This window comes from Telopea speciosissima, chromosome 8, assembly GCF_018873765.1.
Source record: "Telopea speciosissima isolate NSW1024214 ecotype Mountain lineage chromosome 8, Tspe_v1, whole genome shotgun sequence".
In the NCBI taxonomy this organism is placed as follows: domain Eukaryota; kingdom Viridiplantae; phylum Streptophyta; class Magnoliopsida; order Proteales; family Proteaceae; genus Telopea; species Telopea speciosissima.
In genome coordinates this window covers 31,786,989-32,075,346 of record NC_057923.1, presented here as the reverse complement: position 1 = coordinate 32,075,346, position 288,358 = coordinate 31,786,989, and the positions used below count along the sequence as shown (strand labels likewise).

The 288,358-nt window shown below is 41.4% G+C and overlaps 3 protein-coding genes and 1 non-coding gene across 6 annotated transcripts; 2 read left to right on the top strand and 2 right to left on the bottom strand.

The window, feature by feature from the left end:
* Nucleotides 1–53,224: 53,224 nt before the first annotated feature.
* LOC122638453 lies at nucleotides 53,225–53,331 on the bottom strand. The gene has a single exon (XR_006329448.1). It is a non-coding gene; the product is annotated as a small nucleolar RNA R71 (small nucleolar RNA).
* Nucleotides 53,332–102,209: 48,878 nt separating this feature from the next.
* LOC122672606 (chaperone protein dnaJ 49-like) lies at nucleotides 102,210–105,461 on the top strand. 2 transcript variants are annotated; one of them, XM_043870067.1, is made up of 3 exons: nucleotides 102,210–102,260; nucleotides 102,299–103,446; nucleotides 105,330–105,461. In XM_043870067.1, exon 2 carries the CDS (start codon nucleotides 102,340–102,342, stop codon nucleotides 103,432–103,434), a length of 1,095 nt encoding a protein of 364 aa, XP_043726002.1. In that variant the 5' UTR covers nucleotides 102,210–102,260; nucleotides 102,299–102,339; the 3' UTR covers nucleotides 103,435–103,446; nucleotides 105,330–105,461. The 2 variants fall into 2 exon arrangements, with proteins under 2 accessions (XP_043726002.1, XP_043726003.1); XM_043870068.1 differs by lacking the exon at nucleotides 105,330–105,461 and having other exon boundaries at nucleotides 102,299–103,611.
* Nucleotides 105,462–109,563: 4,102 nt separating this feature from the next.
* On the top strand, nucleotides 109,564–110,448 carry LOC122672236. Its single transcript, XM_043869732.1, has 2 exons — nucleotides 109,564–109,835; nucleotides 110,004–110,448. The coding sequence occupies exons 1-2, from the start codon at nucleotides 109,564–109,566 to the stop codon at nucleotides 110,446–110,448; spliced, it is 717 nt and encodes a 238-aa protein (XP_043725667.1).
* Nucleotides 110,449–124,117: 13,669 nt separating this feature from the next.
* Nucleotides 124,118–262,024, bottom strand: LOC122638261 (putative ATPase N2B). Of its 2 annotated transcripts, XM_043831136.1 has the most exons (14): nucleotides 261,813–262,023; nucleotides 257,309–257,445; nucleotides 257,055–257,197; nucleotides 245,776–245,921; nucleotides 245,506–245,585; nucleotides 214,598–214,855; nucleotides 213,148–213,258; nucleotides 192,556–192,678; nucleotides 192,339–192,460; nucleotides 192,191–192,260; nucleotides 174,054–174,146; nucleotides 173,550–173,677; nucleotides 125,321–125,462; nucleotides 124,118–124,276 (listed from the first exon to the last, which is right to left on the bottom strand). In XM_043831136.1, exons 1-14 carry the CDS (start codon nucleotides 261,952–261,954, stop codon nucleotides 124,172–124,174), a joined length of 1,800 nt encoding a protein of 599 aa, XP_043687071.1. In that variant the 5' UTR covers nucleotides 261,955–262,023; the 3' UTR covers nucleotides 124,118–124,171. The 2 variants fall into 2 exon arrangements, with proteins under 2 accessions (XP_043687071.1, XP_043687072.1); XM_043831137.1 differs by lacking the exon at nucleotides 125,321–125,462 and having other exon boundaries at nucleotides 124,167–124,276; nucleotides 261,813–262,024.
* Nucleotides 262,025–288,358: the final 26,334 nt, after the last annotated feature.

The window sequence follows — 288,358 nt, the reverse complement described above, 5'->3', positions numbered from 1 at the left end:
GTGACCCTGTAAGGAAAGAGAATTGTGGAACCTTACCTATTGTGCTGTGTAAGCACTGCCTCATCTGGATCCGACCTTTGACTTAGTCTAAGTTGTGGGTAATTAGAGGTGTTGTTATTTAATAGTCTTCACCCTTGAGACCCTGATTGCCTTAAATTTCAAGGATGAAATTTTTAATAAGGTCGGGGGGATGTTACTCCCACACCCGAAATATACCCTTACGCCCCGTGGTAATTTGGACCTTGCCTATAGGGTAATGCCTAGGTGGCAATGGTCAACATTAATGATCTTGAACTTAAAATATTATTATAACTATCCCCTCGAAGTCCTGAAAGTCTGGGTTAAACCCCCGTAACTTTTCTTGAAGTTTGGGCCCTGACAGCAGCACCAAAGTCACGAACGGACTCACTCGAACTGAATCCGCTCGAGGATCCGCCGGTGCTATTACCTGCCCTTTTGGTAATTTTTCCTATGGGACCCACACCCCCGTGTCTCAGACACCATAATTGGACTTTTGGACCATATGGACCCCTACCCTTACCATTGATTGGTTAAGTGGGCCCAACAGACTTAATTTAAAGTAAATAATGAGTTTTACTATTTTAACCTAAACCAAACAAGCCTTAGAGGACAATTAAGTCCTACGGACTTAGGGTACAATCCAAACAAACCCTAATTAACTAAATGGATCTAATGGTCTATGACTTGGACCAAACTAGACCTAAGGCCCAAACTAAAATCCATTTAAAGCCTAAGGGTTAACTACATTCTAAGGACCCCTAACCAAACACTACCTAAGGCCCATTTAACCCTTAAAAGGATAAGAAAACCCCTCATTCCCTTATCTCTCCCCCCTCCCAAGCAAATCGTAGAAGAGAAGAGACAAGAGGAGGAGAAGGAGAACAGAAAAAGAAGAAGTAAAAGTAGGAGAGGAATGAGAGGGGAAGGGAAGAAGGTGGAAGCCATGCCAAGATGATTGGCTGCCCCACATCTCCTCCTCTTGCTATCCGGATGAAGGGAGAAGAAGAAGGTGAAGGAGAAAAGATGGAGGGGATGGTTGAAGGAAGGAGAGCAAGGGGGCTCACCTAGCCTTGGGTTTTGCTTTTCCATTGGAGGTGAGTGAATCTTCCATTTCTACCTCTCCATTTCTTTATTTACTAGCTTAAGGTTTTGAATCTTGAGGTTGGGATTAGCTTGGGTTCCACTTGGGACCTAATGCCCTTGTTGGAGAGATGATTGTAGCCCTTTAGGATGCCTTTGCATACCCTTGCACCTCTCTTTGAAGTGTCATTCAACCTAAGCCATGAAACCTCACCCTTGGACCAATTTGAGATTAAACCCTTGTAGGATCTTGGTTCCATGAGGTGAACCTAGGTTCTAGTGACCCTAGGGAGGCTTAGACACCCCCTCCATGACCCTGAGGTGCTAAGGTGCTCCAAGCTTCAAGCTAGAGAAGAAGCCCTTTAAAATCTCGAAAGAGACTGTCGGCGGACGTACGACCGAATCCACAAATCGGGATACCGCCCGTCAGTCCGCGAAGTGTAATCCCTGTGAATTGGCCTGGAAGGATGAAGGAATGGACTCAAGTCTGTTGCATCATCCCGGGGGCAGTTCACTCTTGGGTATGTCTCAGGGATCGACCGGATGCAGGGGCGGACTAAGGAAACACATCCGCCCGTGGGTTCGCTCACTCTCGGGAGTGTCTCAGAATTCGAACGGATGCACGACCAGATCCAAGTAAGAAGTTCCGTCTGTGGATCTGCTCCCTCTATTTCTACCTTTTGGCCTGAACAGAGTCAAGGACAGACTCACCTCTGCTGCAACCATCTGTGAGTCCGCTCGTGTGTCTTGGTTGAAACTTGATTTTAACCTTGGGGGCCTAGCATGGGACCCTTCATACATGCTTTAATGATTGCTTTTGTATGTTTAGACTACCCAACTCGGTGGATAGCTGGTGCACCTGTGAGATTCATGTCAACTATGCCGAGTGACACCCGAGTTCGATGAGTGGGTTCTGGGTGACTTTGTTGGGTTTGAATATATATAATACGTAAATCTTAAGCATGCTATTATATAAATATAAGCATTGTGTGAATTGCATTACTTATCTTAATGTGAACTATTATGAATGTGATAATTATTCCCACCATTGTATCGGGCTACGGTGACGGGTATGCCGGTACCAGAACCCTAATTTATTTAATTATGAAAACTGTTATATGCCATCCTGATCTGTATGTGTCGTGCCATGCTGGTACCCGGGTACTAGATGGAATGGGACATTGATGCACCCGGAATACCTCTCGGGATGATAGGACTTGCATATAGTATATCTGTGGCTAGGATGCTTGTTCCCTTATGCTATGACCCTTGCCAACAAGGATTTATATATTGGATAGTCTAAGCACCTGTAGTCTGTAGAGGTGGGAGAGGCCAAGACAGGGGTAGTGATGACTATCAGAGTCTGCCACTGGGTGACCGGATGGTTTCTATCAGCATAGGTTCCTATGTGATAATTGAGGTTTCATTGGGGCGATAAGTCAAGTGACCCTCAGTGTCTCCCGAGTTATCACAGTAGCATATACTTGACCGATAGAATTTGTGTGCTAGGTGGGAAATGAATCTAACATTAGCATGCATCATTCTGATATTGAAACTATTGTGTGTATGTGTGTGCATTTCCCTTTGCTCCCTCACTAGCTGGTGTAGCTAACCCCATTGCGCAATCCCTTTTTCTTAGTTAATATGCAGGAGGTACTACTCTTGATAAGCACCATTGGATGCGAATCAAGTGGAGCCAGTCACTGTGACTTGGATGTAGATGTACACCCAAGAATGGTGCCCTTGGGGCAATTACTTACTATTTAATTTCTGTATTCATTCCACAACCATGTATAAACTGTATATTTAATTATAAGGAAAGAATGGTTACATTTATCAAGATTGTACTATGTGTTATCATTAGAGAACCGATGCTCTATAATTTCACATGATTTAATTTAATTTCGCTTCCGCTAACTCTATGATTGGAACGATTTATTTCATTTGGGTGCGTTCCTTTCTATTATCAATATGTGATGACAAGGTGGACTGTGGCTCAGGACACTGTATCTGTGATCCTAGTAGGTGTTGGAATGACACGTGTTGTCCCAGTCATCCCCCTATGTGGCAAATTATCTTACATCGGGATGGCGGTATGACACGAGCCCCAAAACAAAGCTATACAAAAGAGGGATCCCTAGTATAACCCAAAAAGAATCCCACAGTCAGAAATAGAGTTAGCTGCACACCCATCACGGGTCCTCCTCAAGTATCACCGAAAAGACTCGCACCAGTGGTATGACCTCCATCGGGTTCACACTAATATTGTCATAGTAACCAAAGCCTATCTCCGGAAGATGAGCCTCCCTGCCACAGAGACATCCACCTGCAGGATCATCTAACAAAAGCATATACAAAAGAGTGTGAGCTCCACCGAGCCCGTGAATGAACTATAACCATGCATGCACATGCAATCACAACCATATGAGTCCTACATGAAATACAGTTCATTTTATTTATTAGCCACCTAACATCACAACTAAGGTGGGTAAGTGCTGCTACAATCCCTAATACATGTATCCCTGGTGCGGGCTTTTAACCCCTTCCCGCGATACACCCATTGAGTTGTCGGAGAGGACCGATCACCTCTAGCATCAGTCACCAAGGTCAGCCCGACTAGCCTTCTAGGATTAACCTATGAGGCATCCATCCTCATTTTAACATAACATATTTCTTTTGCTAGCAAATAGCTTCATAACCACCCTTTCGGTGCATAACATTTCCATCTCTTTTTTTTTCTTTCTTTTCTTTTCTTTTCTTTTTCATATGGTTACTCTCACAGGCATCCAACACCTTAACCCTTGTTGGCAAGGGTACGTAGCACAGGTGATGATACTCTAGCCCAATGCATTCTATATGGCATAGTATGAGTTGGATGATGTCAACCGCATCCCATTCTATAGGCTACCACAAGCCTCATTTCCAAGCTGACTATGGCATCTAGTCTAGCAGTTCACATACAAACATTCATTGTTCATTCTCAATATTCACAAGACAAGCATTTCGTACTTAGTAATTGAAATAAGAGAATAGAATAGATAGCATCATTGTAATTGTCATGATTCGTTAGCCATGTTACATTTACACACACGGTGTAATTTCACTCACCTTGCCCTAGTCCTACTGGCTCAGCTGTTGGCTCGATCCCAGTTGGTAACTGGCATTGCACCTCGAGCTCGAGATCGAAACCTAATCTATCGGCTAATAAAAGTGCGTCAAACAAAGTTTAAGGTTTTCTCAGTGTCCTAGAGTTGGTCTAGGCTTAATTAGACTATCTCTATATTTATACAGGTATTACTAGATTTCACTGGCTCTTGCACTGGGCTTTCGGGTCTATCTCCCGGTGCATCATCCAAAGATGAAGGATTCACTTGTCTTGGTATTTCCACAACATAACCTGCCTATACATGGCCCTATCAACCTCACAAACCAATGCAAAGGCTCATAGCCCAGCTGAAACCAGCTCTGGGCATAGTTACCTGGCCCTGTAGGGCTCACTTGAGCATCCGAGGTATCGATGACAGCAAGGACTCATAGGGAAGGGTATTTTGGTCATTTACATCCTCCCCATGCTGTCCTAGGTCCATTGGTGGAGGTCCAAAGAAAAGATTCTGCATCTGAGCCCAAATACCATCTCTGGGCGTTTCACTAGGCGTTGGGGCCAATCGCCCAATGCATCGCCCAGAGCCTATTTAACACAAGTTTCAGCTCCAATTCTTGGATTCTACAGTAGGGCCAACCATGGTTTCAATCAAGGATTCAAATGGGATGATCATGGACCAAAAATAAGGCAAAATGCATTGGTCCAAATGGATTCAAGCTTGGTTCTCCCATTTGAAAGCTGGGGTGAGCTCTGACAGCACATGGAATGGCTGTCCAGACTGAGCTCAGGCTTTGGATCCAGCTTTGGCTGCATACAAGGCTTGATTTACATGTATTTACATGAAGCTAGACTAGTCTTATGCTAAGGAGTGGAAGAATCTCATTGCATGCAGAGATCAATGCCCAAACAGCATGATCTGGGTGCAAGTTTGCAGTACAGTAACACAGAGACTGACTTCAGTCTCAGCTGCAGAAACAACAGCTTATCATTCCATCTAATGATTAGATCTTGGATGCAATGCTCATGCATGCAACATCCCAAGCTTCCCTAGGCATTCATGTGGTGCTCTGAGCTCTATTGGTTAGAGACACACCAACCTGGCCATAGAACTATGGTCTATCATAGTGTACAGGGATAGAGATCTTACCTTTGATCTTGTAAGTAGGTTGAGATCGGTGTCAGAGGCAGCTCTAGTCTCTCCTTCCTCCCCTTCCCTTCTCTTTCCTTCTCTTCTTCTTCCTTCTACTTCTCTTTCTCTCTTTCTATTTCAATAGCTGCAGTAGGAAATGAATGGGAGCTGGTCCCTTCCTATTTATAGTTTTAGGACAATTAAGGCCTGTTTGGCCATAGGTCCCATTTCCTAAGAATGCATTTTTTTAGTGCATTTTGGGCCATTATGGCTGCACTGGTGGGGTCCACATGATTCTAGAGGTGGGTAATGGTTTCTAAAATTCCCATCTATCCCTAGAGGGTGTTCATAGGCTGTATGCATGGTCCCCTGGTGTCTGGAGTCCAATAAGTCAATTTTAGGCACTCTGGGCGTTTCACAGGGCCTTTAGGCCAATCGCCCAATGCATCGCCCAGAGAATGTAACCTTGCTATTTTGGCCTTAGGCTTGCACAGGTGTTAAGCCTATCACTTGGGCATTGCACCAGCACCCTTCCAAGGTCCAACATACATCTAAATAGGTGTGGGCCCCACATATTTGGGTAGGAGAGAGAGTACCTAGAGCTAGAGCTGTAACATCAGGTTGTGAGCAGTGCACCTGCATGGGTCTGCAACCCATCTTCTAACAGGTATATAGGATGACATCCTCGGAGCTTCCCCACTAAATTCAACCACTGGGGTGATGCTACGTAGTGTGTTTGGGTGGCTGGTCACAGGTTCCTGTCCTTCATTCAAAATCCGAGTCAGTCTGGGGCATGATTGACATTCCTCCCCACCTTATAAAAATTTCATCCTCAAAATTGGCTTACCTAGTAGTTCGAAGAGTTGAGGATACTTTTCTCGCATTTCCTCTTCGCGTTTCCATGACGCTTCCTCCATGGGACAGTTTCCCCACCAAACCTTAACGAATGCGAGAGTACGGTTATAGAGATTATGCTCGTTTCTGTCTAATATCTCCATTGGTTGCTTCCCATAGGTCATATCCACATTCAGTTGTTCGGGTTCAGCTGAGAGCACATGTGTCAGGTTGTTGATGTACTTCCTTAGCATTGACACATGGAAAACATTATGGATGCCTTACAAGGACAGCGGTAGTGCCAGTCAATATGCTATGGGTCCCACTCTGTTCAGGACTTCATATGGACCGATAAACTTTGGGCTCAGTTTACCCTTCTTTGTTGAAGCGTAGTAACTCCTTCATTGGAGAAACTCGGAGGAATACCTTCTCTCCGACTCCAAATTCAATGTCCTTCCTTCAATTTTTGGCGTAACTTTTCTATCTGGATTGGGCCGCTTTAATCTTTTCTCTGATCACATCCACTTTCTCACAAGTTGTCTGTATCATTTCAGGCCCAAGATACTTCCGTTCTTCGACTTCGTCCCAATACAATGGTGTGCGGCACTTTCGACCATATAAAGCTTCATATGGGGCCATGCCAATGGTGGAGTGGTAGTTGTTATTGTAAGCAAATTCCACCAAGGGTATCTGGGCATCCCAGCTGTCTTTCATTTCTAATATACAGGCTCTGAGCATGTCCTCTAGAGTTTGAATGGTTCTTTCTAACTGTCCATCCATCTGGGGATGGAAAGCCATGCTGAGATTTAGTTGGGATCCCAGTGCCTGTTGCAGACTCTTTCAGAATCTTGAAGTGAATTGGGGGTCCCTGTCAGATACGATGCTGATGGGCATGCCATGTAGGCGGATTACATTTTCAATGTATAGTTGGGCGAGCTTTTCCATCGAGTAGTTTGTCTTGATGGGGATAAAGTGAGCCACTTTTTTTAGTTCGTGGACAATCACCCAGATTGCATTCATCCCTTTCCTAGTGTTGGGTAGATTAGTTATGAAGTCCATGGTAGTTCTTTCCCATTTCCACTCAAGAATTGGAAGTGGTTGCAATAACCCATACAGCCTATGTCTTTCCGCCTTTATTTGCTGATAGGGGAGGCATTCGGACACGTATAGTGCTACAGTCTTCTTCATTCCAATCCACCAATAGTACTTCTTCAAATCCTTATACATTTTTGTGCTCCCAGGGTGGATTGAGTAAGGTGAATTATGTGCTTCTCTAAGGATTCGGTCCTGCACATTATAGTCACCAAGCATGCACAATCTGTCTCTGAATTTCAATGCCCCATCATGGCCCAATGAGAAGTCTGGGTCTCGGTGGACATCTTGCTTTATTTCCCAGATTATCTTGGCTAGATCGGGGTCTCTGGGCTGCTTCTCAATTATCTCTTCTCGGATTGACGGTTGTATGTCCATAGCTGCTAGTTGTATAGCCATCCCCTCGATCATGAGTTCTAGATCGAACTTCCAAGCTTCTTCTATTAGTTATTTGCTAACAACCAAGGAAGCTAGGGATGAGGTTTGGGATTTCCTACTTAATGCATCCACCACTACACCCAGGACTTTGTCTATATAGGTAGCCTGTGACAAGCCTAGCATTCTTTTCTGGCGATCTCTTACGAGTTTGATCCCAAGGATATAGCTAGCTTCACCAAGGTCTTTCATTAAAAACGTTGTGGACAACCGCTGTTTTACTGACGAAAGAAAACCTACATCGTTACCAATCAGCAATATGTCATCTACGTATAAAACAAGAAAACATATTGCCCTCCCACTAATCTTCTTGTAAACGCATAGTTCATCCATGTTTTGATCAAAACCAAATGATTTGATTGATTAATCAAACCTGATGTTCCAGCTCCTAGAAGCCTGCTTCAGCTCATAAATGGACCTCTGCAATTTGCACACCTTTCTTTCTTCCCCCAAGGAAGAGAACCCCTCTGGCTGTTCCGTGTGGATTTCCTCTTGAAGGAACCCATTTAGAAATGCAGTCTGCACATCCATCTGCCAGATCTCATAATCAAAGTGTGCGGCAATAGTCAATAAAATCCTGATGGATTTCATCATCGCTACTGGTGAAAAGGTTTCCTCATAGTCTATACCTTCTTTCTGGGAATAGGCCTTTGCCACCAGTCTCGCTTTGAATCTTTCGACCTTTCCATCTGCGCCCTTCTTCCTCTTGAAGATCCATTTACATCCAATCGGCTTAACGCCAAGTGGTGGATCGACTAGAGTCCAGACCTTGTTGGAATACATCGAATCGATTTCAAAGCGCATTGCCTCCAGCCACCTAGTGGCATCAACATCCTTTAGAGCCTCAGAGTATGTCATCGGATCATCATTCGATTCAACCGATACCATGTGGAACTCTTCCACTATTTCCTCTTCGGTTAGAAGAGTAAGTCTGGTGGGTGGTCTAATAGTCCTCCCACTGCGTCGAGGTTCTTCAGGTGTTGGTATTTCAGCGGGTATGTTAATTGGTCTCACTTCAGGCAATGACGTTTCTAAGGTATCTGATAGCTCTCTAATGACTACTGGTTCGGACCTCTGGGTCATCATTTCTTTCTCTAGAAATGTGACATGTTTACTTACAATGACCTTTTGGTCAACCGGGTCATAGAAATAATAGCCTATCGTGCCTTTTAGGGTAGCCTAAGAAATAGCATCTCGAAGTCCTGGATTCCAACTTGTCTGTCTGTTGCTTTCGCACATGTGCTATGCAACCCCATACCCTAAGGTGTTGAATACTAGGCTTTTGCCCTTTCCACAACTCAAAGGGTGTCTTGGCTACAGACTTAGATGGAACCCTATTCAAGATATATATCGCCATCTCTAAAGCATACCCCCAAAAAGAAAGAGGCAGCTCACTATAAGTAAGCATAGTCCGGGCCATATCCAATAGGGTTCGATTACGTTGTTCGGATACACCATTTTGTTTTGGTGTACCTAGATTAGTTAGTTGATTAACTATCCCTTGTGATATGAGATGATCTTTAAATTCATCCGATAGATACTCCCCTCCACGATCTGATCGTAAGGACTTGACGCATTTGTCGAGCTGTCTATCGACTTTGGCTTGGAATTCTTTGAATTTATCAAAGGCTTCTGATTTCCTACGCATCAAGTATATGTAACCATATCTAGAGTAATCATCGGTGAATGTGATAAAGTACTCATACCCATATCTTTCTTGTATGTTCATGGGTCCACACATGTCAGTATGTATCAACTCCAATAGATCTGTGGCTTTAGCACCTTTATTGCTAAAGAGTTTCTTGGTCATTTTGCCCTGAAGGCATGACTCACAGGTGGGGAATGGTTCCACCCTCAGACTCTCTAAGGGTCCATCCCTCACCAATCTATTGATTCAGTCCAAATTAATGTGACCTAATCTTAGATGCCACAGGTATGTTGAGTTCACTAGAGCTGCTTTTCGTTTCAAATCAACATTTGAAACTACATTCATTCTAACAGGGCAATCTAGGAAATACAAACAACTTTATATATATCCGGATGCCACAAAAGAATTATTAAAATGAATAATTAACTTAGAATTAAAGGAAAAACTATATTCGTCCAAAACAAGTTTTGAAACTGAAATTATCTTCCTCTTGAAAGAGGGTACATAAGAGCAATCCTTTAAAACTAAACTAGCAGAACTAAATTTTAAAATAAAAGTTCCCATAGCCATCACCATGGTCTCAGCTCCAGTGTCCATCCGAAGATGCACCTCATTTCTTTTCAGGTTCCTTGTCTCCTTGAACCCCTGCAAATCATTGCAAATGTGAACTGTGGGAACACTATCCACCAACCAACAATTGGTTGGTTCAAAAGACAAATTGGACTCATAAAGAACGTGAACATCACATGTACCTTCTTTAGCAGCCTCTATTTCATCTGTCTTCTTATCTTTCAAAGTTGCCAGGTAAGCACGACAGTTTCTTTTTCAGTGACCCTCCTTCTTGCAATAGAAGCACTTGCCCTTGCTTTTATTGCCAGACTTCCCACCCTTGGCTTTCAGGGTCTTACCCTTACTTCCCTTTTTCTTCTTCTTCCCGTTTGAAGAAGGCTTTGCCTCAATTGCATTGACCTCAGCCTTATCCTTTTTTAAGGACGCTTCAGCCTCTACTAGTGCATTAGCAAGCTCGGTGAGCTCCATCTCCTTCTCGGACATCTTGTAGGACATCCTAAAAGGTGCGTAGGTAGAAGTGAGTGATGCTAAGATCACATCAGTCTTGTATCGGAGGCTGAAATCAATCCCCATGGATTCCAATTTTTCAAATAGATTGATCATTTTTATTACATGATCCATCATTGGAGTCCCCTGGGACATCTTGGAGTTATGGATTTGACTCACCGCATCAGAATATGCGTGTGTCAACTGCCTATTGAACAATTCAGCAAGCTTATCCATTTTACCCCCAGCAGTGCGTATATCTTTGATTGAGTCTACAACTGACTTTTCCAAAGATCCTAGGATATAGAGTGATGCCTTGGAATCCCTCATGAGGAACTCCTGCATCTCTTCATTTGCCTCAAAATCATTCAGGTCGGGTTGAGGAGGAACTTGTTCATCTAGAACTGTGTACAGTCCTTCAGCAGTCAGGAGCAACTTAATGCTCCAGTACCAATCGACATAGTTTGTACCATTAAGTTTGTATTCGCTAATGAGTGTTAACAGGTTGGAATTAACGGTAGCCATCGTATATTAATCTATACATGCACAAGTAAATAACCACATGCTAATTAATGACCATTGAAAATAATAAATTGAGCATACACATCAATGGTCTTTCATGATTTGGGTTTCCCTCATAACCCAAAAGATGAATTGGATACCTACAACCCTTGCCTGCATAACTTACCCTGTCGGGAGTCACTACACACACCGTGGTAGTGTGGACTAAGCTGTCCGCCTCATGGGCTTCCAATGTTTTCGACCACCTGGGTGCCATGTCCAGATCCTGTCGGCTGACACACACCCAAGTCATGTACTTACCTATTGCATTAGTTAGAATCATGGAATCATGAAAGATGGCCCACTGTCGCAGTGCCCTCTCACTATCCATACCCTAACGTATCCTGATAGAGGTAAATATAGATAAATGTGACAGTGATCCTAGCAATGTTTTATCAGCGTATGCGGGGCATATCACACAATCTCTATATTTATCTTCAATAGGAGGCCATGGACATGTCTACCGATTAAGACTAGTCCATATCATACATGTATTATGATTAAAGAGGGATTAAGCAACTCTCACATACATATCATGGATGGAATAAAATAACATAATTAATCAACATTAATTAAAAGTGATTATGGGATGGCGGCATTTTTATCAGAAGCAATTAAAAAACCCTCCCAATAAAAATAAAACTAATAACTTTGGGTGCATTTATCATGCCATGGATGCCACGCCTCGATCATCTCCTCCGCCCGATCACATCTTCGAAGTAGGTGACTTGCATCTCTATAAGCTTTGAGCGCCACATGTGGATCACCATCTACATGCCCTGGGAGTCCTAACTTTTCTAAAATTACAATGGAAACCTAGGAAAAATTCTATACACTTTCCTTTCCATAATAATAAAAAAACCCCGCATGGAGAAACCAACCCACCATTTAGGCTGCCCATGGGGTGGAGTACATTTGTTTATAAAAAAGATAGGGGGCGAGAGAGAAAGAGAGAGAAACATCACATCCACCCACAACCCCATGTATCACATATATAAACAATCCATCCATTTATTAGAATGCCATTCCCATAATCACAACATACTATAATTTCATGCATAGGCATTGAAGCAAGTAAACCAAAAAATGAAACATGGATTCCTTCAATTATTGAACCACCACATCACATGTGATAACATGTATCCAAGCCCATACAATTAAAATCACAATTTTAATTACTAGTGGGTGGAGGGAAGAATCCCTTCACCCATCTTCTTCCTCTAAAAAAAAACAAAACAAGTGAATTAAAAATTCTGTTTTGAAAAATCCCTTTTTTTTTTTTTATTATTAAACTTGGAGGCTAAACAAGGCAGGGTGCATGCGGCCTGCTTGGGCAGACCGTGTGCACCCATATGCGTAGCCTACGGCCATAAACACTCACGGGCAGCAGCCATAGGCCACCACCCGTAAGCTTGCAGCCCGCAGGTAGCAGCCAACACACAGGCTGCGCGGGCGCAGCCCATGCGCTGGCTGCTGCCAGGGCTGCACATGGGCAGCGCACATATGGGCATTTAAAAAAAAATAACATATGAGGGGAGGAGCGTACGCAGAGGCTTGGCAGCATGCGCTCCCCCCCCCCCCCCCCACCATAAAATTATGATAAAAAATATTTAAATAAAAATTAATGATCATGACACACATGGATACATGTTTCAATAATTGAAAATAACAAATTGCAACCAAATCCATCATCACATGGGTAGGTTGTTACACTGACAAACTTGTAACTGCCCATGTGCACATGGGAAGGTTGTCACAACAACTATATTATAACCTCCCATGTGCAACTTGCATCCCACTCATGAAATCATATTAAAGCATTAATTATCTAATATTCATGGGTGGGAAAGGTGGCTCTGATACCACACTATTCGTCAAACAACGGTCCAGGGATCAAGCCATGGTTCCCTAGGGAAACCAATATACTACAAAAATAGGATTTTGCATGCCCTGGGTTATCCCATGGTGTCCTATGGGTGCCCCATTAAATTTTAGGGTTTCCCATGGTCATCCATGGGAACCCTGGTGCATCCCTGTTAGGGTTTCTCCTTCCCTATTGCGTCCCATAAAATTAATTATCACAATAGGGATGGAGAAACTCATCTCTAGTCCATCACATGGCAAGAGGGATCCATCCCATACTCGAATACGCAGCGGAATTAAATCGATTCGAGTTTCTTTCGCATCCCATAAATATTAATAATCAATAAACTGAAGGAATTAATAGAGAACTGCTAACCTGGTGAGCCTCAAGTGTTGCTCCTCCAATAGACAGTGGTTCTTCCTCCAGTGAGCGCTCCATGCAAACAGATCTGAACCTCCAATGGTGCTACCAAGGTTCTACACGCCAACCCCAGATGCCCTCAAACTCCTCAGCACAGATCTAGGGTTTCACAAACCCTAACTCTCAAACACAAGTGAGAGAAGCAAGAAGAAGAAGAGAGATCACAAGAGGGAGAGAGAGACACCAAAAACCCAGAAGAGGGGGCCAGGAAAAAACATGGAGCACTCCCCCCTCCGCATTTTTGGTCCCCTTTATATAATGCCAGGGTATAATTAAAAACCCTGAATAGATAAGATTCAATCCCTTTGAGAGTCTGACTCTCTCTCTCTTTATTTGGCAATTCTGTTTAAACTCAAAGTGCTACACAGGTGAAGAAGCAGAATCTAATAGGAAAAGTATTAATTAGATTCTTTATTTAATTATTAATGAATAATTACAATTAGCACCAAATTCATTAATTAAATAAAGAGCCAATTAAATTAGTAAATTCTAAATAACTCCCTATATGATAACTATTTATCATATACGACCCCCCACTAATCAACACCATCATTATGGAATCTAGGGCATGTACACATGTACTGCCAAACCCCAATCCATAGTACATGTCCATATAAGAGCGTCTGTGCATCTGATCGGGTCCCGTAAAACTCGATAAAACACTTTGTTCAAATAATTATAAATAACGTATTATTTTATGTAAAATAGATTTTTACAAAACCATTTCCAAAATGGCACTGGATCCAGATTCTGATCCGACCATGCACAGACAGTCTCTATCTTGGTGTTCCCTAATCGGGCAGTCGTGACCATGTTGGATAACTCCTTCACTCACAAAGTGTTCACGTATTCCCAGAACACCGGCTTTGACTCGCTTGAGTCTTAGTCATTGATGAACCAAAGAATGCGATCACACTTTGCAGTGACAGGGTTCCCCCAGGTACAGGGTGTCGGTGACACATGTCTATGCCTTCCTACATCTGGCAGTAATACATGAGGGAATCAACAAAATAGATTCTTCGCCAATGCACACATCAAACATGTGAGCACTCGCATTCGTACCCTGACATCACATGTCTAGGCATACCCAATGCGACGACCATATGATAAGGGTGCCCAACCCAAACCCCAGTCGCGACTACCATTTTAAGTATAACTTACGGACACATAATGCTCAAAATGTTAATATCGCATGTGACAATATCAAACTAAAATGTATAAATGTCCAATACAAAGGTGAACCAGATTGAACCGGACCGAACCAGGTTTGATGGACACACACTTATCCAAGAGGGCTGTCCTAGGTCTCCCTAGGGTCACTAGAACCTAGGCCTACCTCATGGATCCAAGTTCACATAAGGTTCTAATCTCATTTTGGTCCAATATAGGGTTTGGGGTTTGAAAACCAGGGAATCAGCAACAATGGCTGCAAAGTAACTAATAGAAGCCTTCAATAGAGCTTGGTCTTCACTATTAAAGCTCCATTAAAGGGCTAAGCCTCACCTTGAGTCTCAAATGGAACCCTAGATTAGCTCAAACTCAAAAAAACTTTTCAAATCAAGAGTGTAAATGGTGAAGAGGGAGGTACCAAGAGATAGGATATACCTTGGTGAGTGGAGCTCCAATCCTAGCCCTAGCTAGCCTTGAAGATCCACCATCTTCTTCCTCCTTCTTCCCTTTTTCTTCTTTTCTTCAATCCTTGCCCGGACAACAAGAGGAGGGAAGGTAAGGTAGCCAAACCCCTTTGGCATGCCTTCCATCTTCTTCCTTTTCCCTCCCATTCCTCTTCCTACTTCTTCTTCTTCTTCTTCCTTGCCTCTTCTCCTCCACGGTTTGGCTTGGAGGGGGAGAGATGGGAGAATATGGGGCTAAGACCTATCTTTTAAGGACCAAAAGAGAACATAGGGCTTGTTTGCCTAAGTGTCTCTAAGACATAATGATGGTCTTTTGGGTTTAAATGAACCTTAGGGCCTGTTTGGCCAAGGTCTCCACCTGGTAAACCAAACCCAAAACTGATTAGACCAATGGATTCCACCCTAAATATGGTCTATGATCATTCCCCATGCATCCCAGCTCGTGATCATGGCAGCCCCTGCTACAGAATCCAAGAAAATGTGCCTAATCTCGTGTCAAACAGGCTCAGGGCGATGCACTAGGCGATTGCCCAATCGCTCAGTGCAATGCCCAGAGATATAAACTAGGCTCAGACTATGTTATGCCTTTTTGGACCTTTACCAGTGGCCTATGGGCAGTGTGATGGTGTGGTAAATAACCAAAATACCCCTCTCCACTTATCCTTGCTGTCACCCATACCCTGGGTACTCTAGTGGGCCCCACAGGGCCAGGTAACCATGCCAAGGATTGGTTTCAGTTGGACTGCTAACCCTGGTATTGGTTTGAGTGGTTGTTTAGACCATGCATTGGCAGATTATGCTATTTATATACCAAGTCAGGTAAATCCCACATCTCTGGATGATGCACAGGGAGATAGACCCGAAAGCCTAGTGCAAGACCCAGAGAAATCCCAAGTAACACCAGTGAAAATACAGAGTCAGTCCAGTAAGCCTAGACCAACCCTAGGACATTAATGTGACTATAAATATTAATTGACATACTTTTATAATCCGATAAATTAGGTTTTGATCCCATGCTCGAGGTGCACAGTCAAACACCAATCGAAACCAAACCGATAGTTGAACCAGTAGGACCAGAACAAGGTGAGTGGAGTTACACCGTGTGTGTAAATGCAATACGGCTAATAAGTCAACACAAGTTATAATGATACTATTACACTGTTTACTTAATTCAACTACTGTGAATTCTGTTAAGTAAGGAATGCTTGTCTGGTGAATAATATGTAAGGATAATCAATACTGTATGTGAATTTCTAGACTAGATGTCGTATCCAGCTTGGAAATGAGGCCTGTGGTAGCCCGTAGAATGGGATACAGTTGACACCACCTGACTCATACTATGCCATATAGATGCATTGGGCTAGAGTATCATCACCTGTGCTATGCACCCTTGCCAACAAGGGTTAAGGTGTTGGATGCCTGTGAGAGTGACCATATGAATGAGAAAAAGAAAAGGAAAAAGAAAAGAAATGGAATTGTGATGCACCGCAAAGGTGGTTACGGGGCTATAAGCCAGAAAAAGAAATAGGATATATGAATAGAGGATGGATGCCTCACAGGTTAATCTCAGAGGGCCGATCGGGCTAACCTTGGGAAGGGATGCTGGAGCCGACTAGTTTTCTCCGACAACTCAATGGGTGTATCGCGGGAAGGGATTAAAATCCCACAGCAGGGATACATGTATTGGGGATTGTAGTAGCACTAACCCGCCTTAGTTGTGATGTTAGGTGGCTAATAAATAAAATGAATTGCACCTCATGTAGGACTCATATGTTTGTGCTTGCATGTGCATGCATGGTGACATTTCATTCACAGGCTCGGTGGAGCTCACATTCTGTTATATATGTTTCTGTTAGATGATCCTACAGGTGGATGTTACTGTAGTAGGGAGGCTTATCTCTCGGAGGTGAGCTATGGTTGTTATGACAATATTGATATGGACCCGGATGGAGGTCATACCGCTGGTATGAGTATTTTTTGTGGTAGCTGAGGAAGACCCGTGAGGGGAGCAGGTGACTCTGTTTGACTGTGGAACTCCTTTTTGTTTTTGTTGGAGATTCCATCTTTTGTACAACTTTATTTTTGGGGCTCGGGTTGCCTTGCCCTATTTATATTCTTTTGTATAAAGCTGTGTCAGATAGAGTTAGGAGCTGTAGATGTTCTAAGAATGAGAGAGAGTGAACTAAAACAATACTTTTGTATATATTTGTTTTTTTTACTTCCTTTCAAGTTTAATGTAAATATAGCTTTCCGTAACACTCTGTTTTACATTTGTATTAATGTGGATGTGTGTGTCTATGAATGGATCAACAGCTTCTAGATCCTTGGGGTTTGGCGGATTGTTGCAGTGCAATTCGGGTCACCTACCTAATCCTCCCAGGGGTGGTTTAGGGTGTGACAGAGGTTGGTATTAGAGCGAGAAGCTCTTTTTACATTCACAGACAGTGGAATAGGATTAATAACTTGTAAGAAAGTAAACATGTAATAAATAAATTAATAGGGGGACAAATGTAAATAATAAACAATAAAGAAAGATAGAACACTACTAATAAGCTTTAATAAAAATTTTAAAACCATGGCGGAAGCCATTACATAGATGTTCAATTGGAAGTACTACTTCCAGATACAGCCAGCAGGGAAATAAACAAAAGATAAAAACTGAAAATAAAGAAGTACATAAACCATGATAAAAAAAAAAAAAAACTACGTAGAAGTAAAGTTGCAAATGAGAGACCAAATCCTAGGTGTGATACTGAAGCTGGAGGACTACTCCTGTGGAGGATCACCGCTCTGTGGAGGCTGAGCCTGTCGAGAGTCAACCAATTAGTAGGAATCCTAGAAATCAAGGTGCTGCTCAACGGAATCTACTCTCCCCTCCAGGGAAGTGAAACCCTGATCCATCCGTGTCGACATCTGGGCAAGCTGAGTGTGGAGACCTTGGAACTGTTCCATCATGTCTGACCAACCATAGGACTCAGGCATCTGAGGTGGTACCTGAGAACTAGAAGCTCCTGTCGGCTCATAGGAAGGCAGATCTCAAAACTGTGCACCAGGATCCACTGGGTCACCCTCCTGCTCGCCTAACCCAGCTCCCTCTGTTGCCTCGTGTCCCTCCTCCATCTCCTCCTCCTGAAACCCTAAGTTTCTCTCTGGCTCCCCCTGTGTCTTCATCTTCTGGATGGAGGTTTTGTTGATAGGCTTTAACTTATCACCTCCCTCGTACTCACCAGCAAGAGGAACCCCAAAATATAGGAACACCTGGGTCAGGAATCTCCCATAGGGCAGGTTCCCATCTAATGGGTTTTGGGCATGATAGAGCATGACCTGCATCAGTAAGTAAGGGAGGTTATTCACTGGACCCCCCTTGCCGGCCCTCAGCAAGCAATAGGTAATGTATGCCCGAAGCATAGAAATGCTACCTCGGTTCCCACCTTGGGATAGATGTTATAGGATATGCACCTGTTAATGATCCTGGCAGTGGGCTTGTAATCCCCTCAGACTTTGAAATTCCTTCAGTCCCAATCAAAGCCTTGAAGACCATCCTCCTAGTCTCCAAAGAAAACATGTTAGAGATATCCACCCTAGGCTTATAATAGCCCCTGTCGCCTATATCTAGCAATCCCAAAATCTCTGCCAATGTGGCTGTAGTGAACTTTATGTCTACCCCTTTCACCCTGCTCTCTAATCCAAACCCTTGCACCTCAGAGGCCAGTACAAGGTTATAGTAGAAATATCAAACCAGGTTCGGATAGCATGGATGTGTAGGAGATAGCATCGGTGCCCAGCCTAGGGTATTAAACTTAGCATAGAGCCCGTACTAGTGGATGTCATCTACTTGCACTACCCTATCATTCACAATGTTCTTGGAAGAGAACTTCACCCAATCTTGTGTGTGCTTGTACCGAGAGAACCAAAATATGTCAAACTCCGGTTCCTCGGATGAGGAATTCTCTTCGGTTGATGGAGAAGGTACTACCGATGGTGAGGATGGCTGTGTGGGTCTGACTGCAGGCACTTGCGGGTCACTACCTTCCTTGTCATGCTGTGTCTACTACTTGTAGACATGGCTGCATGGCTGCAGCAAGGCAATAAGAAGTAGAAGAGAAATTAGGGCATAAAATAGAAAAATCAAACAAAAAGAAGAAAATGGGAATAGTAGTACTAATAACAGTAAAAGTGTGAAGAAATTTACCTAGGGCTCGTGTAGATGCGCGGGAGACTTGATTGAATGCTTGGAATTGGTGGAAAAATAGCCTAGGAACCCTTTGGAGCATAGCCCTTGTAGTTTGGAGCTCTCAAAATGAAGTTTGGAGTGAAATAGATAGCTCTCGGACTGTTTATACCTGAGACCTGATTCTCTGGGCGATGCACTGGGGAATTGAGACAAACGCCTAGTGAAATGTCCAGAGAAAGGAATTTCAACAGAAATGCAATTTTTAACACATGGGCTTATGCTTCCTATATTGTAATGGTATAAATAAGACCATTAAAGCCCTTTGTTTGATAATGTGAATAAACTCAAAAAATATATATATAATAAAAATAAATATAAATAATGTAAATAACAATAATGAATAATGTACACAAATATAATGTACACAAATATATATACAAAGTAGGATAAACAAATAAGCAAATGCGAGAAGATGGAATTTTTTTTTATATAGCCTATTTCGGGCATTAATATTATGCATAAAGTAATATATATATAACCTTGGATGTATGAATCTTGTGTGGATGATATGTGTGAAAATCCAAACATAGATACATAGGGGGTATAGCAGTATGTAGATTGCAGTATTTCAAAATTTAAACATTTCCTATGATTTTACTATGCCTACATATAGGTCATACCTTATCCATAGCTTAATCAAACCAAGGTTAAACACAATAGGTTATAGGGCAAAATCAGAAATTTATTCATTGAATATGTCCCTACCTGAGTGGTGTGTTAGACCCAATAGGACACTGTGACATTGTGTGCAACCTCGAGCTGATCCATTTAACTTTCTGACTATGCTGTTTTAATTACCTATAGTGTTAAGCATGATTATGAGATAAGTGGCCATAGAAACCTAATACCTAGAACTTCTCCCTGGCAGGATTGACTGTGTTGTTCAGGCTTGGAGACCCCAACAACATGCTCTACATTAGGCGACTAAGGAAGAAATTAGCTTGGATTCGAGAGATACAATCCCAAGCAGAGAAGCAACTAATGGTATACCTAGCACTTGCAGACACTAGTGGAGCAGTGGATCATGCCGTGTACCTTGCCCTAGCAGAGGACGTTAGGAGTGATATAGGATACCTATACATACAGGCTTTTATGACTGGACAGAAGTTGGAGAGATTCGCATGCTAGGTACAGGTATAAGACTAAATAGCCACTGATTAATATAAATCTTTAACTTGTGATCCTACATAACATATCATGGCATAAAAACACCTCATAGACATAAAACTCTTAGCAATGGTAATGTAGCCAGAAATATCTTTGGTAAATATCACATCTTACTGGAATGCTAACATTATTACACTGGAACTGTGGAAATGGCAACGTACGTGTGATAGTTAGAAATTGCAAATTGTTCCCATTAAGGGTGTGGGAATATTGAACATAAAGCTTCTTTCAGAGAATCAATCATGGTCAATACTAGATCCAACTGAGGTGGTCGTCGTGGAAGACGTCCTCAATTTGTCCAAGAAATCGAGCTACCGGACAGAGCCGAAGCTCAGAATTTTAAAGTATCAGTTACTTCGCCAGGGATACCAATGGCTGCCCAAACTACTGCTGCTGCACCTCAGCCAGGTATGGCTGCTGGAGAGGTGAACACTATCGTGACCACCATGATGCGAACCATGCAGCAACAACAGGAGTTGCTAGGCCAAATGTCTACACAGTTCGCAACTATGATGCAACAGCGAGTAGTGCCACCACCACCACCCAACCGATCGATACAATTTCCACCACCTATGTCCCAACATGCAGCGGAAGGCTCTACAACTAAGGTAATGGAGAGATTCAAGAAGCTCCAGCCACTCGCATTTTCCAAACTAAATTTTGAGGCAATGCAGCCGGAGCGGTGGATTAGCACCTTGGAAAAGGGATTCGACCTACTTGAATGTACGGATGCATAGAAACTGATATGTGCTGGATATCAGCTGCAAAACAAGGTGGAAGCATGGTGGAAGGCAACCAAGCCTAATTTAGAAGCAGCTCATCCTAATCCCACCTGGGAGCAATTCAAAGAAGTCTTCTTTAAGAATTATTTCCCTAAGAGCTTTAGAGACAAGAAGGAAGCTGAGTTCTCTGCTCTCATGCAAGGATCCAAGACTGTGCTGGACTACTAGCAGCAGTTCAAAGATTTGTTCCATTTTACCCCAGAGCACATGAAGGGGGAAGCCAGTAAAACAAAGAAGTTTGAAAAAGGACTCAAACCAGAGATCAGGTCTATTCTGTCGGTCCTAAATATTCAGGACTATACTCAAATGGTCGACAAGGCAAAGACTGTGGAAGATCGATTGAAGGAGAAAGAGAAAGCTACAACGTTGCCCGACTTGGGCAAGAGGCCAAGCAACTATCAGAATTTTGGATGGCCGAACAAGATTTTCCGAGGAACTAGTTCAAGGCCTAGCTCGACTCAGTATCGTCGACTAGATGCGGGCCAAACCCCTTTTAATCCCACTTACAGCCGGCCTGCCCAACCAACTGCAAGCCAAGCGACAACTGCAGCTCCGCCAGTCCGACCTGCAATGAGCCAAGCAAGCTAGGCCTCTTCACTGGCCGTGTTGCCCAATAGATACTACGTATGCCACAAAGCAGGACATATGGCCAAGGAATGCCTGCACCATGGATACAACACGTACCGCCAATCCAGTCCCACACTTGACCCTTTCAGCCATGGGACAATAGGATTCGAGGAAAAGTGTTCCCGTTGACTAATAAAGAAGCGGAGGCGAATCCCGAGGTGATAACAGGTAAGTTCACCTAATACTACTAAATTGTAGGAAATAACCTGTGGATGCAAAAAGACATAATTGCATCCTTATTTTATATAAACCCTAGGTACCCTGATTATCTCGTCCACCCCCACGCGAATGTTGTTCGACTCGGGTGCATCCCACTCTTTTGATTCCAACACTTTTGCGAGTAGGATGACCATTCAACCAAGAGACATTGGGCACGATTTAGTAGTTAGTACACCGACTGGTAGTGTCGTGAGCCTGAAGAAAGTTTACAACCCCTGTCTAGTGGAAATTTACGGGAAGAACTTAACCGCCCGTCTGATTAAGTTCGATATGAAGGACTTTGACATGATACTAGGCATGGATGGGCTATCTGCCTATGGAGCGAACGTCATGTGTGCAAAGAAGAAGATCTCATTCAAGTTGGATGATGGCTCAATTTTCACTTACCAAAGTGAACCAATGGAAAAGTCCAAAAGAATAACTTTATTCACCCTCCAGGCGCGAAAGTTGTTGAATGAAGGATGTCAGGGCTATTTGACCACGGTAATGGATACCGAGGCAAGGATAAAGCCTTTGGAGGAACTTGACGTCGTTAGAGAATTTTTTGACGTCTTCCCGAAAGATCTGACCCAGCTACCGCCAAATCGTGAAACAGAATTCGCAATCAATTTAACTCTTGGTGTGGTACCAGTATCCAAGGCACCATACCGAATGACACCCATAGAATTAAAATAATTGTAGGTCTAATTACAAGATTTGCTGAAGAAAGGACTCATTCGACCTAGCGTGTCTCCCTGGGGAGCACCTGTGCTGTTCATAAAGAAGAAGGACGGTAGTATGCGAATGTGCATCGACTATCGAGAGTTGAATAAACTTATGATCAAGAATCGATACCAGTTGCCACACATCGATGACCTATTTGATCAACTGCAGGGAGCAAGATTCTTCTCTAAGATTGATCTTAGGTCCGGATACCACCAATTGAAGATCAAGAGCGGCGACATTCACAAAACGACGTTTAGAACTCGATACGGATACTATGAATTTTTTAGTACTGTCGTTCAGGTTAACCAACGCCTCGGCAGCATTCATGGACATGATGAATAGGGTGTTCCACGATGTGTCGGACAAGTTTGTCATTGTATTCATCGATGACATTCTGGTATATTTTAAAAGTGAAGAGGAGCATGCTCACTCAACACCTTACGTTAGTGTTATAGCGATTACGGGAGCACCATCTGTTCGCCAAATTCAGCAAGTGCAAATTTTGGCTCCACCAGATTGGATTCTTGGGATATGTCGTCACCAAAGATGGCATCAAGGTAGACCCAGACAAGGTGAATGCGGCTCTTGAGTGGGAGACTCTAAAGGATGCCAATGAGATCCGTAGCTTCTTGGGTTTAGTTAGTATTACTGCCAATTTATTGAGAATTTATCGTGCATCTCGGCACCCATGACAAAGCTAACAAAGAAGGGTGCAAAGATTGAATGGACCAAGGCTTGTGAGAAAAGCTTCTAGGAGTTAAGGAATTGATTGGTGACGGTGCCAGTGTTGACTATTCCAGATGGCACCGAAGGTATGGTGGTATACACCAATGCATCCCAAATAGGATTGGGCAATGTGTTAATGCAAAAAGGTAAGGTGGTCGCCTATGCCTCAAGGCAGTTGAAGGAACACGAAAAGAACTACCCCACCCATGACCTAAAATTGGCTGCGGTGGTTTTTACGTTGAAGATTTGGTGACATTATCTCTATGGTGGAAAGAGCGAGATCTTTAGCGACCATAAAAGTCTGAAGTATTTCTTCACCCAAAAGGAGTTAAATATGAGACAGAGACAGTGGTTAGAATTGGTGAGGGATTATGACTGTGAGATTCAATACCACCCTGGCAAGGCCAATGTAGTGGCGAATGCATTAAGCAGGAAATCCCAAACCGCATCCCTTGCTTCCTTGGTTGTTAGCGAACAACTAATAGAAGAAGCTCAGAAGTTTGATCTGGAACTCATGATCGAAGGAACTACTATGCAACTAGTAGCTATGGACATACAACCATCAATCCAGGAAGAAATAATTGAGAAGCAGCCCAAAGACCTCGATCTAGCCAAGATAATCTGGGAAGTGAAGCACGGAGTCCACAGGGACCCAGACTTCTCGTTGGCCCACGATGGGGCATTGAAATTCAAAAATAGATTGTGCGTGCCTGACGACTATAATGTGCAAGACCAAATTCTTAGAGAGGCACATAGTTCACCCTACTCAATCCACCCTGGGAGCACAAAAATGTATAAGGATTTGAAGAAGTACTATTGATGGATTGGAATGAAGTAGACCGTAGCTCTATACGTGTCTGAATGCCTCACCTGTCAGCAAATAAAGGCGGAAAGACACATACTGTATGAGTTACTGTAGCCACTCCCTATTCCCGAGTGGAAATGGGAAAGAATTACCATGGATTTCATAACCAATCTACCCAACACCAGGAAAGGGATGAATGTAATTTGGGTGATTGTCGACGGACTGACGAAAGCGGCTCACTTTATCCCCATCAAGATAAACTACTTGATGGAAAAGCTCACCCAACTATACATCGAAAATGGAGTCCACCTGTATGGCGTGGCCATCAGCATCGTATCCAACTTGGACCCCCGATTCACTTCAAGATTCTGGAAGAGTTTGCAACAGGCACTTGGATCCCAACTAAATCTCATCTGAACCCAAACAACTAGATGCGGATATGACCTACGAGGAGCAACCAATGGAGATATTAGACAGAAAGGAGCATAATCTCTGTAACCACGCGGTCACATTCGTCAAGGTTTGGTGGGGAGACTGTCCCATAGAGGAAGCATCATGGGAAAGTGAAGAGGAAATGCGAGAGAAATATCCCCAACTCTTTGAACTAAAAGGTAAGCCAATTTCGAGGATGAGATTTTTGTAAGGTGGGGCAAAATGTCAAACTTGCCCTTGATTGATTGGGATTTTGGATGAAGGATAGGGATCTCTGACCAGACACCTAAACACATTGTGGAGCATCACTCCAGTGGTTGAATTCAATGGAGAATCCCCGAGGATGTCCTCCTACATACCTATTAGAAGATGGGTTGCAGACCTACGCAACTGCACTGCTCACAGCATGATGTACTGCATCAACCCCAGGTACTCTCTCTCCTATCCATATATGTGGGGCCTACACCTGTTCAAATGTGTGACAGACCCTAGATGTGGTATTGGTGAAATGTCCAAGCCATAGGCCAAGCACCTGTGCAAGCCTAAGGCCAAAACAACAATGTTGTATTCTCTGGGCGATGCATTGGGCGATTGGCCCAAAGGCCCAGAGAATCGCCCAGAGTAGATGAAATGGGTTTATTGGACTCCAAACATGTAGGGACCACCCATAAGACCATGAACACCCTCTAGGGGTAGATGGGAATTTTAGGAACCATTACCCACCCTTGGAACCCTGTGGACCCCACCAGTGCAGCCAGAATGGCCCTGAATGCACTTAAAAATGCATTCTTGGGAAATGGACCCTATGGCCAAACAAAGCTTAGTCAACCCAGCACTATAAATAAAGGGGATAAGCCTATATTTTGTCCTTGCTACTGTAGCTGAAATAGAAAGAGAGAAAGAGAAGGAGAAGGAAGAAGAAGAAGGAGAGACCTTTGCTGCATACTGAGCATTGATCCAGCTGCATTCAACCTTCGGGTAATAATCAAAATCTCTGTATGCTGCTGTTCCATATGATTGTTCTTTGATCTCAGCTCTGATGGTAGTAACTTTGACCAGTAATGCCCAAAACATCATTGGGATGTCTTGGGAAGCATCAGATCTAACATACAAAGCCATTGCAAGTAAGATCTGATCATTAAATATCAGGTTATGTTGTTGTTTCTGTAGCTGAGACTGAAGACAGTCTCTGTGCTTGACTGCACTGCACAGTTGCACCTAGAACTGGTAGTTTGGGTATGGATCCTTGCATGCAAGGTGATCCTTGCATATCTTAGCATAGGATCAGGGCCCTACCATGTAAATATACATAAAATAAGCCCTGCATGCAGCCCAAACTGAATCCATGAGCCTGAGTTCATCCTGGACAGCTGTTCTCTGTGCTGTCAGAGCACCTCCTGGATTCCAAATGGGTAAACCAAACCTAAAACTGATTAGACCAATAGATTCCACCCTAAATATAGTCTATGATCATCCCCCATGCATCCTAGCTCGTGATCATGGCAACCCCACTCATGATCATGGCAGCCCCTGCTATAGAATCCAAGAAAATAAGCCTAATCTCGTGTTAAACAGGCTCTGGGCGATGAACTGGGCGATTGCCCAATCGCCCAGTGAAATGCCCAGAGATATAAACTAGGCTCAGACTGTGTTCTACCTTTTTGGACCTTCACCAGTGGCCTATGGGCAGTGTGATGGGGTGGTAAATGATCAAAATACCCCTCTCCACTTATCCTTGCTGTCACCCATACCCTGGATACTCTAGTGGGCCCCACAGGGCCAGTTAACCATGCCCAGGATTTTTCAGCTAGACTACTGACCCTGGTATTGGTTTGAGTGGTTGTTTGGACCATGTATTGGTAGATTATGCTGTTTATGTACCAAGTCAGGTAAATCCCACATCTCTGGATGATGCACCGGGAGAAAGACCCGAAAGCCCAATGCAAGACCCAGAGAAATCCCAAGTAATACTAGTGAAAATACAATCAGTCCAGTAAGCCTAGACTAAACCTAGGACATTAATGTGACTTTAAACATTAATTGACATACTTTTATGATCCGATAAATTAGATTTTGATCCAGTGCTCGAGGTGCACAGTCAAACAACAACCCGACCCGAACCGACAGCTGAACCAGTAGGACCAGAACAAGGTAAGTGGAATTACACCGTGTGTGTAAATGCAACATGGCTAATAAGTCAACACAAGTTATAATGATACTATTACACTGTTTACTTAATTCAATTACTGTGAATTCTGTTAAGTATGGAATGCTTGTTTGGTGAATTATGTGTATGGATAATCAATGTTGTACTTGAATTGCTAGACTAGATGCTGTAGCTGGCTTGGAAATGTGCCCTATGGTAATCCGTAGAATGGGATACGGTTAACACCACCCGAATCATATTATTCCATATAGATGCATCAGGCTAGAGTATCATCACCTGTGATACGCACCCTTGCCAACAGGGGTTAAGGTGTTGGATGCGTGTGAGAATGAACATATGAATGAGAAAATAAAAAAGAAAAAGAAAAGAAATGAAAAGAGAAAAGAAATAGAATTGTGATGCATAGCAACGGTGGTTATGGGGCTATAAGCTAGAAAAAGAAATATGATATCTGAAAAGAGGATGGATGCCTCACAGGTTAATCCCAGAGGGCCGGTCAGGCTGACCTTGGGAAGGGATGCTGGAGCCGACTGGTTTTCTCCGACAACTCAATGGGTGTATCGCGGGAAGGGGTTAAAATCCCACACCAGGGATACATGTATTGGGCATTATAGTAGCACTAACCCACCTTAGCTGTGATGTTAGGTGGCTAATAAATAAAATGAACTGCATCTCATGTAGGACTCATATGCTTGTGCTTGCATGTGCATGCATGGTGACATTTCATTCATGGGCTCGGTGGAGCTCACACTCTGTTATATATGTCACACCCCAAACCACCCCTTGGGAGGATTAGGTAGGTGACCTGAATTGCGTAACGGCAATCCGCCAAATCCCATGGATCTAGAAGCAATGCTCCACATTCATCACATTACTACAGGTAAGATTAGAGTGCTACAGAGTAAACTACAATTATAATAAAAGAGATAGTGTAGCAATATGGGAATGAGAGTGATATATACATATATATGTATTGTGTTCTGAAACATTCCCCAACTACCCACAAACTGGAAAGTAAAACTAACAAGAACAAAAGCCAAAGGAAATACATACATATATATATATATATATACAGGGTGAGATAACTCAACCCCAAAAAGAAAGTAAGAAAACTACAGTAGAACCACAAATAGAACGGGGATAAACTCCTATCAAAGATAAAAAGGAGTCCCAAAGACAAAAAGCATCAGGTGCACTCTTCAACAGTCTTCATCAATGACCATCGAGAATGCACGCATCATCGGCACGACCTTCGTCGGGGTCCACACCAATATCATCATAACAACCAAGGCTCTCCTCCTCGTAATGAGCCTCCATGCTACAGCGGCATCGATCTGCAAAATCATCTAAAGAAAACAATGTATAACAGAGTGTGAGCCCCACTGAGCTCGTGAGCAAAATATATCATCATGCATGCACATGCAACCACATTTCACATGATCCTACATGATATGCAAGTCCAGATTAATTATTAGCCACCTAACAATACAACTAAGTCAGGTCTGTGGTACTACAATCCCCAATACATGTATCCTTGGTGGGGGCTTGGTTACCCCTTCCCGCGATACACCCATTGAGTTGTCGGAGAGGACCAGTCAGCTCCCGCATTCGTTCACCAAGGTTAGCCAGACCAGCCCTCTGTGATTAACTTATAGGGTAATCCATCACAATTCTCATTTCCTTTCTTTTCTGGCTTATAGCCTGGCATATAGCTCATATTCACCATTCTGGTGAAATCACATTTCTTTTCTTTTCTCATTTACACATATGGTCACCCTCATAGGCATCCAACACCTTAACCCCTGTTGGCAAGGGTGCATAGCACGGGTGATGAAACTCTAACCCCATGTCTATATGGCATCGTATGAGTCAGGTGGTGTCAACTGCATCCCATTCTACGGGCTACCATAGGCCTCATTTCCAAGCCGACTACGACATCTAAGCTAACATTCACAATCATTAGATAATATTCATAGTGTTGATCAACAGACAATCATTGTACAGTAACTTGAATATTTGAACATAAATGAATAACACAGCATTTAAGATTTAAGAATTTATTTGCAGGCATACAGTTACACATGCATATAGGATGTTCACTCACCTAGGTTCGATTCTAGAAACTCGGTCACAAATTCAGTTCCAACAACAGTCTGGTTGTAGACCTTGAGCGCGGGATCAAATCCTAGATGTAAATCAAAAATTGTCATATTAGGTTTCCAATCTATCTCTAGTAGTCCTAGGGTTAACCTAAGCTCACTGGGTTGACCCGGTGTTCAGTTGGTTCTTACTTGGAATTCTCTAGGCCTTGCACTGGGCCTTAGGTCTATGTCCCGGTGCATCATCCAGAGATGGTGGTCTAGGGGTAAAATGGTCATTCTCAATGATTGTACCTGACCCTAGGTCATAACATGCTTACTGTGCTACCCTCAGCCTGACAGTGCTGCAGAACTAAGCACAGGCAGGGTTTTCATCACCTGTGGGCCCACTTGGGTTCCCAAGCCATACTTTCATAAGGACAGATGTGGGGAGGGGCATTTAGGTCATTTCCCACCTTCCCACACTGCACCATGGCTAATGGATGAGGTTCCCAAGGCCAGATCAGCAATTCTGCCAACTTCCATTCACTAGGCGATGTCTCTGGGCGTTGGGTGCATCGCCCAGAGTCTTCAAATCGACAATGGGCTGAGATCCCAAGGTTGGTTCTTATGGGCAGTGCTCAAATCATCACCCCATGCATGTTAGGGTGCTAGGTACCCCTAGGGGTGATCTACATCATGGTCCATGTGGATTTTTCACTAGGTTCACCATTTGGCTGCCAGAGGCTGCCCAGACAGCCCAGTGAATAGTATCACAAGGTTTTCTTCAGGTGTGAATCTCAGTTTAAGCCACATGCAAGGCTGGAAACAGATGCAACATGGTGATTCAAGACTGCAATTACCTAGGGCTAGGTCTATGTAGCCATGGCTTGCATCCAGGGTTCCAAACAGCCAGCCAACAGTGAATCTGGGCAGTACAGCTATGCACAGCCAGATTCGGCTCTCAAAAATAGCATACCAGACTTATAAAATTTACTAAAAATCATAGATCTTCCATGCTCCAAACTTACATGGCAGATCTGAGGCTGTTCAGGGTAGTCCTTAGCTGTTCTAGGCTACCAGAGAGTAAAAACCAAGCAAAAAAAACTCAGAGATTCAAGAGGCAGCAGGTATGTACATATGTATTTATACCTGAGCAGGGCTTGGATGCCACGAAAATCAGGCCCAGATGTGAGAGCAGCTCTCCCCCTTCCTTCCTTCCTTTCTTCCTTCCTCTTCCTCTCTTCTTTCTCTTTTTTCTCCCCTCATGGTTCCAATAGTGCTAAGGGCTCTAAATGAGCCCAAGGCATCCCTATTTATAGGCCAGCCCATGACTAGGGCCTGTTTGGCTATTAAGGCCTATTTCCAAAATGCATTCACAGCCATTCTGGGCACTCTGGTGAACCAAGGGTATGAGGTGGTCCCTCAAACTCCCCTTTATCTTTGGAGGGTGCCCATGTCCAAGATGAGTGGTCCCCATAATTTAAATCCATTAAAATATGCTGTTTTACTGACTGGGCAATGTCTCTGGGCCCTGTCTGCATCGCCCAGTGCCATCGCCCAGAGATTACGGCAAGGCTGAATCTCAGTGGGGCTTGCACAGGGGTTTAACCCTTGGTCAGGGCATTGTCCCCACATGCCATTTGGAGGTTTTTACACACTTTTCCAGAGGTGGGTCCCACAGTTATGGGGAGGAGAGAGATTACCTGGAGTCCAGGTCGTACATCATGCTATGAGCTGTACAACCGTAAGGGTCAGTGATCCACCTACTGACAGGCATGTAGGATGATCTACACAGGGTTTCTTCATCAATCCAAATCACTAGAGTGATACTCCACAGTGTTCTTGGTTGCCTGGTCAGGGGTTCCTGTCCTTTAATCAAAATTCCAGCCAGTCAGGAGCAGAGTTTGACAATATATGTTTCTGTTAGATGATCCTGCAGGTGGATGTTACTGTGGTGGGGAGGCTTATCTCCTGGAGGTGAGCTATGGTTGTTATGATGATATTAGTATGGATCCAGACGGAGGTCATACCCCTGGTACGAGTATTTTTTGTGGTAGCTGAGGAAGACCCGTGAGGGGTGCAATTGACTCTATTTGACTGTGGGACTCCTTTTTGTTTTTGTTGGAGATTCCATCTTTTGTACAGCTTTATTTTTGGGGCTCGGGTTGCCTTGCCCTATTTATATTCTTTTGTATAAATTTGTGTCAGATAGAGTTAGGAGCTGCAGATGTTCTGAGAATGAGAGAGAGTGAACTAAAACAATACTTTTGTATATATTTGTTTTCTTTACTTCCTTTCAAGTTTAATGTAAATATAGCTTTCTGTAGCACTCTGTGTTTTACATTTGTATTACTGTGGATGTGTGTGTCTGTGCATGGATCAATAGCTTCTAGATCCTTGGGGTTTGGCAGATTGCTGCAGTGCAATTCAGGTCACCTACCTAATCCTCCCAGGTGGTGGTTTGGGGTGTGACACATCAAGTATTGGGTGAATCCCTCATTAGTTTCTTACTTAGTTGTTTCCAAATCTCGACGGATTAATTCCATCTCAGTATTGTAAGAGTATTTGTTCTTGAAAGCCTTCACTATGTCAACTCAAGTACGGGTTTGGGAGGAGTCTAGGGACATGAGCCATCTCAAAATGGGCCCAATCAAAGACATCTGGAATGCTTGGCCCATTTGATGTTCAAATAAGTATTGGATTCTCATCTGGCTGACGTATACCCTGAGGTGGGCTCGTGGATTTTCAGTTCCATCAAATTTCTCAGATTTCCACTTACAACCCTCGGGTAAAAGTGCTTCAAGGAAGAAACAAAGTCCCTCAGAATCAATCATTTGATCCTCAACCCCTCTCACGTTCTTCATGGCATGCTCTAACTTCTCAACCTTTTGTCTCAAGAGTCAGATCTCGATTGTCTCAACGGATGGTTGTGGTCTAGAAGTAATGACCTCGTCCTCCCGAGCTAAATTAGGGTTCATAGAGGATCCTCTAAAAAGTCATGGTCAATTCTATTCAGTACTGTCTTGTGGAACCAGCGTAGCTAGATTTAGTGTAAGCTTGGTCATTGCAGCTATCAGTTTTTGCATTTGGGCCTTTAGTTCATCTAGGTTAGTGCAAAGAGCCTTCATGTCAGCCATTGGTGATTCAGGGGAACTTGAGGTATGAACTAATCTCCCTCTGATCCTAATCCAACTAGTAGTAGAACAAGTATCCTACCATCCTGAAGTAATGGTTCCTAGTAAAAGTAGGGTCACGATTAGATCAGCAATTAGGTGAGGAAAGGACTAGTCCTATGGTAAACCTCGTGCTCCTAGTATGTCACCCTAGGGAGGATATGATATGCAACATGATGCGCAAACAGCATAACAAGCACGCCAATCCCAAACAAGGGTTTGTAAGTGTAGGCGCTAAGTTGATCAAGTTCTAAGTTGGCCCAAATGTTCAAGGGTCACCATATGGCGAAGTAAGCCCAAGATAAGATCATGATTGATCAGGCCAGTTAAGAATAAGGTCAACAATGTGCTGATTCGGTTCTCAAACAATATTACAGTTAGCGTGTCTTGACCTAAACATTGGGCTCTAAATCCCTACATGATGCATGCTGGTTAAAGGATAATAGGACCGAAAAAGGGTTTCCTTAGCAAGGTGCTCCTATATACCTCTCACCACACATGCGAGTAAGATGATCAAATGGTACGGCGGTGCAAGCCTCTTTGATATACCAAACGGTATGGTGCTAAGAGTTGTAGTTTCACCAAGGGTAAGCCGCGTGTCTACAGATCGGGCCCAGGGTTATACTACGAGGTGTAAATAGTGGGATTGAACTTTGCAGTAGTTGGATGACCAACAGTGTGTGATAGTGTATGTAAATATGATGTAAAGTTAGTGCATAGAAGTTAGCATCTAAAAGCACACAGTAAAAGAAAAGCATATTATGACAGTACAACATATATGCCAAGCACATCAAAAGTTTGACCTATTATACAAGTAAAAGAAACCTGTCCCTAGTAGAGTCGCCACAGTGAGGACAAATGACATGGTAGGGGGATTGCCATGTGTCCTCCACCTCACCCCTCTTTGGGGAGAGAAGAGAAAGAGGTGAAAAATGTGATGTATTGGAGTCTCCACCTAGAGGAGGGTCTAGGACCCATAATGTAATGTAATGACTCTCATATAACGCCCTTCTAGGGACAAATGGTCCATTGGCCTGGGTACGGGTCAAGTTACAGTCCAGGGAAGGTATTAGGCACCCTAGTCCGCTCGGGCTTGCCCATCTCTCTATTGCTAGGCATAATGGAATGATAACATGCTTTTGACAAAGTGTAAAATGTAAGTAAAATTATAAGAAAGTGAATTAAAAGAGGAATGACAGAAACACATACCCGAAGGTTTGGTTGTAAAGCGGGGGTTAGTATACTGGAATATAAAATTGAAAGCTTGTAAACCTAAATAACTTAAACATGATTAACTCTAGTCTAAGCATGATGATGTGATAAATGCATGTAACCAAATATGGTAATTTAATATATATACATGATAGAGCATGGGAATGAAATAGGTGAATATGCCAATGGCCAGTGTGTATGAAAGAATCTTAAATAGTGGGGGATTAGGATCATGAAGATGTATGCATGGGGGATATATAATACATATAAATGAAGAGAAAGAAAAATATAGGGTGTGATCACTGTCTAGGATGACGGGATCACACTCCCCTTGGAGATGCAAAATGTGATGAGATAAGAAAATAATGAAAATTAAATAAGATAAAAAATCGAAGGCCTACCTAGTAAAAGAAGGTCAAAATATGAGTGTGGAGGTTTCCCTTGTGTAACTCAGGAGATTCATGCATTGAGCAAGTATCGCCGCTTGTTGTGGCTTCTCTTATCTCTTGTACTTGAATACTTTGTTGGCAAGCTGGGATTTCCAATTGGTGTCTTCAAGTCTTGATGTTGTAAGTAGGATTATAGTTCTCAAGAGATGAATGGAATGATACACTGAGGCCAAGGGTTCAAAACTCTTGAATGGAGGCTAAGTATGGATTGAGGGGTGTCTCACTGCAATGTGGGCAAGGAACCATCAAGGGAAAGTTGTGCCAATTTCAAGCAATGGCTAAGTAGGGCTCATGTCAAATGTATATAACTCTCCTCAACATGAGAGGGGGTATATTTATAGATGTAGAGGGGTGTGTACACTTCTAAATTTGTGTAGGGTTGGTTGGGTTAATCCAGATTGTCTAACCGAGGTGTCTTTGCATTGACAGTGGGTGTAAAGTCAAGGTAAGGGCGAATGAGGGAGAGGCATGTGTTTAGTTACCTTTGGGGATGTTTCTTGGGGCATAAGGGAGCCAAAAGATTGAGATCCAAAATGCCAAAAATAGGTTGGGATGCGAAAGGAATCGCAATTGGAGCAAAGTATGGAAGGTTTGGGCTTCTCAGATCTACTGTTATTCGATATTGAAAGTGCCCGATTCGACATCGAAGTGGGGTACACTTGACATCGAGTGGGTATCAATGAATACGACTCGACATCGAGGGAAATGGATCTACTGTCGAATGCCTTTAACTGAATGTCGAAGTGGGTTAGACAGTAGAAATGCACTGTTTGACAGTGACGGGGTATGGCTCAATGTCGATGGCAGGTGGGTTTGGTGTCGACTCGGGGCCTTTGAGTGTCGAACCACGTTCCATTGTTGATGAGGAAGAAATGGGCTATTTGGGCCAGGTTTTGGGCTGGGCCAGGCTGGTTCCAAGGAGTCTGGGTCAGGACTAGCCTTTTTAGGGGTTCTTGAAGGTTTGGAGGTTCTAGTTGGGCTCTGCCAAAGGAATAGATGATCAATAAATGGATTCGAGCAGTACACACTGACGCTACATCCATAGATACATCGGCTCTAGGCCTTGGAGGGTGCTCATCATTGTTACGGGAAACCTCTGGGGGGAAAGACAAAATGAGGTACCTACACCAAGGACTTCCCCAGTGTCTAATAGGCCACCTGTACCTGATGAGTCTGGGAAAGACAGGAATGAAGATGAATGTGTAACACAGCCAAGGTCCCAAAAGAGACCTACAAGTCCACAGGAACCCATGGGACCCACCAAGAATTATAAAGGGGCCTATCCTGATTCCTTTTCGGTGCAGTCAAGGAGACGGAATACAACTCCACATAACCGGCCATCATGATCCTTAGATACCCCTCAAACTTGTGATCAAAAAATTATTTACTTCGGCTGCAGCGAATGGGGGTACATGATTAGTACTTGCCCCTATCATAAGGCCCAATATGTGTCGTATCTGAATGTCTTGCTTCTCGAGAAGCCACAGCAGGATAGTGGGCCCTAAGGTAACGTCTCACCATGATTCTAGGGTGGACTATGTCACCATCGGCACAATGATAGGTACCTTTTATAACTCTTTAATGCTTGACATGTACTATTTATTTACGTTGCTATTGTGGTATTAGTGTAAAATCTTACTATGTTAGGTATCTTAAGCACCAACCTTTGACCTACGTTTATATCGATAACTCTTGGGGTTTAGTACCTAATCTAGTGTTCAATATCGTTGGTAGTAATCTCCTTGATTCTTAGTCTAGCTATCGGTGAGGGACACACCAAAGGGTTTCCTTATAGTCCGGCATGAAAGGGGTTACATCTTTCCCTTTTCTTTTGGTCTTTGTGTGTGTGATCCCAAGATTCTTCGAGAAGCACCTAGAGATCTTGCATTTTGGTCCCGAGTACTTTTAGGTAGGTCTATGGTCCCACACATCTTTAGGAAGTAATTGTTGTTTTTGGGAGGTCTAGTGGTTGAGAAGTGTTGTGTCGAATGTTAATGTAACTTGGTGTAGCCAATAAAATGTGAGACTTAAACTAAAGGATTTGAAAAAACTTTACTCAATAATAGGAATGAGTGGAGTAATGGGTCACTGAATGTCCCCTCCGTTATTGGGAGCGAATAACAGAGATTCCATCAATATTCCAATTCATTCTAAAGTTGAGTTAGGTATTGGAGAACCAGAAGTGAAAGTCTCCAGAACAAAAGCCTTGTAAGAAAGTATTACAAACCTAACCTTGCAACCCAAATAATGGAAGTATAACATTGGGCGTGGTCTAGATGGTTAGTTGGACCTTTTGTTTCCTTGAGGTTTTGTGCGAAGATCGAACCTTCCTGGACTCTTATACATATTAACCTTTAATCCAATTGAGCCTAAGATTATCCTAAACCACATCCTAAGAGGTGAATTTTGTTAGAAGACCGAGTTATGACAACCCAACAAAAACAAATCTAACTATGTTGTTATAAGACGGAGGAACCTGGTGTCTGTTGTAGGCGATAGTGTAATACTTCGGATATCACCAACCAAGGGGTGATGCGGTTCTATAAGAAAGAGAGTTTGAGTCCGAGAATCACTTACCATTGGTGTACATAGTTGGCACTGCCCCACCTCTTAGCAGGAGTCCCTGATATAGTCCAGGAGTGATGTGGAGGAGAACATCCCAGACTCAACTCACGTCTCGACTCAGAGACCACCTTAGCTTGCTGCCGTCACGGCCTATGAAAAGGGACCTGAATAGGTTTAGGGTGCAATAAGCATAATTTCCATAACCATACTATCTCTGATCAAGGAGCATTTGGGTGACGAGAAGATGATAAGCGGTCGAAGTATCTTCACCTATTCGGATCCCTAGACACGTCTAATTTCGAGGATAAAATTTCTTATAAGGTTGGGGGAATGTTATACCCGCACCCAAAATATAACCTAATTTCTCGAGCCAAATTGAATTTTCATTGGTTGGTGTTGCGATGCTGCCAACTGTCAACATCTGTGTCCTTGGGTCGTGACAGTTAAGGGGAAAGTTTAAACTAAAGAATGGGAACCCCATTTTGGTAAGCAATAAGACCACTCAAAGGTAAGCTTTTAACCTTAAAAGTTATGTATACATACCCTCTTCAAAGTCCTTGAAGTGCGGGTCAAGGTCTAGAGACTTTACTATTTTTGTTTAGCACTTTCAGCAGGAATGGATGTACGACTGCTGATGAGTCCATTCGTGTTGTTTTGTCCTTTTGTGAAGGAACCTTGTGGGACCCACTTGTCCCGCACCCCGGATATTGTGTGGGTGTTCCCGGGCATCGTGGACCCCACCCCATCTTTCCCATGTCTTGTTGGATCATATAAGTGGGACCATAAGGCCCATAACTAGGAATAAATAGGTTTTAGTTTAAAGATCTAAGCCAAACAATTCCTAGTGGGCTGTTCACTATAAAAGATATTTTTGGCCAGTTATTGGCTCATTCTTTTCCTAGCAACCAAAATTGTGGAAGTTAGAGCAAGAAGAAAAGAAAGGAGAGAAAGGAGGGAAAGAAGGAGAAGAAGGTGGAGGTGGAGGCTTGCCATTGAAGGCTACCACTTGGACTTCCACTTGCCCTAGGTAAGGATAATCTCCCTCTCTCTCTCTCTCTCTCTCTCTCTCTCTCCCTTCCTCATCTTTATCTATTGAGAACTTAAAGCCGTCTTGGACCAAACTTGACCTAGGGTTCCTTTTGGAACCCAAGTTGGATCATGGACTGTTAATGGCTAGTAATCATTAATTTGAAAACCCATTGACCCTCCCTCATCTTGGGTTTAAGGTTAATCCTTTGAACACTAGGACCGAACCCTTGGGATCCAAAACCTTGAGTCTCTTGTGACTCTAGCCTAGCAAACGTTAATTGGGTTTTATTGTATCTTTGGCACTTGTGTGCACAACCCCAAGAACCCCCTTAATAATGAAAACCTAAACCTAGAATTGTAAAATGAATCCTTTATTTTCCAAGACAAGGTTTTGGATATGGTGCTAAGGCCCTAAAGGACCTTAGGACAACATCCCCCTAGCCATTAAGGCTTTAGAACCAAAGAATGAGTTGAGATGGTTAACACCTTCGGAATCCAAGTTTTGCCTGGAACGGATTCACGAATGGACCCAAGTATCGGGCCTCCATTAAAAAATCCATTCTAATTGCTGAAGCTTCTGCTTCTCTTAATTGAGAACGAACCATAAACGGATTCACAAAAGTCCCTTCGTTTGTAAATCCGTCTGTTAATGACTACTTGACCTCTGCTCACTATTTTGATCATAACTTAGTCTATACACATTGTATTGATGGGATTTAAGTTGTGTAGTAAACTAGACTTCTAGGGATACATTTCATATGAAGAAACCCCTGACCAAATTGGAGTGGAAGATCCCCCAAGGTGGGCCCAAACCTGATTGATGTGTTTTGACAGCAAGGGTTAGAATTGAATCAGTTTACCTAGGTGACCTCAAACCTAGGGTTCTACTTGGTGTTGGACAAGTGTGTGTCCATCAAACCCAATTCGGTCCGGTTCAACCCGCTTCACCTTTGTATTGAACATTTATACATTTTAGTTTGATATTGTCACATGCGATATAAACTTTTTGAGCATTATGTGTCCCTAAGTTTTACTTAAAATGGTAGTCACAACCAGGGTTTGGGTTAGGCACCCTTATCACATGGTCGTCGCATTGGGTATACCTAGACATGCGATGTCAGGGTACGAATGCGAGTGCTCACATGTTTGATGTATGTATTGGCGAAGAATCTACTGTGTCGATTCCCTCATGTATTATTGCCAGATGTAGGAAGGGATAGACATGTGTCGCCGACGCCCTATGCCTGAGGGAACCCTGTCACTGCAAAGTGTGACCGCATTCTTTGGTTCATCAATGACTGAGACTCAAGCAAGTCAAAGTAGGTGTTTTGGGAATGCGTGAACACTTTGTGAGTAAAGGAGTTATCCAACATGGTCACCACTGCCCGATTGGGGAACACCAAGATTGAGACTGTCTGTGTATGGTAGGATAGGAATCTGGATCCAGTGCCGTTTTGGAAATGGTTTTGCAAAAATCTATTTTACATAAAATGATACATTATTTATAATTATTTGAACAAAGTGTTTTATCGAGTTTTGCGGGACCCGATCAGATGCACAGACGCTCTTATATGGACATGTACTATGGATTGGGGTTTGGCAGTACATGTGTACATGCCCTAGATTCCATAATGATGGTGTTGATTAGTGGGGGGGTTGTATATGATAAATAGTTATCATATAGGGAGTTATTTGGAATTTGTTATTTTAATTAGTACTTTATTTAATTAATGGATATGGTGCTAATTATAATTATCCATTAAATATTAAATAAAGTAATTAATTAATACTTTCCCTAGTAGATTCTGCTTCTTCACCAAGCAAAGGACTCTGAGATAAACAGATAAAGCCTATCTGAGATAAACAAATAAAGCCTATCTGAGATAATCAGATAAAGCTAATCAAGAGATAAATAGATAGATCAAATTAGGAGAGAGAGTGTCAGACTCTCACAGGGATTTTTCCCATCTGGGTTTTGGAAACCCATCTATAAATTGGACCCAAAACGCAAGAGGGAGGAAGGCTTCCACATTTTTCACAGCCACCCCCTCCCACGTTTTGGCTCTCCTTCTCTCTCTCTTGTGATTTCTTCTTCTTGTTCTCTAGTTTGGAGAGCTAGGGTTTTAGAAACCCAAATCTGGTTGGAGATATATTCGGATTGGCTTGGAGAAACATTGGAGGTTCAGATCTGTCTGCTTGGAGTGCTTCTTGGAGGAAGAACCACTGTCTATTGGAGGAGCAACACTTGAGGCTCACCAGGTTAGCAATTCTTGATTAATTCCTTCTATTTTAATTGTTTAATATTTATGGGATGCGAAAGAAACTCGAATCGATTTATTTCCGCTGCGCATTCGAGTATGGGATGGATCCCTCTTGCCATGTGATGATTAGAGATGTTGTTTCTCTGTCCCTAATGTGTTCTATAATTGCGTGGGACACATGAGGGAAGGAGAAACCCTAACAAGGATGCACCAGGGTTCCCATGGGCAACCATGGGAAACCCTAAAATTTAAATGGGGCACCCATGGGACACCATGGGTTAAACCAGGGCATGCAATACCCTAATTTAGTGGTATATTGGTTTCCCTAGGGAGCCATGATTTGATCCCTGGACCATTGTTTGGCCAATACTTGGAACCCAAGGTAGGACCTTGGTAGGGTGTTTGAGCTCATGCGTAAGACTATGCCTTCCAATTACAATGTTAAAAACCCCATTTGCCACCATTATTGCTGACTTGGGATTCATTCATCCAAAGACCTAGAACTTGATCGTTGGGGATTCAACCTCTTGAGACCCTTAGAGCCCATGAATGGGTTATGACATTGTAATCTTAGAAGACCTTAAGGTACCCTCCCCTAAGCCCTAAAACTATAAAACCTATAAAAATAGTTTAGGGAGGTAAAGACTTGAAAAACCTCTATTTTGCCTCGAACGGATTTACGAACGGACCCATAGGACTGGGTTACATTCGAAAATCCATTCATACCCTTTTTGCTATTTTATGCAGTTAAACCTTGGGAACCCTTCATAGACCCTTCCTAAACTTCCAAACATCTATGTTCTTGCACTTTTAGGCTGCCAACCTACTATGGGGAAATGTGTATCATGTTGATCGATAACAAATACTACAAGCGATATGCACACTATTGTGAGTGGGTTTGGGTGACTTTCTTCGGTTTGCTTATATTAAACATATATCTATCATATTACTTGCATCATTATTGAGCATATTGCATAATTGCATTATTTATCTTAATTGTGAATTGATATGAATGTGGTTATGTGATTTACTTCATCTTGTATCGGGTTACGGTGCCGGGTGTACCGGTACCAAAACCCCAGAAATATTTAGGAACTTCTATTACTTATCATATTGGCATGTATGTGCCGTGTCTTACTGGTACCCGGGTGCTAGATGGATGGGACGTTGATGCACCCGGAATACCTCTCGAGATGATAGGATTTATATGTAGTATATCTGTGGCTAGGTTTCATTTCCCCTATGCTACGACCCTTACCAACAGGGGTTTAGGTGTTGGGTGATCAGGGCTCCTGTCTATGGAAGAGAGAGGTTAGGTTAGGGACGATCACTGGTCATTGGGGTCTGCCTCTGGGTGGTTTTGGTGGCTTTGATCGGCGCGGGCTCCCTAGTAACAAACTGTGGTTTCCTGTGACGATAATATAAGTGACCCATGGTGTCTCCCAAGTTGTTATAGTAGCATATACCATTGACTTAGACTATTTGTTAGGTGAAAAATCTACTAACATTTACATGCATCATGGACTATGTGTGAATTGTATGTTTGTGCATTCCCCATCCCCTCGTTGGGCTTAGTGGAGCTTATCCCTATTGTGCAACCCTTTTTAGTTGTATGTAGGTGGTGTTTGATGGTGCTTCCCTCCTTTTGATGTGAACCGATCGGAGCCAGTAATATAGGACTTTGATTGTTGGCGTACACTCGGGGACGGTGCCGTTGAAGCACAACTTTATCTTTTCCTATTTCGTTTAACATTTGCATTGTGTAAACTTGACAACACTACTATTGTTTGAGTTTCAGTTAATTTTTTAGGTTAACAATGTAATATATTTAATCATCTGACACTTAGGCCTTGAATCCTTATGTTGTTATAAACGCTTCCACTATACTTGATCTTTTTGTGAAATTTAATATTTCTTTTTCCCGTAGTATGATATTACTATGTTTAATAATAGTTTCAGACTGTGAGTTGGCCACTGCATTGAGATCCTAGCGGTGATGTGGGATGACATGTGTCATCCCAGTCATACCCTTTTGTTGTACTTTATCCCTTGTCGGGATGGGGGTGTGATAGTCGTAGTACTGGGTAAGCTATATCCTAGCCAGTAAACAACTATTGAAATGCAAAGGTACGTGTGTGTGTAGCCTAGAGGTCGAGTCCATAGTACCAAATATGGTGGCCCGACTACCCTCTCGCCCCCTCTAGCTTACACACACATGCAATAATATACTAGTATGGTGGGTGTGATACCGAAATACCGGTCAGCCCATCACAACCCTAACCCAATCAATCATAAATATATCACAATCATTCTTTATTCACAACACTCTCCTCACAACACTCACATGGTAATCATAAGTACGGTGCCCACTCACGGTACTTGGATTCCATCACTCATTCTTAACACACATCCATATTCCATTCATATCATCATTCACATAATTTCCAAAATAGAGTTTCAGCCTAAAATTATCTAGCATAATTGTATCTCATCATGTTCACATAATTCCATAAGGCACAACAATCATACCACATCATCATGCATATCCTAGACACATGCCTAATGAGAACCATTCCATAAAATAGTTCAAACGTTCAATCCACTCACAATCATCGAAGTGTAAGCAATCATTTTCGTGTAGTGTATGCCCTCCACTGTAGGTGTATGTTACCCTAACATATCAATACACAAGCATACAACAGGTGAGCGAGGGTTTAGTTACCAAGTCCGAAGTCAAAACTCTAAGTCAGCACCAAAATAGCCTGAGTGAACGATAGATAGTTCGGATCATGTGCATCATCCGTAGGCTAGTAGATTGTACAGTCAGTGGATCCATTGGATAACAGTGGACGATGTTCTATTTTCTGAGCGGACGATGCATCATCCGCTTGTTATATCGTCCCCTCAGGCCAAATTTGCAGCAATTTGGCTTGAGCTCGATCCATATCTTAGGTAATGGCCATGGGGCCTATAGGGGTCTATGGGGAGGTGTTCTTAGCCTCCAAGGAAGCTACTAAACATGGGGATTCAATCCAATTAGTGTTCCCAGTGAGTGATTTGGTGCCTAACACCAAGAATTACACAATTGGGCTCCAAAATGCGGTTTTGTACCTTCTAAGCCTTAAGGCTAGGAGATAGGTCATTCCTAAGGTATCAATTGATGCCTCTAGCATTCAATTAGAAGGTTAGACCATAAAGAATGGAGACCCTTTGGTTTGAACATGGATTAGACAACTATTGCATGAAACCTATAATGATTTGCATAGAAATCAAGTAGAAATGATAGATTACAATGGGATTCATCCTAGGGCACCAAGAGAGTGAGTTCTTAAGCTGGGTTTGGGCTCCAAATCACCTCTACCATGAGCTCCTAGTCCAATGGTGAGTGTATGGCTGGCTGGTGGAGTGATGTGAGCTCAAGGGTAGGTCAAATGGAGGATGGAATCCTCCCTTTCTTCTCCTCCTTCTCTTCTCCTCCTTCGTCCTTCTCTTCCTTTCTTCCTTAGCTCTCCACATTCTCTCTCTTCTCTAGGGTTGGGAAATGAGAGAAATGAGGAGAGGGATAGGGTTTTGACTGGGTTTGGCTAAGTGACTTAGGGTGTGTTTGGTTTGGGGTGTTTTAAGGTCCAAAATGTGTTTTAAACACTTGGGGTCCCAAAGGGGGTGTAAGTTGTCCATCTTAGTGTTTAGATGAGTGTGTTAGATCATAAGTGAGCTAAGTCAACTCAAGGTGGAGCCCTAGGCTCGAGCCCAAGCAATCCAAAGCCAAGCCACTCGATTCAGAGCAAATTTACTCCCAACGGATCATGCACATCGTTTGTTGGATTCTCAAGCATGATCCGCTAAGAGCAATTTTGGGAAAGTTTGACTCCAATTGGAGAGGGGTCTTCTCAAGGGGGTTCATACACACATGGGGGATATAAAATGGGTATCAAACATCACATGTGTAACTCATCAAGGTGTTGTTAGATTAGTATGGGTTGGGTTATGGGTGTAACATGACAAAACTCCAATTATCCTTGGTAGGGGAGTGCATGGCTTGACAAGCACGATTAATAGAGAATGCCACAACAGGCCGAGTTAATGTTATATATTGTAAATCCCCGACGATAGAGCACTAGTGACTTGCATCAGAAAATTGTGCCCCCCTGCGGCGGTGGCTTTAATGGTGTTAGCTATGGAGGTTAAGATAGGTTTGCAGTCAGACATCCCTACACGTTGTAACAGATCGGTGATGTAGCGTGTCTAGGTGAGAAGAAGACCATTGCGATGAGGTATAGCCTCAAAATCCAAAAAGAAATGTAAGGGCCCAAGGTCTTTAATAGAAAACTTAGTAGCCAGTCCAATGAGGAGCCGTTCAATCTGTGAAGGATTATTTCCAGTGACAAGAATATTGTCAACATAAATAAGTACATACAAGATGGTGTTGCCCTGCCAAAACATAAATAGAGAGGTGTCAGTCCTTGAGGTAGTAAATCGAAAAGCAAGAAGAAACTATGTCAACTAATGAAACCAAGCACGAGGTGCTTATTTGAGGCCATATAGTGAATGGTACAGTTGACAGACATGATTGGGCTTGGATGGGTCTTCAAAGCCAAGCGGTTGCACCATATACACTTCCTCAAATAACTGCCCATGGAGGAAAGCATTTGGACATCAAGCTAACAAATAGACCAACCGTTGGAAATGAAAAGAGATAACAATGCGAATAGTTGACTATTTTACCATTGGATTAAAAGTCTCACTATAATCAACACCTTCTTGTTGGTGAAATCCCTTAGCAACCAAATGCGCTTTGTAGCGCTCAAGACAACCATCGGCCTTCCTCTTGATCCTGTACACCCACTTGCAACCAACCAGATTCATAGAGGGAGACTTGGGAACCAGAGTCCAAGTATTGTTCTGAAGTAGGGCGTTAAACTCGTCAGCCATGGTAGTGCGCCACCTAGGAAATTTCTTTGCCTGTGAAAAACAAGTGGGTTCGGTTAGTAAGGAGATAGAGGCGGTGAGGGCATTGGGTGCAGGGCAATGGTTATGGATCCTCATAGGATGAGTAGAGGCGGGTGGGTTAGGTTGGGGTGGTTGGGGAGGGGGAGGGGGAGCGTTTACTCCCAAGGGGATTGGGCCAGTGTGGTACAACTCTTGAAGAGAGTGGGTGTGAGCTGGTGGGGAGGTCGAAGGGAACCCGAGTGGTGTTGGTGGGGAGGGCAGTGTCACCTGTGGTGGTGGGGAGGATGGTGGTGGAGATACTTGAAGGGTTGGGGCCTATGGTGGTGGAGGCAAGGGTACCGCGAGGGTTGGCAATGGTAGAATTCTATTGGGAGCGACACCCACGGAGTTGAAGGAGTGAGGCGTGGAGTGGAAGGAATAGGAGCGGTGTGTGCAAAAGGAAAAACAGCCTCAGAGAAGTGGACAAGGCGTGCCAGCCATATATGACCTATAGTATAGTCAAGACAATGATAGGCTACATGGTTGGGGCTGTATCCTAAGAACACATAGGGAGATGAGTGGTAGTTAATTTTGTATGAGTTGTAAGGACGTAGGTATGGAAAACTTAAGCATCCAAAAACATGAAGAAATTAGTAATCAGGTACACGATGAAAGAGGAGTTGAAAGAGGGAAATACAAGTAGTAACCCGGGAAGGTAAGCGATTAATAAAAAAACAGCAGTGTCAAAAGCAAAAGTCCAGTATAAACGAGGAACCAAACTATGTGCCAGAAGGGAGAGACCGGTTTCCAAATGTGATGATGGCGGCACTCTACAGCCCCTGCTGTTCATGAGTATGGGGAGCGGAGATACGATGAGAAATACCAAGTTGTAAAAAGAAGGGGGAAAGAGAGCAAAACTCTCCACCCCAATTAGTTTGTATAGACTTAATTTTGCGTGAAAATTGGCGCGCTACCATCTTTTGAAAATTGATAAATAAGTTAAAAACTTCAAACTTTCTAACCATAGTGAAAAACCAAATATACTTGGAATAATCATCCACAAAAAATACAAAATAACGGTGATTGGCAGGGGAAGGGATAAGGGAAGGTCCCCAAACATCACTGTGAATCAAATCTAAGAGAAATAAACTACGAGAGAGAGTCTCTCCTAAAGACTGACGATAAGATTATCAAGTTGACATGCAAAACATAAGGGGCTAAGCCGTGAAGAATGACACGGTAAATTATTATCACAAACAATGCTACGAATTGGTTGAGCATGGGGATGACCGAGACAATCGTGCCATCCATCAAGGGAAGTGTGAGAAGTTAGGAAAGCAACAAGGGAAGAGTGTGGTGAAGGGGAAACCATGTAGAATCTACCATCACTCGGTCCGGACAAAATTTTGGTTTTGGTTCTCTGATCCTTCACAAAAAAACAAGATGGGTGAAACTCAAAGAAGACATCATTGTCCTTAGCAAATGATGAACATAAGGTAGTGGTTTAGAAATACTAGGAACATGTAGGACATCAGATAAAAGAAAATGACGATTAGTGTTGGAGTTTAAATAATTTCGAAAGCGTACGGGTTGAACACAAGGAGATGTATGCCACTCTATTTTACTCACTTAAAAGCAACGCAAAGTGAACCAAATTAATTAAAGCGTTGGATTAAGCTAACGATAATTAAACTAATGAATTGTAACTCACAAGCATCTATGTCCTAACACACATCCATCTAACCTACTATGCATCTAACACGGATTGACGAAATTGGAGAAATTAAAATTACCATAACCACACAATCAAAAGCTAGAAATCAAAGAAATAAAACTAACGAATTGTAGCTTGAACCGGACTGAAGTTGAGTGGTTTTCTCTATCACACTTGAATGCTCCTCCCAAATCTGAAAAATAAAGCAAAAATAATTAAATTAAGAGCTTAACATAATGCATGATAATGATAGTAAATAAAAAATAAAATTCCAAAAGTATGGAAGAATTAGAGAGGTGGAGACTGAGAATAAAATAAAAAGAATGGAAAATTAAAATCCTAATAGAATTGAGGGAATAGAGGGGATGAGAGTAAGAATAAAATAAAAATAATGGAAGAAATAAGTGACTAAGGATAAGAGAAAGAAAAAAAATAAGAACTTTGAACCAATACTCCCTTCTACCAAACTTGTAATTGCATGAATTGATTAGGCATTGGATGGATGTAGTTGATGAAGCTTGAAAAACTTGAATGAACTTTGCATGTCTTCCTCTTCCAAATCTCTAAGTCTTCTCACAAGAATTAGAAACCTAGACTAGAAAGCTTAAACTAGAACTAGAGATTAAGAGATTACAATCATATTAAAGACAATAATTGAATTAAAACTTGCATAAAATTATTACAATCATATAAATCAAACTCATAAAATCAAACTAGAAACTAAAATCTAAAAATTAGAAGAAGAAGAAGAAACTTCATTAAGAATTGAACTAGAGCTTGAACACTTTACAACCCCAAACCCTTGGGTATCTATAGGGGATGGAGAGAAGAAGAGAGAAGAGAAGAGAAGCCTCCACGGTTTTGGGAGGTTCTCTCCTTCTAAAAAACATGGAGGGTGGAGAGAATAATCCCAAAATCTAATTTTCCCATCTCTCCTTCCTTTACAATTTGCTTGAATCCCAAGGAAAAGACAAAAAATAGAAAGTAAGAGATATACAAGCTTAGCTCCATAGACCTGCTATTTTCTAAAAAGTAGACTTTCCAATTTAATTCTTGTGCTTCCTTTTCTTTGCAGGATTCTTCTCCAAGTAATGTGATAAAGGCATCTCCAATCTTTGACTTTTCAACCTTTCAAGGATGAGAGAATATTCTCCACAAGATATCTATCCATAGTCATATTCTTATAATACTCTTGGAAATTTGGAAGAGAGAGACAGAGATGGGAGAGGGATTTTAAGGAGAGACGTGAGAGCTGTGGAGAGATGGGAGATGGATGTGGGCAGCATGTGTGAGAGGAGAGATTTTAGGAGAGAGAGGAGGGGTTTTAAGAAATATGGGAGAGAGAAAATATGGTGGGGAGTTAGAGGAGAGATGGGAACCGTGGAATGAGATGGGATAAGTAAAAATAAAATAATAAAATATAAAAAAAAGGAAAAGTGAAAATGGAAAGTGGATGGAAGAGAGCGTGGAGAGGGAATTGTGAGAGAGAGAGAGAGAGAGAATCCGTGAGAGATGGAATGGTGAGAGAGAGAGAGAGAGAGAGAGAGAGAGAGAGAGAGAGAGAGTCCGTGATTTTTTTCCTTCTTCTATTTCTTCTTTTTCCATTCACGCACGAGGGGGTGGGGCTGCTGTCCACGTTTTGGTGAGTCCTCCTTAGTCCCAACTTGGCTACTCCATCCTTGATAGTTGAATCACTTATGAGAATCAAATCTTGGTTTGGTTCACTTGAACCCATTGAATAAATTGAACCAATTCAATAATTTAACCATTAATTGAGCCATTGCACTAGTTAATTGAACTGGAGGAGAGAGAAAGTATAGGAGCAAAATTCATGTATCACATGTCGTCACTAGGTCCATAGCATGTCAAACACTGGGCTGGAATGGGCTAGATATGGCATGGAGAAATCTCAACCCTTGATCATAATTGTCTTCCTTGATGCCAAATATAACTCTCCAAAAATTCAGACTGGCCCGGGTGCTTGCATTTCAGCTCATTTATGGCCCAATATTCTTTTACGGCCCAAAAATGATAATTGCCTGCATGATGGCCTAAACGAATGTGTACTTGAATTCCGTCACGTCCATCTAGTTCAAAACTCAGTCCTCTTTATAGCCATGGAAAGAAATATGGTGACTTTACATGTAGATTAGGAGATGCAGTTCCTGATAGCCCAGAATAGCATAGAATGACCAAAAACCTAAAAAGTACAGGAAAACACCTGAGTACCTCTATTCAATGTGGTAAAATGCATGCTTTATACCCTAAGATTTCACATATAAATGTGCTCATCAATTAGAAAATGGAGAAGAAAGAGAAGTGTTGAGGAAAGGACCTGACATACTCCTTCATATCATGGTTTTGATGATAACAAATAAACCTTTGTGTACTAACTCTTGTTCTAGATACATAAGAAGTCTAGATGCATAAGAAGCCCTCTACAAGAGCATGACAACAAGTGAGGGGGAGCACCTAAGTTCAAAAGTACATATACACAAGCAACACAAGCACTTCAAATTATTCTTGGAAGAAATTCAAACTAAGCTATGACATACTCAAGACATGAAGCACCCAAGACTTGAAGTACTTTTGAGATTGTAATAAATTTGTAAAAAATATATTAAGGTCTAAATTAGTGTATCGCACACACACATGCATGCATACATGAAGAAAGATCTTTAGAGGTGAAAAATAGCCCAATTCCATGTGACCACGCCAAGTGAATATCATCCCATGTTAGTCCTTTATAGGACTTGCAGTATTCTTACAAAACTGTTGATTCGATATACCAAATCTGAAAATGGCATACCGGATCATATTGTCCCACAGATATAAAGTCACAGAGAGCAAACGGAATGCTCCGGATTTGAATCCGGCATACCGGATCAAAATTATCACTACAGACATAGATCCGGCATCCGAATCCAATTATAACCGTTGGGATTTGACCGTTGTGTCAAATGCTTTAATTTAAGTAATTTGGTGATCCGACATATAGGATTGGTATTCGCCAAACCGGATTAGCTCTGTCTTTTGAATCCGATCTTAAGATAGATTCCTAATTAATTTGAGCTACCTAGCCTATAAATAGACACTTGTTTAAACTCTAATTAATACTAGTCATCATCATTAAGAGACTTCAATACAAGCTCTAAATGCCATAGCCTCAAGTGAGCATTCATTGATCATACATCAATGCATCTCAAAGCTCACACACTCAAGCCCCTCTACCTCATCTAGCTTCAAGCTCCAAGGGTGGAAGGTAGCTTATACACTTACTAAGGTTGAGGTAACCCTTTTCCTAGTAATTTTTTATTATATATGTTAATTGAGTCCTCTTGCTCGGAATCAAGATTGGTTGAGTTATGACTTGGCATATTTTTTCTTTTTTTTTTTTTACCCGAACCCTAACCCAAATTCGATTATAGATCCAGAACCCGAAGTCGTGGCATCGAGTACATTATGGAACTTTGGTTGGGTGTTCGAGTGGGTAGATGATGAAGAAAGAACCTTTTTGGTAATGCGTCATATACCAGTAAAATGACGGATACCTCCCCTGTGTAGTTGCAAGACCCATCGATAGATGTAAGGATCGTGGTAAGTTCCACTAACTGACAAGCATAAGCCGTGTTTGATATTTTAAACTTAAATATTTTTAGCGAGAATGTGTTAGAGTAAGTGGGGAAGATCCCCAGAGAAGAGCCCTAGGATTTCATGACCGAAAGCCATAAATAAGCATCGGAGGCAAGAAAGGATGCAAGCAGAGTCTTGGGTCCGGCCTTGAGTCCGATGTGAGCTGAACAACAGGATACATCAGATCCACACACGGATTCACATCCAGGTTTGGATCCGGCCTTGTATCTGATGCGGGTCGGATACAAAATTTTAAGAATTTTGTGTAATACATTATTATATGTTATTTAAATGGATTATATTATAATAATATTACTATAATTTAAGATGTATTATAATACTATTTTAATATAAGTTACATACAATATAATAATATGGTGTTTATGTTTATATCTATACATACGTATATATGATTTATTTATTTATGTAGCACATGGGATTATATTATAATATTTAAATAAATAGTGAAGTAGGAAGTGGCTAGGGAAGAATAGGTGGCTTGGTGTATAGTGAAGTAGGAGGTGGTTAAGGAAGCATGTGGTGGCTTGTTGGACAAATAGTGAAGTAGGAGGTGGCTAAGAATGGAAGTAGTGGTTGGTGGACAAGCCACCTAACCCCCATGCAAGGTGGAGGTGTCATTTAATGAGATTTAGCATTAGTTTCCTATCTAATCTAGAGACTCAACAATTGAATTAGTTCTGCAATATTGGAAGGAAAAAAGAGAAGAAGGAAAAGAAGAAGAAAAAGAAGAAGAAGAAGAAGAAGAAGAAGAAGAAGTGGAAGAAGAACTTGAGATCCCATCTTTGATTTTGAAGGTAGGAACTCCACTCTCTCTTTCATTTTTCTATTAAGACTATGGCTGATTGATGAGCACATTTATGTGTGACATTATTCCATTTAATTATGCAGTTTATCTGCTTAGAATGGAGCTACCTTGGGTATTTTCTTTCTTTTTCAGGGTACAGGGGTATTTTATGCAATTCTGGACTATCAGGTATCATATCTTCTAATTTACACGTAAAGTGGACCGATTTCTTTTCATGGTTATGAAGAAGGCTGAATTCTGAACAAGATGGACGTGTTGCATTAAAAGTACGCATTGGTTTTGGAGTCCATTCATGCGATAAAGTTTCATTGAAGATCCAAGGGCATAATCATAATTTCATAAAATTGGGAAATTTTCAGAAGATATCCGATATTGGGCTTATACCATCCAGAGTATTAATTGGAGCAACTTTAATTCTCGGGTTGGGGCCACCCGGGGACAGGAATGAGAGATATTCTCAAAAAGAGAATTTTGATCAAAATTGATAATTTAGATTAGACTCTCTCTCTCCTCCCTAATATCTCTCTCTCATCTACTTACGGTTGTATCTCTCTCCAACTTCAATTCTCTCTCTCCCTCTCGCTCTCCCTCTCAAATCCCTCACGGGTCCCACCTTTTCTAGTGTTATTCCACTTCTCTGTTCTCTTATATCTCTTCTATTCAAAATCACCCACGGACTCTCTAATCCTAGCTCTTTCCTATCTTTACCTCTTTTTTTATTATTGAATTCTTTTTTTTTAAAGCTAACAATAAAAAAAACCCACGGATAGATTCTAAATCGATCCGATTCTCATAGCTGTAGCCGTGCCTGCTTCTCTTCTTCTTCTCTCTAGTTTTCCACTTTCTTCATTTGTTATTTTTTTGTTTTGGATTTTGGTTCGGCAAGGGGAGGAGGATCACCGTTCCAGCAACTTCATCATGGATCGCCGTTCCAATAGCTTCATCACCATGGATCATTGTCACCATTTCTGCCCTTTGTCTCTTAGCACAATGATTGGCTAAGTTCCCTCTATTTTTAGGTGTAGATGAACTAATGGTGTTTGCTATTTAAAATTCTGGTTTGTATGTTTGATTGCTTGATGTTGAGATCTCATCCCTATTTGGATGATTTTAATTGATGTATTTAGTTGAAAATTTCTATTTCTGTGATTCATTATTTTTCATTCAAGCAATGGTATTTTGTTCTTATGTGGTTGTACTGATGATGGATTATAGCTGAACAAACTAAGCGTGCCAAACCCTATAAGCGAAGGATGATAGTACTCGTCAAGATAGTCCATACCTAGGAGGAACCCTACATTCTATGGTATTATTAGGCCTGTGGTTATAATAAACCGAAGCATGCAACTGAATTGAATAGCAACCCATTGGGGATTCGACCCCTAAAGATAGCCTTCTCCTGTATTTGCATATCATTGTTAGCTTAGATTTGTTTCTTTCGTTCGTAGTTTAAAAATCTGGTTTATTACATTTTAATTTTCATCACTTTCATCTCATAATTTTAGTAAGTTAGCCTTCTAGTTCCCCGTAGATCGACCCCTTACTTGCTACTTGCTAGATTAGTTTAGGGTTTTATTTTTGACCGGTTAACGACACGATCAAATTTTGGCGCCGTTGCAGGGGAACCGAAGCACGGTTGCTAAGATTGATTGAGTTGTTTTGTGTTACTTTGTTTTAGTTTTAATTTCATAATTATAGAATTTTTATTATTATTTTTTAAGTACTTTATTAGGTTAATTTGAGTATACCTAACGTTCTCTTTGTTTGTGTAGGAAGCCGAGTAGATCGAGTCGGAAAAGCTGTCCATTTGGTTTTTTCTATTTCCTAGACTTTATGTAATTAGGGTTATTTTATGTAATTTTTTTTTTTAATTCCAGCATTAGATTGGGTGTTTAGGTTTAATTTTAATTCCCCCAGCTCCTTAAGCTCATATGTGTAACCGTTCATCGGGGGCAGCACGTGGAATTGCGCAACCGCCAACACCACGTAAGTATTTTTGTTAGTTTTAAATTAGTTACTTTTTTTTACTTTTTAGTTCTGATTTTTATTTTTATTAATTATTTTTATTAGTTATCACGTTTTAAATTACTAGTTTTAATTTTTGCTTAATTAGCAAGTTCAACCTGTGTTGTGCTTTATACACGATCAACGTTCTTTGCACCCCAACCTGACTGCCCTTGACTTAGAAATAGAGCAATCTATGGTTAGACTTAAGGATAATAGTAATAAAATGGGTGACAAAAACCAGCCAGGAAGGCCGCTGAGTGATCACTTCACTCCAACTGCCTATACCCCTGCATCTTGTATTCAGTTGCCTGCCATTGAGGCCGCTCAATATGAGATCAAGTCCAGCATCATACAGATGTTACCATCCTATTATGGACTTGCTAATGAGGAGCCTTACAAGCATCTTGATGAGTTCTTAGAGGTATGCTCTACAGTGAAAATCTAAAACCTCTCTCCAGATGCCTTAAAATTGCTTCTGTTCCCATTTTCCTTAAAGGACAAAGCCAAACACTGGCTTCATTCCCTAGATTCGGTTAGGATTTCTACATGGGCGGGAATGCAGCAAGAATTTTTGAAAAAATTCTTCCCCATTGGCTGGACTAATAGCCTTAGAAGAGCCATTACTAGTTTCTCCCAATTAGAGGGCGAACAATTTCATGAAGCATGGGAGAGACTCAAGGAATTACTTAGGAAGTGCCCCCACCATGCTCTCCCGAAATGGCAGTTAGTCCAGTGCTTTTATGATGGCCTCCGTGACTGATATAGGCAGATGGTGCACTCCTCTTGTGGTGGAACATTTATGCACAAGAATGAGACAGAAGCATGGGATCTTTTTGAAACCCTTAGTGAGAATTCCCAACATCATGCTTCGGCCTCTCGGACTGAGATTCCACACATAGGGCAACCAAAGAAGGGTGGTCTCTATGAGATCAATCCAACTATAGAGATGACTACTAAGGTTGATATGTTATCCAAGAAATTGGACTATTTGATGTCTATAGGGCAGCATCTGATGTCCCCTTTCCCAATGAGTTTCTCTCCACCCAATCAGACTGAATCTTGTGCCCTATGTGCTAGCCCTAGTTACTATGTGACAAACTGCCCTTCAGCTACACAATACCCTAAGTTTGTTCAGGAATAGGTGCAAACGGCTCAAAGTTTTCCTACACTGAGTAATGATCCCTTTTCCAATACTTATAAACCGGGATGGCGAAACCACCCAAACTTTTCATGGAGAAACTCAGTACCTAATAATCCTCCAAACCCACCATATAGGCCACCATTTAATGTTCAAAGCAATGCCTATATGGGTGGACAGCCACCATATCCTCAACCCCAACCGAATGAATCCATTGAGGAAAATGTGCTAAAAACATTAAGTGGACTAGAGCAGAACACACAGCTGCTTCACTCACATACTCAGTCCATTAATAAGCTAGAGAACCAACTGGGTCAGCTAGCCAACGCTATAAGTAGGAGGGAGGCTGGCCAATTGCCAAGTCAGCCAATAGGTAACCCAAATAGTCAAACAGGTCGAGGGAAAGAGCAAGTCCAATCGGTCACAATCCTAAGGAGCGGCACAAGGGTGGAAAAACCTGATGCACCCTTAGCCACTAATGGGACGCTGCCCACTAGTTCTCAAGGTCGGGGAGAGGTTGAGTCAACCCAAGAGAAATCTGGTGGTGATGAAGACACACATGATTCCATTACTGAAACACCACCTGTGCAACCCATTCATCAGTTCCCAAGGAAGGGGCTGCAGATTCCTATTGTGGAGGGACCATCACCTGATTCTTACATTCCAAAGGTCCCTTTTCCCCAAGCACTTCAGACACCATCTTACCTCCTTCAGGTAAATAGGGTGAAAAGATGCAAGAGATGATCGACTTGTTCCAACAAGTTCGCATCAATCTCCCCCTCTTGGATGCTATCAAGCAAGTTCCTGCTTACGCTAAGTTTTTGAAAGATCTCTGCCCCCAAAAGCATAAGTTGAGAACTCAAATCCCTAAGACCGTCCATTTGACTGAACAGGTTAGTTTGGTAATTTTCAGCCACCTACCCCCTAAGCTTAAGGACATAGGTGTGCCTCTTATTTCTTGCATCATTGGAGATCTCTCCATAAGTAGGGCACCACTTGTTTAGGGACTAGTTTGAATATTTTGCCTAGTTCAGTCTATAACAGATTTGGTTTAGGAGATTTGAAATCCACTGAGGTCATCCTTCAGTTGGCTGATCGTTTAATCAAAACACCTCGTGGGTTGTTAGAGGATGTTTTAATGAAGGTGGAAGAATTGTACTTTCCTGTGGACTTCCTTGTCCTGGATATGGATACAGCCATCACAGCCAAGCTTTCCCCTATCATTTTAGGGCGCCCCTTCTTAGCTACTGCAAATGCTTGCATAAATTGTAGATCGGGTGCCATGGACATCTCTTTTGGGAATAAGAAGCTTAGGCTCAACATCTTCAATGCATCCTTAGGTTCCATTCGAGAGGAAGAGTGTTTTGCATTGGATTTATTAGATGAAGTTGTGGCTGATCACACTTCACACATGCTTATTGATGATCCTTTGTAGCATTATGGAGAGGAGTCTGAGGCATACACTAAAGAGGTGCATACTTTTCTAGATTCCTCACCCTCTTTAGAACAGCCACCTTGGACAGTTAGGTTTGAGCCGCTCCCCCCTTTGGCTTCATCTCCCCAACCTTCTTCTAAATTGGCTCCTTGGTATGAATTGATCCTTGACCCTCCATGAGTCAGTCAGAGTCTAGCTGAAGACTCTAAACTTAGCACTCTGTGGGAGGCAACCCATTATTTTTTCTTTAGTACTTTTGTTTTGTGTTTATTTGTTTTTGTTTTTTTTTAGGTAGCTGCTACTGATTGCTGGATGCACTGTTCTGCCATGTATTGCTACTTTCTGGTATACTTCTTCCCTTATCCCTGTTTTTATTCTTCTGCATGCATTGAGGACACTGCATACTTTAAGTGTGGGGGGGTGTGAGACCGATTGGCAGATTTTTATTTTTTGGCTTTTGGTAAGTTTTACATGTCTCTGTGTTACTTTGATGCGAAACGCGGGAGAAAGAGACTTAGGAATCCTAATCTGAAGTAATGAAAACCCTGTTGAGAGGATAGTAGCTAGTATGTATCCTAAGGTGGGTTTTGACTCAAACAATAAGAGCCCCATCTTGTCGAAGGGACAGACCACTTGGCTGTCTTGTGTTTCTTTGAGCTTTTGGTTAGGAGCTGAGACCAAGTTTAGTTTTGGCGTGACATATAAAAATAAAAAATAAAAAAATCATGAGAATTTAGTTCTATCTCTTCAACTTAGTAACCGGGGCATCAAGGCCACAAGCCCGGAGTCTTGCGTAAAACGGTTGGAGTGACTAGTTAAGTTATTAGTACTAGTATTCTTGAATCCAGTTTGGGCTTGTAGCCTTTTTGGTTCTAGTGAGTAAGCCCGAGGAGTGTTTCACACTCAATCCCCTAAAGCCATCTGGCTTGGGAGTGGTTGGCCTAAAGCTCGTTACATGAGCCTTCTAGAAAGCTTAAAAATCAGAACAGTGCACGGATCTGAGAATCACGTATTAAAAAAAAAAATTTAACAAAAAAAAAGAAAAGAAAAGAAGAGAAATAAGTAAAAGTAAAGGTTGAATTCCTTGGAGCTAGACAAGGCACACTGCCTCAAGAAGCGAGGTGACTTGATCGACACTCCTTGGGGTGAAACCTCTGAAAAAGAAATCTAGCATCACTATCCTTGTGGATATATGTAAGAAACAAAGCTACCAAGTAGCTCGAGTATCTTGTGTAGTGACCCTGCATGGCATTTGAGGAACAGTAGTGGAGTAACAAATGGAGTTCATTGTTAAAAAAGAGAAGAAAAAAAAAATGTCATTGCCTTGGTACAATTGTATGGTCAAAAATGCTCTGAAGCCTAAAGTCCTTAGTGCCCTCGATGTCATGAGTGGTCTTACCTTAAGTAAGGTGGTGTTTAGAAGATATGGAGAGATTCCCTAATTAGGATGTGTATCTGCTGCTAGAATCAATACTGGGTAATAAGAGCTCAAGTGTGGGGGTACCTTTGTCTTCTTGATCTTAAGTAGGGCATCTTTTTTTCGGGTTTGGTGTCTGCTTCTTACCCATAGTCAAAATTTAAACTTGCATCATGAATTTTGTGTGTATATTCCCTGCAAACACTCACGAGACAAAACTCGTCCACTAGGGATAACCTAGGGGTTTAAAGGCTTGTTGCACATCCTAAGTGCAACCGTGATTCCTACGAAAGTGAGTTAGGTTTTTTATTTCTTTATTTTCTTTTTGCTCGAGGACTAGTAAAATCTAAGTGTGGGGGTATTTGATGAGCACATTTATGTGTGACATTATTCCATTTAATTATGCATTTTATCTGCTTAGAATGGAGCTACCATGGGTATTTTCTGTCTTTTTCAGGGTACAGGGGTATTTTATGCGATTTTGGACTATCAGGCATCATATCTTCTAATTTACACGTAAAGAGGACCGGTTTCTTTTCATGGTTGCGAAGAAGGCTGAATTCTGAACAAGATGGACGTGTTGCATTAAAAGTACGCATTGGTTTTGGAGCCCATTCATGCGATGAAGTTTCATTGAAGATCCAAAGGCAGAATCGTAATTTCATAAAATTGGGAAATTTTCAGAAGATATCCGATATTGGGCTCATACCGTCCGAAATATTAATTGGAGCAACTTTAATTCTCGGGTTGGGGCCACCCGGGAATAGGAATGAGAGATATTCTCAAAAAGAGAATTTTGATCAAAATTGATAATTTAGATTAAACTCTCTCTCTCCTCCCTAATATCTCTCTCTCATCTACTACGATTGTATCTCTCTCCCTCTCCCTCTCCCTCTCAAAACCCTCACGGGTCCCACCTTTTCTAGTTTTATTCCACTTCTCTCTCTCTCTCTCTCTCTCATATCTTTTCTACTCAAAATCACCCACGGACTCTCTAATCCTACCTCTTTCCTATCTTTATCTTTCTTTTATTATTAAATTCTTTTTTTTTAAAGCTAACAATATAAACAACCGACGAACAGATTCTAAATCGATCCGATTCTCATAGCAGTAGCCGTGCCCGCTTCTCTTCTTCTTCTCTCTAGTTTTCCACTTTCTTCTTTTGTTGTTTTTTTGTTTTGGATTTTAGTTCGGCAAGGGGAGGAGGATCACCGTTCCAGCAACTTCATCATGGATCACCGTTCCAACAGCTTCATCGCCATCAATCAATGTCACCATTGCTGCCCTTTGTCTCTTAGCACCATGATTGGCTAAGTTCCCTCTATCTTTAGGTGTAGATGAACCAATGGTGTTTGCTATTTAAAATTCTGGTTTGTATGCTTGATTGCTTGATGCTGAGACCCCATCCATATTTGGATGATTTTAATTGATGTATTTAGTTGGAAAATTCTATTTCGGTGATTCATTATTTTTCATTCAAGCAATGGTATTTTGTTCTTATGTGGTTGTACCGATGATGGATTATAGCTGAACAAACTAAGCGTGCCAAGCCCTATAAGCGAAGGACGATAGTACTCGTCAAGATAGTCCATACCTAGGAGGAACCCTACATTCAGTGATATTATTAGGCCTATGGTTATAATAAACCAAAGCATGCAACTGAATTGAATAGCAACCCATTGGGGATTCGAACCCTAAAGATAGTCTTCTCCTGTATTTGCATATCGTTGTTAGCTTAGATTTGTTTCTTTCGTTCGTAGTTTAAAAATCAGGTTTATTGCATTTTAATTTTCATCACTTTCATCTCATAATTTTAGTAATTTAGTCTTCTAGTTCCCCGTAGATCGACCCCTTACTTGCTACTTGCTAGATTAGTTTAGGATTTTATTTTTTACCGGTTAACGACATGATCACTGATTTGTCAACCCTATTCTCTTACCCAATTGCCTTAGGATCAAGCTTGAAATCAGTCCTCCCTATTCTTGAGTTCCTTAATGAAATCTAACTAAGCAAAGTCTCACTAAAAACTTGAATTTTAACTATTTTTCAAATTCAGAATTTATAGTAACTATTACCCAATATTAATCCTTGATAGTTCCTTTAGGAATCTATGAAAATGGAGCTAAATCACCTCTATGAGGAGCTTAATTCTCATCTCTAAGACCACTATTGACTTTCTATTTAACCCCTCACTTGAATCTAGGAATTTTAATAGCAAACCCTAGATTTAGATCTTTTTGATGATTTGTTTATTGAACCCAACAAATCCATTAATAAGAGTATGCTATTATGACCCTAGGTGACTTAGTGACCTTTTCCCCAAGTCCTTATGGCTTAAAGCCCAAGTGAAATCGAGTTGGAAAGCTCAAACCTTCAGAAATTCAGATTTAGCAGTGGTGGACCCAGAGGTGGACTCAGAAGTGGACTCAGGCCAGAACCCATAATAAGAGCCCGCATCAATTCTGTTTTCAAGTAGACTTAGGCCAGAATCCATAATAAGAGCCCGCATTAATTCTGTTTTCAGGTGGACTCGGAAGTGGACTCAGGCCATAATCCATAATAAGAGCCCGCACCTATTCTATTTTCAGGTGGACTCAGAAGTGGACTCAGCTAGAATCCATAATAAGAGTCTACACCTATTCCGTTTTTAGGTGGACCCAGAGGTGGACTCAGACCAGAATCCAACCAAGAGTCCAGTTCAGGTTTTTAGGACATTTTACCCTGGTTGGACCCAAGCAGTATGCCTCCACATAAATGGGCTAAAATACCACTTCAAGTTAGGTAGCATGTTCTGGGAGATTGATCCCCATTTAGTAAAATGGTATAGCTCCACCATCCAAACTTCATTTACTCTGATTCTAATTTTGTTAGAAATTAGATTCATAGGGCTTCTTTTGTTAGAATAAACCATTGTCCAATTTTACCCCTATGTGATCCGAAATTCCCATACAAAATTTCCCATTTTTTCCTTTAAATTCTTATAACTACCATTAAGCCTAAATCTGATTTTATACCCAATCTAAACTAATCCTCAGGCTACCCTAGGATCCCACCAACACTAAAACATATCCTAATACTTGTGTATGACTTAATAATTATAGAAAATAATCATTTGGTCATCAAAACCTATCGACAACCGTCTCGGGGACTATTTCAATCTCGCAAACGTAAGCATAACAAGGTAAGTGGGGGTAGGCTTTGATTTTTTTTAATAGTGTTTAATTCATTCTTAATACTATTTGTTAATCATATGCATATTTAATTTTCTGTTTTGCTTATGATACGTATTGATTTCATTATTTATGACTCATGGACATGAACGATGTAATGTGGAATGATATGCAACATGAATCTTTGTGTTAGAATAGATGCCGTAGTCGACTTGAAAATAAGTGGTATGGTGTGCCGTAGTATGGAATGTGGGAGCACTATACACCTTGTACTATGCCATTTAGACTGTATATGGCTAAGAATGTCATTCCTTGATGCTACAACCCTTACCAGTAGGGGTTCAGGTGTTGGGTGATCATAGCTCCCTGTCACTAAGGAGTGTGAAGTACGCCGGGATGGGGTCCTGGCTATGAATATCGGGGTCTATCCATGGGAAGGTATAAAATACCAACGACTACTGTGGGCTCCATACAACAGTTGAGGTTACGTCTTGGGGCGGTTAAGAAGGAACCGAGAACGTTTCCCGAGTTGTTTTCGTAGCACCGACCCAACTTAGGCATTTGTTTGTTAGGTGGAATTAATTTTAAAATTGAATCCATGCATTTAGGATGCATGCTTGTGTGTGTGTGGTCTATCCTTTACTTGCTGGGCTCAGTGGAGCTCACCCCTGTGGAATATTTTTTTTCAGATTGTCTAGCAGATGCATGTAAAAGTAGTAGGAAGAATTACTTTGAGGCGGAGGCTGATGACCACTGTGAACGTGCTGGTGCAGACCCAGAGGGTTGTGACCCCAATCATGAAGACGATTAAGGTGTCCTTGGAGAACAAAGACGGATGATGTGGTGCTATCTTTACGTTCTATTTTGCTAAATACCATCCTTTTTGGTGGATCAGGTTCCATTGTTTATATTTTAGAATAGTTGTGTGTTGGCTCGATGGTCGTGATCTTGGGAATATCGAGCCGTTGAAACTTTAATGTAAATAATATATATATATAGAGGACTTGTAAATATTTACTTTCCTTGCACTCTGATCAATGTAACACTTGTTATCTCGATATTGTGTAGTGCTTGTGATGTGTATTTACTGCAACTGGATCCTGGAGGTGTCTGAATACTTTGGGTATTCGGGTCAGCCATCGGAATCCTCCCAGGGGTGGTTCCGGGGTGTGACAAATGGTCGTATCAGAGCGAGATGCTCTATTTACCCTCACAAGTGGGAAGTGAAAGTAATATGGTCTAGAGCTAAAGAAAAAAAATAATTTTAAATAACATAAATGTAAATGGGGGTAGAAGAACACTATAGGAGACTATCTAGGTTCAAAAGCCGACAATATATAATAATCCAAGATCATAAACTTTTACATTTAGATTTTCTTGCATATAATAATAGAAAAAGAAAATACAATAAAAGGCAAAAGAGAATAAAACACAAACCTAAACTGAAAAAATCCTAGAGATCCTATAGTCTAGGTCTACTCCTTTGACGGATCCTAAAAGGGGAATAGAATACCTCTAGACTCAAAACAACCCGTATCGAAATCTTACTCCATCCATGGTTAGACCAAATCTAGTGGTTAAGTTAAGACACACGAGTACACATTTCTACTTAATCCTGCCTCATCATCCTTCTATCCAAACGTTTTGACTATAAATTCCACATCTTACATTATACTTTTGTAAAACATATAGTGATTGATTCCATTCTAATATTTAGAGAGTACAAATGTTGTCCCAACATATGAGATATGTCGAATCTTCCTATTGCATCCAAGTAAATATATATATTCCCAAATTTCTTTTCAGAAAACAATCATAGTTCGAGCTCAACCCAACGAAAAAGTTTCTCGTGGAGCATGTCCGCTGATTATTCCTTCAAACCATCCTCTCAATGAACCCCTTACTCAGAACAATGAAATTTTTGTCTCCTTTACAAGTGTACCTGAGGTTCCTCCTACACCAGAACCTGAGGCACCTCTAACTGCTGCACCTGCACCTCCCCTTGTTATGACAGCTAGCGAGGTAGCTGCCATCATGGCCAATATGATGCAGTCCATGCAATTGGAACAACTGGCATTGATGCAAACCATGGGTGCCCAATTTTAAGAAGTAATGTGAGATAAGGAAATAATCGGGACACCTAATCCTACAAAACTTACAACCCCCACAGCTCCATCAGTGTGTACTGCTCAAGATGCTATTGCGATCATAGGAGATATGATGAAGAATGTCCAACAACAACAGGGATTGTTCATGAGTAATACAATTGTTGCAATGCGGCGACTAAATCTGCAGTTCATGATTTGCATGAATGCACAAATTCAAGCTGTGCAACAAGCACAGGCCGTACTAGGAAATTCTCTTGTATATGACACATCGCCTGTGCCCGACCAATCTATGGGAGAAGAAAAAGTAGTTGAGGGCGTAACACGACAAGGGTCTAAGAAGAGACGTATGACTTTACGAGAGTTTGGAACACCTAGTAAGGCTCCCAAAGGACCCTATCCTGATTCGACTCTAGCATGCCCTGACGAAAAGGATGAAAATCAACTCAGTCAATTGGCAAGGTTCACAGCTACATCACAACCATCTAGTGCGAACATTTATTATTTTGACTGCAACCAGTTGGGGCATATATCCAGGGATTGCCCGTATCGTAAAGCCAAGCATGGGTCACAAGTATATGTCCCCCATCTCGAGCAGCCACAACGGGACACTAGGCCAGAAATAGGTCAAACTTTTCAGCCACTTCGACTAACTACAATTCAAGAAAGTTCTCAGCCGATTAGGTCTACATATAATCCATGACCCTTTGGTTCGATCTGATGTTATAAATGCAATCAAACTTGACATGTATCCAGAAACTGCCCTGCCTCAAGCCAAGCTACAATAGCAACCCCACCTCCTTGACCAATTACAAGTCAAACAAGCCAAATCCCTTCCCAGCCAATTAATTCTACTCCTCCTCGTCAACCCAATAGTCCGGTCTAGTGTTTGATATGCAGTATACCTAGACACATAGTCAGGAACTGTACTCGATGTGGATATGGAGTGCCTTCCCAATCTCAATCTATTACCCGGCACCACCAACCCCAAGGCAATAGAACTCAAGGGAGGGTGTATGCCTTGACCAATGAAGAAGCTGAGGAAAACCCTGATGTGAAGGTACTTTATCCATATCATTCTCACCTGATCGAGTATTAATTAATTCCGGTACATCACACTTTTCATTTTCACTGTTTTGCGATAAGATGAATGTGCCCTAGAAGAACTTGGAACACAAATTAGTGATTAGCACTCCTGCTGGATATGTTGTGAATCTAAACGAAGTGTATAAACCTTATCCATTAAGAAATATTAGATTCGTATTAAGATTCTGGAAGGTCGGTGAGAAACCAAGACACGTAATTAAGTCTTGGTAAGGATATATAATCATGAACTAAACGAATAGAACATTTCAGGCTGGATTCAAGTAAGTTTAGGGTGTACCAAGTAGCTGACGGTAAATAACAAAATCTAGAAATTAAGTGATGGGTGTTAAGTATAGACAAGAGCAGTGAGAACGAAAAGAAACCAAAACCAAAGGACTTTTGACGAGACCTTGCTCAACAATAGGTATGAGTGGAGTAATGGGTCACCGAACGTCCCCTCCGTTATTGGGAGTGAACAGTAGAGATTCCATCAATATTCTAATTCATTCTAAAGTTGCGTTAGGTATTGAAGAACCTGAAGTGAAAGTCTTCATTAGGAAAGAGACACATAAGCAAGATAGTATAAGCTAATACTATATAACCCAAAGCTATAAGAAACTTATATTAGCGGGTGAAATACTTGGGAGTAGTTTGATTAGCTGACTTCTTGAAATATATGTTTGAGTTCGCTTTCCCTTAGACCCTAGACATGTCAAATTTTGAGGATGAAATTTTTGTAAGGTGGGGAGAAAGTTAAGGCTTGGCCTTTTTTTTTTTTTTACCCGAACCTTAACCCAAATTCGATTATAGATCCAGAACCCGAAGTCGTGGCATCGAGTATATTATGGAACTTTGGTTGGGTGTTTGAGTGGGTAGATGATGAAGAAAGAACCTTTTTGGCAATGCGTCATATACCAGTAAAATGATAGATACCTCCCCTATGTAGTTGCAAGACCCATCAATAAATGTAAGGATCATGGTAAGTTCCACTAACTGACAAGCATAAGCCATGTTTGATATTTTAAACTTAAATATTTTTAGCGAGAGTGTGTTAGGGTAAGTGGGGAAGATCTCCAAAGAAGAGCCCTAGGATTTCATGAGCGAAAACCATAAATAAGCATCGAAGGCAAGAAAGGATGTAAGCAGAGTCTTGGGTTCGGCCTTGAGTCCGGTGTGGGTTGAACAATAGGGTACATCATATCCACACATGGATTCACATCTAGGTTTGGATCCAGCCTTGTATCTGATGCGGGTCGGATACAAAATTTTAAGAATTTTGTGTAATACATTATTATATGTTATTTAAATGGATTATATTATAATAATGTTATAATAATTTAAGATGTATTCTAAAATTATTTTAATATAAGTTACATACAATATAATAATATGGTGTTTATGTTTATATCTATATATATATATATATATATATATATATATTTGATTTATTTATTTATGTAGCACATGGGATTATAATGTAATACTCAAACAAATAGTGAAGTAGGAGGTGGCTTGGTATATAGTGAAGTAGGAGATGGTTAAGGAAGCATGTGGTGGCTTGTTGGACAAATAGTGAAGTAGGAGGTGGCTAAGAATGGAAGTAGTGGTTGGTGGACAAGCCACCTAGTCCCATGCAAGGTGGAGGTGTCATTTAATGAGATTTAGCATTAGTTTTTTATCTAATCTAGAGACTCAACGATTGAATTAGTTTTGCAATATTGGAAGGAAAAAGAGAAGAAGGAAGAAAAGAAGAAAAGGAAGAGGGAGAAGAAGAAGAAGAAGAAGAAGTGGAGGAAGAACTTGATATCCCATCTTTGATTTTGAAGGTAGGAACTCCACTCTCTCTTCCATTTTTCTATTAAGACTATGGCTAATTTGTCAATTCTATTCTCTTACCCAATTACCTTAGGATCAAGCTTGAAATCAGTCCTCCCTATTCTTAAGTTCCTTAATGAAATCTAACTAAGCAAAGTCTTACTAAAAACTTAGGATTTAACTGTTTTTCAAATTCAAAATTTATAGTAACTATTACCCAATATTAATCCTTGATAGTTCCTTTAGGAATCTTTAGAAATGGTGCAAAACAACCTCTATGGGGAGCTTGATGTTCATCTCTAAGACCACTATTGACTTTCTATTTAACCCCTCACTTGAATCTAGGAATTTTAATGGCAAACCCTAGATTTGGGTCTTTTGGATGATTTGTTTATTGAACCCAACAAATCCCTTAATAAGAGTATGATATTATGACCCTAGGTGATTTAGTGACCTTTTCCCAAAGCCCTTATGGCTTAAAGCCCAAGTGAAATCGAGTTGGAAAGCTTAAACCTTCAGAAATTCAGATTCGGCATTGGTGGACCCAGAGGTAGACTCAAGAGTGGACTCTGGCTAGAATCCATAATAAGAGCCCGCATCTATTCTGTTTTCAGGTGGACTCAGACCAGAATCCACCCAAGAGTCCAGTTCAGATTTTTGGGGCATTTTATCCCGGTTGGACCCAAGCACTATGCCTCCATATAAATGGGCTAAAATACCACTTCAAGTTAGGTAGTATGTTCTGGGAGATTGATCCCCGTTTAGTAAAATGGTATAACTCCACCATCCAAACTTCATTTACTCTGATTCTAATTTTGTTAGAAACTAGATTCATATGGCTTCTTTTATTAGAATAAACCATTGCCCAATTTTGCCCCTATGTAATCCAAAATTCCCATACAAAATTCTCCATTTTTTTCTTTAAATTCTTGTAACTACCGTTAAGCCTAAATCTGATTCTAAACCCAATCTAAACTAATCCTAAGGCTACCCTAGGATCCCACCAACACTCAAACATATCGTAATACTTGTGTATGACTTAATAATTATAGAGAATAATCATTTGGTCATCAAAATCTATCGGCAACCGTCTCGGGGACTATTTCAATCTCATAAACGCAAGCATAACAAGGTAAGTGGGGGTAGGCTTTGATTTTTTTTGGGAGTGTTTAATTCATTCTTAGCACTATTAGTTAATGAATCATATGCATATTTAAATTCCTGTTTTGCTTATGATACATATTGATTTCATTATTTATGACTCATGGACGTGAACGATGTAATGTGGAATGATATGCAACATAAATCTTTGTGTTAAAATAGATGCCGTAGTCGGCTTGGAACCAAGTGGTATGGTGTGCCGTAGTATGGGATGCGGGAGCACTGTACTCCTTATACTATGTCATTTAGACTGCATATGCTAGGAATGTCATTCCTTGATGCTACAACCCTTACCAGCAGGGGTTCAGGTGTTGAGTGATCATAGCTCCCCGTCACTGAGGAGTGTGAAGTACGCTAAGATGGGGTCCTAGTTATGATTATAGGGGTTTACCCATGGGAAGGTATAAAATACCAACAACCACTGTGGGCTCCCTACAACAGTTGAGGTTACGTTTCGGGGCAGTTAAGAAGGAACTGAGAACGTTTCCCGAGTTATTTTCGTAGCACCGACCCGACTTAGGTATTTGTTTGTTAGGTGGAATTATTATTAAAATTGAACCCATGCATTTAGGATGCATGCTTGTGTGTGTGTGGTCTATCTTTTATTTGCTGGGCTCAGTGTAGCTCACCCCTATGGAATATTTTCTTTTAGATTGTCTTACAGATGAATGTGAAAGTAGTAGGAAGAATTACTTCAAGGCGGAGGCTGACGACCACTGTGAACGTGCTGGTGCAGACCCAGAGGGTTGTGACCCCAATTATGCAGACGATTGGGTGTCCTTGGAGAACAAGGATAGATGAAGTGGTGCTATCTTTATGTTCTATTTTTTTAAATACCATCCTTTTTTGTGGATGAGTTTCCACTGTTTATATTTTAGAATAGTTATGTGTTGGCTCAATGGTCGTGATCTTGGGAATATCGAGCCGTTGAAACTTTAATGTAAATAATATATATATATAGGACTTGTTAATATTTACTTTCCCTGCACTCTGATCAATGTAACACTTGTTATCTCGATATTATGTGGTGCTTGTGATGTGTATTTATTGCATCTAGATCCTGGAGGTGTCTGAATACTTTGGGTATTTAGGTCAGCCATCGAAATCCTCCAAGGGGTGGTTTCGGGGTGTGATAAAAGGTGGTATCAGAGCGAGATGCTCTATTTACACTCACAAGTGGGAAGTGAAAGTAATATGGTCTAGAGCTAAAGAAAAAAAAAAATTTTTAATCACATAAATGTAAATGAGGGTAGAAAAACACTATAGGAGACTAGCTAGGTTCAAAAGCCGACAATATATAATAATCCAAGATCATAAACTTTTAGATTTAGATTTTCCTGCATATAATAATAGAAAAAGAAAATACAATAAAAGACAAAAGAGAATAAAATATAAACCTAAACTAGAAAAATCCTAGAGATCCTATAGTCTAGGTCTACTCCTTTGATAGATCCTGAAAGGGGAATAGAATACCTCTAGACTCAAGACAACCCGTATCGAAATCTTACTCCATCCATAGTTAGACGAACTCTAGTGGTTAAGTTAAGACACGAATACACATTTTTGCTTAATTCTGCCTCATCATCCTGCTATCTAAACGATTCAACTATAAATTCCACAACTTAAATCATACTTTTGTGAAACATATAGTGATTGATTCCATTCTAATATTTAGAGAGGACAAATGTTGTCCCAACATATGAGATATGTTGAATCTTCCTATTGCATCCAAGTAAATATATATGTTCCTAAATTTCTTTTTAGAAAACAATCATGGTTCGAGCTCAACCCAACGAAAAAGTTTCTCGTGGAGCATATCCGCTGATTATTCCTCCAAACCATCCTCTAAATGAATCCCTTGCTCAAAACAATGAAATTTTTGTCTCCTCTACAAGTGTACCTGAGGTTCCTCCTACACCAGTACCTGAGGCCCCTCTAATTGATGCACCTGCACCTCCCCCTGTTATGATCACTAGCGAGGTAGCTACCATCGTGGCCAGTATGATGCAGTCCATGCAACATGAACAACTGGCCTTCATGCAAACCATGGGTGCCCAATTTCAAGAAGTAATGCGAGATAAGAAAATAATCGAGACACCTTATCCTACCAAACTTACAACCCCCATAGCTCCATCAGCGTATACAGCTCAAGATGCTATTGTGATCATAGGAGATATGATGAAGGATTCCCAACAACAACAGGGATTGTTCATGAGTAATACAATTGCTGCAATGCGGCGACTATAGCAGTAGTTCATGATTTACATGAATGCACAAATTCAAGCTATGCAACAAGCGCAGGCTACACTGGGAAATTCTCTTGTATATGACACATCGCATGTGCCCAACCAATATATGGGAGAAGAACAAGTAGTTGAGGGCGTAACACGACTAGGGTCTAAGAAGAGACATATGACTTTACGAGAGTTTGGAACACCAAGTAAGGCTCCTGAAGGACCCTATCTTGATTCGACTCCAGCATGCCCTGACGAAAAGGATGAAAATCGACTAAGTCAATTGGCAAGGTTCGTAGCTACATCACAACCGTCTAGTGTGAACATTTGTTGTTTCAACTACAACCAGTTGGGGCATATGCCTAGGGATTGCCCGTATCGTAAAGCCAAGCATGGGTCACAAGTATACATCCCCCATCTTGAGCAGCCACAACAGAACACTAGGCCAGAAATAGGTCAAACTTTTCAGCCCCTTCGACCAACAATAATTCAAGAAAGTTCTCAACCCATTAAGTCTGCATATAATCCACGACCCTTTGGTCAGATTTGATGTTATAAATGCAATCAAATTGGACACGTATCCAGAAACTGCCCTACCTCAAGCCAAGCTACAATAGCAGCCCAACCTCCTAGACCAATTGCAAGTCAGACAAGCCAAATCCCTTCCTAGCCAGTTAATTCTACTCCTCATCAACCCAACAGTCCGGTCCAGTGTTTTATATGCAATCTACCTAGACACATAGCCAAGAACTGTACTCGACGTGGATATGGAGCGCCTACCCAATCTCAATCTATTACCCGGCACCACCAGCCCCAAGGCAATAGAACTCAAAGGAGGGTGTACGCCTTGACCAACGAAGAAGCCGAGGAAAACCCCGATGTGATGATAGGTACTTTATCCATATCATTCTCACCTGATCGAGTATTAATTAATTCTGGTACATCACACTTTTCGTTTCCACTGTTTTGCGATAAGATGAATGTGCCTTAAAAGAACTTGGAACACAAATTAGTGGTTAGCACTCCTGCTGGATATGTTGTGAATCTAAATGAAGTGTGTAAACCTTATCCATTAAGAAATATTTCATTCGTATTGAGATTCTAGAAGGTCGGTGAGAAACCTAGACGCATAATTAAGTCTCGGTAAGGATATATAATCACGAACTAAACGACTAGAACATTTCAAGCTGGATTTAAGTAAGTTTACGGTGTACCAAGTAATTGGCGATAAATAACAAAATCTAGAAATTAAGTGATGGGTGTTAAGTATAGACAAGAACAGCGAGAATGGAAAGAAACCAAAACCAAAGGACTTTTGACAAGACCTTGCTCAACAATAGGTATGAGTGGAGTAATGGGTCACCGAACGTCCCCTCCGTTATTGGGAGTGAATAGTAGGGATTCCATCAATATTTCAATTCATTCTAAAGTTGAGTTAGGTATTAAAGAACCTAAAGTGAAAGTCTTCATTAAGAAAGAGTCATGTAAGCAAGATAGTATAAGCTAATACTATATAACCCAAAGCTATAAGAAACTTAGAATAGCGGGTGAAATAGTTGGGAGTAGTTTGATTAGTTGACCTCTTGAAATATATGTTCGAGTTCATTTTCCCTTAGACCCTAGACATGTCAAATTTTGAGGATGAAATTTTTGTAAGGTGGGGAGAAAGTTACGGCTTGGCATATTTTTATTTTTTTTTTATCCGAACCCTAACCCAAATTCGATTATAGATCCAGAACCTGAAATCGTGACATCGAGTACATTATGGAACTTTGGTTGGGTGTTTGAGTGGGTAGATGATGAAGAAAGAACCTTTTTGGCAATGCATCATATACCAATAAAATGATGGATACCCCCCTATGTAGTTGCAAGACCCATCAACAGATGTAAGGATCGTGGTAAGTTCCACTAACTGACAAGCATAAGCCGTGTTTGATATTTTAAACTTAAATATTTTTAGCCAGAGTGTGTTAGAGTAAGTGGGGAAGATCCCCAGAGAAGAGCCCTAGGATTTCATGAGCGAAAGCTATAAATAAGCATCGGAGGCAAGAAATGATGCAAGCAGAGTCTTGGGTCCGGCCTTGAGTCCAGTATGGGCTGAACAACAGGGTACATCAGATCCACAAACGGATTCACATCCAGGTTTGGATCTGGCCTTGTATCTGATGTGGGTCAGATACGAAATTTTAAGAATTTTGTGTAATACATTATTATATGTTGTTTAAGTGGATTATATTATAATAATATTACTATAATTTAAGATGTATTATAATATTATTTTAATAAAAGTTACATACAATATAATAATATGGTGTTTATGTTTATATCTATACATATGTATATATGATTTATTTATTTATTTAGCACATGGGATTATAATGTAATACTTAAACAAATAGTGAAGTAGGAGGTGGCTTGGTGTATAGTGAAGCAGGAGGTGGTTAAGGAAGCGTGTGGTGGCTTGTTGGACAAATAGTGAAGTAGGAGGAGGCTAAGAATGGAAGTAGTGGTTGGTGGACAAGCCACCTAGCCCCCATGCAAGGTGGAGGTGTCATTTAATGAGATTTAGCATTAGTTTCCTATCTAATCTAGAGACTCAACGATTGAATTAGTTCTACAATATTGGAAGGAAAAAGAGAAGAAGAAAAAGAAGAAGAAGAAGTGGGGGAAGAACTTGAGATCCCATCTTTGATTTTGAAGGTAGGAACTCCACTCTCTCTTCCATTTTTCTATTAAGACTATGGCTGATTTGTCAACCCTATTCTCTTACCCAATTGCCTTAGTATTAAGCTTGAAATCAGTCCTCCCTATTCTTGACTTCCTTAATGAAATCTAACTAAGCAAAGTCTCACTAAAAGCTTAAGATTTAACTATTTTTCAAATTCAAAATTTATAGTAACTATTACCCAATATTAATCCTTCATAGTTCCTTTAGGAATCTATGGAAATGGTGCTAAATCACCTCTATGGGGAGCTTGATGCTCATCTCTAAGACCACTATTGACTTTCTATTTAACCCCTCACTTGAATTTAGGAATTTTAATGGCAAACCCTAGATTTGGGTCTTTTGGATGATTTGTTTATTGAACCCAACAAAGCCCTTGATTAGAGTATGATATTATGACCCTAGGTGACTTAGTGACCTTTTCCCCAAGTCCTTATGGCTTAAAGCCCAAGTGAAATCGAGTTGGAAAGCTCAAACCTTCAGAAATTCAGATTCAGCAGTGGTGGACCCAGAGGTGGACTCAGAAGTGGACTCAGGCCAGAATCCATAATAAGAGCCCGCATCTATTCTGTTTTTAGGTGGACTCAGAAGTGGACTCAGGCCAGAATCCATAATAAGAGCCCGCACCTATTCTATTTTCAGGTGGACTCAGAAGTGGACTTAGGCAAGAATCTATAATAAGAGTCTACACCTATTCTATTTTCAGGTGGACTCAGACCAGAATCCACCCAAGAGTCCAGTTCATGTTTTTGGGGCATTTTACCCCGGTTGGGCCCAAGCACTATGCCTCCACATAAATGGGCTAAAATATCACTTCAAGTTAGGTAGCATGTTCTGGGAGATTGATCCCCGTTTAGTACAATGGTATAACTCCACCATCCAAACTTCATTTACTCTGATTCTAATTTTGTTAGAAACTAGATTCATAGAGCTTCTTTTGTTAGAATAAACCATTGCCCAATTTTGCCCCTATGTGATCTGAAATTCCCATACAAAATTCCTCATTTTTTCTTTTAAATTCTTGTAACTACCGTTAAGCCTAGATCTGATTCTAAACCCAATCTAAATTAATCCTAAGACTACCCTAGGATCCCACCAACACTCAAACATATCCTAATACTTGTGTATGACTTAATAATTATGGGGAATAGTCATTTGGTCTTCAAAACCTATCGGCAACCGTCTCAGGGACTATTTCAATCTCACAAACGCAAGCATAACAAGGTAAGTGGGGGTAGGCTTTGATTTCTTTTGGGAATGTTTAATTCATTCTTAGTACTATTTGTTAATGAATCATATGCATATTTAAATTCCTATTTTGCTTATGATACATATTGATTTCATTATTTATGACTCATGGACGTGATTGATGTAATGTGGAATGATATGCAACATAAATCTTTGTGTTAGAATAGATGCCGTAGTCGGCTTGGAAACGAGTGATATGGTGTGCCATAGTATGGGATGCGGGAGCACTTTACACCTTGTACTATGCCATTTAGAATGCATATGGCTAGGAATGTCATTCCTTGATGCTACAACCCTTACCAGCAGGGGTTCAGGTGTTGGGTGATCATAGCTCCCCTTCACTGAGGAGTGTGAAGTACGCCGGGATGGGGTCCTAGCTATGATTATCGGGGTCTACCCATGGGAAGGTATAAAATACCAACGACCACTGTGGGCTCCATACAACAGTTGAGGTTACGTCTCGGGGCAGTTAAGAAGGAATCGAGAACGTTTTCTGAGTTGTTGTCATAGCACCGACCCTACTTAGGCATTTGTTTGTTAGGTGGAATTAATATTAAAATTGAACCCATGCATTTAGGATGCATGCTTGTGTGTGTGTGGTCTATCCTTTACTTGCTGGGTTCAGTGGAGCTCACCCCTATGGAATATTTTCTTTTAGATTGTCGTACAGATGAATGTGTAAGTAGTAGGAAGAATTACTTCGAGGCGGAGGCTGATGACTACAGTGAACGTGCTGGTGCAGACCCAAAGGGTTGTGATCCTAATCATGCAGACGATTAGGGTGTCCTTGAAGAACAAGGATGGATGATGTGGTGCTATCTTTATGTTCTATTTTGCTAAATACCATACTTTTTTATGGATGAGTTTTCACTATTTATATTTTCGAATAGTTGTGTGTTGGCTCGATGGTCGTGATCTTGGGAATATCGAGTCGTTGAAACTTTAATGTAAATAATATATATATATAGGACTTATAAATATTTACTTTTTCTGCACTCTGATCAATGTAACACTTGTTATCTCGATATTGTGTGGTGCTTATGACGTATATTTACTGCATCTGGATCCTGGAGATGTCTGAATACTTTGGGTATTCGGGTCAGCCATCGAAATTCTCCTAGGGGGTGGTTCTGAGGTGTGATAAGTTGAGTCATCGTGCTCGAAATCAAAAGTAGTGTTGAGTCCTCTTGCTCTTGAATCAAGATTTATTCGAGTTCTCTTGCTCATTCTCAAGATTGTTTTGAGTGGAATTCTCTCTAAGGTGAGAAGAGTGGATGCAGGCAAGTTTTGGCCGAACCACCATAAATCTTGGTATTATCTTTGTAATTTAATTACCTTTTATTAATAATATTTTTATTTTCCACTACGATCACCTCTTCACCCCCCTCTAGGTGAATTCACATTTGGTATCAAAGCGGGAGCTCAAGACCTTGACTATTTTTAATTTTATTAAGAAAAGACCATGGAATCCTCTACATATCGAAAAATTGAAGGATACAACATTACTAGACCACCTTTCTTTGAAGAAGAAGGATTTTTTTATTGGAAAAATTGCTTCAAAAATTTTGTTTGTGCTAATAATATTGATGTTTGGGAGGTGATTGAAAATGGATCAAATACCATAGACAAACCCAAAGAAGAATAGACTATAACTGAAAAAGCAAAAGTCCAACTTAACTGTATAGCAATAAGCTATATTCAATGTACTTTGGGAGAGAAAGAATACAATAGAACTTGTATGTGTAGCACAGCTGAGGAGATGTTTGACAAACTTGTTGTAACCTATAAAGGTACCTAGGAGGTCAAACTATCCAAAATAGATATGTTTGTAAATGAATATGAACTATTCAAAATAAAAACTAATGAGGATATCTATGCTATGTTTACTCATTTTACTAACATTATGAACAAGTTGAAAGGTTTAGGTAAGATCTATATAAACGGAGAAAATGTAAGAAAGATCTTGAGATCTCTTTCCAAGGAATGGAGACCCAAAACAACGGCTATCAAAGAATCAAAAGATATCGACAAGTTATGCCTAGATGAGCTATTGGGATCATTCCAAACTCACAAAATGAAATCAAACTAGATACCAAGGAAGAAGAACCAAAAGAATCTAAGAAGAAGGTCGTGGCTTTCAAATCATGCTACGAAATTAGTGATAATGAAGAAGAACTATCTGATGACCAGATTGCATATCTCTCCAAGAAGTTTTCAAGGTTCCTGAATAACAGAAGATTTTTTAAGGACCAAAAAGGTAAGAGTGTTTCCAAAGATAATACTGATTCCTCTTCAAAAGATATTGTTTGCTTTGAGTGTAGGAAACCAGGACATTACAAGGGAGACTGTCTGAAAATAAAGAAATATAAAAAGACATACAAAGCCGAACATTTATTTGACTCAAGCGATGAAGAAGAGAAAAATGAAGAATCTCAAGAAGAAGAGCAAACCAACTTTGCACTCATGACCCTTGAAGATGAAGAAAACCAAAATGAGGTAACCCCCACATCTCCATCTCATAAGGATAAAGAGTTCTTAGAATTAGAAGAAGCATTTGAGGATCTTTATCAAAGTAGCATGGAATTGGCAACCACCAAAAAGAATCTCTTAGAAGAGATCAATTCTCTAAAAGACCAAAATATGACTTTAACTTCTTAAGTTAACGACTTGGAAGAAGAAAAAGAAAAATTGTGTAAAGCCTTAGAATCTTTTACCAATGGTAAAAAGAACATTGACATTTTACTTAGATGTACATCCAAAGTACCTTTCAACATGGAAGGGCTATGCTATGATGTGAACATGAGTTCAAATCAAACCAAAGAGCCAAGTTCAAATAAAATAGCAAGTAAGAAAGTAAAGAAGCACAAATACTATAATTATTGCAGAAAGAAGGGACATTCTTTTGAGGAATGTTATTCTAAGAAGAAAAGCCCTCAGGCTAAGAAACCCAATCCCAAAAGGAAGACTCTAAGTCCAAAAATCTCTCAAATTGTTGTATGCAATAACTGCAATAAAAAAGAACATATAATTTGGGAATGCTATCATATGAACCAAGCATTTTACTATCCTTGAAGACCTTACAATGGTCAAAATAAGAAAAGTTGTCCAAAGATGCAAAGAGCATCTAGAACTCCACCAAAAGTGTAAAAATCATCTAAAAATCAAAGGTCATATCGAGTACCTCAAAATTAAAGACCTTGGAACCCTCAATCATACAAAAATTGGTATGGCAACCAAAAGATAAATGAAAACTAAATGGCTTGGAGACCAAGAGGAATGTATGATACTAAATGACGGACCCAACAAACAATGGGGACCAAAATTTTATTAAGTGTTAGTGTTTTATAGGTACACAAGAGCAACATGGAATGGTACATCGATAGTGGCTGCTCAAAGCACATGACATCCAATCCAAAGCTTTTCTCCGAGCTCAAAAAGTAAAAAGGAAGATGGGTATGGAGACAACAGCAAAGGACGAATCATTGGAAATGGTTCAATCAAATTTGGAGGTACCGTAATCTCTAATGTTAGCTTAGTTGATAATCTAAAGTATAATCTACTTAGTGTAAGTCAATTATGCAATAATGGATATTATGTGAATTTCAATGCCTCTAAATGTGTAATTAAAGATTTTGATGATAATGTGATTCTTGAAGGATGTAGAAGAAATAATGTTTATACTTGCATATTTAGTGTAAACTCACATGATGCTTGCCTTATCTCAAAATTTAATGATGCTATCTTATGGTATAGGAAATTGGGACATATAAATGTTAAAATAATTAGATCCCTGTCTTCAAAGAATTTGGTGAGAAATCTACCAAAGTTGAACTTTGATAAGCAACACACTTATGGAGCATGTCAAAAAAATAAACTAACAAAGCTTTCTCACAAGACCATAAATTCTATTGCTACTTCTAGACCTTTAGAACTACTCCACCTTGACTTATTTGGACCTATCCAAACTACAAGTTTAGGAGATAAGAAATATACTTTTGTTATAGTAGATAATTACTCTAGATTCATTTGGACCCCCTTCCTCAAGCATAAAAATGATGCATTTGAGGAATTTATATCTCTTTGTAAGATAATACAAAATCAGAAGGGTTATTTGATCACCTTTATCAAAAGTGACCATGGTGGTAAATTTGACAATATAGATGAATTTGGAGACTTTTGTAGAAAACAAGGTATAACTCATAACTTTTTGGCTCCTAGAACACCATCAAATGGTGTGGTTGAAAGGAAAATCAGAATAATCCAAGAAACTATAAGGACAATGCTCAATGAGTACTCTTTGCCAAAGTATGTTTGGGCCGAAGTTATTCCTACGACATGCTATGTGTTGAACCGAGTTTTAGTAAGACCTATACTTTTGAAAACTCCTTATGAACTTTTTCATAATAAATTTTCTAAAGTTGATTACTTTAAAGCTTTTGATTGTGCATGTTTCATTTTAAACACAAATGACAACTTAGGAAGGTTTAAAGAAAAGGTCGATGATGGCATATTCCTAGGCTACTCCACAAATAGTAGAACTTATAGAGTATTCAGTAAAAGAACTCTAGTTGTGAAAGAGTCTATGAATGTCAAATTTGATGAATCTATGGCCAAGGATAAATATAAAGACTTAGAAGAAGAAGATGAAGATGAAGTACTTGAAATTAGGAAAAGAGTTGAAAAATGTCTCTTTAGAAGAACCTAATGATCATGTACATCAACTTTCAAAGGAAATAAGGACTGTCAAAGATCACCCTCTTGACCTTGATATTGGAAACCTAGAGAAAGGCATACAAACTTGAAGTAAAATTCAAAATGTTTGTTCAAATGTAGCTTTTATCTTTACCATTGAACCTAAGAATATAAAAGAAGCCTTATTGGATAGTAATTGGATAATTGCTATGCAAGAAGAGCGTAATCAGTTTGAAAGGAATCAAGTTTGGGACTTAGTGCCAAAACCCATGAACTCCAAAATTATTGGAATTAGATGAATGTTTAAAAACAAACTTGATAAAGATGAAAACATAATTAGAAACAAGGCTATATTGGTTGCTCAAGGCTATAACCAACAAGAAGGCATTAACTTTGATGAAACATATGCACTTGTAGCTAGACTTGAATCCGTTAGAATGTTACTTCCATTTGCATGTCATAAGAATTTTAAATTACATCAAATGGATGTGAAAAGTGCATTTTTGAATGATTTTATTAATAAAGAAGTACATGTCATCCAACCCCCTGGATTTGAAGACTCCAAGTACCCAAACCATGTCTATAAACTCAAGAAGGCTTTGTATGGCTTGAAACAAGCCCCAAGAGCTTGATATGACAGGTTGAATAAGTTTCTTATTGATAATGGTTTCTCAATATGTAAGATTGTTATTACTTTATTTGTTAAGCATAAGAAAAATAATTTGATTATTGTTCAAATTTATGTTGATGACATTGTTTTTTGTTTTACTAATGATGCACTCTGTCATGACTTTAGTAAATCAATGAGTAGAGAGTTTGAAATGAGTCTGATGGGAGAATTAAACTTCTTTCTAGGACATTAAATAAAACAAACTCCTAATAGGATTTTCATTAGTCAAACTAAATATCTTAAGGAACTCTTGAAGAAATTTGACATCAATGGACAAAAATCCTCTAGCACTCCAATGAGTACATCTGTAACTTTGTCCAAAGATGAAGATGGAACTCCTGTTGACCCTACAAAATATAGAGGTATGATAGGTAGTTTACTTTATTTAATAGCTAGTAGACCTGACATAATGTTCAGTGTCTGTGCTTGTGCTAGGTTTCAAGTCCAACCTATGCAATCTCATTTGAGTACTGTAAAGAGAATCTTTAAGTACTTAAAAGGAACTCCAAGCATTGGCCTTTGGTATCCTATGGACAATAACTTTGACCTAATTAGCTTCTCCGATGCCGACTTTGCCGAGTGTCATGTTGATCGGAAGAGCACAAGTGGGACTTGTCACTTCCTAAGATCTTGTTTAGTCTCGTGGTTTAGCAAAAAACAAAATTTTGTTGCTTTATCAACCACCGAGGCCGAATACATTATAGCCGGACAATGTTGTGCACAGGTGTTATGGATGAGGCAAACTCTCCAAGATTATAGAATTACATTTGACACTTCCTCAATCTAATGTGATAACACCAGTGCCATTAACTTTAGTAATAACCCAATTTTACACTCAAGAGCAAAACATATTGATATCCGCCATCACTTCTTGCGTGATACAGCTCAAAGAGGTGAAATCAGACTTGACTTTATAGAGACCGAGAAGCAACTCGCAGATATTTTTACTAAACCCCTGAGTGAGGAGAGATTTTGTAATTTAAGAAGAGAACTAGAAATATGTAACCCCTTTGAATAATTATTTGCATTTTTGTTATTTTAAAACTATGAAAATTGCTGAAAAACTCGATTCGACATACCGAATCTGGAAACGGTATGTTTTTCCAACAGATGTGAATTTCCCAAGAGGAAACGACGTACGCCGAATCTGATTTGGTATACCGAATCGCTTTTTTCTGACAGATTTTTGGCCATTTTCTAGCCGTTGGAGACTAAGCTAGGCCTATATAAAGGTCACTATTTTCTCATGTTTTTCACATTTTTTTCACTCACACATCTCACCCCTTATGCTAAACACTTCTAATCACTCACTTTCACTCATCTCTCTCAAATCTCTCACTCTTTCCATCAAGTATGAGTCAAAAAGGAAAGCAACCAATGTCTCAAGATGCCCCTGCCCCACCTTCAAAAAGAGGTCGACATGGAGGTCAATTTGCACCAATTCATGGAGCCTCTTCAGCAGCGGGAACTAGTGCAAGTAAACTCTTTTCTAACGATAAATGCCGTGAAACTTGGCCTCCCTTCCATGATAGAAAAATTGAAGAAGGAAGAGATGTGGATGTTCCCTCTTTCCAAAGTATGCACCTTGAAGAAAAATTCAAGGATATTGGCTGGAATTCCTTCCTTCACCTTTTAGAACCTTGCTAACCAAATCTTGTGAAATACTTCTATAATAATCTCCGATTTAGCGGGATGAAAAGGGATTTGAAGATTAGTACCTTTGTGAAGGGAAACCAAATAGATATTTCTATCAATGATCTTACTAGTTTCTTCTTAATCTCTAGTGAAGGTCCTTGTCTCTTTTGGAATCCCAAGAGTACTTCCTTTTGAGACCTCATCGATCATCAAGAAGTGTACTCCAACATCCTTGAAGAATATTTTGGAGATGAGGGATCGATTCCTATTTCTCGCCTCAAGCTCATCCCTCACGTCATTTCATACATCATCCAACATAACTTCATCCCAAGAGGAGGAGATCGGAGTAAATGCTTGACTCTTTAAGCTTATCTTACCTATTGTGTCAACACCAGTACTCCATTGTGCCTTCCCTACTTCATCATGCAGTACGTGGAGACCATTGCACATCCAAGGAGGTCCACAAACCTTCCTTATGGTCGCCATCTCACATGCATCTTCAAGGCCTTTGACATTGACCTTGATCGTGAGCTTCATTCCTCCCAATCACTCGGAATTCTTTCCACACCATTAACATTTCGGACTTTGATGAAGAATATGAGAGGGTGACTCGGGTAATGAAGGAGAACGACAACCAAGGAGATAACCCTGTCAATAACCTTGGGCACCCGAAGTTTTTCAAACTTGGGTTTCCAACTTGGAGGACTACATGGAGGAGACCAGCACGAGAGTAATTGACCTCGAAATGGGACAACAACAACTCCAACAAGATGTGGTTTCTTTGTGTTAAGAAGTCAAAACAAGCTTTGAATTGATGAACTCTAGACAAGATCGGATCCTCACAGCAGTCCAAAATGTGACTTTCAACCTTGGCTTTCTATCTCTTGACACTCTGGGAGCAACTCCCCAAGCCGCTCCACCTCAAGGCTTCACACCTCAAGGCTTTTGACCATCCTTTAGGGCACCCTATCCTGGAGAATCTAGCTCTATTCCCTCCATTCCACCATCTCCCGGGATGTCTTCTCAAGATCCCCCTAATCCCGAAGCCTCGTAACTTTGTTCATTTTTTTTTATAATGTCAAAAGGGGGAGAAAAAGTGGAAAATGGTTGTAGTAATCTAGAAAGTTTTTTTGTATTCCTTATTTGCAATCTATATATGCAATTTCAATTATGAATTTTAATTATGATATGCATCACATTCTTACTTTTGTGCAAGACTACATTATTTTCCTTACTTTGTTCAATTAGTTATCATCATCAAAAAGGGGGAGATTGTTGAGGAAAGGACCTCACACACTCCTTCATATCATGGTTTTGATGATAACAAATAAACCTTTGTATACTAACTCTTGTTCTAGATACATAAGAAGTCTAGATGCATAAGAAGCCCTCTACAAGAGCATGGCAACAAGTGAGGGGGAGCACCTAAGTTCAAAAGTACATATACACAAGCAATACAAGCACTTCAAATTATTCTTGGAAGAAATTCAAGCTAAGCTATGATGTACTCAAGACATGAAGCACCCAAGACTTGAAGTACTTTGAAGTTGTAATAAAGTTGTAAAAAATGTATTAAGGTCTAAATCAATATATCGCACACACACACGCATGCATACATGAAGAAAGACCTTAGGAGGTGAAAACTAACCCAATTTCATGTGACCATGCCAAGTAGATATCACCTCATATTAGTCTTTTATAGGACTTGCAGTATTCTTGCAAAACTGCTGATTCGGTATACCAAATCTGAAAACGGCATAACGGATCACAGTGTCCCACAAATATAAAGTCACAGAGAGCAAACGGAATGCTCCGGATTTGAATCTGGCATACCGGATCAAAATTATCATTACAGACATGGATCCGGCATATCGAATCCAATTATAATCGTTGGGATTTGACCATTGTGTTAGAGGCTTTAATTTAAGTAATTTGGTGATCTGACATACCGGATTGGGATCTAGCATACCGGATTAGCTCTGTCTTTTGAATCCGATCTTAAAACAGATTCCTAATTAATTTGAGCTATCTAGCCTATAAATAGGCATTTTTTTAAGCTCTAATTAATACTAATCACCATCATTAAAAGACTTCAATACAAGCTCTAAGTGCCATAGCCTCAAGTGAGTATTAATTGATTTCAAGCATCAATTCATCACAATGCTCACACACTCAAGCTCCTCCATCTCATCTAGCTTCAAGCTCCAAGGGTGGAAGGTAGCTTACACACTTACTAAGGTTGAGGTAACCCTTTTTCTAGTAATTTTTTATTATATGTGTTAATTGAGTCCTCTTGCTCGGAATCAAGAGTAGTGTTAAGTCCTCTTGCTCTTCAATTAAGATTTGTACGAGTTCTCTTGCTCATTCTTAAGATTGTTTTTAGTAAAATTCTCTCTAAGGTGAGAGGAGTGGATGTAGGCAAGTTTTGGCTAAACCACTATAAATCTCAGTGTTATCTTTGCAATTTAATTGTCTTTATTGATAACATTTTTATTTCCGCATAAGTTTTTAATTTCCACTACGATCACCTATTCACCCCCCTCTAGGTGAATTCACAAGAAGTAAAGCCAACATTAGAGATGGGGATGCCCTTACCATTACCAACCTGTAGTGTATCAGTACCTATATACGGATCATATAAGGAAAGCGAATGAATGTCTGGCATCACATGATGGGTAGCGCCTATGTCTGGGTACCAAGAAAGGGTGATTAGGTGGGTAGGGTGGAGTTGGGAGAAGTGGCGGGTTAAAGGATGAGGGGTATTAGGTGTAGTGATGGCATGGAGTAGGGTTGATATTGGAAGGGAGATGGATGGCGATAGGAGGGTTGGCCAGGGGGTTTGAGTTTTGAATAATGGTGTCATAGGGTGTCATGATTACACCAATGACACCATAGGTGATTTCCTTAAGAGCGACCACCACGGCTGAAGCATATGGGGCAGCCCCTCCACGGCCAGAAGAAGAGGACCGTGAATCGGGTGCTATAGAGGTATGTTGGACAATATTTACTGATGGAGATCCGGTAGTGGTGCTTGTATCAGTGAGAGAAAGCTTGGAGAACTTGGCACCATGAAGGAATTCATGGCTAAGGAGCATTGAGAGAAGATCATCATAAGCCAATGGGGTTTAATGGGTGAGGAGAGAATAGACTATATCACTGAAATCACTCTTCAAACCTCGATAAATATGCATGTTGAATGTACTAGGACGAAGAGGATGACCGACGGCACTAAGTTCTTCAAAGATAGTTTTTGCCTGTTGAAGAAATTAAGAAATGGACTGATCAGATTTTTGTTGTAGATCTTACATGGCCATCGTTAGAGACATGGGATGGCTTTCAGACGGTGAAGAATAAGCAGTGTGGAGAGAATCCTAGATCTCCCAGCTTATCTTCTTGCCAAGGACCAAGGGGAATACTTCCTCGGAAAGAGAGGAAAGGAGAAGATTATGAATGAGATCATCTTGACAGCGCTAGGTTTGAGAAGCAGCAGGGTCGGTGGGACACGGCGTGGTGTTGTCAAGGTGGCCAAACAAGCCCGGGCCATCGAGAAAAGGTTCAAGTTGAGTACACAAGAACAATTAATTCTTCAATGTTAGTTTTGACTGAAATATAGTGATGGGTATGATGAAAAGATGGAGCATCAAGTAGGTCAGAGGCGGGCAGAGTAGCAGTGGCAAAACCGATGGTGAGTTTGTCATCCAACATTGTAATAGAGAAGAAAAAGAAGCATGGTAGGGCAGAAAAAAAAAGGAGTGCTCGTTGGAGCTTATTTGGCTCCGTATACCATAATGATAATGGAGATTAAAATTGTATTTCATTGCTTATGAAGTGCATTGGTTACATTGAATTTCTAAGTTATAACAGAAACCCTTTTGGGATAGAATCCCACATGTGATAATATATTAAGTTTCCTTATCGCACACGTGGGTTACATTTAGAAAGAAATTTGTACATCATAGGAAAGCTAATAGAAGAGTTTATACAAACTAGGAAAGCCAATATAGTGTTCCAAGAAGAGGGAATGCTATATTGGTCAATAAGGAGGAGGACCTTATTTGGCTATCAGTTAAGATAAGGTCGTCATAATGAATGTTTAGATATATGTTTTGATCAATGGTTAAGAATGTTATATGGATGATTGTAAATATTTCAAGTTAGATGCCAACGGTGGATGGGTATATGAGGTTGTGAATGTTTAAATGGTTTAACGGTTTTGAGTTTTAATACCCCTAACCCATGAATGTTTCTGCGGAACTTTGATGGATATTATGTTCTATGGATCTTTTGAATGATTACCTATGATGGTAGAGGAGCTTTAGACTCCATTAATGTTATATGATCTATGCATAGTATATGTTTTATGTGAATGTTAAGTTAAACTTGCATGGACCCCAATAAGATCCAATGTCAAGGGCCCCACTATGTCTAGGCATTTTGAGGGCGTGACAATTACACTTTTGGTTAAAGTATATAATATGTTATGTTGGATGATGTACGAGATTAACCATGTTTATATATAAAGTATCACTAGGCTTCCGCTCCTCTGATTTTATTATGGATTGATTGTGGAGTGTATAGTTAAGGTACTACGTCTGAGGTCTTGGCAAGCTAAGTAGGATGATGGTAAGCATCCTAGTCACATCTTTGGTGTTTTAAGTAGCGGGGTGTGACAACGTGGTATAAGAGTGAGATGCTCTATCTTAACTGACAACCAACGAACCCCTAGGGTTAAACTAAAAACCTTATCAACGAATGAAAGCAATAGAGAACACAAGTAGGGAACTACTTTAGATAGTTGCATAAACTGATTTCTTTGATAATCTAATTGTCATTACAAGCCTTGCAAGGACAGAAAAATGAAAGAAAACAAAACAAACTACAAATGGAAATTCCTTACATAAGCTGGAAAAAAAATAAAATAAACTTATGACACTACTCTACTGGTGGTGGTGGTGGTAGAGGAAAGTGTGGAGCCCATTGATCCATACGCCTCTCTATGATAGTTACCCACCTGCTGAATCAAACCTATGATGAATAATTTGGGATAAGGTGTCCAAATGGATCATCACATCAGTCAAGGTACAACCCTTCTGAGGCATCGAGAACGATGAAGCTCCAGTGTATGCAGGTGGTGAAGAGAGGTCCTCTACTTTAATCTCCTCCTCAAGCAAGTTCTCATCCACATGCATGGTCCTCATACTGATCCCCAAACCCACCATGTTGAGCATCATCTTTTGATACGTCCTCATCCGCGTCCCTAATGTAATCCTCACTGACCCCTTCCTCGGTCATCCCCATACTCTTTAATGAGACGTAGTTGAAAGCCCAGTCTCTTTGTATTTCTGTCTCTTCATCAGTGATATCCACCCCAAAGTACATGAAGATTTGGGTGAGTAACTTCCCATAGGGTAGGTTATCGTCTGTGGGGAATCCGTTCTAGTCACCATAGTCTTTATCAGAATGTAGGACAGATTGATTTAATGCCCTACATATACATAGTAGGTGACGAAGGCATGTAGGATAGCAACCTCATTCCTATAACCTCCTTTGGATGTAACATTGTGTTGTAAAATCTGACTAATCACCCGAGTCGAAGGCTTGAAGTTAGTCTCCAAAATGTTGTTGGCCTTCTTCTTGTTGATGAGGGTAGTGAAGACTTCCAAATAGGTCCTTGGGTTGATGAAGTCATACGGGTCCATCTTGGATAGGTAGTAGCACTTGTCCCCTTCATTTGAGACCCCTAGAATTTCCACCAATATCTCCCCGGTGAAGACAATGTCAACACCCTTCACCCTACTTGTGATGCGTAACTCATCATCTTCACCCAAACCTTCCACCCTAAGGTTGCAATAGTACATCCTTACAAGCTTGGGGTAACACGATTGATATGGCCTTAGGATGGGTACAAACCAAGTGCCTCGAACCATTCACGGACTTTATATGTACGGAGGTTGTTGGTAGCAACGGAACGCCCAACCTCTATTTTCTTGTGGGAAAATAAGGGCCAATCTTGCTCCTCTAGAGCGAAGCGAAATCACAAGGCATTGTAGTGCTCAGCTCGATGATGCCCTCTTGCACGACGAGGAGGCATTGTGTCTTTCCTACATTTATAATCGAATAAACAAAAGAAATTGCAAAAAACAAACCTAAGGATTGTGGAGACAAGAAAACCTACAAACTAGGTTTTGAGAAATTAAAAAAGATCAGCAAAAATTAGGTTGGAGATATGAAAACCAACCTAGCGAATTGTCTCTTTAGAAGCCCCAGATAGCAAGAAGAGTGCATGGGGAAAGTTCTTTGGTTGTCCAGGACCTTCTCCAAAGCAAATAGATTGAGTTTAAAAATGAAAAGAATGACTTACGTACGTTCATTTAAAGGTGAATTTTGCCTCACTGGATGTCCGGTTCGACAAAGGTGATCATCCGATGGAAAATTTTTGCAAAAATTCTCTTTGTCGATAGGACTAGATGATCAGGTCCAGATGATCATGGTCATCTGGTATTCATCATCCAATGGTCTAGAAATTATGTTGTTTCAAGTTATTTTTCTTTGATTTGATTTGTACCTCCAACACATAGCTTGGACACTTATTCTATGTTATATGCGTTTGACACCTGTTAAAAACATGTTGCATAGTTCCTTGTGTTTAATAATTCAATTCCTTCTTAGGAATTTGTTTAATGGTGCGAAGAGGAACCTGTTCTAATGAGAATCCACCTCCCCCACATCCAGGGGCGGCAGGTCCATCGGAATCTACCATTCCTACGACACCATCTGTTTTTACAACATAGGACATTGCCACTGTCAAACCTGCCCTTGACTGGCTAGGAATTTGAATGAAGAACAGGAAACCCTGGCCAATCATCCAAGCACTCTATGGAGCATCACACCAATAGCTGATCCAATAGGAATGACCTCCTACATATGTCACACCCCCATCCTGGCAAGGATAAAATACTATAAAAGGGGTATGACTAGGATGCTTACCAACATCCTAACCACTACCAGGATCTCGATGCAGTGGCCAACTCACAGTCTTAAACTAATATTAAATTACAGTAATATCAGAATGCAAAAAGTAAAGGAATATTCCATTCCAAAAGATCCGAAATAAGCGGAAGCGTTATAAATACAAAGGATTCAAAGTCTACGTGATAGATAGTTTAATGTTTTACATTTCGACCCAAAAGATATACTAGAAACTGAAACAGTAGAAATACTACCAAATATATACAATACACATGATGAACAAAATAAAAAAATATATAATTGTGCCCCAATGGCACAGACCATGAGTGCACGCTATCAAGGTCCAAAATCACGGGCGTCGATCAATCCACACCAAAAGAGGATCACCATCATACATCACCTATATACATCTAAAAAGGGTTGTGCAACGGGGGTAAGCTCCACTGAGACCAGTGAGGGGATGGGGAATGCACAAACATAAAATTCACACATACTCCATGATGCATGTAAATGTTAATAGATTTTCCACCTAACAAACAATTCTAAGTTAAGTGTATGCTACTGTGATAACTCGGAAGACACTGAGGGTCACTTAACCTATCGCCCCAAGGAAACCTCAATTATCACGAAAGAGCCTATGCCGGTAGAAGTCATCAGACCACTCAGTGGCAGACCCCGATGGCCATCACTACACCTAACTTGGCCTCTCCCACCTCCACAAGCAATAGGTGCTTAGACTATCCAACACATAAACCCATGTTGGCAAGGGTCGCAGCATAAGGGAATAATAATCCTAGTCACAGATATACTACATGCAAATCCTATCATCCCGAGAGGTATTCCGGGTACATCAACGTCTCATTCCATCTAGTACCCGGGTACCAGCACGGTACGGCGCATACAGATCAGGATGGCAATCAATAATTCTCATAAGCATTTATGGGGTTCCAGCACCGATATACCCGGCACCGTAACCCGATACAATAATGTAAAATAAGCATATCCACATTGCATCAATTTGTATCCAACATAGTTTATATGCAAAAATGCAACATGTTAAGAATGGATGCAAGCATAAGAGTAGTCATATTATATATATATATATATATATATATATATATATATATATATATATAACAAGCCCAAACATCACCCAAAACCCACTCACAATAATTTGGATATCGTTCGATGTGTTTGGTATGGATTGCCTTGATATATGCTCTCCCGTACTGGTTAGGTAGTCTAGGGATACGTGCAATATAAAGTTAAAAAGTGTGGACGGGTCCCAAGAGGAGCCCCAAGTATTATAGACAAGTAATTCTAAACATGAAATCCTTAAGTCAGTCTGATTCCCAACCTTCTTCTTTGAGATCCAATAGCCTCATGAGCTAGGGGAGGGTGTCCTAAACCTTCCTAAGGGCATAATGTCTCATATCATTCATTGGTCTCAGGAGATCCCATGGATTGGTCTCACCTTAGGATTTTTCATTTCTAGGTTGAGGTCACAAGTCCCTTAGGACAACAAGGGGCTTTTTGAGGGCATCAAGGGTAGACCTTGATACCTCGATAGATCAATTAATTAATATATTTAGGGGGCACTTTAGGTGTTAATTAACCCCCAATAAGATTTATAAAGTCTTACACAAGCAGCCACGACGTGGGCGAGGTCATCGAATTAAAGTCCTATTCTAAAGTTGCTGTCAAAACACATCAGTTAAGTTTGGGCCCACTTTTGAGGTTCTATAATTTGGATTGGGTCCATGGTTCCTTCATAGAAAATGTAGCCGTTGAGTCTATTTTACAATGCAATTTGAATCCCGTCGATACGATATGTATAGACAAAGTTATGGCCAAAATACTAAGCAGCAGTCAAGTTGTCAACTGCGGACGCATTCACGAACGGATGCACTTGTGTGAAACCGCCTGTGCATCCGAGAGGGGCAAATCCACGAACAGATGCACGATGGTGAGTCTGCCGCTAAACCCGTTCATATTAGAAATGAGTTTTTCAACTCCGAACTTCATCCAAATTGGTTCCCAAGGCCATCAATGGCCTCAAGGGTTTGTAGGGATGACTTCTAAGGTTCATTAGGGTCCTAATAACCCTATAGGCACAATGAATCAAGGCACCTATGATCCATACCCAATTCTTCAACCCAAACATGGGTTTTTGGGTGAAATCCCTAGGTTTTCATGGCTTGGGTTGTATAGTACACCATTGGGAGGATTAAGGGTGTGCAATGGCACCCAAAGGGACTAAGAACAAGCCCCAACACAAGAGCATTGAGTCCCAAGTGAAACCCAAGCTACTCCCAACCTCAAGATCCAAAGCCCTAAGCTAATAAATAGAGAAATAGAGAGGGAGAGTTGGGAATATCACTTACCACCATTCGGGAAACAAGATCCAAGGCTAGGTGAGGCCCCTTGACCTCATTCCTTCACCTCTCCCTTTCTTTCCTTTTCTTCTTCTCCTTCTCCCTTCTTTTCCTTCCTTTTCTTCTTTCTTTATCCGGACAGCAAGAGGGGAGGGAGGAGATGAGGTATAGGAGGGGAGGATAGCAGCTTCCTCTCTTCTCCCTTCCCTTTTCTTCTTCTTCTTCCTCTACTTCTTCTTTTCCACTTTCGTTTTTAGTAAGAAAGAGAATGGGAAGCTCTACGAATGAGCTCCCCCCTCTATTTACCCTCTTAAGGCTAAAATAAACAACAAAATGTAAACTCCCTAAACTACCCTTACCTTTATTCCCTTTCCCCTACAACAAGCCATGGTCCAACTATTAGGCCAAGATTAAACCCATGGTCCTTGAACCAACCCAACTTCTCAAACCTAAAAAGAACCTATTGTCTATAAAACGAAATGGGCCTTAGGGCCAGTTTGGTTGGCAGCCCAAATCTCCAAAACCCGTTAAAGCTCTAATTGGCAACATGGGCCCACCTATATAACCCAATTAGGTAAGATAAAGATGGGGGTGGGGTCTACCATGCCTGGGGAAGTAACCACAGTGTTCGGGACACGAGCACGTGGGTCCACATAAGAAAAATAGCAAAACAAGCATGACAGCACGGACGGATTATCAGACGGATTCACCAGCAGTGGTTCTGTTCCTACTGTCAAGGCCGAAATCAATAGTAGGGGATGTGGGGCTTTGACCCACACTTCAAGGACTTCAAGGGGAGTATGTATACCAAAAATTTAGGGTTCAAAGCTTACCCATTGTGTGGTGCACTCGCCCATCAAGGTGTGAACACAATCCTTGTGTTTGAGCTTTCTCTTTGATTGTTACGATTCAAGGTCACAGGAGTTGACTGTTGGCATCGTAGCGACACCTATCAGCAAAAATTCAATTTGGCCCAGGATATTAGGGTGTTTTTTCGCGTGGGCGTAACATTCCCCCAACCTTATTAAAAATTTCATCCTCAAAATTTGACATGTCTAGGGATCCGAATAGATGAGGATACTCCGACCGCCTTTCGTCTTCTCATCACCCAGACGCTCCTTAATCAAAATGCTTACTCCACGATACCTTCACAATGAGATAGTATGGTTATGGAGATTGAGCTTGTTGCACCCCAGGTTTTCTTCAGGTCCTCACCATAGGTCAAGACGGCAACAAGTTCAAGTTGTTCCCAAATCGAAACATTAGCTGAGTCTGAGATGTACCTCTTCAGTATCAATGTATGGAATACATCATGGACTCCTGTCAATTAAAAGTAGTGCCAACCTTTACGCCTTTGGTTAGTGATCTTCTCAACTCTCATTCATACTAAACCTCATCACCCATTTGCTTGGCGATACCTGAAGTAACACGTCATCTCCTACGGCAACTCCAGGTCCTCCCTTCCCATAGGGATATAACTCTTCATTGTCAAGTCCACAATAAGCTAATGCAGCTCGCGAATCAAGACAAGCATCGGGCTGGGAGTGTACTTTCTCGACAGCGATATATGGAACACATCATAATTACCTGTCAAGGATGGTGGCAATACCAACCCGTACACTTTGGCTTCACTCCTACTATTTATCTTCTTGAATTCATCTATCAACTTTAGTAACGCCGCATCAGTAGGTCAGGCTCCTTTGATCTTCTCCATCAATGACAATTGTACCACTAAAGTTGTAAATGACCTAGCGGTACCTTCTATCAACAGTCCAAAATCCTCTCTTTAATAATATCCATCCTTACACCCTTACACCGGTGGTTTGAAATTCTTCGAGTTCGATTGATCTATGTTCGACATATCCAAGGCTCCAGGAAGATCGATTCTGAATAATCCTCGAGAATCAACAGATCTAACTATCTCTATGTAACATGCCCAATGTCTATATTCCTGAGGTTTTAGGTTGTAAGGTATAAGTCTGTACTACCCTTTTTCTTACAAGGCTTTTGCTCTAAAGACTCTCACTTCTGATTCTCTAATACTTAACTCAACTTTAGAATGAATTGGAATATTGATGGGATCTCCTATTTGTTCACTCCCAATACGGAGGGAACGCATTGGTGACCCAGTACTCCACTCATACCTATTGTTGAGTATAGTTCTGTCAAATCCTTCAGTTCCAGTTTTCAAAGCCATTCAACCACGCAAGACTACAAAACCAACTCCCAATAGAATATTCTACACCAACTTCCATCCCAAAGCTGTTACCGACTTCTTTACTTCTGGTCTAGACTACCTCTTCTAACCATCCTTCGGTTGTGGGTGAACAGCCATATTAACTCTCCACTACCCTCCTTATAGTCTTTCACCGCCCCCTCCGGAATTTAGACACACATCTGGGATCCTACAAGACAAGGTCCATGGACTAGGTCCATATACCAAGTCATTCCCAGCATTTCCGATAGGGTTACCGATAAGTCCTAGGAATGGCACTCCCAAGTGACACAGGTGTCATAGGCTCACCCAAGAGCACTCAGGACCACTCTCAGTACTGCCAGTACGGTTACTAATGAGTTCTAAGAATAGCATTCCCAAAGGGACGCATGGGGCCGATGCTCAAACTCGATTGACTCACCTAAGTGATGCTCAAGGTTAGCCAAGATTTAAGAATCAGCTCTCCTGGGGTACACTCAGGGCCAATACCGAAATCTCCATCTAACAATCATAAGCAGTACTCGGGGTCAGGCAAGATTTAAGAATCAGCTCTCATGAGGTCGCTCAGGGCCGACACCGAGATCTCCATCTGATACTCCTAAGTGGTACTCAGGCTCAAGAAAGATCTAAGCCACTCTCCCAAGGATTGCACTAAGTTGATACCGAAATCTCCATCTAACACTCTCGAGTGGGACTCAGGCTCAGGCAAGATCTAAGAATCAGCTCTCATGAGGTCGCTTAGGGCCGACACCGAGATCTCCATCTTATACTCCCGAGTGATACTCAGGCTCAGGCAAGATCCAAGCCACTCTCCCAAGGATCGCTCAGGGATGATACCGAAATCTCCATTTGATACTCCTAAGTGGTACTCAGGGTCAAACAAGGCCAAGGATAAGCACGCCCAAGAGTATTCGAGGCCAATCTCAGCACTATAGATATCTCCCAAAGAAGCTCGGGCCAATCACTGAGGCCACGAGAAAACAAACGAAAAGAAAGAACAACCCCTTTCTAATCGTTAGACTATGTAATGAGTCCTTTGGTGAGTCTCTCACCGATAATAGGCTACGCACTATGGGATTCCTATAGCAATGATCGGCAACTAAAAAATTGTGTTCAAAGTTCTAAACAAAAATAAAGCATATGTATGTAATAGGTATGAACATATGGTACCTAACATAATGAACTTCATCTTAAAGTCATGTTAGCAATGTGAAGAAAACAATGCATGCTAGGCATTAGGAATAAGATACTTGTCACTATGCTCGATGGTGACTCTGTCTACTCTAGAGTCATGGTGAGACGTTGCCTTGGGATCCACTATCCCGCTGTGACTTGTTGGGATACAGGACATTCAGATACGGCACGTACTCGGCCTTACGGTACGGATAATTCCTAACCATATGCCCCCGCTCGCTGCATCTATAGCAAGTAATATTCGGATCACAAGCCTGAGGGGTATTGATGGATCGTGACGATCGGTCATGTGGAGTTGCATTTCGTCTACCGGGATGCACCGGAGTAAAACCAGGGTAGGCCCCTTTAAAATTCTTATTGGGTCCCACAAGTTCCTATGGACTTGTAGGTCTCTTTCTTGATCTTGGTTGAGTTACGTATTCCTCCTCTTATCCGTCCTTCCCAAACTTATCAGGTACAGGATGTGTTTCGGGCACTAGAGGAGTCCCTAGTACAGCCTATGCCCTCTATGCAGTGTGAAATTATGCATTCAGACTAGCTATGAACTGTTACTGCTGATGTTGCACTGCAGTAGTTACCTTATTCATGAGTAGTTCTTGACGTTGCTGAAGGTCTTTTAGCATATCCAAGAATGTGTCCTTCAAAAATTCATCTTGGCGTCGAAAGAAACTTCTCATCATATCATTCACTATAGTGGGGACATCATGAGTAGTGAGGGAGGGTTGTGTAGCAGGTACAGGGGGTGGGTTGCCCTGCGCACCAGTGGTAGCAGGTTCTGGGGGAGGTACAGGAGGTGGCAACTGCGATGGTAACACGGGCTGCCTTTCCCTTGCTATTGTTTGAAGCTGGGCATTCAGGGTTTGCATGAATAAGTGTTGTTCTTGTTGCCTAGCCCGCTGATCCTGTAGCATAGTTTGCAACATGGTTCCCAGCATTGCGGTAACCTCCGCATCATTTTGAACTGGAGGCGTCTCTAACAGAACCGCACCTGAGGAGTCTGTGGCCTCATCATGTGGAGGGGAATGATTCCGACTAGAACGGGTACAAACCATTTCGAGTACCTACTCATTTGTCACCCTCAACATAAATATGCCAAAACATCAAAGTACAAAAGAGGAGTTTAACTCATTGAGTTCCCACACACATATGCATGCATGACAAGTCGTAAGTGATGGAAAAAACATAATATGAGTTAGTATTGGATTGGCCAAAGAAAGCTAGTCTAAAATCTCACAGTTGGCTTGGAAGGTTAAAGTGCAAGTTGCAAATAGATCATACAATCATCTAATCAACCACCCAGAAAATCTACATTCAAACACAGAGATTGACAGTGACATGGAATCCTAAACTTAGGGTCTATAGTTCTTTTATGTTTTCTTATGTTTTATGCTCTTTACTTTATTTTAGTTCAAGTAGTAGTAGTTTATTTCTTTTCCCATTTATGTAAGAGCTCAAGAAATTAAGATGAAATTATGACTGAATAGTTGTTTTTTCATTACTGTGCCTTGTTACTTTGTTTATTATCAATGTTATCGGCTTTCACTCCTAACTAGTCTTCTACCTAAGTTGTGTACTCATTAACTTATTGTCTTGCAAGCTTTTAAGTTTTGAACCTAATTGTATAGAGTAAATCAAGGGTCTCTGCTAGACTATGATTGGTGCAGAGCATCACGGCTCTGATACCATGCTGTCACACCCCCATCCCGGCAAGGATAAAATACTATAAAAGGGGTATGACTAGGATGCTTACCAACATCCAAACCACTATCAGAATCTCGATGCAGTGGCCAACTCACACTCTTAAACTAATATTAAATTACAGTAATATCAGAATAAGAAAAGTAAAGGAATATTCCATTCCAAAAGATAAAAAATAAGCGGAAGCATTACAAATACAAAGGATTCAAAGTCTACGTGATAGATATTTTAATGTTTTACATTTTGACCCAGAAGATTTACTAGAAACTGAAACAGTAGAAATACTACCAAATATATACAATACTCATGATGAACAAAATAAAAAAAGATATAATTATGCCCCAGTGGCACAGACTATGAGTGTATGCTATCATCAAGGTCCAAAATCACAGGCTCCGATCAGTCCACACCAAAAGAGGATCATCATCATACATCACCTGCATACATCTAAAAAGGGTTGCGCAACGAGGTAAGCTCTACTGAGGCCAGTAAGGGGATGGAGAATGCACAAACATACAATTCACACATAGTCCATGATGCATGTAAATGCTAATAGATTTTTCACCTAACAAACAATTCTAAGTCAAGTGTACTATGATAACTCAGGAGACACTGAGGGTCACTTAACCTATTGTCCCAAGAAAACCTCAATTATCACGAAGGAGTCTACGCCGGTAGAAGTCATCAGACCACCTAGTGGCAGACTCGGATAGCCATCACTACCCCTGACCTAGCCTCTCCCACCTCCACAGGCAACACGTGCTCAAACTATCCAACACATAAACCTCCGTTGACAAGGGTTGTAGCATAAGGGAAGAAGAATCCAAGTCACAGATATACTACATACAAATCCTATCATCCCGAGAGGTATTCCGGGTCCATCAACGTCCCATTCCATCTAGTACCCGGGTACCAGCACGGCACAGTGCATACAAATCAGAATGGCAATCAATAATTCTCATAAGCATTTCTGGGGTTCTGGCACCAGCATACCCGACACCGTAACCCAATACAATAATGTAAAATAAACATATCCACATTGCATCAATTCGTATCCAACATAGTTTATATGCAAGAATGCAATATGTTAAGAATGGATGCAAGCATATATTCTTGCAATAGTTTATATACAAGAATGCAATATATAACAAGCCCAAACATCACCCAAAGCCCACTCACAATAATTCGGATATCATTCGATGTGTTTGGTATGGATTGCCTTTATATATGCTCTCCCATACTAGTTAGGTAGCCTAGGGATACGTGAAACATAAAGTTAGAACGTGTGGACAGGTCTCAAGAGGGGCCCCAAGTGTTGATAAGTAATTCTAAACATGAAATCCTTAAGTTAGTCTGATTCCTAGCCTTCTTCTTTGAGATCCAACAGCCTCATGAGCTAGGGGAGGGTGTCCTAAACCTTCCTAAGGGCATAATGTCTCATATCATTCATTGGTCTTGAGAGATCCCTTGGATTGGTCTCACCTTAGGATTTTTCATTTCTAGGTTGAGGTCACAAGTCCCTTAGAATAGCAAGGGGGTTTTTGAGGGCATCAAGGGTAGACCTTGCCACCTCAATAGGTCAATTAATTAATATGTTTAGGGGGACACTTTAGGTGTTAATTAACCCCCAATAAGATTTATGAAGTCTTACACAAGCAGCCACGACTTGGGCAAGGTCACCGAATTAAAGTCATGTTCTAAAGTTGTTGTCAAAACACATCAGCTAGGTTTAGGCCCACTTTTGAGGGTCTTTTATTTGGATTGGGTCCACAGTTCCTTCATAGAAAATGTATTCTATTTTACAATGCAATTTGAATTGCATCCATATGATATGTATAGACAAAGTTATGGCCAAAATACTGAGCAACAGTCAAGCTGTCAACTGCAGACGGATTCACGAACGGATGCACTTGTGTGAATCCGCCTGTGCATCCGTTCGAACCCTGAGACACACCTGAGAGGGGCTGATCCACTGATGGATGCACGATGGTGAGTCCACCGCTAAGTCCGTTCGCAGCAGAAATGAGTTTTTCAACTCCGAACTTCATCCAAATTGGTTCCCAAGGCCATCAATGGCCTCAAGGGTTTGTAGGGATGAGTTCTCAGGTTCATTAGGGTCCTAATAACCCAAATGGCACAATGAATCAAGGCATCTATGATCCATACCCAATTCCTCAACCCAAACTTGGGTTTTTGGGTGAAATCCCTAGGTTTTCATGGCTTGGGTTGTATAGTACACCATTGGGAGGATTAAGGGTGTGCAATGGCACCCAAAAGAACTAAGAACAAGCCCCAACACAAGAGCACTGAGTCCCAAGTGGAACCCAAGCTACTCCCAACCTCAAGATCTAAAACCCTAAGCTAATAAATAGAGAAATAGAGAGGGAGAGTTGGGAATATCACTTATCACCAATAGGGAAACAAGATCCAGGGCTTGGTGAGCCCCCTTGATCTCATTCCTTCACTTTCTTCTTATCCTCTCCCTGTCTGTCCTTTTCTTCTTCTCCTTCTCCCTTCTTTTCCTTCCTTTTCTTCTTTCTTTATCCGGACAGCAAGAGGGGAGGGAGGAGATGAGGTATAGGGTGGGAGGACATCAGCTTCCTCTCTTCTCCCTTCCCTTTTCTTCATCTTCTTCCTCTCCTTCTTCTCCACTTTCGTTTTTAGCAAGAAAGATAATGGGAAGCTCTACGAATGAGCTCCCCCCCCCCTATTTACCCTCTTAAGGCTAAAATAAACAACAAAATATAAACTCCCTAAACTACCCTTACCTTTATTCCCTTTCCCCTACAACAAGCCATGGTCCAACTATTGGGCCAAGATTAAACCCATGGTCCTTGAACCACATGCTTCCCTTGAACCAACCCAACTTCTCAAACCTAAAAAGAACCTATTGGCTATAAAATGAAATAGGCCTTAGGGCCAGTTTTGTTTGCAGCCCAAATCTCTAAAACCCATTAAAGCTCTAATTGGCAATATGGGTCCACCTATATAACCCAATTAGGTAAGGTAAGGATGGGGGTGGGGTCTACCATGCCCGAGGAAGTAACCAGGGTGTTGGGACACGGGCACGTGGGTCCCACATAAGAAAAATAGCAAAACAAGCATGATAACACAGACAGATTATTGGACGGATTCACCAACAGTGGATCCGTTCCTACTGTCAAGGCCAAAATCAAGAGTAGGGGATGTGGGGCTTTGACCTGCACTTCAAGGTGTGAAAGGGGGGTATGTATACCAAAAATTTAGGGTTCAAAGCTTACCCATTGTGTGGTCCACTCGCCCATCAAGGTGTGAACCTTGTGTTTGAGCTTTCCCTTTGACTGTTACGGTCCAAGGTCACAGGAGTTGACCGTTGACATTGTGGCGACAACCGTCAGCAAAAATTTAATTTGGCGAAGGATATTAGGGTGTATTTTGGGCGTGGGTGTAACAACATACCTGCTAGAAGGTGGATTGCAGCTCCATGCCACTGTACTACACATTGCATGATGTTCAACTTGGACTCTAGGTAATCTCTCTCCTCCTCATAAATATGGGGCCCACACCTAAAAAGATGTGTATTGGACCCTGGGTGAGGTGTAGGTCAGGCCTAAGCCCTGGGCCAAGCCCCTGTGTAAGCTTAATTAGTTTACAGCTTTGCTGTATTCTCTGGGTGATGCACTGGGCGATGCACACATCACCCAGTGAATCCCCCAGAGAAGTTAAATTGAATATTTTAAACAGTAGAGATGTGGGGACCACTCATACTAGCCATGGACACCCTCCAGAGGTAGGTGGGAGTCTTGGGCACCATAAATTACCCCTAAACCCATGTAGACCCCACCAAAGTGGCCAAAATGGCCCAGAATCAGTTCTAAAAATGCATTCTTGGAGTGGGACCAGGCTGCCAAACAGGCCCTAGTTATGAATGGTCTATAAATAGAGACACCTTAGCCTAAAATTAGAACTTTACACTGTTCAAATCGTGGGGAGGGAGAGAAGAGAGAAAAGAGAGAAAAGGAGAAGGAAAGGAAGAAGAAAGGAAGGAGAAGAAGGAGGAAAGAAGGAGGAACTGCTGTGCAACCCTGATTCCAACAACCTTAGCTCAGTTTCAGGTATAAACCATGCCCATATGTGCTGCCTCTGCTGGTTCTCTGTACTCTCCTATAGATCTCTGTGTTTTGGATGTGTTTCTGGTCAAGGACAGCCCAGAACACCTGGGGGCTGCTTTGTACTGCTCCAGATCTGACATGCAAGCCAATTACATGAAAGATCTGAGCTTTTTCATATGAATTCACTGCTGTTTCTTACCTGAGACTGAAATCAGTCTTTGTGCCAGACTGCACTGCCCTGTTGCACCTAGAACAGGCAGTCTGAGCTTGGATCTATACATGCAAGCTAGTTCTTGCCTGGATCTTGGTAGGGACAGCCTACTGCTATGATTTTGCACGTAAATCTGTCCTTGCATGCAGCCCAAACCGTGGCTTTAAGTTGGACAACTATTCTCTGTGATGACTGGACAGCTCCTGGCTGCCAATTGGTGGGCCTAGGTCATGGTCCATGTGGACCACTGAAAACCACTCCTCATGGGGTCCACAACAACCCTAGATGCAAGATGGGTCGACCTAGGCACTGTCCATAGTGAAAATTTCAAGATTTGGAGCCTGTTCACATTTCAAACATGCTCTGGGTGATGCATTGGGCGATGCACACATCACCCAGTGAATCGCCTAGAGAATAGAAAAGGGCTGATTTGCTGACCAGACCTTGGGGGCCTCCACCAGTGGGCTATGAATAGTGTAAGGAGGTGGTAAATGACCAAAATACCCCTCCTCACATCTGTCCACATTTATTTACACCTTAGGTACCCAAGTGGGCCCCACAGGGCCTGGCAACCCTGCCAGAGATGGTCCAGCAACACTGCTGACCTAAGGATTGAATTGTGAGACTGTCGGGACCATGTACTACGTATTACACTGGTAAAATACCATACTTGACCCTAAACCACATTCTTCGGATGATGCACAGGGACATGGACGTAAAGCCTAGTGCAAGACCAAGAGAATTCCAAGTGATACTATACTGAGCACTGAGTCAGACCAGTGAGCCTAGACCAATACTAGGACATCCAAAAATAGTTTTGAATAATAAATAACACCTTTCTGATTTAATACTTTAGGATTTGATCCCGCGCTCGAGAAGCACTGCCAGACACCGGCCAAAACTGAAACAACAACTGAACCTGTAGAACCAGACCAAGGTGAGTGGAATGTCATCGTGTATGTAGATGTAACATAAATGATATGCTGAATTAAATTTTATAATGATACTGTGATAAATATTTAACTCATGAATCTTTAAAATTCAATACAACACCGTGTTGACTGCTGGAAATTCTAGTTGAATATTCTATGCTGATTGTGAATGCTAGATTAGATGCCGTAGCCGACTTGGAAATGAGGCTTGTGGTAGCCCGTAGAATGGGATACGGTTGACACTGCCCGACTCTTACGATGCCATATAGACATGGGGTTAGAGTTTCATCACCCATGCTACGCACCCTTACCAATAGGGGTTAAGGTGTTGGATGCCTGTGGGAGTGACCATATATATGAGAAAAGAAAAGAAAAGAAATGAAAAGAAAGGAAATATAGAGGCACCGGAATGGTGAATATGGGCTATGTGCCGGGCTATAAGCCAAAAAAGAAAAGAAAGGAGAAAAAGGGATGGATGCCTCAGAGGTTAATCACAAAGGGCTGGTCGGACTGACCTTAGTGAACGAATGCGGGAGCTGACTGGTCCTCTTCGACGACTCAATGGGTGTATCGCGGGAAGGGGTTAAAAGCCCGCACCAGGGATACATGTATTGAGGATTGTAGTAGCACTAACCTGCCTTAGTTGTGTTGATAGGTGGCTAATAAATAATTTGATCTGCACATCATGTAGGATCATATGATTGTGGTTGCATATGCATGCATGATGATATGTTTCATTCATGGGCTCGGTGAGGCTCACACTCTGTTATACATGTTTTTCATTAGATGATTCTTTAGGTCAATGTCACTGTGGTGGGGAGGCTTATTACTTGGAGGAGAGCCATGGTGGTTATGATGATATTGGTATGGACCCCGACGGAGGTCGTACCGTTGATGCGAGTATTCTCAGTGGTTACTGAAGATGACCCGTGAAGGGTGTTGTTGATGGTTTTTTTGTTTTGGAGACTCCTTTTGTCTTTGACGGGAGTTTATCCCCGTTCCTGCTTGTAGTTTCCTTCTTTCTTTCTTTTTGGGGCTTGAGTTACCTCACCCTATGTATATTTTCCTTTCGTTTCAGTTGATGTATATATATTAGCTTTTACTATTCTGTTTGTGGGGATGAGAGAGGGAATGATCAGACTATTTATGTATATAACATCATTTCCTATACTGCTACGCTTCTTTTATTTGTTAATGTAAATATAGTTTTCTGTAGCACTCTGAGTTATACATGTTGTATTACGATGGTTGTGTCTGTGAATGGATTAACTTCTTCTAGATCCATGGGATTTGGAGGATTGCTGACATGCAATTCGGGTCACCTACCTAATCCTCCCAGGGGTGGTTTGGGGTGTGACAGCCGCCATCATGGATAACATGATGCATGATATGTAGCAACAAGAATAGCAACTCATGGCAAACATGAATGTTCAGTTCCAAGCTGTGCACCAGACATGCGGTATGCCAGGGCCACCTCCAGTACCAGAGGTACCTCCTATACCTGTTGTACCTCAAGGATAGATGTTGCTTGGCAAGTCCAAGATGATGGAAGGTTTAAAAAACTTAGACCGGCCTACTTCAATGGGATAGACCCGGATCCACTCCAACTAGCCAAGTGGATTAGGGGTATGGAGAAGGCCTTCACTATTCTAGGTTGCACGGATGAGCATAAACTCATATGTGTGGGGTAACAGATTCAACACGAAGCGGTGCATGGTGGAGAGCCACCCAGCCCATTTTGACGGCTACACATCCTAACCCCAACTGGGAGAACTTCAAAGAGGCATTCTTTGGAAACTGTTTCCTAAGAGTTGTAGAGAAAAGAAGGAAGCAGAGTTCTCAGCACTGACACAGGGACCCAAGTCTGTGTTAGAGTTCCAACAGAGGTTTGAAGACCTATTCTACTTTGCTCCTGCTCATATGAGTGTTGATATGGAGAAAGCAAAGAAATTTGAGATGGGACTGCGACTGGGCATCAGTACAATACTTGTTGCACACCGTTTGCACACATATGCCAAGGTGGTTCAAGTGGCCAAATCGGTGGAGGATCGGCAGTGAGATAATTTTACTGCCCAGAAAGGCATGGGAAAGAGACCGATGGTGTCTCAGTATTTTAGAGGACTTAGCAAGGTTCCTAGGGGACATTATCTTAGTCCGACTTCGGTGCAGTTTAGGAGGTCGGAGGCAAGCCAGCCTACCTAGTCTCCCCAATCTACGGCTGCATCTCAGCCGATTGGGCCTAAAACTCATTGTTATAATTGCAACCAGATGGGGTATATATCCAGGACATACCCACACCGCAAGCCTGATACACCTTTCATGCTACCCCCTAGGCCACAGCAGTCTCAGTCTGCCACCCGCCCTATGCAGGCTATACAGGATAACAAGCTCCAAGAACGTGTGTATTCAATTACAGAGGCGGATGTAAAAGCAAATCTCGAAGTGGTGTCAAGCATTTTAACTATTTCATTACTACCTGCACATGTTTTATTCAACTCTGGTGCATCACATCTTTTGTATCCCCTACATTTGCTAGTAATATGGGTATTCCTCCAAAGAAACCAACGCACCCGGTCTTGCAATCTGTTCCAAATAGATATGGTACAATATCGATATGAGATACTTATACCGATTGGTATTCAGTACGTTGCTAGTATGAGGTAAATGAATAGTGTACCATACCGAATAGTGGATACTTCACTGAATATCGGATCCCGTACCGATTGACACTCGACTACCCTTTCAAAATATCTACGCCAGGCAGCCACCAAAAAAGAAGTGAGAAAATAAAAAGGACTGATGTTCTCTCCGCCGCAGCACAGCCTGCGCTCACACATGAGCTTGCCATTCAGGGGCAGGGTGATCATTTTGCCCATTCCCATGTGTCTGGGTGCAGCCTGCACCCCGAGCACAGAGACCATTGGCCAATAAAAGTCAAATGTCGGATGACATGGTTTATCATTTACCCTTTTCGTTGGATGATGAACATCAAACGGTCCAACGAAAACTTGAATCACCTCGAAATTTCCCACACCCTCTCTCAGTCCTCGTGCGGGCCTGCAAGGACTTTGCAGAACTTCTTCCACAGCAAACAGGGCCACACAGAACAAGCCCTAGATCGATCGATCGATAGGATGGACTTCTGGAGAGAGAATCTCGGGGAATCTTAGTTCATCTCCTGTAAGATTCTTGTTTGTCTAATTTTGTTTTAACCATTTAGTTGTCTTGTCAATGTTCTTATTCTGAAAATTGTGTCTACTTTCTCATCATAGCTTACTGAATCAATCCATCAATTGGTTGGTTTTGAAAGGTTTTAAGTCTTTTGTCCTTCCCAATTAACTTTGAGTGTTGATTATTTTTTATTTTGTTAGGGCAAAATTTCTCTCTTTTTTCTGAAAGGGAACCTTAAACGATCGCTTCGATTACCTAAAACCTAGTCATTTATTTTTTTGTTGAGGTTCCGACAGTGCTCAGTTCCCTGTCATTGTTGCAACCTTCTTGCAATGGACGGGAACAAAGACGAGGCTCTGAAATGCCTGAAAATTGGACGAGAAGCTCTGGAAGTCGGCGATCGTATTCGTGCAATGAAATTTATCTCGAAAGCTCGCCGCCTCGATCCAACCCTTCCTGTCGATGACTTCTTGTCGAAGCTAGAAGGTGAATCTGGTGATCCTCCGGCTCCGAATTCACCCCCACCAAATGGTGTTCCCCAGGACGAAGCGAACTCTTCTAGCAAGTTTTCGGTTAATTCTTCTGTTAGGCACAGAGTTCCATCATATGGATCTTCGTCGATTTCTCCTAAGTCTTACACAGAGGAGCAGATCTCGATCGTCAGAGAGATAAAGAAGAAGAAGGATTACTATAGAATTTTGGGGCTAGAAAAGGAATGCTCTGTTGAAGACGTCAGGAAGGCATATCGGAAACTGTCTCTGAAAGTCCATCCTGATAAAAACAAAGCTCCTGGTGCTGAGGAAGCATTTAAGGTGGTTTCGAAAGCATTTCAGTGCCTTAGTGACGAAAAGAGCAGGAAAAGGTATGACGTTGTTGGCTCTGATGAAACCGTATATGATAGACCCGCAGCTAGGCGTGGACCACAAGATTTCAATGGTTTCTATGAGGCAGACATCGATGCTGAAGAGATTTTCAGGAACTTCTTCTTTGGTGGGATGCCTCGGGCAACCACCCAGTTTCGTGGGTTTACTTTTGGTACTGGCATGGCACCAAGTGTACGAATGGCTGATCATGGCTCGGGCAACTTCAATATCCGGGCACTTCTTCAGTTACTGCCCATCCTTCTTGTGCTTCTGCTGAATTTCCTACCATCTTCAGACCCCATTTATGCTCTTTCTAGGTCTGACCCTTATGAACACCGGTTTGTTACTCAAAAGGGTATCAATTATTTTGTTAAGACGGCAAAATTTGATCAAGAGTACCCTCATAATAGCCCTGAACGTGTGAAAATAGAACAAGAAATCGAGAGAGCCTACATTTCGAGTCTTGCACAATATTGCCAGGTTGAGTTGCAGCGGCATCAGTGGGGTCTCACGATTGAGACACCATATTGTGACAGGTTAAGAGAGATTCAGTCAATGGCTTGATGTACTTTCCAGGTCCGGTCCAGTCCCTTGACTTATTTCGTCCATTGTGCATTGCTAAATTTAATTTTGGAGGGGTTGAATGAATAAGACCAATTACATTTACTTGCTTTCTTTCTCAACCCTCAGTAGGATAGGATGTAATCATGAGACATTTGATTATAGATTTTCCATTTGGCATGTTAACATGTTATGTGGTTTATACATGTTAATGCTTCTGTGCTCTTCCCCCTTTCATTCTTGTGGGTTCATGGTCAAGAAAAAGTAGAATTTATTTGATTACGGTCATCCTTATCAATCCATTGGTGTAGTGCACCATCTTTCACATGCTTTACAGATCTGGTGTATAATTTTGTGCTTGATGGATCATTAAATTACTAATATGTAATGTTGATTTAAATGAATTGAAACTTTGAAGTGTTTGGGTGAAACTTAATGTACTGTATTCTGTACAACATATTAATAGTGTATTACAAATATTGCTGAATGTTCGTTACACTGCTTTGAGTTTCATTATTCACCAAATAAATATCTTCCTCGGTATGTTGTGTGTTTGGGTACTTACTACATATTAATTTTTTTTTAGATTCCAAAAAGAAAGGCACTGACATCCAGAGTAGAAACATATAAAATGGTTATATGGAAAATGTTCTTTTTTTCTCTCTCTTTTCTTTTAATCTTTCAACATGAAATGAAATATATATATTAGAGATAATCAAGGAAAAACTCTTGTAGTGGGGAGTGGGAAAGCATACGTTAGTTTCGGGCAACCTTCTGTGAGTAATGTGTCATGCGTAAACAAGACCAGTCTCCTTCATCGAAGATTCTTCTGTCACAGAATTGATTGGACCAAAAATCATAGAATGCTTTGGAATAACATGTATGGCTTTTATGAAATACATACATAATATCTTCAAATAAATCATATCTTGTATGAAAATCAAATAGAATACATATTGCTTCTAAATGAACAAAGGAATCCATCTCTAAGGCTATGTTTGAAAGTCAAGAAAAGAAAAGAGAAAATTCAACAAATCTTGAATTTGAGGAGAGAGATAGACACATAAATTAACGTATATGAATTTGGGGAGAGAGATAGACACATAAATCAATCATTACATCATTTTTTTTTTTGTCTTATTATGTCTTTTCTTTTCTTGGCTTCCAAACATAGCAAAATAGAAAACATAGAATAAAGAAATTCAAGGTAATTTCAAAACTAATGGTGGTTGCATGACATTTACCATTGTATATATCTAATGCACTGCCATTAAAATGGGAGGTCGGGTTGCATGTCTGATGTACACCATAAATAGGAAGCAAGCAAATGTTTTCTAAGCCATTTACTTGCCATCTGATTTAAGACACACTTTGCAAATGCAAGAGATCTTTTTGTTTTTAATTATTTATTTGTTTATTTTGGCTCAACGCGCTAAATTTAATTGTCGTATAATCGGTGAACATTCTAAACTTGTGTACATATTTACAGTATGAAAGAACTAACAAGGAGTATTTGTGTTACTTTTCTCATAGTACGTTCTCCACCTAAGAACATGAGTTTGTCATATGATTTTATGATTTCATTTATCTTCTGTACTTTTTTATTTTTTTATTTTTTTATTTTGTGGGGTGGGGGAGAGAGGGGCTCATTATTTGGGTCTCCATTTTATGCTTACCATATTAGTTGGTGTGATTACTGTATGGATGGTCTCTTTTCTGCTTTCCTGAGAAAATCCAGTCATCGCTATTTGTTTTTGTTAGCTATTGTGAGATCCAAGGTATTCTTATAACATTCAATTTGTTTAAACAAGAAGACTTTTCCTTCTGTGAGTTTCTTTGGTATAATAATATTTCCTTTCTGAGTTTTAGGGTTTATACTATTTCTCTCTATTTTGCAGATTGTTTGAACACCAATATTTCAGGTTTCTCATTAGTAAGATATCTTTCGATGTGTTTGATCTTCATACCGAGGAAATGAAGAGGAATTCTAGTAGCTTTGATTGCAGATTACCCCCTACCTTTTCCTTTTGTGACTTGTTCTTTCTTAATTTTTTTTCCTTTACATACAATCATTATTTGCCGGATAGGAAAATTTCTCCCTGTATACATATATACATATACGATGACTCTGTATTAGTTACAATAGTTGTATTTTTGATGATACATTTTCCTGAACATGAATTTATTCACCAAAATGTTAGTGCATGAGTGTATCCCCCCTCCCCTCTGGATTAATTATTTTCAATTTTTCAAATTTTCAATATACACCTCATTTTCAGGTTGAACAAGGGCCTTTCGATCCACATGGCTTTGTGGATATGGATTAATTTGTTAAAAGGAGGTAAATCTTATTGTCACAAAGCTTTGTGACGTGCCTCATATCCTATGATGCTTGCATCTCCAAGAGTCCGCGAGCTATGGGCCTTGGCTGTGTCCTCCAACAGCGAAATGGCTATCCAACGGCATCTCTTATCATCTAGTCCTCTAACTGGAGAGGCCTGGCCCTGAAGATGGCTATGGAATCTGCTCTATGGTTGGAGCTTCCCCCCTTTTCTGCTATTTGGACTGTCATCAGCTTGTATTAGCTTTGGATGGTCTTCTAAGGATGGTTTCTTTAAGATCAATTTTCAGAATAAATGAGAGGGTTTTCTGAGCAAGCGGCAAAGAGGAGAGGAATTGGTTTGTATATAGGAGGGTATCAAGGTCATTTCATGAGAGAAGGGGGGGCGTTGCTAGCTAGCTAATGTGTCCTTACCAGAGAGAGAGAGAGAGAGAGATGGTAGCTAGCGTATCCTTACCGGGTGGCTCTGAGCTCTTTCCCAATAAATTATGTGAAGTCAACTATGTCGTCTTTCCAAAGCTGTATAGTTTTTAATGGCATAGATTTCGGAATTTCAGGGCCCACAACATTGTAAAGGAGGTTCTTGGAATGGATCCAGATCTCCGTGCTGCCTAGATACGGCGAGGTGTGCAATGACCGCTTCATCCCTGCCCAAACGCTTTGCCCGAGTGGGGGTAAGACGGTCATTGCATGCCTCACCATGTCTAGGCAGCATGGCCCTACCGGGCAGCTAGGCAGTAGAGGATCCAAATTGTCTTGGAATACTACATCCTGGATTATAGGATAATGCAATCCCAAATGAGCTTGTCCCTTTTATAGATGATCTTATATCGACTGCAATGATAGTCCCAATGGATTCTAGTACTTGAAAATATTTATTTATTTTCATGGCTTGGTTACGAATTGCAATTCCTTTAGACATCTTTGAGGTATAAAGGGTTGATGTGATAGTTTAGCAAGTATGATGATTTAGTGTGTCAAATATCTCATGTAGCTTCTTAATCATATCCATTGCAATAGGCAATTCATCACATAATTTCTTGATCGATTTTTCAAGCGAACTCAGCATTAAGACTTTGGCCTTGTAGGTTTTCTAATTTAATGGATTTGATGCAATTATTTTAATTATCTATTAAAATTAAAATAAATAATTATTTACTTTCTTTTATGGATTCTATTTTTTTTCTTAATTAAAAGCACTGTAAAATGAATATTGGGATTCAAGTCAACTTGGGGGAGAGAGAGTCAAATTTTCACTAGGATTGCAAAAGGGACTCAAACTATTTAAACACATAAGGGGGAGCCGGGACTATTAACCTAAGTGTGATTTTCAGGTTCTCCTCCCCTTAGCTGATTGTCACTCACTCTCTCTTCTCTTTGTTCTCTTGCTCAGGTTTTGGGTTTGGAGAATTAGGTTACGTTTGGTAAATGTCTGAACAGTGTTCAGAACTTTTTTTCTGTTCTTTAAGAATAGAAAAACATGAATTTCTGTTTGGCTTGGCGGTTCGTTTTTCTGTTCTTTTAGAACGAACCGAAAGAATATTTGATGTAAAGAACAAGAACGAGATTTATCGCGCGATTCACAACCAAAACCCGTGAGCAACTGGGCTTGAAGACAAACTTGCGACAGATCTGGGGAAGATAAGGGAAGAGAAGTAGCAGACATAAAACTTCCAGATCGATCTCATCTCTCTCTCGCTCTCTATCCCTCTCTCTCTTGCTTCCTCTCTCTGTCTCTCTACCTCTCACTCTCTCTGTCTTGTTCTCTCTCTCTCTCTCTCTCTCTCTCTCTCTCTCTCACACACACACACACTTTCTCTGTCTCTCTCTCTCGATCATTGTTGGGATGAAGATCTGACTAGATCTGTATCGATTTTTCTCCCTTGTGTCTCAGGAGTTGGAGCAACATCCCTAACATTTGAAGGTTTCTGTCGGCTCCGCACAACCCTCTGCTACATCAGTGGTCCTCTCTTTCACGACCCCCTCTGCAATTGAACTTGACAACAATGAAGGTGACTCTCTCTCTCTCAAGCAGAATCTCTAAACCTTGAGATTTCAGGGAGTTTAGGGTTTCCAAAACCTGCGATCTTTGGATTTCTGGTTTATTCCTCCCTTATTCTATTTTTTCTCCAACCTGTAAAGCTGCAAACCTACGGTCTTTGGATTTCTGGATCTCCAAAACCTTTTTTTTTTTTTGCTTTCTTTTTGCTGGGCTGAAGCTAATGTCATTCTGGATTTATGCCCTGGAATGGTGATTACATTTTCATTTTATCAGGAACGAACACTATTGTTTTCCTTTTTTGTTTGTATGTGATGTATTTAACTTTCTAGGGCACAACTTTGCTGATGTATCTGATTTGAATTTTCGATGACATCAACTTGTGCGAAAGATCCATTTGTAATTGTTTCTACTACAGTTATTTCTGGGATTTGTTAATCTGGCAGTACAATGATAAATAATGACTTGAAGGGTGATGAATCTAGATGTTTTGATATTTGGAAATGCTTCTGGATAGTTTATGAAGTTTATATACTTACGTTTTCTGTACACTCTTCTAATGGATGAATAGGAGACAATTTATAAAGCATAATAATGCTTCAGGATCTGCTTGGTGCCTTTTACCAATGGACCTTCAGCCCCCCTTGATGTAGGATCACTAGGATGAATAGGAGACAATTTATCCTATAATTATCGGGACAAAAGTAAGGGAAGATATTAGACAACAAAGAAAAAAGTGACAGATTAGTGGTGTCAACAAAGAGGATCACAATAAGTTTGGGCTTTTAATGTATGGTTAGAATTGTGTACCAACAGAGAAAAAAAGATTTACAGTTAGGATTTAAGATCAAATGAGATTTTATGATTCATAATAGAAAAGACTGGGAATTGAAAGGCAAATACATGCAGATTTGTAGAACAGTAGCACATATATTAGAAGAAGAAAAAGGAAGAAGAAAACAGATGAAAGAGAGGGAAGAAGAAAAGGCCTACTTGAAGCATGGGAAAAGAAAAAACTCTGTATTGTTTCACTCCTTATCAGTTCTGTGTCCCAAGCTATTACACAACTAGAATCTGAATCACCCTTTGCCACTAGGCCACTTGAATCCAATCTTCGAAACTGTAGTCTTCTAACATTTGGGGCAAGCATTAGATGGTCATGCACTTACTATCTCCAAATGGGTTACCCATTAATCTTTGCTCTTGTCACTAAAACCTACTGATGTTCAGGTTCACTTCATTCATGGTAGGACAGGTGTCCAAGTTGGTTTTGTCTGTACAGTCATTGAATCTGCATTATATTATCTGGAGATTGTTTCTAAAATATGTTTGAGCTGTTATTACTCTTGCTTTGTTGTACACTGGTTGGTGTCCATTATACAAAAAAGCAAGACTTTATTGCATGGATACTAGCTTCATATGAAGATGGAATGTGGTAGTGAGCTTTTGTTGTTTTTATATACTTTATTATAGCAGGCTTCTGGTATTTCACAATAAATTCTGACCTTTTCTTTCTTTGTTTCCATATGAAGTACTTTTGTTAATTGAAATATCTGTTTTCAAATTCATGGTTGTGTTTATTTTATGATTCATGAATCATATTCTTTAATCTGGATGCCATTTATTTTAGTCGGGTAATATATTTTTATCTACCAATCACTTCTTTGTATTGTATGTAAGTATTTGTTAGTCAGCCTTGATGTTGGTAATGGATCCCTAGAGCCTTGTGCATAGCATGTGTTTGTCATCTACACTTCTTTTTAATATTGTTTGGTACCTATATTCAGATTTTATGGCTACTGCATCAAAATCAAAAGGAAAAGCAAAAGTAGGGCTTGTCTCTTGGTCCAACAATGAGACTGCTATACTAGTTAGGTTCATGGTAGATAATGTAAGGTCTGACAACAAGAGTGAGGCAACCTTTAACAAGAATGGGTGGGATGACATTCATACCTGGTTAGAAGCCACGCTTGGTAGGGTGTTCGATAGGGAACAGATAAGGAACAAGTTCAACAAGATGAGGATAGAATACGGAAGCTTCAAATCATTGCTTCAAATGACAGGGTTTGGATGGAACTCAATCACCAACACAGTTACTGTTGACGATGACAGTGTTTGGGATAGAGCTATAGTGGTAAATACTATACTACTATTTTCCCTTGGTTGAATATACACTATTATATTTGTAATTGTGTAGTAAATATCTAATATTTTATTTTATATTGTATATAGGTCAATTCTGAATGAAAAAAGTTTAGGCATCAAGGGCTTGTCACATTGGCATGATCTTCAAATTATATTTGGAGATTCTTATACCCGTGGAGATGGTGGAGTAGATAACACGCAAGACTGGGTGACAACTGGGCTTGAAGATCTAGAGGTTGATGAGGAAATTCCTACACCACTCCACAACACACCAACAGGTCTAGATAATTTAGGAGACAATGAGGTTGAGGAAGGGATCCATACTTCAACCCATAACCAAGATAGGACTCCAACAGCTAAACAAAAGTGGAGTGTTAGCAATAATCTCTCAATTGCTTTGGGATATGTTGGGAAGTTGTGTCAGATAAAGATAGAGAAGGCAGCTGCAAGTACTGAAGCTACTTCCACAGTTTCAGGCTTTGGCACATCAACTTCCATCGACACTAGTATATTGGGTGTACACATGTCCTAGACGAAATTCCTGATATAAGTAAGGACATGTATCTGAAGGTCTCAAAGCAAATTAGGGAGTCAGCTGCGTGGAGGGAGCCATTCATTGGTTGTAGGCCTGACAGGAGGATGTGGCTGTTGGAGGAGTTATAGAATAGTCTGTTGTTTTGATTGAACTTGAACCTATTATGTTTAATTTGGGTGTTATGATGTTAGAACTTATATGTTAGTTGAGTCTGTTTGGTTTAATTTGGGTGGTATGTTGTTAGAACTTATGCTTTATTTCTGTGGACTTGTGTTTGGAACAATTTGTTGTTTCAATATCTATGTTTGTGATATTATGTTGTGTTCATGGTTGAATCCGTTATATTTAAAGTTTACATATTGTTGTGCTATTATAGTAGTTATGGCAACAATACACCAGTTCAGTAATGATTCATCAAGTGATGAGGATGATTTGATTATCATACCCACAACTTTAATAGTGGCACAATCTTTATAAACTAGAGAACCTTGTAGGGATGGTAGACATCCAGGATCCATAAGGGTCCATGAGATTATGACTAATCATGCATATCGTTTCTATGAAGAGTATTGCATGGAAAAACATGTGTTTCACAATCTATGTACAATGATGGTACAAAAAAAGTGGTTGAAAGACACTCGAAATTTAAGATTGGTGAGCAAATAGCCATGTTTATGATGATGGTGGGAAAGAGTTGTTCTAATTGAAAAATTCAAGAGGATTTTCAACACTCTGGGAAAACCATTAGCCGTACATTCAGGAGGGTGTTAACAACTATGGAAAAATTGGCAAAAGAAAGGATTAGACCACCAGATGTCAACAAAATTGAAAAGGATATGCGTGCAAAACCTAAGTTCTATCCTTATTTTAAGGTAATATGCAATAAATACAAAAATTACAAATCAATTATTTATATTTTTACTATTTAAGTATGACAAGTTTTGGTGATTCTTCCCATTGTTTTTAGGATTGTATTGGAGCAATTGATGGTAGTCATATTAGTGCCATAGTCCCAGAGGAAGACGCTACTCGTTCTAGAAATCGCAAGGGTATTGCCATACAAAACGTGATGTGTATATGTGATTTTGGTATGTGATTTACGTATGTTTATGCGGGTTGGGAGGGCAGCGCTAATGATTGTCGTATATTTGAACAAGCAATGAGAGATCCCGCATTAGAGTTCCCACACCCACCTGAAGGTAAAACCCATTTAATCGTACTGATAAATTAAATTAGTCGGTATGAGGTATTTCAATTGCTAACTTGGGTTTTTCCTTACAATGGATTGTATGTAGGAAAATATTATGTTGTGGACTCTGGGTATGCAAATCAAGTTGGATATCTGATCCCACTCCAAGGTGAGAGATACCATATTCCCGACTGTAGGTCAAACTACGGTCCAGGGATCAAATCATGGCTCCCTAGTGAAACCAGTTATAAATCAATTAGGGTATTGCATGTCCTGGGTTAGCCCAGGGTGTCCCATGGGTGACCCATTTTAACTTTAGAGTTTCCCATGGTTGCCTATGGGAACCCTGGTCAAACATGAAAAACCCTAGTGCATCCCTAACAGGGTTTCTCCTTCCCTCATGTGTCCCACGCAATTATAGAACACATTAGGGACAGAGAAAATATATCTCTAGTCATCACATGGCACGAGGGATCCATCCCATACTCGAATGCACAGCGAAAATAAATCGATTTGAGTTTCTTTCGCATCCCATAAATATTAATAATTAATAACTTAAGGAATTAAACAAGAATTGCTAACATGGTGAGCCTCAAGTGTTGCTCCTCCAATAGACAATGGTTCTTCCTCCAGTGAGCGCTCTAAGTAAACAGATTTGAACCTCCAATGGTGCTACCAAGGTTCTTCAAGCCAATCCTAGATGCTCTCAAATTCTTCAGCACAGATCTAGGGTTTCACAAACCCTAACTCTCAAACACAGGTGAGAGAAACTAGAAGAAGAAAGAGAGAGATCACAAGAGGGAGAGAGAGTGACCAAAACAAAGGAGAGAGGGGGCCAGGCTGAAAACGCAGAGCAGTACCCCCTCTGCGTTTTTGGTCTCCTATTTATAGAGCTTGGGGTTTCTAAAAACCCTGAATGGATTAGAATTAATCCCAGTGAGAGTCTGTTTCTCTCTCTCTCTCTCTCTCTTCTGTTTAAACTCAAAGTGTTTCTAAAAGGTGAAGAAACAGAATCTAATAGGGAAATTATTAATTAGTTACTTTATTTAATATTTATGGATAATTACAATTAGCATCATATCCATTAATTAAATAAAGAACCAATTAAAATAGTAAATTCCAAATAACTCCCTATATGATAACAAATTATCATATACAACCCCCCACTAATCAACACCATCATTATGGAATCTAGGGCATGTACACATGTACTGCCAAACCCCAATCCATAGTACATGTCCATATACGAGTGTCTGTGCATCTGATCGGATCCTACAAAACTCGACAAAACACTTTGTTCAAAATAATCATAAATAATCTATCATTTTATGTAAAATAGATTTTTGCAAAACCATTTCCAAAACGGCACTGGATCCAGATTTCGATCCGACCATACACGGACAGTCTCAATCTTGGTGTTCCCCAATTGGGCAGTGGTGACCATGTTCGATAACTCCTTCACTCACAAAGTGTTCATGCATTCCCAGAACACCGACTTTGACTCGCTTGAGTCTCAGTCATTAATGAACCAAAGAATGCAGTCACACTTTGCAATGATAGGGTTCCCTAAGGCATAGGGTATCGATGACACATGTCTATCCCTTCCTACATCTGGTAGTAATACATGAGGGAATCGACAAAGTAGATTCTTCGCCAATGCATACATCAAACATGTGAACACTCGCATTCGTACCCTGACATCACATGTCTAGGCATACCCAATGCGACGACCATATGATAAGGGTGCCCAGCCCAAACCCTAGTCGTGACTACCATTTTAAGTAAAACTTACGAACACATAATGCTCAAAAATTTTATATCGGATGTGATAATATTAAATGAAATGTATAAAAGTTCAACACAAAGGTGAACCGGGTTGAACCGGACTGAATCGGGTTTAATGGACACACACTTGTCCAACAATCTCCCACTTGTACATCAAAGCCAATTCCCCATACATTTTAAACCCATGTCCTCCATGTGTTTCTCAAACACTCCTGGAGACAAACCCTTTGTCATGGCATCAGACACAATTTTAGTTGTGTCCATTTTGGAGATACTCATGTCGCCCTGCTGGATAATCTCTCTGATGAGGTGATACTTCCGCTGCACGTGCTTGTTCCTCTGATGAGCCCTAGGCTCCTTAGCTTGTGCAATGGCCCCTCTGTTGTCACATAACAGGGGAATGGGGCCCTTGACAAGGTCAGGGACCACTTCCAAATCTGATAGGAATTTCCTCAGCCAAACACCTTCCTTTGCTACATCACAAACTGTAAGGTATTCTACCTCAGTAGTGGAATCGGCCGTAGACTTCTGTTTCGCACTCCACCACACAATGGCACCTCCACCCATTAGATATACTATCCCGGACGTGGATTTTCTATCATCCTTGTCAGTTTGGAAATCTGAATCTGTGTATCCCAAGACTGACAACTGATCAGATCCAAAAACCAATAAATATTCATTAGTCCTTCTCAGGTCCTTAAGGATATTCTTGACAGCACTCTAATGCTCGCGTCCAGGGTTAGATTAGTAACGACTCACCATACCTACTTGATGAGCACATTTATGTGTGAAATCTTAAGGCATGAAGCATACATTTTACCACATTGGACAGAGTTACTTCGGTGCTTTCTTGGGTTTTTCAGGTTTTAGGTGAATTCTTGTGAAAATGGAGCAAAAGATGCTAAGAATAGTCGGAAGTGCCCAGGAGTCGAGAAAATCAAGTTTGGATTGAGCACTGAAAGAATCACGCCAATCAATTAAATTTGAATGTGATTAGAGTGGTCCCCTTAGCATAATTTTGAGGTGTTAATAGTATGGATGCGTAGCCTGTCGAGTCAGCTTCGTAACGGTTCAAACGGCACTTGATTCCGAGTTGAAACGAAGAAGTTAAGGCCGTTTCCGTGGATAGGGGTTTATTTGTAATTATTGATAGTCGGCCAGGGACAAAGTAAAGCAGAAGTTCAGATTCTAGGGGCCTTAGAGAAATTATCAGAAGTTATCTTTCTGTCAGCCGAAAGATTCTATTTGGATGGCTCTAGAGTAGTCCAACTTCAACTTGAGATATCTTGGGCTCCCGAATTCCAAATTGGATGAAATTTGGATCTATTTTGGGTGATTTTTGGTAAGGAATACAACAGTGAGGCGATTGATCAAACCTGATGTTCCAGCTCCTGGAAGCCTACTTCAGTCCATAGATGAACCTCTGCAACTTGCACATCTTTCTTTCTTCCTCCAAAGAAGAGAACCTCTCTGGTTGTTCCATGTAGATTTCCTCTCGCAGGAACCCATTTAGAAATGCAGTCTGCACATCCATCTGCCAGATCTCATAATCAAAGTGTGCAGCGATAGCCAATAAAATCTTGATGGATTTCATCTTCGCCACTGGTGAAAAGTTTTTCTTATAGTCTATACCCTCTTTTTGGGTATAGCCCTATGCCACCAGTCTCGCTTTGAATCTTTTGACCCTTCCATCTGTATCCTTCTTCCTCTTGAAGATCCATTTGCATCCAATCGGCTTGGTGCCAAGTGGTGGATCGACTAGAGTCCGACCTTGTTGGAATGCATCGAATCGATTTCAAAGCGCATTTCCTCCAGCCACCTAGTGGCATCAATATCCTTTAGAGCCTCAGAGCATGTCATCGCATCATCATCCGATTCAACCGATACCATGTGGAACTCTTCCACTATTTCCTCTTCGGTTAGAAGAGTGAGCCTAGTGGGTAGTCTAATAGTCCTCCCACTGCGTCGGGGTACTTCAGGTGTTGGTATTTCAACGGGTATGTCAATTGGTCTCACATCTGGGAGTGACGTTTTTGAGCTATCTGGTAGCTCCTTAATGATTACTGGTTCGGACCTCTGGGTCATCATTTCTTCATCCAGAAATGTGACGTGTTACTTACAATGACCTTTTGGTCAATCGGGTTATATAAATAATAGTCTATCGTGCCTTTGGAGTAGCCTAAAAAATAGCATCTAAAAGTTCTGTATTCTAACTTGTTTGTCTATTGCTTTTGCACATGTGCTAAGCAACCCCATACCCTAAGGTGTTGAATACTGAGCTTGCGTCCTTTCCACAACTCAAAGGGTGTCTTGGCTACAGACTTGGATTGAATCCTATCCAAGATATATATCGTTGTTTCTAAAGCGTACCCCCAGAAAGAGAGAGGCAGCTCACTATAAGTGAGCATCATCCAGACCATATCCAATAGGGTCCGATTGCGTCGTTCGGATACACCTTGTGATATGAGATATTCTTTAAATTCATCCGATAGATACTCCCCTCCACGATCTGATCGTAAGGACTTGATGCGTTTATCGAGCTGTCTTTCGACCTCGGCTTGAAATTCTTTGAATTTATCAAAGGCTTTCGATTTCCTACGCATCAAGTATATGTATCCATATCTAGAGTAATCATCGGTGAATGTGATAAAGTATTCATACCCATACTTTGCTTGTATGTTTATGGGTCCATACACGTTAGTGTGTATCAATTCTAACAGATCTGTGGCTCTAGTACCTTTATTGCTAAAGGGTTTCTTGGTCATTTCACCCTGAAGGCATGACTCAAAGGTGGGGAATGGTTCCACCCTCAGACTCTCTAAGGGCCCATCCCTCACCAATTTACTGATTCGGTCCAAGTTAATGTGACTTAATCTTAGATGCCACAAGTATGTTGAGTTCACTGGAGCTGCTTTCCTTTTCAAATCAACATTTGAAACAACATTCGTTCTAATAGGGCAATCTAGAAAGTACAAACCACTTTGCATATATGCAGATGCCACAAAGGAATTATTAAAACGAATAATTAATTTAGAATTAAAGGAAAAACTATATCCGTCCAAAACAAGTTTTGAAACTGAAATAATCTTCCTCTTAAAAGAGGGTACATAATAGCTATCCTTTAAAACTAAACAAGTAGAATTAAAATTTAAAATAAAAGTCCCCACAGCCATTGTCATGGTCTCAGCTCCAGTGCCCATCCGAAGACGCACTTCATTTCTTTCCAGGTTCCTTGTCTCCTTGAACCCCCACAAATCATTGCAAATGTGAACAGTGGAACCACTATCCATCGACCAAGAATTAGTCGGTTCAAAAGACAAATTAGACTCATAAAGAACGTGAACATCATATGTACCTTCTTTAGTAGCCTCTGTTTCATCTGGCTTCTTGTCTTTCAAAGTCACCAGGTAAGCACGACAGTTCCTTTTCCAGTGACCCTCCTTCTTGCAATAGAAGCACTTGCCTTTGCCTTTATTGCCAGACTTCCCACCCTTGGTTTTCAGGGTCTTACTCTTACTTTCCTTTTTCTTCTTCTTCCCACTTGAAGAAGGCTTTTCCTTAGTTGCATTGACCTCAGCCTTGTCCTTTTTCAAGGACGCTTCAGCCTCTACCAGTGCATTAGCAAGCTCGATGAGCTCCAGCTCCTTGTCAGACATCTTGTAGGACATCCTAAAGGTTGCATAGGCAAGGGTGAGTGACGCTAAGATCACATCGGTCTTATATCGCAGGTTGAAATCAGTCCCCATGGATTCCAGTTGTTCAAATAGGTTGATCAACTTCATTACATGATCCATCACTGGAGTCCCCTGAGACATCTTGGAGTTATGGATTTGACTCACTACATCAAAATGGGCGTGTGTCAACTACCTTTTGAACAATTCAGTAAGCTTATCCATTTTACCCCCAGCTGTGCGTATATCCTTGACCGAGTTCAAAACTGACTTTTCCAATGATCCTATGATATAAAGTGATGCTTTGGAATCCCTCATGAGGCAGTCCTGCATCTCTTCATTTGCCTCAAAATCATTTCGGTCGGGTTGAGGAGGAACTTGTTCATCTAGAACTATGTACAGTCCTTCAGCAGTCAGGAGTAACTTAATGCTCCGATACCAATCGACATAGTTTGTACCATTAAGTTTGTATTCACTAATGAGTGTCAAAAGGTTGGAATTAATGGCAGCCATCATATATGAATCTACACATGCACAAGTAAAAACCACATGCTAATTAACAACCATTGAAAAATAATTGAGCACACACATCAATGGTCTTTCATGATTTGGGTTTCCCTCATAACCCAAAAGATGAATTGGATACCTACAACCCTTGCATGCATAACTTACCCTGTCGGGAGTCATTATACACACCGTGGTAGTGTGGACTAAGTTGTCCGCCTCATGGGCTTCCAATATTTTCGGCCACTTGGGTGTCATGTCCAGATCCTGTCGGCTGACATACACCCAAGTCTTGTACTTACCTATTGCATTAGTTAGAATCATGGAATCATGAAAGATGGCCCATTGTCGCAGTGCCCTCTCACTATCCATACCCTAACGTATCTAGATAGAGGTAAATATAGATAAATATGTGATAGAGGTCCTGACAATGTCCTATCGGCTTATGCGGGGTTATGTCACACACTTTCTACATTTATCTTCAATAGGAGGCCATGGACATGTCTACCGATTAAGACTAATCCATATCATACATGTATTATGATCAAAGAGGGATTAATCAACTCTCATATAGCATGGATAGATTTAAACAACATAATTAATCAACATTAATTAAAAGTGATTATGAGATGGCGGCATTTTTATTAGAAGCAATTAAAGAACCCTCCCAATAAAAATAAAACTAATAACTTGGGTGCATCAATCATGCCATGAATGCCACGCCTCGATCATCTCCTCATCCCGATCATGTCTTCAAAGTAGGTGATTTGCATCTCTATAAGCTTTGAGCACCACATGTGGATCATCATCAACATGCCCTGGGAGTCCTAGCTCCTCTAAAATTACAATGGAAACCTAGGAAAAATTCTATACACTTTCCTTTCCATAATAATAAAGAAACCCCCTCGCATGGAGAAACCAACCCACCATTTGGGCTGCCCATGGGGTGGAGTACATTTGTTTATAAAAAAGATAGGAAGAGAGAGAGAAAGAGAGAGAAGCACAACATCCACCCATAACCCCATGTATCACATATATAAACAATCCATCCATCCATTTTATTTGAATGCCATTCCCATAGTCACATCATAATATAATTTCATGCATGGACATTAAAACAAGTAAATCAAGAACAACATGGATTTCTTCAATCATTGAACCACTACATCACATGTGATAACATGTATCCAAGCCCATAAAATTAAAATCACAATTTTAATTGCAAGTGAGTGGAGGGAAGGATCCCTTCATCCATCTTCTTCCTCCCAAAACAAAATATTACATTTTTTTTTTTAATTAAAAACTGCAGGGGAATCAAGGGGGGTGCATGTAGCCCACATGCGTAGGCTGCAGGCACTCCCTGTGCAGCCCGCAAGCCCAAGGCCCATGGCTGCAGGCCCGCAGCCCGCAAGCTTGTTGCCCGCAGGCAGCAGCCCGCAAGGGGGATGCGCACAAGGGCAGGGTCAAGGGGGGAGGGGTTGCGCGGAGGCTTGGCAGCGTGCGCTCCCCCCCACATATATAATCATGATTAAAAATTTTTAAATAAAAATTAATTATTATCCCTACTTGGATACAATGTTTCAATAATTAGAATTGACAAATAAATAATCAAATCCATCGTCACATGGGTAGGTTGTTACACTAACAACCTTGTAACTACCCATGTGTACATGGGAAGATTGTTACAACAATCATATTTTAACCACCCATGTGTCAACTTGCATCCCACTCATGATAATCATATTAACCATTAATTATTCAATATTCATGGGTGGAAAATGTGGCTTTGATACCACACTGTAGGTCAAACTACGGTCCAGGGATCAAATCATGGTTCCCTAGGAAAACCAATTATAAATCAATTAGGGTATTGCACGCCCTGGGTTAGCCCATGGTGTCCCCATTTTAATTTTAGGGTTTTCCATGGTTGCCCATGGGAATCCTGGTGCATCTCTAACAGGGTTTCTCCTTCCCTCATGTGTCCAACGCAATTATAGAACACATTAAGGATAGAGAAAATACATCTCTAGTCATCACATGGCAAGAGGGATCCATCCCATACTCGAATGCGCAACGAAAATAAATCTATTCGAGTTTCTTTCGCATCCCATAAATATTAATAATTAATAACTGAAGGAATTAAACAAGAATTGCTAACCTGGTGAGCCTCAAGTGTTGCTCCTCCAATAGACAATGGTTCTTCCTCTAGTGAGCGCTCCAAGTAAACAGATCTGAACCTCCAATGGTGCTACCAAGGTTCTTCAAGCCAATCCTAAATGCTCTCAAATTCTTCAGCATAGATCTAGGGTTTCACAAACACTAACTCTCAAACACATGTGAGAGAAACTAGAAGAAGATGGAGAGAGATCACAAGAGGGAGAGAGAGTGACCAAAACACAGGAGAGAGGGGGCCAGGCTGAAAACACAGAGCAATACCCCCTCTGCGTTTTTGGTCCCCTATTTATAGAGCTTGGGTTTTCTAAAAACCCTGAATGGATTAGAATTAATCCCAGTGAGAGTCTCTCTCTCACTCTCTTTGTTTGACAGTTTTGTTTAAACTCAAAGTGCTTCTAAAAGGTGAAGAAACAGAATCGAATAGGGAAATTATTAATTAGTTACTTTATTTAATATTTATGGATAATTACAATTAGCACCATATCCATTAATTAAATAAAGAACCAATTAAAATAGTAAATTCTAAATAACTCCCTATATGATAACAAATTATAATATACAACCCCCCCACTAATCAACACCATCAGTATGGAATCTAGGACATGTACACATGTACTGCCAAACCCCAATCCATAGTACATGTCCATATACGAGTGTCTGTGCATCTGATCGGATCCCGCAAAACTCGACAAAACACTTTGATCAAAATAATCATAAATAATCTATCATTTTATGTAAAATAGATTTTTGTAAAATCATTTTCAAAACGGCACTGGATCCAGATTCCGATCCGACCATACACAGACAGTCTCAATCTTGGTGTTCTCCAATCGAGCAGTGGTGACCATGTTGGATAACTCCTTCACTCACAAAGTGTTCACGCATTCCCAGAACACCGACTTTGAATCGCTTGAGTCTCAGTCATTGATGAACCAAAGAATGCGGTCACACTTTGCAGCGACAGGGTTCCCTCAGGCATAGGGTGTCGGTGACACATGTCTATCCCTTCCTACATCTGGCAGTAATACATGAGGGAATCGATAAAGTAGATTCTTTGCCAATGCACACATCAAACATGTGAGCACTCGCATTTGTACCCTGACATCACATGTCTAGGCATATCCAATGTGATGACCATATGATAAGGGTGTCCAGCCCAAACCCTAGTCGTGACTACCATTTTAAGTAAAACTTACGGACACATAATGCTCAAAAAATTTATATCGCATGTGATAATATTAAACTAAAATATATAAAAGTTCAATACAAAGGTGAACCGGGTTGAACCGTACCGAACCGGGTTTGATGGACACACACTTGTCCAACACCGACTACCAGGGAGCTGGGAGAAACTCAAAGACCGCTAAAGAGTTATTCAACTATAAACATTCATCACTTAGGAATGTAATTGAGCGTACATTTTTGGGGTTCTAAAAATATATTCAAAATATTAAGACATATGCCTTGTTATGAAGTCAAACTCTAGATGTACATTGTGATTGCATGTTGTGGATTGCATAATTATATCCGTGATGAACAAAGTGCGGATGCTGAATTTACTACCTTAAGTGAGGACGACAAAGTAGTCATAGATCCATTAAATCCTGAACCCGAGCCGTATGAAGGATCTATGCCTACTCTCAATCAGAGAGACAACATAAGAATCATGAATAACTTGCGGAGATTGCAAGTCGTTTGGCCAGAAGTTGTAAGATGGCAGAAACCGGACTTATATGAGTTTCTTTGTGTATTTATGACCAAACTATGGATAGTTTATGTAACTTATGTTGAATTTGGTATGACAAACTTCTAGAGGTTGATGGGTTGTATGCTAAATATTTATTTTCAATCTTTTGTTATGATGTTAAATATAACTGTCCTATTAACTGACATTTTGCATCAAGTGATTGAAATTTAAGAACATTCATATTCAATGTGCAGATGTATACTAATATGAATTTACATTTTATAGCGAAATGCGAGAAATGTGGAAGAGAATGCATGATATGGACATCTAGTTCTGAAAATAATAGAGGAAGGGATTATTTCCGATGTCCTATAAGATGTTCATTTTTTCTTTGGGTGAATAAATTGAAATGGTGTCCATGTGCACAAGGACAATGTAAAGTTAGGACAGCGAAAACAGAAAGAAACTGTAGTCGCTCATTTTGGTGTTGTCCAAATTCAACTGAGGTACGATCACTATGCAATCATTTAATTTAATTTATTTTACATTATTTACCATTGATTTATATAATTATATATGATACCCGTAACATACTTGAATTTACAGATTGATAATCGAGGTTGTGGATATTTCAAATGGATAGAAGAAGACATGATCTCATCATCTAGCAAACAGACTAATGTTTCAAGGGTTTGTCCCTCAGGGTCAACAGCTGAATCGGCTACGCCTTCATCAGAATTTCTGAAAGGTTATTGCAAGAGTGCAATTACATCGGTAGAGAATCATGCCAAGATGTTTAAAGACATCCTTGAAGGTCTTACAAAGCTAGACCTGAAGAAAGAAGAAGATTAATACAAGTTTTAAGGTGTTAAAGTTGTAATAATTGTTTTAATTAACTATAAGATAGCATATTTTAATTTATGGTAAGGTTGGTTTTGGACTTTATATTTTAATTTATGTTAAATATGCTTTTATAAGATATTTTTAATTTAAGTTTGTTATGTAAGACACATTTTATTTTATTTCCTTGTATGAATGGCACTATTGTAAGATATCAACTAGGGTAGAACCGATTATACCAAACACCATTTTCGTTCTGAACGGTGTTCTTGAGACTGTTATCAAACAGTCATTTTCGGTCTCAGAATGTCGTTTTAGACCAAAAATGCCAAAGAACGTTTCTAGTCAAGAATGGACGTTTTTTGTTTAGACATTTATCAAACGTAGACTTAGGGTTTGATGAAACCCCAAGTTCTTTTAAAGGATTGGATTTACATTCTTAGAGAAGATTGTTACATTGGTTTTGAAAACCTTTGTTGCATCACTAAGGTTCACAAACATCTTTCCTCGTGTGGTCATTGGAGGAAGGACCATTATATGGAGGAAAAACTATTGAGGCTCTTCAGGTTAGCGAATCTTATTGTTTATTATAATATATTAAGGTTTATATTGACAACTGAGGATCATTTGATTGGAATGAAATTTGGAATGGATAACACTTGGCAATATGAATCACTTATTTTTAAATTGGCGATATGAATCACTTAAAAAAATGAACGTATTTGTTGTGTAGCAGATCTCTTACAAGATCAATTGGGATTGACTCTAGTTCATGTAGAAAATGTAGTTCGTGGAACTATGTGGAGCAATTCAGAATTTGGTAACTTCAACTGTATGGTATGGATTAACCATAAGAGGTATGCATTAAGGTTTTTGCCTCAAGGACTATCTATTTTCTGGATTTAAAAAAGTGCGGATTTTCAAGAACGATAATCTTATGATATGTTAGGAATCTCTTATGATAATCGTCCACGCTTGAAACAAATCTTGATGCTAGAAAGTTGGATAGGATGGCTCCTACGTAAGGATTGCCCTCAATTTCTATGAAATACAAGGCGCTCATTAAATGATAAAAAACTAATCTTCACTACTATGATTCCATATATTAAAGGAAGATTTTGAGACCCATTCGGATATGAGATGTTTACCTTTTTCCATAGAATGATAAAAAGAGATGTTTTTCTTTTCGTATCTTTGTCCTTATTTTTATGGGAAAAGATTGAGAAGTACTTTGACAACTTAATAACCTGAATGGTTGCGGATCTTTATTCTTCCCATTCTCATGTCGTGTGGATCTGCACATCTTCCTAAAGAAAGAAAATCCCTGGCACAGTGAAGCATCAAAACTCAAAACTCCATGATGAAAGAAAAGTACAATATAATCTGCAGCCACTAATTATCCGTGAGAATGCTTGGTAGCTGTAGACCATTCTCTCATTTTTAATAAATTGGAAATGGATCTTATCAAGTTTTTAACATAGCTGGTCAAGAAGAAAATCATACCTGCACCAACCAAAGAAATCCCAACAAATCAGCTTCCAGAAAAGTTCAAATCTCTTATTATTTTCGGCTTTCAGAGGAAAACCATGGATCAGAAAGTTGTGGTTTCCAGCATCAACATTTTTTATGATTTTGTTTGCTGTTTCATATGCTGCGGATAATCCATTTTCATTCATTTAACATCGAATAAAATTCCTCAATATTTGTTTAAAGTATAAGGGGATTGAAGTGAAAAAGAAAAATATAAATTCGTTAAAAAAAGAAACAAACATCCGAATGTTAATAATAAACGAAGTAAATAGAAGCAACGAAATAAGGTAAATGAGGACAATAAATTTAGAATAAAATAGCTGCCAGCCGCAAGGTGCATTAATGATTGCTCAATAGATCCAACTGTTGTCCCTGGAAATAGGGATGAAGCAAATGAACTCCTTCCAAGTAAAAAGGTGTCTGCATTTCAATTAGTCGTGACACCTGCACAAAGCCAGCACTTTATTAGATAAGATGCCAACAAATAAGCTTCAGCATCTGGAACTGGAACAGGTACCCTTTTTTCTTTGGGAAGGTGAAGGTGAGGTGGGTGCTACCAATTTTATGGTATTATAATGAAAATCATCCACCCATTAACAACCCCCCCCCCCCAACGGGAAGGTGAAGGTGGGATTCTATCCCCAGGATCAATCACTTGTCGGAAAACAATCGAATGTTCATTCTTGGGTGGTAAGACCTTTAACACCAAGAGAAATGGCAAGTTCACCCAGTGACTCATTTCTTAATGAGATGCCAAATCAAAGGGGCAACATGGTCACCTCAATCCATGGTGTCAAGTCTTGATATGATGTGGCTGATATGGTCTAATATATATCGAGATTGGCCATGTCGATGCAATACAGTGTTCCCTCCAAATAATCATGCCGAGGAAATATAACCAGTAAATAATGATTTGGAAAACACCAAAGTTTGCAATGGATGGATTCAATGAAAGCCCATTTCTAATGCTGAAATCGAACTCAATCATTTAAACTATGCCTTCAAACCCCAAGTTTAGTAAGTTCGGTTGAGCCAATTGTCAAAATCACTAGGCAAGTTGACAATTTGGCAACTGACTCCACAAATTCAAACTTTGAAAATAAAAATCCTTATTCCAGAGTTCTACCTTCCCCAGCGTGGCCTAGTCCTTTTCTTATCAATATCAAAGCTAACTATTACCTTTTTAAGAGAAGCACGTAAAGAACCTGATATTTCTTTCGGGGAAATATAGATATTTATACTATGGTAAGTGGAATGAACCTCAGACTCATGATAGCACATTCATCCTGTCACTGTAGCAGTATAATTTCTCTTAACTTTACACCTAGATCGAGATACAATCATAACCATCCAGAGGATTGTACAGTAGGATTTATCCAGATAGAGTGAAGACATCTATATATCTCATAAACCAAACAGTGCAAGATGCTCATCATGTGGATGCTCTCAACCAGCACAAAAAACAGAAGAATGTACAAGGTTACTTACAGCTCGGCCGAAGGCAAACATCTCTTCTTGACCAGATAGTAGGGATACAATGGCAGATGGGGCACTACCTGAGGTCACACTGCCCTCTGCTAAAACATCTCGACGGAGTTTCCCACCTTCTGTCTCTGTTTCGAACTGGAAACTGGGGGAAAAAGATGAATGTTCAGATAACAATCACTACCATCTCAACTGTCCATATCACAATAGCCTTAGCACTAAATACAAAAGTTGGTAAACTTTTTGAGGCAAATGAAATGGGATGACATATGTGAAGACCGCCCCCCCCCCCCCCAACATTCTGTGAAACTGAGTTAGGGGAACTGTTGAATATCACTACAAAAACTGACCACAATAAGAATTCTTGCCCAACCAGGATCCAGAGTATCAATTTAAAACTGCATCCATGGCCAGAGTGACTCTTGAGATCTTAGGACAGAAGAGACTCAGTATATCTCAAAGTTCTGAGGTGCTCCATATAGAAAAGGAAATATATAATTCTGATTCAATTCACAGGAATGCACTCTATATGGTCAATGTAGCCTCTTCCTAAAACCCATTTCTCTCTTGTATAACAATGGAAGAAACCACAAAGATTCCCATAAGACTTGGTACAACAACAACAACCATAACCTTATCCCAACTAAATGGGGTACAACAACAACAACCATAACCTTATCCCAACTAAATGGGGTCGGCTACATGGATCCGATTAAAACAATAGTAGGAAAGAAGAGAAGTAAAAAGCAATAAAAATGAGTAAAAGGAGGTAAAAAGGTAAAAAGCCAATAAAAATGAGTAAAAGGAGGTAAAAAGGAAAAAAAGTGTAGCATCCCAAAAACATCCTCCTACAAGGGTGGGTCGGCTACATGGGTCCTTATACTCCAACCAACTCTATCTGCGGTCATAGTAGGATTGAGCCCTACCAGACGCATATCGTTTCTTACCACTTCTCCAATAGTCATATTAGGCCTGCCCCTACCTTTTTTAGCTCCGTCAAATTGAATTTGGCCACTCTTTACTGGTGCATCCATGGGTCTCCTTTGTACATAATCATACCACCTCAAGCGGCTCTCACGGAGTTTGTTCTGAATTTGTGCAACACTCAATTTGGTTCTAATAGAATCATTTCTTATTTCATCTCTCCTGGTCTTGCCACACATCCTCGTCAACATCCTCATCTACGTTACACTCATCTAATCTATATTACTCTTCTTAATTGCCCAACACTCCGCTTCATGTCATAGCTGGTCTTATTACTGTCTTGTAGAATTTCCTCTTAAGCTTAACAGGCATGCGTTTATCACATAACACTCCCGATGCACCTCTCCACTTCATCCATCCTACCTTAATTCTGTGGGAAACATCATCTTCTATATTGCCCTCCTTGTTAAAGGTTGACCCCAGGTATCTAAAGCAATCACTTTGTAGTAGCTCACGCTCCTCAAGTTTCACCACTTCATCACCTCTCCTGGTTTGACTGAAGTTACACATCATATATTCTGTCTTAGTTCTGCTTAACTTAAAACCCCTTGCAAGCTTGATCTCCATAACTCCAGTTTCGCATTAATCCGTTCCACTGTCTCATCTATCAAAACAATATCATCCACGAATAGCATACACCAAGGGACCTCATCTTGGACGTGCCTAGTTAGGTCATCCATGATGAGTGCAAACAAATAAGGGCTTAGAGCTGATCCTTGGTGCAACCCAATTGTAATTGGGAATTCCTTACTTTGACCCTCTGCAGTTCTAACACTCGTCACCACGCCCTCATACATGTCCCTAATTATATCCACAAAGTTACTTGAGCTCCCTCTCTTCCTTAGGACATGCCAAATGAGTTCTCTAGGGACTCTGTTATAGGCCTTTTCTAGGTAGATAAAGATCATGTAGAGGTTCCTTTTATAAGCTCTAAAAATTTTCATGTCTCCTTAGAAGGTAAATAGCTTTTGTTGTGGATCTCCCGGACATAAAACCAAATTGGTTCTCCAATATATCTATCTCTTCTTATTTTTTCCCATAGTTTCATGGTATAACTCATTAGTTTTATGCCTCTATAGTTATCGCAGTTCTGGATATAACTTTTATTCTTATAAATCGGAACTACAGTGCTTCTCCTCCAATCATCTAGCATTTTCTTTGTACTCAAAATCTTGTTAAACAGCTTGGTTAGCCACGATAACCCCCGTACTCCTAAGCTCTTCTACACTTCAATTGGTATCTCATCTGTTCCTGGTGTTGTGCCTACCTTCATCTTTCGTAGGACCTCTTTAACTTCGGCCTCGCCAACTTGTTGTAGATGTCCATGACGTGTGTTGACTCCAAGACTACTTCTTTCCACTTCCGAATCCATCCTATTAATCACGGTAGCTCCATTTAGTAGGTTGTAAAAGTATTCATCCTATCTCTCCATAATGTCTTCATCCCGTAATAGTACTCTACCATCCTCGCTCTTAATGCATCTAACATGGTCCAAATCTCTGCTCTTCCATTCTCTTATTTTAGCTATCCGATAAATCGTGTTTTCTCCTTCCTTTGTATCAAATTCTTGCTTTCCCCACAATCTTTCGAGCTTCTTTTCTGGCCGCATAATATCTCATTTTATCCTCTGCCTCATTAGTCCTTTGCCAAGTCTTAAAACGATCTTTCTTAGTCTTAATGGTTGTTTGGACCTCATCATCCCACCACCAAGTCTCTCTAGGGGCCAGCCGCATACCCTTTGAAATCCCTAGGACTTCTTTAGCAACCCTCTTGATACAAGTCGACATCTGAATCCACATCCCTATCTCCCTCAAAATCCCATTTTCCTTGGAGAGCCGCTTTATCAGTAAAAGATTCTAGGAGAACTCCTTGTAGTCGCCCCCCCATCTTATCTTAGGGCAAACCTTTTTCGCCTTCTTATGTTGCCTCGTACCAAGGTACATATCTAGGACCACTAGTCTAAGTTGAGCGGTTAAGCTTTCTCCGGGTATAACCTTACAATCCTTACATAGTAGTCTGTCAAACCTTTTAGTTAGGAAGAAATCTATTTGGCTTGCATGGTGTCCATTCTTGTAGGTAACAAAATGTTCCTCTCTTTTTAAAAAAGGTATTTGCAATGCATAAGTCAAACGCTATTGCAAAGTCTAACACTGAGGTCCCCTCTTCATTCCTCTCCCCAACTCCGTATCCTCCGTGAGCCTATTCATAGCCTCTACGATCTCTGCCCACATGTCCGTTAAGGTCACCTCTGATAATAATTCTCTCCTTGACCAAAACCTTGTGCTAAACCATCCAGGTATTCCCAGAATTGTAGTTTAACACTCTCATCTAATCCTGTCTGGGGCACGCACGCGCTAACTAAGTTGATAACCTCGTTGTCTAGCACCAGCTTGATAGATAGGATCCCATAGCACTTGGTCTCATACAAAAATTCTATCTTTCCTTCTTCACCAAAGCACAAATTACAAGTTTAAACTATTACTGGATCTTGATTACCTTTGAAATTTCACAATTTGCAAATGTTTATTGCAGTTTTCCCAACTCAATTCAACTTAACCGTAGCCCTACTAACTGGTTAGCTAAGTTCATCCTGTTTCACCATTCCACCGTATCTAGAGCCAAAGCAGATGTCATGTTCTTCAATTTTCACAAATTTTGACACGTTTTGAAAAAGAAGGAAATTCACTTAGCTGCAAACAAATTCTAAAATTTTATTCAGAAAATAGATGTATAGGCACCACCATGAATATTGAACCGCGAGCCCATGTAATGCAACCCACGAGTCCATGTAATACAAACCCTACTTATGGGTCATTATGGGCCCACTAGAGTGAATAAATCCAAATACAGAGAGAAAAGGCAATTTGGTAATTTCACAGCACAATTAAAAATGCCCTTTTTTCACTAGGATTTTCGAACGAACTCTCTGCAAAGAAAACCCTCAGAGCGTTTAGAAAACAACTCTTGGCCACTGCTTTAGAGCAGCCTAGCCGTATGGCTGGGCTGCTTGCCCCACCTTCTCCCTTCTCCTTCTCTCTCTTCTTCTTCCTCCTCCTCCCCCTTTCTCCAATTTTCTTCCTATGTTCGGTTATAACTACACTGGCTGAAGTCTCTCTGTTAGCAGACCAGAATTAGGCTGAATGCTTGGATGATTAATTCATCCCAAGCTCCACTTTATTTATACGAGTAAATAAAACATAAAAGGTTGTACATGAGCAATGTGGGACTAAACCCATATACAAAACAATCAATTAAATAAAGGGAAAAAAGTCCAGTGGGGTATTCTGGTTATATCTAACACTCCCCCTCAAGTTGGAGCATATATATCATGCATGCCCAACTTGACTAAGATAGGATGAAACAGCTTGCTATTCAGCCCCTTAGTGAACACATCCGCCAGTTGATCAGTAGACTTCACAAAGGGAACACAAATGAGGCCAGCTTCAAGCTTTTCCTTGATGAAATGTCTGTCAACCTCCACGTGTTTAGTGCGATCATGCTGGACAGGGTTATGAGCAATGCTAATGGCAGCTTTATTGTCACAATAGAGCATCATTGGAAGATGGACAGCCACACCAATATCCTGTAATAACCCTCTAAGCCATAGAAGTTCACAAATGCCTTGGGCCATCGCACGAAACTCGGCTTCAACACTGGACCTTGCCACAACATTCTGCTTTTTGCTACACCATGTGACAAGGTTCCCACCCACAAAGGAACAATAGCCAGAGATAGACTTTCTGTCAGAAGAACCAGCCCAATTGGCATCAGTATAAGCTTCAACCTTGAGATGACCATTGGGAGATAAGAGAATTCCCTTCCCTGGAGCAGACTTCAAATACCTCAAAATACGACGGACTGCATCCATATGAGAGGAATAGGGATCATGCATGAATTGGCTCACCATACTTACAACAACTGCTATGTCAGGTCTGGTGTGAGAAAGATAGATTAGTTTGCCCACTAACCGCTGATAACCACCTTTATCGACAGGTTCACCTTCTTTCTCCCTAAGTTTTGTAGTAGCATCCATAGGAGTATCTGAAGGATGACAACCTAGCAGCCCTGTCTCAGTCAATAGATCAAGGACATATTTTCTTTGAGAAAGAAAGATGCCCGTTGAAGAGCGAGCAACTTCTATCCCTAGAAAATATTTTAGAGAGCCTAGATCTTTGACCTCAAACTCACGACCAAGGAGAAGCTTCAAATCCCTGATAGCAGCATCATCATTACCAGTCACCACTATATCATCCACATAGACTATGAGTAAAGTAACCTTGTCACCAACTCGTCTGATGAACAAGGTGTGATCAGCATTGCTCTGCTTGTAACCTGCTAAGATCATAGCCTTATGAAATCTACCGAACCAGGCCCTAGGTAACTGCTTCAACCCATAGAGAGCACGTTTCAACTTACAGACTTTGCCCCTAGTCCTGTTGTCAGAGAAGCCTGGTGGAATGTCCATATATACCTCCTCCTCAAGCTCCCCATGGAAGAAGGCATTCTTTGCATCTAACTGATGAAGATCCCACCCAAGATTTGCAGCACAAGATAATAACACCCTGACAGTGTTGAGCTTTGCCACTGGTGCAAAGGTCTCCTGGTAGTCAACTCCATAAGTCTGAGTAAACCCCTTTGCAACCAGACGTGCCTTATACCAATCCACTGAACCATCAGCCTTCTGTTTGACTACGAAGACCCATTTACATCCCACTGGTTTTTTCCCTGGAGGAAGAGCTACAAGATCCCACGTGTTATTTTTGTGTAGTGCTCTCATTTCTTCCAACATTGCAGCCTTCCACTTTCCATCTGTATATGCTTCCTGCCAATTTTTTGGAATAGAGACAGAAGAAAGAGAGGATACAAAAACACGGAAAGGAGGAGAAAGAGAACTATACGAAACAAAGCGAGATATGTGATGTAAAGTGCAAGTCCTAGTACCTTTGCGATGAGCAATAGGTAGTTCGGAAGGAGAGGGATTACCAGGGGATGAAGGATCTGGGTCTGGAGCCGGCAATTGGATGGGTACTGGTGCTACAGTGGTTTGCAACTGCCCTCTGTTGGATCAGCCCCTTGTATAGGTGATGATGTTGGAGTTGTTGTCGATTCTCTTCTGAAATTCACCAATAGTCCTCTGGACTGGAGTCAGCTCCCCCTGGATAGGGACATTAACAACACTATTTTCTATGGTCTCCCCCTGTAAAGGATTCCCATCAGGTGAGGGAGGAACAGCCAAAGGAAGTTGGACATCCAAAGTAGGCTGGGCAACAGCCGTGGGTGGTGGTAAAGTAGGGTGGACAACAGCCTAAGGAACCTCTGGTAGAGGAATCTCAAAAGGCACATCTTTACTAGAACTCTCCCCCTGAAGAGGTGGCGAAGAATAGTAAGAAAGGGACTCATGGAAAACAACATCCATACTAACCATGGCACGCCGGGAAGGGGGATGGTAACACTTGTAACCTTTCTGGGTCGGAGAATAACCCAAGAAAATACAACGAAGGCCCCGAGGTTCAAGTTTGCCAGGAGATCTAGTATTCCTAGCATAACACACACAACCAAACACCTTGGGGGGCACAATGAAGGAGGAATTTCCTATTAAAACGTCAGAGGGGGTACGAGAGTCAAGAACCCGAGAAGGCAGTCTATCGATGAGATAGGCCGCGGTGAGTACCGCATCCCCCCAATATTGAGATGGGACATTCCTCGCAAACATCAAAGCCCAGGCCATCTTTAACAAGTGGCAATTCTTACGTTCCGCCACACCATTTTGGGTAGGGGTATCAACACAGCTAGTTTGATGAAGGATTCCATGGTCAGCAAGATACTTTTGAAATTAGGATTCTGTATACTTTGTTCCATTATCACTTCTCAATACTTTAAGAATAGCCTGGAACTGAGTTTGAATCAACTTATGAAAATGCTGAAAACATGAAAAAACCTGATTTTTTGTGTGCAAAAGATACACCCATGTATGCCTAGAATGACAATCTATGAAAGAGACAAACCAACGATGGCCAGAAATAGACGGTTTACGACTAGGGCCCCAAACATCAAAATGCACCAAATTAAAACAAAAAGAACTCCTTTTATTTGAAAGTGGATAATTTGAACGTGTCTGTTTGGCCAGAACACAAGCCTCACAAAAAAAGTCATCCTTAGTACGAAGGGTGACCAAACTAGGAAATAAATGAGCTAAAATTCCTAAAGGGGGGTGACCTAACCTAGAGTACCACTGGTAGAGTTCAGAAGAGACCATGGAGTTCTGGTGTAGCGGAGAAGGCAATGGTGGTGGAGAGAAGCGACCGTCATCAAGCAGGTACAGCCCACCGTGAACTTTACCCAATCCAATCGTCTTCCCAGACTCCAGATCCTGAAACACACAATGAGAAGGAAAGAAGGTGACTTTGCAGTTAAGATCACGAGTAATACTACTAATAGAAAGAAGGTTAGTAGTAAAGTTAGGAATGTGAAAAACAGAGGACAAGGGAAGAGAAGAAGTGCAGTTGATGACTCCTTTTCTAGAAATGGCAGAAAGGGAACCATCAGCCACTTTGACCTTGTCCTTCCCAGAAGTGGGAGAATATCTGTGAAATAAGCTAGAAGTACCGGTCATGTGATCTGTAGCTCTAGAATCAATGATCCAAGGATGGGAAGCTACAGAAGCACAATGACCCCCAAGTGTGAACCTGAAGGAGCAGAAGAATGGGCAGGAGCTGATGTAATAGAGGCAGCAGCAGCAGCGGAAGTCCTGAGCATACGTAGGAGTGCCTGTAGGTCATCCTGGGATAGACCAGTGTCAGTAGCAGGGGCTGCAGTAATAGCTTCAGACTGATGGGCCTTGGTCTTCTGCTTTGTCTTTGTCTTGGCAGCCCGTTTAGCTTCAAAATCAGCTGGTTTCCCGTGAAGTTTCCAGCACTTCTCCTTGGTGTGGTAGGGTTTGTGACAGTGCTCACAAACAACAGTCCCTGTGGAAGAATCACAAAGAGAAGCAGTACTACTAGGTGCAGGAGTAGCAGGGACAGCAGCCTTAAGTGCTGATCTGTCAGTAACAGGGGGATGCAACATGGCAGCCCGACGGTTTTCCTCAGAGGACACCAATGCATAAGACTGTTCAAGTGTGGGAAAGGGCTTATGGCCCAAGGATCTGATCATACTCCACATTCAAGCTAGCCAAAAAATCATAGACTCTAATCTTGTCCACATGCTTCTTATAGGAGGTAATATCTGCAGCGGTACTAGGGTGGAAGTCAGAAAAGTGGTCCAGCTGTTGCCAAAGGCTACGTAAAGTAGCATAATATTTAGAGACTGTCAATTCCCCCTAAGTAGTGTGCAGGACCTTCTTCCTGAGTTCATAGACTTGGGCATCGTTGCCAAGTTGCCCGTAGGTTTCCTTGCAAGCAGCCCAAATCTCTGCAGCTGTATCAAGAAGAAGAAAATTATTCTGTAGTTCTGTAGTCATAGAGCCAACGAGGTAGGACATGAGAACTCCATTGTTGGCCAGCCACCTGTCACGAGCAGCTCCAATCTCAGTTGGCATAACACTGGCACCAGTAATATGCCCAGTAAGGCCACGGCCAGCAATAGCGAAAGAGGTTGACCGAGACCAAAGCAAGTAGTTAGTGCCATCCAACTTGATTGGATTAGGAGTAAAATTATGATAATCTGATTTACTGTGTCCATCATCAACAGTAGTAGTAGTCGAATCCACAGAGTCACCCATGAGAGCAGTATAAAAGCCCAAAATATAGAGAGAAGCTGTTATGAAGAGAACCCTACAAAAACCTGCAGTTGAAGGGTCTATAATTGGAGCAGCAACAGCAGTAAATAGCAGCAACAGCAGCAAAGTGAACCCTTGGATCGATTCTTACAGAGTTTAAAAAACCCTGAAAGAGCTGAAATTGATGTAAGGAAAAAAGGGAACAAAAACACTGCAGATGGGTCTGAAAATAGGAGATAATAATCTTCTAATAATGCTGAAGCACCCTGCAAAAAATCAGCAGCACCTAACACCTGCAAACCCTAGATCGATATTGGTCAGGGTTTTGAAAAAACCCTGGAATGCTGAAATCGATAAAGGGTGTGATATGCCAAAAAACTGATCTGATGTAGTCCCAACCAAGGTCGAGTGAGTCTTTAATAGTGGAGAACAAGTCTTAAAAAATTCAGAAGCAATCAAAGTCACCAGCCCCTAGATCGATGGTTGTCAGGGTTTTAGAAAAAAACCCTGTTTTTGAGGAAAAATCGATCTTAGGGGGTCTTGAACAGATCTGATGATAGGAACAGATGTCGACCTGCTGCAGTTCTTGATCTTCAAAGAGGAGGAATGATCCCTTATAGCTGAGATGGAATCAATCCCCAAACACTGAAGAAACCAAATATCGCAGACAGGTAAGGGTACCTATCGAGCAGAAAATCAACTCATAAAAACAGAGGTAATGGAGGGCAGCGACTAGATCTTTGCAGATCACCTCATTAGTGCTGCCCTAATGGGAGAATGAAGAGCAAGAGAGGAGAAGGCAGCAACCGAGAGAGAGAGGAAGAGGGCTGAAATCGAGAATGGAAGAGAAGGAGGGATGGGGAAAGGTCCCTAATTCGAGTTCTGCTTTGATACCATGTTAGCAGACCAGAATTAGGCTGAATGCTTGGATAATTAATTCACCCCAAGCTCCAGTTTATTTATAAGAGTAAATAAAACATAAAAGGTTGTACATGAGCAATGTGGGACTAAACCCATATACAAAACAATCAATTAAATAAAGGGAAAAAAGTCCAGAATACCCCCACGGTATTCTGGCTATATCTAACACTCTCGAATTGCAGTCTCTGGTCGCTCGCTCTGTATGGTCGCCACCTAGAAGGTCGCCTCCTCTGCTAGGCCTGCCGTTTCCCTTGGTTGCCGGCCCTTCTTGGCTGACTCCCCCTTTGGATCCTAGGCTCGATTTGGCAGCACCTGCTTGGTAGCCGCTCCACTGGGCAAGCTTCTCCGTCAACTTCTTGCTCGGCTCTGCTTCTCCTTCGTTCGTTAGCTCCTCCGCCATCATATCTGCACCACCGGTGCTCGCAACCTTCTGCCGCTCGGTCGCCTGCCTGTTTAGCTTGCTGCCTTGCATCCACCAGCCTAGCTTGGCCTCCCTCCTGCCGGTTCCGCTTGGCTCGCTCGGCCTTTGGCCTTTTCGCTGCCAGCAACAAGGCTGCAGCCTGCTTGGCTGCCTTCTTTGCTTGGCCAGCAGCCTCTTCGCCGTTGCCCTCCGCTTGGCCAGTTGCTCGTTTGGCCGTGGCCCTCCGCAAGGCCAGCGCCCCTCCGCCTTGGTTGCCTTCTTGCCAGCGGTTCCTGATTTCGTCTTGGCGGCTTGGAAGAAGAAAGTGTTGAGATTAGATGGTTAGGGTTTGGGGGACCCTACTGGAATTGTCATTGTTGCCCCTCTTCTTTCTTATGGGCTTCAATGTTCTTGTTTTAAGCCCATGTGGGCTTTTGTGTTGAATTGGTCATACCCATGTGGGCTTTTGTGTTGCATTGGAGATGCCTATGTGGGCTTGTGCCACCTTGTTTCTTACTGGTCTTATGGGCTTGTATTGTTGTCCTTTATGGATTTTTGTTTCCTTTTTTGAGGCTTTAATACATTTTATATTCACCCAAAAAAAAAAAATCCCTTTTGGAAGGAATAGAGGACCCTGAGACCAAACTGTAATTATAAGTTGGAAATAAGGGTTCTGATGTTTAAAATGGTCAGCTAAGTTCATCTTGTTTCACCATTCGACCATATCTACAGGCAAAGCAGATGTCATGTTCTTCAATTTTCACAAATTTTGACACGTTTTGAAAAAGAAGGAAATTCACTTAGCTGCAAACAAATTCTAAAATTGATTCAGAAAATAGATGTATAGCCACCACCATGAATATTGGACCGTGAGTCCATGTAATGCAACCCTGGGTCACAAACCCTGCTTATGGGTCGTTATGGGCTCACTAGAGTGCATAAATCCAAATATAGAGAGAAATGGCAATTTCATAATTTTACAGCACACTTAAAGACCCCTTTTGGATCCACCCAAAAAAAAAAAGATCCCTTTTGGAAGGAATAAAGGACCCCGGGACCAAACTGCAATTATAGGTAGGAAATAAGGGCTTTTCTGATATTTAAAATGGAGTGGACTTCGGTGCAACGGTAAGATTGCTCCACTGCGACCAAGTGGTGACAGGTTCAAATCGGGAAACAGCCTCTCCACGAAGCACGGGTAAGGCTGTATGCATTATGACCCTCCCCAGACCCCGCCGCAGTGGCGGGAGCCTCCTGCTCTGGGGGTACACTTTTTTTTAGGGATGAAATATAATTAAGGTTCAAAACCGAGGGACCTTTTTGTAAATAACAGAAGCAGGTTTAAAGTATCGGTATCGGGTATCATATCGCTAAGGTGATTTTAAGAGCCATATCGTATTGTATTGGAGAGATGCAAGATAAGCTAAAGAAACGCATGGAAATGGTCAAGAAACGTACGGAAATGTTTACACATCATTGCAAAAAATGATTCACGTTGTTTTTCACTAATCTAGTAATCCATTACAACAAAACAACACAAAAATATAAATATTTGAGAAAAAAATTCAAAATTTGATAGATATATGTTCTTGTTTTCGATCCTTGATTACAGGCTGTTTAATCCTCAAATGATGATTAAATCAACACTACAGAGTCTCTTATGCCAGTAAAAGCAATGAATAAAATTGATTTCCACCCCCCCCCCCAAAAAAAAAACAAAAAAATTGATTAGGTTACCTATCAACCATGTATATCGACCATTACGGTTCATGTATTGAATCGATACAGTCGATACGTTTTTTAGGTATCATATTGGTACCTTAAAGATACGATACATAAATTTAACTATATTTTTTATTTTTTTTGTAGGCTTGATCTTGATCTGTCAAATCAAAGTCAATCAAAAGGATATTTTTATTGTTTGTTTTTATCTCTAGGCTTTCTCCTAGAACAGGAGAGGGATTTGGGCAGTGGGAAGGGACGTCGAGTCTGACAAACAGGGTGACAAAATGACTCAGACGTAGCAAGGTAAGATATAGGCAGTGGCTGGCGAGGATTATCGAAAAAGGGAAAGGTTTTGAGCACCAGAAGGTTGAAGAAAAGAAGCCCGAAAGCTCCAAGGGAAACGAGTGGCTGAAGATATAGTATGTGGCAATTATGGTGAGAAATAGCTTAGCTTAAGCTTAGATTGAAGAACTAAGTATTGTGTACCAGCCTCGGTGAAACCCTTCTTCGCCATAACGGGGTTCCGCACTCAATATGTTAGTATATACTTAAAAACTTACAGAAGTCCTTTCACACGACACAGTACTTGTTTGCGATAAACCAGCAATCGTATGAATTGAGAAAACTTCTTCTTCAAAGCTCTAATTACACTAAAATTTTAGGGTATGATTGCTAAATCAAATCCTTTTTGAATGCAACTAATGGTCACTCTAAACAACTAGTGACGAAGGACCAGGTCTGAGATTCGATTTGTTTCTCACAACCAATGCTTGGTCACCAGATTTCACAGGTTGGGTCGCCCCTGGGGTAGGTAACAGGGAAAGGATAGAAAACAGATCAAATCTCCCCCAGTCCTGTTGGTTCAGTAGTAACAGGGAAAGGATAGAAAACAGATCAAACCTCCCTCAGTCCTGTTGGTTCAGTAGTAGCAGGGAAAGGATAAAAAATAGAAAATAATGGAAGCATGAGGAGGAGAAGCTAAGAAGGGTTCACCTAATACAGAAATCAGCAGAACCAAGCCAGGAAGAATAGTGATAGGGAAGGGAGAAATGCACAGCCAGCCTTGGCTCCACAAGCAACAATTCAAACCATTTCAATCCCTGTGTGATTGATGGTTGCTTATATATATATCAAGCTTTGGTTGTGACATGCTATATTTTCTCTCCCCCATTGCTGGTAGGTTGATGGGTCGAATACCTGGTCTACCAGGTTTACTGAAAGACAGATTCCATCGGGGTGGGACTGCACTTTTCTCTTTTTACAAAAGAATATTCTTGAAATTGAAATAAAACTGGCATTATTGAAAGAGACTGGAAGCATACCCAAAAAGTAGGGGCAGCCTACTCAAGATGAGTAGATATATGATATTTATATCAAAATAGTCAATTTCATTACCATAAGGGCGGGAATGTGGAACAGTGGTAAAAGGTCGCTCCTTTCTCCTTTTCTTGTGGAAAATGAATAGTGGATGTGTTGAATTATGTACACCAGAATACCGTGGGGGTATTCTAATCATTTTACAGTTGTATTTTTTACTTCTTTGTACCTTCTAGTTAAGTCGGCTGTACTAGGGGTACTTTGGTCATTAGAATGTAATCTCTCATATCATAAATACAATACTTGGTTGATCATATTGATCATTTAAGCAATTACTCTCTAATTCAGGTCTGCTAACATGGTATCAAAGCAGGTTTCGAATTATGGCAGTCCCCTCTCCTTCCATTCTCGATTTCCCCTCTCCTTCCCTTCATTCTCGAGCTCTTCTTCTCCTCTCTTTCCCTTTGTTCTTCATCCTCCCACTAGGTTAGCACTGATGAGGTGATCTACAGATCCAGTTGCTGCCCTCCATCACCTCATTCATGCCATAAAAAATTTTCAGATCGATAGGAGCTTGTACGCTGCCTGCGATATTTGAAGACTTCAAGTTTTTCTTGGACTGATTCATCTACCCTGCCGAAAGATCTCTCCACATTATTGAAGCTCAAGAACTGCAGCAGATTATATTGGACAAGGTTCTATCTCCAGCCATATGGCTGGCTTCTCTCCCTGATCAATTTTGCTCTCATCTTGGGTTTTTTTCAAAATCCTGCAAATATTGATCTTGGTGTTCTACTTCTTTGTTGAGGCTGATTTTTGGAAGGGTACTTCATGTTAAGAATAGCTGTATCAGGGGTATATATGTACATAACCCCTCTCTTATGTATTCTTTATGCCATTTGTATGAGGCCAAGGGCCTGTATGTAATTACATATTCTTTTCAATATAAGCTGTTAGTCTCTTGTTTTTTGAGATATAACACACAATACCAAAACCGTGGCTGCTCTCTTGAACTCTCTTCTCTTCGTCTTCTTCTACTCTAAAAGCTAACATGGTATCAAAACACTGATCCTGCTGTTTGCTAGTGTTCGAAGGAAGTTTGGAGTGTGAAGAAGGGTTTCATTCACCTGTTTTCTGCTGCTGTTCGAAGGACTGGTTAGGTCATCTTCTCCAGCTTGTTTCTCTCTGGTTTGGAGTCCAAATGGAGTGCTTCTTGGTGCTCTAGTTTCGTTTGGGGGTCCTCTTTGATCTCCAGTGCTTCTCTTTAACTTTCTGCAAGCACCCATTCACTACCATTGGATCTTGGCTTGGCTGTTCTGCCCATAATTTCCGCCAGCTAGTGTGCTTGTTTGGTACCTGCTCTTCAATAGAGCTCTGTTTGACCATTTTTTATGGTCCATTTGCATCGCTTTTTGGTAAGGAGCTTTTCTCCTCTTTATTCCGCTGCTATTTGAGTATTTTCTGAAGATCTACAAGTGTTTCTAGCCTTTTTTGGCTATTTTCTACCCTGTTTTTGTGCCTACTGTTTTGGGACAAACCTGTTTTCTTGAAGTGCTGCTGTTTCCTCCTTTCAAGTGACTAGTTTGAGTTCAAATATGGGTGAGAAAAATGTTGATACACCCCTGCCCCTTGTGGAAACAGCTCCTTCTCTCTCTTCTTCCTTTGAGAGCCCCAATATCCAACTTCCTATTGCCAAGCTTGAGAACCACAACTATTTGGAATGGTCTAGATCCATGAAATTAATTTTTCGGTGTAGGGGGAAGATGGGGTACATAAATGGTAGCATCAAGGCCCCCCTTCCTACCGAGCAAGGTTACTCCAAATGGGACACTGAAAATTCTCTTGTGATGGCTTGGCTTCTTTTCTCAATGAAGCCTGAGATTGGAAGAAGGTTTATGGGCAAGGAGACTGCCAAAGACATTTGGGACAGTGTGGCCCGTATCTTTGATCATATTGGGGACTCTACCAAGGTGTTCCAACTTCTCCAACAGATTGTTAGCCTGCGCCAGGGTGATAGAAGCATCTCTGACTACTATAGTCTTGTTGTGGGCCTGTGGGAGGAGTATGATCACTACAGAGATCTTCAGTTGTGTCCTGATGATGAGGTCAAAGTGCACCGGCTGTTTGAGAAAGAGAGTCTTATTTCTCCTTGGTGGCCTTAATTCTGACTTTGAGTCTCTTAGAGTCCAAATCCTTGGCCGACCAAGTCTTCCTTCACTGGAGGAGGTGTGTGGATACCTACAGAGTGAGGAGACCCGTAGGGATGCCATGGGGACTGCTCCCACTGTTGAGCGCTCTGCTCTTGTTTCTTCCATCCCTCAGGACTCCACTAAGGGAGTTGATAAGGGGGCTGCTAAGGGAGCTGATAAGGGAGCTGCGAAGGGCCGATTCTTATGTGACCATTGTGGCAAATCTGGGCATACGAAGGACTTTTGTTGGGATCTCAATGGGAAGCCCCCTTCTGGTTCCTCTGGGGGACTGAAGGGACAGCGGAAGAAGGGGCCAAAGGCTCATGTTGGAGTCATTGAATCTGATTCATCTTCTCTTTCTAAAGAAGACATTACTGCATTTCGCCGGATTGTGGCCCACCTGGATGGTTCCTCTGCTACTCCTACTTCCACTGCACTACAGGCTTCTTCCTCCTCTGACACCACACCCTGGGTCATTGACTTAGGTGCCACGGATCATATGACTGGTAGGTCTCAGCTGTATAATTCCTATTCTGTGTGTTCTGGGAAAGATAAGGTAAAAATTGCTGATGGTTCCTTCTCTTCCATTTCTGGTAAGGGAAATATACAGGCTACACCACTTTTACCATTGCAGTCAGTCTTTCATGTTCCCAACTTTGCCACTAATCTTCTTTCAGTTAGCCAGTTGACTAAATCTTTGAACTGCTTTGTCACCTTCTTTCCTACTCATTGTCTTTTTCAGGATTTGGTGATGAGGAGGGTGATTGGCAGTGGTCGTGAAACTAACGGCTTGTATGTTTTGGAGACTGGTGCTTCCCCTGTTGTGCAAGCTCAGTCTTATGTTTGTGGGTAAGAAGGTGGACGTACTCAGGAGGATATTTTGCTGTGGCATCATCATTTGGGGCACCCTTCTTTTTCTGTTATGAGGAAACTGTTGCCACACTTATTTACTTCTTTTCCTGTCACTCATGTTTTTCATTGTGAACCTTGTCTATTTGCCTAAAGTTGTAAAACAGTTTATTCATCTAATGGTAATAGATCTACTTCAGCTTTTCATCTTATCCATACTGATGTTTGGGGGCCTTCCCCGGTTACCTCTTTGCGTGGCTTCCGCTACTTTGTTTCCTTCATTGATGACTATTCTCGGGTTACTTGGGTTTACCTTTTGAAACACAAGAGTGATGTCCATGTTGCATTTAAAAATTTTTATGAGTTAGTGTATACCCAATTTCAAACTCGGATCCAAATTGTTCGTTCTGACAAAGGAGGGGAATATATGTATAGTGGGTTGGAAACCTTTTTTTCTGACAATGGCATTATTCATCAAGTGGCCTGTGTTGACACCCCACAACAAAATGGGGTAGCTGAAAGAAAAAATCGCCATATCCTTGAAGTGGCTAGATCCCTTTGGTTTACCATGCATGTTCCAAAAACCTTTTGGTCTGATGCTCTTCTCACTGCTGTCTATCTTATTAATCACATGCCGTCTAGTGTCTTAAACTTTAAGGTTCCCCTTGATCTCCTCCCCTCAAGGTCTTCTTCCTTTTCTCTTCCTCTAAGGGTGTTTGGTTGTATTTGCTATGTCCATATTAGCAAATCTGCCCGCACTAAATTGGATCTTAAGGCTCTCAAGTACATCTTTCTTGGATATTCCTCCACCTCCAAAGGGTATAAATGCTATCATCCTCCTACTCGTCGGTGGCTTCTCTCCAAAGATGTCCATTTCTTTGAAACCATACCGTTTTTTCAGTCATCTCTTTAGGGGGAGTGTTCATCTCTTGGTGGTGGTGTTGAGGGTGAAGAGGTTCATGAGTTTGTTTCATTTCCTTTCTCCTCTCCCATCCCTATTTCCCCTTTTCAGGTTGACAAGGGAAAGAAAACTTCTGTGGATACTGTTGTTGAGGGTGAGCCTCCTAGTGCACAGGTGGACAGAGAACAGGGGGAGCTACTGGTGTATACAAAGAACAGGAGAAATCCTCCTTTATGGCTTCCTATAAAGAAGACCTGCCAAAATCCTTCTTTGTCTCCTTATCCTGAGCCTCCATCCATCGAAACAGGTATACCTTCCTCTATTTCTACATCCTCAGACTTAGATCTTCCTATTGCCCACCGCAAGGGAACTCGGGCATGTACTAATCCCATTGCCAAGTTTGTTTCCTATGATTCTATCTCCCTTACAGGTATAGCCTTTACTGTAGCTATCTCATCCATATCTATTCCTAAGAATGTAGTAGAGGCTATGGCAGATCCAAAATGGAGAGAGGTAATTAACACAGAGATGTTGGCTCTTAAGAAGAATCACACTTGGGATCTTGTTGAACTCCCTAAAGGAAGAATCCCTGTTGGATGTAGATGGGTATTCACAATCAAGTTCAAGTCTGATGGTACTGTGGAGGGGTATAAGGCAAGACTTGTCGTCAAGGGTTATACACATGTGTATGGCATTGACTATCAGGAAACCTTTACTCCGGTGGCCAAGCATAACTCCATTCGTGTACTTCTCTCCATGGCTGCAAACCTTGATTGGCCATTGTACCAGCTTGATGTAAAGAATGCTTTCTTACATGGTGACCTAGAAGAAGAGGTATATATGCATTCTCCTCCTGAGTTCAAGCATCCTGGTGACAATGGGAAAGTGTGTCGTCTTAGGAAGGCTCTCTATGGACTCAAACATTTGAGAGGTTCAGACAAGCCCTCTTACAAAATGGATATACTCAAAGTCAAGCTGATCACACACTGTTTATACAAATGACGGGCAGCACTAGTACAGCTCTCATTGTTTATGTTGATGACATTGTGGTCACAGGAAACAGTGAAGCTGAAATCTCAAAGCTTAAGCTCTATTTGGCTCGGCAGTTTGAGATCAAAAATCTCGGTCCCTTGAAGTATTTTCTGGGGATTGAAGTTTCAAAATCCAAGCAAGGGATCAATGTTTGCCAAAGGAAGTTTGTTCTTGATCTCCTTACAAAGACAAATTACTTAGGGTGTAAACCAATCTCCTCTCCTATTGAGCAGAACCATAAACTAGGAGAAGATTGTGGTGAACCTCTTGTGGATGCTGAAAAGTATCAGAGATTAGTAGGTAAGCTAATCTATCTCTCTCTCACCCGGCCTGACATCACCTACGCTGTTGGAGTGGTGAGTCGGTTTATGCATGCACCCAAGATGGGTCATCTTGATGCAGTTTACAGGATCCTCAGGTACTTGAAGTCATGCCCTGGAAAAGGCCTTCTCTTCTCTAGGAATGGTCACTTGAGAATTAAAGCATATACAGATGCTGATTGGGCCGGATCTATTTCTGATAGAAGATCCACCTCTGGATACTGTACCTTTGTTGGGGGAAATTTAGTCACCTGGAGAAGTAAGAAGCAACCTATAGTAGCGAGGTCCAGTGCTGAAGCAGAGTTTAGAGCTATGGCTCATGGTGTGTGCGAAATCCTGTGGTTGAAGAAACTTGTTCAAGAATTGGGATTTGAGACGACTGAACCTATGAGTCTATATTGCGACAACAAGGCAGCCATAAGTATTGCTCATAATCCAGTTCAATATGACAGGACAAAGCATGTTGAGGTTGACAGACACTTCATCCAGGAGAAGATAGACTCTAAGAGTATTTGTACTCCTTTTGTGAAGACAAATGAACAAGTGGCAGATATCTTCACTAAAGGACTTAGCTCTCATCACTTTAGTTTTATGTTAGACAAGCTAGGTATGTATGACATATACCACCCAGCTTGAGGGGGAGTGTTAAGAATAGCTGTATCAGGGGTATATATGGACATAACCCCTCTCTTATGTATTCTTTATGCCATTTGTATAAGGCCAAGGGCCTGTATGTAATTACATATTCTTTTCAATATAAGCTGTTAGTCTCTTGTTTTTGAGATATAACACACAATACCAAAACCGTGGCTGCTCTCTTGAACTCTCTTCTCTTCTTCTTCTTCTACTCTAAAAGCTAACACTTCAGTACTATTAGAAGCTCACTCGATCCAAGTTTCAGCTCTTTCTGGTGATTTATTGCTTGCAATCTGCCCTCCATCGATTTCACCAAAATCAGGGTTTTTTTTCAAAACCTTAAAAAAGTCGATCTCAGGGATTGCCCTACCTGTTGTTGCTGGTTTTGGGGGCCAACTCTTCCTACATTTAAAAAGGTTTCTCCTCCAATTTCTAGTTCTTATCTTGGAGTATTGATTGGGTTTCTCATCACCACAACCCCTCTGTGCGATTTGGATTTTTCTGCTGTAGAATGGCTGGCTCCGAGGTCTCTTCTGGCACTTCTGCTGATGATGGGTATGGTAGGAATGATACCCGCAACCTTCTCCCTAATCCTATCAAGCTAGATGGGAGTATTTACCTGAAATGGTCTCGCTCTGCCTACTTTGCCATTGCTGGCCGTGGGCTTACTGAACATATTGATGGTACTATTGCTCGGCCAACTGAAGCTGGTGCCCCTTTGAACAGATGGATCTCCAATAATGGTATCCTAATGTCCCATCTGATTGGCTCAATGCAATCAGATCTTGCCAGTGGATTTCTTCTTCTTGGTACTGCTGCCCAGATATGATCTGCCTGCAAGGAAACATATAGACAGCTTGGGAATGATGCCCAGGTTTATGAACTCCAGAAGCAAATCCTTCATATCACTCAGGGGAATTAATCGTCTCCAAGTACTATGCTACTCTTCGCAGCCTTTGGCAACAGTTGGACCACTTTTCTAATTACCATCTTTCCACTCCTGGTGATATTGCCTCTTACAAGAAGCATGTTGACAAGATACGGGTCTATAACTTCTTGGCTGGATTAAATATGGATTATGATCAGATTAGAGTTAAAGTGTTGGGTTGGGTCACTCTCCTTTTCCCACACTTGAACAATCTTATGCTTTGGTCTCCTTTGAAGAGAACCGTAGGGCTGCTATACTCCATCCTCCACCTACTGAGAGATTAGCTCTCTAGACTGCTTCCACGGCTATTCCTATGACTGTTGGTTCCTCCCCTTCTGGTGATGATTCTATCAAGGGCATTGTCACTTGTGAGCATTGTAATAAGCCCTACCATACTAAGGACAAATGTTGGAAACTTCACGGGAAGCCAGCTGACTTTGAAGCCAAATGGGCTGCTAAGAAGAAACCACCCAAGAAGGCCCATTAGTCTGAGTCTGTTACTACAGCCCCTACTACTGACACTGGCTTATCTTAGGAGGATCTACATGCATTCCTACGTGTGCTCAAGTCTTCCGTTGCTGTTGCCTCTACTACATCAGCTACTGCCAATTCACCTACTCCTTCAGGTTCAAACTTTGCTGGGTTAGGTATTTCATTTTGTGGTCATTGTGCTTCAATAGCTTCCCATCCTCAGATCATTGATTCTGGAGCTATAGATCACATGACCGGGTTCTCTAGCCTCTTCCATCGTTATTCTCCCACTTCAGGGAAAAACAAAATCAAAGTAGCTGATGGTTCCCTTTCTTCCATCTCTGGAAAAGGAATCATCAACTGCACTTCCTCTCTTCCTTTTCTTCTGTTTTGCATATTCCTAATTTTACTACTAACCTTCTTTCTATTAATAGTATTACTCATGATCTTAACTGCAAGTGACTTTTTTTCCTTCCCATTGTGTTTTTCAGGAACTGGCCTTTGGGAAGACGATTGGATTGGGTAAAGTGCACGGTGGCTTGTATTTGCTTGATGATGTTGTCTCACTCCACCCCCATTACCATCTCCACATAAGAACTCCTTTGTCTCTTCTGAAATTTACCAATGGCACTCTAGACTAGGTCATCCTCCATTAGGGATTTCAACATCTTTATTTCCTACTTTGGTGAAAAAATGTGATAAGATCGATTTTTTTTGTGAGGCTTGTGTTTTGGCCAAACAGACACGTTCAACTTATTCAATTTCAAATAAAAAGAGTTCTTTACTTTTTCAATTGGTGCATTCTGATGTTTGGGACCCTAGTCGTAAAACTTCACTTTCTGGTCATCGTTGGTCTGTTTCTTTTATTGATTGTCATTCTAGACACTTAGGTTTATCTTACGCACACCAAAAGTCATGTTTTTAACTGTTTTCACCATTTTCATAAAATGATTCAAACTCAGTTCCAGGCTACTCTCAAGGTTTTGAGAAGTGATAATGGCACTGAGTATAGGGAAAATCAATTTCAAAAGTATTTTGCTGATCATGGGATTGTTCACCAGACTAGTTGTGTTGATACCCCAACCCAAAATGGTGTGGCTAAAAGGAAGAATAGACACTTGTTGGAAGTAGCTAGGGCATTGATGTTTTCGCGCCATGTTCCCTCCTAATATTGGGGGGATGTTGTTCTCACTACAACCTATCTTATTAATCGGTTGCCTTCCTGTGTTCTTGACTCCTGTAGTCCTGCTGACATTTTACATGGGACTTCCACCTTTGTGGTTCCTCCCAAAGTGTTTGGTTATGTGTGCTATGCCAGAGAAACGAAATCTCATGGCAAACTTGAACCTCGTGGGCTACGGTGTATTTTTTTGGGTTACTCTCCAACCCAGAAAGGTTGTGTTACCATCCCCCTTCCCGTCGTACTATGGTCAGTATGGATGTGGTTTTTCATGAGAGTCTTTCCTTCATCTTCAGGGGGAGAATTCTAGTTCTAGTGAAGATGTGTTTGTGTTTCCTCCCCTTAAAGTTCCTCCTCTCCCGGGTCCTATAACTGCTGCCCCATCTTCTTTGGCTGCTGCCCAGCCTATTTTGGGTGCTGCCCCTTCTTCCGAAGGGGTTCCTTTATAGGGGGAGCTTGTAGAAAATAATGGTGGTGATGTTCCTAGTCAGGGAGAGATGACTCCAGTCCAGAGAACCATCAGTGAATTTCAGAAGAGAATCGAAAACTCTAATATCATCAGCTACAAAAAGAGAGGAGCAAAAGAGGGTAGCATCAATCCACTGTGGCACCAATACCTATCCAATTGCCGGCTCAGGATCCAGATCCTCCTCCTCTAGGTGAGACCTCTCCTTCCAACCTACCTATTGCTCATCGCAAAGGTACTAGGACTTACACCCTGCATCCCATTTCTCGCTTTGTTTCTTATAGTTCTCTTTCCCTATCTTTTCGCGCATTTGTACCCTCTCTTTCTTCTATTTTTGTTCCTAAACATTGGCAGAAAGCTTATACAGATGGAAAGAAGAAGGCAGCTATGTTAGAAGAAATGAGAGTTTTGAAAAAAAATAATACTTGAGATCTTGTAGCCCTTCCTCCAGGGAAAAAACCAGCGGGATGTAAGTAGGTGTTTATGGTCAAACAAAAGGTTGATGGGACTGTGGATCGATATAAGGCACGCCTGGTTGCAAAAGGCTTCACTCAGACATATGGAATTGACTACCAGGAGACCTTTGCTCCAATTGCAAAGTTGAATACAGTTCGGCTTTTGCTATATTGTGCAGTCAATCTTGGATGGGATCTACAACAGCTGAATGTGAAGAATGCCTTCCTAAATGGAGAACTTGGTCAGGAAGTGTACATGGATATTCCACCAGGGTTTTCTTGTGATAGTAATCAAGGTAAAGTGTGCAAATTAAAGAGAGCACTTTATGACTGAAGCAGCCACTTCGAGCGTGGTTTGGTTGGTTTCACAAGGCCATGATTTCTGTGGGCTATAAGCAGAGTAATGCTGACCATACTCTCTTTATAAAGAGGACTGGTGAAAACTCACTGTTCTTATAGTCTATGCGGATGACATTGTGGTTACTGGCAACGATGGTGATGAGATCAGCCGGTTGAAGAAGTTTCTTGGGCAGGAGTTTGAGATTAAAGATCTAGGGAAGCTACGGTACTTTCTTGGGTTGAGGTTACCAGATCTTCTAAAGGCATCTTTCTCTCCCAAAGGAAGTATGTCTAGACTTGTTGGCTGAAACTAGTTTGTTAGGGTGTCACCCTTCAGATACCCTTATGGAGGCTACTGTCTGTCTCAAAGAAAAAGAGGGTGAACCTGTTGATAAGGGCTGGTACCAAAGACTAGTGGGAAAACTGATTTATCTCTCACACACACGTCCAGACATTGTTGTTGCTGTGAGTATTGTGAGTTAGTTCATACATGACCCCTATTCTTCTCATAAGGAGGTTGTTCTTCGGATTCTTCACTACTTGAAGTCAGCCCCTGGCATTCTCTTGTCTCCTCATGGTCACCTACGGGTAGAGGCATATACCGATGATGAATGGGCTGGTTCTGCAGATCGGAAGTCCATCTCTGGGTACTGTTCTTTTGTAGGAGGCAATCTTGTTACTTGGCGTAGCAAGAAGTAGAATGTGGTGACTCGTTCTAGTGTTGAAGCAGAGTTTCGAGCTATGACACAGGGCATTTGTGAGTTACTTTGGCTGAAAGCCTTGCTACAAGACCTTGGTGTTCCTGTTCATCTTCCTATGATGTTGTACTGTGACAACAAAGCTGCAATCAACAGCATTGCACACAACCCGGTACAGCATGATCGCACCAAGCATGTTGAAGTGGGCAGGCATTTCATTAAGGAGAAGTTGGAAGAATGGTTGATTTGTGTTCCCTTTGTGAAGTCTACTGACCAGGTTGCTACCGGGGGTATTCTGGTCATTTTACAATTGTAGTATTTTTACTTCTTTGTACCTTCTAGTTAAGTCGGCTGTACTAGGGATACTTTGATCAGTAGTATATAATCTCTCATATTATAAATACAATGCTTGGTTGATCATATTGATCATTCAAGCAATTACTCTCTAATTCAGGTCTGCTAACAGGATGACTTGCTCTAATAATGATTAGTTTTGAGAATACAGCCATCAAGAAACCAACTGGCGAGTATTCTCAACGAAGGCTCTGAAGAGATGGCACTCCGGCATCCTACTTGGCCTTCTTCTCCGCCAACCTGTCTCCTCCGGTAACTTGACTTTCTCTCCCCTGTCGGAAGCATGCCTTCCCCTTCACCCCCTCCAATCCCTGACCCTCCTCCACTAATCCCTGACCCCCCCTCTGATTCGGACATTCCTCCCTCTGTCCCTGCTCCAAGTTGGACTTCCTTCTTCTCTTCACCTCTCGCCTTCTCCCCTGCGAATGAAGGTCTTTCCCTTCATTTCGTTGAGCCCTTAGTGGTTGGTTCTTCTAAAATTGCTTGCTGCTCCACTGGTGCTCTGGACGATGAAGTAAAGATCTGGGAATCATGTTTAGTGGGTCACTTCCTCGACTCTAGACCTGCTTTCCACATTGTTAAATCTTCTCTTACTCGGCAATGGAAAGCTCTCGGCAACCTTGACATCTACCTCCTGGACAATGGATTTTTCATTTTCAAATTCTCTAACGACTCTGATAAGATCCGTGTGCTTGAAGGTGGTCCTTGGCATGTCGGCAAGAAGCCTATCTTCCTTCGACAGTGGCATCGACACTTGCAGCTCCGCCGCGTCGACCTCTCCTCCATCCCTCTCTGGGTTTCGCTTCCAGGCCTTCCTCTTCACTTCTAGTGTACGGATGGTCTTAGTGCAGTGGGCTCAGTCCTAGGAAAACCGATGTTCTCTGACATGCGCACCATGAGAAAATTGCGCCTCGCGTATGCTCGAATCTGTGTCGAAGTTTTAGCAGATCCCCCTTCCATCCTTCATCACCGTGAATGATGGTGATGACCATTCTTTTGAACAGGAAGTCCATTACGAGTGGAAGCCTCCCCACTGCTTGTTCTGCAAGAAGTTTGGACACGATTCAGCTATTTGTGCTCCTCCTGAAGCCTCTCGTCCACCTGAGGTCCATGTGCAAAGATCTGAACCCACCCTCCCCTCGGATTTTTGCCATTCCAGAGGGCGCACTAGTTCGAGAGCTCGCCGTCGGCACCGGAATGCCCCTGCAGCCAGACAAGACAGCATTCTTGGCTCCCACCCTTTATCCATTGGGCAAAACCGATTTGCTACCTTAACTGACGACTCCCCTACTGAACCTGTCACTTGCTCTGAGCAGATCATCGATTCTGCTGCCCATCGAAGCCGCTCTCGTATGTCTGAGGTTGACACCAAGCTGTTGACTACTAAAGTTGCTTGCCTTGTCATCTCTGAAGTCGACCCCTTGGTGGCTGTGGAAGAACCTTTGCCGGTTCTGCAGTCTGAAGCCTTTTCATCTGCGAGAGACCTCGCCTCTCCTTTTTGTCCCCCTGCTCCTCTTCTTTACTCTCCTCCCCCCGATACTTCCCCTTTTGTTGATAACGCAGCTTCTTCCGTTGTGGGCCACCCCCCCCTTTTGACTATTCCACCCTCCCCATCTCTTATTAGTCAAATCTCCCTTTTACCCTCACCTAAGATTGGTAAATCCAAAAAGAAAGACGAGAGCCAGAAGGAAAAAAAGAAAAAAAAAAAAAAAAAAAATGAAGAAAGCCTCGTCAGATTCCTCTGGGCCCCACCCCACCTTGTCGCCCAACAACTCTCTTAACCCAACCGGGTCGGGTTCTCGCCTCTCTGATCCGGTCTCTCTTTGCCCTGTTTCTCCTTTGTCCTTACCCGGTTCTCCTCCTCTCAATACCCCTTCAGCTTCTATAGCCCCTCCAACCTCTGCTGCTCTTCCCACTGCCACCTCATATCACAGGCGGCACCGAAGCCCCTCTGCTTCTTGTAGTGCCAGCATTATGTCTCGGCTTCTAGGAACTGAGTTGCAATCCTCTAAGCTCTCCCAATGTATCTTGGCATCGTGTGGAATACTCGGGGTCTTAATTCCCCTTGTAAACATGCTGCTGTTCGTTCCCTTCTTCGGCATCATCAAGCCACTTTCTGCTGCTTGCTTGAAACTCATGTCAAAGAACCAAACTCCTCGAGGATCTGCTCCTCCATTGCTCCTGGCTGGTCCTTCTTATCGAATTTTGCCCATCACCCTGATGGTCGTATATGGGTGTTATGGGACCCCTCAAAAATCAAAATTTCAATGCTCTCCTCCTCAAACCAATTTATCCATTTAAACTTCTTAGACTGCCTTAACCAATTTTCCTTCTTTTTCACTGTCACATATGCTTTCAATTGTCCCATTCTGAGGCAAGCTCTTTGGTCTGATCTCCGCAACCTTGCTGGTCCCATTGGCTCTTTACCTTGGGGTATTGGTGGTGATTTTAATGTCATCAGATTTGGGTTTGAAAAACAGGGAGGACACCATTCGGACCCTCAACCTATTTCTGATTTCAATGATTGCATTGAGGATTTGGGCCTTGATGATCTCAGGTGGACAGGTCTCCCCTTTACCTGGAGCAACAAAAGGGCTGGTACTTCCAGAATTGACTGTAAACTGGATCGGATCTTGGTGAATGAAACTTGGCTGTCCTCCTTCCCTTCTTCCCTTGCCAATTTTGACACTCTAGGGATATCTGATCACAGCCCCATCCTCTTGTCCATTCAACCTTATAACTCCTTTGGTCTAAAGCCCTTTAAATATTTTGACATGTGGTCCTGTCACCCCACCTTCCTGACCACTGTGAAGGATGCGTGGGATGTGCCTATCCAAGCTTTCTCCTCCCCTCTCCTAGCTTTGGCAAGGAAGCTTAGGAATGTGAAATCTGCCCTCAAAATTTGGAATACCAGTATCTTCGGAAATGTCTCTCAAAATGTGCAGGAATGTAAAGACAAGCTTGCTAACATCCAGCTTCAAATTCAAAGGGACAACCTCAATAGCCAATTAGCTGTTGATGAAAAAGCTGCTGGTCTTGAACTAGCCATGCTCCTCAATCAAGAAGAAAATTTCCTGAAACAAAAGTCCAGGATCAAGTGGCTGGATTTAGGGGATTTTAACTCAGCCTACTTCCATCGCTCCTTGAAGTCCAGAATCAACTACAACTCCATTCTTCAGTTGGATGCTCCGGATGGTTCTCCAGTAACAAATGTGAAAGACATCAAAGACATGGCAGTGAATTACTTCATGAATCTCTTCTCGGGTCATTCGGATGAGGCTGATCTATTCCTTGATAATGTGATCAATAAGTTCATCCCCGATGATCTCATTCAGTCTTTCAATGTGATCCCCAATGAAGATGAAATTATTGCCGCTGTCCATTCCACTAAGCTGAATCGGGCTCCTGGACCTGATGGTTTTAGCATGGGCTTCTTTTTAGCAACTTGGGACATCATAAAGGAGGATCTCATCAAAGCCATTAGAAGCTTCTTTTTCAACCCCAACCAGATCTCTGAGGTGAATCATACTTTTCTGTGCCTCATTCCTAAGAAGGAGGGTGCTTCTGTGATGACAAACTTCAGGCCCATCTCCCTTTGCAATCTCATCTACAAGTTCATAGCTAAAATCCTTGCTTTGAGGCTCAAGAAGGTGGTGGAACTGCTTGTCAGTCAGAATCAGTCTGCCTTCATTCCTGGTAGAAGCATCTCAGATAATATCCTCCTTTGCAATGAGATTGTCTGAGGTTTTGAAAGAAAAAATCATTCTCCTGCTGCTCTTATGAAGATCGATATCCATAAAGCTTTTGACTCTCTGAGATGGGATTTTATTGCAAATGTCTTGATCAAGATGAGGTTCCCTATGGTTTTCATCCATTGGATTCACTGCTGCATTTCCACCCCCAGGTTCTCTGTGCTTGTTAATGGCAGCCCAGCTGGCTACTTTGCCTCTACTGTTGGTGTGCGCCAAGGATGCCCCTTATCCCCATACCTCTTCACCTTAGCTTTAGAATTTCTATCCAGGGAAATCCAATTATGCACGGACCAGCATCTCATCTCCACTATACCCAAATGCAAAGCCCTCAAGCTCTCTCACCTGGCTTTCGCTGATGATCTCATGATCTTCTCCAAGGCCTCCATAGCCTCCTTTAAGTCCATCATGAACTGTTTGCAGCACTTTCAAGACTTATCCAGGCTTCATATCAACCCCACCAAGTCTCTTCTCTTCCTTGCTGGAGTTCCTGATGAGGTAAAAGGTCTGAAAAATATTTTTGGTTTCAGTATTGGTCGGCTTCCTGTGAAATATCTGGGCCTGCCTTTGATCCCGGCAAGACTTTCGGCGCATCACTGCACTCCTATGCTGGATCTTATAAGGAAACGGCTTCAACTATGGAAGGGCAAACTTATTTCTTATGCGGGTCGTCTGGTGCTTGTCAAGTCTATCCTTCAAGCCTCCTACATTTATTGGTCAGGTATCTATGGGCTGCCTCATTCCATCATCAAGTCTCTGGAATCACTCATGTCTTCTTTTCTTTGGAAAGGCTCTGATGTTACCAGATTCCTTCGGCCTATCAGTTGGGACTCTGTGTGTCACCCTTTCGTGGAAGGAGGGTTGGGTATCAGAAGGATAAAGGATGCGAACCAAGCCGGCATTATCAAATTGTTGTGGAAGATTGTGTCCAAGGCAAAAAGGATTTGGGTAGAGTGGATATATTCAGGCCTTCTTCGTTCTGACTCTATCTGAACTGTCCATTTATCTTCTGATGCTTCTTGGACCTGGTGCAAAATTATGGATGTCCGACCCTTGGTTCTTGGCTCAATCCAAACTCACATTGGTAATGGGAACTCCACTCAGCTTTGGTTAGATTACTGGCATCCTTTGGGAATCCTGATACATCATGTCAGCCCTAGATTGATCTATGGTTCTGGGCTGCCTAGAAATGCCTTGGTGGCTGATATTCTTAATGCCGACGGATGGGACCCCCCTGATTCATCTACTCCAGCTCTAACCCCTATCTGGAACTTATTGCCTCTATTTCCAGAAGACCCTTCATAAGGGATGACTATGTTTCTTGGCTGCCTAGTTCCTTGGGTAAGTTCAGCTCCAATTCTGCTTAGGAGCTTGTTAGAACTCGGCTCCCACTCGTTCCTTGCAGGAAGCTCGTTTGGTTCAAGCACCACATCCCTAGGCACAGCTTCACGACTTGGAGAGTCTTCTCCAACTGCCTCCCAACGCAAGCTTTCCTTAGACATCGCCACATTATAGTTTCTCCCAATTGTGACCTATGTTGGAATGCGATTGAATATTCAAACCATCTCTTCTTTGAGTGCCCCTTCTCCCGCTCTATCTGGAAAGGGATCCTCTCCAAATGCTGGCCAAGAAATAGGAGGATTCTCCCTTTTGATCGTGAAAGGATTTGGGTTGATATGACCTTTGGTGGTTCTACTCTTTGTGACGTGATTGGGAAGATGGCTTTCTCAGCCTCCATCAGCCACATTTGGATGGAGCGCAATCTTCGGAAATGGACATCCAAATCTAGATCTGCTTATCAGATTTGGGAGTCCATCTCTTTTGAAATAAAATCTAAGCTTAGTTTGGTTGCTCCTGCTTCTTGTATTGACACCCCAAGGAACAGACTAATTGTTGTTTCCTGGGGTCTTTCTTCTCTCTCCCTTATCCCAGTTGGCTCCCCTGTTTGAGCTTCTGCTGCTGGTTCTTGTTTTCCTCCCTCCTTTTTGAGGGCTGCTTCTTTTTAGTAATGAAATTTTTATGCACCCAAAAAAAAGTCATACTCGGTATGGAATTCTTGCACACTGCAAAGGTTGTCCCAATGCTATTTCTTGGCTCTATATGCATGATGGGTCCTAGAAAGACCGCTGCACCCCTGTTGTGGATCGTCTATCGTCTGGACAACAAGCCCAGCTCCCAACTCATCTGGAGAATGAATTGGGCCCTTGTGTTGATGATTTACTAGTTGATTCAAGATCTGGGTGATTCACCCCATTTAACTAGTGCCGAAATCGGTCCAACACAAGCCGCCATACCTCCGGAAAACCAAAACTTAACAAGGGGCCAGGGTGCCAACGGTAAATCAGCTCGACCACCGAAGACACCAACCTTTTCTTGCTGCTGATTGTGGACCACTCTCTCCCTGTGGTCGAACTGATTTACCGCTGGCGCCCCTGTTGAGTTTTGGTTTTCTTGCTGGGCGCACTTGACTCTTCATTGAGCTCATCTGTTGCTTGGTTGAGATATCTTAGTGGATAGAGATAAAGATAGGGATCCATCTAGATCTTGATTCACTATTTCCATTTTTTTCTCTTCCTTGATTCTGATTGATTGCCTTTCTGACGACCCCTACTTGAGTGAAGATAAGGAAATCAAATTCAATTATTACTTTCTGAGTAGAGGCATTGGAATGGTCTTAGATCATGAATATTCAGACAATAAGAAGAAAAAAATAAGTTATTTATTACAGATTTGGTTTCAACTCAAACTGGAAACTATTCTACATTATCTAACTTATTAAATAAGCACAATAAAATGAAATAAAATAAAAGATTACAATATTAACCCCTACCCAACCCTATTCGACCAGAATCCTCACTATTTGGATCTGGTCTGACTCGGTCTGGGTTTCGAATACAGATCATGCCGGTCCAGCCACACACATGCAACTGCATCACCATGACATCACTACAAGAGGTTGTATATACCCAATACAAACTGACTATTATGTTTAACTGTTATTGGTGAAGCCTGATCTCAGTTTAATCCAGGAAGTACTATATATAGGGGTTATCTCGTAAGGAGGTGTGTGTGAGGGTTTTGTAATTTCTTCATTAGAATAGTAGAAGCTCTAGTTTATTGCTTGGACATGAACATAGCCCATTTTGGGTGAACCACACAAATCTTTGAGTTCTATGTGCATGTGATTCTCTTTCGTTTTTCTTTTGCAAATCGCCGTTCTGCTGCTTTATAATTCTTAACAGTAACATAATGACTGTAAGGTTCGATAGATTGTTATGTAAGGACTATAAGGTTATACCAGGGGAGAGCCTAACCACACAACATAGATTAGTGGTCATGGATAAGTTAGATTCTAGGTTTAGGAAATAAGAAGGGAGAAGGAAGAGATTGGAGGAGGAAGAAGATAGCAAGAGAAGAGAGAAGAGAGAAGAGAGAAGAGAGTGTTTGGGCTGTAATCGATTGTGAATGAAGGAGAGACTTCTCCATTCACCATATATTCATTAATCACAACTAATATGGAATTACATCCACCTCCCTAGGGAGGTAAAAGGAAAATAAAGAAATAAAGAAGAATTACATAATAAGGCAACTAGTGATAGAACTAGTTCCTAAACTACCCCTGTTAGAAGGAGAGCCAAGAGCTTTGGTGAAGATATCTGCCAACTGATCACCAGTCTTCACAAAAGGAGTACAAATACAGCCAGAGTCTATCTTCTCCTTGATGAAATGCCTATCAACCTCAATGTGCTTAGTCCGGTCATGTTGCACAGGGTTGTGGGCAATACTGATGGCAGCCTTGTTGTCACAGTACAGTCTCATGGGCCCTTCAGTGTCAAACCCCAGTTCTTGAACAAGTCTTTTCAGCCAGATGAGCTCACACACTCCATGTGTCATAGCTCTAAATTCTGCCTCGGCACTAGATCTGGCCACAACATGCTGTTTCTTGCTCCTTCATGTGACTAGGTTACCTCCTACAAAGGTACAATAGCCGGAGGTAGATCTCCTGTCTGTAATGGAACCAGCCCAATTGGCATCTGTGAAACCTTCCACTCTCGAGTGGTTGTGCCTTGCATACAACAGTCCTTTCCCTGGAGAGGACTTCAAATACCTTAGAATGCGATACACAACATCCAAATGGCCACTCTTGGGAGCATGCATGAATTGACTGACAACTCCCACTGCATAAGAGATATCTGGCCAAGTCATAGAGAGATAGATAAGTTTCCCCACTAGCCTTTGATACTTCCCTGCATCAATAAGAGAGGGACCACAATCCTCTCTTAGTTTGTGATTCTGCTCAATAGGAGAGCTAGATGGTTTGCAGCCTAACATCCCTGTTTCCTTGGCAGTCTCCTTTCTTATAAATCTTCTCCCAAGCTCAGGCTTCATGGAAAAGATCAACCATGTCATGACTGTAGAGTTTTTAGTCTCCCATTTCTCATAAGTAGGCGCACTAGGCTCTGGGGCTTTGATAGCACCTGTAATGTACCCAAGTTTCCCTTTGCTCCTAAGGGAAAGCTTCATCACATGTGACCAGTCCAAGTAATTAGTGCCATTAAGTTTCACAAAGGAAATCTGTAAAGGTGTGCTTTCATAGACCAACTGAGGGGCTGTGGGAGAAGGTTGGGAAGGAATAGGCTGTGAATCAGCCGCACCAAGCCCAGAAGTTTCAGATTCAGCCATCTTCACAATACCTTAGGATAACGATTCAAGTGGGGAGTACACACTCTACCCAAATAAGGATTCCAACAAAAGCAGAAAAATCCAGCAAGTAAAATAAAGGAAAGAGCTTCACCTTAGCATCCACCAAGGGATAATACCAACTGAAACAAGCTTAAGCACCTCACACAAACTGATTCTAAGCATTTCTCAACCAAGACAGCAACACATGGCAGTCCAAATGCAAGAGGAATAGACAAACTGCAGTCTCGATATTACCTGGGCAGGAAAAGAGACCCCACAAAAAGGAGCACTGCTCAAACAGGGCTATCAAGCTGCAAAGGAGACCAGATGGGATGAAAAGAGCACCCTTAGGCGATTCTATTGAGCCATTCCAAGGCTGAAACTCAGGCAGAGAGAGAGAGAACCAGGAACTTCAAACTGAGGCTGGCGGTAACTGTTGGAGTAGCTGGAATGGCTTTAAAACTTCACAAGAGCTTTAACAAAGCTCAAAGAGCATCTTCAAAAATCTGAGTAGGTTATTTCCAACCTATTTCATGCTCCTATACCATATTTTTTACATTGGTGGCTTCTCCTTGAAACTCTTCGAACCCTAGGATTCCAAAGAGAAGAAAAAGAATAGAAGAAAGAGGCTGAGTTGGAGGAGGAGGAGGAAGGAGGAGACAAGAGAGGGAAGGAGAGTGTATTTCAGTGGAATGTTGTATGTTGGAGAGACTTCTCCAACACTTCTATATTACTTCAATAGAACTACTAAAAGTATTACATCCACCTCCCTAGGGAGGTAAAAGGTAAAAAGACAAAAAGATAAAACACATAATAAGGCAACTAGTCCAAAGTCTAGTTCGTAAACTACCCCTGTTACATATCTACTATCAACTCTAACAACACAAAGGATCGTTGTTGGAAGCTACATGGTCGCCCTGCAGATACTTGGGGGCGGGGCAGGGGTGGTTCCAATCGGTCTACTGGCATACATGCAAATCATGCATCCATTGAAGAACAACCTGCACAGTCTCTTTCTCAAGTTATGGCTGAACTCAATCATCTCAGGGATATGGTGACTCGTTTGGACACATCTTCTCGACATCTACATCCTCTTCACTGGCTGCCTCTGCTGTTTCTATGCCTTTTACTACTCCTACCACTCCTTCTCCAGGGATTTCATTTGGTGGGAACTGCTCCTCTGCCATTTCCAATTCTTGGATGATTGACTCTAGAGCAACCGACCATATGACAGGTTCTTCAGCTCTTGTTTTTTTCAAGTATTCTCCTTTATCTGGTCATACTAAAGACCGTGTTGCTGACAGATCTCTTTCTTCTATCTCGGGAAAGGGACCTATACAGTGCACATCTTCTCTTTGCCTTTCCTCTATCTTGCATGTTCCAAAATTCTCTACTAATTTACTTTCAATTAGTAGTATAACTAGAGATTTAAATTGCAAAGTGACTTTTTTTCCCAACCATTGCTCGTTTTAGGACTTGGAGATGGGTCGTATGATTGCATGTGGTAAAGTGGTTGGTGTGCCGGCAGCCTTGACATCTCAGTCTTCCTCTACTGAATCTGATTCGGCAATTTTGGAGTTGAATAATTGGCATAAACGTTTGGGCCATCCACCTATAGGGGTTTTATCAGATCTTTTTCCCAGTTTGGTTAAACGATGTAATAATTTTCTTGTGATGCTTGCATTTTAGCCAAGCAAACTCGGTAGGTTTATCCTATTTCTGATAGTAGAAGTTTATCACCTTTTAATTTGATTCATTCTGACGTTTGGGGCCCGGTGTGTTTCTACTTTTGGCTTTTGGTGGTTTGTCACCTTCAATGATTGTTGTAGTCGGCCCTCTTGGGTCTACTTGTTGATGCACAATAAGAGTGATGTTTTCCACTGTTTTACCTTATTTCATAAGATGGTTCAGACCCAGTACGATGCCAAGGTACGAATTATTCTGTCTGACAATGGCAAAGAATACATGGATGGTGCCTTTCGGTCATACTTGGAAACTCATGGGATTATCCATCAGACCTCTTGTGTGGATACATCTGCTTAGAATGGGGTCGCTGAACGCAAGAATAGGCATTTACCTGAGATGGCTCGATCTCTGATGTTGAATAATGTAAACCAGAATATCGTGGGGGTATTTTGGTCTTTTGGGTGCTTTATTATTATGTTTTATAGTTGTTTATGTACTGCCTAGCTGTATCGGCTAGGCAGGGGTATTTTGGTCATGTAATTTCATATTCCAACATTATAAATAAAGGTGCCTGGGTGATCACAATAGATCATTCAAGCTTTCTCAGTTCTGGTTTTAGTATTCTAGTTCTGAACATGGTATCAGAGCTAGGTTTTAAGACCTGCTCGATTGTTCAAAAAAACCCTTTTCCCTTGATTCCTCTCCTCTCTCCCTTCTCGTCTCCCTTCGCCCTTCTCTCTTCTCTTCCTTTGATCCATTCAACCCTTTTTAGGGCAGCACCCATGAGGTGATCCATCTATGGTTCGAGTGCTGCTCTCCATCTCACCTCAATTTTAAAACCTAATTCAGATCGATAGCTGCTGCCATTATCTCTCTCTGCGATTCAGGATTGCTTCAGTTTTTTTTTTGGAGATCGATTGGTTTCTTTGGAGCATCAATGCAGGCCTACGACAGCATCTATCCTCTCTGATTTCACATTGATTGAAGACCCCACAGCTGCAGCCTCTTTCCCCTTCTTACCGACCTCAACTCAACTGTCAGGGTTTTGCAAAACCCTGACACTTTATCGATTTGGTTCTTCTAGGCTGCTGTTTGGGAAGATTTTTTGAGGGATTATTCCCTGGTTATATTGCTGTACTCGACACTGTTTCAGCCTTGAATTCCTGCTGTTTTTTGAAGATCAGGATTCTGTCCAATTTCAGATCGACTACTGCAGAATTTTTGGAAATTCAGTTTTTTTCAAAAAACTTGAATTTTACCTTGCTGCATTATAGGTGACTCAGAGGTTACATCAGCTACTACTGGAGGAGATCAGACCAGGACTGATTTCCTGCCCTATGCTGCTGCCATAAAACTAGATGGTACCAATTATCTGATTTGGGCCAGATCCTTATCCCTCACTGTGGCTGGCAGGGGACTCACTGGCCACCTTACTGGTATCACCAAACAGCCCACTGAAGAAGGGGCTGCCCGCACTAAATGGGCAGCTAATGATGCGATGGTGATGTCTTTTGTTTTGAATTCTATGACCACTGACATCTCTAGTCAGTACCTTCTCCTTGACACTGCGACTCAGATATGGACTGTTGTCAAGGGTACTTATGGTCGTTCAGGGGGTGGTGCTCAGGTTTATGAGATCCGAAAGACTCTTCAAAACACTACCCAGAAAGAGATGACAGTCACCAAGTACTATGCTGCCCTCAAGTGCTTTTGGCAGCAACTGGATCACTATGCTCGATTCCTGCCTACTGCTGCTGCAGATGTTACAGCCTACCACACTTATGTGGATCAGTTTCGAGTCTATGACTTCCTAGCTGGACTTAATGATGATTATGACCCTATTCGGGTGTAGGTTCTTGGTCGGGTTCCTTTTCCCACTTTGGAGGAAACCTTTTCATATGTTCACAGTGAAGAGACAAGGAGGGCTGCTATGATAATTACTCCTAAGGTTGACAGATCAGCTTTACAAACTACTGGTTCCATCACTACTGACACTTTTGCTGATAATGTTGCTGCTACTGCTGCTAGTAAAGAGCCTGTGAAGTGTGATCATTGCCACAAACCATATCACACTAAGGCTCAGTGTTGGAAACTTCATGGGAAGCCTGCTGATTTTGAGAGCAAACGTGGTTATGCTAAATCTAAAAACAAGGCCAATCACACTGAAAGTGTAGCTTCAGCTCCCACCATTGACATTGGTTTCTCCCAGGAAGAACTTCAAGCTCTCCGGCATCTGTTGAACACATCTGCTGCCCCCACTACATCTGCTGCCAATTCAGGTTCCTTCTTTGCCCATACAGGTATTTCCTTTGCTGGTCATTGTGCATCAGTAGTCTCCACTCCTTGGATCATAGACTCTGGAGCTACTGATCACATGACAGGTTCCTCCAGTCTTTTTAATACCTACTTCCCTGCTTTTGGTAAAGACAAAGTAAAAATTGCTGATGGGTCCCTCTCCTCCATATCTGGAAAGGGCTCCATTGGTTGTTCTCCTTCATTGACTTTATCTTCTGTGTTACATATTCCCAAGTTTACTACTAACCTTCTCTCCATTAGTAGTATCCCTAAATCTTTAAACTACAAAGTGACATTCTTTCCTACTCATTGTGTTTTTCAGGAACTGGACTCGGGGAAGACGATTGAATCGGGTAAAGTGCATGGCGGATTGTACCTGCTTGATGGAGATCCTGTATCTACACAAGCTTTACCTTCTAGGCTTTGTTCACCAGCATCTTTTTCCTCTGAATTACACTTATGGCACCCTAGACTAGGACATCCACCTTTAGGAACCTTATCTACTTTATTTCCCGCATTAGGCAAAACTTATAATAAAGAAGACTTTTTTTGTGAGCCTTGTGTCTTGGCCAAATAGACACGTTCCAACCATGGTATAAAATCTCGCGAAATATCGGCGATATATCGCGATATTTCGTGAATCTCGACATGACCGAGATACGAAACAAGGTCGAAATAAAAAAGTACAATAACTCGTCGATATATCGAGATATTTCGACGATATATCGTGGAACTCACGATATATCGCGAGATATCACGATATATCGCGAGATATTGTAAAGTGACAATAGTGTCACATTCAAAATCCTTATAAATTGCATATTTCGCAGCTCTTGGTCGATATTTCGACCGAGAGCTGCTGAAAATGAAATTTTCTCTCTTCTTCCTCCCTTCCAAGCCTCATTGAAGCTCCTTGTCGCCGGGAAGACGTCGGAGGGTCATCTAAGCTCATCATCCAAGCCTAATTTCATTATTTAAGGTAAATTATATTTCTCTAAAACAATTTTTTTTAAAAAAACTTTGTACAAATGTTGTTGGATGTTGATGATATTAATATATGTTAGACACCGGAGGCCGATCTACAGCCTCACGGTGTCGAAATTTTTTTCCCATATGTATTTTTTTTATTTTTTTTCTGGTTTTAAAAATTCATTTTCCTACAACTAAAATAGGAAATAATTAGGGGTAATATGACTTAGATGGTAATGAATTAAATATATGTTAGACACCAATGGCCGATCTACGGCTTCACAGTGTCGGATTTATTTTTCTGCTCTTAAATAATTCTTTTAATTTTCGAAAATTAAGAAAAATATATAAAAAATTAAAAAAACAGAAATAAATAAGGAAAAATATGAGTTTTAAGTTTAAAAAATAATGAAAAAATATGAAAGTTATTTCTATATGTTTTGAGATGCATTACATGTATATTATGTTTACTAATTCATAGTTTTGTTGTGTTAGGTCAATACTTATATTAACATTATATATAAAAAATTGGTTTTAATTTTGTGAAAAATATAAGGGTTAGGGGAAAAATATTAAATAACTATACAAGTGTATTAGTAATCTAAAAGTGTCAATTGAAGTGCATCTACATTAAGTTTTTTAATTATTTGTGTTACTTACATTGCAGTAAACAAGTATCATTATGGCGGATCGTGATAGACAACGTGCGAGGGGCAAGCAAAAGGTGGGGGAAAGTAGTCAACAAAGGGGGCGGACGGAACAAAGAGAACAGAGGGAACAAGAGAGACCAACCAGCCAGCATAGGGGTGACATTGCATGGTTACATGGTACTCCCATTGATGGGGATAAGAGAAAATCTATATGTAATTATTGTCACATGCAATTTATGGGAGGTGGGTCCAGTAGACTTAAACAACATCTGATGGAGGATCTAAAGATGTTGTAGGTTGTCATATGGTCCCCTCTGAAGTAGCCGGGAGATTGGTGATAGTTTGAGGGGAAGAAAGAAGAGGAAGGCTGACAAGCAAAGGATAAGAGAACAACTTGAGGATACAGTGAGGAGTTCGATGGGAGGAGGAAGACGATACAATGATGATGATGACTCCTCCTCCTCCTCTGATGATGACATTGCAGTACCTGATGACATACAAACAGCAGAGGAGGCTAGGGATTTTAGGCGGACTGTTTCAAGGAGTAGAGGAAGTTTTCAAGATGATCAGCAGAGACAAAGAGTAGGGGGTAGTGGAGGAGCTGGCAGTTCTGGAGGTCCTAAAACTTTGAATCCTTTTAAAAGATCACAAAGTGTGAGGGCAACCCCAACACCTCTACCAGTACCAGTACCACCATCAACATCTGATCCTAAATTGCATAAGAAGAAAGGAAGCAGTCAACCCAGAATCAAAGGAGCATGGAAGGGGATGAAGGGATTGGTTAAAGAATCAATAGCTAAGTGGATGCTATACCATACCATCCCAGCAAACACTGCACAAGGCCCCCATTATGATACCATGATAGATACCATTGCAGAGGCTGGCCCAGGATTCAAGGGCCCCACCCCATATGAGGTAATGAATGTTTATCTACCTCAACAAAAGAGTGAGATTGATGAGTACATTAGTGAGATGAAGAATATGTGGGAGACATATGGGGTGACTATAATGGCAGATGGATGGATGGGCCTCTGAAAGTCCATCATCAATTTCATGATTTATTGTGATGGGAGGACAGTGTTCCTCAAATCTGTGGATGCATCCAAAGAGATAAAGGATGCAAAATATATTTACTGATTGTTAAAGGAAGTAGTGGAAAAAGATGTGGGTATTGAGAATGTTGTCAGTTATAACGGACAATGGAAGTAACTTCAGCTGGCGGTGAGAAGATGATGAACAATAATAAGTACCGGCTCTTCGGACTCCTTGTGCAGCCCATTGCATTGACTTAATGCTAAAAGATATGGGAAAGTTAAAGTTGGTGAAGACTGTGGTTGAAAGTGCAAGACAAGTCACCAACTTTGTATACAACCACTCCTATGCACTCAATCTATTGAGGGAAAAATGTGGGGGTGACTTGGTTAGGCCTGGCATCACAAGATTTGCCACCAACTACATTGCCCTCAAAAGCATTGAGACAAAGAAGGCCGGGCTGAGAAGCATGTTTGCTTCTGAGGAGTGGTTTCAATGGAAGGGTTCCAAGACTGCAAATGGGAGGGAAGCACAAACAACGATGTCATCTGAGGACTTCTGGACCAAACTAAGCAAAGTGGTGAAAGTTTTAGAGCCAGTAATTCAAGTTCTACATGTTGCTGACTCCGCTCTGAAGGGCCCAACCATGCCAGTCCTATATGCTGCAATAGACTTGATGAAAGATAGTGTCTATAGTGTGGGTCCTCGCAGTAGCAAACACTTCTTAGATATCATAAATGCTCGCTGGGAGAATCAACTTATGCATCCACTGCATAAGGCTGGTGAGTAAATTTGTTTTATGTTTACTAATTCATAGTATTATTATTTACTAATTACCTATGCATTTGACAATACCTCTATTCTATATGTCATATTTCAGCATACTACTTCAACCCTAAGTATCAATATAACAATAGGCTTGGGTTGGAAACTCAACTTATTGATGCTGTGAAACAAGTAGTGAAGAAGTTGGAGCCAGATGGTGCACTACAAGCAATTTGCAACAATGAAGTGAGTTCATTTGGAAACTCAACTTATTGATGCTTTCAAATAAGTAGTGAAGAAGTACTTACTAATTTTCCACAGGGTATAGATCGAGGTATTTAGGGATGCATTGGGAAGTTTTGGAGCCGAGGCTGCGATCTGAGGCGAGCACGTGGTGATCTTGGTAATTCTTTTAAGTTTTAAATTACATATGTATTGAAATTTGAAAGTTGAAAGTTGAAACAACATTTGACACATGTCTTTTTTGTTGTAAACTTGTAATGCGGAATGGTGGGTGTTGTATGGGGAATCGGCTGAAAACTTAAGAAGAATAGCAATTAAAGTCCTTGCCCAAACATGTTCTGCATCTGGTTGTGAGAGGAACTGGAGTACCTTTGCACTCATCCACTCCAAGAGGCGCAACAGATTGGGGTCTCAACGTTTATCTGACATGGTGTATGTGCCTACAACTTGAGGCTGAAACTGCAACACATACGCATGGGACATGAGGGACAGAGGGGCACCATTGATCTAGTGACATCTTTCAAGTTGACTCGGGCGATGAGGACCCTATTGTGGATTGGGTGAGGATAGAGGTGAGCCGGTGTTGGATGAGGAGGGAGGTAGGCCCGACCCCATGATAACCGAGATTGGTGCGATGTGGGCGAGTATATGGTGACGAGGTCGGATACATGCAGGAAGCCTCACCCATACCATTCCAGCCCACTTGGTGGCAATGTTCTTGATGATGAAGGCTGGTCTAAGTCCTCGAATGATGATGATGGTGATGATGGTGATCTTTGGTGGTGGTGATGGTGATCTTGGTGGTGGTGATGTTGGTGGTGGTGATCTTTGGTGAAGAATATGACGGCATGCGAGGCGTTATGTGGTAGGCCGGAGGCCCGGGATTCGGCACTGTAGACCCACTCCGATTCACTGGAGAGACACGGTTTGATCATGCCACACAAGATACGGACCACGGAGCACGTGCCCCCGCCCCCCCCTCGAGAGGCCCCTACATACATACAACAGAAGCGTAGGGGTGAGAAACAACACGATTGCAACTGATCAAATGGACATTGATAACCTATCTAGCTCTGTTGGTGGTTTGAGTATGGGTGATAGGGAGGGAGGACCGACTGGACATTGGCGTGCCCCATCTTTTGACGCACATGCCACTCCATTGGCATCGGATTATGGTGCATCACAACCTTACGGTGGATATGGAGATGGATCATCATCATATGGGCGATTTAGTGGGGTAGGGGACTATGACTACGGTCCAGTCCCGAGGACATCTTGGATCATCTTTTGTAGATAACATCTTTGCATACCCTAGCGGACCTAGATACCAACCTCACCGACCATACATGCGGCCAATGCCATCGCCTCTTGCGCGGCGCCAACATCATATCACAGTGGATCATCTTCTTCACGGATGGATCGATTGGTAACCCTAGTTTATATCCTAGGATAGGTTACCTCTGATGTTGATGATTCCATTTACGTGACACTTGTGGATGACTACACTCGTTTCTTCTCCGATTCTATACCGTGGTCCACATATGTCATTCAAGCAGAGAGCAATGGACGTCGACTCGGCGAGGCATGAGTGGGATTGATCCAGGAGGCACAGAACTACTATTAGCGATTTAGCACTTGTAATTTGTAACTTAAGTTGTGATTTCATTAATCTATGTGTATTTAACTATTTATACATTAAGGTCGGCGACCGTATGTCAATCAAGGGTGCAAGCCCAAAACACCAATTTGAATTCACATTTTTACAATTTTATGGTTTAAATGTGTTTATTAAGCTTAAATAAGGCTGTCCATGAAGTTTCAGGCCTAAATATGGCCAAATACCCCCCGAGATGGACCCCCGAAATATTGCAGAAAAAATGCAATATTTCGGGAATATTTCGCGATATCTCGGATATTTCGGATATCTCGGTAGGCCCGAGATACCGATATATCGCGAGATATAGTACTATGGTTCCAACTATCCTATTTTTAATAAAAGGTCATCTTCTTTATTTCATGTTGTTCATTCTGATGTGTGGGGTCCTAGTAGAAAAGTTGCTCTTTTGGGTCATCGGTGGTATGTCACCTTTATTGATTGCTATTCTAGGTTTACTTGGGTTTATCTGATGCACAACAAAAGTGAGGTTTTCTCATGTTTTCAGCACTTTCACCAGCTGGTTCAAACTCAATTTCATACCACTATTCAAATTTTACGGAGTGATAATGGGCGAGAGTATATGGAAGGTCAGTTCCAAAAATCTAAAATACCTGGTTACCCATGGGATCCTCCATCAGACCAGCTGTGTTGATACTCCAGCCCAAAATGGTGTGGCTTAGAGGAAGAACCGCCACCTCTTAGAGGTCGCTCGTGCCCTTTTGTTTGCCAGGAACGTCCCCTCAGTTCATTGGGGGGATGCTGTTCTCACTGCCGCCTATTTAATTAATAGGCTGCCCAGTCGGGTCCTTCACTCTAGACCCCTTGTTGAGCTACTACTTAGCTCTTCCTCTTTTATTGTTCCCCCTAAGGTGTTTGGCTGCGTGTGCTATGCCCGGGATACCAGGTCCCCGGGCAAGCTTGAACCCCGTAGTCTTCGGTGCATTTTCTTGGGGTACTCTGCCACTCAGAACGGGTATAAATGCTATCACCCTCCATCCCGCCGGACTTTTGTCAGCATGGATGTTGGGTTTCATGAGCGTCTCTCCTACTATGTGTCCCCACCTCTTCAGGGGGAGAGTGTTAGCGAAGATGTGTTGACTGTTGAGCATCCTCCTCCACTCCAGTCTGTCTATAATGAGTCTGTTCAGCCTACTTCTGGTCCTCCCCCCGAGTCGGGGGAGAAGTTCTTGTTCGGGGGAAGCGGACCACTCCCGATCCAGGCCCGAGGTTCTGTTCGGGAGGCGAGACCCCTCAAGCCCAAACTCCTGTCCAGAGGACCATTAGTGAATTTTAGAGGAGGATTGATGCTAGCACTATGAAGACCTATAGAAGGAGACATAATCAGGTTCAATCCATTGTTGCTCCTGTACCCATCCAATTGCCGAACCTGGATCCAGAACCTACCTCTCCACCTGGTAATGTTCCTTCTCCTGACTTGCCTATTGCCCTTTGCAAAGCTGTCAGGACTTGTACTCAGCATCCTATATCTCATGTTGTCTCTTATGACTCCCTTTCCCCATCATTTCGTGCTTTTGTTACTTCTCTTTCTTCTGTTCATGTTCCTAATAATTGGTAGGAAGCTTTATCAGATGGAAAGTGGAAGGCAGCCATGATGGAAGAAATGGAAGCCTTGAAAAAAAATAACACATGGGAGCTTGTTGTTCTTCCATCTGGGAAGAAAACCGTTGGATGTAAATGGGTGTTTGTGGTAAAACAGGTGGATGGCACCGTGGATAGATATAAGGCACGGCTCGTTGCCAAGGGTTTTACTCAGACATACGGTATAGACTACCAGGAGACCTTTGCACCTGTTACAAAGTTGAATACAGTTCGTGTGTTGTTATCTTGTGCAGTCAACCTTGGTTGGGAGTTGCAACAGCTAGATGTTAAAAATGCCTTCCTGAATGGAGTACTGGAGGAGGAGGTATCCATGGACATTCCACCAGGGTTCTCTTGTAACAGTAATAGAGGAAAAGTGTGCAGGCTGAAGAGTGCACTGTATGGGCTGAAACAGTCACCCTGGGCTTGGTTTGGTCGATTCCACAAGGCCATGATTTCTGTGGGCTATAAGCAGAGTAATGCTGATCACGCACTCTTCATCAAGAGGGTTGGTGAAAAACTCACTGTTCTTATAGTCTACGTTGATGATATAGTGGTTACTGGCAATGATGGTGATGAGATCAGACAGTTGAAGACCTTCCTTGGCCAGGAATTTGAGATTAAAGATCTAGGCAAATTAAGATACTTTCTTGGGATTGAAGTGGCCAGATCTGCAAAAGGCATATTTCTCTCCCAAAGAAAGTATGTCCTAGACTTGTTGGCTGAAACCGGTTTGCTAGGCTGCTACCCTTCGGACACTCCTATGGATCCTACTGTTCGGCTCAAGGAAAATGGTGGTGAGCCTGTTGATAAAGGCCGGTACCAAAGACTTGTAGGGAAGCTGATTTACCTTTCACATACTCGTCCAGACATTGCTGTTGCTGTAAGTACAGTGAGTCAATTTATGCATGATCCCTACACTTCTCATATGGAGGCTGTTCTTCATATTCTACATTATTTGAAGTCAGCTCCTGGAAAGGGCATTCTTTTGTCCTCACATGGTCACCTACGGATAGAGGCATACACCGATGCTGATTGGGCTGGTTCAGCAGATCGGAAGTCCATTTCTGGATAGTGCTCTTTTGTAGGTGGAAATCTTGTTACCTGGCGTAGCAAGAAGCAGAATGTAGTTGCTCGTTCTAGTGCCGAAGCTGAATTCAGAGCTATGGCACAAGGAATTTGTGAGTTACTTTGGCTTAAAGGGCTGCTACAAGACTTGGGTCTCCCTATTCGCCTTCCTAAGATGTTGTACTGCGATAACAAGGCTACAATTAGTATAACACACAACCCGGTGCAGCATGACCGTACCAAACATGTTGAGGTGGATAGGCATTTCATCAAGGAGAAATTAGAAGATGGGTAGATTTGTATTCCCTTTGTGATTTTTTCGGATCAGCTTGCTGATATTTTCACTAAGGGTCTGCCTGGAAAATTATTTCACCCTAATCTAGTCAAGTTGGACATGATCGACATATTTGCTCCAACTTGAGGGGGAGTGTTGAATAATGTAAACCAGAATACCGTGGGGGTATTCTGGTCTTTTGGGTGCTTTATTATTATGTTTTATAGTTGTTTATGTACTGCCTAGCTGTATCGGCTAGGCAGGGGCATTTTGGTCATATAATTTCATATTCCAGCATTATAAATAAAGGTTCCTGGGTGATCACAATAGATCATTCAAGCTTTCTCAGTTCTGGTTTTAGTATTCTAGTTCTGAACATCTGGCTTTTAGTGGTTTGTCACCTTCAATGATTGTTGTAGTCGGACCTCTCGGGTCTACTTGATGCACAATAAGAGTGATGTTTTCCACTGTTTTACCTTATTTCATAAGATGGTTCAGACCCAGTTCGATGCCAAGGTAAGAATTCTTCTGTCTGACAATGGCAAAGAATACATGGATGGTGCCTTTCAATCATACTTGGAAACTCATGGGATTATCCATCAGACCTCTTGTGTGGATACACCTGCTTAGAATGGGGTCGCTGAACGCAAGAACAGGCATTTACTTGAGATGGCTCAATCTCTGATGTTTGATATGGTTGTTGCCCCTCATTTCTGGGGTGATGCGGTCCTCACAGCCACTTATCTTATTAATTGGCTTCCCTCCAGAGTCTCGGGAGGACGCTGCCTGTTAGATGTTTTATTGGGCTCCTCGACTTTTGTTGTACTACCAAAAATTTTTGGTTGTGTGGTGTTTGCCCGAAACCACCATGTTCATGGCAAGTTCGACCCAAAGAGACTTCGGTGCATTTTTCTTGGCTACTCGGCTACTCAAAAGGGCTATAAATGCTACCATCCTCCAACCAGAAAAATATTTGTTACCATGAATGTTGTGTTATATGAATCTAAGGCCTACTTTTCATCACCGGAACCTCTGCAGGGGGAGACCATAAGTGCAGATTCAGAGGTCCCACTGATTGTTCCTGTGGATGTTCATGTACCTGTTATAGAGGATTCTTCTGTGTAATTGGAGGATGGGATTACAAGTCAAGAACAAGAAATGGGACCGATTGAGCAGCAACCAGTTCAGGGGGAGAAAGATTTGAAGAATTATTCTCAAGGGACATTTTTTCCTCCTCATGGACCATTGTACAAAGAGACCACTACCACACTACCTACTCAATCAGCACCTGTTCTGAGTTCTCCCATTCATTCTCCTAGTAAGCCTCCTTAGGATCCCAGTCTGAATTTACCTATTGCTGTTTGGAAGCCAAAGCGGACTTGTACTGAACATCCAATTTCTAAATTTGTATCTTACAACTCCCTTACTCCTTTTTCCATGCCTTTGTGTCTTCATTATCCTCTGTTATTATCCCTAACAATTGGCAGGAAGCAATAGTAGAGCAAAAATGGAAGGATGCGATGCATGAAGAAATGCGTGCCTTAGAGAAAAATCAAACCTAGGATTTGGTAATTCCTCCATCAAGAAAGAGACCCGTTGACTGTAAATGGGTATTTGTTGTGAAGCATAAATTTGATGGTTCAGTTGAAAGGTATAAAGCAAGGTTGGTTGCCAAAGGGTTCACTCAAACCCAAGGAATTGACTATCAAGAAACCTTTGCTCTCGTGGCAAAGATGAATACAGTGAGAGTCATCATTTCTTGTGCTGTGAATCAAGATCGGGATCTTCAACGACTTGATATGAAAAATGCCTTCTTACATGGAGATACCTTCGGGTTTTGCCTCACCAAACACTCAGGGAAAGGTGTGCAAATTGAAGAAAGCCTTGTATGGCTTAAAAGAGTCTCCCCGGGCCTGGTTCAGTCGTTTCCATAAAGCTATGGTTGCTAATGGATATCAGCATAGCAATGCTGACCACACGCTACTTGTTAAAAGGGCGGGACAGCATATCACTATTTTGATTGTCTATGTAGATGATATAGTGATCACCGGAAGTGATAAACAAGAAATTCAGTGGTTGAAGACCTATTTGGGTACCGAGTTTGAGGTCAAGGACCTGGGCAGGTTGCGGTATTTCTTGGGAATAGAGGTTGCCTACTCTGCTAAAGGTATATCTCTTTCTCAGAGAAAGTATACTCTCGATTTATTGAAGGACACTGGGATGCTTGGGTGTAAACCTGCCGATACACCTCTGGAACCTAACACACACTTGAAGAGTAAGGATGGTGACCCTATTGACAAGGGCAGTTATCAGAGGTTGGTTGGGAGATTGATATACTTGTCTCATACCCGACCAGATATTGCATTTGCAGTAAGTGTAGTCAGCCAGTTTATGCATGATCCTCACTCGTCTCACTTGGAGGCAGCATACCGAATTCTAGGGTACCTAAAGTCCTCTCCTGGTAAAGGAGTCTTATATTCCTCACGTAGTCATCTCTGGGTAGAAGCTTATACTGATGCGGATTGGGCAAGCAACCCTGATGATAGAAGGTCCACACTTCCACCTCTGGATATTGCACCTATGTTGGAGGAAATTTGACTACTTGGAGAAGCAAGAAGCAGGCAGTGGTTGCTCGGTCAAGTGCTGAAGCTGAGTTTAGAGCCATGGCACAAGGCATTTGCGAACTTCTTTGGCTCAAAGGACTTCTCCAAGATCTTGGATTGTCAGTTGACCTTCCAATGAGACTCTATTGCGACAGCAAGTCCGCAATCAGCATTGCCCATAATCCAGTCCAACATGAGCGCACCAAACATGTTGAGATTGAACGACACTTTATCAAGGAAAAGCTGGAGCAAGGGGTCATCTGTGTTTCGTTTGTTCAGTCTAGTGATCAAGTGGCTGATCTTCTTACTAAGGGAATTGGTAGTAAATTATTTTGTTCTATTTTTAGCAAGTTTGGCATTTTTGACATGTATGCACCAACTTGAAGGGGAGTGTTGAATGTTCACGGATTACCCGTTGATCCGTGACCTGGACCTGGATACATTAAAATGTTCAAGTTCATTATGCACATGTTGCACATGTGATTTGACTAGGATTTTATTTCCTTTATTGTAATGATCTCTGATTATAAATAAAGAGGCTGTGGACACATTGTTCACAAGCCATTATTCAAGGATTTCAATAGGTACGTATCGATCGTATCGTATCGAATCGCACCTATCGGCCGATACAATATAATACAATACTAATAAAAAGACGCATCTCATTGCATCGTATCAGTACCCTGAGATAACGATACGTATCGGTATCTATGAAATGATACAGTGCGATACTTAATTCCATGACAGTCAGCCAAAAGCAGTCAGTAAAAAGTGGTCAGCCAAGTGAAGAATGTCACTATGAGAGAGAGAGAGAAGGGTATAGTGGTGAATTCAACCTTCCATTCAATTTTTTTAATGGTGTCATGCACTAAGAGACCCCAGGCATAAATTCGGAACATGAGATTCTCTGATCATAGTTTTTACAAATGTCAGGGACCTCAGATGTAATTTACCTTTTATATAAATGGAAATGACATTATGGAAATGAGAAGTCTAGGAGGTTCCCAATTCCCAATGGTACTCATCTGCTTAGCTGAATAATCCTTGAACAGGAAGAAAAAGAAAGCAAATAATTACCTTTCCAAGTCAAAAAGCATTCCCTCATCTGTACCTTGGAATAGATCATCAATAGAAGAATCTGCCGTACAATAAAGGCAGCAGTGATGATTGTAGAGCTCATCAATGAGGGTGATAAATCTTCGTGCCTGAAGAGGGTTAAAGGTAGACAACGTCAAAACAGTAACAAGGCTGCAAAGGATATGTGAAATGAAATCTATTTGCTGCAATAATGCCAATCATATGGAACTTTAAAGTCCAACCTATCATACATGGATATTATTTTCAAGTGTTCACAAAATGCTAAGCAAAAGGATCCAGATGAAATGGATCAGATTCCACCACCAGTAAAAATAGTTTCCTGTTTTTAGATCCTCAAGGCTGCTGATGTAAACAGTGGAACAATTTGTAGTTGAATGAAGTACACGCTTTAAATGAATCTTAAGATCCCAGATGATACCTTATTATAGTTTTCTAGTTAGGGATTACCATGCACACTATAGGCAACAATAGCAGCAAGACTACCTTGTCACGGATACGCATACTCATCACAGGAATGTCAGATATAAAGACTGTGTGATAATTTTTGGCTATTGCAATATAATCCGCTGCCCCAACCTGATGAAATAAACATTACAATAAGAAAAGTCTCTTTCAATCAATAAGAAAACGTTGGCAGAAAAGAAAAAAATATATAGAGGATAAATCTTGCCCTTAACTGAAAATATAAGACCAGATCTGTCAATAAGATAAGTAGCTATAGGATTCAACAGAGCTCAATAAATAGAAGGATAATGTAGTCTATCCAGTCCTCCAACAATCAACTACTTGGCCAAAGGTTTCTCGAAAGCATGAGAATGCATACATGGAAAGACAAAGCGAAACAAGGAGTACTAGCATTAGACATTACTAATAGTAATGCTAGCACTAAAAATAGTTATAATAGAAATGTTACAAATCGGACACTAACTAATCAGCAGAAGAGTGGAGAAGAAGAGAAGAGAAGAGGAGAAGCACACTTCAGAGAGGGAAGAGAAGCCAGCCTGCAATAGAGCTTGTATGTTCTATCGCAGGGCCTGGGTTCTATTAATAATAAAGGGCAGATCTAAGGTAAGTTGGTTAGGGGTTTATTATGAAATTACCCCTAAGCCCTTACCAAATACAACTTGACAAATAAAGACAGAAAATAAAGTATATAACATAGAACCCCAAAACCCAAAATGACAATGACTAAACTACCCCTAATTCTCAACACTCCCCCTCAAGCTGGAGCATATAGGTCTCCCATGCTCAGTTTGTTACAACATGTGCGAAAATTAGCAGCAAACAACGACTTGATGAAAACATCAGCTAGCTGATTTGAAGATGAAACAAACGGGGTCTCAACTAGCTTTTTCAAGATAGCATCGCGAACAAAGTGACAGTCCACCTCAATATGTTTAGTCCACTCATGGTAAACAGGATTACTAGCAATATATATAGCTGCCTGGTTATCACAATACATCTTCATCGAGGTGTAGGCACAAGAAATCCCATCTCAAGAAGGAGAGACTTGAGCCACGTCAACTCAGCTATAGTGTGGGCCATAGCCCGGTACTTCGTCTCAACACTTGACTGCGCAATAGTAGTTTGTTTCTTACTACACCACAAGACAAGATTACCCCCAACAAACGTACAATAAGCTGTAGTCGAATGACGATCACTTGCCGATCCAGCCCAGTCTGCATCAGAATAAACAACCAGATCCATATGACGAGTAGGACGATAAATCAGCCCTTTATCGGGAGTACCCTTCAAATAACGAAGAATGCGAATGCCAGCATTCCAGTGAGCTTTCTGAAGCGTTTGCATAAACTGGCTCAGAACACCAACAAAAAATGAGATGTCCGGTCTCGTGACAGTGAGGTAAATCAACATCACAACTAAACTCCTATATTGGTGCACATCCTTGAGAGGATCTCCATCATCTACACCAAACTTGTAATGAGGATTCATGGGAATATCTACTGGCTTGGATGCAAGCATGCCAGTATCAGATAAAAGATCTAAAACATACTTCCTCTGGGAAAGACTGATACCCTTCTTGCTTCTCACAACCTCAATGCCAAGAAAGTAGTAAAGATCACCATACAAAAAGGCGTTCTTAATATCCAACTGCAACAAGGGCCAACCAAAATTAACTGCCATAGAAATAAGTAGGCGAACAAAATTCAGTCGAGCAACAGGAGAGAAGGTCTCAAAGTAGTCCACCCCATAAGTTTATGTACACCCTTTGGCAACCAGACGGGCTTTAAGCCGCTCAATAGAACCATACGAAAGGTATTTAATGGTTTAAACCCAACGATACTTAACAAGTTCCTTTCCATGAGGTAGATCAACCAAACACCAAGTGTGACGAGATAAGAGAGCATCCATTTCCAAATCCATGGCCTTCTTCCAACTAGGAAGACGAAGAGCCTCAATATGATTTTTGGGAATAGGGTTGGAAGATAAGGACAAGGCAAAAGTATGAATAGAAGAGGGTAAGTGAGAAAGGGACACATACTTATCAATAGAATATAAAGCAGTGGACTTTTGAGTGCAAGAGCGAGTACCTTTACACAAGGAAATAGGTAAGTCATCAGTTGAAGAAGAAGGTGGAGCTTCACTAGATGAAGAAGCTAGCAGAGGTAGTGAAACAGGTGGAGCCGTTGGAACCTCTTCCTGGGGTACTATCTTGTCACGCTGCCAATAAAGCTGTATTGGTGGAGTAGGGAATGGGACAAGAGTAGGGACAGGAGGAGGAGCATCAACACACCACTCATCCTCAGAGATAGAGGAGGAGGAAGAAAAATAAGAACGGTTCTCAAAGAAGGTGACATCAACACTCACAAAATACCTATGGGAGACAAGGTCATAACACTTGTACCTTTTCTGGGTACAAGAATATCCAAGAAAAACACACTTAGTGGACCGAGGAGAGAATTTATCAGAATGAGGAGATTGTCAACAAAACAAACACACCCAAAAACATGAGGTAAATGAAAACGGGACTGACGAGGAAAAACAATGGAAAAATGGAACTTGTCGGCAAGAACAGAAGAAGGCATTTGATTAATCAAGTAATAGGCAGTAAGCACCCCTTCACACCAAAATTGCTTTGGAACATGCATATAGAACATAATAGTGCGGACAACCTCGAGTAAATGGAGGGTGGAGCATAACAGCCCGACGGTTCTCTTCAAAGGAGACCAAAGCATAGGATTGTTCAACTGTGGGAAAAGGGGAATGACCCAACATCTGAACACGAATCTGGTCATACTCCATGTTCAAACCAGCCAAAAAATCAAAGACCTTGGTTTTGTCCAGGTGTTTCTTATATGCAGTGATAGCAGTAGTTGTAGTGGGATGGTAATCAGAAAAATGGTCCAATTGCTGCCAGAGACTACGTCAAGTAGCATAGTATTTGGAGACAGATAACTCCCCCTGAGTAGCATTATTGGCCTTCTTCCGGAGCTCATACGCCTGTGCATCATTACTGAGCTGTCCATATATCTCCTTGCAAGCAGACCAAATTTGATGGGCTGTATCAAGGAGAAGAAAACCATCGGCAAGGTCTAAGTGCATTGAGCCAATCAAATAGGACATAAGTACACCATTGTTGGAGATCCACCTGGTCAGAGAAGGGCCAGCTTCAGCTGGCGTGACAGTAGTGGCATCAATATGGCCAGTAAGCCCACGGCCAGCAATGACAAAGTAGGCAGAGCGAGACCATATCAGGTAATTGCTCCCATCTAGTTTGATAGGATTAGGGAGAAGATCACGGGTATCATTCCCACTATACCCATTATCAATAGAAGTTCCAGTAGAAACTTCAGATTCAGCCATAAGTGCAGCAGAACAAACCAAATCGCAGAGAAGGCTGTGGTAGCAAGAAACACAAGAAATCCTCTAAATTAAAGGCTGAAAATTGGAGGAGAATCTCCTTTCAATGTCATAAGATGTGTCTCCAAAAATCAGCAGCAGCTGACAAGTGTAGACCCTAGATCGATTTTTTCAGGGTTTTGAAAAAAAACCTGCTAGGCTGAAATCGATATAGGAAAGAATAGGGCCAAAAACTGAATTGTTGAGGCTCAAATTTGGGGCAGATATGTCATTATAAGTGAAGAACCACCAGCCTTCAAAAAACCAGCACCAATAAAGGCTCAAAACCCTGAGATCGATTTTTTCAGGGTTTCGAAAAAAACCCTGATTTTGTTGAGATCAATGTAGGGAGAGAAACCTGCAAAAAAAGCACTGGATTGAGCTGAAACTTGGCTCGAGTGTGGGTCTAGAAGAGACTAAGCACCCCTCCAAATATCAGCCCCAACAGAGGACAACAGCCCCTAGATCGATATTTGTCAGGGTTTTGAATAAAACCCTGTTTTTGGAAAAATCGATCTAGGGGGTCTTCAAGGCAGATCTTAGATAAAAAAACTTCAACAAAGGAACCTGTTGCAGTTCTTGATCTTCAATAAGGGAGATTGATTCCTTACAGTTGAGGTGGAATCAATCAAATATGGGAAGCTTCAAATATCGCAGCCAAGGTGTTATTGATATCAAAAACTTATTTAATCATGGAATGAGGTGAGAAAGGGCAGCAGCTGGATCTATGGATCACCTCATCAGTGCTGCCCTATTGAAGAATAGAAAACAAAAGAAGAAAAGAGAGAAGAGAAGAGGAGATCGAGAGAGAGAGAGAGGAGAAAGGAAGAGCTGAAAATAGAAGGTAGAGGACCCCAATTCAAAACCTGCTCTGATGCCATGTTAACAGATTTAGAATTAGAGTAAGGCTTGGATGATTAATAACCATCCCAAGCTCTTTATTTATATCAATGAGCATAAAGAACAAAAGTACAAATAAGCAATGTGGGACTAAAGCCCACATAATAGAAACATAAAAAACATAAGAAAAGGGTCTAAAATACCCCTACGGTTCTAACATTAACCAAAAATCCAACTTGGTATCAGAGCTTTAGGTTTGAGATTCGTATTCAGCCTTTTTCTCCTATCCTAGGTCACAAAGGATTTCAAGGAGGAGATTCCTATGTGAAGAACTTGTTGAAGAAGTATGCAATAGGTTCTATATAACCTACTCAAGTGTTTGAAGATGCTATTTAAGCTGAGTTGAGCTCTCTTGAAGTTTTAAGAGCACCAAGCCACTGCCTATGGTTTCTGCCAGCTGAAAGTTGCAAGTCTGGTTTCTCTCTCCCTCGGCATGAGCTTGAGTCTTGGAATGGGCATGAGCTTGAGTCTTGGAATGGACTACTAGAATCGCCCAAGGATGGTTATTATGCTCCATATGTCCCTCTTTACTGATTACAAGACCTGTTTGAGCATAGCTCCATTTCGTGGAGCCTCATTTCCTGCCGAGGTAAAACCGAGAATGCTTGTCTTCCTCTTTTCCTGTCTTTGGACTGCAAAGGGTTGCTGTATTGGTCGAGACCTGATTATGGACAGCTTTGTGGGAAGTTTTTTGAGCTTGTTTAAGTTTGTGTTCCTCATTGGAGAGTATTGGGGTGGAATTTGTCAAGTTTTTTACATTGCTGGAATTAGATTCTTGTGTTGAGTTCCATCTTTGGGTTGGGTGTGTACTCCCCACTTGGTTTGGATACTCATGTTTATAGTCAAGTGCCTCTTTTTTCCCTACAATATGGTTGATTCAGATGTCTCTGGGGTTGGTTTGGCTGATTCACAGCCCATTCCAACAGCCCCTCAAGTTGTTTTTGAGAACCTCCATCCACAAATCTCCATTGTGAAACTTGACAACACCAATTACCTTGACTGGTCACACTCAGTGAAGCTTTCCCTTAGGAGCAAAGGGAAGCTTGGGTACATTACAGGTGCTATTAAAGCCCCAGAGCCTGGTTCTCCTACCTATGAGAAGTGGGAGACAGAAAATTCCATAGTTATGACATGGCTCATCTTCTCCATAAAGCACGAGATTAGGAGAAGGTTTATGAGAAAAGAAACTGCCAAGGCTATTTGGGACAGTGTCTCCCAGACTTTTGAAGGGGTAGGTGACTCTGCCAAGGTCTATCAGCTTCACCAAAAAATTAATTCCATGAGGCAGGGTGACAATACCATTTCTGAATACTACAATGCTTATATCAGTTTTATGGGGGAGTATGACCACTACAAGGATCATCAATTGACCAATCCAAAGGATGAAGCAAAGGTGCATCGCACCCTTGAAAAGGAGCGAGTCTTCACTTTACTTGGTGGCCTGAACCATGATTATGAACCAATCAGGCTCCAGATCTTAGGTCGGTCCCCTCTTCCATCTCTTGATGAGGTGTGTAGCTACTTACAAAGTGAGGAGACTCGGCGTGTTACTATGGAACCAGCTCCAGCATCATCTCTTGAAAGGTCAGCTCTCAATTCTAGTTCTTTCTGGGACACCCCTGGAGGTGATAGAGGCTAGGGGCCTAACCATGGGGAAGACAGAGCAGTTGAGACAGGTGGTAATAGTGGAGGTGGCAGAGATAGGTTTAAATGTGATCATTGTGGGAGATCTGGACACACCAAGGATAGATGTTGGACTCTTCATGGCCGTCCTCGTGGTACATGGGGTGGTACTCGTGGTGGCCGTAGAGGGGGCACTTGAGAAGCACACTCTGTTATGACTAAGGCAGATGCTACACAGGATGACTCCACTCTGGCAGATGTGGTGTTTCGCAGGGTCATGTCATAGCTGAGCACATCTCCTACACCCACAGTGGCTAGCTACTCTTCATCCTCAGCTTTGCAAGTCTCCACCTTAGTTTCTACTGTAGCCCAAACTTGGGTCATTGACTCTGGTGCCATTGACCACATGATTAGTACGTCCTATTATAATGACTCCTATACCATTTGTTCTGGTAAGGATAAAGTTAGGGTAGCTGATGGCTCCCTTTCCTCCCTCTCTGGTAAGGGCAATATTCCTGTTACATCATCCATGTCTCCTACTTCTGTTCTTCATGTCCCTAAACTTACTTTTAGTGTTCTATCTATGAGCCATTTGACTAAATCTCTGAACTGTTGTTACCTTTTTTCCTTCTCATTGTTTGTTTCAGGGTTTGGTGACGAAGAGGATTATTGGCAGTGGTCGTGAGTAACAAGGACTTTATCTTTTTGACCTTTTTTTGCCCACAGCTCAGTCCTATGTGTGTGGACGTAATGAGAGTAGTTCTGTGGATTCTGTTGTGGCATCATCATTTTGGCCATCCATCTTTCCTTGTAATGAGGAAACAATTACCTCACTTATTTTCTTCTATTTCCTGTTCTCATGTTTTTCATTGTGAACCATGTATGTTTGCCAAACACTGTTGTTCACCTTATCTATATCATGGTAATAGATCTACTTCTCTTTTCAATATTTTGCATATTGATGTTTGGGGACCTGTCCCTACTACTTTATTTGGCTATCGTTACTCTGTTTCATTTGTTGATGATTTCTCTCATGCTACTTGGACTATTCATATGAAGCATAAAAGTGATGTCTGTGATGCATTTAAAATTTTTTATCAGATGATTCTTAACTCAGTTTGATACTCGAATCAAAATTGTTCGTTCTAATAAAGGGGGGGAATACATGTTTGGTGGCCTCCAAACATATTTTACTGAGAATGGCATTATCCATCAACTAGCATGTGTTGACACACCCCAACAAAATGGGGTAGCTGAGAGGAAAAATCGCAATTTATTGGAGGTCATTCAGAGTCTTCTCTTTGGCATGCATGTTCCTAAGACCTTCTGGTCTGAAGCTCTTCTCGCTGCTTCATTTTTCATAAATCGCATGCCTACCAAACTCCTTGGTTCCAAATCTCCCTTCGAAACCTTATCTCCACAGGTTTTTGCTTTCTCTCTTCCTCCCAAAGCCTTTGCCTGTGTTTGTTATGTGCATATTAACAAACCCCATCGCACCAAACTTGATCCCAAAGCTCCCAAGTGTCTCTTTCTTGGGTATTCTTCTACTTCCAAGGGTTACAAGTGCTATCATCCTTCTTCTCGTCGGTGTCTTCTTTCCAAAGATGTTACCTTCCTTAAATCTGTCCCTTTCTTTGCCCCTTTTCAACATCCTCTTCAGGGGGAAATTGTGGAAGTGAACAAGCTACTGATTTCCTTCATTCTCCTCTCCCTCTCTCTCCTTTTGACATTGGAAAACACAGAACTGTGGATGTGGTTGATATTGATGATCAATTAGTTGTGAATGTTGAAGGTGGTTCTTGTAATGAGAAGGAGAAGGATTACCACATTAAGTACAAAAAAGGTGAAAGCTTGCAGAGTAAAGGAAGGAAGACCTGCTAAGAGTCCTCTTTCGATCCAGATCCACATCCCGAGATTCATTCTTCTCAATCAGGTGACATCCCTTCTCCTCTATCTGATTTAGACTTTCCTATTGCTGTTAGAAAAGGGAAAAGAGCTTGTACTAATCCTATAGCCTAGTTTGTTTCCTATAATGCTCTTTCTCCAACAGGTCTTACCTTTATTGCTGCTGTCTCTACTGCTTCTATTCCCAAGAATGTTACTGATGCTATGTCTGAGCCAAAGCGGAGACAAGCTATGTCTGAGGAGATGATGGCTCTTGAGAAGAATGGTACTTGGCAATTGGTGGATCTTCTTAGGGGACATGTCCCAGTTGGATGCAGATGGGTCTACATAATTAATTATAAATCTGATGGTACTGTTGAGAGATACAAAGCAAGGTTGGTGGCCAAGGGGTATAGTCAAGTCTATGGAATATAAGAGTCCTTTTATCATTCGCTGCCAATAAATATTGGCCATTATACAAGTTGGATTTCAAAAAATGCCTTACTAAATTTATGATGACTTTGAAGAGGAAGTGTACATGCAAACTCCACCAGGTTTCAAAATACCTTCAACTGAAGGGAAAGTGTGTCTTCTCAAGAAGGCACTATATGGTCTCAAACAGTCACCAAAGGCATGGCTTGAACGCTTCCGGCAGGCTATTCTGAAGAATGCGTATTCCCAGTGTCAAGCAGACCATACTCTGTTTACCAAGCGGGGTAATGGTACCATTACAACCCTTATTGTCTATGTTGATGATATTGTTGTCACTGGAGATGATACAGCTGAGATAGATAAACTAAAGTTCTACTTGGCTCAACAGTTTGAAATCAAAGATCTGGGCCCCTTGAAGTACTTCTTAGGGATTGAAGTATCAAGGTCCAAGAGAGGAATCAACATATGTCAAAGGAAATTTGTCTTTGATTTGTTGACAGAGACAGGAATATTAGGCTGCAAACCAGCAAGTTCCCCTATTGAGCAGAACCACAAACTAGGAGAAGATTGTGGTCCCTCTCTTATTGATGGAGGAAAGTACCAAAGGTTAGTAGGGAAGCTTATCTATCCTTCTATGACATGCCCAGATATTTCCTATGCAGTGGGAGTGGTGAGTCAATTTATGCATGCCCGCAAAAGTGGCCACTTGGATGCTGTATATCGTATTCTCAAATAATTGAAGTCTTCTCTAAGGAAAGGACTATTATATGCCAAGCATGATCACTTAAGAGTGGAAGGTTTTACCGATGCCGATCGGGCTGGATCCATTACAGACAGGAGATCTACCTCTGGCTATTGTACCTTTGTGGGAGGTAATTTGGTCACATGGAGAAGCAAAAAACAGCCTGTTGTAGCTAGATCCAGCGTAGAGGCAGAATTTACGGCCATGGCTCATGGAGTGTGTGAACTCATATGGTTGCAAAGACTAGTTCATGAATTGGGTTTTGATACTGAAGGCCCTATGAGACTCTATTGTGACAACAAGGCAGCCATCAGTATTGCTAACAATCTAGTGCAACATGACAGGACTAAGCATATTGAAGTGGATCGACACTTCATCAAGGAGAAGATAGACTCTGGCTGCATTTGTACTCCCTTTGTGAAGACTGGTGATCAACTGACAGACATCTTCCCCAAAGGGCTTACCTCCATTCAGTTTGGTACCCTTTTATGCAAGCTGGGAATGCATGATATTTATTATCCAGCTTGAGGAGGAGTATTAGAGTTATTAGATATTTTGGTCTAAGGGTATTTTAGGAACTGGTTATATTCCAGCAGTCCTATTATGTAATTTCTTATTTTTTTCCCTTTTTTACCTTTTAACTCCCTAGGGAGGTGGATGTAATATGTTTATCTTAGTAACGACATAATATAGCTGAGTGGAGAAGTCTCCACTACTCAAGGAATTATAACCGAAATAGTCACTTCTCTCCCACCTTGTCTTCTTCTTCCTCCAACCTCTTCTCCTTCATTTACTTGCATCCCTAACCTAAAATCCAACTAGGAGAACCATGGTCAAGGTAGTAGAGTCCATCTTTTTCACATCCTCCACCAATCTTCTTCTTCGTGTGAAGAACTTGAAAAACACAACAAGGAAAGAAAGTCATAGGACAATGTAAAGTTTTAGTTATTTGACTAACAGAAAGAAGATTCAAAGGTAATTGAGGAACGTGTAACACAGAGGAGAGACTCATGGAGGAAGTGGGAGAGACAATACCATGCCCAGAAATAGGGGTGGAAGAACCATTTGCAAGGATAACAAGAGATGATGAATGTGTAGGTGAATAAGTGATAAATACAGATGACTCACCAGTCATATGAGTAGAAGCCCCAGAGTCAATAATCCAAGATGGAGTAGTAGTGGTAAGAAGAGCAGGTGTCCCTGCATGAGCTAGAGTAGCAGAAGAAGAAGAGGGCCCGGTGGATGTAAGATTGGATGCCTCCAAGTGTTGTAAACGCCGTAATAATTGGGAGAGTTCATCACGGTGAGGAGCTGTAGTAGAACCACTACCTGGTAGGGAAACCTATGGAGAATCACTATGGGCATCACCATCACTACCCCCTTCAGACGGTGCATAATTGGCAGACTGAGTTGCCCAATCTGGCTTACCATGCTTGTCCCAACAAACATCAACAGTTTGTCCAGTTTTCCCACAATGAGTACACGTCCAAAAAGGTCTATCACCTGACTGACCACCAGTTCCACGACCACCACCACCGCCACTACCACCACGTCCTCCCCCTGAGCTACGTCCACGACCACGACCATGACCACGACCACGACAAGCAACAAAGGCAAAGTTCTCCTTGGGAGAAGAGAGATTTCCCAGGAAAAGTGACACGCTGTAGGCGGGAGAATGTGTCAAGAAGAGTAAGAACTGTTTCTCCAATAAGAATATGTCCCTTAAAGACTTCAAATCCGAATCTAGGCCAGCCAGAAATTTAGACACAAAAAACTCATTCCTCTGAGCTTTTAGTTTGTCAATGTCGGTGGTGAGTGGCTGGAACACATTTAATTCCTCAACAAGACCCTTAAAGGTGCTATAGTAGTCTTGGAGGGGCTTGTTTGACTGACGGAGCTGAAAGAGTTTTTCACAGAGATCATACACCCTGTTCATATTTTTCTCCTGTGAATAGGTATCTTTCAAATGCTCCCACACACCCTTAGCAGTGGTGTGAAACATCACGTTTGCAGCAATATCTGGTTCCATAACCAAATAAAGATAACAGCATTCTCTTGCATCCAATCCTTATAATCTTTTGAATCAGAGGCAGGAGGGTCGGAGGTATTATACTTGAGTTTCTTCCTAGCCATAATATAAACTTTTACTGCTTGAGCCCAGAACAAGTAATTTGAACTCCCTTTCAGCTTGATAGAGGTAATAGTGACATTCACTGTTTCAGATTGAGATGTAACAACTGAAGTAGTTTTATTCTCTCCCATAGCACCAACAGAAAAAAAAACAGCCAAAAAATCAACCACAAAAGAACACCAAGAAACCTTCAGCCAAGAACCCCACGATAGGACAGCAAGCACTATAATGTAAACCAGAATACTGTGGGGGTATTCTGGTAGTTTTGGGGTTTTATTATATGTTTTATGTATTGCTTAGCTAAGTTGGCTAAGCTAGGGGTTTTTGGGTCATTAGAATGTAATCCTTAATGCTATTAGCTTGATCACATTGATCGTTCAAGCATTCTCTCAATTTTCTGTTTTGTTAACATGGCATCAGAGCCAACATCTCTGATCTAGGTTTTCAAAAGCCCATCCCCTCCATCGTTTTTTCTTTTGCAGCCTCTTCGACTCGATCTTCTCCTTTTCTCTTCCTTTTTTTCCTTGGTTTTCTTCCATCACTAGGGCAGCACTAATGAGGTGATCACAAGATCTAGATGCTGCCCTCAATCTAATCTCTTCAACAAATGATTTAATACGACAGTTGTTGCCTGTGTCTCTGCGATTTTTTGGAATTCTCTCCTCCTTGAAGATCGAGCTCTTTTTCCTATTGAAAGCTGATTTTCCCTATTGGAGGTCCACCATAGCGGTATTGGACAGCAACTATCACAGATTTTTCAAGTTATTTGAAGCCCATACCAATTATCGATCTCTCTTCAGGGTTTTGAAAAACCCTGACTCTTATTGATTTTTGGTTTTTCTCTTCTCTGCTTGGCTAATCTTTGGAGATCTTATTCATACTACTTCAAGGATCAATCGACACTGTTGGTGCTCCCTTCTACTGAAGTTTTTTCAGATTTCCAGCCTTCCACAACCTTGGATCGAATTCTGCCTATATCGATCAGGTTTTGCTGGTTTTTTTGGATCTCAGCTGGTGCATTGTTTATGATATATGGCTGCTATGGATGGGTCTGATATTACAACTGCTACTCTGATGTTTAAGGACATAATAAGCCTGAATATCTTCCTTATGCTTCAGCTTAAAGGTCTTTGGCAGCAACTGGATAACTACTCTGCTTTTCAGCCTTCCACTCCTACAGATATTGCGGCCTATAAGAAACATGTGGACAAAACTCGGGTCTATGACTTTCTGGCATGTCTGAACATTGAGTATGATCCCATTCGTCAACAAGTTCTTAGTAGGGTTCCCTTCCCTACCCTGGAGCAATCTTTTGCCTTGGTTCATACTGAAGAATCTCGTAGAGCTGCCATGCTTCATCAGTCTCCTATTGATAGGTCTGCCCTACAGGCTGGTTTTGCCCCTGCTACTCCTACTGATGCTTCCCCCACTGCTACTATTTCCACCAAGGAACCTGTTAAGTGTAAACACCGCAATAAACTTTATCACACTAAGGCTACTTGCTGGAAATTACATGGCAAGCCTGCTGATTTGAGGCCAAATGTGGTCGTGCTAAAACTAAAAACAAAGCTAATCACACTAAAATTGTAGCTCCAGTCCCCACTACTGACAATGGTCTTCCCCAGGAGGAATTACAGGCTTTCAGGCGTATGTTACAGTCTTTTGTTGCCTCTACTACATCTCTTCCTGCTAGTTACTCTTCTCCATCAGGTTCCCACTTTGCCCATTCAAGTATTTTCTCTGCTGGTCATTGTGCATTGGTTGTCTCCACTCCATGGATTATAGACTCTAGTGCCACTGACCACATGACAGGTTCCTCTAGCCTTTCCATACTTATTTTCCTACTTCTGACAAGGATAAGGTGAAAGTGGCTGATGGTTCCCTCTCATCTGTTTCTGGGAAACGATCATTAGTTGCTCCTCTTCTCTTACTTTATTTTGCATATACCAAATTTCACTACTAATCTTCTTTCTATTAGCAGTCTTACCAAAGATTTGAATTGCAAAGTGACTTTTATTTCCCACTCATTGTGTTTTTCAGAAACTGGACTCGGGGAAGAGATTGGATTGGGTAAAGTACATGGTGGATTGTACCTGCTTGATGATGGCCAGCTCCCTCCACGGGCATTGCCTTTCAAGTTATATCAGCCTTCATCTATCTCTTCTGAACTCCACGAATGACATTCTAGATTAGGACACCCCCCTTTAGGAACTTTATCCCATTTATTTCCAGCTTTGGTCAACAGTTGTAACAAGGAAGATTTTTTTTGTGAGGCTTGTGTCTTGGCCAAACAGACACGTTCAAACTATCTTATTAGTAATAAACTAATAAAAGATGTTCTCCCGTATTTCAATTGGTTCATTCTGATGTGTGGGGTCCTAGTCGTAAAGTGTCTCTTACTGGTCATCGGTGGTTTGTTACATTCATTTATTGTTATTCTCGATCGACTTGGGTCTACCTGATGCATACGAAGAATGAAGTTTTTTCCTGTTTTCAGCATTTTCACAAAATGGTTCACACTCAATTTAATGCCACTCTCAAAATCTTGAGAAGTGACAATGAGAGAGAGTATATGGAAGGTCAGTTCCAAAAATACCTTGCTGCCCATGGAATCTTACATCAGACCAGCTGAGTTGATACTCCAGCCCAGAATGGTGTGGCTGAGAGAAAAAATCGCCATCTCTAAGAGGTGGCTAGAGCATTTATGTTTGCTCCATAGTTGTCATGGCGTCGCCATGGCGTCCTGGCACTGGAGAAGGTTGCATGGCGACCTACGCCATGGCGTCCCTCTTTGATTTCTTCTTCTTGTCTCTCTTTCCCTCTTCGATTTCTTCTTCCTGTCTTCGATTTCTTCTTTCCCTCTTCGATTTCTTTCGATTTCTTCTTTCCCTCTTCGATTTCTTCTTCGATTTCTTATTCCTGTCTTCTTTCCCTCTTCGATTTCTTTCAATTTCTTCTTTCCCTCTTCAATTTCTGAATTTTCTTCTTAAAACTTGAGAAACAATAGAGAAAAAATAAAACATGGCTTGAGTATACATCTATTAAAACATTAAAAATAGAGAAAATAAAAAATAAAACATGGTCGACATACTCGCCATGGCGGGCGACATGTCAATATATCGACATGACACCCCTCCACCGACTTGGATCGCCGTGACGCCGTGACAACTATGGTTTGCTCACAATGTTCCCTCATTTTATTGGAGTGATGCTGTCCTTACTGCAACCTATTTAATTAATAGACTGCCTTCCCGGGTTCTTGACTCCAAGTCTCCTATTGAGCACTTACACGGCTCTACTACTTTCATTGTTTCCCTTAAGGTTTTTGGCTGTGTTTGTTATGCTAGGGATACTAGATACCCTAGTAAACTTGAGCTCCGTGGTCTCTGCTGCATTTTTTTGGGATACTCTGCCACCCAAAAAGGGTACTAGTGTTATTAACCTCCTGCCCGTCGTACCCTAGTCAGCATGGATGTTGTCTTTCATGAGAACCTCTCATATTATTTGTCCCCACCTCTTCAGGGGGAGAGTGTTAGTGAAGATGTGCTGACCATTGAACCTCCCCTTCCATATGTTCACAATGAGTCTGTTCTTGTTCCTCCTACTCCTAGTCCTCCCTCTACCTCAGGGGGAGAGGTTCCTATACAGGGGGAGACCATTACAGATAATGTTGACATTCCTATTCAGGGGGAGGTAACTGCAGTCCAACAAACTCAAGTCCAGAAAACTATTAGTGAATTTCAGAAGAGGATTAATGATTCTAATGTGCAGACTTATACAAGGAAACATAAGCAGCTTCAATCCACTGCAGTACCGGTACCTATCCAGTTGCCGAACCTGGATCCAGAACCTACTTCTCCACCTGGTAATACTTCTTCTCTTGATCTACCTATTGTTGTTTGCAAAGGTGTCAGGGCTTGCACTAAGCACCCTATATCCCATGTTGTTTCCTATGACTCTCTTTCTTCATCTTTTCGTGCTTTTGTTTCTTCCATTTCTTCTATTCGTATTTCTAACAATTGGCAAGAAGCTCTATCAGATGGAAAGTGGAAGGCAGCAATGAAGGAAAAAATGGAAGCCCTGAAAAAAATGACACTTGGGATCTTGTGATTCTTCCACCAGGGTAAAGGACTGTTGGATGCAAGTGGGTGTTTATGGTGAAACAGAAGGTGGATGGCACTATGGATAGATATAAGACACGACTTGTGGAAAAAGGGTTTACTCACACATATGGGATTGATTACCAGAAGACCTTTGCCCCCTGTTGGAAAGCTAAATACTGTTCGAGTTTTGCTATCTTGTGCAGTCAATCTTAGATGGGATTTACAACAGCTGGATGTGAAGAATGTCTTTCTCAATGGAGAACTTGATGAGGAGGTATACATGGACATTCCACCAAGGTTCCCTTGTGACAAAAACCAAGGCAAAGTGTGTAAGTTGAAGCATGCACTTTATGGGCTGAAGCAGTCACCTAGTGCATGGTTTGGCCGGTTTCACAAGTCCATGATTTCTATGGGCTACAAGCAGAGTAATGCCACACTCTTTATATAAAAAGGGTTGGTGGAAAACTTACTATTCTTGTAGTCTACGTTAATGATATTGTTGTCACAGGCAATGATGGTGATAGGATCAGCCGTTTGAAGACTTATCTTGCACAGGAGTTTAAGATTAAGGATCTTGGAAAGCTAAGGGCATTTTTCTCTCCCAAAGGAAGCATGTCCTAGAGTAATTGGCTGAAACTAGTTTGTTGGGGTGTCACCCTTTAGATACTCCTATGGATGCTAGTGTTCGTTTCAAGGAAAAAGAGGGTGAACCTATTGATAAAGGCCGGTACCAAAGATTAGTGGGGAAGTTGATTTATCTCTCACACACACGTCCAGACATTGCTGTTGCTCTGAGTACCGTGAGTCAGTTTATGCATGATCCCTACTCTTCCCATATGCAGGCGGTTCTTTGTATTCTTCACTACTTGAAGTCATCTCCAGGTAAAGGAATTCTCTTTTCTCCACATGATCACCTACGGATAGAAACACACACTGATGCGGATTGGGCTGGCTCTCCTGATTGCAAATCTATTTTTGGGTATTGTTCTTTTATAAGTGGCAATCTTGTCACTTGGCATAGCAAGAAGCAAAATGTGGTGGCTCGTTCCAGTGCCGAAGCAGAATTTCGTGCTATAGCACAAGGCATTTGTGAGTTGCTTTGGTAGAAGGGTTTGCTACAAGATCTTGGTGTTCCTATTCATCTTCCTATGATGTTGTACTGTGACAACAAGGCTGCAATCAACATTGCACATAATTACACCATGGTCGTACTAAGCATGTTGAAGTGGATAGGCATTTCATCAAGGAAAAATTAGAAGAAGGGCTGATTTGTGTTCCTTTTGTGAAGTCTACTAATCAGCTTGCTGATATTTTCACTAAGGGACTGCCAGGAAAGATGTTTCATCCTAACTTAGTCAAGTTTGGCATGTTTGATATTTTTGCTCCAACTTGAGGGGGAGTGTTGAATAATGTAAAACAGAATATCCCCATTCTGGTCTTTTTGGGGTTTTATTATATGTTTTATGTATTGCTTAGCTAAGTCGGCTAAGCTAGGGGTTTTTTGGTCATTGGGATGTAATCCTTAATGCTATTAATATATGGCTGGCTTGATCACATTGATCATTGAAGCATTCTCTCAATTTTCTGTTTTGTTAACACACTGGAATTAAGAGGCCAGGCTTGCAATAAAACCAACTTCAAGAGGCAGGGAACAGACTGAATACACAACCAAAAAAATATATATCGAACAAGAAAGGTTGCAAGAAGAACCAGGAACAAGGCAACCGAAAAATAAAGCCAGGAAGAGAAACCAATAATCTGTAGAGTTTTAGAACATCACCATGATAGAGTGTGGAGCACAGGTCACCAACCGTAGCAGAATTTCAGAGCACCAGACAGCAGAAAAAAAATAAGAGAAGGCCCATCTTCAAGCTTAGAAGCAGTGGAAACAGCCAACAATTGAAGAGAAAGGCACTTGATCTCCCAACCAAAACCTTGAGCTCTTATCGATTTCAGAAAACAAGTATAAACAGAGGAAAATCCTTCAAATCACAAAGCATCCATCATCAACTAGCCACAAACCAATAGCAGGGGGTACCGAAGAGAGCCAGCAACCAATAGAACCAGCAGTAATCAAGGAAGGAATTCAGTTCTCTCGAGTTCAAAAAATAGAAACATAATGCTTATCGGTTTCAGAAATTAGAAACCATCACATCCACCAATCGAATCTTCAAGGAGGGCCTTCAAAGCACCAACAACTGATCCCAAACACTACTCCATTCATGTATATGGAGTCTTCAATCCATTAACCAAAAAGAAGCAGCAGCAGGTGGCTGCACACCAAAAAATTGAAGGAGAAATCAGCAGAAGAAGATTAGATAGAACTCTTTTACTGATTAGTCAAGCTCTGATACCATGTTACAAATCAGACTAACTAACTAATCAGCAGAAAAGTGCAGAAGAACAGAAGAATAAGAGGAGAAGCACACTGCCGATTGGGAAGAGAAGGCAGCCTGCGATAGAGCTTGTATGTTCTATCACAGGACCTGGGTTCTATTAATAATAAAGGGCAGATCTAAAGTAAGTTGGTTAGGGGTTTATCATGAAATTACCCCTAAGCCCTTACCAAATACAACTTAACAAATAAAGACAGAAAAAAAAGTAAATAACATAGAACCCCAAAACCCAAAATAAGAATGACTAAACTACCCCTAATTCTCAACAAAAAATAAACTAATATAAATAAAAATAAAAATAAAAATAAAAATGAACTACTACTACAATAAGGATAGATTAAGCAAATTTCTCTCATTTGCCTATTGTTCTAAGCAAGTGACAAAGAAACATCATTAGAAGACCGATGGCTTAACTGCATTACAAATTAAAGAACAAATATTCTACGTATTTTGGTCATTGGTCTTCTTACAATGAATTACCAATTAGAAAGAAGAAAAGTAAGGATAAAAGCAATGTTTCTAAATACATACAAGGGCAGAAACACTACCGGACGGCCACACAGATAATCAAATGTAAATCTCGCTACCCCATTACAGCTGTCAGGAACCTCCAACATTCTGTTTTAAAACATGATGCAAGCATTAATATGTAGTAAACTGTTTACAAAATTAATCAAGTTCAGTTCAGATATGTACCGCTCAAACATCACAGGGATGGTCTTTGTGGTGATCCTGCCTCCAAATTGGCTGGTGACCTCATGCCACATTTTCTCAAATTCTTTAAAAGCATGGCTATTTAAAGGAGAGAAGTAGTGAACCTATAGAGAGCACGACAATAATTGAATTCAACCTACAGCTATGAAAAAATCCAACAGCAAATTGTTCCTCAGATCACTAACAAAAACTAGCTCACCTGGTCTACAGTTCTTTGGGCTATAAGGCGTCGATAATCTATCTCACTACCAACCAAGACATTCTGGCAGTGCTCCCCCAATTTTGCAACAAATTTCAGAAAGATATCTCGCTGCATACCATCCTACAATTGCAAGATTTTGGTGAAACAGAAATTTTGTTTTATTTTGGGTGGAAAATAAAAACTTTATTGAAAGAAACTAGAAGAGAGAGTCGCTACATCATCAGTTAGTACATACATTCAAACTATTAGATCTAGCTTTATGGGTTAAATTATGAGCGATGCTGATAGTGTTCCTGTCTATCTTCTTAATACAGAACAAATCCAGAGTTTTAATAAAAGAGTGTAAATTAAGTTAGTGTTACATAACCCCAAATGCAGATTATTTTACCTAAGAAAATCCAACTGAACAATCAACTAACAATCGTTGTTGTCAGTAATGATGCAACAAAAATAAATAAAATATAATGAGAATACAACAACAACAACAAACACAACCTTATCCCAACTTAATGGGGTCGGCTACATGGATCCAAACAAAACAAAAAAGAGAAAACAGTTATACTAAAAAAAAAACAGGTGAAGAAAGGCTGGGAGAAGAGGGATGGTGAAAGAGATGAGAAATGACAAAGAAAAAAGGACAAATGAAAGATGGTAAGAGGAAAAAGGCACAGCCCGGTGACATGGATCCTTGCCCTCCAATAGGCTCTGTCTGAGGTCATACTTTGGACCAAGCCTAAACTATGCATATCCTTCTCCTATGGTAATTTTAGGTCTGCCCCTAGCTCTTTTAGCTCCTTCAATCGGAATCATATCACTCCTCCTCACTGGGGCGTCCCTAGGTCTCCATTGAATATGACCATACCACCTTAAACAACTCTCTCGGAGCTTGTCATTGATCGGGGCAACTCCCCAGTCTACTCTTATATGTTCAATCCGTCCTAGTTTTCCACACATCCATCGTAACATCCTCATCTCTGCTACACAAAGCTTATAAATATGACACTTCTTAGCTGCCCAACATTCTGTCCCATACATCATGGCCGGACGAACAACAGTCTTATAGAACTTTCCTTTAAGCTTTAGAGGAATACGTCAGTCACACAGTACTCCAAACGCACCTCTCCACTTCATCCATGCCACGTTAATTCTCTGTGAAACATCATCCTCTATGTCACTTTCTTTATTTATGATTGACCCCAGATATCTAAAATAGTCACGTTGCGGTAACTCTCTTTCCTCAATTCGCACCACATCAGCTGAATATGACCATACCACCTTAAACGACTCTCTTGGAGCTTGTCATTGATCGGGGCAACTCCCAAGTCCACTCTTATACGTTCATTGCGTACTTTATCCTTCCATGTTTTTCCACACATCCATCGTAACATCCTCATCTCTACTACACAAAATTGATCAATATGACACTTCTTAGCTGCCCAACATTCTGTCCCATACATCATGGCCGGACGAACAACAGTCTTATAGAACTTTCCTTTAAGCTTTAGAGGAATACGTCAGTCACACAGTACTCCGGACACACCTCTTCACTTCATCCATCCCACTTTAATTCTCTGTGAAAAGGGTACTCATCTGGGGCAATTCTATTGGGATCTCATTTGGGCCTGTAGTCTTGCCTGCTTTCATCTTTCTTAGGGCTTCTTTAACTTCCGCCACATTAACCTTTCTTACATATCTATGATGTGTGGTATCATGTTGAAAAGGGTACTCATCTGGGGCAATTCTGCTCGACCTATCCCCATTTAGTGGGTCACAGATTTACTCGTCCCATCTCTTCACAATGTCTTCATCCCTTACTAACACTCTCCCATCGGCACCCTTGATACACCTCACTTGATCAAAATCTCTACTCTTCCTTTCTCTCATCTTAGCTATCTTATATATAGCTTTTTCATCTTCTTTTGCGTTTAGGTTGATATAGAGATCCTCATAATTTTTCGCCCTAGCCATCCCCACAATCGTACTAGCTTTGTTTCTGGCCTCATAATACCTCTTTTTGTCCTCAGTTTCCTTAGTCCTTTGTCAAGTCTTAGAACACACTTTCTTGGTCTTAATAGATGCTTGGACCTCATCGTTCCACCACCAAGTCTCCCTAGGGGCCTGCCGACTACCCTTCGCCAAGGTTTAAAATCTCGTTTCGTTTCGGTGTTTCGGTCTGACCAAAATTTCCGAGATACTGAAATTTCGTCGAAATATGGAATTTTTTTTGTGGGTGTAAAATGCCAAAATGACCGAGATTTCCGAAACGAGATGACTGAAATTACCGAGATGACCGAAATTTCACCGAAATTTTCAAAAATTTTGAAATATTGTATTTTTTCAATTTGATGTTACATTTTTTTCCGACTCGACCGAGATACTCGAAATTCTTGAAATCTCAACCGAGACAAAACGAGTTTTAGTACTATGTCCTTCACTTCCCTTAGTACATCTTTGGCAACCCTCTTAATACAAGTCATCACCTCGTGCCTCATCGCATTGGTGACTCCTTTGAAGTCCCACCTTCTTTGTTTGACCATATTATCAGAAAAATTCTGTTCAATAATGTACACCCACAGTATTCTGGTCCTTTTACAGTTGTATTTTTATGTTTAAGTACTTCCTAGTTAAATCAGCTAAGCTAGGGGTATTTTGGACATTAGGATGTAATCTCTTATATTATAAATACAAGGCTTGTTTGATCATATTGATCATCCAAGCAATATTCTCTAATTTAGATCTGCTAACATGGTATCAGAGCAGGCTTCGAATTAGGGCCCTCCCTTCTCTTTCATTCTCGATTTCTCCTTCCTCTCTTATTCATTCTCGATTTCTTCTTTCCTCCTCTCTCTCCTCTTGTTCTTCATTCTCCCAAAAGGGCAGCACTGATGAGGTGATCTAAAGATCCAGATGCTGCCCTCCATTACCTCATTCAAGATATAAAAATAAAAATTCTGCTCAATAGAAGATTGATCCCTATCTGCGATATTTGCAACCTTCAAGTTTTTTTTTTTGGGATTGATTCTCTCTACAGTACAAGGACTCAATTCACCTATTTGAAGTGCAAGAACTGCAGAAGATTATTGTGCAAGCTCCTATCCCTCCTCCTTGGTCGATTTTTTTCAAAATTCTGGTTTTTTCCAAAACCTGAAAAATGTTGATCCTTGTGTTGCTGGTTTCTGTCGAAGCTGTATTTTGGAAGGGTGATTCTCCACTCCTAAAAGCACACTTGATCTCAGTTTCAGCTCCATCCATTAAGGTTTTGGCACCATTCCCCTCTATATCGATCTCTAGGGGATAGCTCTGTTCACTACTGCTGATTTTTGAAGACATATATCCTCCCCTGCAAAGGACTCTCTTCTTCAATTTATGGAGTTTCTCTTGGATCTTTTATTGGGTTTCTCATCACAACAACTTCTCTGTGATTATGGGTGACTCAGAAAATTCCACTGCTACTTCCGTTACTAATGGCCAGGAAAAAACAGAATATCATAATTTCCCTCCTAATGCCATCAAGCTGGATGGTTCCAATTACCTATTATGGTCTCGATCTGCAGCCTTTACCATTGCTGGCCGTGGCCTTACTGGCCATATTGATGGAACCAGTGTTATGCCGAATGCACTTGGTCCTCTTCAAAATAAGTGGCTTGCCAACAATGGGGTTCTCATGTCATACCTAATTGGTTCCATGCATTCAGACCTTGCCCATGGGTTTCTTCTTCTTGATACAACTTTTCAGATTTGGTTTGCTTGCAAGAAAACATACGGGAAGCTTGGCAAGGATGCCCAAGTTTATGAACTCAGGAAGAAGGTCCTTCACACTACTCAGGGAGAGTTATCTGTCTCGAAATACTACGCTACTCTACGCAGCCTCTGACAACAATTGGAGCACTCTATGCAGCCTCTGGCAACAATTGGACCACTTTTCTGATTTCCACCCTACTAGAGCTGTTGACATTGCTGCCTATAAGAAACATGTGGACAAGATTAGAGTTTATGATTTTTTGGCAGGGTTGAATGAGGAGTATGACCAAATTCATGTTCAAGTGTTGGGCCATTCTCCTTTTCCCACACTTGAGCAGTCCTACGCCTTGGTCTCCTCTGAAGAAAACCGTAGGGCTGCTATGCTACATCCTCCTCTTACTGACCGATCTGCTCTCCAGACTGTTGCCCTGGCTACTCCTACACATGTTGGAAATATTTCTCTTAGTGATTCTACTACCGGCACTGTTACTTGTGAGCACTGTCACAAGTCCTACCATAGTTGTTAAGGTGGCAAAGCGACCTAAGGCGTTAGAGGGGTGTCTAAGCGCTTCGGCAACAAGGCGCCCGCCTAGGCGTTGCCTAGTTGACCAAGGCGCCCCCAAGTGTTATTTTTTATTTCTCCCTTTTCTAACATTATTTAGTATGCTACAATATATACCTTATATCATAAAAAATCAACATTAAGCCTCCTCAAGTCATTAAAAATCAACATTAACCATATTAAGTCACATCAAGTCATCAAAAATCAATATTAAGCCACATCAAGTCATCAAAAATCAACATAGAACTGAAAGACAATAGAACTGAAGAAGCAAGCTATTGGAAGTTTGAAAAAATCAAACATACATTTAGTTTAAACTATTCTTAGAAAATATGATCTTATCCATAAGTAATTAAATTGTTCTCAAATTAAAAAAATGTTCTGGTTCTCTAAGAAGTTTGGCTAGTCAAATGATTTTATTTTTAAATGAGACTTTTAGTATTAGGTAGAGCACAAAACCAGCTTTCCAACAACCAAGATTGCTTAAATTTAATTTATATTGAAGAAGTTATGTTCCGGTCAAACCTTATCTGGTATGTGCGAATATTGTCAAAATCGCTCCGAATGAAACTATTTTTTTAGATATCAAAACAAATGAATATTTTACCGCACTTTTGGTTTTTAGCAATGTTTTACCATATTAAGATTTATAGAATTTTTAGATTTGAGAAAAACCTCGGCATTAGAAAGTTGAAAATTTTATCTACCATTGAAAATCCAATTTTTGTTCTTGAACTGGGGGGGTTGACTTTTTATCCTTTTGAAATTTGATTTTTTAACTATTTTTGTTGGATTCAAATAGGGGGTATTTGCTTATTTATGAATAATATCTTAAGTAAATGAAAATGATATTTGGCATAAATAAGGGTTGATACTAGGTCCGATACCAAAAACACCAGTACAAGGGGCCTTGCAATAAGGCGGAGGTCGCCTAAGCCCCAACAAAACCACCTAGACGCCTAGGCGACGCCTTGACAACTATGAGCCCCTACTATACCAAAGAGAAATGCTGGAAGCTTTACAGGAAACCAGCTGACTTTGAAGCAAAACAGGCTGCCAAAAAGAAATCAAAGAACAAAGGTCATCACACTGAGACTGTTACCACGGCCCCTGCTACTGACATTGGTCTATCCCATGATGATCTTCAGGCACTCCTATGCGTGCTAAGGTCTTCTCTTGTTGATGCTTCTACTACATCAGCTACTGCCAATTCCTTTGCTCCTTCAGGTTCAAACTTTGCCCCGTCAGGTATTTCATTTGGTGGTCATTGTACTTCTGTAGCTTCCCATCCTTGGATCATAGATTTTGGAGCTACAAATCATGTGCCTGGTTCCTCTAGCCTTTTCCATTGCTATTCTCCAAAATCTGGGAAAGACAAAGTCAAGGTAGTTGATGGTTCCCTCTCCTCCATCTCTGGAAAAGGAATCATCAACTGTACCACCTCTCTTACTTTGTCTTCTGTTTTGCACATTACTAATTTTACTACTAACTTCCTTTCCATTAGTAGTATTATTCGTGATCTTAACTGCAAAGTAACATTTTTTCCTTCCCATTGTGTGTTTCAGGATCTGGTCTCTGGGAAGACGATTGGATCGGGTAAAGTGAACGGTGGATTGTACCTGCTTGATGATGGTCGTCTTACTCCACCACCATTACCTTCTCCGCTACACCAGAACTCGTAGGTCTCTTCTTAGCTTTACCAATGGCACTCTAGATTAGGTCACCCTCCATTAGGAATTTTAGCACATCTATTTCCTACTTTGGTCAAATCATGTAATAAGGATGATTTTTTTTGTGAGGCTTGTGTTCTGGCCAAACAGACACGTTCAACCTATTCTATTTCAAATAAAAGGAGTTCTTCACTTTTTCATTTGGTGCATTCCGATGTTTGGGGTCCTAGTCATAAAACTTCTCTTTCTGGACATCGTTAGTTTGTTTCCTTTATTGACTGTCACTTTAGAAACACATGGGTATATCTTATGCACACAAAAAATCAGGTTTTTTCATGTTTTCAGCATTTTCATAAAATGGTCTAAATTCAGTTCCAGACCACTCTCAAAATTTTGAGTGATAATGGAACCGAGTATAAATAATCTCAATTTCAAAAATACTTTACGGATCATGGAATCTCATTAATCGGTTGCCTTCTTGAATCCCGTAGTCCGTCTGAGATTTTACTTGGGAATTCCTCCTTTGTGATGTCACTCAAGGTGTTTGGCTGTGTGTGTTATGCTAGAGATACAAAATCTCCTGGAAAACTTGAACCCCGTGGGTTACGGTGTATATTTTTGGGTTATTCTCCAACCCATAAAAGTTATAAGTGTTACCATCCCTCTTCCTGTCGTACTTTGATCAATATGGATGTCATTTTTCATGAAAACCTTTCATACTATTCTTCATCACCTCTTCAGGGGGAGAGTGTGTATCCTCCCCTTGAGGTTCTTCCTCTTTTATCCCCTTTAGCTGCTTCCTAGCCTCCTTTGGCTGATCCCCAGCCTCCTTTGGCTACTGGAATAATGGTGGTGATGTTCCTATTCAGGGGGAGCTGACTCCAGTCCAGAGAACCATTAGTGAATTTCAGAAGAGAATTGACAACTTCAACATCATCACCTATAAAAAAGGATGTTCCAAAGAAGGGCAGCTTTAATCCACTGTAGCACCAATACCTATCCAGTTGCCGACTCAGGATCCAGACCCTTTCTCTCCTGGTAAGACTTCCTCTTCCGACCTACCTATTGCTCATCGCAAAGGCACTAGGACTTGTACTAAGCATTCTATTTCTCACTTTGTTTCTGTTAAAAAATTATTTATCCACCCGTGTCCCCCTTTGGATAGTCCGTCGTGTTAGAGCTCCTGAATGACATACATATTGTTTCCTACCTTTCCTACAAGGTCGGCCTTTTAGAGGAAGCGGTTCCAACATGCCATCAGAGCCAATCCGAGAATATGGGATCTAAAAATTTCTTTCCTTTTTTTGTTTTTTTCTGTCTTCTCTGCATCGTGAAGTCACCATTGCAGCAGCACCACCGCCAGCCTCCCGCCAGCCCTTCCGCCAGCCTTTCCCCAACTTTTTTCCATACCACCGCCTCCCTCCCGCGACTCTCTCTCTCTTTTTTTCTCGAGAGAGGACTTCCCGCCTTCTTGCGATCCTTTTAGACCCTCCCTTGGTGGTGAGTTGTCTCCCACCAAGGACTCTTTTTTTAACCCTTAAAATTTTTTCCCCTATGCAATAAACAAATCTATGATTTTTTTTCCATTATTATTTTTTTTCTGACCAGTCACCATGCTTGACAACTCTGACGTTACGTTTGCTTCCTCTGACCCTAACGGCACATCGCAGCGTGACTTTGTTCCTTTTCCAGCCAGTCCTATAAAGTTAAATGGGGCCAATTACCTCCTGTGGTCTCGTTCATGCTTGTTTGCAATCGGTTCCCGTGGTCTCTCTGGCTACATCACTGGAACCACTGTCAAACCTTCTGAAACTGGTTTTGCCTAAGATCAGTGGGAGAATTTTAATTTTCTGGTTATGTCCTATTTGGTGAATTCCATGGAGCAAGAGATTGCCAGACGTTATCGTCTTCTCGATTCGGCAGACAAGATATGGAAAACAGCCAAGGACACGTATTCTCAAGTGAATGCCGCTCAGTCCTATGAACTTCATCAAAAGATTCACTCTACCAAGCAGTTAGAGTTGTCCCATTCATAATATTATAACACCTTTGTGTACTCTGTGGCAACAGTTGGATTTTTTGGGCACCTTTACTGCAACTAGTATTGCTGATGCAACGGCTTACAGAAAATGGGAAGACGGTCTTCGTGTTTTTTATTTTTTGGCCTGGCTCAATATTGAATTTGATCCAATCAGTCTAAAATTATGAATCGTGATCCTCTACCTACTCTTGAGCAGGCATATGCAATTCATTCTGCCAAGGACAGTCGACGTATAGCCATGGTTAATCCTGTCCCTCAGGAACGATCGGCTCTTATTTTTGGATCACAATCTTCTGCCCGTGGCAATACTTCCTGTTCTATTCCTAGTGATTGGCCATCTGGGGATCGTCCTCCTATTAAATGAGACCATTGTGGAAAGGAGTGGCACACAAAGGATCGTTGTTGGAAGCTACATCGTCGCCCTACAGACACTCGGGGGCGGAGCAGGGGTGGTTCCAATCGGTCTACTGGCACACGTGCAAATCAGGCATCCACTGAAGAACAACCTGCGTAGTCTCTTTCTCAAGTTATGGTTGAACTCAATCATCTCAGGGATATGGTGACTCGTTTGGACACGTCTTCTTTGGCATCTACATCCTCTTCACTGGCTGCCTCTGTTGTTTCTGTGCCTTCTACTACTCCTACCACTCCTTCTCCAAGTATTTCATTTGGTGGGAACTGCTCCTCTGTCATTCCCGATTCTTAGGTGATAGCAACCGACCATATGACAGGTTCTTCAGCTCTTTTTTTCTAGTATTCTCCTTTATCTGGTCATACTAAAGTCCGTGTTGCTGACGGATCTATTTCTTCTATCTCGGGAAAGGGATCTGTACAGTGCACATCTTCTCTTTGCCTTTCCTCTGTCTTGCATGTTCCAAAATTCTCTACTAATTTACTTCCAATTAGTAGTATAACTAGAGATTTAAATTGCAAAGTGACTTTTTTTTCCCAACCATTGCTTGTTTCAGTACTTGGAGATGGGTCGTATGATTGCATGTGGTAAAGTGGTTGGTGGGCTTTATGTACTTGATGGTGCACCGGCAGCCTTGACATCTCAGTCTTCCTCTACTGAATCTGATTCGGCAATTCTAAAGTTGAATAATTGGCATAAACGTTTAGGCCATCCCCCTGTAGGGGTTTTATCTAATCTTTTTCCAGTTTGGTTAAACGATGTAATAAATTTAATCTTTCTTGTGATGTTTGCATTTTAGCCAAGCAAACTCGGACGGTTTGTCCTATTTCTCCTAGTAGAAGTCTATTACCTTTTAATTTGATTCATTCTGACGTTTGGGACCCTGCCCGATGTGTTTCTACTTCTGGCTTTCGGTGGTTTGTCACCTTCATTGATTACTGTAGTCGGACCACTTGGGTCAAGATGCACAATAAGAGTGATGTTTTCCGCTGTTTTACCCTATTTCATAAGATGGTTCAGACCTAGTTCGATGCCAAGGTAAGAATTCTTCGGTCTGACAATGGCAAAGAATACATGGATGGTGCCTTTCAGTCATGCTTGGAAACTCATGGGATTATCCATCAGACCTCTGTGTGCATACACCTGCTCAGAATGGGGTCGCTGAACGCAAGAACAGGCATTTACTTGAGATGGCTCGATCTCTAATGTTTGATATGGCTGTTCCCCCTCGTTTCTGGGGTGCTGCGGTCCTCATAGCCACTTATCTGATTAATCGGCTTCCCTCAAGAGTCTTAAGAGGACGCTGCCCGTTGGATGTTTTATTGGGCTCCTCGACTTTTATTGTACCACCAAAAATTTTTGGTTGTGTGGTGTTTGCCCGAAACCACCATGTTCATGGCAAGTTCGACCCAAAGGGACTTCGGTGCATTTTTCTTGGCTACTCGGTGACTTAGAAGGGCTACAAATGCTACCATCCTCCAACTAGAAAAATATTTGTTACCATGGATGTTGTGTTTCGTGAATCCGAGGCCTACTTTTCATCACTAGAACCTCTATAGGGGGATATCATAAGTGCAGATTCAGAGGTCCCACTGATTGTTCCTCTGGATGTTCATGTACCTGTTATAGAGGATTCTTCTATGGAATTGGAGGATGGGATTACAAGTGAAGGACAAGAAATGGGACAGATTGAACAGCAACTAGTTCAGGAGGAGAAAGATTTGAAGAATTATTCTCAGGGGACGTTTTTTCCTCCTCATGGACTATTGTACAAAGAGACCACTACCACACTACCTACTCAATCAGCACCTGTTCCAAGTTCTCCCACTCATTCTCTTGGTAAGCCTCCTTATGATTCCAGTCTGGATTTACCTATTGCTATTTGGAAGCCAAAACATCCAATTTCTAATTTTGTATCATACAACTCCCTTACTCCTTCTTTCCATGCCTTTGTGTCTTCATTGTCCTCTGTTATTATTCCTAACAATTGGCAGGAAGCAGTGGCAGAGCAAAAATGGAAGGATGCGATGCATGAAGAAATGCGTGCCTTAGAGAAAAATCAGACCTGGGATTTGGTAATTCCTCCATCAATAAAGAGACCCATTGGCTATAAATGGGTATTTGTTGTGAAGCATAAATCTGATGGTTCAGTTAAAAGGTATAAAGCAAGGTTGGTTGCCAAAGGGTTTACTCAAACCCAAGGAATCGACTATCAAGAAACCTTTGCTCCTGTGGCAAAGATGAATATAGTGAGAGTCATCATTTCCTGTGCTGTGAATCAAGGTTGGGATCTTCAACAACTTGATGTGAAAAATGCCTTCTTACATGGAGAGTTGGAAGAAGATGTCTACATGGAGATACCTCCGGGTTTTGCCTCACCAAACACTTAGGGAAAGGTGAGCAAATTGAAGAAAGCCTTGTATGGCTTAAAACAGTCTCCCCGGGTTTGGTTCGGTCGTTTCCATAGAGCTATAGTTGCTAATGGATATCAGCAAAGCAATGCTGACCACACGCTATTTGTTAAAAGGGTGGGACAGCATATCACTATTTTGATTGTCTATGTAGATGATATAGTGATCACCGGAAGTGATAAACAAGAAATTCAGCGGTTGAAGACCTATTTGGGTACCAAGTTTGAGGTCAAGGACCTGGGCAGGTTGCGGTATTTCTTGGGAATAGAGGTTGCCTACTCTGCTAAAGGCATATCTCTTTCTCAGAGAAAGTATACTCTCGATTTATTGAAGGACACTGAGATGCTTGAGTTTAAACCTGCTGATACACCTCTGGAACCTAACACACTTGAAGAGTAAGGATGGTGACCCTATTGATAAGGACAGTTATCAAAGGTTGGTTGGGAGATTGATATACTTGTCCCATACCGGACCAGATATTGCATTTGCAGTAAGTGTAGTCAGCCAGTTTATGCATGATCCTCACTCTTCTCACTTGGAGTCAGCATACCGAATCCTAAGGTACCTAAAGTCCTCTCCTGGTAAAGGAGTCCTATATTCCTCACCTAGTCATCTCCAGGTAGAAGCTTATACTGATGCGGATTGGGCAGGCCCCTGATGATAGAAGGTCCACCTCTGGATATTGCACCAATGTTGGAGGAAATTTGACTACTTGGAGAAGCAAGAAGCAGGCAGTGGTTGCTCAGTCAAGTGCTGAAGCTGAATTTAGACCCATGGCACAAGGCATTTGCGAACTTCTTTGGCTCAAAGGACTTCTCCAAGATCTTGGATTGTCAGTTGACCTTCCGGATTTTATTTCCTTTATTGTAATGATCTTTGATTATAAATAAAGAGGTTGTGGGCACATTGTTCATAAGCCATTATTCAAGGATTTCAACATGGTATTAGAGCAGGCAGGGGTCATGGTATCGAGTCCCTCTGGGAGCGGGCAGGTGTTAAAAAATTATTTATCCACCCATGTCCCCCTTTGGATAGTCCGCCGTGTTAGAGCTCCTGTATGATATACATATTGTTTCCTCCCTTTCCCACAAGGTCAGCCTTTTAGAGGAAGCGGTTCTAAACAGTTTCTTATAGTTCTCTATCTCCATCCTTTCGTGCGTTTGTGTCCTCTCTTTCTTCTGTTTCCATTCCTAAAAATTGGCAAGAAGCTTACACAGATGGAAAGTAGAAGGCAGCAATGTTGGAAGAAATGAGAGCATTGAAAAAAAATAATATGTGGAACTTGTAGCTCTTCCTCCAGGGAAAAAACCAGTGGGATGTAAATGAGTGTTTGTGGTCAAACAGAAGATTGATGGGACTATGGATCGATATAAGGCACGCCTGGTCGCAAAGGGTTTCACTTAGACATATGGGATTGATTACCAGGAGACCTTTCCTCCTGTTGCAAAGTTGAATACTGTTTGAGTTTTGCTATCTTGTATAGTCAATCGTAGATCCATGTGAAGAATGCCTTCCTCAATGGAGAACTTGGTGAAGAGGTGTATATGGATATTCCACCAGGGTTTTCTTGTGCTAGTAATTAAGGCAAAATGTGTAAATTGAAGCGTATACTTTATGGGTTGAAGCAATCGCCTCAAGCATGGTTTGCAAGGTTTCACAAGGCCATGATTTTTGTGGGGTATAACTAGAGTAATGCTGATCACACTCTCTTTATAAAGAGGATTGGTGGAAAACTTACTGTTCTTATAGTGTACGTTGATGACATTGTGGTTACTGGCAATGATGGTGATGAGATTAGCCGTTTGAAGACCTTTCTTGGACAGGAGTTTGAGACTAAAGATCTAGGAAAGCTACGGCACTTTCTTGGGATTGAGGTTGCCAGATCTTCTAAAGGCATCTTTCTCTCCTAAAGGAAGTATGTCATGGATTTATTAGCTGAAACTGGTTTGTTAGGATGTCACCCTTCAGATACTCCTATGGATGCTAATGTTCATCTCAAAGAAAAGGAGGGTGAACCTGTTGATAAAGGCCGGTACCAAAGACTAGTGGGGAAGTTGATTTATCTCTCACACACAGGTCCTGACATTGCTGTTGCTGTAAGAGCTGAGAGTCAGTTTATGCATGATCCCTACTCTTCTCATATGGAGGTTGTTCTATGTACTCTTCACTACATGAAGTCAGCTCCAAGAAAAGGCATTCTCCTGTCTCATCATGGTCACCTACAGATAGAGGCGTAGACTGATGCTGATTGGGCTGGTTCTATAGATCGCAAGTCTATCTCTAGGTATTGTTCTTTTGTAGGTGGCAATCTTATCACTTGGCGTAGCAAAAAGCAGAATGTGGTGGCTCGTTCTAGTGCTGAAGCAAAATTTTGTGCTATGGCACAAGGTATTTGTGAGTAACTTTGGCGGAAGCTTGCTATAAGACCTTGGTGTTCCTATTCATCTTCCTATGATGTTATACTGTGACAACAAGGCTGCAATCAACATTGCACAAAACCCGGTACAGCATGATCGCACCAAGCATGTTGAAGTGGATGGGCATTCCATTAAGGAAAAATTGGAAGAAGGGTTGATTTGTGTTCCCTTGGTGAAGTCTACTGATCAGATTGTTGATATCTTCACCAAGGGATTGTTTGGAAAGTTGTTTCATCCAACCTTAGTTAAGTTAGGCATGATTGACATATTTGCTCCAACTTGAGGGGGAGTGTTGAATAATATACACTAGAATACCGTGGGGGTATTCTGGTCCTTTTACAATTGTATTTTTATGTTTATATACTTCCTAGTTAAGTCGGCTAAGCTAGCTAGGGGTATTTTAGACATTAGGCTGTAATCTCTTATATTATAAATACAAGGCTTGTTTGATTATATTGATCATCCAAACAATATTCTCTAATTCAGATCTGCTAACAAAGTCCTTAGGTACTCCCCTTTTAATCTCTAACACCTTATCTTAGGATGCATAGGTTCTCTCCTCCTACGCTTTTGGGCATTGACACATATCCAGGGTCACCAATCTATGTTGGGTATTAGGCTCTCCCCAGGGATAACCTTTGAGTCCTTCCACACCAATCTGTCAACCCTTCTTGTTAGAAAGAAGTCAATTTGACTGGCATGAATCCCACTTTTGTAGGTAACTAAGTGTTCCTTTCTTTTTCCGAAGAAAGTGTTCACAATAGCAAGATCATAAGCTACCGCAAAGTCTAGGATTGAGGTTGTGAGACCCCGGGTCTCAAACTCCCGGTTAATGTTTGAATTTTAGTATGTTATTATAAAGTTCCAGGGGTTATTGCATTATAGTATAGTACATTATTGATTATACGGAATAAAGGGTATGCTAATGTTAGGGACTTGGGTCTCATCCTCAAAACCTAGCCATTAAGGAGAGGGTGCCTAAATACCTATTAACCCACCCACATCCCCATTCATATCCGATGTAGGACTCTCTTTTCTCGGACTTATGCGTGGATATCCCAACAATCTCCCCCTCCACGTGGAAGGCAAACGTGGAGTATGAGATCCCGATCTCCCCCTCCACGCAAAAGCTAACGTGGAGCTTGAGATCAAACCCGAGAATCCTCGGCTAAACGGGAATTTTCCACGAAGTGGTATCAAAGCCTAGGGTTTCTAGGGTTCTTTGTTCGATGGCATCTATAAAGTTTGAAGTTGCAGCGTTTGATGGGCAGAATAACTTCAGCCTTTGGAGAATCAAGATGGTGGCTTTGTTGCAACGCAAGGGCTCTGAATATGCTTTAGATGATTCGTTTCCAGAGGGTACATCAGCAGCTGATAAAGCGAGCGCAGAGAAGAAGGCGCATAGCGCAATCATGCTATCCATGTCCAATAAAGTGTTGTGTGAAGTCGGTACTAAGAAAACGACTACAAAGCTTTGGGAGAAACTCGAAGCAATTTATATAGAGTCTCTCACGACTCGTTTGTATTTGAAGCAACGTTTGTTCACCCTAAAGATGAGGGAAGGTAAGTCTTTATATGAGCACCTTGATGAGTAGAATAAAATTGTTATGGATATGACAAACTCTGGGATAAAGACAGATGATGATGATTTAGCCCTTGTATTATTGTGCTCTTTCCCGCGTCTTATATTAACTTTGTTAATTTGAAGTTGTATGGAAGGGAATCCATCAGTCTAGAAGATGTCAAGTCTTCTTTGAATTCCGCTGAGATGAGAACAAAGTTGAAACTTGAAAGGCAAGGAAAAGGAAGATCAGGGAGATGGTTTGTCCGTGAGAGGACGGCCTATGAAGAAGGATTTCGAAAAAGGAAAAGGCAAGTCCAAAGGATGGTCTCAATCTAGAGGTGCTGATAAGAGTCAAGTTGAATGTTATTACTGTCATAAGAAGGGATACTACAAGAGTGAGTGTCCAGCTCTTGAATAAGGAAAGAAATCGCAGAAAGAGACTCCAAGTGCTTCTACTGTTGAGGAAGGTCACATATCCGATGATGGTGATTATGTTCTCACGGCCTCTTGCTCAAGTGATAGTCGGAAGGATGACTGGATTATGGACTCAGGTTGTACTTTCCATGTGTGCTATAACAGAGAATGGTTTTCAATGTTACTGGCATTGGTTCTATTCGTGTCTGTTGTCACGATGGGGCAGTTAGGACCTTAACTGATGTGCACCATGTTCCAGATTTGAAGAAGAACTTGATCTCTCTGAGTACATTGGATTCACTCGCGTATCAATACTCAGGTGAAAATAGAATTCTCAAAGTAGCTAAGGGCTCACTAGTGATACGAAAAGGCCAAACTGGTTAATGGTCTTTATGTTTTGTGAGGTAGTACTATTTTAGGTTCTGCTAGTGTGTCATCCCCCAAGCATTCAGATGTCGATACTACAAGATTGTGGCACATGCGACTGGGTCACATGAGTGAACGAGGAATGACTCTGTTAAGCAACCAAAATTTACTCAAAGGTGAGAAAATTGCTGCAATTGAGTTTTGTGAGTATTGTATCTTTGGAAAACAGCGCAGAGTGAGTTTTGGCACGGCGAGTCACACAACTCAGAGTACTCTGGATTATATACATTCAGATCTTTGGGGTCCATCTAAGGTTCCATCTAAGGGTGATAATCATTATCTTCTGACTTTCATTGATGATTTCTCCAGAAAGGTTTGGGTGTATTTCCTAAAGCTGAAGAGTGACGTCTTCAAAACTTTCAAGGATTGGAAGACACTGATTGAAAACCAGGCCAGGAATTATCAAGTGTTTTAGAACTGACAATGGCTTAGAATTCTGTAATGAAGAGTTTGATAGTTTCTACTTGGATGAAGGAATCTTGAGACACAGAACTGTCAGGAAAACACCACAGCAGAATGGTGTAGCCGAAAGGATGAATAGGACTCTGGAGAAAGCTCGCTGCATGCTCTCTAATGCTGGATTGTCTAAGGATTTTTGGGCTGAAGCAACTAATACTGCTTGCTTTCTGGTGAATCGCTCTCCTGCATCGGCGATTGAGTTTAAGACTCCGAATGAGGTATGGTTAGGCAAACCCTCTGATTATTCTGATTTGAAAATATTTGGCTGCCCTACATATTACCATGTTAGTGATGGAAAACTTAAGCCGAGGGCTAAAAAATGTTTGTTTATGGGATATGCTAGTGGGGTAAAGGGATATAGATTGTGGGGTCTTGATCCTAAATCACCCAAGTTTATAATTAGTAGGGATGTTACCTATGACGAGTCATCTATGCTTGATCCTAGAAGGGCTTCTGTTGAGTCTACAGGAAAACAGGAGAATGTCAGCGAGAAGGTGGAGTTTCAGGTGGAGACTTCACAAACACAAGATCAAGCTACTCAGAACCATTCTGAGTTAGAAAATGAAGCAATCAAGAAAATGGTAATGAAGTAGCAGCAGAGGTTCAACAGCAGTACAATATTGCAACATGAAGAGAGAGGGGGCAGATTAGACCACCCCAGAAATATGGGTTTTCAAATCTGGTTGCATATGCACTGGCTACTGCAGCGGAAGAGATCAAGGATCAAGAACCATCCACCTATACAGAGGCTACTACCAGTAATGAATCTGCTCAATGGCATCTGGCCATGACTGAAGAGACCGAGTCTCTTCATAAAAATCAGACATGGGACTTGCTAAAACTCCCAAAGGAAAGGAGGATTGTTGGCTGCAAATGGGTATTCAGGAAGAAAGAAGGAATTCCAGGAGTTGAAGATGCTAGATTCAAGGCAGCTTAGTTGCTAAGGGCTATAGTCAAAAGGAGGGAGTCGACTACAATGAGATCTTCTCTCCAGTTGTAAAGCATAGCTCCATTCGCGTGTTGCTTGCCATTGTTGCTCAATTTGACTTAGAGCTTCAATAGCTCGATGTCAAGACAAAGTTTCTGCATGGTGAGCTTGAGGAGACAATCTACATGAGTCAGCCAGAGGGGTTCATTGTTGAAGGAAAGGAAGACCACATTTGCCGATTGAAGAAATCTTTGTATGGTTTAAAACAGTCCCCAAGACAGTGGTACAAGAGGTTTGATGCTTTTATGACTGGAAATGGCTATTCAAAGGAAATCGTCTGATGGTTCTCGCATCTACTTATTGCTTTATGTGGATCATGGTACAAATTTTCGCAATATATCGCCGATTTATTGCGAAATTTGGGTAATTTCGGTAGGGCCGAGACGAGATGTGAAGGCGAAACCAAAAAAGACAAAATTTCGATGATATTTCGTAACATTTCGGGACATTTCGGCAATATACCGAAATATCGCCGAAATGTTACAAAACACCTCACGTGACTCATTAAATCATGGTTATAAATACGATATTTCGCTACCTAATCAAATAAATATCGACCGAGAGTCAAGCGAAGCTATTTTTGGCCAGCTATACTGCTTTCTTCTCCAAAACTATACCATGGTCCACATATGTCCTTCAAACAGAGAGCAATGGACGTCGACTCCAGCGGGCCATGAGTGGGGTTGATCCAGGAAGGCACAACAACTATTATTAGCACTTGTGAGTTGTGACTTGTGAGTCTTGTGAGTCTTGTCTCTTGTAACTTGTAAGTTGTAAGTTGTAAGTTGTAAGTTGTGATTTCATTGATTTGTGAACTTGTGAATTGTGACTTTGTGTATTGCCTATTAAAGTATTGACTATTGAGCTATTGACTATTGAGTCATTGACTAATGACTATTATGGAGTTTATAAGAATATGATTTATGAATTATGTCTAATGAGTTTTAATTAGTTTGTTTAAATTTATTTTATGTCTTTAATAGCCTAATCAATGTGTATTTAACTATTTATATACATTACGGTCGGCGACTGTATACTGTCAATCAAGGGTGCAAGCCCAAAACACCACTTTAAGTTCATTTTTTTGCAATATGAAGGTTTAAATGTGTTTATTTAGCTTAAATAAGGGTGTCCATGAAATATCAGGCCTAGATATGGCCAAAAACCCACCGAGATGGACTCCTGAAATATTGCAGAAAAAATGCAATATTTCGGTGAAATTTCGCCATATTTTGGATATTTCGGATATCTCGGTAGGCCCGAGATACCGATATATCGCGAAATTTAATACCTTGATGTGGATGACATGCTCAGGCAAGAAACCAGTTGGTTGTAAGTGGCTATTTGTTATCAAGCAGAAGGTAGATGGATCAGTAGACAGATATAAGGCCATCCTTATGGCAAAGGGCTTTACCCAAACTTGTGCAATTGACTATCAGGAGACATTTGCCCCAGTTGCAAAATTAAATACTGTTCGGGTCCTATTGTCATATGCTGACAATCTAGGTTGGGAATTGCAACAATTGGATGTAAAAAAAGCCTTCCTTCATGGAGAACTGGAAGAGGAGGTATATATGGAGGTCCCTCCTAGTTTTTCTTGTGACAAGACTCATGGAAAGGTCTGTAGGCTGAACTAGGCATTACATGGGCTGAAGTAACCTCCTTGGGCTTGGTTTGGCAGGTTTCATAAGACAATGATCTTTGTAGGATACAAACAGAGCAATGCTAATCACACCTTGTTCATCAAGCGAAATGGAGATAAGATCACTCTTCTTATAGTCTATGCTGATGACATAGTTGCGATTGGTAATGATGCACATGAAGTCTCTCACCTAAATAATTTATTGGGACGGGAATTTGAGATAAAAGACCTTGGATAACTCAGGTACTTTCTTGGGATTGAAGTTGCCCATTCTCCCAAAGGCATTTTTCTCTCCCAAAGGAAGTATGTTCTAGACCTACTCACAGAAACTGGTTTGTTAGGGTGTCATCCATGTGGCACTCCCTTGGAAGCTACTATTCGTCTGCAAGAGAAAGATGGTGATCTAGTTGATAAGGCTCAATATCAATGACTAGTGGGAAAATTAATTTATCTCTCCCATACCAGACCGGACATTGTATTTGTAGTAAGCTTGGTCAGCCAGTTCATGCATGATCCCTACTCTACTCAAATGGCGGTTGTTCTTCGTACTCTCCATTACTTGAAGTCAACTCCAGGAAAAGGGATTCTTCTCTTTCCGCATGATCATCTTCGCATTGAGGCTTACACAGATGCTAATTCGGACAGGAATCCAGACCGGAAATCTACTTTAGGTTATTGTACTTTTGTAGGAGGCAACCTTGTCACCTGGCGAAGTAAAAGGCAAAATGTGGTGGCAAGATCTAGTGCTAAAGCTGAGTTTCGTGCCATGGTCCAGAGGATATGTGAACTTTTGTAGCTTCAAAGTCTTCTCCAAGATATTAGTGGTTCTGTTCATCTTCCAATGATGTTGTACTGTGACAACAAAGCAATAATCAGCATTGCCCACAATCCAGTGCAGCACGACCGTACCAAGCATGTGGAGATTGATAAGCACTTCATCAAGCAGAAGTTAGAAAGTGGACAAATTGGTATACCTTTTGTGAAGTTAGGTGATCAACTTGCAGATGTCTCCACAAAAGGGTTAAGTGGAAAGTTGTTTCATCCTAGCTTAGACAAGTTGGGCATGCATGATATATATACACCAACTTGAGGGGGAGTGTTGAGCTTTGTAAACCCGATAAGGGTAATTTGAGTTTTTTGTATGTTTTTGTTGAAATTATTTATCCACCCGTGTCCCCCTTTGGATAGTCCGCCGTGTTAGAGCTCCTGTTTGATATACATATTGTTTCCTCCCTTTCCTATAAGGTCGGTCTTTTAGAGGAAGCGGTTCCAACATGGTACCAGAGCAGGCAGGGATCACGGTATCGAATCCCCCTAGGAGCGGGCAGGTGTTGAAATTATTTATCCACCCGTGTCCCCCTTTGGATAGTCCGCCGTGTTAGAGCTCCTATTTGATATAAATATTGTTTCCTCCCTTTCCTACAAGGTCGGCCTTTTAGAGGAAGCGGTTCCAACAGTTTTATTTCCTTTATTTCTCTCTCTAGCTATCATAGTCGGCTATGGAGGGTTAGATTTTAAATTCTGCCCTATTAATGAAATCTATAAGTAAAGGGGCTGAGTGAAGACATAATTCACTCAAGCATTTCAGCTCTCGATCATTCTTTCTCATCTTCTAACAAGAATGTTACACAGAAAATAAAAAAGAATTCAGATCTTTTTCAAATGTCAGAAAGCAAGCAATAAAGAGATATTATGTCTTGAGGAGTTTGTACATAAATGGGAATATAAATATATTGAAACTGCACAATAATAGGAAAAGAGAACCGAAAATGAAAATGAAAGACAATTTATTAGCAACCAATGATCTTCAGAGTATTTAAATGTGAACAATAAAGATCACACCTGATTCAAATCTTCTGGTGCTCTGTTACTAGTGGCCACAAGAACAGTTCCAGTACTTAATAATCTGCTTACAATTCCAGATAAGGCCACAATAGCGAAAACATCAACAGTCTGTAACAGAATGGGAAAAAAATTAAAATCAAGTCATGTAATCTGCTGCACATTAATTATCTGATTCTAAATAAGAGGTGGTACAGTGTGGTATGGAAAGAACTTCCAAGCCAAAGAAAAGGGAAAAAAACAAAACATGGATGTTGCATGATGTTTGAACTTGCAACTCATTATGAATCAGAGGATATAATCAAAGAACACAAAAAGCAATGACATGTTTCATTTATAAGAATCAAACATTCATTACTGTAATATTCCAACTTCAAACCCCTCTTCTTTTTCTTTTTCTTTTACTTGGTTAACAATGAGCAGTACCTATATATAACCTATCTCCCAAAGTAAAAGCAAAGCAAAACTGTTAGACAGTTAATGCATTGTTGGACCAAATTAGACCAAAGATAAAACATTCAATGAAATAGCCCATCCCATTATATCTGAAAAAATATATATTCCAGTTTTATATAATAAGACCACAGATTTTTTCAGAATTGGCAAAGAGACATTCTCAGAAAAGGTACTGTATTACTGTTAAATAATGAATCACTCCCAATTTGTGGGGGAAGCGGCTGCCTGGTTGCAGCCCAAATAGAATGACCATTACTGTTGTTTATAGGGTTTAAGAGTTAATTCACCATAGGTTTACAACATAGCTTTTCTTCCATGACTTCTACGGCTCTGTTTCAGGCTATTGCCAAGCCCACTAGGGAAAAAGTAGTCTCTCAAATCTGACGACAGGAATACCAGTAATGCGATCAACAGAACAGATAAGAGCTTCATAACAGAAATTAGGGTAGAAATTTTAAGCATGCTCATTGATGTAATGAAAGATAAAACCAGGAAAATAACACAGGGGAAAAGAAAATTCCTTTTTGGAGATCACCTGAAAACTAATGCATGTCTAAGTCACAATCATATCATAATTATGATTTAGAATTCCCAACAGGTCTACACCCAATCTCATATATCTCTTATGCGATAAATGAGCTCCATCTCAGCAACCTTTCCTACTCTTATGTAGGCCCACAGTAACCAAAGAAAAGCCTCTAGAAGTTGATCGTCAATAAAAGACAAAAAAGGGGGCATTAAATGTAAGAACGGATAGTACAGTATTATGTATCTCTGCTTCAATAGGACAACATTGTGCAGAAAAATGGTAGGCACAGGGTTGTAAGAATTGTAAAGCTGGACTTGTTAAGATGGAAATGCTAAGATAGATTTGACAATCTAGTATTTATGGTAAACTATGATAAGATAGATAATTGGCTAATTGCAGAACTATGACATCAAAAGAACATTTTCAAGGGATAAGACCATTTCCAGAACTTCATATTTTCTGTACCTGGATTTCATCAAAACAAAGAATGTTAGCTCCTCTCTGATACATTTCTCGGTCTACAAGAAACTTGTCTGCTACAGCAGGAAGAATATTTTTTATCTGCATCTCTTTCTTATATCTTTCTTCAGCAGCCAACCATTCTTTCACCTTACCATCAAATGGAAGGTTCATAATCCAGCTAGAAATACCAGACTGCAAAGACTTCTCCTCCACTTGATTTTTCCATATCTTATGCATATTTTGATGTATTTCAAGCATGGCCTGAAAATTAAGATTGTAAGATATATTATCTATTCAATCAATGGAATAAAACAAATTTATAGAACGAAATCAGTGACATCCAGACATAGAATAGCATAGCAGACCTTTACTGAATGGAATATTATTTTGACCAAGTATCCTCTATGTTTTAATAGTCATAGTGGGGGTTTCCCTTTACAGTTTACACCCGACACGAGTAAAGATTGACCAAAAATTATTACTGAGACGCATGGTACACAGTTTTGCTCAAATTTCATGAAACTCTGCAAAATATTTCGGTTTCGCAAGGGCTCGAAATAAAACCCTATGCAATACCATGGATCATAGTTTTCAAGGTGGGAAGGCGACCGTGGCATTTTAGAGTGGCAAAAATCAAAGCGACAACGCCATGGCGGCAAGGTGCCCGCCTACGCGCCCAAGGCATCCAAGGCAACCAGGGAGCTTGGACGCCATGGCGCCGCCTTGATAACTATGCCATGGATTACACATTTTTCGACTGAAATTTCAAGGTTTTGGTCGAATCTTGGTCAAATGTTTCGTTTCGCCAAAATTTTGGCAGAAACATTACTTTGCCCATTGTTAAATTGTATGGTATACTGTGGGGGTATATGGGTACTTTTCTATGTATTTTTTCTGTTTAGTCATAGTAAGGGTACTTGTGTAATTTGCCGCTTTGAGGCTTCTATTATAAATAGAAGCTTGGGTTGTCTAATAGAGAAACCAAGCATTCATCTCTAATACACTTTCTCTCATCTTCTCACATGGTATCAGAGCTTAGAATCTGATCTAGTTTTTCAGCCTTCCTTCCTCCACTCTACCGCAAACCCTTCATCGCACTTCTCCTTCCCTTTGTCCTTCTAAACCATGACAGGGCAGCACTAATGAGATGATTCTTATGAATCTAGTTGCTGCCCTATACTTACCTCAATGAAATAAACAATCTGCCCCTGCACGAATTGATTGGAGTTCTTCCCACTTTTCTGCAATTTCTGAATCTTCTTTTTTTGGAGTTTGAGTCTACATCAACATTGAAGATCAGTACTCCTCTCCCTTTGAAGATCAAGTGCTGCACCTGTGGTAGAATCCATCACTACTTGCAAGAATGAAGATCATCTATCGATTTCAGCTTTTAGGTTTTCTGGTCAAAACCCAAACCTCATCGAGTTCAGCCTTTCCCTTCTCAGATCAAGCCAATACTTTGAGGATAACTTCAGCAGCATAAAAGGGGAACTCGACCCTAGTTTCAGCACCTTCTGCCTAATTTTTGGAGTGAACCTTCTTCCTAATATTTGGGTTCTCTCCAAAAATCCTACAGGATCGATCTCAGCTGTTACTTTTTCAGTCACCTCTCTTCAAACTGGGCTGATTTTTGGAGGACCTACTTGACTATCCCAGAACAGAACTCGATCCACCTTTCAGGCAGTTCTGATTTCTGGTTTGAAAGTTCTCTGAAATCACCCTTTTTTGACCTAATCTTGAGATTTTGGTTTTTTAGTTGACTCATCAGAAGTTGCTCATTTTTGGAACACATCTCAACCATTCCAAGAAGAGCACTCGATCCAGATTTGCGCCTATTCTGACAACCGTATTTGGAGCTATTGCTGTGACTATTTTTCAGAAATCATTCGCAGTTTTGCTGCTGATTCTGGAGAATTTTTTCGGATCACCATGACTAGTTCAGACCTTACTTCTGCTTCCTCTGGAACTGATGGACAGCCTCGGAGTGATTAACTTCCTCATTCAGCTATGATCAAGCTTGACAGTACCAACTACTTGATGTGGTCTAGATCTACCTACTGGACTATTGCAGGTCGAGACCTCACTCGACACATCGATGGCACCACTGCTAAACAAATTGAGGACGGTCCTGCCAAGAAAAGATGGATTGCAAATGACTCCATGCTGATGTCCTTCTTACTCAACTCTATGCAATCTGATATCTCTAGTGGGTACTTGCTGCTTGCTACTGCAGCCCAGATCTGGGCTAGTGCAAAGGAGATATATGGTCAGGTTGGGAATGATGACGTGGTGTATAAACTCCGTAAGAAGACTCATGACACCCCCCAGAAGGAACTATCTGTCTCCCAGTACTGGACAGCCCTCTGAAGCTTATGGCAGAAACTTGATCATTATACCGATTACCAGCCTACCAATGCTACGGACATTGCTACATACCACAAGCATATGGACAAGATTTGAGTGTATGATTTTCTTGCTGATTTAAATGTCGAGTATGATCAGATTCGGGTACAAATTTTGGGCAGAGTTCCTTTTCCATCCTTGAAGCAGTCCTATGCATTGGTCCTTACAGAGGAGAGTAGCTGAGTTGCTATGATGCACACTCCTACTATTGATCGATCAGCCCTCCAAGTTGGGGCCAGCCCTACTCCCACTACTGATTGTTCCTCTCATTTGGGTGCCTCTTCGAAAGAAGCTGTTCGATGTGAGCCCTAGCTCTGTACTCAGCCTCAACATTGGATCGAGCAATAGTGGCCTGTTTCTTGCTCTTCCAAATAACCAAATTACCTCCAAAGAAAGTACAATAACCTGTAGTCGATCTTCTATCTGTTAGAAGTCATGTAATAGGGGTAGTTTAGGAACTAGTCTCTTTACTAGTTCCCTTAGTATGTAATTCTGTTTTTCTTCTTTTATTTCTCTTGTATCTCCCTAGGGAGGTGGATGTAATTCTCTTTATTATGATTGAAGTAATATAGGTGTATGGAGAAGTCTCTCCAATACACAACATTCACAACCGAAACTATTCTCTTCTCTCTTCTCTCCTCTCTTGCCATCTTCTTCTTCCTCTAACTTCTTCCTTCTCTCTTACTTACCTTCTTAACCTAAAATCTAACTTGGTATCAGAGCCTTAGGGTTTGAGAGTCGAATCCATCTTCTTGCTTCCATTCTAAGAAATCAGTTGAAAGGATTTCAAGGAGAAGCTCCCTATGTAAGAAATCAGTTGAAAGGAGCATGAAATAGGTTTAATATAACCTATCCCTCTATTTGCAACTGCTGCTTGAGCTCAGATGAAGCTCTCTAGTTGATTTGAAGCCTCTCTATCCACTGCTAGAGTTACCGCCAACTCCAGCTTGAAGTTTCTGTATCTCTCAATCTCGGTATGGGTTTGAGGCTTGGAATGGAGCACTAGAATCGCCCAAGGGTGCCTGTCAAGGTCCATGTGTCCCTCCTTGATGCTTGAAAACTCTATATGAGCACAACTCCTTTTTCGTGGAGCTCTGTTTTCTGCCCAGGTACAGCCTGTGACTGCTGTTTCCTTTTTTCCTTGCATTTGGAGTACCATGGACTCCTTCCTTGGTTGAGAACTGTTTATGGATACCTTTTTTAAGGTCTTGGAACTTGATTGAGTATTTTTTTTGCTACTTGGAAGATGTTGGGTAAAGTTCTGCCCAAGTTTTACCTCTTTTTTTCTGCTGGAATTTACTTCTTGTGATTGGAATCATTATTTGGGTTGAGTGTGTACTCCCCACTTGTCTCTGGTGTTCTTGTTTGGGTTGAGAGTGCCTTTTTCCTGCCATCATGCCTGATTCAGATACATCTGTGCTTGGGACTGCTGATTCCCAGCCCACTACTGTTGTTCCTCAGCTGGCTTATGAGAGTACTCACCAACAGATTTCTTTTGTGAAGCTTGATGGTACTAATTACTTAGATTGGTCACATTCCGTGAGACTTTCCCTTAGGAGTAGGGGAAAACTTGGATATATCACAGGTACTATCAAGGCTTCAGCAGTTGGTTCACCTACGTTTGATAAATGGGAGACTGAAAATTCTACAGTTATGATATGGTTGATTTTCTCCATGAAGCCCGAGATTGGGCGAAGGTTTATAAGGAAAAAAACTGCCAAAGCTATTTGGGATAGTGTCTCTATGGCTTTTGACAGAGTAGGGGACACTGCCAAGGTCTATCAGCTCCATCAAAAAATTCACTCCTTGAAGCAGGGTGACAACACTATTTCTGAGTACTATAGTGCATTTCTTAGTCTTGTGGAGGAGTATGACCACTACAGGGACCTTCATTTGACCAACCCAGAGGATGAAGCAACAGTGTATCTGACTCTTGAAAAAGAGGGTGTCTTCTCTTTACTTAGTGGTCTGAACCCTGACTATGAGCCAGTTAGACTCCAGCTGTTAGGCCGGTCTCCCCTCCCCTCTCTTAGTGAAGTCTGTAGTTACTTGCAGAGCGAGGAGACCCGGCGGCTTACTATGGCACCACCACCAGCATCATCTCATGAGAGATCAGCCCTCCATTCTAGTTCTTTTCGAGACACCCGTGGAGGTGGTAGGGGCCCAGGGCCTAACCGTGAGGAAGCCAATACTGTGGAGACAGTTGGTGCCAGTGGAGTTGGGCGTGACAGATTTAAATGTGATCATTGTGGACGCATGGGACATACCAAGGATAGGTGTTGGTCTCTCCATGGTCGCCCTCCTGGTACCAAGGTTTAATATTTCGCGATATCTCGGTATCTCGGGCCTACCGAGATATCCGAGATACCCAAAATATAACCGAAATATTGCAGTTTTTCTGCAATATTTCGGGGGTCCATCTCGGGGGGTATTTGGCCATATTTAGGCCTGAAACTTCATGGACAGCCTTATTTAAGCTTAATAAACACATTTAAACTATAAAATTGTAAAAATGTGAATTCAAATTGGTGTTTTGGGCTTGCACCCTTAATTGACATACGGTCGCCGACCCTAATGTATAAATAGTTAAATACACATAGATTAGGCAGTTAATATTTAATAATAGTATTTAACTTCATCACATATCAAGTTAAAGCCAATACACATTGATGAGTACCATGATTCTCATAAACTCCATAATATTCAATAACTCACTTAAAGCCTTAAAGGCAATACACTAAATGTCAAAGTTAGTAAGTCACAAGACTCGCAACTCGCAAGTCACAACTCACAGTCAATGAAATCACAACTTAAGTTACAAATTACAAATGCTAAACTGCTAATAGTAGTTGTTGTGCCTCCCTGGATCAATCCCACTCATGCCTCGCTGGAGTCGACGTCCATTGCTCTTTGTTTGAAGGACATATGTGGACCACGGTATAGAATCGGAGAAGAAACGAGTATAGTCATCCACAAGTGTCACGTAAATGGAATCATCAACATACTGTAGGTAACCTATCCTAGGATATAAGCTAGGGTTACCAATCGATCCAGTCTGTGAAGAAGATGATCCACTATGATATGATGTTGGCGCCGGCGCAAGAGGCGATGGCATTGGCTGCATGTATGGCTGGTGAGGTTGGTAGCTAGGTCCGCTAGGGTATGCAAAGATGTTATCTACAAAAGATGATCCAGTATGTCCCTGGGACTGGGACTAGTAGTCATAGTCCCCTACCCCACTAAACTGCCCATATGATGATGATCCATATCCATATCTACCGTAAGGTTGTACTGCACCATAATCCGATGTCATCCATATCCACCGTAAGGTTGTGCTGCACCATAATCCGATGCCAATGGAGTGGTATGTGCTTCAAAAGATGGGGCACGCCAATGTCCAGTCGGTCCTCCCTCCCTATGATAGGTTATCAATGTCTATGTGATCAGGTTGCAACTGTGTTTGTCGACCCCTACGCTTCCTGTTGTATGTATGTAAGGGGCCTCTTGAGGGTGGGGGTGCGGAGGCACGTGCTCCGTGGTCCGTATCTTGTGTGGCATGATCAAACTGTCTCTCCAGTGAATCGGAGTGGCTCTACAGGTGTCGTATCCTGGGCCTCCTGGCCTATCACATAACGCTCTCGCATGCCATCAAATTCTTCACCAGCATCACCACCACCAACATCACCACCACCAGCATTACCACCACCAGCATCACCATCATCACCACCAGCATCACCATCATCATCATTTGAGGACTTAGACCAGTCTTCATCATTAGCAGCATTGCCACCAGTGGGCTGGAATGGTATGGGTGAGGCTTCCCTTGCATGTATCTGACCCTCGTCAGCCATATACTCGTCCACATCAGTACCAATCTCAAAAGCTATCATGGGGTCGGGCCTACCTCCCTCCTCATCCAACATTGGCTCACCTCTATCCCTCACCCAATCCACAATAGGGTCCTCATCATCTAAGTCAACTTGAAAGATGTCAGCTAGATCAATGGTGCCCCTCTGTCCCTCATGTCCCATGCATATGTGTTGCAGTTTCAGCCTCATGTTGTAGTGCACATACACCATGTCAGATAAACGTTGAGACCCCAATCTGTTGCGCCTCTTGGAGTGGATGAGTGCAAAGGTACTCCAGTTCCTCTGACAACCAGATGCAGAACATGTTTGGGCAAGGACTTAAATTGCTATTCTTCTTAAGTTTTCAGCCGATTCCCCATACAACACCCACCATTCAGCTGCATTACAAGTGTACAACAAAAAAGACATGTGTCAAATGTTGTTTCAACTTTCAAATTTCAATACATATGTAATTTAAAACTTAAAAGAATTACCAGCATCACCACGTGCTCTGCCTTATATCGCAGCCTCAGTTCCAAAACTTCCCAATGCATCCCTAAATACCTTGATCTACACCCATGTGGAAAATTAGTAAGTACTTCTTCACTACTTATTTGAAAGCATCAATAAGTTGAGTTTCCAAATGAACTCACCTCATTGTTGCAAATTGCTTGTAGTGCACCATCTAGCTCTAACTTCTTCACTAATTGTTTCACAGCATCAATAAGTTGAGTTTCCAACCCAAGCCTATTGTTATATTGATACTTAGGGTTCAAGTAGTTTGCTGAAATATGACATATAGAATAGAGGTATTGTCAAATGCATAGGTAATTAGTAAATAATAATACTATGAATTAGTAAATATAAAACAAATTTACTAACCAGCCTTATGCAGTGGATGCATAAGTTGATTCTCCCAGCGAGCATTTATGATATCTAAGAAGTGTTTACTACTGCGAGAAGCCACACTATAAACACTATCTTTCATCAAGTCTATTGCAGCATATAGGACTGACATGGTTGGGCCCTTCAGAGCGGAGTCAGCAACATGTAGAACTTTAACTACTGGCTCCAAAACTTTCACCACTTTGCTTAGTTTGGTCCAGAAGTCCTCAGATGACATCGTTGCTTGTGCGTCCCTCCCATTTGCAGTCTTAGAACCCTTCCATTCAAACCACTCCTCAGAAGTAAACATGCTTCTCAGCCCGGTCTTCTTTGTCTCAATGCTTTTGGGGCAATGTAGTTGGTGGCAAATCTTGTGATGCCAAGCCTAACCAAGTCACCCCCACATTTTTCCCTCAATAGATTGAGTGCATAGGAGTGGTTATATACAAAGTTGGTGACTTGTCTTGCACTTTCAACCACAGTCTTCACCAACTTTAACTTTCCCATATCTTTTAGCATTAAGTCAATGCAATGGGCTGCACAAGGAGTCCAGAAGAGCCGGTACTTACTATTGTTCATCATCTTCTCACCGCCAGCTGTTACTTCGATTGTCCGCTTACAACTGACAACATTCTCAATACCCACATCATTTTCCACTACTTCCTTTAACAATCTGTAAATATATTTTGCATCCTTTATCTCTTTGGATGCATCCACAGATTTGAGGAACACTGTCCTCCCATTACAATAAACCATTAAATTGATGATGGACTTTCTTATAGGCCCAGTCCATCCATCTGCCATTATAGTCACCCCATATGTCTCCCACATATTCCTCATCTCACTAATGTACTCATCAATCTCACTCTTTTGTTGAGGTAGATAAACATTCATTACCTCATATGGGGTGGAGCCCTTGAATCCTGGGCCAACCTCTGCAATGGTATCTATCATGGTATCATAATGGGGGCCTTGTGCAGTGTTTGCTGGGATGGTATGGTATAGCATCTACTTAGCTATTGATTCTTTAACCAATCCCTTCATCCCCTTCCATGCTCCTTTGATTCTGGGTTGACTGCTTCCTTTCTTCTTATGCAATTTAGGATCAGATGTTGATGGTGGTACTGGTACTGGTAGAGGTGTTGGGGCTGCCCTCACACTTTGTGATCTTCTAAAATGATTCAAAGATCTAGGACCTCCAGAACTGCCAGCTCCTCCACTACCCCCTACTCTTTGTCTCTGCTGATCATCTTGAAAACTTACTCTGCTCCTTGAAACAGTCCGCCTAAAATCCCTAGCCTCCTCTGCTGCTTGTATGTCATCAGGTACTGCAATGTCCTCATCATCATCAGAGGAGGAGGAGTCATCATCATCATCATTGTATTGTCTTCCTCCTCCCATCGAACTCCGCACTGTATCCTCAAGTTGTTCTCTTATCCTTTGCTTGTCAGCCTTCCTCTTCTTCTTTCCCCTCAAACTATCACCAATCTCCCTGGCTACTTCATTAGGGACCATATGACAACCTACAACATCTTTAGATCCTCCAGTCAGATGTTGTTTAAGTCTACTGGACCCACCTCCCATAAATTGCATGTGACAATAGTTACATATAGATTTTCTCTTATCCCCATCAATGGGAGTGCCATGTAACCATGCAATGTCACCCCTATGTTGGTGGCGGTTTCTCTTGTTCCTCTGTTCTCTTTGTTCCTCCGCCCCCTTTGTTGACTACTTTCCCCACCTTTTGCTTGCCCTTCGCACGTTGTCTATCACGATCCGCCATAATGATACTTGTTCTATCGTAATGTAAGTAACACAAATAATTAAAAAACTTAATGTAGATGCACTTCAATTGACACTTTTAGATTACTAATACACTTGTATAGTTATTTAATATTTTTCCCCTAACCCTTATATTTTTCACATAATTAAAACCAATTTTTTATATATAATGTTAATATAAGTATTGACCTAACACAACAAAACCAAAAATTAGTAAACATAATATACATGTAATGCATTTCAAAACATATAGAAATAACTTTCATATTTTTTCATTATTTTTTAAACTTAAAACTCATATTTTTCCTTATTTATTTCTGTTTTTTTTTTATTTTTTATATATTTTTCTTAATTTCCGAAAATTAAAATAATTATTTAAGAGCAGAAAAATAAATCCAACACCGTGAAGCCGTAGATCGGCCATTGGTGTCTAACACATATTTAATTCATTACCATCTAAGTCATATTACCCCTAATTATTTCCTATTTTAATTGTAGGAAAATGAATTTTTAAAACCAGAAAAATTTTTTAAAAAAATACATATGGAAAAAAAAAATGCGACACCGTGAGGCTATAGATCGGCCTCCGGTGTCTAACATATATTAATATCATCACCATCCAACAAAATTTGTACATAGTCTTTTCAAAAAAATAGTTTTAGAGAAATAGAATTTACCTTAAATAGTGGAAAAAGGCTTGGATGATGAGCTTAGATGACCCTCCGATGAGTTTACCGGCGAAAATCCGACAACAATGTGCTTGAACAATGGCTAGAGTGTTGGATGAAAGCTTGGAAGAGTGGAAGAATAGGCAAAAGACTGAAATTCCTTAGCAAATGCAGCTCTCGGTCGAAATATGGACCGAAATCTACGAAATATTATATTAAAGCCCCCCTTCACGTGACACTTTAAGCCAAAATACCATATTTCGTCGATATCTTGTGAGATATCGAGATATCGATGAAATATGGTATTTTTTCATTTCGACCTGATTTCGCATCTCGGTAAGCTCGAGATATACGAAATTAAGCGATATTTCAGCGAAATATCACGAGATTTTGAACCATGCCTGGTACGCGTTGTCGTGGTGGCCATAGAGGGGGAGCTAGAGCTCATTCCGCGACGACTGAGGCTGATGCCCCACAAGATGACTCCACCTTTATGGATGCAGGGGTTCGCAGGGTTGTATCACAGTTGAGCACATATTCTACACCTAGTGTGGCTGGCTCCTCATCATCCTCAGCTTTACAGGTCTCCACCTCAGCTTCTACTGCTACCCGGTCTTGGGTCATTGACTCTGGTGCCACCGACCACATAACTGGTACGTCTCATTATTATGATTCCTATACCATTTGTTCTAGTAAGGATAAGGTTAGGGTAACTGATGGCTCCCTTTCCTCCATATCTGGTAAGGGAAATATCCCTGTGACATCATCTATTTCCCTCACTTCTGTTCTTCATGCTCCCAACCTTACACTGAATCTTTTATCTGTGAGTCATCTGACTAAATCTCTCAACTGTTGTGTCACATTTTTTCCTTCTCACTGTCTTTTTCAGGATTTGGTGACGAAAAGGATTATTGGTAGTGGACGTGAGGAGCAAGGCCTCTATCTTTTTTACCCTTTTTTGCCCAAAGCTCATTCCTATGTGTGTGGTCGTAATGATAGTAGTTCTGTGGATTCTGTTATGTTATGGCATCATCGCCTTGGCCATCCATCTTTTGTTGTAATGAGAAAACAATTGCCTCACTTATTTTCTTCTATTGCCCCTTCTCAAGTATTTCAATGTGAACTATGTATGTTTGCCAAACATTGTCGGTCTTCATATCCCTATCAAGGTAATAGAATTGTTGCTCCTTTCCATATTGTGCATACTAATGTTTGGGGCCCTTCCCCTACAACTTCATTATTTGGCTATCATTACTTTGTGTCATTTGTTGATGATTTTTCACGTGCCACATGGACTGTTCTTCTGAAGCATAAGAGTGATGTTTGTGATGCCTTTCAGAATTTTTATCAAATGATTCTTACCCAATTTGAGACTCGCATCAAAATTGTCCGATCTGATAAAGGGGGAGAGTACATGTTTGGTGGTCTTCAATCCTTCTTTAATACTCATGGCATTATCCATCAGCTAGCGTGTGTTGACACGCCCCAATAAAATGGGGTTGCTGAGAGGAAAAATCGCCACCTACTAGAGGTCACCCGTAGTCTCTTGTTTGGCATGGATGTCCCCAAGACCTTTTGGTCTGCGGCTCTTCTCACTGCCTCCTTTCTCATCAATCGCATGCCTACCAAGCTTCTTAATTTCAAATCTCCCTTGGACATTTTATCTCCCAAGGCCTCTGCTTTTTCTCTTCCTCCTCGAGTCTTTGGCTGTGTTTGTTATGTGCATGTTAACAAATCTGCTCACACTAAACTTGACCCCAAAGCTCTCAAGTGTCTCTTCCTTGGGTACTCTTCTACTACCAAGGGGTACAAGTGTTACCACCCTTCTTCTCGCCGATGTATCATTTCCAAGGATGTTACCTTTCTTGAGTCTGTCCCTTTCTTTGTCCCTTCTCAGCATCCTCTTCAGGGGGAGAATTGTGGGAGTGAACAGGTTGCTGATGATTTCTTTCTTTCTCCTCTACCTACATCCCCTTTTATGCTTGACATTGGAAAACACAAGACTGTAGATGTGGTTGAGGAGGTTGATGATCAATCAAGGGGGAATACAGATTTGGTTGTTGAAAGTGGTTCTGGTAAGGATAAGGATTACCACATTACATACAACAAAGGTGAAGGCTTGCAGAATACAAGAAAGAAGACCTACCAAGAGTCCTCTTCAGATCCAGATCCACATCCTAAGATTCATTCTTCTCAATCAGGTGACATTCCTTCTTCTCCATCTGATTTGGACCTTCCTATTGCTATTACGAAAGGGAAAAGAACTTGTACTAATCCTATATCCCAGCTTGTTTCCTATCATGCAATTTCTCCTACAGGTCTTGCCTTTATTTCTGCTCTCTTTACTGCTTCCATTCCCAAGAATGTTATTGATGCTATGTCTGACCCAAAATGGAGACAAGCTATGTCTGAGGAGATGGTGGCACTTGAGAAGAATGGTACTTGGCAACTTGTGGACCTTCCCAAGGGACGTGTCCCAGTTGGATGCAGATGGGTTTACACAATCAAATATAAATCTGATGGCAGTATTGAGAGATACAAAGCAAGGTTAGTTGCCAAGGGGTACAGTCAAGTCTATGGAATTGACTGCCAGGAGACATTTGCCCCTGTGGCCAAGCATAACTCAATAAGAGAGTACTTTTATCTTTGGCTGCCAATAAAGATTGGCCTTTATATCAGTTGGATGTGAAGAATGCCTTCCTTCATGGCAACTTGGAAGAGGAAGTGTACATGCAAACTCCACCAGGCTTCAAGATGCCCTCAGCTGAAGGGAAAGTGTGCCTCCTTAAGAAGGCTCTATATGGTCTCAAACAGTCCCCAAAGGCATGGTTTGAGCGCTTCCGACAGGCTATTTTGAAGAATGGATATTCCCAGAGCCAAGCTGATCACACCCTCTTCACCAAGCAAAGTAATGGTACTATCACAGCTCTCATTGTCTATGTTGATGTTATTGTGGTCACAGGAGATGATACAGCTGAGATAGGTAAATTGAAGAGCTACTTGGCACAGTAATTTGAGATCAAAGATATGGGTCCCTTGAGATACTTCTTAGGAATAAAAGTATCAAGGACCAAGAAAGGAATCAACATATGTCAGAGGAAGTTTATTCTTGACTTATTGACAGAGACAGGGATGTTAGGCTGTAAACCAGCAAGCTCTCCTATTGAGCAGAATCACAAACTAGGAGAGGACTGTGGTCCTTCTCTTGTTGATGCGGGGAAGTATCAAAGGCTAGTGAGGAAGCTTATCTATCTTTCTATGACTCGGCCAAATATCTCTTATGCAATGGGGGTTGTCAGCCAATTCATGCATGCCCCCAAGAGTAGCCATTTGGATGTTGTGTATCGCATTCTAAGATATTTGAAGTCCTCTCCAAGGAAAGGACTATTGTATGCAAAACACAACCACTTGAGAGTAGAAGGCTTCACAGATGCCGATTGGGCTGGTTCCATTACAGATAGGAGATCTACCTCCGGCTATTGTACCTTTGTGGGAGGTAACTTGGTCACATGGAGGAGTAAGAAACTGCATGTTGTAGCCAGATCTAGTGCCGAGGCAAAATTTAGAGCTATGGCACATGGAGTGTGTGAACTCATTTGGCTAAAAAGGCTTGTTCAAGAACTGGGATTTGACACTGAAGGACCCATGAGGCTGTACTGTGACAACAAGGCTGCCATCAGTATTGCTCACAACCCTGTTCAACATGACCGGACTAAGCACATTGAGGTTGATAGGCACTTCATCAAGGAGAAGATAGACTCTGGCTGTATTTGTACTCCTTTTGTGAAGACTGGTGATCAGTTGGCAGATATCTTCACCAAGGCTCTTGGTTCTCTTCGGTTTAGTTCTCTCCTAAGTAAGCTGGGAATGCAGAATATATATTCTCCAGCTTGAGGGGGAGTGATAGAAGTCATGTAATAGGGGTAGTTTAGGAACTAGTCTCTTTACTAGTTCCCTTAGGATGTAATTCTGTTTTTCTTCTTTTATTTCTCTCGGACCTCCCTAGGGAGGTGGATGTAATTCTCTTTATTATGATTGAAGTAATATAGGTGTATGGAGAAGTCTCTCCAATACACAACATTCACAACCGAAACTATTCTCTTCTCTCTTCTCTCCTCTCTTGACGTCTTCTTCCTCCTCCAACTTCTTCCTTTTCTCTTATTTACCTTCTTAACCTAAAATCTAACTCTATCACCATCAAAACCAGCCCAATCAGCATCAGAGTACCCAACAATGCTGGTATGACCATGGCGACAATAAACCAGCCCCTTACCTGGAGCACCCTTGAGGTAGCGTAAAATGCAACAAGCAGCATCCCAATGTATTTGCTTAGGTGTCTGCATGAACTGACTAACACCACCCACAGCGTAGGAAATATCGGGACGAGTAACTGTAAGATGAATAAGTTTACCGACTAGGCATCGGTGCTGACGTGGGTCACTAAATTCCTTGTCATTATTAGAAGTACCAAACTTAACATGGGGATCCATAGGAGTATCAATAGGTTTGCAACCCAACATTCCTGTCTCACCAAGTAAATCAAGGACATACTTCCTCTGGGATAAGCTAAGACCTCGAGAACTGCGAACAACCTCAATACCAAGGAAGTACCTGAGATTACCCAAATCCTTGATCTGGAAGTTATCATGTAGATACGTCTTCACCAGTGCAATTCTAGAAGCATCATTACCGGTAACAATAATGTCGTCGTCATAGACTGCTAAGATGACCACGTTAGACCCCTGACGCCTAACAAACATAGAGTGGTAAGAATAGCACTGAGAAAACCCACACCCAGCCATGGACCGAAATCTCGCGAGATCTCGGCGAGATTCTCGGTTTTCCAGGAATCCGAGACGAGATGCATGGCGAAACAGGAAAAAGTCAATTTATCGGCGAGATCTCGGCGATCTCGTCTCGAAGAGGGTTGAAAAAACAGGAAAAAATCAAAGGAAAACTGCAAGATCTCGGCGAGATCTCAGGTCGAATATGGGTCTCGGTTATGGGTCTGGGTCATTTTGACCCAAATAACTTGTTTTAACTTAAACTCTTAGAACTTCTAATTCATTTGGGGCTATTCTGTCGACAGAGAGCCTTTTGGTTCTCTTCTTCTCTCAATCTTCTCTTCTTTTCTTCATTATTTGGTTGGATTCGAACATTTGGAAGGTGAATTTGGTGGCAAAGTGAAGATTGCAACTCAATTTTGGAGGATTGCTCAAGTTTGTGAAGGTTTTTGAAGGTAAACCCATTTTCCCTAAACCTATTTTTTTGAAAAAAAATTGATGAAATGTTGTTAGATGGGTGTGATTTTAAGATATGTTATACAAGTTAGGCCGATCTATGACTTGATGGAGGCCGAATTTTTTTTGGGTTATTAAATTATTTATTATAATTTCTGGAAAAAAAATGATTTTTTTCAAAAAAGAAATTAAAAAAAATAGGATAAATACTTATTGTTTGGATGTGATCTTGATGTATGTTAGACTAGTTTGCATGCTCTACAGCCTCATGGAGTCATTTTTGTTTTTTTCACCCATTAAAAAAAATATTTTAATTTTTAGATTTAATAATAATATTATTTGAATAGTTAAAAAATATATAAAATTAAGGAAAAATACTTGTTTTTGTTGGAAAATTATGCACAACAATTGTACATAATATCCAACTTCAAATGATGTCAAATACATCATTATATTATAATATTTTATATTTAAAGGTATAATTATTTTTTATAAAAAATATAAATATTATTTTTAATTAATAAATAAATACTAGGGTTAGGGAATAAATAAGAGATAGGTATTTTGATTGTTGTAGTAGCTTCATATTATGTTTAATAGCTATAAATACAATACTTTAAGTGTTTAATACCTTACTTTAAGTCTGTAATAGTTACTAATACATGTTTTTTTATGTAACAGTGTAAAAACTACGATATTTCTTACATAATGGGGGATATAGCATGGTTACATGGAGTCCCAATGTCTGAGGACAAAAAGAAGTCAAAGTGTAACTACTGTGGCAAGATTCTAAATTCTGGAGGAGCACCTAGGTTAAAGGAACATTTGTCTGGTCAGGGCAAGGATGTTGCCAAATGCAAAAATGTTCCGAGCCAAGTGAAAATGGCAATGGCACAAAATATAAGAGGAGTACGGACAAAGAAAGCTGAGAGGGAAAGACAACAAATAGGTTTCGATGAGGCAGTGCTAGAGAGGCCTGGTGTAGACATCCATGGGGGAGTAGGAGATGATACTTAATATAGGCCTGCTATATATTTGTGGGAGTAGGAGATGATCTAAAGTATTCAGTCACTAACAACTTATATTTGTGGTTTCCCCTTTACTAGCATACTATTTGAATCCAAAGTAACTGCAATGATGAGGTGAGATTATGGGACTTTGGTCTTTTGCTAGTCAGTAAAGGAATGTAATTACTAAATAGCAAATACTGATACCTCTAACACAGTTTGAAATTTCAAATGTAAATAGATCAAGGCCTTCAGAGAGGCCTCAACAAGTTTTAGTCGAAAATCTGCAGTGGAGGGTAGACAAAAGTCAGACCCTGGTAGGTGGCAATGTAGCATGACTTTACATATATGACTAATAATTTTATTCCTTTACAATTCACATATTCTTAATATTCTTCATTTATAATGCAGCTGACTGGTGGTTGTTGTATGGTACAAGTTCACCCAACCTGAGGAAGGTAGCAATCAAAGTGCTGTCACAATCCTGTTCATCCTCTGGCTACGAGCGCAACTGGAGTACATTCGCCTTGATATACTCAAAGAGGCGGAACAGATTGGGTAGTCAACGACTGGAGGAACTAGTGTATGCGCATTATAATATGAGACTAAGGATGAGGCACATACGTGAAGAATTTGAGAAGAATGACAAAGAGCCCATCGAGCCAGCCAACATATTCCAGGAGGACTCTGATGATGATGAGGATCCCCTATTCCAGTGGGTGAGGGATCGTGGTGCACCAGAGATGGATGAGCCTGTAGGTAGGCCTGACTCCACCATTGCGTCCGTAACTGGCACAGATGTTGAGGACTATATGTCGCAAGAGGGGCGTGCACATTCTCAGTCACCGAGACCATTTGAGGCTGCAACAGGAACTCCTGATGATGATGGTGATGGTGATGGTGATGACCCTGCTGGTGGTGATAACCCTTCTGCTGGTAGTAGTGGTGGTGGTAGTCGTGGTGGTACTGGTGGTGGCATGCCTGCTGGTGGTTATTATGATGATCATCATGAGTGGATGCGCAAGCAATACCAGCAAGAAGTGGGAACACAGCAGGACCCTGTGCGTTTCACAGGTGAGTCTCAGTTTACACATGCCACACAAGATCAAGACTATGGTGGCCACAGCAAAACTTACAAGAGAAGGACGGGTCACAAACACAACCAACCTCAGTCTGATGACACGAGTATGAACACCATGCTAGCAAGTTTTGGAAGCATGAGTATGGATACTGGTAGTCAGCATCAGCCGTGGCAATCATCTCAACCTCATTATGCCTATGATTATGGCCAGCAGAGCACCGGTTCTGAATATAGCTCCTATGGTCAGTTTGGGGCCTTTGGGCAGTCAACACATGCGTATGACTATCAAAGCAGTGAGGCTGGCTCTGGCATTGGGTCTAGCATTGGGTCCACATACATTCCACAATATAACAGTAGCACAAGCAGTAGATATCAACCTTCATAACAACGGTCTAACGCCACTGTGGAACAGCTATACCCTAGGATAGGGGTCTTGGCATATGTGGATGAGAACTCTTATATGAATGCTGTGGAGAACTATATGCAACAGTGGAGCAACAACATGTCATGGGAAGATTATGTGGGACAAATGGGGAATGAATATGTCATTCAATCTCATTTTATGTGATGATAGTTGTAACTTGTAACTTGTAACATTGTTATTTGTTAAGCTTGAGCAATTTGATGTATCACTTATTCAACTTAAACATTTGTAATGTTTATTAATATGTTTTTCTATTAATTGAATGTTTTGTTTGAGTTCTATGTACATAAATTATGTCATTAATGTATATACTATGCTATTTTAATATGTCACCGCCTACCAACTAAGGGTCCGATGTAAAAGTCATCTTTGGACTTTGTTTTTGCAAAATCTAATAATGCCATTGTGTTTAAATGGCCTAAAATAGGCTGTATACCAATTTTCAGACCCAACAGAGGTCTAAAACCTACCGAGATGGGCTTCCGAGTCGAACAAAAAAAAAATGCACAAACTCGCCGAGATCTCTCCTGGTACAAGTTCCTGTACAAGGCGAATGTACTCCAGTTGCGCTCGCAGCTAGAGGATGAACAGGTTTATGACAGCACTTTGATTGCTACCTTCCTCAGGTTGGGTGAACTTGTATCATACAGCACCCACCAGTCAACTGCATTATAAATGAAGAATATTAAGAATATATGAATTGTAAAGGAATAAAATTATAAGTCATATATGTAAAGTCATGCTACATTGCCACCTACCATGGTCTGACTTTTGTCTACCCTCCACTGCAGATTTTCGACTGAAACTTGCTGAGGCCTCTCTGAAGGCCTTGATCTATTTACATTTGAAATTTCAAACAGTGTTAGAGGCATCAGTATTTGCTATTTAGTAATTACATTCCTTTACTGACTAGCAAAAGACCAAGTCCCATAATCTCACCTCATCATTGCAGTTAGATTGTGTCTTGGAATTGACCTCCAACTTCTCAATAACATTTTCAACTGCCAGTAACAAATCCGTGTCCAGCCCAAGATCATGCGAGTACTAGTACTTTGGATTCAAATAGTATGCTAGTAAATGGGAAACCACAAATATAAGTTGTTAGTGACTGAATACTTTAGAGGTTTGAATATGTAAATGTAAAAACTCATATAAAGTGTATAGATGTTGAAGTGTTGAACTCACCAGCTTTATGCAAGGGAAGATTCAAGTGCTTCTCCCATCGCTCATCAATGATGTTAATGTATGAGCAAGCACTTCGGGGTATTGCAGCTCGGACCATTTCCTTCATCTTTTGCATGGCAGCATATATGTGGGGCAAGGTAGGCTTCTTCTCCGTGTCAACCATCCTTAGTACTGCCACCACTGGCTCTAATATGGCAACAACTTTATACAAGTCCTTCCAAAATCCATCACTTGCAATGGTCTCTTATGCTGCCTTCCCTTCTTGTGTCCTAGAGCCCGACCAACTAAACCATTGCTCACTTGCAAACATTGACCTCAGACCTACCACCTTCAACTGAATGCTCTTCAATGCAATGTAATTGGTGGCAAATCTAGTGACACCTGGCCTCACTAAATCCCCCTTGCATTTGTCCCTCATCATGGCTAAAGCATAACCATGGTTATACACAAAGGTGGTCACTTGCCTTGCCCTATTGACCACACCAACCACCAAAGCTTTTTTCCCTATGTCCTTCAACATTAAATCAATAGAATGGGCTGCACATGGAGTCCAAAAGAGGCGGATCCTCTTACTCTTCTTGTTCATCAATTTCTCTCCAGCCTTCTTAAAATTAGAACCGTTATCTGTCACAATTTGGATAACGTTCTTTGCTCCTATATCTTCCTCCACCACTTGCTTCAGTAGCTTATACAAGTATGATGCATCCTTAGACATGTTTCGATGCATCAACAGACTTCAAGAAGACAGTCTTCCCATTGCAACTCACCATGAAATTTATGATGGACTATCTAGTAGGTCCAGTCCAACCATCAGCCACAAGAGTAACCCCATATGTGTCCCACTTTGGCTTCAGACCCTCTATGTACTCTTTCAACTACTCTACCTCTCTAGGCAAATATATATTATACAACTCATATGGTGTAGGCCCCTTCCATCCTGCGCCAGCCCTCCCTGCAGCGTCAAAGAATGCATTATAATATGTTCCTTGTGCTACATTAGCAGGAATGCCATTGTATAGCATGAACTTGCTGAAGGCTTTCCGTGCTTCCTCTTGTTTACCACCAAACACTTGCGGGATGGTTGGCTGGAAGGCATCTTGTTGCCTAAAGGTAAATGGATCTTGCTCAAGAATGGTATTTGGGGATCGTACTCGTGGTCGGGCTTGGGGCCATGGGATATCTCTTGTGCCAGTGCTTCTCCTCCTCTCATCTTCTTGCACTGGTGCAGCTGAGCCAGATCCACCAGCTCCTCTTGCTTGCTCATATGCTCTTATATTGTCAAAATGAAAACTTTGCCTACTCACTACCAAAGTCTGCTGGTAAATCCTCCATTCAGCCTTTGATCCGAACTTACCAAATGTAGGCCTATATAGTATCATCTCCTACTCCCCCCATGGATGTCTACACCAAGCCTCTCTAGCACTGCCTCATCGAAAGCTATTTGTTGTCTTTCCCTCTCAGCTTTCTTTGTCCGTACTCCTCTTAGAGTTTGTGCCATTGCCAGTTTCACTTGGCTCGGAACATTTTTGCATTTGGCAACATCCTTGCCCAGACCAGACAAATGTTCCTTTAACCTAATTGCTCCTCCAGAATTTAGAATCTTCCCACAGTAGTTACACTTTGACTTCTTTTTGTCCTCAGACATTGGGATTCCATGTTACCATGCTATATCCCCCATTGTGTAAGAAATATCGTATTTTTTACACTGTTACATAAAAAAAACATGTATTAGTAACTATTACAGACTTAAAGTAAGGTATTAAACACTTAAAGTATTGTATTTATAACTATTAAACATAATATGAAGCTACTACAACAATCAGATACCTATCTCTTATTTATTCCCTAACCCTAGTATTTATTTATTAATTAAAAATAATATTTACAATTTTTATAAAAAATAATTATACCTTTAAATATAAAATATTATAATATAATGATGTATTTGACATCATTTGAAGTTGGATATTATGTACAATTGTTGTGCATAATTTTTCAATAAAAACAGGTATTTTTCCTTAATTTTAAATATTTTTTAACTATTTAAATAATATTATTATTAAATCTGAAAATTAAAATATTTTTTTTAATGGGTGAAAAAAAAAATGACTCCATGAGGCTGTAGAGCATGCAAACTAGTCTAGCATACATCAAGATCACATCCAAACAATAAGTATTTATCCTATTTTTTTTAATTTCTTTTTTGAAAAAAATCATTCTTTTTTCCAGAAATTATAATAAATAATTTAATAACCGAAAAAAATTCGGCCTCCATCAAGTTATAGATCAGCCTAACATGTATAACATAACTCAAAATCACACCCATCTAACAACATTTCATCAAATTTTTTTCAAAAAAATAGGTTTAGGGAAAATGGGTTTACCTTCAAAAACCTTCACAAACTTGAGCAATCCTCCAAAATTGAGCTGCAATCTTCACTTTGCCACCAAATTCACCTTCCAAATGTTCGAATCCAACCAAATAATGAAGAAGAGAAGAGAAGATTGAGAGAAGAAGAGAGTTGGAGAGAAGAAGAGAACCAAAAGGCTCTCTGTCGACAGAATAGCCCCAAATGAATTAGAAGTTCTAAGAGTTTAAGTTAAAACAAGTTCTTTGGGTCAAAATGACCAAGACCGATAACCGAGACCCATATTCGACCCGAGATCTCGTCGAGATCTTGCAGTTTTCCTTTGATTTTTTCCTGTTTTTTCAACCCTCTTCGAGACGAGATCGCCGAGATCTCGCCGATAAATTGACTTTTTCCTGTTTCGCCATGCATCTCGTCTCGGATTCTTGGAAAACCGAGAATCTCGCCGAGATCTCGCGAGATTTCGGTCCATGCAACCAATGACCAGGTCTTACGAGAAACCAAGGCATCCATCTCCACATCCACAGCATGTTTCCACCCAGGATGGGACAAGGCAAACGTATAAGAGGTGGGAATAAAAGTAGAATGTAATGCATCAGCAAAAGCACGATAATGGAGCGGAAGATGAGAAACAGAAACATAATTGGCTAATGGGTAAAGAGGATTCTGAGTGCAAGTACGAGTACCTTTTCTCTTTGCAATGGGGAGATCATCAGTGTCTAAAGTTGGATCCGCAGGCAAGGAGTCAGCTGGTGGCGGTGGAGGGGCAACCACAATAGGTTGAGATGGCAATGATGGCGGATGCTGTTGGGCACGGCGCGTGTAGACCTGAATGTGTGGGGAACCAGGATTTGCAACTAATGGGATAGGAGGAGGAACAGGGGCAGCAACAACACTACCAACACCACCAGTATCAATATCAAGACCAAGGTCAATAGAAGAACCAACAAAATAAGGGGAGTTTTCAAAATAGGTAACATCAATGGAAACAAACTGCTGGCGAGAGACGGGATCAAAACACCTGTAACCCTTCTGGGTACGAAAATAGCCAAGGAACAAACACTTGATAGCCCTAGGAGATAGTTTATCAAGACCAGGGTGAAGCACATGAACAAAACATTGGCAACCAAAGACACGAGGGGAAAGAGAGGAAACAGCCCGATTAGGAAAAACAATATTAAAAGGAATTTGATTATTAAGAATAGAGGAAGGCATACGATTAATTAAGAAACAAGCTGTTAATACCGCATCTACCCAATAGAACTTAGGGACATTCATATGAAACATCAATGACCTAGTAATGTCTAACAAATGGCGGTTTTTGCGCTCTACCACACCATTTTGTTGCAGTATGTAAGAGCAACTAGTTTGATGAAGGATGCCATTGTCAGAACAAAAGGAGGAAACCTCACGTTAGATTATTTCTAAGGCATTGTCTGTGCGCAAAATTTTCAAATGAACACCAAACTGAACCCGAATTTCATTATAAAACTGTTTGAAAATAGATACAAATTCAGATCGATCCTTCAAGAGGTACAGCCATGTCATACGAAAATGATCATCAATGAAACTAACAAAATAAGAAAAACCTAACCGACTCTTGACCCTACAAGGACCCCAAATATCAAAATGAACTAACTGAAACAAAGAAGTACTCCTAGACTCTGGACTCAAAGGAAAAACAGTACGGTGACGCTTGCCAAGCTCACAAGCTTCACACTCAATGCGGGAGACAGATTTGCAGTTAGGAACAAGATGACGCAGCTTGGATAATGAAGGATGTCCTAGCCGATAATGCCAATGTAAAAGAGACACACTAGAAGAAGTAGCAACCGCTGCCGTAGAAGTAGATGCCAAATCAAAATAATAGAGGCCACCCTTCTCATGCCCGCCACCAATCATCGTCTTTGTTGCAAGATCCTGAATGACACAATGAGAAGGAATGAAAGGTTATAGAACAATTCAAAGTCTTACTTAATTGACTAACAGATAGAAGATTAAGAGGAAGCTTAAGTACATGGAGAACATCAGACAAAGAAAGGTCAGAAGATAAGGGGATGTCCCCATGACCAGTAACAGGTATAAAAGACCCATCGGCAATAGAAATCCGAGATGGGACAGCGGACTGAGTAAAGGACAAAAATAAATTAGGCTTACCAGACATGTGAGAGGAGGCACCGGAGTCAATGACCCACGGAGAAGATGAGGAGGCAAGACATGCAATGGATGTACCTGGGTGAGCAAGAACAGTTGTAGATGTAGAGGAGGATGCCTCAAGTTGCTGAACTCGTTGTAATAGATGAGAAACCAGGTCATTAGAGGAACTACCACTATCGGTGGAAGACCCATGAGTAGTGTCAGGAGGGTGCATAGAATCAGCCGCTCCATCAGAAACTGCAATGTTTGCAAATTGCTCTCATGCCCATGGTGGTTTGCCATGTTTCAGCCAACATTTGTCAATAGTGTGGTTAGGACGATCACAATGAGAGCACCATCGAGAACCACTATCACCAAAAGATGAACCAGCAACGTGAGAACCAGTTCCACAACCACCAGAACCAGCCCCATGATCATGACCAGATCCAGAACCACGAACTCGAGAAGAGGTACCACCACCATGACCACGCCCTCCAGTAGAAGTAAAGAGGGCAGAATTATCCTTGGAGATAGGGGCTGGATCAGATTTCACCACCGAAGGAGAAACAACTCTCTGTATTCGACAATATGCTTCATTCATAGATGGGATCTTCTCACCAGCCAATAATTGGCTTTTGACGGATTGAAGATCAGAGTCCAATCCAGAGAGAAACTTAGCAACCAAAAATTCTGAACGTTGGGATTTAATCACAGAGGCATCAGTAGATATAGGCTGGTACACATTGAGTTCTTCCCACATCCCCTTCAATGAACTGTAATATTCGAGACTTTTCTTTTTGCTTGAAAGAGAAAAACTTCTCATACAAATCATAAATTCGAGATAGATTGGTATCTTTAGAATAGCTCTCCTTGAGATCTTCCCAAACTCCCTTGGCAGTTTTATGAAACATAACATTAGACGCTATGGAAGGCTCCATGCTATTCCAAAGCCAACAAAGAAGGGTTGCATTTTCGGCCTTCCAATCGTCATATTTGTCATAAGTAGGATCTGGTGGTGTCATAGTGAGATAAGACATCTTCCGACGAGCAGTAACGTAAACTTCAAAAGCTTGAGACCAAAGGAGGTAGTTGGAGGCACCATTTAATTTGACGGTAGTAATCTGAATATTGAAGTTGTCCGTAGGAGGCTTAGATTAAGCCATGAGATCAAATAAATATTGTTAAAACAATACCTGGGATAGGTAGAGAGCAGAGACAGCCAACAATAAGAGGGATAAGGCACAAAATCGATTTCAGCCGAAACCCAGATTAGGGTAAAAATCGACAAACTTCAGGAGGAGGCTAAACAGCCCAATATGCGATCAATTATTGGTGTAAACAATCACCCAAAAATAAAAGAGAATAAAGGTCCCCAAACCAGCAGCCAATGTGAAGAAGAAATCCCAGGAGAAGAAGAAACTCGATTTCACAGGGTTTTTAGAAATCGATTTCTCAGATGGAAACAAATCATCACTTCAATTTGCAGTAATCTCGAACAGCAGCAGGTGCAAGGATAAACATGATCAATCATCAGCATAGCAGGGAACCCTAGTCCTTCATTAGTGTATGACTAGGGTTCAGACAAGAATATACAGCATTTGGTTGCTGTGGACCATGGCAAGAGAGCAAGGGGAAGGAGAACCCTTCAAAACTGCAACACCAAGGAGAACTGTGGATCAGAATTAGGGCTCTGATACCATGTAACAGAACAGAACCCTAAGCTAATCAGCAATGAAGAACAAAGAAGAAGAAGAAAATAGAGAACAGAAGAGAAGAAGGGAGAGATCGATTGAGAGGTTGAAACTCCCTCACAATTTGATTAATTACAAATTGTGGGGAGGGGATCTTATTTATAATATCAGCAATAAGTAAATACAACCAAACACACCAAAATACCCCTAAGACAATAGAACTAACTAGAAACATAAACAAGACCAAAATACCCCCAGAATTTGGTAAACATAAAACGATAACTCTTAACACTGTCCTTTGAGGTTCCTCCTCTTGAGGTTCCTCCTTTACTAACACCTACGGCTGCAGTCCAGCCACCTACGGCTGTTGTCTAGCCCCCTATGGCTGCTGCCCAGCCCCCCATGACTACTGCCCAGCCTCCTTTGACTGCTGTCCAATGTCCCTTGGCTGCTGCCCAACCCCCTCTGGCTTTTCCCCCCTCATCCGAAGGGAGTCCTTTACAGGGGGAGACCATGGAAAAGAGTGTTGTTGATGTTCCTATTCAGGGGGAGCTGACTCCTGTCTAGAGAACTATTGGTGAGTTTCAGAAGAAGATTGACAACTCCAATATGATCACCTATAAAAAGGGAAGCACCAAAAGGGGGCAGCTTCTATGAAACCCGCAAAAAAAAACTTTTGGAACCTGTGTAATTTCAGGTTCTCGCCCTTGGTTATGGAGGATTCCAGGGAATCTTCCCATCTTGTTCTTCTGGAGTCAGAAGACCCCAATGGAACCCCGAACTTAAGCTACCTGTGTCGGATCTACTGGCTGGACAACATGTAGAACCTCTCCATCAATTAAACCTATTGTAGGTACGATTTGTTTGTATTTTATAATGTATTACATTGACCAAATAGAATTTATAGGGGCAGTTTGGTAATTTAACCCTGTGGGACCCACATCCCCTGTGGGGAATCCTATTTCCAACATTTACCCGAACCCGGATTACACCTGATGTCATATGACATCATTATGTAATTAGAATACACTAATAGGTACGAAATTCTGTTAAAAATCTGATTTAGGAATTAGTTTCTAAAAAAATGATTTTAGCTTTAATAGGCAAACATGCTTTAATCAAACCACTATATATATCTAGGTGACTTGTACTATTCATAAATCCTAAAACATAAGAAACGATTCTGCCTTAGAGAAACTTTGTAAGGCTTAGAAAAGAAAGGAGAAAAGAGACGATGAAGAAGGGAGAAGAGTACCTTATGTTAGGGCTTTGGTTCTCTACTTGGAATTGGAGTCCTTGTGGCACAATTCAAGACTGTTGCATACTGAATCCAGGTAAGCCTTGAAAAATCCTTTCTGTTCCCATCTCTATCTTCCCTAAATTCTCTCTAATTTCAGTCCTAACCCCATGGCAGCCATTAAAGCTTAGAGAACCAAGCTTTATTAATAAAATTCTGCTTATATTAGACTGTTTAGGGTTAATTGTTGTTCAATTGCACCTGAAACCTTAGGCTGTCCCCCCTAATGAACCTAATTTATGCTTCTATTGACCTAATGATAAACCCTAAAGCAATCTATTTGGATTTATTTGGTAAAATCCCCAAATTGAAGTCAAATTCTGAAATTGGACTCCCTAAGAGGCATGACCCACCTTAGAATAGGTCTAAAACATGAAATTGGGTCTGTGCATGTGAAGATCCATACACTTGGAGCAAAACCCCCAAATCTGCCCCTTGAACCAGATGCAAAACCAGGGTTTGAACCGGTCGTCCGGTTCAGGTGCCCTGTGAATCCGGTTCAGCCAAAATGGACCAAAATACCCTTGACCCCTTGGATTGACCCCTGGCTGTATTCTGACCCCAAAATTTGGTGATTTTCTACTATTTATGGACTGTTTCAGCCTGTTCTTAGCTGATCTTGTCTATGTTGCTGGGATCTTTGGAGGGTAGTTGTTAAAACCTGATCTACAGATTCAAGTAAGGGAATTTTGTCTTATTTTATGTGTGTTTGTTACTTAATTGTTATTTATTCTGTGTGCCATGTCATGTTTCATCAACAATACACTGTTCATGTAGTTTGTTAGCTTGTTTTTCCTTTGCACTAGTTTGCATGTGATTCTAGGCTGCATTGGCATCTTGCATTTGCATTGATATTTATTATTACTGTTCAATTGATGAAAGTGAAGTACTGTTTATTCTTACAACTCAACTATCCATACATGTTTCTTCATGCATAGATTGCACTGGGCTAGGCTGTTATATCATAACCCAGTACTACGCCCTTTACCAACAGGGGGTGAGGTGTTGGACAACCCGTGGTACAGCCGAAGGGTATGCCGGGGTACCATTCACTGTCTCATGTTAGCGTGTGTGTTCCGCTGTGGGAACAAACAGTAGGGTTGGTCATTGGGGGTCTGTTGGGTTGGCTGCCTGGTGATATGCTTTCCTGGCGGGTCCTCACCGTGGTAGAATGGTTTCGCTCGGGTGACCGACGTCTGGTTATGTGTTTCTGGGACCGAGGTTAGCATCTACCACAGTAGTACTTAAACCTCATAAGACTTAGTTTCCATGTTAGGAGCATGTTAGATAGGGACATTCATCATGGATTATCGTGTTGTGTTTGCATGCATTTCCTTACTGGGCCTGGTGGAGCTCACCCCCATGGATCTTTATATTTTTCAGATGATCTTGTTGCTGCTTCTGTTGGAGTCTCCTCTACGCAGGACTCTCCTTCAGCCCTTGGAGTTGATGTTCCTCTACCGGTGGTGCACGATGCTTCGTGCTCGTGCTCGTGCTCGTGCTATGACTACGCGTTCTCCTGAGACACCACTAGATTTAGGCTTCTCCCCTTCTCTTTGTTATACACTTTTGTATAGTTTATGTTAATAAGTCTTTTGTTTTAACTCTTTAGTTTGTGGGAGAATCACTTTAACACTGGTTTTTTGAATATGTATATATATATCACTATTCAGTTTAGTCTCCCTTTATTGCTGCCTAATTTATGTATTTAATTGCTTCCGCTGCTTTTAATTCTGTATTCGTGGATATGATTGCGAATAGAGTACTGCACTTGCAATCCTGGTGGGTTGGTTGGATGTGAGACACATCTGGTCACACTTGGCCCTTAGGAACCGGGCCGGGTGTGACAGCTTCAATCCACTGTGACATCGATACCCATCCAGTTGCCGACTCAAGATCCAGATCCTTCCTCTTCTGGTAAGCCCTCTTCTTTCGACCTACCTATTGCTCATCGTAAAGGTACTAGGACTTGTACTCTGCATCCCATATCTCGTTTTGTTTCTTATAGTTCTCTTTCTCCTTCTTTTCATGCATTTGTATCTTCTCTTTCTTCTATTTCCATTCCTGAAAATTGGCAGGATACATCTACAGATGGAAAGTGGAAGGCAACAATGTTGGAAGAAATGAGAGCACTACACAAAAATAATATGTGGGATCTTATGGCTCTTCCTCCAGGGAATAAACCAGTTGGATGTAAATGGGTCTTTGTGGCAAACAGAAGGCAGATGGGACAATGGATCGTTATAAGGCACGACTGGTTGCAAAGGGGCTCACTCAAACTTATGAAGTTGACTATCAGGAGACCTTCGCATCAGTGGCGAAACTCAACACTGTAAGGGTGTTATTGTCATGTGCTGCAAATTTTGGGTGGGATCTTCAGCAGTTCGATGTAAAGAATGCCTTCCTCCATGGGGAGCTTGAGGAAGAGGTATATATGGATGTTCCACCAGGTTTCTCTGATGACAGGACCAGGGGCAAGGTCTGTAAATTGAAGCTTGCTCTTTATGGTTTGAAGTAGTCACCTAGAGCCTGGTTTGGCAGGTTTCACAAGGCTATGATTTCAGTAGGATATAAGCAAAGCAATGTTGATCACACTTTGTTCATCAGACGAGTTGGTGACACAGTAACTATTCTCATAGTCTATGAAGATGATATTATGGTCACTGGTAATGATAGTGATGCTATCAAGAAACTGAAGCACTTCCTTAGCCGTGAGTTTGAAGTAAAGGATCTGGGGACTCTTAACATATTATCTTCCTCGATCTCTTCTCTTCTCTTTTTTCTTTGGTTCTCATCATCCATCTCAGGGCAGAACTAATGAGGTGATCGTATGATCTAGATGTTGCCGTCAATCCAATCTCTTCAATCAGTGTTCTAAACACAGGTTCAGATCGATAGCTGCTGCCTTTCTCCACTGTAATTTTTGGAGTTTTTTTTTTGAAGATCAAGCCTCTTTCAGCTTCGAAGGTTGATTTTTCTTGTTAGAGATCCATCCTCGCAGTCCTAGACAGCACCTATCACAACTTTTCAACATCAATTGAAGCCCCCTACCCTACATTGATCTCCTCTTTCAGGGTTTTATATTATCGATTTTTGGTTAGGGCTGTCAACTATTGCTGATTTTTAAGGGGAGTTCTATCCATACCAGAGGACCACTCAACCTTGATATCAGCCTTTTTCTGAGTTTTTTTGAAAAATTCACGTCCTCTCCTATTTGGATCGATTTCCCCAAATATCGATCCCCTTTATCTGGTTCTTCTTGGGCTGGTTTTGTTGATTGCTTCAGTCTCCTTGTTGGTTCTATTTATTGGTTATTTGCAAGCATGTCAAGCCCAGATATTACTACTACTACTTCTGGAATTGACGGACAGACAAGGACTGAGTTTTTACGTTCTGCTGCTCCTATCAAACTCGATGAAACAAATTACTGAATGCGGTCCAGGTCTACATATTTGATCATTGCTGGTCAAGGACTTACTGAACATATTATTGGTTGTACCATAAAGCCAGCTGAAACTGGTCCGCTACATGATCAATGGTTGTCCAATGATGCTATGGTGATGTCCTATTTGCTACACTCTATGCAACCTGACCTCTCCAGCAACTAATTATTGGATACAACCCATCAAATATAGAGTGCTGCCAAGGAGACTTATGGGCAGGTAGGGAACGATGCTCAGGTGTATGAGATTCGCAAGAAGGTTTATGACACCACACAGGAGTTATCACTTATTAGTTTCTAAATATTAAGCTGCCCTCAAGAAATTATGGCAGCAATTGGATCATTACTCAGATTTTCAGCCTTCTACTGCAGCTGATATTGCTGCCTATCGCAAACACATAGACAAAATCTGTGTTTATGATGTCTTGGCAAGTCTGAATGTTGAATATGACCCTATCCGTGTGTAAGTTCTTAGCCGATCTCCTTTCCCTACATTGAAGCAGCCTTTTGATTTGGTTCACACTGAGGAGACCCGTCGGGCTGCTATCTTGCACACTCCTACTGTTCATAGATCTGCTTTGCAAGCTGCTGGTTCCAGCCCTACTCCAATACCCGATGGCAATGCTTCCTCCAAGGAACCTATAAAGTGTGAACACTGCAACAAACCCTATCTCAGTAAGGCTACATGCTGGAAATTACATGGGAAACCTGCTGATTTTGAGGTCAAAGTTGGTCGTGGCAAAACTAAAAACAAGGATCATCACAATGAAAGCATAGCTACAGTTCCGACTTCCGACTTCCGATTACTGACAATGGTCTCTCCCAGGAAGAATTACAGGCTTTCAGACGTATGTTACAGGCTTCCGCTGCCTCTGCTACATCACTTCCTGCCACCTCTTCCACTCCATCAGGTTCCAACTTTGCCCACTCAGGTATTTCGTTTGGTGATCATTATGCAATAGGTGGCTGCATACCACAGGGTGTTAAGAAAAAAGGAAAAATTGGCAAAAGAGAGAATGAGAAAACCCTGATTTGATTACAGGTGCTCTGATACCATGTTACAAAACCAGATTCCTGCAATCAAACCAAAGCTATAGCCAGAAGGCTGCCTGCGGCTATTCCTGATTGTTCTACCGCAGGCCACTCACCCTTTTATATACATTTAAGTTAAAAAATACAAGGGGACAGAAATACCCCTGTACCAATCGAAGCCTTACAAGTAAAAGAATAAATTAAAAATAGCTACACCAAACTACCCCTAGAATCTCAACAATATCTATTCAGTGCCGGCTCTGTTCTATCAATTCATAAAAGATCTCAGTTATTGATTAGGAATCACCTCCTAGAATTGGAGAGAGAGTAGAGCGTCATAGTAAAGATCAGTTTTAAAGCAAACATTAATCAGTTGTATGGATGTGATCAAATTATTATCAGAAAATGGCCAAATGCTCACCTCATGAAAGTGAAATCTCCGTCGGTGCTTAACAATGCCTTCAGTCGCACCATAAAACATATCCATAAGCATTGTTTTCCCTATATAATGAAGAAGTAATACTTAAGGTAGAGATGATGTCTACATGTTCAAATTTCTTCTTTTTTGAAAAAAAGGAATCGTTGTAAGACGAACTTCAAATGGGAAAACAACTACTGAAAGAAAGACAGCATCACTGCTGCAATAAAATTTGTCGCTCCTCTTCATACAGTCCAGGAATCAAGAACATACCACTTCCAACATTTCCATACAAATACAGTCCTTTTGGGGCTGGAGGAGCTACTGGATGGCGACCAACCAATGAATCTAACTTCTTCTCCCGATTCAGGTACGAAACCCATTTCCCCACTCCTGGTTCTACTATCTCATTTCTTTTCCTGAGTCATTAGAACAGGTTCCACAAAAAGGCAATAAACTGCATTCAGTGGCTTTACAAATAATATGAATTTTATTAATATAAGATTCCTGAACAGCTTGGCATCTACAAATCTTTGAACAAACATTTAGAAATGTTATTTAAAAATAAGACAAGCTGATCTAAATACCTAGAATATAACAGTTAATTAAAATCTAATAGAAAATGGATATGCAGCAATGTTGTAACCAGACCTAGGTAATACATAGTATAAGAAATTACTAATACAATGATTTGTAAGAATGCAGGTCTATTTCTGATTATATAATGATCACAATGCAGGTTCACATTACTATGTCTTAAGCTTGAGGATCTCTTATGCAGGAAGAGGATAAAGATGATATAAAGATGATAAGTTGTAACCCTTAATTAATCATACATAAGCAAAGTAGTGACTAAATACTCCACCAAACATAGTGGAGGGCATAATGTGGACATGATGCGGTAAGCTAGGCTGAAAGGAAACAAGCACTTGCAAACTTACAGAAACCAGAATAGCAATGAACCTAAAACACAACAGAAACTTAGAGTGAACAAAACTCTCAAATGATGAACTCGATGAAGATGAAATTAATATATTCAAGAGCCTATGGGGGTGAAAAAGTGGTAAAAATATTTTTGTAATATGGGTACAAGGGTATATTTACATGAGACTTTTTGTATTAGGTAGAACACAAAACCAGCTTTTCCAACAAATCCAAGATTTCTTAAATCTGATTTATATTGAAGGAGTTATGTTCCGGTCAAACCTTATTTGGTGTGGCGAATGCTATCAAAATCGCTCTGAATGAAAATATTTTTTTAAATATCAAAACAAATAAATATTTTACAGCACTTTGGGTTTTTAACAATGTTTTACCATATTAAGATTTATGGAAATTTTAGATTTGAGAAAAAAATTCAGCATTAGAAAGTTGAAAATTTCATCTATCGCCAAAAATCCAGTTTTTGTTCTTGAACTGGGAGGTAGACTTTTTGTCCTTTTGGAATTTGATATTTTACAATTCTTATTGGATTCAAATAGGGGGCTATTTGCTTATTTATGAATAATATCTTAAGTAAATGACTTATATGATATTTGGCATAAATAAGTACTAGAACCTGGTCCGATACCAATTAAACCAATACAAGGTGCCCTACACTATGGCAGCAGTCGCCTAGGCGACACCTTGACAACTATACTATGAACTCTGTCAAACTTGATGCTAGTAATTACTTGATGTGGTCTAGATCCTGCTCTCTTGCTGTGGGTTCCCGTGGTCCCTCTGGCCATCTTACCAGGGTCTCTGAGAAGCCTACTGCTGCTGGTCCTGCTCAGATTAAATAAGAGACCGACAAATGCTTAGTCATGTCATATCTTCTCAACTCAATAGATCCTACTATTTCCCAGGGATATCTCCTTCTTAACTCTACTGCTATGATCTGGAAGGTTGCAAAATACACATATTCCCAGGTTGCTAATGATGCGCAGCGCTTTGAACTCCGGAGGAAGATCCACAATATGCAACAAAAGGATCTCTCTTTGTCCCAATATTATTCTGCTATGTGAGGTCTATGGCAGACTTTGGATTTCTATGGGTGATTTACTGCGACTAGTGATACATATACTCTTGCTTTTGCAAATGGGAAGAGAAACTTCGGGTCTATGATTTTCTGGCTGGATTGAATATGGAGTTCAATCAGATCAGGGTGCATGTCCTCAATCGCAATCCGTTTCCCACTCTTGAGTAAGCCGTAGGGATTTTAGCTAGAGGACAGTTGTCGTAGGGACTTTAGCTAGAATTTTTCCTTCTTTTCAGTAATGTAATTCGAATAATTTTTTTGTGAGGCATGTGTTTTGGCCAAGCAAACTCAAACTCATTATTTTGTTTTTGATAATAAAGTGCCACTCCTTTTTCTTTAATTCATTCTGACATTTGGGGTCTGTCCTATAGTATTTCTGTGACTGGCTTTCGCTAGTTTGTAACTCTCATCGACTGGCACTCTCGAACCACTTAGGTTTGATATGATGCGCACCAAGGGGGAGGTTTTCCATTGTTTTCAACACTTCCATCGTATGGTACAGACTCAATTTTCGAGTACTGTGAAGATTCTTCGGAGTGACAATGGCCGTGAATACTTTGAGGATCCTCTCAATCTTACCTTGTTGCCCATGGGATTCTCCAACAAACTAGTTGTGTCGATACTCCTGCTCAAAATGGGGTTGTTGAAAGGAAGAATCACCATCTGCTTGAGGGCTCTCTCATGTTTGAGATGCACGTCCGTCCCAATACTGGAGCAACGCGGTTCTTTCTGCAGCTTTTTCAATTAACCGCATGCCCTCTCGAGTCCTTGGCTTCTGCTCTCCTCTAGATGTTCTCCAGGGCTCTACTGCTTTTCCGGTTCCTCCAAAAATTTTCGGCTGTGTGTGTTATGCTTGGGATCATCATTCCCATGGCAAATTTGGCCCTCGTGGGCTTCTTTCTTGGGTTACTCAGCCACTTAAAAGGGCTACCGGTGTTATCACCCTCCATCCATAGACGTTTGTTTACAACTATGAATGTCATATTCCATGAGTCTATTGCCTACTATCCTACGATACCTCTTTAAGGGGAGCCTTCTTCAGTTGAAAATGTGCCACTTCTTACACTGAATGCTCTGCAACCTCCGGTTCCTATTCAAGGGGAGATCGAGATTGACACTACTACTCCAGTTCAGCAGCCCATACCAGAGACATGTCTATGTTCGCACGCAAACACCAGCAGAATTAGACTACTACTGCACCCACTCTATCGCGCCAATTGCAACCTCTTGATCCTGATCCAGTTCCCACGGATTCTGGTAATGTTCCTCCCATTTCTAATGTTGATATTGATTCTCTTGTTGATCCCTCTTTTGATCTACCTATTGCAGTTCGCAAAGGTGTTAGGTCCTGTACATTACATCCTATTGCTAAGGTTGTTTTTTATGACTCACTTTCTCCCTCCTATTTTAGTTTTGTATCTTCCTTGTCCTCTGCTTCTATTCCCAAGAACTGGCAAGAAGCTATTACAGACTCGTAATGGCATGCAGCTATGGTTGAAGAGATGCAGGCATTGAGGAAAAATGACACATAGGATCTGGTTTGTCTTCCTCAACAAAAGAAGATATTTGGTTGCAAGTGGGTATTCATAGTCAAGCAGAAGGCTGATGGTACAACGGATCGTTATAAAGCTAGGCTGGTTGCCAAGGGTTTTACCCAGACCTATGGGATTGACTACTAGGAGAAGTTTGCTCCAATGGCCAAGATGAACACCATCCATGTTTATATTATCTTGTACAGCTAATTTAGGCTGGTACTTACAACAACTGGATGTAAAGATTGTTGGATATGTACCATCAAACCTGGTTTATTCTGGTTTATTGTTTATTGAACCGTTTATACATTTTGGTTTAATATTATCACATACGATATAAACTTTTTGAGCAATGTATGTCCATAAGTTTACACTTAAAATGGTAGTCACGACAAGGGTTTGGGCTGGGCACCCTTATCATATGGTCGTCACATTGGGTATGCCTAGACATGTTGATGTCGAGGTACGAATGCAAGTACACATATTGGTGTGTATTGGCGAAGAATCTACTAGTGTCGATTCCCTCATGTGTTACTGACTTACTGCCAGATGTAGGTTTGGGATAGACATGTATCAAAGAGACCAAGTACCTGAGAGGGTCTTGTCACTGCAAAATGTGAACACACTCTTTGGTTCATCAATGACTAAGGTTCAAGAGAACCAAAGCCGATATTTTAGGAATATGCAAATATTTTGTAAGTGAAAGAGTCACTCAACATGGTCTCCACTGCCCAATTGGGGAACATCAAAGAGAGGTTGTCTATGGATGGTCAGATGAGAATCAACACCCTATACCATTTTAGAAATGGTTTTGCAAAACTTATTTTCACATGAAATGATATATTATATGTATGTTTTTTATTAAAATATCTAATCGTGTTTTGTGGATTCCGACCACGTATACAAACACTCTGATATGGACATTATACTATGGGATGGGGTTTGGCAGTATTAATATACATGCCTTAGATTCCATAACGACGATATTGATTAGTGAAGGGTTGGTACATAATAAGTTGTTATTATACAAGGATAATTTTGGGATTTTCTAATTAATAATTGACTTATTTAATTTTAATAGATGTGATGCAATTATTTAATTATCCATTAATAATTTAATTAATTAATCATTTACTTTCCCTTTTAGATTCTACTTCTTTACCAATTAGAAGCATATCATGAAAGCATGTTGATTTCAAGTCAAACTTAAGGAGAGAGAGTCTGACTCTCACAAGAAATACAAGAGGGATTCTATACTATATAAACATAACGGGGGAGTCAGCCAACATGTAACATCCCGAGCCCAAACAGGGTTCATGGCACTGCTCTCACAAGTGTTGACCCAGAAGGTCACAAATAAACATGAAAAAGTAGTAGCGAAAATCCCAGTATCGCATACAACCCAGTGGAAGCATAAAGGTTCAGAGTTAATTTATGCACTAGTCATAGTTATCAAGGCGGCAAGGCGGCAAGGCGACCTAAGTGGTGGAAGGGTGCCTAAGCGCTTAGGCGACAAGGAGCCCACCTAGGCGTTATTTTTTATTTCCCCTCTTTTCTAACATTTTTAGTATGCTAAAATATGTACCTTATATCATCAAAAATCAACATTAAGCAACATCAAGTTATAAAAATATCAATGTTAAGCAACATCAAGTCATCAAAAATCAACATTAAGTCACATTAAGTAATCAAAAATCAATATTAAGCCACATAAAGTCATCAAAAATCAACATAGAACTAGAAGACAGAAGAACTGAAGAAACAAGCTATTGGAAGTTTGAAACAATCAAAACATACATTTGGTTTATGTTGTTCTTAGAAAATATGATCTTATCAATAAGTAATTATACTGCTTTCGATTTAGAAAAATGTTATTGTTCTCCAAAAAATTTGACTGATCAAAAGATTTTATTTTTACATGAGACTTTTTGCATTAGAGAGAACACAAAACCAGCTTTTTAACAAATCCAAGATTGCTTAAATCTGATTTATATTGAAGGAGTTATGTTCCGGTCAAACCTTATTTGATGTGCGCAAATGCTATCAAAATCGTTTTGAATGAAAATATTTGTTTAAATATCAAAACCAATAAATATTTTATCGCACTTTGGGTTTTTAACAATGTTTTACCATATTAAGATTTATGGAATTTTTAGATTTGAGAAAAAACTCAGCATTAGAAAGTTGAAAATTTCACCTATCGCCAAAAATCCAGCTTATGTTCTTGACCTGGGGGGTTGATTTTTTATCCTTTTGGAATTTGATATTTTACAATTCTTATTGGATTCAAATAAAGGGGGTATTTGCTTCTTTATGAATAATATCTTAAGTAAATGACTTATATGATATTTGGCATAAATAAGTGCCAGAACCTGGTTCGATACCAATTAAACCAGTACAAGGTGCCCTACACTATGGCGAGGGTCGCCTAGGCGACGCCTTGACAACTATGCTATGAACTCCTTTGCTATGAACATTTGCAAAGGAATGTGAAATGGAATGAGTTTATGCTTTCCTCACTGGGCTTAAACCTAAGTATGATCAGATAGACATTCAGATTTTGAACAGGAGTACATTTCCTACACTGCTTAAAGCCTATATGTTTCAGCATGAGGATCACCGCCGTTCTGTCATGATGCCTCCTACTGCTCCTCCTCAATCTGCTCTTGTTACTACACCACAAACCTCTTTACTTGTGGATAGTGATGGTTCGGTCAGCAAGGCCGGTACTTCTCGTGATCTAGTAAAATGTGACTACTGTGGCCGCCCACGTCACACTAGGGAGACTTGCTTCAAATTACAAGTTCGTCCCAAAGGGGTGGCAAGGGAGGCAGATCTAGTTCTACTTGTCCTTAAGCTCACTTGACCAAGACAACAAAGGTCATTGCTGGTACTCCATCTATGTTTGTAAAACAACTTATGACTCAGCTCCAACGTATGGTGACTCAGCTTGGTTCTACCTCTTCTACCACGGCTTCCTCTACCTCCCCTACTTCCCATTTAGCTCAGTCAAGTATTTATCTTGTGTCCTCTCATACTAATTCTTCGTGGCTGATTGATTCTGAAGTCTCGGATCATATGATCAGCTCCTCCGACTTGTTTGCATCTTATAACCCTTGTTCGGGCAAGGACAAGGTCTAAGTCGTTGATGGTTCACTTTCTACTATTTTTGGTAAAGGGTCTATCTCCTGCTCTCCAGTATTTCTTTATCTTCTGTCTCGTATGTTCCCAATCTCTGTGCTAACCTGCTTTCCATTCACCGTCTTACCACTGATTTTAATTGTTCTATTCACTGCTTTTCTTCTTACTGTGTTTTTCAGGACCTAGCGACGGGGGCAACGATTGGCTATGGTAAAGTGTGAGATGGTCTTTACTACTTGGATCCAAGTCTTACTATCGCTCCCTCTCCAGTTTCAGCTCATATTACTCAAGAAGACAATGCTCCCCGACAGCTTCATCACTGGCATCATCGTCTCGGTCATCCTTCCTTTTATATTTTGTGTCGTTTGTTTCCCTCTTTAGTCAAACAGTGTAATTTGGACCATTTTAATTGTGATATCTGTGAACTTGCTAAGCACACCCGGTCCTCCTATTTTTAAGTGATAATAAAAGTTTGATTCCTTTTTTAGTTATTCACTTTGACTTATAGGGTCCCTCTCGGACTATTGCTCAGTGTGGGTTTAGATGTTTTATCACTTCTATTGACAATTGTACTCGACTAACCTAAGTATATCTTCTTCGGTCCAAATCCGAAGCTTTCTCCTATTTCTAGTCCTTCCACAGAATTATCCAAACTCAGTTCAATGCCTAGGTTATTTCTTCAGTATCTTGATACACATGGAATCCTCTCTTAGACCTCATGTCTCTACACCATTGAGCAAGATGGTATTCTAAAACGAAAGAACCACCATTTTCTGGAGGACACTCAGTCTCTGATGTTTACCACTCAGGTTCCTAAGTACTATTGGGGTGATGATGTGCTTACTGTTGCATTTCTTATCAATTGAGTTCCTTCCGCTGCCCTCGATTTCAAGACACCAGTCAGCCAGCTTCCTAACCCCACTATTGCTTCTCATCTTCCTCCTTGTATATTTGGATGTGTCTGCTTTGCTTATAACTCTTCCCCCTCTCAGTCGAAACTTGACCCACGGACTTTCAAATGTATCTTTCTTGGATATTCTGCTTCCCAAAAAGGTTATAAGTGTTATCATCCTTCCTCTCTCAAACTGTTTATTCCGATGGATGTCACTTTTCATGAGGATGAACTATGACCAGTCTTCTCTTTAGGGGGAGACTCTAGAAAAAGAGAATCCTTCATCTCCTTTTGTCATTGATACAGTTAGTCTTTAGGAGGAGCAAGCGGATGAGATTGATGCTACCACTAAACAAAAGGATCTCATCACCTATTCTCAGCAAAAGAAAAAGACTATCCTCAACATACCATGTTCATCTACGCCCCCCCCCCCCTCCAAAGCAGGTTCTACCAATCCAAACAACATGTAATGATACTCCTCCTGGAAACTCCTCCTGATCCCGATGATCACCCTATTGCTCTTTGAAAAGGAGTAAGGGCATAAACCAAACACTCTATTTCTAACTTTATCTCTTGAGTCCTTGTCCACGTCCTACATGCTTTTGTTTCTTCTCTGCCTTTTGTGTCTGTTCCACAGGGATGGAAGGAAGTTATCACAGACCCAAAATGGAAGTATACCACGGTAGAGGAAATGCAGGCCTTAAAGAAAAATAACACTTGGAAGCTTGTACCATGTCCAAATGGAAACAAGATAGTTGGATGCAGTAGATATTCACAATAAAGCCAAATGCAAATGGAACCATTGCTCGCTATAAAGCCAGGCTGGTTGCCAAGGGATTCACTCATATCTATGGCATTGATTACCAGGAAACATTTGCCCTGGTAGCAAAAATGAACTCTGTTCGAGCCTTGTTTTCGTGTGCAGCAAACATGGGATTGGATGTTCAGTAGTTGGACGTGAAGAATGCCTTCCTCAATGGTGATCTTGAAGAAGATGACTACATGGACATTCCTAGTGGCTTTGAATCATCTGCTACAGCTAGCAAAGTCTGTAAACTCCAGAAATCACTCTATGGGTTGAAACAATCCCCTCATGCCTGGTTTGGCAGATTTCAGAAGGCTATGCAAAAGTTTGGCTTTAGACAAAGTAATGTTGATCATACCCTGTTTATCAAACATAGAATTGGCAAGGTCACGGCACTTATTGTTTATGTGGATGAAATAGTGATCACTGGAGATGATGAGGAAGAAATATCACTTCTAAAGACTCAACTGGCAACCGAGTTCGAAACTAAAGACCTAGGACACCTCAAGTACTTCTTGGGAATCAAACTAGCCAGATCCAGTAAAGGGATCTTCATCGCCCAAAGAAAGTACGTTCTAAATCTTCTTGAAGAAACTGGGTTACTTGGTTGAAAACTTGTTTATTCTCCCATTGAAGTTAACCAACAACTCAGCAGCACCAGTGGTGACTTTATGGATAAAGAGCAATATCAACATCTTGTAGGCAGACATATATTTGTCTCACACCAGGCCGGATATTGCCTACGTTGTGGGAGTTGTTAGTCATTTCTTACACGATCCGAAGAATGTTCATCTAGAGGAAGTATATAGAATTCTTCGGTTCTTAAAGTCAGCTCCTGAAAAATTATATTCAATGGAAGTCTGAAGTTAAAATCCTTTATTGATGTTGATTGGGCTGGATTCATTGATGACCGCTGCTCCATCTCTGGCTACTGCACATTCCTTTGAGGAAGGAAACCTAGTCACCTAGAGAAGTAAAAAACAGCCCGTCGTTTCCAGATCCAGTGTCGAAGCTGAATACAAGGTTATGGCTCAAGGAGTATGTGAACTTATTTAGCTGAAAAAACTTCTCAATGATCTAAAAATAGCTCCTGAGGGACCAATGAGGCTCTACTGTGACAACAAAGCTGTAATTAGTATAGCTAATAACTCGGTTCAACATGACAGCACCAAACATGTTGGATTTGATCGTCATTTTATCAAGGAGAAAATCGAAGTTGAACTGATATGCACTCTTTTTGTTACTACAGAGAACCAATTGGCAGATGTCTTTACCAAGGGCTTGTCCATAAAGACCTTCCATCCTATTGTTTCCAAGTTGGGCATGCGTGACATCCATACACCAACCTTGAGGGGGAGTGTGGAAGGATTTGACCCGGTTTGGTTCGGTTCCCTAGTAGAAGTGTGGAATGTAACTAGGTAGATTAGCGTGTCTAGAATCATTATGCACGTGTTACACATGTTAATTGTGCTGAATAGTGCTGAGTAGATCTTCCATATTTGTAATGATCCTAGATTATAAAGAAAGGGGTGGCCTCTATCGTCTTGACAAGACAAATCGTTCTCTTTCTTTTCTTTTCTCAACTTAAGACCATGCCAGGTTCTCAAATGATCGAGTCCGATACACACACTAAAGTGTACCCACAGCTGTGTCTGGAATCTTCATTCCCAAAAACATACAAACAAAGAGCCCAACTCCGTCCCTAGTCACGAACACTTTGAAATCATACCTTTGGAAATATAATCGCCTTATAAAAGTAAATGTGAATTAATTAAAATAAACCATTTATTTGGATTTTTTTTTTGGATGAATAAAAAAAAATCCAAATAAATGGTTTATTTTAATTAATTCACATTTACTTTTATATGGCGATTATATGTCCAAAGGTATGATTTCAAAGTGTTCGTGACTAGGGATGGAGTTGGGCTCCTTGTTTGTATGGTTACCACAAATGCTTATAGGTACTTACATTGACAAGCTAATTTCAAAAGGTATGATTTCAAAGTGTTGGATATACTATGGACACTATATCCAACAAATGCTTCAAATTAAGTAATCATTTGCATAAGCTGATTCTTGTGTGCCAAATGAGATGCTGGATAGGTACTTACATTGTAATTTGTAAATATGCATAATATAGTGGAAATATTTTTGGTGCATTTTAAAGTTACAATGGAAATTAAATTCTCTATTGGATTTGTCAGAGTATCTGATCCAGATTGGTATCACATGGGAGCTATCAGAACTACAACACCAATCCCTAAAACCTTGCCAGTACCACAATAAAAAACTAATTACCATGCACACCAGAAATCTAAAATCCTTGTGCACTCAACGGTAGACTACACACAAATAGCCGCAGAACCAAAAGAACTGAACCCATCTGAAAGCCAATTTACTAATCCTGTAGGTGAAAGAAGTGAAACAAAATAATTATGAGATATGAATGTATGATCACTAGCCACTGGCTACATGTCACTAACACAATTTTTTTTACATGAAATTAGATGATTCTGAGAAATTGGTAGTCTACAATGCTGGTTCACGAATATAAAACTAAGTTCTTGTCAAAAAACAAATCTTTCAAAAGTTGGAATTATGTCACTGATGGCTGATGCTACTATGACCATAGCTGTCAAGGCGCTGCTGCCTAGGTGTCCAGGTGCTTTGGTAGACTTGGGCGCCTTGGTCGCCTACTTGGTGTCACCTCAATTTTTTGCCCTCTCCAACGCCTTAGGTCGCCTAACCGCCATGAAAACTATGACTATGACACACAACTAGATGACCATGCAGCTGGTACAATACATACTGCTGGTTAAAGAAATCCTAAAGTTTTGTCAGGGTTCAAAAGAATAATCCTTTCAACTAAAATACACTGGGTTCCATCCTTGAGAAGGGAAAAAATAGTTATGCAACTCTCTAATACAAACCATTCAGTTGGTCTACTGAAGTCTAATTGGTTTAAACAATGAAACAGAACCTAAAATGCCTAATTTCAGCTAGTAACCATGACGTGATCCTAACCATGTTCCGTACTACCTTGCACTGACATTCACAAGAATCTTGAAGCTCATCAAAGATGATCAAGCTAATGGGCATTTATTATGGAACTCACCCATCTACAATGACTCCCTAATAGAATTTAAAATACAGAACTCTCACCGTGAAAACCATCTCTCTACAAGTCTATTTCGATGCTTGTTTACTGCTGTCCATACACCATCCTGCTGTCTGAGCTCAGCTTCCTCCATTAGAAGTCTGCGTCGCTCATTTTCCCTATTTTTCTCCCAATTAGCCAGATTCATCTATAAGAAGTAATAAAAACAAAGTGCCAAGTCTTAGAAAATAGTTGTGCTTCAAGTTTTGACAAAACAAAAACCAGATCCCAAATTGCAGTATAGAATTCAAAAGCATACGTGGTACTCCTCCATATCTTTCTCATACTGTTCTAACCTCCCCAGTAGATTTTCCAATTCAGAAGCCACTCTTTCCTGGTGAGGATCATGTTGAAGCTTTCCTTGCCCAACCAGACTCTTATAGAGTGTAAGTGGTCCTGCATAAGCATAATTATATGATAATGTAAATAGTTCAAGATAGAGCACTAAGAGCTCTTCATCAGCAACATGTTGAATTATTATATAGATCTCACAGTGAAACTGCAAAAAAATCCCAACTTGCAACCAAAGGGGAGGAAGGGAATATAAGGAAGACAATCTCTCTCTCTCTCTCTATCCAACTTGCATCCCATGAAAAAGGGGGAAAAAAGGAACAAAAGAAAGATAAATCTCTCTCTCAAAAAGACAACAAGCAAGATACACTTTAACTAGAAGATTCAGCTAGAGAGATGCCAGGACTCAAGTTCTAGTGGTTTCAACCCAGAAACAACCTTCTAGCATCCCCCAATCCTCCTGAAGATCATGTATCCAACTGATGATGGTAGATTGGTCTCCCTCAAGTCTCAGACTATCAAAGCCAACACAGAAGAATATCGTATCCCTAAAGCAAAGTCATAACCTCATGCTCAATGAGTGTGCCTTTCCAATGAGATCTAAAAACAATACCACAACCAAAGCTATCTCTGGTAGGTCCACAGTGAAGTAATCAATGATGCGCAGCTTGGTCATATAAAATAACTGAAACTACGGTGAAATCCTAGGCCCATCTTAATGGAAAATAGGGAGAAAAACTACAATAAAGCACTGAACCAAGCACTTAACGGAGTAAATAGAAAAGGGGAAAAAGGGCTACAATGAGGATTTCAGCAAACAAAGTATTCAAGTTTAGAGTTATTTCATTACAAGAAAATTAGCTGTTGGAACCGCTTCCTCTAAAAAGCCGACCTTGTAGGAAAGGGAGGAAACAATATGTATATCAAACAGGAGTTCTAACACGGCAGACTATCCAAAGGGGGACACTGGTGGATAAATAATTTCAACACATGCCCGCTCCCAGGGGGATTCGATACCATGACCCCTGCCTGCTCTGATACCATGTTGGAACCGCTTCCTCTAAAAGGCCGACCTTGTAGGAAAGGGAGGAAATAATATATATATCATACAGGAGCTCTAACACGGCGGACTATCCAAAGGGGGGACACGGGTGGATAAATAATTCAGCATTAGCGAAGAGAAATTACCAAATGAATGGATGAAAGCATCCTGCTGGGTATCTAAAATAACAAAGGAAATGTTCAAAAGCTGCACCACTTTCAGACTGCAAAATATATGAGCAAGCTATGGAACTTTTATTTAATATATTAACACATGAGTTAAGAGTATCAAAAGCCAGAATAGATTTTTGTCAGGGAGATTGATGATCAAGGCATTAAGGAGGTTGATGGAAAAGTATAGAAAGTAGAAAGATAGTTCTATGAGCTACACTGATATAGAGAAAGCATACGATAGTCAAACCTAGAATAACCATCTGCTGGATTTTGAAGACATATGATAGATGGGGACCTCTTGGAGAGGATTACAAGTGTGCTGACAATGACAAAGTGGCTTCCACCAGAAGTCAACACCGAGCCATTACTTGTTTGCATTAGTTATGGATAAGTTGATTGAATAAGAGTAAAAATATCCAGTGGTACAGTTTTGGTAGGGTTTGGGTCCAAGCTAGAATTGTAAAGTGGAGCTTTAGAATCAAACAATAACAAGATGAGGCAGAAAAATAAACTATATGGAATGCAAGTTCAGAAAATAAGGAATAATTAAGATTGATGACCAATATACATATCCCAGAGTCACCTCTGTTATCTCAATTTAATCCCCAAAAGCGGGAGGCAGTATTGCAGAGGGTGTTAGTCATGGAATTAAGCTAGGTGGAACATGTGGAGAGTGGAGAAGAGCATAGACACATTCCATTAAAACCTATGAAGAGCAAATTTTTCAAGACAGCTTTGGCACTGCCACGGTGAGTTGAGAGTTGAGGGGAAGGGGGAAAAAAGGAGACAACATATTCATAAAATATCGCAGAGGATGTTAGTCATAGAATTAAGCTAGGTGGAAAATGTGGAGAGTGGAGAAGACAAAGACACATTCCATTAAAATCTACAGCAACAACAAACTCAGCCTTATCCCAACTTAATGGGATTGGCTACATGGATCTAAACAAAACAAAGTAGGAAAAATAGAGTTCTAACCAAAAAGGGAAATGGGGAAAGAGGGATAGGGAAAAAAGATGGGAAATAAAAAAGAAAAAGGCAAATGAAAGATGTGAAATAAATAGAAAAAAAAAAATGAAGGATAGTAAGAGGAAAGAGGCGGCACAACCCAGCACGTCAGGAGATTCTTAGCTAAATGGGGTCTACGACATAGATCCTTGCCCTCCAATAGGCTCTGTCCGAGGTCATACTTGGTACAAGACCTAGACTATGTATGTCCTTCCTCACCACTTCTCCTATGGTCATTTTAGGTCTACCCCCAGCTCTTTTATCTCCTTCAATCGGAATCATATCACTCCTCCTTACTAGGACATCCCTAAGCCCCCGTTGAAAATGACCATACCACCTTAAACGACTCTCTCAGAGCTTGTCATTGATCGGGGCAACTCCCAAGTCCGATAGTATATGTTCATTCCATACTTTATCCTTCCTTATTTTTCCACACATCCATCTTAACATCCTCCTCTCTGCTACACAAAGTTTATCAATATGACACTTCTTAACTGCCCAACATTCTGCCCCATACATTATGGTTGGTCGAACAACAGTCCTATAGAACTTTCCTTTAAGCTTTAAATTAATACTTCGCTCACACATGCACACAGCACTCAAATTCTCTGTGAAATATCATCCTTTGCAGTAACTCTCTTTCCTCAATGTGTACCATATCAGTATCCCTCATAGTGTGACTAAAATTACACATTATATACTCCGTCTCGTTCTACTAATCTTAAAGCCTCTTGTTTCCAAGGTTGACCTCCAAAGCTCTAACTTAGAATTAATCCTTTCTTTTGTCTCATCTACCAAAACGATATCATCGGCGAAGAGCATACACCAGGGGACCTCTTCTTGAATGCTCTTGGTTATATTGTCCATAATAAGCGCAAAAAGGTAAGGACTTAAGGCTGAACCCTGATGTAAGCGAATCGTAATTGGGAATTCCTTGCCCTGACCTCCCACAAATCTCACACTAGTCACCATGCCCTCATACATATCTTTAATGACATCCACATATTTACTTGACACCCGTCTTTTCACTAAAATATGATGGATTAGATCTCTAGGAACTCGGTCATATGTTTTTTCTAGATCGATAAAGACCATATGAAGATCCTTCTTACTATCTCTATATCTTTGCATGAGCCTCCTCAATAAGAAGAGAAAATTTTACAAGACAGCTACAACATTAGCACTACAACGGTAAGTTGAGAGTTGAGGGGAAGGGGGAAAAAAGGAGACAACATATTCAAAAAATGATTGTAGCTGATATGAGGATGATGGGACAGATGGGTAAGTCATGGAAGAATAAATACGAAATGAAAGCATTAGAGGGAGCTTTGGAGTAGAAACAATAGGTGATAGCATGAGGCAAAGTTGATCAAGCATAATCATAAAAAGTACAAGAGGAAGACTGAAGATGACCTAGATCGATATAGAAAGGAAAGACATGAATGACTATGAATAAACAGCAAACATGCCCTCAAACAGATTAGAATGATGAAAGTAGCCAAATGTAAGTAGTTGGGTTAAACCTTACTGAACTCAGTGGTTTAATTGTAGGACTTTCTCCTCTCTTCATAAACTCCTCAGCAGGCCCCTCACAATTCAAAATCACTAGCTAACCCCTCCAGGAATTCAGTTATATTCAAATGAGGAGATCAAATTCATCAAAAAAGAAGTACCACTACACTAACATTAATATTTTTACTCAAGAAACCCTATTACATATACTAAAATCACTACCTATATTCCAAGAAATTAGGCACCACAAATAGGAGCAAATGAATAGACTTGCGATCCCATAGAAAGACATCACATTTGCTAAGGAACTTATTAATTAGGACCATGATTTAAAAATATTGTGAAATGTTTTGAAATCTCTCCAAGATTGCCACCATTTGGAGGATATTGGGGCCACCAAAATACCTAAATCGTGCGGAAAATCAGTGGAAGTTTCCCCAAATTTTATAAAAAAGAGAAAAAAGGTGTAGTTTTTCTCCCTAATTGAGTTACAAATATTGGTGAATTTCTAGGGAGCATTCACTAGTTTCAATATATTGGGCTAAAACCAAAACAGCTCTAATTGTTCGTATAGCACAATTAAAACATCAAAATGCTGTTCTCATAACAAACAATACAAAATCACGCAGACTTTTACAAGTGTCAAGATTAGACGGCTTAAGAAATCAGCGAAACCAAGAGCTAGAAGTAATAAAAGAATACAATTTGTATTTAAAATATGGGAGACAAAATTCTACCTGCACGTTTTGTGGGACGAAACTGTGATGGATCACAGAAACAGCGAACTAAATTTATCTGGAACTTAGAGGCTCCAAAGATTATTGTCTTTCGAAGGAAGGGTCGTGAGAGAGGAGAAGAAATCGATGAAACCCTTCTCATCGTCGTCCCCTGCCCGGTGAGAATTCTCCGACTTGAGAGACGGAAGAAAGTTGTATTACAAGTGTCACAACCGTTAACTAAAATGCAGAAAAAGTTTCAGGCAGCGTGGCTCCATGAAAACCATCCACTTGTCAATTCGGTCATCGTTGGTACATCTGAAGGACGGTCTGCCGTCAGCGTTCAGCATTGACTAGTTCGGTCCGTAAAAGTAGGTTGTTTGCCTTTTGGGTCGATGTTTTCTGAATCTCTGTGCCACAGCGCAGCCCCAGACACATTGGGCAGCATTTTCCACTGTTTAGGATAAGGGGGTGTTGATCGGGCGGTTCAGTTCGGGTTCAGTTTGGTTTTTTCAGTTTCGCTGTGGATGTTAGGGAAATCGAAACCAAACTAATAAGGACTTTTCGGTTCGGTTTTGGTTCAGGTTGGCCTTGGTTTGATTCGGTTCATTTGAAGCTCATGCATAGGCTGGTTTTGGGTAGGGATTAGGTAGAGTGTTTAGGGTATGGGGGTTGGTTTTAGTATTCGGTTCGGTCCTATTGGGTGGGCCAATCAGTGGCCCGTTGGTTTAGCCTGAACCGAAGTATGCTCTAACCTGTAAATCGAAGTCGAACCGATAAGGCCTCGGTTCAGTTTGGATCAGGCTTAAGCGGGTCGGGCCAAGCCGGTTTGATGGTTTGATTTAAGTTTTAACACCCTTAATTCAGGGGCCGAGGCATTTATTTTGCCCACTTAGGGCCTGTTTGGCTTGGATCACTTAAGTTAGAACTCATTCTAAAACCTTTAATGGGCTTGTGGGCCCACCAATAACACACACAGGGTATAAGAGGTCAAGGGTGGGGTCCACTCAAGTATATCTTCACACAAAAAGAGCTCAACATGAGGCAAAGAAGATGGCTCGATCTACTTAAAGACTATGATTGCACAATCAATCACTATCTAGGGAAGGCAAATGTGGTCGTGGATGCATTAAGTAGGAATCCTCAAGGATACTCCGCCTCACTTTTGACTAGGCAACGATACATCATTAACGACTTCAGAAAACTTGACTTAGAAGTGATGGTAGGAGATGTTTTAGCCATGCTATCCAATTTGACAGTACAACCATCTTTAATAGAGAAAATAAAATCTGCCCAAAGTGAAGACCCATTGTAGATGGTGAATTTTGCCACCCCCCCCCCCCAACGATGATGACAACCGGACGTGAAAGACTGGCTATGCCCTTTAAGCTCTCATTTTCTTCAGGGTGACTTAGACACCTCCTGTTCCACCTCATTTCCACCTGTAATCCCCCGCATCCCCGATACGACCCTGCACGATGCCCCCGCCCAAAGCCATGACTTGGCAGCACCGTGCGTGGCCACGACACTGCACGGCAACACCGCTACCGGCCGTGGTGTCCCATGACAGCACCGCATCCAGCCAGCCCTTGGCCCAGAGGTGCTGCCCCCCAAACCGAGGTGCCACGGGGGACCCAAAATGCAATTTTTTTGGTCCAGCGACGCTGTAGATTTGGCCACGGCACCACCGGAAATTTTTCCTATAAATACCCCCCACCCCTCATTTCAACAAGTTCCAAGTTGAGGAGAGAGGGGACCCCTAGAGCTCCAATTTTCATTTTTTCCTCTTTTCCTAGTTTCGAGACCCTACCCCAATCCGATTTCGAGCTTTTGAGCCTCGTCCCTCTGTCCAGAATCCGAGTCAGCCGGACCTGCCTTTCCTAACCCATTTTGGGCCAAAACCCCGAAACCTCCCATGGCCTACTCACCTTTTCCAACGTCCTAATGCCTAGTTTTTGAAGCTTTCTGACGCCGTTATTCTGTCTGAGGTCCTAGTACCCAACACCCATACGCCATTACGCTGCCCAACATTCGAGTGATTACTCTCCAAAGGTTTTCAAACGCTGTTATTCTACCCGATATCCGGGCAATCACTTTCTGACGCCATTACTCTATCTGACGAAGGGCAAAGCCAGTCTTTTGCCTCCACCTGAGCTGGGAGACACGATCTGTCCCATATAATTGCATTGGTTTAAAGCACACAGGTATTTAATCCTTTTTCGCACTTTAATTTTGTAATGATGTTGACGTTTAAATTATGCCCGTGTAGTGTACAGTAGTTAATTTAATTAAGCAGTTTGTGCATCATTTTAGCTATACATGTGGAGATAGGACATTTATGAAGGAAGAATATTCGAAAACCAACATCTAGTAGAAAGACCGGTTTACCCGGGCGAGGTGGGTGCCTAACACCTTCCCACTTACCCCGAATCTCTGACCAGACCAAACGAAGTCCTATAGTCCTTCACAAGGCTAAACCAATGGGTCCTAAGTCCTAATCCTAGGCGGCGACTTTCCACTCTCGTAACCTGACCACTTACTCCGAAACTCTGATCAGACCAAAAGAAGTCCTGTATCCCTTCACAAGGCTAAACCAATGGGTCCTAGGCCCTAATCCTAGGTGGTGACTCCATTTCATTTAATTGTATGACCCCCATCCCTTGATAAATCATGAACTTCGAGAAGACGCATTTCTTCTCCCTCTCCAACCGAGGAGCATAACCCAAACCCCCCTTTGCGAACCAATAAGAGCACCCAAATGGGGGGCACAATACCAGTTCTGGGAGGAACGGATCCTCAGAGTGGCGACTCCACTGGGGATAGATGGCCAACCTTTTGATACTAGATGCTACTGTTGAACGCAAGAATATTCTTCCTTCTGCATTATTGATTGATAACATATTTGGCTAACCCCTTTTGTGTACTAACTGCAACATGCATCGTGTTCGAAGGAAATCAAGCGACAAAGATATTCCCTGTTGTGCCTCTACCCCCAGGGAGGTGGGGTATATCATACTAAGTACTTTGAGATCGGATGATACTCGCTTCCGATACCACTATCATGCACAGACAACACTTCATGGAAACACACAACCCCGTAATTAGTCGTTAGACCCCCATACGTAGATATGGGTAATTCGCGACAAAGCCACAGCCCTTGATATTTACTGTACGAGTTTAGAATCACCATCGAGGGTGTTCACTAGTGTGCCTTAGGGTACTTCGCTACTCAAAAAGGGCACTAGTTTGATCACTCTGAGATCGTGTGACCTACTCTCCAGGTATATTAAAAGGACCATGTACCGACAATTCGTGATCACGAGCAATAGGTATATCGATTCTGTCAAGGGTAACCTTTGTCCTTCCTATCAGCCTACCCATTGCATGCATCATGTAGGAAATTAGACCATATATGGTTAGGATACGCCAGAAACTAACGTAGCAACCCTTCGGGGCCGAAAACGAGGTTCTTGACAGTATATCCTCCTTAATGTAGTTCACTCGTCATGGGAAAGAGCTCCATTTTCCCCTCAGATGTCCCTCGATGAAAGCGACACAATCGTCCGAGATGGTGTATAAAAAAAAATGTAGCCTTGATAGCCCATTGAAAAATGGTACACCACCCAGGACATTATGTCAATAATGGAGCTCTGGTTATCCCAAAATGGAAGGTACTCTTTATTAACTAAGGATAGATTGTCGGGAGATCCTTGAGAAAGCCTCTTCATGACAATCCTAATTCAATATCTGGGAGCCATCAAATAAGGAAGGATATATGGCGAGATTATATTGACTTATAGGGCCATGGGAGTCATTCCCAGGTCATTTTAAAGTCTGATGAAGATCTCACCACTAATTACCTGAGTAAGGTGGAGCGAAGAGGTCAGAAATGGATTATTATGCCACCCAACCATTGTTTGTATATTTGCTTTGTAAACCAGAACATAAACATGTATATATGCATATATAAAGAAAATTAAAAAAAAAAATGATAATTTGTTTGTCATCTAAAATCTTAAAGCAATCTTTTGCCCTTGCAAGGCACAATTCCACGACGAAAGAACCCTTAGTTGCCCACTTGGGACCGCCAGGCCGGCTGATTAACTTGGGCCCACCTCCACCATTCTCCATCCCCTTCATCCAACAAAAATCCCAGCCCATCTTTTAGTCCTGCGAGGCAGAGTCTAGTAAGGTCACCTCCTCTTACTATAGATCCACTAGGGGCCGGTCTTCGGAAGAAGTTTTGAGTCAAGAAATGGTCAGCATGCGAAGAGAGATGACTAAGATGAGGCAACTTGTTACACAGATGGTTCAAGAATGCAAAGTCAGTCTCGAGGAGACAATGCACAAACCCCCGGAGAACCAAGGGTGACGTCGATACCCAGAGTACAACCCAAGGTTATGATAGAAGAGGAAGAAGTTGTGGTCAGTAATACCCCACAGAATCCCCCTAAGACTGAAAGAAAGAAACAGATGAGGGATAAAGTTGAAAAACTAGAGATTGCTATGCAAGGGAAAGCAGTAGCCAAGCCAGAAGATGATTTGGTCTTCTTCCCGACGAGGAGAATACCAGAAGACTTCAAATGGAAGCTTAACAAATTCGACGGGATAGGAGACCCCAAAGCCCACCTGAAGATCTTCATTATCATGGCCAAGTCATGGGAGCTTACAGAGAATCAAATGGGTCAAGCCTTCCTTTAATCACTAGCTGGATTAGCTCTGAGATGGCTCACTCAATTAGACCAGACTCAAACTCAGACCTGGTTGGCAGTGGTGAAGGAGTTCACTAAGCAGTATTCTTACAACATTGAGGTAGATATTACTCGGCGTGAGTTGGAAACCTTGAGGCAAGGAGCCAACGAAGGATTTTTCAATTTCATTATGAGGTTCCGCGAGAAGGCATCTAGGATGTGGAAATGTCCAAATGAAGCAGAAAAAATGGAAATGATACTAGAGAACTTGCATGGGGAGTACCATGACCACCTCTACTATCAGCACATCAAAACCTTTGAAGCACTTATAGCTACAGGAAAGCCAATTGAAGACAAGTTCTTCAAAGGACAGCAAGCCCAGGCTTCAACTAAGGAGGCCTCTGGATCTTACCCTAATAAGAACAACAAAGCAGGAAGAGGGAAGGGTCTCAAAGTGAACGCGGTCACCACCAGCTAGTACACCGAAAAGAAGATTTCACCGACGGCCATTGCACCGTTGGTTATCCAAGCAGAATAGTCAGCTTTTCCTAGACAGTTTACTTTTGGCAATATGACTCCTGCTCACTTCTTCTTTAAGCTCAAGAGGGAAGGGATGTTGGATGTCGTACTGCCAAGACATGTAGATTTGGCTAATCCATATCCAGGATACAAACCAGAGTTACATTGCTACTATCACAATCAGAAAGGTCACCAGACCGACAGATGCATACACCCCAAGCATGCCATACAAGACTTAATCGACACAGGGAAGATAGCGTTGAAAGTGGAACAACAGCCCAATGTAACTACTAATCCATTGCCAAACAATGGGGTGAATATGTTGCAAGAGGATGTTACTTATGAAAATTCAACATTCATGATCCAACCTATAAGATAAGGGAGGAAGTTGATGGATTCTCAAATTTATAGGCCTATCCTAGCAGCCCAAACCAAGGAAAATGAGAAGAAAAGAAAAGAGTTGGAGGCTCTATGGCAAAGGCCGAATGAAGGATTTTCCGACTTCGTCAAAAGATTCTGTGAAGAAGTGGACCAGATGCAACCTCGCTTAACGGAGGAGGGGCAAGTAGGGATAATCCTGAAAAATCTTCATGGGGTGTACCATTAATATCTTTACCCTCAGCGGCGTGAGATACTAGAAGCATTTGCCACCCTGAATGGGTCGCTTGATGAAAATGAACTTAACTCCCTGAGATCATCCATGGAATCTGTGAATGCCTTGGAAGAATGGACAATGGGTTTGGACCTGACCACTCTAATTCGGCTTGTAGGGAGTCCCTTGAAGAAGTTAAAAAAATTTTGGAGGGATAAGGTGCGTCTCATGTGGCAGATGGACCTCCCAGCAGAAGCCAAAACAAATATCAGTAATTTCCTAAAAGACATGTGTAGAGAAGAAATGATTGAAGCTCAGCCAACACCTTTTCATAGCCAAAGCTGATACGCTCGGAAGAGGAGGGCGAAAAGGATGATGGTGTGTGCCTATTGTGCAAGAACCAACTACAATGGAAAATTCAAAGAAGGTGGACAACGGTGTGACCAAAGGAAGGGAATAGCCTCCAACCATCGGACGATGAAGCTAGAATATCTAGAGAATGGGTTAGACAACCTTGGACCTCATGTGCAATTGAGAAAGTTTGGGTTCACCGATTATGAGATCAGCCACATGGCATATGTGAAAAACTCAGAAGATGAAGAAGAATGCGCTAACCCGACAGTTCACATTCAACCCATTGGGGGAGAACCACCTGAGGGTAACATGGAAGTCATTGAAGAGGTCACACCAGGCTTGATCCAAGCCATATCTACGCTGGCCATTGGCGAGACTCTCTATGGAGACACTTTCCTTATCCAGATGGGAGGAAATACCGACGACAGTAAAGAAGAAGACTTCGAGTCACACTCTGAAGATGAGTTCTTTGTTGAAACTGCAATAAACAATATTGGAACAGACAATGACAGAATGGATCCAACTGATCTCATCTAACCCATTCCTCCCAGAAATGAGGGAAGTAGCAGTAGTGAGGGAGAAAGGTCTCCCAAAAATCCAAGAACAGCATGGTTCATCAAATAAGAAGACTTTGATAATTGGGGCATGAGCGTCTTCCATCAAGTGCAAGACATCCTTGAGCTAATATCCATGGCCCATAACATAATGTACGAAGCTACTTCCAGCTTCCCGAATATGGTGTGTGGTCATTTGGCAAAACAAGTTGAAAAGATAGAATCGACAGAAGAAGATATACTTCAGAGAATGTTGCATGAGTTGAGGAACATGGCTTGACTGAACCTGGCATTAATAAAGAATTTCTTTAGGAACCCACCCCAAGTTCATATGTTATACTCGGATGATTTCCCCTACGCAGGTCCACTAAGAAGAATGGAAGAATGGGAAAATTGGGTCAGTAATGTCAATACCGGAGATCCGTACTTTGATCCAACCAAAGGAATTCACCCTATTGATGGTAGTAGGGAAGAAGAAGAGGACCTAGGCCATCAAGATTCTGAAGAACAGTCAGATAAGAAACATCCAGTGAAAGTCTGAACGATGAAGTAGTGGATGAAGGCACTGGTAGTGAACTACCCAGCGAAGCGTCTGAAATGGAGGAAGAACCTACTGACGACCAGTATGAGGAAGTTTGTGGGCCAAGAATTCAGTCCCTTCCATTCAAAGCAGAAGGGTCAGGAGAAACTTTGATGGATTTGTAGCTTCGAATCGATCAATTACCCATTCATCTCCAAGAACAAATTATGCATGGAATCTTGCGAGCTAGAAGTGAAGATTACCTACAGGTGTTTCAAGAAATCACTATTTTCCATCATGGAGATGATGATCTCCAAGGGATACCCATTCATCCAGAATATCCATAATTCAATAACTTCCGGATAAGGAACCTCTATCAATTGTCAATCGAAGCCCTTTGCTTCCTTTCATACTTTTGTAAGAGATACAAGGTGGCATTCAGCTTCCGAGTTTAGCAATTGCTAGTCTATATGGGTACAGAAGAATCGTCTCCCAAGTTCACCAATTATCAGTCGAACGCGATGAGGTTTCTCCTCAAGTATCAAACCCGAACTCAATGGCTCGAACAACTGTCCAGGTGTGCAAAATAGAACGTCCTCTATACCTTTCATGACCCTACGGAATGCCATTCCAGTGGAACGCCAGAAGGATCAATTTCAAGTATGGTTAAGGAGCGGCCACATTGTGTTTTCCACTCTGGAACTGATCTTGACTTGGAAGAAGTTTTTAGCTCAGGATAAGAGGTCACCTGTGTGAAGTCAACGGGTTCTTGAAGGAACAAATTCCCCCGAAGTTGTGGGAAGATCCTTTTGATACCACTGAAAGCAAGGAAAGGGATAATCTCCTCCAAATCGCTCGATTGTGTAGAAGCTGGATTTTGCCACCCCCCCAGCGATGACGACAACCGAACGCGAAAGACAGGCCTTGCCCTTTAAATACTCCTTTCCTTCAGGGTGACTTGGACACCCCCTATTCCATCTCGTTTTCACCTATGGTCCCCCCGCACTCCCGGAATGACCCCACACGACGCCCTCGCCTGAAGCCCAGACCCAGCAGCATTACGCACGGCCACAACACTGTGCGGCAGCATCGCGCGTGACTGAGGCACTACATGGCAGGCGTAATGCCATGTGGCAACGCCACACCCGACTGCGGCACCGTGCGACAGCACTGCGTGGCAGCACCGCGGGTAAGAGGACCTACCCTCAGCGGCGATTGCACCAGGTACCCCAAGTGGAGTTTTTTTATTTGACAGCACCACCATTTTTGCCGCGGCGTCGCCAAACGGATTTTTGCCTATAAATAGCCCCCCACCCCTCATTTCAATAAGTCTCAAGTTGAGGGGAGGGGGAAACCCCAGAGCTCTGGTTTTCAGTTTTTTCCTTTTTCCTCGTTTCGGGGCTTTGCCCCTGTCCGATTTTGAGCCTTCGAGTCTAATCCATCTATTTGGAGTCCGGGTCCTCTGGACCTGCCTTTCCTAACCCGTTTCTATCCAAAAACCCTGAAGTGTCCCATGGCTTAGTCACCCTGCCTGACGTCCTAATTCCTAATTTTTGAAGTGCTTTTCAACGCTATTATTCTGTTCGAGGTCCTAGTATCCGATGCCCGTGCACCGTTACTTTACTCGATTTTTGAAGAAGCCTAGTTTCCAAAGATTTCTGATGTTATTATTCTGTCTGAGGTCTCAGCACCTGACACCCGTACACCATTACTCTGCCCGACATTCGGGTAAGTATTCCCCAAATATTTTTTCGACGCCATTATTCTGCCTCACATCCACGTAATTACTTTTCAACACCGTTACTCTGTTCGATGAAGGGCAAAGCCAGTCTTTTGCCTCCACCTGAGCTGGGGGATGTGATTCGTCCCGTATAACTGCATTGGTTTAACGCATACATGTATTTGTTCCTTTCATCGCATTTTAATTCTGCAGCAATGTAGACTTTTAAATTATAACTGTGTAGTAAACAGTAGTTAATTTAATTAAGTAGTGTGTGCATCATTTTAGCTATACATGTGGGAATAGGATATTTATGAAGGAAGAATATTTGAAAACCAGCATCTAGTAGAAGGACCAGTTTACCCGGGCCAGGTGGGAGCCTAACACCTTCCCACTCTTGTAACCTGACCACTTACCCCGAATCTCTGTCCAGACCAAACGAAGTCCCATAGGCCTTCACAGGGGCTACACCAATGGGTCCTAGGCCCTAATCCTAGGTGGCAACTCCATTTCATTTAATTGTATGACCCCCATCCCCCGATGAATCATAACCACTTGAGAAGATGCATTCCTTCTCTCTCTCCAACCGAGGAGCATAATCCTAAATCTCCCTCCGAGCTGCACGGGGAACCACAACCCCCGTGGCTCTGAGAACGGATTCTCACAGTGGCAACTTCACTGGGGACAAATGGTCAAGCTTTCAATACTAGATGCTATTGTTGAATGCAAGAATATTCTTCCTTCTGCATTACTGATTGATAACATGTTCGGCTAACCCTTTTGTGTACTAACCACATCATGCATCGTGTTCGAAGTTAAATCAAATGACGAGGGTACTCCCTGTTGTACCTCTACCCCCGGGGAGATGGGGCACATCATACTAAGTACTCTGAGATCGGATGATACCCGCTTTTGCCACCACTATCATGCACACACAACACTGCATGGAAACACACAACCCCGTGGTTAGTCGTTGGACCCCATATGTAGATATGGGTAATTCGCGGTGAAGCCACAACCCTTGATATTTACTACACGAGTTTAGAATCACCGATGAGGGAATTCACTAGTGTGTCGTGGGGTACTTCACTACTAAAAAAGGGCACTAGTTTGATTACTCTGAGATCATACCAATGAGGGTATTCACTAGTGTGTCGTGGAGTACTTTGCTACTCAAAAAGGGCACTAGTTTGATTACTCTGAGATTATGTAACCTACTCTCCAGATATATTAAAAGCATCACGTACTGATGATTCGTGACCATGAACGATAGGTAGATAGGTGTTGTCAAGGGTGACCTTTTCTGTCCTATCAACCTACCCATTGCATGCATCATGTAGGAAATTAAACCATATATGATTAGGATACACCACAAATTAACAGAGCAACCCTCCGGGTCAAAAAATGAGGTTCTTGGTAGTATATCCTCCTTAATGTAGTTTATCTGTCATGGGAAAGGGCTCCATTTGTCCCTCGATAGTCCCTTGATGAAAGTGACATAATCGTCTGGAATGGTGTATCAAAAAAAATGTAGCCTTGATAGTCTCTCAAAAAATGGTACACCACCCAAGACATTATATCAATAATGGAGCTCTAGTTATCCCAAAATGGAAGGTACTCTACATTAATTGAGGATAGACTATTGGGAGATCTTTGGGAAAAGCCCCTTCGTGACGATCCTGATTCAATCATTGGGAGCCATCAAACAAGAGTGGATTTATGACAAGAAGTGGAGCGAAGTGGACATTATGTCAATAATGGAGCTCTGGTTATCCCAAAATGGAAGGTACTCTACATTAACTGAGGATAGACCGTCGGGAGATCTTCAGGAAAAGCCCCTTCTTAACGATCCTAATTCAATCACTGGGAGCCATCAAACAAGAGAGGATTTATGGCAAGAAGTAGAGCGAAGAGGTCAGGAACGGATCTCACGCTATCCAACCATTGTTTGTATATATACGTTTGTAGATTTGCTTTGTAAACTAGAACATAGATATGTATATATACATATATAAAGAAATAAAAAAAATGATAATTTGTTTATCACGCAAAATCCTAAAGCAATCTTTCACCCTTACAAGGCACAATTCCGCGATGAAAGAAGTTGTGGTCCTCAACACACCACAAAATCCCCCTGAGACTGAAAGGGAGAAATAGATGAAGGAGAAAGTTGAAAAACTAAAGATTGCTATGCAAGGGAAAGTAGTAGTAAAAACAGAGGATGATTTGGTCTTCTTCCTGACGGGGAGGATACTTAAAGACTTCAAATGGAAGCTTGACAAGTTCGATGGGATGGGGGACCTGAAAGCCCACATGAAGATCTTCATTACTGTGGCCAAGTCATGGGATCTTACTGAGAATCAAATGGGTCAAGCCTTCCTTTACTCATTGGTTGGATCAGCTCTGAGGTGGCTCACCCAGTTGGAGCAGACTCAAACTCAAACCTGTTCGACAGTGGTGAAGGAGTTCACCAAGCAATATTCTTATAACACTGAGGTAGATATTACTCGGCGTGAGTTGGAATCCTTGAGGCAAGGAGCTGACGAAGGATTTTCCAATTTTATTATGAGGTTCCACGAGAAGGCATCCAGGATGTGGAAACGCCCGAATGAGGCAGAGCAAGTGGAAATGATTCTAGAGAACTTACATGGGGAGTACCATGACTGCCTCTATTGTCAGCACATCAAAATCTTTGAAGTACTCATAGCTACAGGAAAGCGAATTGAAGACAAGCTCTTCAGGAGAAAGCAAGCCCAGGCTTTGACTACGGAGGCCTCTGGATCTTACCTCAACAAGAACAGCGAAGTAGGAAGAGGGAAGGGTCCCGAAGTGAATGCGGTCACCACTGGCCAGTACACTGAGAAGAAGATCTTGCCGACAGCCACTGCACCATTGGTTATCCAGGCAGAATAGTCAGCCTCTCCTAGATAGTTTACTTTTGGCAATATGACTCCTACTCGCCTCTTCTTCAAGCTCTAGAGGGAAGGGATGTTGGATGTCGTACCACCGAGATGTGTAGATTTGGCCAATCCACCTCCAGGATACAAGCCAGAGTTATATTGCTACTATCATAATCAGAAAGGTCACCAGAATGATGAATGCACACACCTCAAGCACGCCATACAAGACTTGATTGACGCAGGGAAGATAGCGTTGAAAGTGGAACAACAACCCAATGTAACTAATAACCCTTTGCCAAACCGTGGGGTGAATATGTTGCAAGAGGATGTTCATTGTGAAGGCCCAACCTGTCACATCCCAAATCACACCCTGGGTGGATTAGGTAGGTGACCCAAATTGCATTGTAACAATCCGCCAAATCCCAAGGATCTAGAAGTAGTTAATCCATTCACAGACACACACATCCACCATATTACATAATGCAAAACTCGAAGTGTTGCGGAAAGCTATATTTACATTAAACATTTTAAAAGTAAAGTAAAACAAGAAAAATAAAATATATATAGCACAATATTTGTTCATTGTCTATCTCACTCCCAAAGAAACAACAGCTCCTAACTCTACCAAATACAGCTTTATACAAAAGAATATAAACAGGGCAAGGTAACCAGAACCCAAAAAACAAAACTGTAAAACAAAAAGAGAGACACCAACAAAAACAAAAGGAGCCTCAAGAACAAAATAGAGTCACTAGCACCCTTCATGGATCATCCTCAGCTATTACCAAAAACACTCGTACCAGCGGTATGACCTCCATCCGAGTCTATACCAATATTGTCATAACCACCATAGCTCACCTCCGGGAGTTAAGCCTCCCCGCCACAGTAACATCCACTTATAGGATCATCTAACAGAAAAACATATATAATAGAGTGTGAGCTCCACCGAGCCCGTGAATGAAAACATCACCATGCATGCACATGCAATCACAACCATATGAGTTCTACATGAGGTGCAGTTCATTTTATTTATTAGCCACCTAACATCATAACTAAGGTGTGTTCGTTCTACTATAATCCCCAATACATGTATCCCTGGTGCGGGCTTTTAACCCCTTCCCGTGATACACCCATTGAGTTGTCATAGAGGATCGATCAGCTCCCGCATCAGTCACCAAGGCCAGCCCGATCAGCCCTCTGGGATTAACCTGTGAGGCATTCATCCTTTATAATACTTTTCTTTTCTCTAGCTTATAGCCCATAATCACCTTTTTGGTGCAATAATATTTCTTTCTTTTCTTTCCTTTTATTTTTTCTCTCTTTCATATGGTTACTTTCACAGGCATTTAACACTTGAACCCCTGTTGGCAAGGGTGCGTAGCACGGGTGATGAAACACTACCCCAATGCATCTATATGGCATCGTATGAGTCAGGTGGTGTCAACCGCATCCCATTCTACGGGCTACCACATGCCTCATTTCCAAGCCGGCTACAGCATCTAGTCTAGCAATTCTTTTTTTTTTTTTTTTTGTAATAATCTAGTCTAGCAATTCACATACAACATTCAATGTACAATCACAGAGTTCACCAGACAAATATTCTTTATTCAATAGAATTCACAGTAGTTGAATTAAGTGAAAGGTATAATAGTATCATTGTAATTTGTGTTGACATATTAGCCGTGTTGTACTTACATACACGGTGTAATTTCACTCACCTTGTTCTGGTCCTACTGGTTTAGTTGTTGGCTCTGTTTCGACCGGTGTCTAGCTGTGCACCTCGAGCACGGGATCAAATCCTAATTTATCGGATCATAAATATGTATCAATTAATATTCAAAGCTGTATTAATATCCTAGAGTTGGTCTAGGCTTATTGGTCTGACTCTGTGTTTATAATGATATTACTTGGAATTCTTCGGGCCTTACACTGAGCTTTCGGGTCTATCTCCCGGTGCATCATCCAGAGATATGGAATTAAATCTGACTTGGTATCCAATAGTATAATCAGTTAGTACATTGTCCAGACAGTCATACAAACCAGTACCCATGTCAAGAATTCAACTGAAACCATTCCTGGGCATGGTTATTTGGCCCTATGGGGCCACTTGGGTACCCAAGGTATGGAGGTCAGCATACATATCTGGAGAGGGATAATTTAGTTATTTACCACCTCATCACACAGCCCTTAGGTCACTGGTGAAGGCCAAAAAAGACAGGACATAATTTCAGTACAAAATATATCTCTGGGCATTTCACTGGGTGATTGGGCCAATCGCCCAGTGCATCGCCCAGAGCCTGTTTGAGACGAGTTTTGGGTTGATTTTATGGATTCTGCAGCATGGGCTGCCATGGTATCGATCATGGATGCATGTGGGATGGTCATGGACCATATTTGGAGTTTAATCCAATGGTTCCAATGGTTTTGGGTTTAGTTTACCCATTTGGAAGCCAGGAGTTGTTCTGACAGCACAGAGAATAGCTGTTCAGGCTGAACTCAAGCTCAAGGATTCGGTTTGGGCTGCATGCAAGGCCTCTTTTACATATAATATCATGGTAGGACACTGATCCTACACTAAACTACACAAGGATCAGCTTGCGTGAAAAGATCCATGCCCAGACTGCCTATTCTGGGTGCAACTGGGCTGTGCAGTCAGGCACAGAGACTGGTTTTAGTCTCAGCAGTAAAATAGCAATAGGAACATGTATATAATGATCAAATCTTTCATGTAATAGCTTTGCATGTCAGATCTGATGCATCCCAGGGCAACCCCAAGGTGTTTTGAGCATTACTAGCCAGAAACACCATCAATAGAGCAGTGATCAAGGCATAAACACAGAGGACAACAGCACATAGAGGTAAGGTCAATTACTTGGGGATGATGTGCAGCTAAGACAGAGTGCAGAATGGCAGCTCAGGTCCTTCTTCCCCTCCTTCTTCTTCTTCGCCTCTTCTTCTTCCTCTTCCTTCTCTTTCTCTCTTCCTCTCTTTCAGCTAGGGCAGTAAAACGAAATAGGACTGCCCCTCTCCTATTTATAGACTTGGCCCCACTGGGGTCTGTTTGGCCTTGGGCTCCCCTCTTCCAGAATGCATTTTTAACTGAATTCTGGGCCATTCTGGCTACAAAGGTGGGGTCCACATAGTTCCAGGGGTGGGTAATGGTTCCTAAAATTCCCATCTGCCCCTAGAGGGTGTTCATGGTCTGTATGGATGGTCCCCACATGTCTGGAGTCCAAAAAGCACATTTCAGCCACTTTGGGCAATTCTCTGGGCTTTTGGGCCAATCACCCAGTGCATTGCCCAGAGAATACATCATTGCTGTATAGGCCCTGTCCTTGCACAGGTGCTTGGCCCAGGGCTTGGGCTTTGCACCAACACCTCATCCATGGTCTGATACACATTTGAATAGGTCTGGGCCCCACATTTATGGATAGGAGAGAGAGTACCTAGGGTTGATGCTGTACATCATGTTGTGGGCAGTGTAACGCTGCAATCCATCTTCTGACAGGTATATAGGAGAACATCCTCGGGGGTTCTCCACTAAACTCAACCACTGGAGTGATGCTCCACAGTGTGTTTGGGTGACTGGTCAGAGGTCCCTGTCCTTCATCTAAAATTCCAGTTAGTCAGGGGCAGGCTTGACATTTCTCCCCATATTATAAAAATTTTGTCCTCGAAATTGGGTTACCTTGTAGTGCGAAGAGTTGGGGATACTTCTCTCGCATTTCCTCTTCGCGTTCCTACGATGCTTGCTCTATGGGATAGTTCCCACTAAACCTTAACGAATGCGACTGTGCGGTTACAGAGGTTAGGCTCCTTTCTATCCAATACCTCCATTGGTTGTTCTTCATAGGTCATATCCGCATCCAATTGTTTAGGTTCAACTGAGAGTACATGTGTCAGGTTATTGATGTACTTCCTTAGCATTGACACATTAAAAACATCATGGACGCCTTGCAAGGATGGCGGTAGTCGATACGCTATGGGTCTACTCTGTTGAGGACTTTGTAAGGACCAATATATCTTGGGATTAGCTTGCCTTTCTTGTTGAAGTGTAGCAACCCCTTTGTTGGAGATACTCGGAGAAATACCTTCTCTCCGACTCTAAATTCAATATTCTTCCTCCGATTGTCGGCATAACTTTTTTGCCTGGATTGGGCCGCTTTGATATTTTCTCTAATTAGATCCACCTTCTCACAGGTTGTTTGTATCATTTCGGCCCCAAGATACTTTCGTTCTCTGACTTCATCGCAATACAATGGTGTACGACACTTTCGACCATATAAAGCTCCATACAGTGCCGTGCCAATAGTGGAGTGGTAGCTGTTGTTGTATGCAAATTCCACCAAGGGTATGTGGGCATCCCAACTATCATTCATTTCTAATATACAGGCTCTGAGCATGTCCTCTAGAGTCTGAATGGTTCTTTCAGACTGTCCATCCGTTTGAGGATGGAAAGCTGTGCTGAGATTTAGTTGAGATCCTAGTGCCTGTTGTAGACTCTTCCAAAATCTTGAGGTGAATCGGGGATCCCTTTCATATACGATGTTAACAGGCATGCCATGTAGGTGGACTACATTCTCAATGTATAGTTGGGCCAACTTTTCCATTGAATAGTTTATTCGAATGGGAATAAAGTGATCCGCTTTCGTCAATCCATCAACAATCACCCAGATTGCATTCATCCCTTTCTTGGTGTTGGGTAGATTGGTCACGAAATCCATGGTAATTCTTTCCCATTTCCACTCAGGAATAGGGAGTGGCTGCAATAACCCATATGGCATGTGTCTTTTTGCCTTTATTTGTTGACAGGTGAGGCATTCAGACACGTATATAGCTACAATCTGCTTCATTCCAATCCACCAATAGTGCTTCTTTAGATCCTTGTACATCTTTATGCTCCCAGGGTGGATTAAGTAGGGTGAATTATGTGCCTCCCTAAGAATTCGATCATGCACATCATAGTCGTTAGGCACGCACAATCTATCTCTGAATTTTAATGCCCCATCATGGGCCAGTGAGAAGTCTGGGTCCCTGTGAACTCTATGCTGCACTTCCCAGATTATCATGTCTAGATCGGGGTCTTTGAGCTACTTTTTAATTATCTCTTCCCGGATCGACGGTTGTATGTCCATAGCTGCTAGCTGCATAGCCGTCCCTTCGATCATAAGTTCTAGATCAAATTTTTGAGCTTCTTCTATCAGTTGCTATCTTGCAACCAAGGAAGCGAGGGATGTGGTTTGGGATTTCCTGCTTAATGCATCCGCCACAATGTTGGCCTTGCCAGGGTGCTACTGAATCTCACAGTCATAATCCTTCACCAATTCTAACCACTGTCTCTGTCTCAAATTCAACTCCTTCTGGGTGAAGAAATACTTCAGACTCTTGTGATCGTTGAAGATCTCACTCTTTTCACCATAGAGATAGTGTCACCATATCTTCAATGCAAAGACTACCGCTGCCAACTCTAGGTCATGAGTGGGTAGTTCTTTTCTTGTTCTGTCAACTGCCTTGAGGCATAGGTGACCACTTTACCCTTTTGCATCAATACACCGCCCAATCTTGTTCGGGATGCATTGATGTATACCACCATTCCTCCGGTGCCATCTGGAATAGTCAATACTAGTGCTGTCACCAATCGATTCCTTAACTCTTGGAAGCTTTTCTCGCAAGTGTCGTTCTACTCAAACTTTGCACCGTTCTTTGTTAGCTTTGTCATGGGTGCCGAGATGCATGAGAAATTCTCAATAAACCGACGGTAGTACCGAGCTAAACCCAAGAAGTTTCGGATCTCAGTGGCATTCTTCGAAATCTCCCACTCGAGAACCGCCTTCACCTTAGCTGGGTCTACCTTGATGCCGTCTTTGGTGACAATGTGCCCTAAGAATCCAATCTGGTGGAGCCAAAATTTGCACTTGCTAAACTTAGCGAATAGCTAGTGCTCCCACAATTGCTGCAACATGAAAGTAAGGTGTCGAGATGGTCCTCTTCACTTCTAGAGTATACCAGAGAATACAATGACGAACTTGTCCAACACATCATGGAATACCCTATTCATCATGTCCATGAACGCTGCTGGGGCGTTGGTTAACCCGAACGACAGTACTAAAAATTCATAATGTTCGTATCGAGTTCTAAACGCCGTCTTATGAATGTCGCCACTCTTGATCTTCAATTGGTGGTATGTGGACCTAAGATCAATCTTAGAGAAAACTCTTGCTCCCTGCAGTTGATCAAATAGATCATCAATGCGTGGCAATGGGTATCGATTCTTAATCGTCAGCTTATTCAGTTCTCGATAGTTGATGTACAGTCACATACTACTATCCTTCTTCTTCACAAATAGCACGGGGGCTCCCCAGGGAGACATGCTAGGTCGTATGAATCCTTTCTTCAACAGATCTTGTAATTGGAGCTGCAATTCTTTTAATTCAATTGGTGCCATTCGGTATGGTGCCTTGGATATCGATGCCGCACCAGAAATCAGATCGATTACAAATTCTGTCTCGCGATCAGGCGGCAGCTGGGTCAGATCTTCTGGAAAAACGTCGGGAAATTCTCTAACAATGTCAAGCTCTTCCAATGGATTTATCTTTGTCTCGGTATCCATTACCGTGGCCAAATAGCCTTGGCATCCATCATCCAACAACTTTCGCGCCTAGAGGGCTGATAAAGTTATTCTTTTGGGCTTTCTCATTGGTTCATTTTGGTAGGTGAAAATCGAGCCGTCATCCAACTTGAATGTAATTTTCTTCTCCGCACACATGACGTTCACTCCATAGCGGATAGCCAATCCATGCCTAGTATCACATCAAAGTCCTTCATATCGAACTTAATCAAACGGACGGTTAAGTGATTCTTATAAATTTCCACCAGACAGGGGTTGTAGACTTCCTTCAGGCTCACGACATTACCGGTCGGTGTACTGACTACTAAATCGTGCCCGATGTCCCTTAGTTGAATAGTCATCCTACTCGCAAAAGTGGTGGAAACAAAAGAGTGGGATGCACCCAAGTCGAATAATACTTGTGTGGGGGCAGACGAGACAATTAGGGTACCTAGGGTTTGTATAAAATTAAGGATGCAATTAAGTTTCTTGTATCCATAGGTTATTTCCTACAATTTAGTAGTGTTAAGTGGACTTACCTGTCATTACTTCAGGATTCGCCTCCATTTCTTCATTGGTTAGCATAAACACTTTTCCTCGAGTCCGATTGTCCCGTGGCTGGAAGGGTCGAGCATGGGACTGGTTTGGCGAGGAAGTGTTGTATCCATGGTGTATGCATTCCTTGGCCATATGTCCTTCCTTGTGGCACACGTAACATCTGTTGGATAACACGGCCGGTGATGAGGCCAGGCTTGCTTGGCTCGTTGCAGGTCGGGTTGGCGAAGCTACAGTTGTCGCTTGACTTGCAGTTGGTTAGGTAGGCCGGTTATAAGTGGGGCAGAAAGGGTTCTGGCCCACATCTAGTCGACGATACTGAGTCAGGCTGGGGCTCGAACTAGTTCCTCGAAAAACCTTGTTTGGCCATTTGACATTCTGATAGTTACCTGGCCTCTTGCCTAAGCTGGGCGACGTTGTAGCTTTCTCTTTCTCTTTCAATCTATCTTCCATAGTCTTCGCCTTGTCGACCATTTGAGCGTAGTCCTGAATATCTAGAATCGACAGAATAGACATGATCTTTGGCTTGAGTCCTTTATCGAATTTCTTTGTCTTACTAGCTTTCCCCTTCAGGTGTTCTGGCCCAAAATGGAACAAATCTTCGAACTATTGTTAGTAGTCCAGCACGATTTTGGTTCCCTACATGAGTGCAGAGAACTCAGCTTCCTTTTTGTCTCTAAAGCTCTCAGGGAAGTAGTTCTTAAAGAAGACTTCTTTGAATTGCTCCTAGGTGAGATTTGGATGAGTTGCTTCAAGATTAGGCTTGGTTGCCTTCCACCATGCTTCTGCCTCATTCTGTAGCTGATATCCAGCACATATCAATTTCTTCGCATCCGTACATTCTAGTACGTTAAATGCCTTTTCCAAGGCGCTAATCCACTGCTTGCTCTTGCATCATTGCTGCGAATTGTGTAGACATTTGGCCCAGCAGCTCCTGTTGTTGCTGCATGGTCCGCATCATGGTGGTCATGATGATGTTCACCTCTCTGGCTGCCACACCTGGCTGAGGTGCAGCGGTAGTAGCTTGGGCAGCTATTGGTACCCTTGGCGAAGTAACCGATACTTTAATGTTCTGAGCTTCGGCTCCGTTCGGTAGCTCAACTTCTGGGATAAATCGAGGGCGTCTTCCACGATGACCACCTCGGTTGGATCTAGTATTTATTGACCATGATTGATTCTCTGAAAGAAGCTTTATGTTCAATATTCTCACACCCTTAACGGGAACAACTTATAATTTCTAACTATCACATGTACATTATCAATTCCACAGTTCCAGTGTAATAATGTTATCATTCCAGTAAGATGTGTTATTCACCAATTGTCATTGCTAAGAGTTTTATGTCTATGAGATGTTTTATGCCATGGTATGTTATGCAAGATGTCATGTTAAAGATTTATGTTAAGTAGTGGTTACTTAGTCTTATACCTGTACCTAGCATGCAAGTCTCTCCAACTTCGTTTTGGTGATAAGAGCCTGTACGTATAGGTATCCTATATCACTCCTAACCTTGTCTACTAAGGCAAGGTAGATGGCACGATCCTCTGGTCTGCTAGTATCTGCGAGTGCTAAGAAACAATCAGTTGCTTCTCGACCCAGGACTGTATCTATAGAATCCAAGCTAGTCTCTTCCTCAATCGCCTAATGTAGAGCATGTTGCTGGGGTCTCCAAGCCCGAACAACACAATCAGGTCTTGCAACGGAGAATTTCTAAGTATCAGGTTTCTATGGCTACTTATCTTAAAATCATGTTCAGTACTATAGGTAAATAAAGCAATCATAGACAGGAAGTTAAATGGATCAGCTTGAGGTTGCACATAGTGTTACAGTGTTCTATGGGGTCTAACACACCACTCAGGTAGGGATAGGTGCAGTGTATGAATTTCTTATTTTGCTCTGTAGCCTATTGGGTTTAACTTTGGATGAGCTAGACTATGGGTAAGGTAGGGCCCTACTTGCAGGCATAATGCTATAAGCAATGTCCAAATTCCCAAGACTTCGCAGCCACACATCCTATGTATCTATGTTGGGTTTTTCCCACACATCAATTACACAGAGGTTTATATACATCCAAGTGCATACATATATTACTTTATACATAATAGTTATGCTCAAATTAGGCCATACAAAAAGAAAAAAAAATTTATCTTCTTGAATTTCTTACTTCCTCATCCTAGCTTGTATACACTTATGTAATTTATCTCCTTGAAAAAAAATTTATTTATTATTATTTTTTTCATCCACAAAATCATACAAATGCCTTAATAGTGTTATTCATGTCATTACATTGTAGGAATCATAAGGCTATATGTCAACATTTCAATTCCTGTTGAAATTTCATTCTCTGGGTGTTTCACTGGCGTTTGGCTCAATCGCCTAGTGCATCGCCTAGAGAATTGGGGCTTACTTTAAAACAGTCCGAGAGCTCATTTTATCATTCCATTTTCTATTCTATGAGCTCCAAACCCCTAGGGCAGTGCTCAATAGGACCTTGTGACTAATTCCTCACCAAATCCAAGCATTTTTGCAAGTCTCCCATGCATCTACGTGAGTCTAAGGTAAGTTTTCTTCGTATTTTCTCTGTTATTGGACTGCTGTCCATGTTTTTCCTTACCTTGGTTTAATTTACTGTTTTTCATGCCCTAATTCCATCTTTTCTTTCCCTTCTTGCTTGCAGCAACCATGTCCACAAGTGGTAGACATAGCACAATGAGGAAGGCAGTGACTTGCAAGCGCTTGCAGTCTGACCCAATGCCTTCTTCACCTTCGGCAATACCCTCTCCATTGCCCGAAGATGATTCCTCGTCCGAGGAACCGGAGTTTGACCAATTTTGATTCTCCAGGTACGAGCATTTGCAAGATTGGGTGAAGTTCAAGTCTAAAAATATTGTGAATGGTAGGGTGGTGCAAGTTGATGACTTCCACCAGTATGGGCTCTATGCCAAATTCAATGCCCTAGGCTAGGCACTGATGTTGTCTCCTATGCTACCATGCTACCCGAACTTGGTTCGGTATTTCTATTGCAACCTTGTACTGGCTTCTGGGGTGCAAGGGTTGGATTGGAGAGCATGGTGAAAGGGGTAGACATACAGTTCACCACTGCCATTCTAGCAAAGATTTTGGGATTGCCTGACACAGGCGACAGGTGTTACTACAAGCCTAGGGTAGACATCTCTGATATGTTTTCTTTGGAGACCAGGAGGACGGTCTTCAAAGCTTTGATTGGAGTTGAGGGGATTCCGAAGTCTGAGGCGGATTACAAGCTTACTGCTAGGATTATCAGCAGATGCATCTCCTACAACGTCTATCCCAAGGGTGGGAACCAGGGTAGTATTTCTATGCTTTGGGCATACATTACTTACTGCTTATAGGGGGCTGACAAGGGGGGTCCAGTGATCAACCTCCCTTACTTACTGATGCAGGTGATGCTCTACCATACACAGAACCCATCAGATGGGAGCCTGCCCTATGGGAAGTTCCTGACTCTTGTGTTCCATTACTTTGGGGTTACACTTGCTGGCGAGTATGAGGGTGGTGACAGGTTGAAACCCATCAGCAAGACCTCCATCTAGAAGATGAAGATGCAGAGGGAGCCAGAGAGCGATCCTGAGTTTGAGGAGGAGATGGAGGAGGGGCATGAGGCAGTAGAGGGGACAGAGTTTGGTGAGCAGGAGGGTGATCCGGTGGATCCTGGTGCATAGTTTGGAGATCTAACTTCCTATGGGCCGACTAGAGCTTCCAGTTCTCAGGTGCCACCTCAGGTGCCTGATTCCTATGGTTGGTCTGATATGATGGCACCGTTTTGAGGTCTCCATACACAGCTGACCCAGATGTCGACACAGATGGATCAGTGTCACACCCCAAACTACCCCCTGGGAGGATTGGGTTGGTGATCCGAATTGCACGATGGCAATCTGCCAAATCCCACGGATCTAGAAGCAGTGCTTATATTCATGAACTAACATCCACATCTTAACCACAAGTAAGATCAGAGTAATGCAGAACATCTATAATTTAAACAAATAACCAGAAGCATAGCGATATGGGAAATGGTGATAATATATATATGTAGAAACTTGTTTATTACATTTCCCAGCACACACAACCCATAATGAAGGAAAACATAAGCTGATAAGTACAGCACTACATACATGATTATATACAGGGTTAGGATACCCAACCCCAAAAGAGAGAAAGAAAACAAAAGCAGTAACTAAAACCGATCCACGGTCAAAAACAGGAAACCTCCTAACAAAACAAAAAGGAGTTTCCAACACCAAACATCAGAAGCATTCCTCAACGGTCTTCATCCATGACCACCGAGAAAGTACGCAGAATCGGTATGACCTCCGTTGGGGTCCATACCAACATCATCATACACACCAGGACTCTCCTCCTCGAGATAGCCCGCCATGCCACAGCGGCATCCACCTGCAAGATCATCTAAGAACAAAGCAACAAATAACAGAGTGTGAACCCCACCGAGCTCGAGAGCAAATAACATCCATCATGTATGCATATGCAATCATAATCCATAGTTCACATGATCTACATGATATGCAAGTCCAATTTTATTATTAGCCACCTATCATTACAACTGAGTCAAGTCTGTGCTACTACAATCCCAATGCATGTATCCCTGGTGTAGGCTTGGTTACCTCTTCCTGTGATACACTCATGGGGTTGTCGGAGAAAACCAGTCGGCTCCAGCATCCCTTCCTAGGTCAGCCCGACTAGCCCTCTGTGATTATCCTGGTAAACAACTGTTTCTTCCCTCATGCACCATATAGGTGTTCTGTATCTATGCACCTTTCGGTGTTCTGATATATGCACCTTCTGGTGTTCTGATAATTACAGCTTTCAGTGTTCCAATCCTATTCACTCCTTGATAATTGCTTCTAAGGCATCCAGTAGCTTAACCCCTACTGGCAAGGGTTCATAGCATGGGTAATGAAACTCTAGCTCCAGGTCTATTTGGTATAGTATGAGTCAAGCAGTGTCAACCGCATTCATAGTACGGGCTACCGCAAGCCTCATTTCCAAGTCGAGTACGGCATCTATTCTAACAATCACAATCACCATAATCATTTCACAGTGTTGATCGACAATAGTCATTATGCAGTGATTTGAGTAACTTTGATTATAAGTATGTAAATAGCATAACAGACAAGGTTCAATTATTAATAGCCGGCATCAGATCACAATTGCATTTACACATACAATAGTATCATTCACTCACCTGTTCTTGGCTCTAGGTACTCAGTCACAAACTCAGTTCCAGCTGTTGTCTGATTGTTGTCCTTGAGCACGGGATCAAGTCCTAGATACCAAAATCAAACAGTGTTTTATTCAATTATTGGTCCTAAACTGGTGTCCTAGGGTTACCCTATCTTACTGGGTTGACTCGGGGTCTCATTGGTCTCATTTGGAAACACCGGGCCTTACACTGGATCTTAGGTCATGTCCCAGTGCATGGGCCAATGCCTAGGGCATAGGGGCATTTTGGTCATTATTAGTGCCCACACCTGCTACTAGGTCAGAGCTGGCCCCAAACATATTTTACATCATAATAAACTACTGTCCAACTCTGGACAGCACAGTAAAAATCAATCACAGCAGTGCACAGTCACCTGCGGGGCCCATTTAGGGTTCCAAACCAATTTTCACCTATGGACAGATGTGGGGAAGGTCATTTTTGTCATTTCCCACATCCCACAGTGTCCAAGGATCATTACCCATAGGAAATTATAGTTCTGACCTTTTATATCAAAAGATTCCTTCACTGGGCGTTGGCTCTAGGCGATGTCTGCATCACCCAGTGCATCGCCCAGTGCCTGTAGAATCGACTCAGGCTGAGTTTCCAAGGCTGGGCTTTGCAGGGCTGGGCTTACACTTGATCCTCTGCATGTTTAGGGATCTGGGTAGCCCTTGCAATGGTCTACATCATGGTCCAATCGATTTCACCATCAGGGTTCCAGTCAGGCTGATTGTGGCTGCCCAAATAACCCTAGTGAATAATGTTCAGGGTTTTACAAATCTGAGAACTTGGGATTCAGCCACATGCAAGGCTGGAAATGGATGTATAACAGGGTTTCAGGGCTGCAATTCAACCACCTAGGGTTTGGTCTCTGCAGCCCTGGCTTGCAGTCTAGGCTTCAATCCAACAGCCAGAAGGGGATCTGGGCAGTGCAACCATGCACAACCAGATTTCGGCCAAGGCAGCAGCATATCTGAATTTTATTTTTCAATAAAAATCTCAGATTTACCATGCACAAGGTCTGCATGGCTGATCTGGACCAAAACTGGGCAAACCCTAGCTTGTCTGGGCTGCCCAAGGTTGCAAAACACAGCATGCAAAGGAAGGAGATCATGAACAACAAGTATACAGGGGATTTTTATACCTGAATATGGCTGAGGGAGCTCGAATCAGTCCCTATGGGTGATGGCAGCATCCTCCCACCTTCCTTCCATCTTCCTCCTTCTCCTTCTTCTTCTTTCTCTCCTTTCTTTCCTCTCCTCTCTTTCTCGGATTCAGCTTTGCCAAGGGTTCTAAAATGAACCCAAAGCCTCTTATTTATAGCCAAAAGCCAACTAAGGCTTGTTTGGCAACAGTCCCCTCTTTTAAAAACTGATTTTTGGAACTGATTCTATCCAGTTCAGGGCTCTCTGGTGGGGTCCACACTGAACCAAGGATATGAGGTGGTCCCTCAGAGTCCCCTCTATCAGTGGAGAGTGTCCATGGTCAAGTTGGGTGGTCCCCATAATTATAATAGTTAAATATATGCAAAATCAGCCACTGGGCAATGTCTCTGGGCGTTGCTGCATCACCCAGTGCCATCGCCTAGAGAATTCCTGCAACAAAATTCAAAGGGGAAAAGCACAGGGGTTTGACCTTGGGTTAGGGTATTGTCCCCACATGCCCACCATGGGTTTTTACATGATTTTTTAGAGGTGGGTCCCACCACTTGAAGGAGGAGAGGGAGATTACCTAGGATCCAAGACATACATCAGGCTGTGAGCTGTACAAGAGCAGGGGTCTGCTATCCATCTTCTCACAGGTGTATAGGAGGACATGCATTGAGTTTCCTTATTGATCCATATCACTGGAGCGATGCTCCATAGTGAATCTGATTGCCTGATCAGAGGTTCCTGCACTTCAGTCAGATTCTAGCTAGTCAGAGGGCGGGGTTTGACATTTCTCCCCACTTTACAAAAATTTCATCCTTGAAATTTGCTTACCTAGTAATCCAAAAAGTTGAGGATACTTCTCCTTCATTTCTTCCTCACGTTCCCACGAAGCTTCTTCCACTGGGTTATTTCCCCATCGAACTTTCACGAAAGCGATGGTGCGGTTTCAGAGGTTATGTTCTTTTCTATCCAGTATCTCCGTGGGGTGTTCTTCATAAGTCATATCCACGTCCAACTGTTCAAGTTCATTTGATAATACATGTGTCGGATTGTTTATGTATTTTCTCAGCATTGACACATGAAAAACATTGTGGACAACCGATAAAGATGGCGGTAGTGCCAGTTTGTATGCTACGGGTCCCACTCTAT

Bases quoted from the DNA above. Each gene is read 5' to 3' on its own strand.
- LOC122672606 (XM_043870067.1), top strand. From the start codon at position 102,340: ATGGACGGGAACAAAGACGAGGCTCTGAAATGCCTGAAAATTGGACGA.
- LOC122672236 (XM_043869732.1), top strand. From the start codon at position 109,564: ATGGCTACTGCATCAAAATCAAAAGGAAAAGCAAAAGTAGGGCTTGTC. The intron at 109,836-110,003 runs GTTTGGATGGAA...TATTGTATATAG, and splicing joins TCATTGCTTCAAATGACAGG to GTCAATTCTGAATGAAAAAA.
- LOC122638261 (XM_043831136.1), bottom strand. From the start codon at position 261,954: ATGAGAAGGGTTTCATCGATTTCTTCTCCTCTCTCACGACCCTTCCTT. The intron at 192,261-192,338 runs GTACATATCTGA...GTTTTAAAACAG, and splicing joins ATCCCTGTGATGTTTGAGCG to AATGTTGGAGGTTCCTGACA. The intron at 124,277-125,320 runs GTAAGTAACCTT...GGCTTTGTGCAG, and splicing joins TGTTTGCCTTCGGCCGAGCT to GTGTCACGACTAATTGAAAT.